This window comes from Chelonia mydas, chromosome 13 (genome assembly GCF_015237465.2).
Source record: "Chelonia mydas isolate rCheMyd1 chromosome 13, rCheMyd1.pri.v2, whole genome shotgun sequence".
Lineage (NCBI taxonomy): Eukaryota > Metazoa > Chordata > Testudines > Cheloniidae > Chelonia > Chelonia mydas.
Window position 1 is genome coordinate 22,295,037 of NC_051253.2, and position 288,358 is coordinate 22,583,394.

At 42.6% G+C, this 288,358-nt stretch overlaps 2 protein-coding genes and 2 long non-coding RNA genes across 10 annotated transcripts in view; all 4 read right to left on the reverse strand.

Moving 5' to 3' along the window:
• Positions 1-37,083: 37,083 nt before the first annotated feature.
• On the reverse strand, positions 37,084-146,863 carry LOC122462720. The gene is made up of 3 exons (XR_006285433.1): positions 146,496-146,863; positions 37,673-37,783; positions 37,084-37,361 (listed from the first exon to the last, which is right to left on the reverse strand). It is a non-coding gene; the product is annotated as an uncharacterized LOC122462720 (long non-coding RNA).
• Positions 146,864-198,281: 51,418 nt separating this feature from the next.
• LOC122462678 lies at positions 198,282-230,454 on the reverse strand. Of its 2 annotated transcripts, XR_006285388.1 has the most exons (4): positions 228,898-230,454; positions 219,699-219,872; positions 204,001-204,420; positions 198,326-200,019 (listed from the first exon to the last, which is right to left on the reverse strand). It is a non-coding gene; the product is annotated as an uncharacterized LOC122462678 (long non-coding RNA). The 2 variants fall into 2 exon arrangements; XR_006285389.1 differs by lacking the exon at positions 204,001-204,420 and having other exon boundaries at positions 198,282-200,019.
• A 2,065-nt stretch (positions 230,455-232,519) lies between these two features.
• On the reverse strand, positions 232,520-280,553 carry DHX35 (DEAH-box helicase 35). 5 transcript variants are annotated; one of them, XM_037915581.2, is made up of 22 exons: positions 280,398-280,552; positions 278,126-278,259; positions 277,623-277,715; positions 273,926-274,003; positions 268,322-268,426; positions 266,538-266,599; positions 264,641-264,710; positions 264,002-264,061; positions 262,522-262,634; positions 259,808-259,904; positions 257,816-257,974; positions 256,252-256,462; positions 252,589-252,713; positions 251,123-251,177; positions 246,987-247,082; positions 245,332-245,426; positions 244,603-244,680; positions 243,143-243,272; positions 242,335-242,416; positions 241,486-241,557; positions 239,607-239,718; positions 232,520-233,978 (listed from the first exon to the last, which is right to left on the reverse strand). In XM_037915581.2, exons 1-22 carry the CDS (start codon positions 280,435-280,437, stop codon positions 233,934-233,936), a joined length of 2,112 nt encoding a protein of 703 aa, XP_037771509.1. In that variant the 5' UTR covers positions 280,438-280,552; the 3' UTR covers positions 232,520-233,933. The 5 variants fall into 5 exon arrangements, 4 of the variants coding, with proteins under 4 accessions (XP_037771509.1, XP_037771508.1, XP_043382922.1 ...); XM_037915580.2 differs by having other exon boundaries at positions 239,580-239,718; XM_043526987.1 differs by lacking the exon at positions 257,816-257,974.
• A 3,953-nt stretch (positions 280,554-284,506) lies between these two features.
• Positions 284,507-288,358, reverse strand: part of LOC102943699 (protein FAM83D-B) — a 10,712-nt gene continuing 6,860 nt past the window's right edge. Inside the window, exons 3-4 of one of the 2 annotated variants that reach the window (XM_037915983.2) lie at positions 287,644-287,768; positions 284,507-287,373 (exon numbers count right to left, since the gene is read on the reverse strand). In XM_037915983.2, the coding sequence (XP_037771911.1) occupies positions 286,983-287,373; positions 287,644-287,768 (516 nt within the window). In that variant the 3' untranslated portion in view covers positions 284,507-286,982. The remainder of the gene's footprint in view (positions 287,374-287,643; positions 287,769-288,358) is intronic. The other variant, XM_043527164.1, reaches the window with a different exon arrangement.

Consider the following 288,358-nt stretch of genomic DNA (forward strand, 5'->3'; position numbering starts at 1 on the left):
AATCAAGCTGGAAATTACACCCTCAGCTCCAGTGTAGATGTATCCTAAGGTCTGATGCAAGTCCACGGAAGTCAGTGGAGTTAGAGTACTGCCAATACTTCTTGCAGAAGAGTAAAAAAAAAAAAATATGTAGTTCCCTGTTATCCACTGCTTTCCTTCCCTGCATGTAGTAAAATTACAGTGTATTGATACAAGTAGATCAAAAATTTAGGCCTCTATGAACATCCCCCCTTCAAGGTAAGTGCTTTATTTGGGCCAATGTATATAGTATAAGTTATTTGGTATATAACTGTGAAGATCAGCAGATTCCATTCAGATTGGTTTGTGCATCATATTTTCCCCGCTTGCTTCATGTGGGCTTATATCTAAAGCTGGGAGAACTGTTTGGTTAGAACTGAAAAATTAAATTAGCCTTGAGCAGAGGTCAAAATCTCTCCAGCAGTGGTTGGTTAGAATTAGTGAAGGTCCTGAACCTGTGTCTCAGATATGAATACACCTTAATTTTTTACCATGTTCCATTCATATGAGCAGGTGTAACCCCCACACCTCCTGAGTGTGGTGTTCTGTCCCATCTAGTGGCACAGGGATGAGGAGAGAGATTTTAGCTCATGCTGTAAAGGCTCATGCACTAAGCTCCAGAGGTCCCCAGTTCAATTCTGCCCGCCGACAACCAGCGTCCGTCAGCGTCACACAGACAGTCCATGGGTCCTAGCAAACAGCTTGCAGAAAATGTCAGTTACCCAGGCAGTGCAGTGAGAACATCACTACATACTGTCAACATTCTTCAATCCATGGCTTAACATGACCACTTTCTTAGCATCTCTGTCAATATAAAAGAGTCAGCTTACAAGGTGGTTCAGTGTATCAAAAATGGGCTCACAAGCCTGCCGTCATGCCATTTTATTGGTAGCAGCATACGGAAGGTAGGATAGTCAGCCTAAGCAGCAATGTGATGCAAAGTTTCTTCCAGGTGGCTTGCAGGACTGACGTGTGAAGTGTCTCAGAACTCGAGGCATTCCAAAGAGTACACAGAAAGGAAGCTTAATTGGGACCATAGGCCAACCACCAGGCTGTCCCAGTTAAAGGCCCAATTATGCAACCCCTACTCACATTGGAAATTGCATGCACACACACCAGCCCCAGTAGCAGTCCCATGGAAGCCATCGGGACCACTCATGTAAGTGTTCACCTGTATACATAAGGATTGTACCTAACTGACTTCCCCTGTGTAATTATATATACTGTTCTACATTTTACACATGAATCTGGGTCCTATGTTGCATACTATAGTGTATTTAAGGAGTTTATGTAAGCAGCAGACCTTGCAAAGCATAGCATGTACTATAGAAGAAGAAACAGCTCAATCTTAAAGTTGAATGATGCACATTTCAATTTCAGTCTGCTTTTAATTAACCATAAAACAATTCTCAGCAAAAGAACTGCTGAAGATATTTTCAACCAATTCTCACTATTGCAATATTTATTACCTGTGTATAGGGGAAAAAACAGCCAATATAATTGGGCTAGGTACCACCAAACCTTTCTGTGACCCCTCACCCTACTATATCTTAAAAAGAAAAGCACCTCTTACACCACACAAATTTCATTTTCTCCCTCTTCTACTACAACCAAAACCCCACAAAATGGCCACAATGCCCATTTCTGAACTCAAGCAATCTTGAAGGCACTGGCTATATTCCACAATGAGCTCCAACAGGAAACACAGTAGTCTGAACTCACATGAACATGGGGACTTGGGTGTTGCACAAAACGGTGCCCTCTATGGATTCAGGGTTTGGTAAATGCATGCAAAATGGGCAAGTCAGGCGAGCCTGAAAACAGTGCCTAGCTATTGCACAGATAGAAATGCAACTCAAAGAACGCACAGCTCTGTACAATACCCTCCAGGGAGCTCTGAGGTTTGGAATTGGAAAAAACCCAGATATGCAAAGCAGAACTCAGGTGAAGCTGCCAAATTGGGACTGCTCTCAGTTTAAACACAAAAGCTTGTCAGGCTATGGTCAAATCAAATTTCACTTTCAAATTCAAACAGATATTCCTGATTAGGTCTTTGAACTATTTGCCCGGCTCTAGATTCCACAAGAAACATGTCTCAGAATGATCAAACCTCAGATCACATCTACTGAAACCCTTGTGAACATAAAATGACAGCACTAGAAGAAGGTTATTACCCAGTATTTATGTAAGAATTAAGGGCCAGATGTTGGCATGCCAGAGCATACACAATCATAGGCACAGCTACTGAGACTTCACATGCAAACAGGTTAACTGCACATGCAATTGTGTCTCGCCATTTCTTAGCAGTTACCAAACTTGTGTATTTAATTGTGTGTGTGCAATTTAAGCACATAATTGCACATCTAACATGTAAAGTCCAGCCCAAGGCATTTTCCACTGCAAATTATCAATATATTTTAAGTAAATATTTTGGTATTAGAAATTTATTCATTTACTAAAACATCAACAATTGCATCCATCTGTCATTTGATTTTTTATTCCCAAATTAACATTCAGAAAAAACAGTGGGTGTTAAATTAATTTATCCTCAAGCCTACATCCAGTTAGTTTCTTTGGGTATGTAGGGACTTGAGCATCATGGTCGAACATCAACAACAAATACATGGATCCAGCCGGGGCAGCCAGGCCACTTTTATCTGAATCAGAAGGTGTAATGGATTCATCAGGCCCATGACACAGCTATGGCTATGCAAATCATGTAAGGAAATGGCCCAGTAGCCACCTGCTGTATCTGATGGACTCCTCATGGCCCAAGGTGCCTTGCTGAGGCACACAAGAATCTTGCATTTTGTTTCTATTTATTCAGTCTCCCTTCAGTTGAAAGGGAGAGTAAAGAGCAACCATCCTGAAGCAGAAGCTTGGGCTGCCAAGCATCTCGAGCAGGTTCTGGGACGGAAAAGATTTAATGTGAAACCATTCAGGTTGGGAATGACCTTCTGCACTGATTGACTTTAGTGGGATGTAAATGATAGGCAGTAAATCAGGCGACATGCAGGCCTCTCAATGAATCACACCGTTCCCTTCAATCCCATCTAGAAGGGGAGACATAAATCCTCCCAGTTCAAGCCAGGCCATGAGCAGTCCTTCATATTTCCAATTAAAGATGTACTGTCCTTTCCCTGGCATTCAGTTGGGAGGCTGAACATTAATATGATAATCAGCAACCAAGGAGCAAGCCATGGGCCTCATGGTCTCTGCCACCTCCGTTGCCAGGCTTCTTCCCAGCTGGAAGTGGGAAGGTTCTTTCTGGCAGGCAGATCCTGGCAGAGGATGAAGAACCCTTCATTACAACATATTTTAATGCTGCACTACCCACTGTGTTGCACAAATCAATTATTTGATTATCAGGGTATTCACAGTGCACCCTTTGGGGCTGGAGGCAAAAAAAATACAAACGCTTTCCCAGTGCTACATATATATGCACGTAGTTCAAACGCAGCCTAATGGCTTGAATGCCCATGGGCCATTTTAACACCATCCCTAATGGTGTTGCATCTGCAAGACCACCCCATAAGGGAGCTGCTTCATTCGTCCTCGGTGAAAGCACACAAGGTTACAATGGAGAAATCCACTGATGGCCTTGCCAGAGAGAGGATGTGAAGGGATATCCAGCCCAACAGGTTGGCCAACTTTTCTGTGATCCCCACAGTAAAGGCAGTTTTAGGAAAGGCCTGTGTTGTACTGGAGATCATCTGAGGAAAACCCTGTCTGACAGTGATGGTCCAGCATTTTGTGGTGTGTGATGCTTCCGTATTTTGTTACATTGTTGTATAGTTCACTAGTACAGATGGGGGCAGAAATCTAAGGCTTTGTCTACACTGGCAATGGCACGTAGAGTATAGGCACTACATGTGTAGGCTACACACTGCAGTGAAAAGCAAGCTGCGTCCGTACTGCGGTGTATAGCTACACGTGGCAGGTGAAAGGCTCTAGCGGCGGGGAGCCAGCGGGAAAAGGCTCTGACAGCTTCCCACTGCTGGAGCACTTCACTGAGGCAAAGAAAGGCTCCAACAGTGGGGAGCTTCCAGGAGTAGTCTTTCCCTGAGGTGAGGAAAGGCTCTGATGGGGGAGGGGACCTGCTGGAGGTCTTTCCCCACTGCAGCGGGACACTATGCTACTAAAAAGCAGCATAGATGGGAGATGCACTGCTTGGGCATATAGAGAGCCAAATAGGGTACATACCCTAAGGGTCAGATGAGTATTTACTCTACTCTCCTAAGCAGGGTCTCACCATCTACACTGCAATTTATACCCATGCCAGGGGGTCATGCAGTGCATGCACTCTACCTACTGCTGTAAGGAGTGTGCAGTGTAGACATACCCTAAGAGATGCAGATGATTCAATAGTATGCTGTGTATCTAAGCAAACAGCGAAATAGTCCAAAACCATGACGGGAAGACAGAACAGATTACTCCAGATCTCCCTCGGCAGCAAAGGAGATAAAAATGAAGCAGTGAGATTAATGAGCCAGATTCTACCCTCATTTACACTGGTGTAAATCCGGAGGAAGCCCAAAGAGCAGGGCAAGTCCCATCATCCTGTGTACCAGGGGAGAACAGGTTGTTTAAAAATGTAACATGGGGAACTAAGAAGCAGGCCAGCTGAACGTAGAATTAAAGACTAGGAAGTTTAGCCCAGAGGGCCGAGAAAGGACATGGCTGAAATCAAGAGATATGATCCTTTCAGCCTGCACTGACTCAGCTGTGCTTCATATCTCACCACTGTATGCCCATGACTTAGAGTAGAAAGGGCTCAATGCCCCATACTTACAATTTCAGACTCTGTGGTCTAATTTTCTCTGTCAGAGATCCTGTGGTGTCAGACTGCTTGAAGATATTCACTGCCGTCCTTTCTGAGATCTTAAGCTAACCAGGTTCTCAGTCAAAGACATGGACCCAACCCATAAGGTGTCGTTGGGGCTCTGGCTACAGTCAGCCTTTAGGTCAGGAAAACCTGTAGGACCATGGGAAAAAGAAAAAAAGGTTTGGAGGGACCTAGATGCAGCCTTACAACCTCCTTGTGCACCCACAAAGCAGACAGGGACGATCTGGTCCTCAGGCCACAGAGTCAGGAATTCTTGTTGCCAATCCCTAGTCCTATGTTCAACCTACTAGGCTACCAAACTCTATTTAAGAGTTCTAATAAAAGCATTTTAAATTTACAATCTGGGTGTAATTTAAAGCCATCCTAGGCAAGACCACCACCAAAAAAAAAACCTTCCTTCAGATGAAGATTTTAGAAAAATTTCTCCTTCCTCCGGGCTAGTGAGACAACAGATGATAAACCCAAACAATTAGACTTTACATAATAAATGCACCTCAACCAAAGACAAGATATTTGGCAATAACCTCCTCATGGAATGAAGAACCTCATCATCATACAGACTTTAGATGGATCTTCCTACCCTCCATACAGAGATCTTAGATGACAATACTTTGTATTTCTATAGCACCGTCCTGAGGATCTCACGTTCAGATGAAAAATTATTACAAATCCCTACTTAAAACAAAAAACAAACAGGGACAAGAGCCTCTGATATGCCCAGGCAGCTTTACACTGCTCTAGCTGCTCAAAAGAGCCACAAAAGCTAATGAATCTAGCCTCATGAGGATTCCCTGTGTACATATTCGGATGTTGCAAGGCTAATAGCAGCTCCAACATCTCCCTCTTTTCAGCTCCTCCTGTGCAAGGGGCATGGTCTGGGTGTCCCTACCTCATAGAGATCGCTGGCTGATGAGAGAGACCTTTTGATCCAAGACTTTTCTACTGCAGGACAGAGATAGCATGGACTGGCCCCAAGATGAGAAGATAAAGATAGCCTAAATCTACCTTTGCACCTCCCCGCCCTGAGCTGCAGCTGTACACTGCTCAGCTACAGCTCAGGATCCAGCCCCAGGTCTTTTAAATCAAGCGCGGACAGCACCTGCTACTGTAAACAGCAATATTCTAGCAGGATACGATGCTGGCACAAAGAGAGGCATTTAATTTCAAGACTGATAACTTTCTGTTTAAGTCACACGACAAGACTAAGTGATCCCTTTTAAACTTGGCAGTTTTAGCTGGAGATTGGATTATAAAACTCAAATATATGGAATTAGGCTTGAATTCCTGTGTCCCAGACCAGCAGGCGCTGGATGTTTTGAGGAGGTGAGAGATCCAATTTCGACTAGGGGCTGGGTGCCAATCCCTATTTCTAGGCAGTACCCACTGCCAGCTCTCTCTCTCCCCGCCTCCCCGCTCCTGGAACAATTTTCCTCTGGCTCCAAAAAGGGATTCGCCTTCCCTAAAAAGATGGATGGGGTGAGAATTTCTGGATCCAAAAACCCTTCTTCCCACTCTCCCTCCTCCCCCTCCCCCCTAGCTATTTTTAACATCCCATTTCCTCACATTATGGCAATTTACATACTTAAGCACAGTGTATTAGCGTCCAAAATATAAACAAAGTGAGATAATGCTCTGTAAAGAGCTGTATAAAAAACCCAACACAGGCAGGAGCTTTCAGAAATCAGGCAGTTGTTTGAAGCAAAGCAGTTCCCCTGTATCAGCAATATCAGGGTTTCTCAGCAACACTTTGCAATAAAGCAGACTTAATGAGAGCCGAGCAGTGGCGTAATTCCTGCGGAATTGCATATTGAAAGCGACATTCATACCCAAGGAGCCCATCAGGACCAGTATTGTTAGCATGAATGCCGAAGGAATTGCAAAAATGAATTGCCGTTTTATTATCAAGTGCTTCCGATCTCTCCATCCTGCCATCTGTGTCATCTGGAAGATGTGAAGTAGCAGAGGTCCGAACGTGGGGCATCAGAAACACAGGTCAAGGGGAAGTCATATTGCAATCCCTCTGCCCCTTCCGAAACAAACCTACTGCAGTCAGCTTTCTCTTACTCTAGAGCCAAGAATTGAGTCGGCTTGAGACTTTGCTAATTTGCTGGGGAATACTATGGACACTATAATGTTAGGCAGCCGTGCAAAGCCCTATGACAGATCAGATCATACCACCGAACCGAGGCGGAGGGCTGGCAGGTTATCTCACTTTCTGCAGAGCATTATATAAACATGACTCCAAATGAAAAAGGGTTGATCCTTTGCTGGCTTGATGCACCTGCTTTTTATATGGAGCTATATGCTTTTCTTCCTGATAGGATTATAAGAGCTTCAGTAGCAATGGGCCAAAACCAAAGCCCCAGACCCAAATGCCCCCAAATCCTGAGGGCGTTCAGCAACCAAACCTGGATCCAGAACCACGTTTTGTGACTGGTTCAAGGGCATGGGCACTCCCTTTAAGGAGCTTGAGTCTCCTCACAACTTTTCACTGCTTCATTACAACCACACTCTTATTCCTGACCTCTCCCTTCAACTTTGTGATGGGGCTGTACCTCTGAACTGGTGCCCTTTTCCTAGGATGGGCTGAAGCAAACCACTAGATAGGAGGCTGTTTGAAATCTGAATCTGGATTTGAACTGAGGGACATGCTGGCTCCTTTTTGTCATTCAGAGTCTCCACTTTTACTATGAAATCTCATGTCCAGTATATATTCTACATTAGGCCTTCTGAGCATGAGCAAGGTAGTTCTGTGTGTGCTACTATTCAGAGAACGAAATAAGGGAAAAGTCAACTGTTAGCCTTAGGGGTTTTTTTTTTTTGTTTTTTTGTTTTTTTTTGTAAGGCTGAAGAGGTTAAGTCCTAAAGTTGTGGTGTTATGCCACTCCATTTTGATGCATTTTCCATGCACAGAGACCAGATTCTTTGTTCCCTTTCAATTAGGCAACAATGAAAAACAAAAATCTCCCTGAGACTGTGCGGTGTGTGAGCCTCCTTTGTAACAGGCTGCATTTGAACTCAACACAAAGTGGCCACTATTGCCAGCAGGGTCCTAGAAATTTCTGGGAGCTGCAGTAGACAAAAAGCAAAATTGCCATACAGGTACATACACCAAATGAAGCCTCTGCAAAATTACTCTAAATTAGATCAGGATTGTTTTCCCTCTGCTTCCTTTCCTTAAAGGGACACACAATTTGCAATTAGCACATTTTCTTTTAAAATGAGTTAAATATAGTCTTGGGCATTACTATCTGCCCTGAGTCCCTCTGCCAGTTGCTTTGGTTTTACAAACATACATTAGTCTCCCCTCTGTTGCTGGGTAAAAGGCCCACTCAAACAGGAGAAACCAACAGGCTGCATGGGGAAAATAGTGAAACTGACTCCGCACAAAGGGTAACATTTTCAAAATTGTTTGAGTGACTTAGCATCCTAAATCCCATGTTTGAAAGCATCTAAATCACTAAAGAGATTAAGAATCAGAGTCTAAATCGACATGGGACTTGACAGCACTTCAGGTAAAATTTTCAAAAGTGTTTAAATCTCATTGTCAAAAGCATCAATCTAAGTCACTTAAGCACCTAAATCCCATTGGTAGTTAATCTTGTAAATGAGTTAGAAGCTTTTGAAAAACAGGACTTAGGCTTTCAGGTAAAACTTTCAAAAGCGCCTTATTTCAAAGTCATCTAAATCATTTAAGAGATTAACTACCAGAGTAAATCTCAATGGGATTTAGCGTTTGTCTACATGGTATACTCAGGAAAATTAATCCAAATTAATTAAAGATGTGAATTTAAAGTGGATTAGTTAAACTGTATTCACCCCTATTTGAACACACTCATTCTGAATTAAAGTGGCCATAATTTGATTTAGCAAACAATTTAAATAGTTTTTTAAAGAGAGCTGGACAAATTTATGAGTGTGATTGTATGCTGGGGTTGCTTGTGATGGTAGGAGCAGGGCTCAACAGCCCTAGGGCTCACTTCTGGTTTATGTCTTATATCCCTAAAAGCTCATACTTCAGGGTTTCAGGTGGCCACCTGCAAGGGTCAGAATGGGATTCCCCACCCTCACATGTATTCTGAGGGGGTAAAAAGAAAAGGAGGACTTGTGGCACCTTAGAGACTAACCAATTTATTTGAGCATGAGCTTTCGTGAGCTACAGCTCACTTCATCGGATGCATACTGTGGAAATCGCAGAAGACATTATATACACAGACACCATGAAACAATACCTCCTCCCACCCCACTCTCCTGCTGGTAATAGCTTATCTAAAGTGATCATCAAGTTGGGCCATTTCCAGCACAAATCCAGGTTTTCTCACCCTCCGCCCTCCCACAAACAAACTCACTCTCCTGCTGGTAATAGCCTATCCAAAGTGACCACTCTCCTTACAACCTGCATGAAAATCAAAGTGGGCCATTTCCAGCACAAATCCAGGTTTTCTCACTCCCCCACCCCCATACTCACACAAACTCACTCTCCTGCTGGTAATAGCTCATCCGAAGTGACCACTCCCCCTACAATGTGCATGATAATCAAGGTGGGCCATTTCCAGCACAAATCCAGGTTTTCTCACCCCCCCCCCCACACACACAAACTCACTCTCCTGCTGGCAATAGCTCATCCAAACTGACCACTCTCCCCACACTGTGCATGGCAATCAAGGTGGGCCACTTCCAGCATAAATCCAAGTTTAACCAGAACGTCGGGGGGGGGGGGAGGAAAAAACAAGGGGAAATAGGCTACCTTGCATAATGACTTAGCCACTCCCAGTCTCTATTTAAGCCTAAATTAATAGTATCCAATTTGCAAATGAATTCCAATTCAGCAGTTTCTCGCTGGACTCTGGATTTGAAGTTTTTTTGTTGTAAGATAGCGACCTTCATGTCTCTGATTGCGTGACCAGAGAGATTGAAGTGTTCTCCGACTGGTTTATGAATGTTATAATTCTTGACATCTGATTTGTGTCCATTTATTCTTTTACGTAGAGACTGTCCAGTTTGACCAATGTACATGGCAGAGGGGCATTGCTGGCACATGATGGCATATATCACATTGGTGGATGTGCAGGTGAACGAGCCTCTGATAGTGTGGCTGATGCTATTAGGCGCTGTGATGGTGTCCCCTGAATAGATATGTGGGCACAGTTGGCAACGGGCTTTGTTGCAAGGATAGGTTCCTGGGTTAGTGGTTCTGTTGTGAGGTATGTGGTTGTTGGTGAGTATTCGCTTCAGGTTGGGGGGTTGTCTGTAGGCAAGGACTGGCCTGTCTCCCAACATCAGATGGGGAGGGCTAGGTACTTGACGGGCTGACTCTTGCTCACATGCCCAGGGTCTTACTGATTATCACAGGTGGACTCAGGAAGGAATTTTCCCCAAGGTCAGACTGACAGTGACCTTTGAGGGTTTTTGCCTTCCCCTGCAGCATGGGGTGATTATCTAGGTATATCTCACTTCATCATTTCCCTGCCATTTGGGGACCCCGGACACTGGTGCACCTCAGTCCCTCCTATTCTCAGCCTGTGGGACATAAATCTAGTCTCTCGTGAGCTGTAATAGTGTCACCTAATTTTGGCTGTTGAGTTTAATGTGCGGGCACTGGGTGGTGCTGGTGGCCTGTGACATACATGAAGGCAGACTGGATGATCTGGCCTTAAACTCTATGCGTTCCATTCTAGAAGTTGGAATGTTTATTCCTGTATGCAGTTGTAATATTTGTGGAATATTCTAGGATCCTGAAAATGGTGGGAGTTACATGGAAGCCCTACAGGTAACTGAATTATTTATTTTCCCATTTTGATGTTACTGCTTTTGGGAGGTTTCTAGTGCACCAGAGAGTTTGGAAATCTGGCCCAACCTTTAAGCTAACTTGGGAGTTATACAGTGCACCAGGTCCTGAAAGACACACAAGAGAGCAACCGAGGCTCTTCCACACTTTCCACACTCTTTCATACTAGCGTTAAACATCCTGGTACCTGAGCACACTTGGTTCCCCATCACACTGAGAAAAGAAAAAGATATCTAATACTATGTTGTCCATAATTTTCCACAAGTTCACAGCTTGTCACCCAATTTTCCTCTTCCACAAACAGAAGTGACCTTCCCCTTTCTAGATGGCTTGTTAATCACATCTCCAAGCAGACTATCCTAGGCCCTCTCACTCTTATTCCTCTCATCCAGTGACTGTCAAGTCATAGAGATTCTCAAACTTTTATTCCAGCTGTCCCCGAGCAATGCCTTTGATCCACCAGCATTTCAGTCATACATTAGCCTTCTAGGGATTCAAGTCACATAGATATAAAGTATTCCCAAGATTAGGCTACAGATCATGTAATATTTTCCATCCATTGATCCCAAAGCACTACATATAAAGGTAGGGACAACAATGATGTGCTCTTCCATTTTAAATATGGGTAAACTGAAGCACAGAGGTGAAGTGACTTGACAAAGGCCACACACCAAGTAGTGGCAGAGGCAAGACAAGACGTTAAGTTCCCTGACTTACATCCCCTGGCTTTATTCCACTAGACCGCAGTTATGTCTGTGAACAAATATCAGCTTATCTAACTACCCACATATTTAAACAGCAACCTAAACTGAGCCAAACAATACAGACTGAGGCTAGCTAAAAATGGACCAACCCTGATAATTACTCACGCATCTGAGGTTCTTCTCCTGACAGGTTCAAACCCCTTCATTTGGATGCAATTTCTTTGCAGCCATATGGTCCCCAGGCTTGCATCTAAGGTTCATATATCTCAGATGGTAATGAATACCACGTGATTGCTGCACAAGTGAGAGGATGGATGTTTATGGGGCAGTGACAGCATAATACGACATAACAGAAGAAACAATATTATGGGGTTTTAGTTTAGGATTTGTTCGTTTACAGTGCTATAAAAACGAATGAGAATTTAAATGTTTCCAGATTCACTAAAATAATTATTCAAACTAAGTTCTTAGGTCTGGCTTTCCTGTACATCAGTGTGAATCAGAGGAACGCCACTGACGTTAGACCCTATTGTCTGCAGCCACAATGATGTGCGATGGTTTTATCGAAAAGCTATCAAAAAAAAAAAATCAAGGGAATCTTTCCATTGACTTCAATGGGCTTTGGAATAGACCTCACGTGAATAAAAGATCCTGAATTTAAATTTATTATCTAATGGAAAATGCTGTCCAGATTCCACATGTTTAAGACATCTCCACTACAGCATAGAGCCCCCAACTCAGCAAAGCATTTACACACAAGTTTAACATTAAAATTGCTGAATTGGGACTCAGGATAGTAAAGAAGAACATTTAACCACTATTTTGGAAGGACCCACTTAAATAAAAGGCCCAGTCCTGGTTCCATTGAAGGCAATACTCAAAGCCTCTTCCAGTTCAACCCATATTCCCGGAGCTGTGTGAATTTCCCAGCTGGCATCATTAAATGATACACAGATAAATAAACATGAGGCAGCTACATTCACTACTTCTTCATTACAAAACACAGGAGAAAAATTATTTCAACAAACAAAAGAATTACTGGGCTGATCCTGAAACACTTACCCACAGCAGCTGTCCCATTGACTTCAGTGGGGGGAAAAAAATCACAGGCATGAAGACTGCAGGAGTGGGCCCAGATATGATAGAAGGATTTTTTTTTCTTGATAATTGAAGGGGAGAAGAAAGAGGTATGTTTTTGAACCAGCTTCTCTTTCAGCCATTAATTGAGCATTATTTTCATGGCACACAGTTGCAGTAGCCTGTATCATAACACTATTTTATTTCTTTGAATTCAGAATAACACACAAGAACCCAAAAACAGAACGAGACAAAACAGGCTGCTCCTTAAAAAGCAGAGGGGCACAGTGCAAGTCACCTTACTTTAGGCTGGCTGGCTGGCTGAAGACTGACTGATTGCAGGATTTCTTACAGAACCCATGACTGCAAGAAGGACAAAGAAACCCCATTCAAATTAAAGTGATAGCCTACAATTCCAACAGTTTTAAAATACACCACAAGTGCCCTCCTTGGGTTTGTAAATGTGGAGGGAGGTTAACCCAGGCTGTGGCTTCTGGAACTTCACCATTTAAACTTCTAAACACATTTTTAACGTGGCTTTTCCCTCTTCCTATAAAAATGGCTGGAGTGTACTTTTTGGGTCCATATAGAGTGTCTTGCCTTGGATCATATGGGGAAATTCGTAGATGGTCCGACTTCCCGTAGTTATTCAGAAAACAAAAAGGAGCATCTCACAAATCTTAAAATTCTGCTTTTCAAAGATACCTTTGTCTTTTGGTGGGGGGTGGGGGTGGGAGGCAGAAATCAGCCAATTTAAAGAAATGTCTGATGATATTTTAAAAAGCTTTGGTTACGCTGCCTGGGGGAGCTGAATAAAACAAAGGTAATTCAGAGATACTTCATTGGTTTGTGAGCTGATTCAGCTTGATTGCTCTTGTCTATGCTGTCATATATCCCTTCTTGCAAGGATTTCAAAGGAAATTTTGGTACTTGAAACTCTGATCTCGGCCTCTGTATTTGCAGCCATTTTGAAACCACAGTGTATACTCGTACAGCTCTAGTGAGTCAATAAGACCAGTCTGGTTTGTGGGTCAGTTAGTCAGGGTCAAGATGTATGCAGTGTTGTTGTAGCTGTGTCAGCCCCAGGATATTACAGAGACAAGATCGGTGAGGTAATCTTTTTCACTGGACCAACTTCTGTTGGCGAGACACAAGCTTTCAAACTACACAGAGCTCTTCTTCAGATCTGAAGCTTGTCTCTCACCAACAGAAGTTGGCCCAATAAAAGATATTACCTCACCCACCTAAGGTCAGGCTGTGCATCTGTGCAAGGCTGGTCACCAACATTCATTTAGTGGCCCAGGAACACTCAGCCAGAGGTATTTTATTCCTTGTATTTATATGACACCTTAATTTTAAAAATCACATTTAAAAAACAACAACTTTGTGGGATTTTATAGACCATAGCCATCCACTCTGGAAGATAATTCAGAGTAGAAGGTATAACAGGAACTAGCAGACAGGGGTGTAGTCTTGTACCCTAGCCACAGGAACTCCTGGGCCCTTTCGCCACGTCTGATACCGACCTCCCGTTTGAACCATTGGCATGTCACCTGGGGACGGATCCAAATCCTGCTGAAGTGAATAGCGAGTTTTCTTAGGCAGTGAATTGGGACCTTAATCTCTCTGGCTAAAATTTTCAGAAGTGCCTAAGGGCCAAATTTCTAAAGCTATTTAGGCATCTGAAGATGCAAATAGGTGTCTAACACCCACTGAAATTAATCAGAGTTAGGTACATCTTTCGGTGCCTAACTACCTTTGAAAATTTATCCCTAAGTGACTTAGTAGCCTAAGACTCATTTTAAACATGATTTAGTAAGACAAGAGTAAGTCTCTTCAGCACTGTTGAAAATGTTACCTTTCGTGCCTCAATTTTCCCACTGTTACCATTATCACCACCACCTGTTCACCTGGATAGCAAGAGGATAGATCAGCTGTTCTCTGAACATGACAAACATTACATTTTATCAGCACTGGGGGAACAGTTATAAAATCCTTTTTCTGTCTGGAATAAGTTACAAATTCTCTGGCAAAAACTGTCTAACTTGTCAATTGAACAGATCTGACACAGAATCGATGCGGTACATTAAACAGAGCCCCACTATCATACCGCATGTATAAAGTCACTCTCCAGAATAAAAAATGTGACATTGTTTTATCAATCATAAGGGCCAAATCCAGCTGTTGGGTGAATGAGTGCAATTCCACAGATATTCAATCAATGGAGATCTATTCCAGTGATTTAGGCACAGGCCTGGGAAGGAAGAAGTCCCAAGTTCCAATCCTAACCCTGATACTGGTTCCCCTCTGTGGCCTTGAGCAACTCGACCTTTTCCAACTCAGTTTTCCCTTCTATGTACCTGGAACAACACTCGACCATGGCACCTGAAAGGGTGGTAGTTAAGATTCAGGTAGGCAGTAGGTAGATTTCAGTGCTTGAAGGTGCAGTGATGTGTCCATGTGCAGGATTTTAACCTTATGAATTAATGCTAGCAGACAGCTTTGAAAACATAAAGTGTTGTGTCATTGTTAGGTATAACATTCTGTGGTGCTGCACACTTATTTTAGGGCTGATTTCTGGCCCTCTGCATCCAAAGTCATGTTACTATATTTACATAAATACAATTTCCTGTATTTATTTTATATATAAATTAAATAAATACGTACTCTTATTTATGTGAATTACTAAATTTTTGGTCCTTGAGTCACCTATTTCTCGGACTTCATTCTGCCTCGCATCATTATGTTGACAAAAATCTTATTTTGGTTTTTCTTTTCCTGCTTTTGAAATACAGTCAGACACTGTTGTGTGTGATGGGCTTTCAAAAGAGATGTTTTTCAGCAAGGAGGATAGGGGTGGCTGCTCTCAAAATTTTTCAGGCTTCCTGAACTGGCTTCTCACCCAGATCTTAGATGAATGATTACCTGTTTTGAGCCACAGAGCCAGTTTAGACACTTGTACAGTTTCCCTAGGAACTGGTTCAGTGCCAAGCTGATTTCAACTACTGAGGGAAATCGCTATACCTCAGGTTCAGCAGCTTTAATATCCTTGAGCCCATAACATAATAGCATTGTTCTCTGTTTGTTAGATGATGCATAGGATGCATTACACTGATATTTAAGCCAGCATGGAACTGGCCAGTTCTCATTCTATTTAAACTCTCTGTTATAACATGAGCGTACTCCTGCTTCCATTGAAGTCAATGGGTGTTTTCCTAGAGATTACAGTCAGCGCAGAATTAGTCCAGATGTCAAATATATCCAAAGAGATTAAAAATTGGTCATCTATGGCTTTGCTATGAATAACTTTACCACAGTAACCTCCATTACAGTATACTTGGCCTAAGTTTTCAACAGGCCTCTTTATTTTGACTTCAGACCCCCCAAGCCCACCATACACAAAACAGGGAATTGCTAGAGCTGGCTGAAAACTGGAATTTCCTGTTCCATGGTAAGTTCCAACATTTAAGAAAATCAAAGTCATTGTGAAACGGAACAGAAACTGAACATTTGGAATTTTCAGCAGAACGGGCATTCCAAAATTTTGTTTGGAAAGAGTCAAGCCAACATTTTGTTGCAACCTTTTGAGAACATTTCCAAGAGGCCCCACGCTGCCAAGGGCCCAGCAAGCTACCAAGGAGTCAGACCCCTGGAAGCCGATACCTGCCTGGTTTCTGTCAGATTTTCATTAAAATAGACATTCCCGTGGAATGTGTTGATTGCAACAACTCAGCATTTTCAGACATAACAATGTTTCACTGAAATTTTCCAACCAGCTCTAATAATTACATATAATAAAAATAAAACAATTGGTATTGCACTGAGAAAGGCCGGTCCCGGAAATTTTGCACATGACACGCACAACTGAACTGCACTCAGGGATGGCTCAGCTCTTTCCCAAGGGGCAGGGACAGCTCCAGGCTGCTCCAGGCACTGCTTCAGGCACTGCAACCTGACACATGGGGTCACAGTGCCACTCAGGTTTGGCCCAGCCACCCCTCCAGCATGATGGAGGAGTGGCTGGGCCAAATTTCAGTGAGTAGAATTGTGACCCAGCTTGCTGGGTCACAGCACCACTCAGGTTTGGCCGAGCAGCCCCTTCATGGAGAGGCCACTGGGCCAAACCAGAGTGGTGCAGTGATCCCCATACACCAGGTCATAATGCCATTCAGTTTGGGGGCCCTCTCCAAATGGGGACCTGGGACAAACTGTCCCTCCCTCCCACTCACCCTGGTGGCCCTGCCTCCCAACTGGCACTCCTATCCTTCAGCTGGTGCCCCGCCAATGGTACACACCATGCATAACATGAGTACGGCTGTACCACACAAAACACTGAAACAACAGTATCCCCTGCCGACAAAAACTTCTAATGCTAATTTGTGTGTGCAATTTACCCACCTTTACATTCAAAATACAGGTATTGTACATCAACTCATTTTTTGATGGTGTGGTTAGAGAAATTCACTGAAAGCTTCCCTTTATGTAAGAGGCCACACAGACTAACAAGGGTCTATATTCTCTGTGTATGCATTGGCAAGTCCCACATGGGCTAAAGGGTTAAAGGTTTTCATACAATGTCCACCACAGTAGTATCAGGGCACCTTGCAGAATGGGAGAGTGTAAATATTAAGGCATTCCACTCCTCCACCACCAGTCAGCAGCATTTGAATGTTGTTTATTTATACAAATTCAGCCTAGATTTTTTAGGATTGACTAGTAATTGTGAGCATCGCTACTTTTTGGTGCACATGTGGAGATGCCTTGAAGGGACCTCCTTTTCAGATGAAGGGTGCTCAGCAATTTCTGAAAAAAATCAGGCCTTTTAGGAGAGTTTCCAGTTGGGCACCCAGAAATCTTTTGAAATCTTTTGACCTACTTTTGAAAATATTGACTATACATTTTTAATTTACGCACATTGAAGTTAGACTCTACAGAATAGGGCAGTAAGACATAATTTGGTCACCATCAGGCTGTCAATGGACAGAATGTGCATGTTTGCTCCCTACAGTCACTTGGATTGGGATATTTTTCCTTGGGCCTGTGCCAGACTTAATGAAGGGGCTGATACTTGGTCAGGTGTATATTTGATTAGATTTTTAAAAAACAATAAAAAAGCCCTGCTCTCTAGCTGAATCTAAAAAGAAGCCAGATTTTTAACATATTTAGGGGGATTGTCACATCACCTGCATATAGGCCAAATAGTTAGGCTTTATGCCAGTAAAGTATATGGTGTTTGAGATATGTGGAATCCATCCCCCGGCCACAATACAAAGTTGGGGAGAGGATGGATTACATGAATGTTTCTTACCTTAGCTGTTATTCCAGCCTGTGGACTGCAGTAGAGAGGGCCACAAGGATTCATGTACCCCTGGCCTATGCAGTCTTCCCTTGCCCAGCCCTAAATGTCATCCTCCATCATACACAGAGGGGATGACATTGCATGTCAGCTTCTTCCACTCGGCTCTCTGGGTAGCTTTGGCACACAGCCCTATAACACAAGCTAAATTCTATGGTTCACATTTTTTTCCTGACACCATAAACTGATCCTGATTAACTTGAAATCTGTCCCAAAACATATGTAACCTTGACTAGAGATTGGATTCAAATAATGATATGAAAATTGTACATGGCTGTAAATAGTTCTGTGTTAGTTAGTAAAGGGGCTTCGGATTTTCATATTGTAATTCTTTTTCTGGAATCAATAAGAAAGAATCCCAGCTATGTCCATTGAAAACACTGCCCTTCTTTCACGGGTAAGATTTCCCTCCCCCCCCCCAATCAATATATTTAATAAATAATATTTCCATTGATTTAGTTACTTATGATACACAGATCAATAGAAGGTTACTGCACGATAACTTCCCATTGATATTGCAGTCCTCTTTACTTAATAAATGTTGGGTTTTTTGAGGAATGTTTTGTGTTGTGGACCGGATCACGAAAAGGCCAGCAAAGCAGATTTCCATTGGAAAACTCTGACCTAAACCAAAACCAAAAAACAAACACCTATAACACCAACCAGTGGTGCTTTCAACCATTTCCAGGATTATGTGTTTTCATTCATGTGCTTCTTTTCTTTTTCTGCGTAGTGGTGAAAAATGGATTCAAATGCAACTAAAAATATCATCAATACCTTTAGTATTTACATGCAAACAGCTGTAGTCAAGTGTTGCAATATTCCCCCCCTCCCTTTGAAGAGCAATGGGAACAACCTGGGGTATCCTCATTTCTCTACACTAGGGAAATATGCACCAAAGTTTCCTTTTTTTAAAAAAAAAAAGTGTATGTTCTCGTGAAGTAATATACACTGAAGTCACTAGCATACCTGCCTATAGCATTAACTTTACTGCAATGCAATTTTTTTTTGGGCCGGGGAGAAATCCAAAATTAAACTGAAAAAGCACTAAGAAATGCACTGTAAAAGGAAAAGGAGTACTTGTGGCACCTCAAATAAATTGGTTAGTCTCTAAGGTGCCACAAGTACTCCTTTTCTTTTTGCGAATACAGACTAACACGGCTGTTACTCTGAAACTGTAAAAGGAATACTCCTTCATTCAGAGGGTCTAGATGAACTAATGGGTCTTTTCCATCTCTAACGTCAAGAGTAAGAAATATTAACATTGTGGTGAAAGGGACAGAAGGAAAAAGAAAAGGGTGAAAGAAATAAGTAGCAAAGGACGGGAGGTGTGGAAACATTTTAATGTTTATCAACATACCCTGTGCTCCACAAAATCAGCAAATTGTTAAGATGGATTTGAATAACTCATGTCATCTGGAAAAGGCTTCTGGGAATACCATCTGACCATGCTTTCCTGAAGGTAACTTGTTCATGTACTACTGAATCTCTAAAGACCATGAATGCGAACACATACTTTTCAGTGACCTCCACTGTCCTTGTCAACCCACATGTGATATTTATGCATGTGAGACACAAATCTGAAGCCCTTCTCAAGCTCACATTCATCATTAGCCCATCACATGCTGCCTAGACCATATATCTCCACCTGCATGCTTGCTAATCTTTGACTATTAAACAGGAATAAGACAGAAATTTTATTTCAAGGCCCTGTCACTCAACTATTTAAGTGTATTTAGAGTCAGCTTCTTTCATATGAGATCTATGCATAACCTTCAAACAGGACTTGTTTCATTCACTTATTACTACTGCTTAGCGATAGCATTTCCAAGCCAGATTCTCAGCTTGTGTACGTCAGCATAGCTCTGAGGACTTCAGTGGAGCCATGCCAATTTATACCAGCTGACAGTCTCGTCACACAGCTTCAAGGCACTGTACACACATTAATTAAGCCTCACAACAAACCTGCAAGGTTAAGCAATACAGGACACCAGAGGCAGAACTCCAATTACAACTCAGGAACACCTAGCCCCCAATCCCACACTCAGTCCAATAGACTCTGCTCCTCTCCAGGGGCCAAATGCTGAGGTTCTTAGTTATGTTCAGCCCTTAGGCAGAACCCCACTGACATCAACAGGAGTTTGCTCCAGTGAAAAATTGCGTAAGGTATAGGTACAAATGCCACATCCTTCTGGATCTAAATGCAAGAACCTCTACCGCTTGAGCTAAGAGACCAAGGCTTCAGCAGATCAACCACCTTTGTCTATGGCTCAGCCACCACTAGAGGGGGACAACACAATACTGAGACTGTTACATAGGGTCACTCAACTGCAACTGTAGTAGCATCTGTTGATTTCACCTCCTAAGAATTCCCAAAATTCATCCTTACTTAATGGCGCAAATCAACTCTGTGTGCGCCTAGATTCTCTCCAAGCTTCAAATCATAGTGCATGATCTAAATCAGGGGTTCCCAAACTTGTTCCGCCACTCGTGCAGGGAAAGCCCCGGCAGGCCGGGCTGGTTTGTTTACCTGCCACATCCGCAGGTTCGGCCGATTGTCGCTCCCAGTGGCCTCGGTTCACTGCTCCAAGCCAATGGGAGCTGCTGGAAGCAGCGGCCAGTACGTCCCTCAGCCCGCGCCACTTCCAGCAGCTCCCATTGGCCTGGAGCAGCGAACCGCAGCTACTGGGAGCCACGATCGGCTGAACCTGCGGACACAGCAGGTAAACAAACCAGCCCGGCCCGCCAGGGGCTTTCCCTGCACAAGCGGCGGAACAAGTTTGGGAACCACTGGTCTAAATCATTAGAAATATTCTATTTTTACCAGTGTGGTTTCAAAATTCAGACTGCTTGGGCTGGAGAAAGCTCAAGTCTCATGAAGAAAACTAAGATTTAGAGTGGGAAGTGAAATGTGTAAATTGCTATTCAGCAAGCAGTGCCAAAAGACCTAGCTAAAGAGTGGGCAGGATGCAAGTGAGGATTCATATATTTTAAGGCCACAGAGGATCTTTATGATCATCAAGGCTGATCTCCCACATAACACAGGCCATAGACTTTTATCCCATAATTCTTGCATTTGGGCTGTCATTAATCACAGTTAAGGCATGTGATTAATGCAAAATAAATTAACTAGATTAAAAAAATAGTCGTGATTAATCGCAGTTTTAATCACACTGTTAAACAATAGAATACCAATTTAAATTTATTATAAATAGTTGTTGATGTTTTTCTACATTTTCAAATATATTGATTTGAATTAAAACACAGAATACAAAGGGTACAGTACTCACTTTACATTATTATTATTAAATATTTTCACTAAAATACATAAAGCAAAAGAAATTGTATTTTTCAATTCACCTCATACAAGTCCACTGAGTCCTACTTCTTGTTCAGCCAGTTGCTAAGACAAACAAGTTTGTTTACATTTGCTGGAGATAATGCTGCCTGCTTCTTATTTGCAATGTCACCTGAAAGTGGGAACAGGCGTTCGCATGGCACTGTTGTAGTCGTTGTTGCAAAGTATTTACATGCCAGATATGCTAAACATTTGTATGCCCCTTCCTGCTTTGATTTGTAGATTCTAGCGTTTTACACTGTTTTGTTTTTGAGTGCACTTATGTAAAAAAAATTCTACATTTGTAATTTCACAATAAAGAGATTGCACTTCAGTACTTGTATGAGGTGAATTGAAAATTAAAATTTCTTTTATTTTTTTTACAGTGCAAATATTTGTAATAAAAATATAAGGATTGCCACTGCACTTTGCACATGTGCAGGGGATTCAGGAAGGGTATGGAAAGACTACTGACACCCTCTCCTGCACTAGCATGTCCATGGCAAACTACCCTAAATATTTTGAAGATAGATGTCATTTGGTGCATTCAAAATGCAACACACTTGCCAGAAACATCTTTTTGAGCCCTAGATCAGAGTTCTGTCTCACAGGGATGAACAAGCTATATCTGAAACTGGGAAGAAGTTCCATCAGTGGCAAGACAATCTTATTCACTTCAAACACTGATATCATGCAACCAAGTCTGTGTCACCTACTGGTGCGTGTGTGTTACAAGTCCTCCCCACCTCCAACGCTAATCACAGAAGATATGAATTGTTACAGTCCCTTCTCCTCCTCTAGAGAGCCTTGACTCTGTAGCTACTAGTACTCTTAGATCTGGAGGTCCCCAGTTCAGACATCCCTGGTACATTAACCAAAATGGAGGAAGTCATATACACAGATCAGGAGTGAGCCCCAAAGCCTGATCCTCTAGATCAACTAGATTTTCAGCTTCCAAAACAGCGACCACCCTTTATCTGCTTGAACACAAATATCCAACCACATTTAACGAACAGCCCCTCAAGGATGCAACTGTTGAGAGTTACGAAATAAACTTCCATACAGCTCCAAGACTCCGCTGTGCCACATCCAGTATGAAGGTTTCCGGCTGTGGGTTGGAGTATATAATAGGCCTGATTTATAGTTATCAGCATGGGACTTGATTCGAAAGCTCAATCACCGTGACTTCCCACAGTGGGGTTCACATGCTGTAACGGGTCTCGAAATTGGAGAGGAATTTACCTCCTGCTGCCAAACATTACATAACAATCAACAGAAAACAAGCGGAGACCGGTGGGGGGTCCTCATCATTAGCCTGCACAGTCATGTTAATGAAGACGGTGCACACACTCATCTATCTGGATTTATTATGGAGCTTGCCAGACTATAGGATTACGTGGATACAAGAGACGGGAAAGACAACATACGTGCAGATAGTTTCAAAATTCAAGCTAAACAACTAGAATTTCCAAGTTAATTCCACAATACATTGCCAGAGAGACCAGGGCCAACAGATCCAAGCCTTATGGTCACTCGAAGCAAGGAAGTAAATGGGCCTTTGAGGTGGGTAGAACTACCTGAGTTGCAAGGATGCGGTGTGTCTGTACAAAACTAAGGGCATGTCTACACTACAAACTTAAATCAACCGATATTAGGTCGACTTACAGCCACTGCAGTAATTACTGCGGCGGCTGATGTCCATAGTACCCTCTTTCTGTCGGTGGTGCACGTCCCCCGCAGGAGCCCTTCCCCCAACGGAAAAGCAGCAGTGTGGGGGGTGAGAACCAGGGCTCTCAGCTCTGCGCAGCTCTCCGTGGGGAGCCCAGCTACTGCCCAGGGCTTCTCACCTCCCCGTTCCCAGACGAAAGTGGGGGGTGGGGCACGCGGCAGGGAACGGCGCGGTGGGGGAGGCCACCCAGGGTTTCTCACTTCCAGCGGGAAGATCAATGCCCAGAGTCCATGGGGGGAGGGGAGGCAGCCAGGCTCCCAGCAGAGAGCTGCATGTGGAGCTGAGAGCCTGGACCTCCCACATTACCCCTCTTAAGTCAGTGGAAGTGCTCCTGGTGGGGACGCACACCACCAACAGAAGGAGGGTAATGTGGATATGAACTACCACAGTAATTACTGTGGTAGTTGTAAGTCTACCTGGGTCAACTTACATTTCGAGTGTAGACATGCCCATAATAATTAAGCCTCAAGACCCAGGCAGGAATGTGTTATGTACTTTAACAGAAAGGGATTGAGAAGCACAGAGGGTAAGTGACTTGTCAAAGGTCAAACAGCAACTCAGTGACAGCAAAGAACAGAACCCTAGAACTCCTGATTCTCAGTCCTTTGCTCTAATCATTAGAAACATTTCTTCTTCCATCCAAGCCAGCTAGTTATTGAGGTTTGCTCCTGGGGGTGAAAGTAGTGAGTTCATTCTAAAGCTCCAGCAATGCACAAGGTTAAGAAAGGGTCAAGACACTTTAAGACCATCCAGCTTGATTTTCCATGGACTAGACCAGTCCATTTCTCCTACTCCAATGTCCCCTAAATGCAGAGCATCTCTAATGGCCTGAGATTCTTCCCCTTAATGTTGCAGATATTCTTTGTAGATCATTAAATTATGGATCCATTTCATATTTCTTTTAAACAAATTAAAAGTGACAGTTTTAAACAATCATCATGTTATAATCAAATAATCTGGAATGTCATTAGGTTTGTAGATTGCCACTTTTGTTTTCTGATTAATGCCATGGTTCCCATTAGAAACACTGCCTCCTCCCTCACGAACCATAAACGACAAGCTCATTAACCCATCTCAGATGGACTATTTTTTATCTCTGGGCCAGTGATAAATCAGAAGAAATGTCTCTTAATATTTTCTCTCTTTTTTTTTTTTTTTTTTAATTCTTCTGCCTCATTTTACCCCCAAGTATCAATGAATTGAACTGGGAACATTTGCAAACTAATGATCATCTCATATTTTAAACGAATAGTCCTCTGCAGCATTCGATTGATCTGTTTGGACTAGGGATGGGAATTTACCCCTTGCAGGGACAGGACAGGTCAAGTGAGGCCCACCGCTAAAGATCCACTTGTTTGCGACTTTATGCTTCTCTTGCAAACCCTCCTGAATACACAGCAAGCTTTCCTGTTAATCTGTTTGAGCCACTGATTGATGTGTCTGTTTGAAATAGACAGTACAAAAACTTATCAACTTATCAAAAAATAAGTTGGTTAAGAGAATATGAAGTAATATATAATTTTTTAAAAGAGATGGTTTTAATTCTGTGCTTTTGGACCAAGGTTTTCAAAAGTGACCAGTGATTTTTAGACCCAACATTAGACACTTTAAAGGGGCCAGATTTTCAGAGGGGCGTTGCTCAGCAATTTCTGAAATTCAGTCCCCAGATTTCTGAAATTCAGCAGCCAAAAATAGAGACACCTTAAATCACTACTTACTTTTTTTGAAAATCTTCACCTTAGCTAAAATCTCAGAACAATTTAATCAGTAAGGTATCATTCCTGATTTTGTCCCTCAGTATAGACAAACTCTGATTTTTCTTGTCCTTGTGTGGCAAGAGAGTGACAGCATATTACGGCCAGAGGCCCAGGTGTAAAATTTGCATAGCTCTATTGATGTCAATTTAAACCTGCAGAGAACCTGGCACTCTGGTTCCATTTTATTTACTTCTCTTTCTGAAAGATCATTAGAAACATCCACAGATAGTGTTTTTCAGAATCCAACTTGCTATAGATAATTTCCCATCATTGTTTTTCCTTCGTGTTTAAAAATATATACAACTTTTCCACAGTAATGTAATTTTTTTTGCTAAATAGTGAATTTTAAACAAAAAACAAAGGAATACCTCTCTCCAAGGACATGCTGCTCTGGATTATAATGGGTTGAGTGTAGCCAAGATTTGGACCCTAAATGCTAACAATGTTGCTTTATCAAAAAGTTTTCATTTTCATAGATAAAGTGATGGTTATTGATCTTTTGTGGAGCTTTGATTCACATAAGCACCCAAAAATGTTAGGTAATCAATTCTACTCCTCATACTTGTTTCATATATGCTTCCAGGACTTCTCTAATTTATGGGAGGGACCATATCTACAAGCACCCAGGATATATAAGGCACAACACAGAAAATTTTGAATCCCTAGCAGAACTCCGGCTCAGTTCTATGGGCACTCAATGTTTGAAGTTCTGAATCAAATCATTATCCAAACTATCCAACCGCCTCGACCCTACAAAATTGGATTGGAGACCGTAGGAGAAGTGGCTGTCACGTGAATTCTGGTCTGGCTGGAAATACCACAAAGCCATCTTTTACATTTTTGACACTTGTGTGCATGGTACATCAGAAAGCAAGGAATTTCATATTCCGTGGAAACAGCTTTTAGAAACAAACCATTATCCACATTCTATTAAACCTCAACTACATTTCACCTTCAGGTGGAGGTTCCACATTGGTTCAGACCAGCCAGTGTTCACAGAATCATAGAATCATAGAATAACAGAGTTGGAAGGGACCTCTGGAGGCCATCTAGTCCAACCCCCTAGTGTTGTTCCCTAGTTCCCAGTTCAAATGAGTAGACAACCCATCATCTTCAAGTTATGGGCTGGAGGAGAATCTGAACAGTAGGTATGTGAGCTGTAACCAAAATTTCCTTGCCTTGTATTACTGGTTAGCCTTGAAATTCTGGTTACATTAAATCTTTAGGTGGTGAACAACACTACAGCTTTGGTGCAACAACCTAATACAGCAGCATTTATCTAATGCTTTAGAATTTGCTTGCTCTCCTTTCAAAGATTGCTATTTCAGAAGTAACATGAGAATCATAAGGAGCAGCACAGGAACTGTCTTTTTTGTGTGTGCCACACATGAGAAGTCTTCAGAGGAAATTAAGACCTCCAACCCTGAAAGAGGATGCACCAAGTGTGGACACTTATGGCCATGTGGCATCCCATTGGAGTCAATAGCAATCTGCAGAGGTGTAAGGGTTTGCCCTTTTGCAGTTCCCAGTGCAGGGCCCACCTCAGACAAAAAGAATTTCTGAAAACGTTTTTTAGTTGCATTTTACTTTTGCTACTATTAACATGTTTTCTTACAACTCCCAGTAGCATACTGGGCACCTCACAACACAGAGAAATTATATGAACCTTTTCTTAAAGAGCTTCCAGATCAAGAATGGACAGAACATACTAGGACAACAAGACACTGAGGGGAGCATACAGAATGGTAACTCAGCAAAAGCTAGTGCCCAGCGTGGTGAGGAAAGAGGTTCTCCCCTGTTTTGTTTTGTTTTTTTAATTATTATTATTATTTGCATTAAGGTAGCACCTAGAGGCCAACCAGGAATGAGGCCTATCGTGCTGGGCACTGCACAAAACAGTTGTGGAGGAAGTTGGTGTTATTAAGAGTTGATGTAAAGAGCTGCTCAAAGGAAAGCCATTTGCACTACCCCAGAAGTCTTATTGGTCCTACAATACTGTACACTGGAACTATGCTATGTTCTCTTGAGTGACATCTACTGGTACCCTGCTTACCTGCTAACTCTTTACACATAAATACAGATAATGCTCCTGTAACAGGTTGTAGGAAATATCTTGAATGAGGAGAAGGCACGTAGGCCAATTCAGGGATGGCATGCCCTACTTAGAAGTGGCACAGAAGCTTCCGCTCAGCATTAAGTGACCAAACTGGGGGGCGGGGGGGAATGTCCCTGTAACACTGGCAGACAAGGTGCCAGCTCATGCCAAGGTCCCTAGGCCTCACTGAACATGACAAATGCATAAGTAAAAACCAGTCTGGCTCACCTGTAAGTGAGTTTTGTTAAAATAGATGTTAAGTTTATAAGAATGTGTTTAGCATTTAGACTTTAGGAAATGCTTGCAGGATGCTGCCAGCATTAATATTATAACATCTGTTCCCCACATTATAAGGTTATTTTAAGTGCTGGCATTGTAATCCTCTGTAATCGTGTAAGTCATCAAACAGGAAAGGAATATTAATGTAGAAATGCTGGCTTGCTACAGAAGGTGCTAGGTCCTGCCCACCAAGAAGGCCCACTGAAACCAAATGAGCCATTGTGAAACATCAAAGAACAAAGACATTGTTTATTGCTCCCCTGCAGCCATGAAGAGCAGACGTGCAGGTGGACTCATCCCATCAGCTTGAACTCTGGGGGAAGGGAATAAAAATCCTTGTCAAGAAGAAATTGTTCTCTCTATTCTGCTTGAACTCTGAGGGGGGGGGAAAGGATTCCTGAGCATAAGAAAGAGATCCCCAGCTGTTTGGCCTGGGCTAGTCCTAGAGGACTTATAGAGCTTTCTTATTACAGCAGCTTCTATTGGAGACTTCTAAGCCTAATTCTTTTGTATGTGTATATTTTCCGGCTTTAACCTTGTAAATAACACATCTTTTTCCTACTTAATAAATCTTTAGTTAGCTTATTGTAGGATTGGCCACAAGTGTATTTGGTATGAGATCTGAGGTACAATTGAACTGGATTAAGTGACTGGTCCTTCGGCACTGGGAGTATTGTTGCGATTTTGGGCGTAAGGGAACATCTATCACAAAGGCAAGCTTGCCTAGGTGGCAAGATAGAACAGAGTATCCCAGGGGACTGTCTGAGACTCCATGTTAAGGCTCTTACAGTGTTTGGGGAGTTCACACTTGGTACTTGGTTGGTAAAATCTAAGTGTAGAACACACAACCCATTTGGGCTTTGTGCCTGGTTTGTAAAAGCCTGCCCTGTGGTTGGTACTCACATTTGTGAGCTACTGTACACAGCTTGACAGTCCCAATTCTGCTCATTGCTCTCCTGTGTACCCTTCTTGCTGCCCTAAGTCCAGCTACGGCTGCTGATGAAGAAACCAGTAACATCAATGTTTCCTCTGGTTCGCATTGGTCCTTGTGAACTACAGGCAGAAAAAGCCTGGCCTAATCAACCCAAACTACATCTCTTACAGATTGCAAGAAAAATAAGAGCCTGTCCTCCCTTATTTAAAAGAAGGGCTGTTAGGGTCTAACATAATAAATAAATAATCAATGAATCTCTGCTAATAAAGGTTGTAGGAGTGAAATTTACACTGGATGTAAGTATGATTCTGGAGTCTTTGTTTTTTTTGGCATGCTGCCCTGGCATGATTTACACTGAGATAACATGATGGAGCTTCCACCATTGAAAGGAATTAAATAGAAATGCAATAAAGGAGTACAAAATCAATCCGCTTACAGTTTTGTTTAATAAAAATTCATGAAGGATGGGTGTGGAGGCCCATAAGAAACACACCAGTTCAATGAGGGGCTCTATCAAGCCCACAACCATTAGAGAGTAGCAGCGGGATCAGGTTATTGAACATTAGCATGAGTTAGCAGTGTGGCAGCATGTTGAATATGCCTCAGTTCCCCTATCATTCCAAACTCTGTCATTACTACTAGTTAATAGTGCATCTATCACCCAAAATAATGGCAAACAAAAGCACAGGAGACTGGGTGATGACCTTGAATGAGAAGCTGATCCATGAGGATTCTCCAACAATATCCCCCCTGCTCCTTTAGGAAGCTGGAAAAGTATAATACAGCAAATTAACCTTTGAAATAAGTGGAGTTGCATCTGCTTATATCAAAGCTAAATTTGGCCTAGTGTGATAATTTTTGCTGCCGTGTGCCCCTTTTCCCCTTTGAAGGTTTTTCTTTATCTTTAAAATGAGTTTGTACCCATTTTCCTAATTACAGACTGAAACTTGAGTGCACAGCCTAACAAGGATTTCCTCCCCCAAATCCCAACCTGACTCCAGTCCACAAACTATGGTATATCAAAATACTGTAGCTACTCTATCCCAATGGGAATTCTGTTCATGAGGTGGCTACAGAACTGGGCCCAGCATCTTATTCTGATTGTCATATCTGATCCAACAGGTTGCATCCATCTTGCAAAACTACCTAGAGTTTCCACTAGAGCAAGAAGATGTTCCACCTATTCACACCTAGTTTTTAAAGTAAATTCATTCCCCCATGGGCTTGTGTTCCCCCTTTTGGAGGCTGCTTTCCCTGAATATTTATCCCATAAAATTCAACTGGTAGAAATATTTGTTGAAAGGGAATTTCTGTTGCATGAGCAAGTATTTACAAAACCAAGTTTTAAAACCCCAGGTGTAAATATTCACATTGGAGGTGCTAATATAACATGCAGGCTATGTGTGCCATATTACCCTCTGGTGGCTGGTATACACTAGGAGGTGAGAGTCTGCTAAGAGTTCAGCTCAAATGGTAGATACATGTTTTTGGTGCTGAAGCATTCAGGTTCTATATTGGCTGAAGACTAGGGTGTGTGGGGGACGGAATCATTACATTTGCAGACGTATCCAATAAGGCAGTGTTTCCCAAACTTGGGATGCCACTTGTTCAGGGAAAGCCCCGGCGGGCTGGGCCGGTTTGTTTACCTGCCGCATCTGCAGGTTCGGCCGATCGCAGCTCCCACTGGCTGCGGTTCGCCGCTCCAGGCCAATGGGGGCTGCGGGAAGGGCGGCCAGCACATCCCTCGGCCCGTGCTGCTTCCTGCAGCCCCCATTGGCCTGGAGCGGTGAACCACGGCCAGTGGGAGCCGCAATCGGCCGAACCTGCGGACGTGGCAGGTAAACAAACCGGCCCCCGCCCGCCAGGGGCTTTCCCTGAACAAGCCGTGTCCCAAGTTTGGGAAACACTGCAATAAGGGAATAGAAACATTAGCATGTGACTTTTTGACCAATCACAAATATCCAATATTGCTCATATCAAAAATATTGAACACCCAATTGTTGTGATAAATCCAGAGCCAATAAATACAAAGTGATCGATTAACAGAAATTTGAGACAATCACGCTCTATGTCTGTGGAACTCCATGCGCAGATAAGAATAATTTACAGTGGCTGATTAATTCTGCTTTATGAATAAACTTCTCCCAACAGTTTGGATGAAAACAGAGTGAATCTTGGACACCGGCCTCCTCTACTGGTCATGGCACCTGAGCATCTGGGTTTCCTAGTGCTTCAGTGGCATTCCACAAAGTGACAATACATGGGAATGGCCTGCTCCCTATCCCCCAGCATGGTGAGTAACCATGCTGTTCAGAAGCATAGAAAGATACATGGCCTATATAGTCACATCAAGGCAGCTCAGTTTTCAGGCCCACCAGAGGTTTTTCAAACTTCGCTTTCTGCTTTAAGTACTTACCACTCAGAAATCAGACACAAGGCCATCTTAGCCTCCTTCTTCCTCTACAGATCTTGAACATCTCTCAGAGATGCTTTAGGCCAAGCAAAACTGCCCTAGCAGTGATTTCCTGGTAGTTTTCTTGGCTGTTCCAGTACGTTGACTATAAGGACAATAACCTCTAGCTTGTTTAACAACTTGCACAGCAGGGACAATTACACTCCTTTTAATTGGCTCATGGGGTTTAATCATCTCCTGGGACACAGCTTCCAACGTTTCTCATTAACTCCCAGCTCACATTCTCTTGTTCTGTGGAGGATGGGATATGCTGCAGAATGACACACCAAAGGAGGGTCTTTCTCTTTCAGAAATTACAGACTAATGGCACTGGAGCAGGGCAAGGCTCTCTCTCATCCACACAGGGCAGAGGAGTCCTGCTCTACACAACATGCAATAACCCAATTATTCCTGTCCTTTGCATGACACCACCAGCTCCACCGAGACCCAGATTTGATTGCACAGTCCACACTAATTTCAACAAAACGATTGAAACTGGGAGAGAGAGATTTGATTGAGAAACTGACCAGAGAGAGATAATTTGTAGCATTTTGGTCAGCTCTCCCACCCATTACAGATCTACTGCCATGCTTACCCATTTAGGCATGGGGAGCACCTCTGACTGTATCATATTACCATAGCCCCAAATGTCTGGATGTTTTAGCTAGATGTTCCCAGGCTTAAATGGCTCCCCAACTACATATGAAAATACTGTGGTGAGCCCTGCCTGAGATGGAGGGAAAGGATTTGGCCAGTGGAACACACTGCATTAACCAGAGAGTAGAGGGCTCCATAATGCTGAGAGAACAGGAAAAAGAACGTGGCATCCTGAGGACAGAATCAAGGGAGCCAGGGGCTGCATGAGCACAGAAGCAGCAGGACGGAGGTGGCCACTTGGGAGCTAATTATGGAGAGAAGGCCAGGCAGTGTAGGGCCTGGGAGTGAAAACTGGACAAGGGCCCGTGGTAGCTGCAGGGGGAGGATCACAGCACAGTGTCCTGTCAAGCAGGAAGCATGAGAGCAACTACACATGCATAGCAGGATGACTATGCCAAGGGGCCTCCACTGTTATATTTACATCCCAGCCCCAGGCATGGCATTTATTGTCTCATGGGATACACCCATAGCACACTGCGTGTACCCTGGGGTTATATGGTGATCAGAGTGACTTGTCATTTTTGCTCCCCTCAGCTCCTTGACTACAGATGTTGGAAATAAACTGGGAAAATTAAGTTACAATAACCATGTCACACAGATCAAATGTTCATGTAATTTTTTGTTTAATGAAAATTTTAGTTGGAGGGGGGGGGAAGAGACTGCATAAAAAGGGGGGATAAAAACTCCTTCACTTTCTCTAATGACAGGTTTCAGAGTAACAGCCGTGTTAGTCTGTATTCGTAAAAAGAAAAGGAGTACTTGTGGCACCTTAGAGACTAACCAGTTTATTTGAGCATGAGCTTTCGTGAGCTACAGCTCACTTCATCGGATGCATAGCATATCGTGGAAACTGCAGAAGACATTCTCTGTGTGTATATAATGTCTTCTGCAGTTTCCACGATATGCTATGCATCCGATGAAGTGAGCTGTAGCTCACGAAAGCTCATGCTCAAATAAACTGGTTAGTCTCTAAGGTGCCACAAGTACTCCTTTTCTTTTCACTTTCTCTGTCCTTTTTAACCACCAAAATGAGATGAGAAAATTTTTAGAAATTGTCAAAAAACGAAAAAATTCTGCCAAAATGAACATTCAGTGAACATATTAATTTGGATCCAAAAGTCATTTTCCGTGGGAAAAAAACCTGAATTAAAAAGTTTCCACCAACTCTAATAATAACGCCCAAGACATATATAGACCACATGACTTTTTCATACTCCTAGGCAGCTGAGTGCACATGAAGTTTTTATGATCTAATCACCCACAAGTCAATGGGCAAAAATTAAAATGATTATAATAGTGGTATATGTAGCTTTGCAATTGATAGGATGTTTTCTCTCTACTCTACCTTTAAATTTTGATACAGCCAGTCTGCAGAGGCACCTGACATTTTGTAAGGAACACCTGATGCAGTTACAAAGGAGAGGCACACTGTACTCTGAGGGTGAAATCCTGGCCCCAGTCAAATCCCAGGAAGTTTTGCCATTGACTTCAATGGAGCAAAATTCAGACCACTTTTGATTCTCCTTACTTTGTTGTTTCCTTTAATCTAAATCAAGAATTCACTCAGTTTGAAGATACAGGTTGCTCTGGTGTATGCAAAACATCAGTATGTAATTTGAATCGTAAGGCACATTTTGACTCGGGGATAGACAGACATACTGAGGATTAGAAAAGCAATGCGAAAAAGAGGTACCCGCTCCTTCCCAGGCAGTCAGAGCCAGCAGCTGGTCTCATGAGCATGAATCAAAGACACAATACACGATGTAGAAAACAGAAAAGGAAATCTGACATGTGGTGAAGGAATAACATTGTGTGTTAAACTTACACTGGCAGGACCATGAGATCCAAGTAGTTTTCTATTACTCCTCAGCTACGGTCGGCAGGTTTGTTTGATTTTTCCCGTCAGGATCCTGCAGTTAAGTTCTCTTTACTGTGGGGAGGGGAGTGCGGTGCTGGGAAAGGGACTGAGAAGCAAGAATCTGTCAAACAGTTGTTTTATTTCCTACAGTGCTGGCTGACTGACCAAAATCCTATAAAAAAAAAAATCAAATTCAGGAAAAAAACCTGAACATGTCAAGGCTTTTGGAACAAATGGCACAATCAGTTTTTTCCTGTAGCTATAGGCATGTATTTCTTTCTATTCTTTATTTATTTATTTATACAAACCCCTGTAACACAGCATTTCTCCCAATGGACTGCAAAAGGTTCAAAGGGTTTGAGAGCACCGATAAATCACAACCATATAAATGTCCTGTAGTGAAGTTTGATTCTTATTTACCCGGGGTCTTTGGGCCTGTGCTCAGTCTGTGTTGCAGGAGGCAGATTTACTTCTCCCATGATGCCCTCAATTCACAGAGTGCTCATCTTGCAAGCTGCACCACTCCAGGCCTCTGCTGCTAAAATGGAGCCCACATTTCTAGTCACCGGATTTTATCCTTTGCTTTATCATCCTCTCCCTCCCCTTCCCAGATGCTGATCTGAACTAACTTGTGGTTAGAAATATCTTGGGAGGTGAGTGGCTCAGATTCAAAGAGAATGTTTGTTGGTCACTACCATATTCACAGGGGATGTCCAGATCCAAAGGGCTTTCCCTTTAAGTCACCTCAAGTTATGACTCCCTCTTTAAGGTAGCTCTTAGAACCCTGGCATAATGTATAGTGCCATAGGGTAGGCAAGTATGTATGTACCCCACACACACAGATATGTATATCACAGACAGGGAGGGAAAGAGAATTTCTACTAACAGGAGGGAGGGTACTTTTTTACCTATTTTTAAACTAGTTGGTTGGGCAATTGTATACCTAATTTGCATACACAATTCAGTTCAGCAGGCACAAAGGTAATTATAAATTAATTTAATTTGAGTGCATATTCATGGAAAGTGGAGCTATTCATCCAGCTCTAACTCAAAATAAAACAAATCTAAAATACATCACCACTAATAGATGAATCTCAGAACTCTGACGTTTGGCCCAGATAAGCATCTGAAGTGACAGATGTTTCTCCAAACCTTTCTCCACTGATTTGCCTCATTGGTATCCACGACCTCATCTATTGTCTTTCTGACCAACATTGGGGTGAGCAAGTTTCACTCATGGGAATATTCAAGGAAAGCAAATAAATAATGGCAATCCTTGTATAATTGCATTGAATGTTTGTATGGGTAGTGTTCTTATGGTCGTTATGAATCCCTTTTAATCAGTCACCCAGTAGATTCATCATGCACATTTATTACACACATTCACAGGTAAGTTCTGAACAGATAAGAGATGCCATGTTTTATAAAAATTTACATCATCCAATCAGGGAACAGAGACAATACCTAGTGACTTAGGGGGATCAGTCATATGGCACAAAGAGTAACTATCCACTTGCAGTGATGATGGCCATGTAAATAACTGAATAGAAGGCTGGATTAACAGTGACTAATCAGAGCAATCAATTTGGGAGCAATCCCCAAATTAAAATTTATTCACATAAATGGTACAAACATTCACAAATTAAACATGTGGAAAATGTCTCATCACTGGGTAATTCATAAATATAATGGTCTAAATCTGTCAGATTGATTGCAATGAACAACTCAACTGCTGGCTACAGTGGGACCATGATATGCCCTAAATACATACTGTTTCAAATGCATCGTTAAGATGTGCAGAAAGTCACCTTCTCAGACACCAGTGGCTTTGAACCCTTGAGGAATCCCCACAGCTCTTAAGAGAGTCCAATTATTGTCAATAATGGGATAAGAGTCTGGAATGGAAATTCTGGCAAAACCCCAAGAGCAGACTTGAACAGAGTAACTGCATGCCAGAAAGCAGTTTGCTTACAGAACTGGCAGGCTTGTAACAATAACCCTTTTAAAGAGATGAGCCCAGTGTACAGTAGTAAGCTAGTTCAGAGGCTCGTGGAGTGATGGACCTGTGGACCATGCAGTATCAGAGGGCACTACTAGTATATCCTTCCAGTAAGGTCTAAATGGCTCAGGTGCTTGGTAATGGGCTTTTACACAGCCAGCCCAATTGTTCAAAGCAAGCCAAAATTGGCAGCAACCAAAAATCATCTGGTGGCTATTAGACTATCATCTCATTTCATACAGTCAAACTCCTGTGGACATAACTCAACATCACAAAAACTACCAACAGGTTTAACTGGCAGCATCAGAGGCCAAAAATGAAATGGACTTGGAGAATGAATTGCTGTGTGTCCCTAGAAGTCAGATGTGGGGCAGTGTGGGAAAACTTGTGCTTCTGCTGTACCTGTTATGTGGATAAACAGGTCTCCAGGGCTGTCTGCCCCCTTTTACTCGCAATAAATGCACTATTATATGCCATTCTTGCAGAACATTATTGTTAAGTGGAACTAGAGCTACTTAATTTCATCAATTAGAGTCCAGCCTTGTACCCCTCCCTGGTTCTGATCCTACCCACAGGGAATCTGCCAAGCTCATGGGAGCAGCCACTGACTCCAAGGTTGGTAGTGCAAATTAGAGGAAAGAGCACAGATCTGGGAGTCAGAAGCATCCGAGTTTTAATTCTGGTGCCGCCCCTGATTTACTGTGATCTCCAGCAAGGGACTTGAACTCTGTGCCTCTGTTTCCCCATATATAGAATGGGGGAGAATACCTCACTCAGAGGGATGATGGGAGGTTCAATCCATTAATGTTTGTTTTATAACACTGTGCAAGTGCCAGGTGTTGGCACACGGTCTCCTCAATAATTCCTACCAGCCCCGGTCTCCCAAATCTAGTCTTATTTTGATTATCAAATCTTCTGAGCAGGAAATGTGCCTTGTCTGTTTGTAAAGCCCCAAGTAATTTACAATGCAACATAAATACTTTATAATCACTCAGCCTTGCAAAATTCCATTCATCCGGGATAAATCACTTTTTATGTCAAGCAAGTAAAACATTATTAGTAGTTTTTTATTATTATTATAATCATCATCAGCTCCAGCAGAGGATGGATATGTAGGTGATGTCTGGGCTAGCAAATGTTCATTAAAAAAAAACAAAAAACAAAAAAAACTTGCAAGACTAATATCTGAGAACTTGAAGGAAGCAATCACGGTGTTTAACATTCTGAAAAAGGAGACTTCCCCTCAGTAGTAACAATGGAAAATTTCAGATCATTGAAGCATGTGGCTCAATCTTTTTAACAGACAAAGAGGCAGTGGAATGCTTGCCTTGTTGTGGCCTACTTTAGGCTTAATGTCAGTTTGGACTTAATATAATAATTACAATGGTGTTTGTGTTGTGTGCAACGTATGATGCGCTCGTAAAAAAATAAACCAAGAGCTCATTCCCCAGTCAATGAAAGCAAAAATCCATCTTTAACATAATGGACAGATATAATCATCATGCACTCTGTCAGGCATACTGAGTGATTGATACAAGGGGGGATGTGTGAAATTATGATGATCTGTAAAGATGTGGCTGAAACAGAGAGAGGGAGAGAATCATTTTTAATATGATTAATATTACAGCAGAGAGGGGAGAACAGAAAGAGATGGGATTTGGTCCCTTTTAACACTCTACTCCCATGCAGGGCTGCTTAGCAGGAAAGCCTTCCAGCTGAGGGCTATGAAACAGTTATCACTGCTAGGTGATTAAGTTACTAATTCTTCAGGGAGAAGACATTTAGAGGCCCATATTAAAGGAGAGCAAGGCAAAATTACATTCCGTTTCAATTTGGTTTAGCAATTCTAGTGATTTAGTTAAATGAAAAGCAATTGTTCCAATTAATAGTATTGAATGTTATTCATCAAAAGTGTCAAAACAGCTGTGTTGGTGCATTAGTAACCTAGTCTCTTGTCAGAGATATGGATAATTCCCCAGGATTGAACTGGGGAAAACGGCACATCATCCAGGAGCCTTCAGAGGAACTGAAAGATGGGGGGGAGGGAGAGAGGGTGTAAAATAATCACTGACTCGTCATGGTTCTGCTAGGCCCTGTATTGCAGCCTATGTATCATTTTATCTCTTGCAGGGACAGCTGTCTGAACTGGAGCCAAAGTGGGCAGGTGACATTCCTGAACATGTGAACCTACCTGACGACATCTCCAGGTCCATCATGGGGATACTGGGCAAAATATGCTTCCCCCAGGTGAGCCCAGCGCTCTTAACCAGAGTGGGGGGAGGCCACATCCTCTTCTTCATCCCACACATCAGGAAGTGTAGCACCATCATCAGTGCTAGTTTTGCCCAGAGGGAGCACAATGAGGAGGAATAGAACTAGCCTCTGCTAGCATTTAGCAACTGTTTGGATCCATACACGTGATCTATGGTGGCCACTGTCTCATGGAACCCATCCATCAAAACAGCGATTAAGGATCTAAGAGGAAAAGTTTGGATGTAACCCCTGAATACAATGGGGTAATAAAACACAATGGTGCTGCTAGCCTGGGAATATGACACTCTGGCACGAGACGGGCCCTTCTATTTCGGGATAAACAGAGCCCAGTCTGAACATGGCCGAGGGCATCCTGGAGCTCATTAATCTGTTTGGGAATGACAGAGACAGGATAACAGGTCTGATAAGGGTTTCCTCCAGCCTTTTCCTCACACAGCACAGGCCCCTCCAGCAGCTTCAGTTATCTCCACTCAATAAGGCTTTATACACTTCCTCCCAGGACCCATAATTACCGTCTCAGTGCAGGCGATATCATCATCTTCCTTTCCTTTCAAATTTCCACAGCATTTTTATGAGAGATTAGAGAGCCTTGTCTCTTTTGGACTCCACTGTTTGTTTTCTCCCTGAACCAGTCAAAGAAGAAAAATACATACAATGTACCTGAGTTGAAGGACAGGGGAAAATGATCCCCAGCGCCCAGAAGGTTCAGCAGTGGAGGAGAAGCACGTCTCATGGACATATGAGGCTACCAGGGTGGCCTGTCGTTGCTAGGTGAGCTGGGTTCATGCTACAGTGTAACTGGGAGTGGCCTACACAATTCTCCAGGTTGTGCCACCTGTCAGTGGCCCCCAGCTGCTGAACAGTCCCACCATGCTCCATACACTGGCAGCATAAATGTGGGGGAAGGGTGGGGGGAAGAAGTCTACGCTGCTCTACGTGAAGGATCCTGATACTGGGATGATAGTCCCATGGTCAGCTGTGCCAGCTTAAAGGCAGCAGTTAGGCACAAAGTGGCTACATCACATAGATTTTAAAGCCAGATTAGACAATCACAACAGTCCTATCTGACCTCCTGCATAACAGGCCACAGAGCTTCCCTGAATGTATTCCTATTTGAAGTAGAGCAGATCTTTTAGAAAAACCATCCAATTTTGATTGAAAAATTTCCCATGATAGAGACTACTTGTCAGGGTTCCTTCCCCACTCTGAACTCTGGGGTACAGATGTGGGGACCTGGATGCAAGACCCCCTAAGTTTATTTTTACCAGCTTAGGTTAAAAACTTTCCCAAGACACAAATTCCACCTTGTCCTTGAACAGTATGCTGCTACCACCAAGTGATTTAGACAAAATCAGGGAAAGTACCACTTGGGAGTTCCTGTTCCCCCAAAATATCCTCCCAAGCCCTTACACCCCCTTTCCTGGGGAGGCTTGAGAATAATATCCTAACCAATTGGTTACAAAGTGAACACAGACCCAAATCCCTGGATCTTTGGACACTGAAAAAAATGATCAGTTCTTAAAAGAAGAATTTTATTTAAAAACAAAAAATAAAAGGTAAAAATCCCCTCTGTAAAATCAGATTGGAAGAGAACTTAACAGGGTAACAAAAGATGCACAAAACACAGAGGAACCCACTCTAGCCTTAGTTTCAAAGTTACAACAAAACAGGGATAAACCTTCCTCCAGCAAAGGGAAAATTCACAAGTTGAGAAAACAAACTAATACGCCTTGCCTGGCTGTACTTACAATTTCTGTAATATGAGAGACCGGTTCAGAATGGTTTGGAGGACATGGATTGATGTCCAGTCCCTCTTAGTCCCAAGAGTGAACGAACACAGAAACAAAGCCTCCCCCCCGGATTTGAAAGTATCTTTTGTCCCCATTGGTTCCTTTGGTCAGGTGCCAACCAGGTTATTTGAGCTTCTTAACTCCTTACAGGTAAGGAGGAATGTTAGGCTACCCTTATGGTTATGACACTCCTCCACAGGCCTTGGTAAATTGTTCCAAAGATTAAAGACTAATTGTTAAGAATCTGTGCCTTATGAAGGGATCTGGAGCAGACCTCTAACCACTGACTTGCAACATTACACATCTTTCTCGGAGGATTGCCACAAGGGGCTCGAATCATAACATATGTACAGAGGGATTGTTTGTGCAATACCAGTTGCAAGCCCATCTTGAAGTCTATAAGACGGGCTCAGTGTTCTACAGACCTTCCCCCTTCTCTGCAAGCCCAGCTGGTAGGGCAGCTGGGGAGCCCCAGCTTTGTTGCATATGACAAGGCAGCGCCCCAGTGTGATGGGACCACAGTACCTGCTGGTGCAGGGTCATGACCTATTGAGACTCACGTGCTCTCTGTGCTCCTTACCAATTACCCCTCCCCTTTTTCTGTCTTCCCTTCTCAGTTCTATTCTCTTCCTTCCCTCCCCTTTTCCCCAACCCACTCCTTTGCTCCCATTTACTTTCACCTTCCTGCTGCTATTCCCCCGGCAACATTCCTCTCCCCATAATAAAAGAGATAAATGAAAGCTTTTTAAAACATTGAACTAATAAGGTGCCTTAGCAGAAATTGCCTCTAGGAGACAAGAAGTCTCCCACACATACCAGGACTGAAAGGGGAGCATGCCCACGGCTTCACTCCTCTGGGGGGCACCATATACCTGCTCTAAGGCCAAACACCATTGCCAGTCAGTATGGAGAGTGCTGGGGCTGTGGTCCCATCTCATTCCCCTTCCCCACTCAGTCCTTTTGGGGTGGCTTGTACCCCGGTAGTCGCTAGCAGAGAGCAGTCCTTGTGTTTGAGTGTGTAGGGTCAGAGGCCTACAAGAGAAAGTTGCACTGATTTAACTTGTGTGATTTAAATCAGTACAAACTCCTGTGTAGATGCTTATTTTGCAATGAGCTTAAGCTAAACCAAAATAAGCCTTGTTTAAACTAAAATAAAAGTATCGAAACAGCCTTTGGCACTGGTTTGGCTAAAGCACGTTATCTTAAGTTAAACTGATGTAGCTTTCTTGTTTAGACAAGGCCTAAGATCGGGGAGGGTAACTGTAGCATAATGATGGGGTAAATAGTCCTGAGGGGCGGGGAGGGGAGGGGGGGAGATTTTTCAAATTTAAAAAAAAAAAGTCCATTTTTCAGTGCCCTGAAATTATTTGTGATTTTTCAAATTTAAAAAAAAAAAAGTCCATTTTTCAGTGCCCTGAAATTATTTGTGAATTTGGGGCAAATCTGACAAATAGATTCATCTGAGGGGGGAAGAAATACTTTAGTTTTAGTTTTTTCATTTGAAAAAAAATGGGGGGAAATGGTTTGTTTGAATCGAACCAGATCTTTTCTCCCAAATTTTTGTGTTCTGTATCATAACTGAAAAATCCACTAGTTGCTCAGCAGTAATGGTAACATGCTTTCCCAGATTTATACACCATAAAAATAAATAATAATAATAATGAAACATCATCTCTAGGTAATAGCAGATCCCAGCACTTTATTGAGACCTCTCAGAGCCTTGGCTCAGAATCATGTCATGGTATCATCTAGCATAATTCTAGAAAACACTCATGTGTACAAAGGATATTCACTCATTAGACTTTCACTGTGTTTTACCGGACTCTGGGTGTTTTGTTATTTTGCTAAAAAAAAGCTGCTGAAAACTCTCAATATTTGGTCCACTCCCAGCCATAACAGATAACAAAAAACACTACCTATAGTTTCAATTTAGCCCACCTGGCATGCAGAAAGTGTGGGCTTTAAAAAGAACAGCTAGACAGAACAGAAATGTATTCTTCTGGACTAGATTCTTTACTTAAAAACAAGAGTCTCATCCAAACCTCTTAAAAATCACAGCCCAGAGTCTTTGGTTAGTAACTCCTATTTTTCACATTGTAACAATATATGTCTCTTATAAGGAAGGCACTGCAATTGTTAGTGCCTGCGGGGCATGAAGGGTTACTGATGATAAAGCTGAGCATTTAATATGCATGAGTCATATTAAGTGGGCCTATCTATTTTAGTTTGGATGACTCTATACAACATTTGTGTTGTTGAGTCACATTTCATATAACACTTAAAGAGCATCATTATGTTAAGGCCTGCTTTACAAAAGTAAGCCCAATACATATTGCCCTGATTTTACAAATGGGGAAATTGAGGCACAGAGATGTTAAGTGTCATACAGCAGTTCCATTGCAGAATCAGGAACAGGAAATTCAAATCTCTTGACGCCTACTACAGAACTCTATGCTCTGCACCACGCTCCCTGACAAAGGTAAAATGCTGCATCAACAATACCAGCAAAATACCAACTTCCCACATTAAAATGAATTTTTAAGCATAATCCATCAACTCCTTCTCAATGCACCAATATAAGTAATATTCTTAATATCAGAGGTCTCTAAATTCCAGGTTTTCAGTGCATATGGCAGCAAGTGAACTGACTCCAAAGAACTTTAACTTATCAGTTATACCGGAACATGTTATGCTGAAGGACCACTTGTCAGCAATATAGAATGGGCCCAGCCACTCTTACAAACAGGAATTGCTTCTTTACTATATGTTTTGGGCAACTGGAAACGCCTCTATGTAATTATTTGCAATTGTACAAGTTAGACATGCTGTAAATATAGCTAGTCAGCAATAGTCCCTTTGCCCTGTGGAAAAATTTGACTTTTTTATTAAAAAGTTAAAATAAAAATGGAATAGTTTGACTTGGAAACACCACTGCAGTGCACCCTATTCCCATTATCCTCCATAGGCTGGGATCCCTGATAGTACTGTGAGTCCCATGATGCACTATGGCTTCCCTCTTAGTGAGGGAAAGAGGTGCATTGTGTGAGTGTCATGCCACAATCCATCATGGAACATGAACTCCAGCTGGGGACCCCAGCCCATTGAGGGGAATGGAGACATGAGTTAATTGAACTACATCTCTCAGGAAGCATCGTGGTGGCATATCCAAGTCAACGTGTTTCAGTGTTTGGATGAAAATTGAACAGGTTTTGCTTTATAGTTATTTGGTTTTGACAAAAATTAAAAGGTTTCTGCTTGTTGCAAAAAAATGTGTGAGAAAAATATGGTTTGCTGAGTCAAAAGAGACCATAATTGTCCATCCAAAAAACAGTGTAGATGGAAAATTTTCTACAAACCCTAATTGCAAGAAGAGTTGGTAAAAAAACACTGTGCAATTTTTTGCTAATTATTTAGATAAATTCGCAAAGATATTCTGCTAGCTCCCTTATGAACTCTGCAAGAACTCAAGAAAAAAAGATGCAGTAATCTATTAGAACTAAAATAATTATAACCACCGCAGAATAATGTTTCCAAGTGTGCATTTGTTAAATACAGGGCACACAGCCTGAGAATACTAATTAAAAAATAAAAATGAACATTCAACTACAGATTTTACTTCAGCTTGGAAAGATAGAAGCCGCAGTATTGCAATTGCAGATCTTTGTATTTAAAGCACAAAACTATTATTCTCCTAAAAGATTATGGGCTTGTGTACAAAGGGAAATTGATCAGCATGGCTACAACAAGTAATTATCAGACTATAGCTATGCCAGCATAACTCTGGCATGTGAACACTATTCCAGAATAAAAGTGACTTTATTCTAGAATAATTACTGTGCTTTGGAAGCGGAGTAACTATTCCAGAATAAAGTTACTTTTATTCCATAATTGAGTGCCCACATAGAATTAATCTAGAAAAGCTATAGCAGAATAATTTATTCCTCTATAGCTATGCTAGTCAGTTTCCCTGTGTAGACAAGCAAATCCATTTAAATTGCTGTTATAACAGATTGTTACAATTAAACCTCTTCCATGCCAAGTGATATACAAAGTTTTGTCCAAAGAATGAATTTCTCCAGTCCAGTGTACCTAGTCGGCACATCTTGAAATTACATCCAAATGAGTGGGAATTGTTCTGTTTGAACTTGCAGAAGGAGATGTGCTTGGCAGTAAAAGGATTAAATAGGGCAATGCAAGACTGTATATGTTATATTATAGTGATGCTATTTTATTATAAATAATGCTGGAGGATGCATTATTTATGTTTAATATTGGGCTTGCTTATAAAGTAAGTTTCTCTTTCTCCAGTTTCAGAGAATCATGCCTCCAATAGTAATATGAAGTAAGGATCAGGCAGAGGTGCTTAGTCAAGAGCATTTGGAAGGAGTCACCCACACACCTGTTAGTGTTGGGAAAATTCAGGGATGTTGGAACAGGAAACAATGAAAACATTTTGAGTCACCAGCTCTTTGTATCCCAGGTCCTAAGGTTTAATAACTAAGGATAGAGGAGAATCTCAAAGGGTTAGGAACTCAGCTTTAGTTCATTTAAGGATTTTAAACATTTGGATGTTTATCTGAACCTCATCCAAAAGTATGTGACCCTTTTACAACTGCAAAGCTGGGCTGGAAATACCTTCTGATGAGATTTTTTTGGCACTTCCACTTCTCATCACAGCTTTAAACCAAAATTTGAAACAAGTCTCTGAACCATAAAAAGTGTTCAAGTTGGTTCTTTGAAATGGATCAGGGCTAGTGCCTTGCAGAGAATTTAATCCTTTAACAAGGTTATTTTTTATTCCTATATCAAGGACACATTTGAGAGAACCTTGATAGTCTGTAGACGTTTTGGTATATACAACACTCCCTGTCCACACTGTGGTTAAACCAGATTAGCAACCATGGTGAAATAGTTTGTTGACAGCATGGTTCTAGAACATGATCATAACAGAGCTCTTAAGAAAGAAATCGCTCTCCACAGTGATCCGGGAAACGGTGTTATAACGGTGTTCTGTCCCATCTAGTGGCACTGAGACCACTTGAGAGAGAGAGATTAATGAGTCTGCTCTACAACCCATGGGACACTTGTAATACTGACAGATCCTAGTTGTCGTCAGGCGGGATCGAACCTGGGACCTCTAGAGCTATATGCATGGGCTTAAAGCCATATGGCTCTTAGCTAAGGCTGCAGAGAGCACGCACACGCATGCACGCACACTTTTAAAAAAAAAAAAAGGGGGGCCCGTTTCTTTAAGTGAGCTTCCTGTGGTTTTTTATCACTGAATCTCAGCACTGGCTGGTGGCAGCCTTATTGTGGCTGTTTTTCTTGCTAGGTGCAGTTTAATCAGCAATGCCCAGCTGAGATACAATACACAGAATAGCAGCATCCGACTTCTGGTAAATGTTTGGTTTGCTAATTACCAAGTATCATTTATAGAGTCTCCAACCAGAAGTCATTTGCTATCTGATAAAAAAAACTCTTTGCAAGGGATTTTCAGAAGGAATGAGGTGGAGAATATTAATTGTTAATAAAACTGGAAGGCACTTTTGAATAGGAATGAACTATGAGTAGCTAACCAAGTTCAAATATATGTAAAGGCTGCAGGTCAACAAAAAGGAGGGGGAGAGATTTCTCTTCAGGCTAGAAAGTTTGTGAAACTGCTCGTTGTGGATGCCTCCTATGGTCTAATTTCATTGGTAGTAAAAGTGAGAGGTTCCAGCACCAATAGCATTAATGAGAAGGCAGCTGTACACCCTAACAAGGAGCCTCAGTGCCACTCATTTATCATCTAACACTCATTTCAGTTCTCTTGCACAGAGTTTATACTCTCCTCAGTTTTGGTTCACCTAAGTAAATCATTTAAGGAGAGAATGTTGTTGGTATAAATGTCCACTTTAATGGCTCAGTCTCAGGATCCTAATGGCACCTACTCATGCAGATAGTAACAAACAGCCCATAGTCAGAGTTCTCAATTCTCATGATACTATGGTGTGTCTTAAAAGCCCCAGCTCCCAGATACAGGCAGGTAAGTGAGAATCGCAGGTGTCATGTTAAAAATTTCTTAGTTTGCCAAATTGCAGAGAAAAGAAACACGTGGCCCAAGTGCACCCTACACACTCAAAAACCAGGAAACAGATGAAAGGTTTTATTACTTTTATAATTGTAAGCACATCTCATGATTCTCTGGGGCTTTACTCATGATTGCCAATAAAGTTAGTGCTTTCTTCCATCTGTAGCTTTCCGGGGCACTGACTTTCTCTGAGATATGGCCCTTACCAGTCATTCAGGTTTTTTCACCTGCAGACTGGGTTACTATAATGCACTCTACTTGGAACCATCCTTGAAGACGGTAAGCTCCAGCTGGTGCAGGACACAGAACTGAACTTTGAGTGGGGCTGGCCGTAATGCACTCAGAACACTCATTCTTGCCATTGGCTACCTGTTCTGTACCAGAAGAAACCTGAAGTGCTTAGCCCCAAGAGGTACACAAATGAAAGAACTTCCTCTTTCTCATGTTCCACTGCAACAGTGAGCTATACAAGCGCTGAGGCCAGTGTGTCTGAGGTATGCATCAGGAAATTCTCAGCACAGGGAGAATTCTCAGCACTGACTCTAGAATCTGCTTCCCCTAGCTGCCCATCAAGGTCCAATTTTGACAAATTTCAGGTCATAGTACAAACCTCGTTAAAGTCAAAGTATGTTTGATATTTTCTCATGTTTGTTTCTTGCCGTATAAAACAGAGGAAGCTTATATTAACAGATGGAATACTTGTTCCTGAAGCAGGTAAATGCTAAGTACAGCTGGGGAAAGTTCTCAGTTTTGATCAGTCTGTGGCAATTAGTCAAAATTTTGATCAAAAGAAAAAAAAATCACAATCCCCCCCCCTTTTTTTTGTTTTGATTCATCTGATCCACAGATCAAGTGAATCCCAATAATTACTGCAACAAAAGAAATACCAGGATGCAACAGAATAGAAATTTAAGATTCTGCAATTTTAAAAATTAACTAGTGATTTTGCGTTCCCAAATTAAGGTGTTGTGACGTGATTGGGCTTCTCCCCAGTTTAACAAGTAATTACTGCCATGCCCAGACTCTTAAAGTAAGTTAACTTGTCCAAACATAAACCCATAACAGACAAAACACAGTTCTTTAGCTCCCCCTTTATCCTAGGATTCCTTGGACTCTGGTCCCAGGGGTCTCTATAATCCTGTTCCTTGCCACTTCCCAGTCCCAGCTAGCTCCCCTTCCAGAACACCAGCCCCAGGGCGGCCTCCCTGAGCACATACTGGTTTGTTCCAAGGACCCACTGCTGGAGTTAGCTCCACTCACCTGTGGTTCCTCTCCCAGGCTCAGCCTAGCCCAATTACTCCTCATCTTCCTGTCCTCTGATAGGCCTTCATAGCCACACAGGTGTAGCCCTACTCCTTTTAATTAGCCCAGTTGGGCATACCTGCTCTGACACAGGGGCACTGGGCCTGGTCTACTCACAGGGACCAGCTACCTGTGACAGGCACCTTAAAGGAGCCTCCTTTTCCAAAGTTGGGTGGCTCCACACTTGGAGAATCTAGCCCCTTTAAGATGTCTTAAGTTGGGTACCCAAAAGTGACTAGCCATTTTTGAAGATCTTGCTTATGGTTCCTAGGCACCTCTCTTTGGGGCACCTCTGAACTGGGAAGCTCCAGAGTGCAAGAAATCTGAGTCAACAGCACCTTGAGTTTTTTTATTTATTTATTGACAAAAGAAACTAGGGAGACGCTGTTCTGACTATCACTTGATCCACACACTGCCTCTTATTTCAGTTCACGCTTTCCCTGAAAGGTTAATTAGTTGCTGTGCTCTGTGAACAGACAGTTTAGTTGACTGTACACTTGTTTTTCTGCCCTGCTTTGGCATAATGCTGCTGTTCTTATTCCTTTTTGCATTGTTCCTACACAGGAAGGCAGGAAAGTATGTTTCCAGGCTCCCAATATATGCTTGTTTTCCCTTATTGTTGTTCACTCTGTTTACACAGTCGCTGTTTTTCTTCATCTTCTATGAAGAAATGTTGGGCTAATAGAAGGAGAGACATTTAAAGGAATGGAAAAATAAAGGGCAGGCAGAGTCTGACTGAGCAAAACACAGACTTTCATTCTCAGCACTGTTTACTTGCAGAGTCAACCTCTACCCTGCAATGTTCAAATCAGTTATAAGTACAGTCCATATAAATCTGGAATAGGACCAAATACCTCATGTAAAAATAGGACAAAAACATTAGCAAGTGACCAAGCAGATTTGGCTCACATTATCAAGTAACCTACTCCAAATACTAACTTCCAAATTCTGCCACCCTTGCTCCCACCTTGTCCAGGAGTAACCCTGTTGGTTTCAACAGGACAACTCACAGAGCAAGGCATTACCACTATGGGTGAGGACAAGCCTAATATGTGAACCTTTATATGTTGGGCGGTTCAGAGAAGGACCCAGAAATGCAACAGCTCTCTCTAAGCTATTGGACCAAAGTTACAAATTGAAACTACCCTCAGAATATGCAAGAGCAGCCATTTGGAAGTTCTAAATCCCTCATACGTGCATGAAGACATCTATTGGCATAAAAGCAAACAAGCCTGTATGCACTCAGCTGTTTTTCATTCACAATATTTATCTGTGCACACACATGTTTGCATGTGCAATTATTGGGGGGAGAGGTTATTTGCACAAACTGAGGCACTTACAAATTTTGTGGGTGCAGTTGCAGAGGCCTGTTTGAAATGTGGGTGCTTTAAGCCCTCAAATTTGGATTGAAAATCTATAGGCTCTCAAGATTCCTGGTTCCTTCTACTCCTAAGTCAGTAAGGAGACAGCACAAGAACGATCTCTCTTACAGAAAGAATGAGAAGTTGTATTTCTATCGGGAAGCACAAACAGTTCAGGTTTGCTTTGAGGTTTACGCAAAATTTCCTATTTTCTTTGAACTGGTAAAACTCATCCCTACTGAAAGCAGGAGTGCTTGGATTCCCACTGTAGTCAAAGCAATGGGTGACTATCACCATTCCCAATGGTACCAAATCCATGATCTACCTTCTCAGTCAGTTTAGTTTGGTCCTCTAAGTTAGGAAACGCCATCCCTTCCTGGAGGAATGGAAGTCCAAAACAAATTCTAGGCATTCACCCCATCTCCATCAGGGGCAGTGGCTTTCTTCTAAGGTTCTACACACACTTCATCACTTCTCCACTTTCTGCAGGGAGGAGTGGAGGGGACCTTCAAGCTCTTGCCCCCTCCAGGATCCCCAAAACAGACTCCAACTTTCCCCTCCAAAGTTTTCCCTTTTCCAGCTTCTCAGCTCTTGATGACTCCAACAGCCACTGCTGCAGCAGCAACTACCAGGGCTTCTCCTCTTCCACTCCCTAGAGAGGACCCACAAAAGGTTTTGCCTGGTTTCTCCATTGTAGGAAAGGGGGCTGCCTTTATACACCTCCTGTTTCCCAGCATTCCTTGTGGTCGCAACAACCAATCTGAGATTACATCAGTAACAGGCCTGTCGTAGATCTGGACCTGTCCTTAAAGGACCAGCACATCCTGATATGCGTACAATTTCACCTCATCCCACCCAAAAGCATTGTCCCAGCATTAGACCAAGCCAGTTGGCCACCACAGTGATATTAGTTTCAGATCTGCTACTTTACAAAGCTGTCAAAGCTCAGAATGTCATAAAAAACAACAGCTTTTCTCTTCCACCAGAACAGAGCAAGCATGAGTCCACTGGATATTTTGGGGACATCCAGAAAGACCCTGAAGCATCTTCTAAAAGTCTAGAAACTCAACAGCCAGGAATGGACGGCGCAGCAGGAAGCACAAAGAGAAAAATAGCTCTCAGAGCACATCGTAACAAGTTGTTAAATATCACCATTCAAAATGTAAAAGATTAATTTCCAAGTGCTACAGCAGGTCTCAGAACCCTATTAATAGAAATTAGAGGGAAATCTAATAAGGAATGACAGAGAGAAAGCTATCCTCTCCACTGCTCCCTGGGGAAGGTGAGCAGAGACTGAGAGATGACACTTTATCTCTTCTAATTCCCCCTGGTCCCATAATTGCAGCATTCATTCAGCAAATAATAATAATAAATATGGTCTGAAGTGACTCCAGCTATTTCAGCCTTGATAAATGGGTTGAAATAGTGGCAAACTCAGATACAGAGAGCATCTTTTCCATAAAATTTGATAGGGTATTAATAACATTAATGGAATACCATGCAATCTTCTCTTTTTTTAATTCTCATATTCTTCCCCAGTCCATTTCCCAGCCCCTTCAGACAGACAGACTTCTCCCTCCAATAATGGCAAATTCAGACTATTCTGAATAGAGCTCTGTGTAAGCTCGAAAGTTTGTCTCTTTCACCAATAGTAATTGGTCCAATAAAAGATATTACCTCACCCACCTTGTCTCTCTAATATCCTGGGACCAACGTGGCTACAACAACACTGCACACATAAATTCAGACTGTGTCAGCTTTCTACTGAAAATGCATCTTGAGAGTTAGTCAAATACATTTGACAGGATTTTATTCTTTTATTGAACTGTTAACAGGGATCTTTCTGGCTGACGTAAATTCAGATACAGCCTGAGGGTCACAGGTCCAAATCAAGTACTACAGCACAGATTTCTCAACCCAACTCTGGCAGCACACCCCAGTCCTGACCAGGAATTTCTCTGTTCTTCCACATCTGAGTATAAACTGCCAAGGATACTAAGTAAATGCACTGGTCCCTTGCAACCCTGAGGATCAGGAAATGAGAAGTCTTTGCAATATTCGTCTGTGTCTCCTGCTGTGTCCTAGAAAGATCCTCTGCATATTTAAGGACAAAAATTTAAGGACAAAAACAGACTATCTCTGACTAGTCCACACCAAGTACATACATGTTAAAGATGTTCTGGGAGTTTAATCACTTCCAAAGGGGCCCTTCAAAAAGCCTAGATGTAGTCAATAACATTGCTGCTTCCTTACTTTGATACTGTATATTAATGTGATCCTGCTCCCATTGGAACCAACATCAAAACTCCTATTGCTTTCCATGATACAAGATCAGACCATAATTAAAGGTTCATGGTAAGCCGGGACACAACACCACTTATCCCTTTTCATGTGGTCCTTTAGGGGTGTTTTCCAGGTGTCAAATTCTTGCAGACCACGGGGAATTAAATGAACACGCTCCTCTCTGTACTTCAGGCTTTCAGCTTTGGTTCTTGTAAAAGGCATTGGGTTTGCAAACAGAATGGCTATATGATTAAAAGAGAAAAAAAATGGTTCATTTTTCCAGCCTCACGCATGGACGTAGGGAAGCAGCAGTCAAGTGTTTTATATCTCAGTGCTTCCCTTGCAGGAAAATAAAAGGAAAGAAAGAAAATTATAGAGTAGCAGGGAAATGAAATGTTTGAACAGAAAATAATTTCCCTAACTCGTAGCCTGCGGGCATAACCTGTCATAACTCTGCATGAATTGAATAGTCAGGGAGTTCAAGTTTTCTGCAGCTTACCATAAACTAATATGCTCCATCACATCACGCTCAGGAGACAAGCATCTGAAAGAGCCACTGTAGTTAGTACAACAAAGGTAATTCTATGGCTTAATATAATTCGGAGGAGCCATTAGGAGCCCAGTACAAACCAGTGTGTTAAAAAAAAAAAAGAAAGAAAGAAAAGAAAGTGACTTGGAGGTGGAGAGCAGCAGGAAAAAAGGAAAGATTTGTCTCAGATGGAGAACTGGATATGAATTTCTATCCTAAACCATTCCAGAGATCATGGTCTAAAGGCCCAAAGTTACATAGAGCTTATTTCCATGGTTACACCTTTGTATATCCAGAATGACTCCTATGACTTCTGCCTGGTGGAGGGTATTTAACCCTTTAAGGTTCTCATGTGATGGTGGATCATCCTATGAAAGATGCTACAGTGGGAAAAGGGGCGGGGGGGGGGGCATTCCAGGCTCCACATTGGTGGGACTGAATGGGAGTAACAGGAGCATGCAGTGGTTAAGGAGGAATCCAACTACTTTAATCCCTTTCCTGCACAGAGGGTCAGATTCTGTTTTTCCAAGAGTGAATATACACTCACTCGATTGGTTTTTGCTGGAGTTACTCTGGCTTTACTTCTGACTAACAGAGCAAACTTTATCCCACAGCATGCCAGTTAGTCACTGAATAGAACAGAGGTGGAAAAGTTGGATGATTCCTGAAGATTGTGGCTTTTTTCTTTTCTCCCCAAGTTCACACGTAGAACTTGGAGTGGCTTCTCTTTTCCTGAAGTACCATTAGACATAGGGTAATCAACCATAATACAAGAGAGCCTCAGTGGGGGGACAGCCCCTTCTCTCAGCAGAACTCATATGCTCCTGAACTGGGGCAGATGCTAGAACTCAAGTGGCCTACCAGAATTCAGACTAGGTTATGGCCCATCCCTGCTTTTAAAGAAAAACAGGAATCAGACTACAAACAAGAGATATCAAGTGGCATAACACCTCAAAGTTCAGCCTTGGGATTTTTTGAGGGATGAAGCAAGGACAGTGGTGGCTGATTTCCTTCCCCTCACTGCAGAGGCAGCAGAACGGTGGGCAGTTGTTGGGGGCCCATTTTCAGTCCAAGAAACCTTTGTCTGGAATTTCCCCGCTGTGTGCTACCTCCATATGCTCTCAGTGACACCCGCTGTTCCCTGTGAAACAGCCTGTGAGTAAGTCTTACTGATCTGGCATCAGACCCTGCCACTGCCTTAGTCTCCCCGACTCTTGCACTTAATTTGACAAAGACTCTCATGTGCCAAATTATACCCCTTCTTGAGGTCTGCTTTATGAAATCATCACAGCTCAAATGTCAACTTGAATCAAAACAAGTCTTTCCTCTATTGTACAGTTTCTCCAGCCCCTTGCTGGGCTCCACAATTCTTTCGCTAAACCCTGCCTGGAGTTTCCTCAAACCTCTTCCTCTTAAGGTTTCTGCTCATGTCCCTCACTGCAGGTAGGTCCAACCAGGACTTCTCATCTAGCTGATGTAGCGAGCTCTTCGGTGAATCCTCTCTCAGCCTCCTGCAGAAACCTCCCTAAAGGTCACTCTCCCCAGTTAGCTGGGGCCTGAAGCCCTGATATGAAAGACTTTATTAGCTCTCTTTAAACACAGGAGCTCTGCTGGACCCACTTCAAACTCTGATTCTCTGGGGAGGCCAGCCCTAGGTCTTTCCTCAGTTCTAGTCTTCCTCTCTGAGACAATAGATTCCCTCTTCCAGGAAGCTCTGGCCCCAGCTACCATCATATGGTGCCTGGTTACCTGACCCAATCACTGGCCCAACCCCAAACCTGGAACTGGATGACAAGGTCAGTGGGGACTAAGCCCAAATCCCTTGAAGGGCTAGCCCAGTCTGTGACATAGCCCCTCATGTATGCTTACTTCCATCCCGCTCAATTGCCACTCTGATCCACTATGCATTTCCTCTCCTACATGTTGATCAACACCCCCTCATCAGAATGTCACAGGGTGATTTGGCCCTTTAAGGGGGTGGGGATCAGCCTCACATATGCCAGGTGGAGGGAATAAGAGTATAAGAGTCATAACCAAGAACCAGGCCTGCTGGGAGATAAAAAGACAGCCTGTAGTCATTCAGGAGGGAAACTCCAAGGACAGCAGATCTGGGCATGAACACCTATAGAAGTATAGGCCGGAGGTGAAAGCACTAGCCAAGGATTTAGGAGATTTGGATTCAAGCCCTTCCTTGGTGACCTTGGGCAAGATACTTAATTTCTCTACTTCAGCATTTCCATTCTCCTATCTGTAAAATGGGGATAATAGCACTTCCCTACCTCACAGGTGTGTTGTGAGGATACAAGTGTATAAGGTGCTCAAATCCTAAAGTAGTGGAGGCCATATAGGCACCTAAGATGGAATAAATGCTCCATTAAAGAATGGAAGATTAGCTTGGAAAGGACGCGTGAGGAGGCCCAGGAAGGACAGATGGGGTGATAACCCAACTGTTTAGCCTTCCAGGACCAGGAACCAAAAGTAGAGTATCTTTTGTTTAACTTTTTAGAAAACATTTAACACATACAACCCCCAATCATTTTTCAGGCAATTATTTTCTTTCAACAAAGATCTGGGCTGCACTCATTTGGGGTTTTGTAGGAGAAACTCAGACACTGGGGGCCAGACAGATCAGTCAGATACTCCAGTACTTTCAATTGCCCATGGAATTCTGGCAGGGGTAGCTGAGCCTGCCACCTTTCCATCTCAACATCTCTCTAGCACACACAAACTAGCAGATCACTACCCAATCTGGAGCCGCCTTGACTCAATTCCAGCTCTGTCCAATTGCCCCATCTGCACAAAGAGACAACACGAGGGATGTAACCTGCTCAGTAGCAGGGGCTTCTCCAAAGCACTCAGTCTGACCTCGGCGTAATGAACAGAATTAATATGGCAAAGCCTCTAACACGGCACCACTTCCCAGCAGCGCAGCGACAGCCTCTAATTGATTAGTCCATAAAAATCTGTGCACTAGATTGAAAGGAGCTGCACTAATTCTCTTTTATGTTAAATTTCTGTCTTTCTCCTTTATCGAATACTTCGTCCAACGTCCCTTCTGCTGCCTATTGTGGGCTTGCTGTGGGCCTGTTTTCCTCTTGCCCAGATTAAGTACCTAATCAAAATCTTGTCTCCCTTAATGGCATAAAATTGAAAGATAGATATTGCACTTTACACAGCTGATTAAACACTAGAATGTGGCTAAATGCTTTACAGGGCTTGTTACATTAACTAACTCTGTCATCTGCCAGCTATCTTTTAATTGCATATGCTCATGCTGCCACTGGTGAAGCCAAGGTAAGATTTCTTTTTCCTTCTATTCTCTCTTTCCACTCTCCCTCCATTCCACATTATGGCCCACCAAAGTGTGGTGTCAGTGAGCAGCTGCGAGTTCCAGTAACTTCAGGGAAAAAATGTCTAAAACTCTGCCTATAGTTTTCTCTCCTCCTACGTTCATTCCTTGTCAATCACTGGCTCCCAAACAGTGATTTGTGACCACCTGAGTGGCTCATGTGATGGGAATGGACGGCTAATAAATGCCACGAGACCTTCAGAAAAGAGTAGGGCCTGCCCTCAAAACTACCCCAGTTGCTTATGGGTAGGAGCTCCTGTTCTAGCAGTCCCAAAGAAGCCCTGGTGGTAGAAATGAAAATTGTAAGGTGATCATACTATGGTGTTGAGGGAAGTACAAGAATTTATACAGAACAGAATAGGAATGAAACTCCCACTGATTTGTCATGTAGACACCGGTTATAAACACAACTGGGAACTCAGGAGCTTTTCCCAGGCCCCCCACATTGTCCACCTGTGTTACTGTTTGGGGGAGAAAGCTCACAAGGCCTCTCCCACTTGACTCAGACTGTTACAACTTACTCCTGGCCTCAGATCAGAGTTCATTCTCTCTGCAAGGTGCTTGACAGCAATTATCACCCATTTACTACAACCAGACCCAGTTTGGATTGCCTTAACAAAAGAAAAGAAGTTACAGAAAGAGAGGAGCATGCAAAGTTACTCTAAACTTAGTTACAGAATATATTTGAGATGCCTGAAGGTATTACTTGGCAGAACAAACTATCAGTCTAAAAGCTGTCCTGTCTGTCCAGTAAGTTGTGAGAGTAAACAGGTCTGCTTTTTCACTCTATTGAGAACATATTTGTGTGCTCCCTAAAAGCCCCTTCACTTTGTAACTGAGGAAATAGGCTACATGTTACACCTGTTGGAAGCCAGACCAGAATGGTAAAAGCTGCTTTGAATGCAGTTCAGATAGTGCATGCTTCTTCCTGCCCCCATCCTGTTAGAGGGAATCCATTTGCTGAGCAGTGAAATGAAACACCTTGTGGTTTTGGGGCCAGACTATCCTAAAACTCTCTTCCTGTTCCAAAACACACCAAATTGCTTTCCAGAACTACAGATTACAGCTAATGAGCAAATACAGAGGGGTCCCTTCGGTCACTGACAACCCCCTTCCAAATTCTATCCTTAGTGCGCTAAAGATGGACTCCAAAGAGACAACAAGGAGTCAAAGTGCCACCTTGGAATTGTGCTCACAGCCACTAATGAAACTAGTGCTAAGGTTACCCCTAAACAGACCCAAAGCTAAGCACTAATGAAACTAGTGCTTAGCTTACCCCTAAACAGACCCAAAGGGCCAATTTTCTTCCCCGGGATGACAGGCTAGTGAATGAAATACAAGTAACTTTTTCCATTTAAATGGTGTTGAATCAACAATGACCAGACAGACACTGCATCCTGATGGCAATTAAAAATCGATTAATCGTCTTTCCATCCCAAAAGAACCCTGCTCTCATCCCAGTCTCCATTCTCCAGGCTCCATATAAAAGCCCACATGAATGAGTTCATCATACTACTGTTAATGTTTTATAAAAGCTTAATAGAAGCTATTATGAAGTCTTTACTAAGTGCTTCTTATTAAAGATTCATAAAGGCACAATATATATTTTAATAAGGCAGGTTGTAAGATACAAAATTCAGCCATGAACTAAATATCTCTAGGATCACAGCAAAGGTTTAGTCTGAAACCCAGTCAGGATATCCACAGAAGAAAGGTGCGTTAGCTTTTCAGAAGCTCCCTTCCACCCACACACATGAGCCATCTTTTCTGGGTGACTAGCTCGGACAATGACAGGTCCCATTCTAGTATTTTATGTAAGTTAGCTTCTTGATTTACACTAACATTGGCTGAGCTGTGCTGAAGGACCTTCCTTCTGCATATCCTCTAGGGGTCTCTCTTCCCTTTCCATCAAGATACAGAATGTTTGCTCCTACTCTGAAACCAATGTTTGCAGTGTTGGTCCCAGTATAAGAGAGGGACAAGGTAGGTGAGATAATATCTGTTATTGGACCACTTCTGATGGTAGAAGGTACAAACTTTCGAGCTACACAGAGCTCTTCTCCATCAACAGAAGTAGGTCCAATAAAAGATATTACTTCACCTACCTTGTCTGTCTCAAGGTACAGAATGACTTACAGTTAGCCAGTGACATTGCTAGAATGCATTTCAGGGGAGGATAATGCTCCAGTTCAAGACAGGAATACCTGGATGGCTTATTTATGCACTATTTTCTCATTTCTAAATTTTGGGTTGAAATAATGGATTATGACAGATAATAAGCAAAAGTGAGTAGCAGTCTTATCCTAATTCTTAGTAGACATTTGGCCATATCCGTATTCATTTGACAGTCACACAATCCAGTACATATTGCCAAACCTTTCTTAGTAGAGACCTAAGACTAGAACGATGACAGGTCAGAAATTAAGTGGATTGACAGAGTTACAGGGGGAAGGAACTTCATTTTCACCAGACCTGGTTAAAGCCAATGCCATCAGTCCCTCACTTCCATGATCTTCGAATTCACACAGCAAATATATTAACATTTTTCCCTTTTCCTGTGCTCTGCTGTGATCCTTGCCGAGCTTCCACAGGTGCTGGAACTCGGGCTTTTAGGGGTGCTTCCGCACCCCCTGTCTGGAAGTGGTTTCCATCATATACAGGGTTTAGGTTGGTTCAATGGCTCTCAGCACCCCCACTATACAAATTGTTCCAGCACCCTGTGAGCTTCTGTCTAGAAGGACGCACATTTCAGAGCCATGAAACTCACAAAATGTATGCTCAGGCATGGGCAAAGCACCTTCAGCAGGCTGCAACTGATTAGGTTACAGTTCATAAACTCTGATCCTAGTAAAGTGCTGAGCACCTCCTGCGTGGGTGCTGAACTGCCCTGTTGCTTTCAAAGGGCAGCACTCATCAACTTGCAGAATCAGGCTCATAAGACACAATCAGTGAAGAACTGGGAGGAGCCAGGAAAGAACAGAAAACTCCAGCAAGAGATTAGAATCTGTAGAATATCCTCTATCTAAGGGCATCATTCCAGAAAAAAACGGGGTGGGGCAGCAAATTATGTCAGAATATAGAGCATTAAACTTGAATACGTTGTCACCTGTGAAGTTGGGGATGAGGCAAAAAGTGAAGCATATAGACTTATGAAAAGTCAGTAGGAGCAAATTAAAGGTTGAGAGGAGAGGGCAACTGCCCCCCTTGCCCAGAGCAACCGACATACCACCTCCATCTGTGTAAGATAAGAGATGAGATGGTAATGAAATTTTAAAATATCCCACAATCAGGAACTGATCCAACTGAGCGTCAAGGTGCAGCCCACCTCATCTTCCCCCTATGGATTTCTTTTTTACGTGGAAGGACAAAAGCAGGAGGAAGACAAACGTCTCACTGTGGCTGCAAAGAGCCTTCTTTACAACACACTGCAACGAATGAAGAGAGTTTGCCGCTGCTAGCCCTCTGCCAACTCTTATCTGACTCACACTTTCTCCTCACTTACCTTCCAATCCCCATTCCACTCTTCCCAAGGGGTTGTGGAATTCAATATACGTGAGAAAAAGTATTTTTCCATTTAAGCTGTGCTAAACTAACAGTGACCTGAATAAGACCCCACAGTCGTGACAACAATTAATAATCGATGAATCATTATCCTCCTCTAAACAAAATTCCATGCTCCTTCCAGGCTTCTCTCTGGGGCTTTATGTATATATAAAGAACAGTGCATGTGTAAAAATCATTGAATAAATGAGTAATCCCAGTAGAAATTCTTCTCTTAAGAATCTGCAGGGTTCTCATTAGGCACTAGTATTACTAGTTCAGTAGGATCTAGTTTCAAGAAGTCCTGCCACAGATATCAACAGATGCCAGAGAGACATTTAGAGCTAAACAAAAGCCTGGAGCCAAACAAAACACCTGCTTCCCTGCCACTAGTGACGGCATGTATAGTTTGGATGGTACTTCTTCCAATTTCACCCATGATCATGCAATATGTGGGGAAGGGAAGTCAAGCCCTGCCATGTAAGGGGAAGGTTTTCAAAAGTGTTCAACTCCCATTGGAGTTGACGGGAGCAAAGTAGCGCTAGACAAAAAAATTCAGCCAAAATCTTTTTCAATGAAAAAATGCTGATTTGGAGACACCAAAACATTTTGCAAATTTATGTTCGTTTTTCCAAATTGGAAAAAGTGTGGGGGGGGAACCCAAAATTCCTAAAACACCAAAATCTTTCATTTTGACATTTTTCTATCCAAAATATTTTATTATTTCAGAATTAAATTACTTTTTGTTTCAAAATAGCCTTTAATTGCATTTAAAGTATCAAATTTTTTTTTTCCTAACTTTTTGGACTTGCCAGCCAAATCAAAAATCCATTATTCAGAGAGCTGTTTGGGGCAGAAACCATCTTTTTGTTCTGTGTTTGTACAGTGCCTAGCACAATGGGGTCCTGGTTCAAAACTAGGGCTCCTATGTGCTACTGCAATACAAATAAATAATAAAATAGGCCAACAATGAATAGTTCTGAAAACCTCGCCCTACAGTGTCATTGCTACATTAGAAGGCATTCGTGCAGCCTGTCTTTAAAAGAATGGGGTAAAACTGTGAAACACTGCCTGCAACATTTATCTGTGAAAAATACCCACGTAATTTTGTTTCAGGCAATTGCATGTTGGTCAAAGTTTGTACAAAATATTTTGTGAAATAAGTTACACACCAAACTATACAAAATATTCAATTTTCAGATGTTGGGATACAAATATCTAACTTCATCACAGGTTACATTTCTAATTTTAAATTACAGCATTGTGGATTTTTAAATGAGATTTTTTTTCCCAAAAGAATGGGCCTGTTTTCACAAGCAACCTATTTTAAAGTAAAACAAAAACTGGACATTTTCTAGACTCCACAGAGTTGGACCATTTTCAAGTAGTCACAACACAACGAAGTGAAAACCTCATACTGGGAAGTTTAGTTTAGTTTAAAGAAAAGGAGTACTTGTGGCACCTTAGAGACTATGCATCCGATGAAGTGAGCTGTAGCTCACGAAAACTTATGCTCAAATAAATTTGTTTGTCTCTAAGGTGCCACAAGTACTCCTTTTCTTTTTGAGGATACAGACTAACATGGCTGTTACTCCGAAACCTGTCATTAGTTTAGTTTAGTTTACTTGGAAGTTTGATTTAGTTGGTGTTGGTCCTGCTTTGAGCAGGGGGTTGGACTAGGTGACCTCCTGAGGTCCCTTCCAACCCTGATAGTCTATGATTCTATGATTAGTTTTCAAGTTACATTGTAAATATTTTGCATCGCCCTGTCAGACTATTTATTATGTTGGTACCTAGGGACCAACAAAGAATGGAACTCCATTGGTTGGTGTTATAGTATTGACAAGTAGTTTTGCATTTATTTATTTTTGCAGAACCATCAGTAGTGTTTTTTGCTTCCTGCAATGCTGGCCTGCTGAGTGGTGCCTGGTCCTGTTTATTCACAAGTAAGCGAAATGCCAAAATAAAACAAACAATTACTATTTGGGAGAGAAACATCGTGAACCAGATGTCCATATGATTCATTTGAGAGGAAACACCATAGTCTAGACTTTAGACTGAAGTTACACAATCGAATTTAAGATCATACACCTGATATAGTTAGTGCAGCCATCTAGTAAGGGAGAAGTATTACTGAGAGACACTTTGGATGATATCTTAGAGACTAACCAATTTATTTGAGCTACAGCTCACGAAAGCTTATGCTCAAATAAATTGGTTAGTCTCTAAGGTGCCACAAGTACTCCTTTTCTTTTTGCGAATACAGACTAACACGGCTGTTACTCCGAAACCTTTGGATGATATGTTGAACTGAGATCCTTTTGCCTGTCTGATTTCTGTCCCAGTGGCAGTTAAAGGTCCTATGGCAATTTTTGCAGAGAGGTGTTTTGGGCCAACATTCCCTCTCTCAATAATGAAACAAATTCTATTATCCAAGGCTACACATCCAAGGCTACACATATTGCTGAGTGTATAATGGCTGCCACATTTGCCTACGATCTCTGTGCTACCAATAACTGTCACTGCCCTATAAAGTGCTTTGAGATACCTAGAATATGAAGGCATCTACACTACACAGTACAACTTCATTTACTGAAGATTTCAGGTGACATCTGAATTTCTCCTTAAAAAGGGCCCAAAGCTGTAACCCAAATGCTCCCACATTTTGGAAAGTTCAGATTCTGGCTGATTTTAGTTACTACGTTACTGAAATTAGAGGAGTCACATTAAAAGGCTTGGTCCTTGCTGGTAGCTGCATTGCAGGGGAGGGGGGAATTGGCACAGAAGGGCAGAACTGGTGGTGGTTTGGGGTTTGGTTTAACAAAGTCACAACCATGTGTGTTTTGGATCTGGACCTCATTTTTCCACAGGCTGCCAAAGCTGAGATGGTAGGAAAGTATATTGCATTTCTTGGTAGAGTAGAGAGAGGACTCCTTTATAATAATCATGATGAGGGATCTTTATTGAGGCTGCTGAGTATATACAATCCAGAGTGTCCCTTGGCTCTCTAGTTTTCAGACTAACAGAACTCTATGCTGTCTAGTGCTACCCTGACGGGGGATTCCAATTCTCCTTTCACACCAGTTCTACATCATCATCATCATACCACCAACTTCAGTGATATTATTATTTCTAATTTACACTTGCTGGAGTACTAGCTTCAGCATAGTCCTGGAAAGGACTATGATACAGCAGAGGCTGCTAATAAATGGTTCGGGTTTAGCCCATCTGCTATAATTCAGCAGACTGAAAACTAAGGAATGGGGTAGTTTTGCAAAACCTCATCATTATTCTGTGGGTTCAGAGGGTGTTCTGATCCAGGTCCTGGTTTTCTCCAAGCCACCAAAGTTCTGAACAGTTTTGACAAAAGATTATGATTTTGGCCCATTGATAAGCACCTATCAGGACTGAAGGCCCAAGGATGGACAGCATTAAAGGAGATATAAAAAGCAGCTACCCATAACAAATACTTTCCCTCTTATTATAGCAGAGAGGTTGTGCTTGCAGGCACAGCTTGGGTCTTGTTTTTAGATGCAGAGAATAGTAAAATAGATGCAACGTGTATGAATTATTAAAAACTGCACAGATTCTCTCCCCCTCAGCTTCTTGCTTAATCCTTGTTCATTGTTGGAGGCTCTGGGGATGATTGACACTTAACATGGCTCTGCCCTGATCCTTTACCCACTGTATGCCTGACACAGAGGGAAAAAACCACACACACAAGCATACGCAGATTTCAAATGCTTCAATCTATTTGATTTCCCCTCCCTCCACACTTCCCCTGAACCAAGCTCCTTGCAAACTACAAGAAGGGAGAAATGTCAAACTAATATCACTTTGTTTGTTGCATGATTAAGAAACTCTTTGTGCTTTTTAAGTAACAGATATTGGGAATTAACACACAAGGAAAAAACCTCAGTGTTATCGGTGGGTTGTTTTTTTTTTAATTATCCTAATTTTTCCTATGCAGGAAAAAATGGTGCAGGAGTCTGTAGAGTGGCATTACCCCCTCTCTTAAGAAATGTAACTGTATAAACCTGCAATTCAAAGGTATCTGAGGAATATCAACTTATCCCTCCCCAATAAAAGTGATCTCCAAAGAATGCAAGCTGGCGATGTGAATGGCTCTGTTATTCCCTGGACATTTACAGCATTAGCTGTGATCTTACACAGCCTCAAATTCGCATGTTGAACAACAAAATCTAGGCAGGCTTTAGTATTGTTCTCTCTTACAATGAGTATGTGGAATTGGCTCCCTCTTACCCTAAATGAACTGAATACAAATTAAAATATGACAGGCACCAAGAGCAAAGCTTATTAAATAAGAAACATACCTTCATCCTTCAGAAAGTCAAATCTCAAAAGATGAGGGGTTTGAGGTCAGTTCAGAGAAGCATTCTGAAGATTTCAGAGTAACAGCCGTGTTAGTCTGTATTCGCAAAAAGAAAAGGAGGACTTGTGGCACCTTAGAGACTAACCAATTTATTTGAGCATGAGCTTTCGTGAGCTACAGCTCACTTCATCGGATGCATCCGATGAAGTGAGCTGTAGCTCACGAAAGCTCATGCTCAAATAAATTGGTTAGTCTCTAAGGTGCCACAAGTCCTCCTATTCTGAAGATTGGAAGTTTATCTGATGTTGATCCTCACACCTTGATGTCTAAAAAGTTTGACTGGTTAGAATATAACGTGGTAAGAACACAGATGTCTGGTTTACACTAGCACTGCTGCCATTCCCCAGTGGACCTAAGATGGCAATAGCGCGAAGCTGAGAAATTTCCACACATAAAAAAGAATAATGTTGACTATTCAGTTATGTTATTTGAGAGGGGAAATATCTGCCTGATACTGCTCAAAGTTGGCAGACAGATTCTGAACTAAAGTACATTGAAGTTAATGGAAAGACGACCATTATCTATGATGTGTTTTGAATCAGATCCTTATAGAACCATAGAAATGTAGAGCAAGAAGGGACCTGGAGAAGTCATCCAATCCAGCCCCCTGCACTAAGGCAAGACCAACTAAACTGATAGGCATAGTTTCATTTCTAGATTTGTGGGGGCAGCTCCAGTCAGGCCAATGGTGCTGCACGGGGTGGCATAGGTGGAGGGCAAATTCCATGCCTGTCCAAGGCTTGCAGTTTGGAGGGGCAATGCTCCCCTGCTTTCCCCAAATTATGTCCATGAGTAAACCTAGACTATACCTAACATCTGTTTATCCAATCTGTTCTTAAAAACTTCCAGTGATGGGGATTCTATAACCTCCCTTGGAAGCGTATTTCAGATTGACTTACCCTTATAGTTAGAAAGTTTTTCCTAATAGCTAGCCTAAATCTCCCTTGGTGCAGATTAAGCCCATTACTTCTTGTCCTACCTTCAGTGGATATAGAGAACAATTGGTCACAGCCCTAGCATATTTGAAGATTTAACAGTCCCATTCCAGTCTTCTTTTCTCAAGACTAAACATGCCCAACTTTTTTTTTACCTGTCCTCATGGGTCAGGTTTTCTAAATCTTTTATCATTTTTGTTGCTCTCCTTTGGGCTCTCTCCCATTTGCCCACATCTTTCCTGAAGTGCAGTGCTCAGAACTGACCACAGTACTCTAGCTGAGGCCTCACCAGTGCTGAATAGAATGGGACAATTACCTCCCGTATCTGACATATAACACGCCTGTTAATACAGCCCAGGATGATTTTAGCCATTTTCACAACTTGTCCTTGTGCTCATGTGGTAAAACGTTGTGCTTCTGGTCCCAGGTTCAAACACTCTGCTGTTGGGCCGTGGTGGGGGTTGCTAGATAGACACAATCTTAGAAAAACTAACTCATGGGCAAGTCAAAGAAGCCCAGGACAGCTCTGCCCAGCAAACCAGATCCTAGTTCATCTGATGCAAGGTTTATTCCTTTTTAAGCCTTGACCTTTTTAACAGGGATTTCTCCTACAACTCTCTCTGAGATGAAGCCCTTTGAACCCCATTATATTTACTTTTGTGGTATCTATACCTCTCGGTAAGCATGTCAAACTGTTAATTTTCGCAAGGAATTGTCACCCATGACAAAATGAGACTCTCACAAATTCTGCAAAACCAAAATCACTAATTCAGCCAGCAAAGTATCAAAATTCCTTTAATCAAAAATGGCTGTTAAGCTTTAACCCTGCACTGTGATCCACGCAGGTGGACTAGCTATGCTTGTGTGGAGCCCCAATTAAGCCAGTGGTATCTATGCAAGTGAAGTCGTCAACCTGCACCGATCATAATACCCAAATGGGGCTTTGTTGGCAAAATAGCGTCATTTTATTGCAAATGATAAGTGTGCCATGAAGTATGCTGTTTGTTTTCATGGGGAGGAAAAGCAAGAGGAGAATGGCAAAACCACCACAATTTGCTTTTCATGAAGAGTGGCAAAGAGAAAAAAAATTGCAGCAGGTGCAAGTATTTTGACAGCGCTAATTTTCACCATGCAGAGGAGTCTAGTTAAGTGCCCACAGTGACACTTAGTATCTGTTCCAAATATAAATACTGTACATAAAAAAAAAATTAGAAGGGGAGAGAGAGAGACAGTTTTCCAATGGATTTCACAGATTTTGCTGACCGTTCCACCCCTGCCCTGGAGCACCAATTACAGAGATAGCGTGGCTTTGCTCTGTAGCCCTGGCCTGGAGGGAGCATGCTAGTCACTCTGTGGGGATGCTACAAGTAGCATCTGCTCAGCATTAGATGTTGTGAGAGGATGGAGCTTGTTCAGTGCGCATGGAGTCTTTGGATATTTTAGCTACTAAGATCTAAGAAGACTCTACTAAGCATGCGCAAACAGAGATTTTTTCAGAGGCTTGTAACTTGGCCAAATTTAAGCAGATTTTCAAAAGAACAGCAAATGGCATATCTGATACAAAAGCCACCCTCCTGGCACATTACAATTTCCTGCTTCCAAGCATCAGGGTGCTAGAGCTTTTCAAAGACAAAGGTGACTTTTTAAAAAACATTGCAAAATAAATATTTTCTTTAGGTGAAAGGTTTTGGCTGATATTTTCCAAAATAATTTAGTCAGAGGCATACAACCAATGGGAAATTTCAGTCCAAATGGTTTACATTTGGCAATGTTATAAACAACTGAGAACAGTGTCTTACAATGGAAATGTAAAAATCTCTGATTAAAAATGTATAAACCCATTGCTTCCCACCCAATGCAATCAGCCATGCCGTTTGAAGATTCTTTAACAGCAAAATGCACTTTTGCCCTCCCAGCACCTGAGTAGTTGGGCTTTATATGGGTTAAGCAAGAGGGTTGGGGAAAGTGATATACAACTGCCAAGCCCATGGCTAGAGCATGCATTTGCATCACAAGCTATTGGAATCATCCTACAGGCTGTAAAAACAGCTGCAGTCCCCTTACATAGGGAGTTCAGAGCAATGGATCTTCATGGCTATGGACCATGCGGCTCTTACCTCTAGCTACTCCGGTGGTGAACCATGAGTTAAAAGGTCCTCGTACAGTCACTCTAGCAGTGGTCTAAAACACAGCCCCACCACAAACATTGTGCAGAACTGAAAGCATTATGTGGGACCTCCATACTGAGTTTAATTTCACCCTAGGTGCTTAATAATGCAGAATACATCCATCCTGGAGGAAGCCATAGGAAACGAAGACTTAGGCAGCCTTGTATTTTACAGTGTGATGTCATGAATTGCCATGATACAATGTATCAAATCAGGAATAATATATTTTTGCAGGAGATTATGTCAAGCTGAAATGTTTAAAGAGAATTCCATTTACTCCATAGCAGTAAAACATTTTCAGATGTCAGATTTATTATTTTACCAGAAGAACAAAGAACTTTTTCACTTATTCTTGCCCTGAGGAATAATACACTTCCCTCACCTCCTTGCTAGTTTTCTTTCTTCTGTAATCTAGATCTTCCCTCAAATCTCTCTGCCACCTGCTTTCTCCATCCTCCTGCAGTCAGAAATCTTCCATTTTCCCTACAATGATCTTCTCTCAATTATCATCATCATCCCTAGCTCTTACATAGCACTTTTCATCAGTAGATCTTAAAGCACTTTACGAAGGCAGTCAGTTTTAGAACTGAGAGAAAAACTAATTTTTTTTGTTCAATGGCCCAACTGAAAAATAAAATAAAAATTACAAAAAAATCATTTCAGGTCAAACCAAAACTCAATCTTTTTGTTTAATTTTGTTACATTTTCAGGGGGACAACCTTTTTTGTTTTTTCAGATGAACAAATCCAGCTAAATTTCAAAACAAAAATGTCAGTTCAAAACCAAAAGTCAAAGTGTTTTATTTCAAAAATATCAAACCATTCTGATTTTTTAAAAAAATTCACTTTTTATTCAGCCAAAACTATTCAGTAGTTTTGCCCAAAACCTGCATTTTTCAGTGAATAAACTATTTGACCAAAAAAATTCTCCCACTTCTAGTCAGTTTCATTATCCCCATTTTATAGAGGAGGAAAGGAGGCACAGAGAGGTGATGTGACTTGCCCAAGTCACACACCTGGCCAGTGGCAGAGCTGGGGACAGAACCAGACATACCAAACCCTCAAAACAAACAAACAAACAAACAAAAAACAGGAATTGGGCTTCTTTTTGGCTTAATTGGCTTGTGAGTTCCTTCTTGGCTAGTTTTTGGCTTGTAGCTTATTGCTTGTTTGGCCTGTAGCTTGCTGCTTTTTTTTTTTTTTTTTTTTTTTGGATCGGTTCCTAGCAAGCAGGGCCAAGGGGCGGGGGGGGGGGGGGGGCAAGCAAGGGCTAGGAGGGGAGAAAATCAGGGGCGCACAGCGGGCCCACCACAGTCCCAGACTGCATGCCAGGGGGATCTAGTCACATAGAGTATTGGGGTTCTTAGGTATTGGCTTCTTCTGTCCTTGTTTTGAAATGGAATTAGCTTTATTTTTGGCTTCTTGTGAAAGTCAGGGTGCTTATTTACCACGTGAAAGTGGCAATTGTGGATAGAACCAACATCTCCTGAGTCTCAGTCCAGTGCTCTATCCACTAGTCTTCTACAGCCTTCCTCACCATAATATTTAAGGGCGTATCTACACCATCCTGCAATTCAGATGAAAGGGGTGTGAACAGCAGTGCACATCAAACTGCTGCACTGTAACTCCCATGTGGACTCTGCGGGCGCAAATTAAAAGGTTCCTAGTTTGTATTAATGTAGTCCTGTTGAAGAGAAATAAACTAGCAACCTTTTAGTTTGCACCTGCAGAGTCCACATAGGGGACTTACAGTGCAGCACTTTGGTGTACACTACTATTCACAGCCCTCCTTAATCCAAACCGTGGGGCAGTGTAAATATGCCCTAAGATGCCGATTGGTTAAAATGCCTGTTTGCTGCAGAATACACAAATGCTGCATATCAGAAATTTAAAGGTGTTTGTCTCACATCCAATAAAACTTTACTCATGTGAATAGTGTCACTGAAGTCAATGGGGCTATTTACTTAAGTAAGGATTTGCAGGGTAGGGTCTTTATTTTATATATGATCAATTAGAGTCTGTCTGTATTAAAAAGAAGAACATGGTTTCAATCCTTGGGATTCTCAGGGTAATTTGCCAAATTTTAAACTATGATTGTTCCATCTGAAGAGATACTTGCCCTTAATTGCTCTTCTACCTTGGCTCACTCTACTAATTTGCTGTGGAGAGGGAATTTCCCAAAATATACCAATCACCATTCTTATGGCAATTTAAACAAACAAAATGTATCTGTAACTAAATATAAGTTGACTGTTTGGCTCTCTATAAATTTCTTCTTTCTGTATGGGGTGTGGAGATTGGACAGAAGAAACGTAGGGAAAGCAGCTGCCAAAATGGTAAGTAAAAATAGGTCTGGCAAAGATTAGGCAAATGCCAGTCAAACCTTTTTAACACACTGCAACACATGCAGAAATATATTCACTAGAATGACATCAAACCCAAGATTAATCAGATGCAATTTTGATGTGGGAGAGAAGAGGTATGTTAGGGGGGCAATTCTGCAAGTAGCAAACGTATATCACTTATAGGGATAAGATTTAGAGGAGGGCAGGAATTTTTTTCTTGAAACCAAAACATGTTCACAGGAAAGGGACTGTTTTGATTAATTTCCAGTCCCAACCATTTTTTAAGAGTTTTGAAATTGTTGGAACATCCCATTTTGACATTTTTTTAAGTTCCATTTTTTTGGTTTGAAATGACTTAAGTATAGTTGTAGCCATGTTAGTCCCTGGATATTAGAGGGACAAGGTGGGTGAGGTAATATCTTCTATTGGACCAACTTCTGTTGGTGAAAGAGAGAGAGAGAGAGACAGACAGACAGACAAGCTTTTAACCTTACACAGACCTGAAGAAGAGCTCTGTGTGAGCTCAGAACTTGTCTTTCTCACCAGCAGAAGTTGGTCCAATAAAAGATATTACCTCATCCACCTTGTCTCTTTAGAAATTCAATTTATAGTAAAAAAAAAAAGTATAAAAAGTTCAAAATCAAAACAAAATGTTTCAATTGACCCAATACAAAACTGCTCATATTTCAGATCACAAAAATTTGAGATTTTGACTTTTTTGTCCCAATTCAGAACAGGAAATTTTTTCAAAAATTTCAAAAATTGTCATGGGATGGAAAATTAATTTCCTGCCCAGCTCCAAGAAATTCACCCCAAGATGAAGCTAGCACTAATGGCTATGCAGTACATGAACCAGAGACTAAAATGGTGCATGGGGTCAAGTGCAGGCTTCGTACAGAGGGGTGAATTTCACTGGAAATAAGGTGCACACACACACAAAACTATGTTAAAAGATCATTAAGGTTGAAAATGTAAGCACTAAAAAATTTGGAAATGCCCGAATTAAGGCTTCTATTGCAACCTTAAGCTGGCCTCTTGTGCATGTGAATTATGATGTAGTGTTTAATTACATGTCCACATACTATATTTTCCAAAGGAAAAAAAATGATGTCAATGGATCTATGAGAACTCATGCCAGCGAAAGATCCTCTGTTTAGAATATTTCAGTCTCTAGAGCTGCTGTTACTCCTTTACCTTGTACAAGAAATAAATTCACACAGAAAAGAAACAGTTATTCTCAACTTAAAAAGACAAGCCATTTTAGCTCACTATGTGGTATCCAGCAGCTTGGCTGAAGTCTAATACAACACCATAGGTGTGAGGTCTGATTGCTGCTTCTACTACAAGCATGTTATATCACCTCTCATAAATGTTAGACACAGCTCACAAAACCAGAATGCTTCAGCAGATAAAGAGTGTTATTTTTTCCCAGCCAGTTCAAGTAAAGTGTTTGAGTTACAGACTGATTTTCCTTTACAATCTCTGTTCTAAAACACAACTGAAGTCCCCCAGAGCCATTTCATTCCATTGATAAAACGGACAGTATGTGGATCAGACACTTACCTGGTAGAAAAACAAACATAACTAAAGCTGCAAAATGAAGCATATGCCTGCTGGCTGCACATATCACATACAGGTAACCTATGGTCAGTTATTGGCACACAGTAGTTTCTATTAATTAAATTAGCTGCATAATGTATTTTAATATATGCATAAAGCAGAACAAGCATTACCCTAGCATGTGTCTCAACGAAATCCCACTGCAAGCTCATCAGGGTGGGAACCAGGGCCGAAATGTTCAAGATAAGCTAGTGATTTGGGGTGCCTCAATTCTTAGCCCAACTTGAGATCCCCTGAAGGACACTTGAGACACACTTCAGTGCCTAACCTGTAAAAACCTGACTTCTCAAAGATGACTGAAATTGGGCATCCAAAAAATGAGGCACTCAAAATCTCTGGTCACTTAACTATCTAGTCCCATTTCATTTTATACCCTTTTACAGCTCCTAGCAAAATGTCATCCTGATGCTAATTCTGGAGGCCTTCACAACACAAATAATATTAATTTGTAAAGAGCAAATAAAGAGGGGCGCAATCAATCAAACTGAACAACCTTTTGGAGTTTCAGTGAATGTCTGCAAATCTTTTACAAGTACTCTCAACAAGATCTAATCATTTATTTAAAAAGAATCTCTAACAGAATAGTCTGTCCTGGAGGATGAAAGCATGTCTCAGCATGGATTCATTTAAGAGGGAGGCATAAATTATCAGGTTCAGCATTACTTAAACTCAGTGCTGCCCTTTGCTTATTTTATATAAACACTTAACTGAAATGTATGTAGTAATCTGACTGCACAATACTTCACTTCCATTTGAGCTTATGGTTCTAAGTGAAATAAATTTGCCAGTTTCTGTTAGCAGTGAGCTAATCTGAGAAGGGGTTGGAGTTCACCTGGGAATGGTACCCAACAGCCTAGATACTTATGCAAAGCATCTCAGAGCTATCAGACTCTGGAGCCTGAAAATGTGCAAAGGAAACACTACGTGAATGGCCCTTTTTTACTTGTATTTTTGACCCTTTCAGTTCTGGTCCTGGGCAGAAAATTCTATATCGATTCATCTACTGCCCTCATCACAATAGATTGGATTCATGTTGCATAATGCACTACTGGAACTACGAGGCTCTCAAAATCTGTCACATGATGTTTATTCTCTTTTATCCTCTCCCCCGAGGGAGAAATAGTGCATGCAGCTCAGAGAAGGCAGGTCGGAGAAAAGCATCTTGCACTTGGAGTGGAAAGGGATGATGTTTGTGAGGGTCCTTACTTCTTGGTGGAATTAATTCCATGGTGTCGGACCAGCCCCCTGAGAAATCTCAGTCTTCTACACAGACTGAGCTTTACCCTTATGACAGAAAGTTCCCATTGTGTCTAAGAACAGTTCTCAACAACAGTTTTTGTCCCATAGTTCTAAGCGACCTTAAAGGGCTGTGATCTTGAACTTGACTTGAGACAGCATGGAGACCCTGCAATAGCCTGCACTGCTGATATGTACTGCAATGTTGTGGACTACTTGGAGTTATCTAATGGCTGATAGCTTCATGCCCAGATCTATTACATTGCCATAGAATGGATGGGAGATGACAAAGGTGACCTTGCTTGAGTTATGCACAACTGCCAGAATGGGATGGAGTCTCCTAGCCAGCTAGACATGGTGGAAATAGTTACTTATGGGTGCTGCTAGGTGAGAGTTTAATGTCTGCAAGGAATCTAGGAGCATCCATAAACTATCTGAGGCCTTGTCTTTGCTCATAAAAAATGTGTTTTTACATTGGGTGTGCAATACTTCTTGATGAGTGAATGCACTAAACTCAGGGAATGCCACCTGCTATTTATTATCATGTACAAGAGGAGCGAATCCATGCAGTGTGAGAAGCCTTCCCTAATGTGCATGATCTTTTCAGTGAAGGAGGAGGACAGCTCTTCACAATACTTGGTGCTGAGTTCCGCTGTGGGCTGAAGTCATTCAGGATTGACGAAGCAGTTTACTATCCTGGATAGCTTTTTGGGATGGGATTTGACAGCTTTAGGGGCGGCTGATAGGAAGGGTCTCCTGGTCTACAATACATTTCAGCATAGGCTTGGATGTGCACCGGAGTATTTCAGCACAGTGACAGTTCTTCAGTACAAGTTTTGCCTGCCATGCTCTAAGTCAGCTATCTTTACCCATTGCTGTCAAACTGCCTTGAACATATTTTCCATGTCTATTTTGCCTACCCACTTTCAAAAGTCATCAACCCCACTGTTTTGGCTAGGTTGTGCATTTAATTTTACAGTGCTTTGCACAGTGAAGTCCTCATTCTAACTGCAGCCTCAGGATGCAACTACAATACAAACGCCCAGAGATCACAAGGACTCTCTGCGGGAGAACAAGAAGAAATCCGAATTCGCATCTCAGGGTGGCCTTTATGCTGGGGCACAGCCAAGCAAGATACAGAAAGAAAAAAAATGCTTTTCCTAAAGCCATTCCCAAATCTAGGGCTGGCTCCTGCAAACCCTTCCTCGTCCACATAATCCTGCAGTGTTCTGCTGGATCACTCAGGTGAATAAGGGTCTCTGGACTCAAACCCTAGGAACCAGTAACTAACTCTACAAAAATGTCTAAGGACCTGATCCTGCTCACATTGAAATCAATGTGAGTTTTGCTATTTACTTGATTAGAAGTGGGATCAGGCCCTAATTTTAAGAGGCTACTGCTGTGAAGGTAAGGAATGAATCAGAATGAGGTCAGAATTCTCTCTTCCCTCCACCTTCTGTAGCATCACAGGCAAATGAAATAGGAGAAAGTTAAAAGCAGAGACTCATGTTTGCAACTGTCACTTTAAAAAACCTGCATGCTTTACAAGTTACAATTAAACACACTTATATCAAGTTCTGTTTCTAATTCAATCTTGCATCTCCCCACCTGCTGAAGAGCAATGAGAGAGTACACAGGGTTGTTGAAAGATAGCAATCTGCTTGACATGGGGACTATACAAGTTTAATTAAACACCACTAGAACTCAATGAATAAATGAATCTACCCTGAATGTATGAAGAAAAAAAAATTAGATCCAAATCAGAACATAGATTAGAGTCTCCAGAACAACAAGGACATCTGGGTCCAGACATCACAGCTAGGACCAATATCTATAATGAGTTAAATCCAAATATAAACTAAGTTCAAATCTGGATCCAAACTCAGGCCCAACTATATTAATAAATACCCCCAGAACATTCCATTCACGTGCACCATCACCATTAATTGTTTTCTGTTTATTGCTGATAAAATTTGCAGATGACACAAAGATTGGCTGAGTAGTAAATAATTATGAGAACAGTGCAGTCATACAGAGCAATCTGAATCTCTTGGTAGCCTGGACTCATTCATACAAAGTATGTTTTAATACAGACAAATGCAAAGTTACACATCTAGGTACAAGAAATGTAGTCCATACCTAAAAAGTGGGGGACTGTATCTGGAAAAGCAGTAACTCTGAAAAGAATGTAGAGGTCATAGGGCACAAGCAAATGAACATGAACTCCCACTGTGGTGCTACAGGAAAAGGACTAATGAGATCTATGGATGTATAAACGGGGGTGTAGCAAGTAGGAGTAGTGAGGTGATTTTACCTTTGAGTACAGTGGTGAGACCAATAATGGAATACTGTGTACAGTCCTTCCTGAGACTAATAATGGAATACTGTGTACAATTCTGGTGTCCACATTTTAAAAAGGATGTTGAGCCACAAAAATAATTCAGGGCTGGAGAAAATGTCTTACAGTTAGAGGCTCAATCTGTTCATCTTATCAAAAAGAAGATTGAGCTGTGAGTTGATTACAGTGTCTAAGCACCTTCATGGGGAGCAAATACTGAGTACTAAATGGCTCTTTAACCTACCAGGGAAAAAGCATAACAAGAACCAATGGCTAGAAGCTGAAGCCAACCAAACTCAAATTACAGATAAAAATGGGTGCCCTAGCAGACAGGGTGATTATTCGCTGGAACAAACTACCAAGGAAATTGGTAGATTCTTCATCTTTTGATGTCTTCAAATCAAGGTTAGATGCCTTTCTGGAAGATATGTTTTGGCTAAACACAAGTTATGCTTTAGTCAAAACAGTTACTGGACTCAATACAGGGATAACTGGATGAGATTCAATGGCCTGTGATATACAGGAGGTCAGGATAGATTATCTAATCATCTCTTCTGGGACTTCTGAGGACTTTGAGAAAGTAATTCGCGCCCGCCACCAACTTCCCCTTCTCCCTCCCCCCCCCAAAAATCCCACCATTCTGATTTTCTTATTTATATTCCATCCAGCTAGAATTTACAGGGATGACAAGGAGCTCTATGAAAGAATGAGTGAGAAATCTGAATCCAGGTTTGGGGCTGGCCTATATACTGAGGCATAACCAAGCACAGATGCATATTTTGCTTCTTTTTTAAATTGAATTTAGCAGTCATACAAAATGCCAGATTGACAGCCCTGGGAAATAGACTGTGGGGAGCAGGTGGTTATGCATGGAAATAGTCTGAAACCATGCAGTACCTCATCCTGACAATATCTGGTGGGTCGCCTCCAAGGCAAGAATGGAGTTCCTCCATCATATCCTCTCTCTCCTTGGCCTTCTGACAGACTGTCTACAAGGTGGAGTCCAGTGACACCTTAAAGACTAACAGGTTAATTTGGGCATCCGAAGAAGTGGGTTTTTTACCCATGAAAGCTTATGCCCAAATAAATCTGTTAGTCTTTAAGGTGCCACCGGACTCCTCGTTGTTTTTGTGGATACAGACTAACACGACTACCACTCTGATACTCTCTACAAGGTGGGAAATTGTAACAGCATGGGGAGAGTTTTATAATATATACAACACTCTCCCATAAAGAACTAGACAGAGATGCCACTAGTTCATTTCACACAGTCATCAGTTGGCAATTCCCTCTCATTATGGACTTGGACTGGATTCACACCAGTGACATAGAAGTGAAGGTTGAATTGCCCATTCGCAGTCCCTTGATCCACACATTCCTCCCATGCCATGTTCTGCTTCCATGGGCATACTGGCCAGTCGGTTTGTGCATCAACTGCTACAATAAGAGTTTTCTTCTTGCGACTTCCTTGTAGGATCATAAATGTTCACCTTCAAACAGAAGAGGTCAATTCACCTACATTAGTATTATTTGGTGCTTTCAACTCTCCCTTCACATATGCTCCTGTGAATGAAAATCAGCATGAATGAAGCCAGCTTTGCCTGCACTTGCACCATAGATATGCACAAACCCCAGGAAGCCAGGCCTTAATTTGATCTGAAAACCCCCACAGCCAATGCATTTTAAAGACACAACCACAAAGCCAATCAATAGGGACCATTCAGATACTTGCTGTCAGTGGCTAAAAGAAAATGGATACCGAGAAAGCCATAACTATGATAAATTTAGGTGCTGCTTCTCTCTGACTAATGTAGGCACTAAAACACTCCATGAATATCCTGCTTTGAAACGTGTCATATTTCTGAGAGGCCAATCAATCTCAGGTTCTCTGTGGACCACATTAAAATACATTTGTCACTGTAAGTTTATGAAATATTGATGGTGTTTTTTAGGGGGGTGCTAGAAGGTGGAGAGGTGGATCAAATGGGGGGAGGGGGAGCTACTTTAATGAATTATCTTTAGGCTGGAAGAAGAAACAAATGCAGAAGCCTATTGTGATTGAGGGTGAAAAACAGTAAACAGAGAATTGCTTACTGAAAGAAGACGCTTGTTGGATTAATGGGAAAGAAAGATCACGTGCGTGAACAGGTTACAGAGACATTGTTAAGTATTCTAGGTCATCAGTTTGACCCGGATTTATAATTTTATTAATCTCTAATTTTCTAAACTTTGGATTTTAAAAAAATCCCAAACTGCGTGAAACTTCCAGTTTTCACTTTGTGAATGCTATTATTTGTGATACAGTAGTGCCAACTGAGGTCAAGGCCCCATTGTGCTAGGCGCTGTATATATTAGTAAAACAATCCCTACCCCAAAGAGTTTACAATCTCAGATAAAGCGAAGGAAAAAAAGTAGCATTATCCACAAGGTACAGAGGGGAAACGGAAGCACAACAAATAAATGACATGCCCAAAATCATAAAGAAAGTCTGAAGCAGAGATAGATGAACCTAAGGTATTTTATCCAGCCCAATGTCTTCAACACAAGACCATCTTTCCTTTCCATAGCCCTGATCCAGCAAACAGTTATCTTTGTACTTAGCTTTACACATGCTAGTAGTCCAATTGAAGTCAGGTCAAGTACATAAGCCCTGTTACTAGTATCACATAGCCCAGTACAACCTGTTGTGGGTCAGGTGCTCGGAGGCTAAACAGGGAACCCCACCACTCACAATGGTGAAGGGTATGCCAGATGACCACTGGAATGGAAATCAGTATCCACAAGGAAGCAATTCCACCTAGTGCTGCTATCTTGCAACTAGTTCTTGGCTGAGCAAAAGCTAAGGAAGAAAACCCTGAACCAAATCTGCTGTGGAGAAAATGTCAGGCGGTTGGCACTGGAATTCAGGTCTGACCTCTGGCATCTCTGTAAATGCACTAGCTTCCAAGCAGCTTGAAGGGGGGAGGGATAGCTCAGTGGTTCGAGCATTGGCCTGCTTAAACCCAGGGTTGTGAGTTCAATCTTTGAGCGGGCCATTTAGGGATCGGGGGCAAAAAAAATTGGAGATGGGTCCTGCTTTGAGCAGGGGATTGGACTAGATGATCTCCTGAGGTCCCTTCCAACCCTGATATTCTATGATCTCCAAGGCTTAGGGGCTCTGGTCCTAAGATAAGTCTCTACCTCCTTATTTTTTCTGTCTATGCATACACGCTGGAAGTTCAGGTACCATGGTAGCACCCTTCAAACTTGTTGGAATGTGAGGACTATGTACACTGATACGTCAAACAGTCCAGAGGAAGCCACTGGCCTTAGAAAGACTGCCATAATTGACAGAGCTGGAGGAGATTGACATCTACGTAGCCACTCACTCAGAAACCAGACTAGCAGCCACAGGCTCTCTGTGTGAGATGCATTACACCTTCTTCCGGAATAGAAAAAGCAAATAAGACCACCACAAGCATCGAGTGGGTTTTGCAGTGAAACTCATTAGCACACACAGTCAAATGTCCTGTTGTAACATCAATGACAATATCTACCACAGGTGCCTTTACCAACATTATCAGTACATATGCCTCAACACTCTCCTCCATCATTCTGTCAGCAACTTGACAGTGTCATCAGTAAACTACCATTGGGTGAGCAGCTATCTACTGGGAGATTTCAATGCTACAGTCTGCTCAGATCATGAGATGTGGTTGCTATGCATTGGCCACCATGGAGTGGGAAAAATGAACAACAATGGGCAAAGACTATTACTGGCACTCTTCACTCACCGAGAACTATGCATTGTCAAGATGTATTTCTAAGGTGGTCACCACCAGAAGGTCCTGTGGAGACACCCCTCAGCTGGACAGTGGCACCAACTGGATGTAATAGTCACCCACAGAAAACACCTACAGGATGTTCTCCATACTCTCAGTTTTCACAGTGCAGACTGACACAGACCTTGCACTTCATTGCTGAAAAATAAGGCTTTCACTACAGATGTTCCATCATACCAAACAAAGCTGTTGCCCATGCATTAACATCAACCACACAGAAGACCAAGAAAAGTGTCTCCAATTCACTAGGAATCTGAGGACATTATGATGTCAACTATACCTCACCTGAATGCTGATGCAGCATGGAACACATTCAAAAATGAATATCCATATAGCTATAATCTTAGCTTTTGGTATAAAGAGCGTATAAGATAAAAACTGGTTGCAGCACAGTCTGAAGAAATACTTCCAGTTATTGAAGCAAAATGCACAGCATATTTCCACCACAACGTGAATCCCTCTCATGACTGATGTGCCAGCTAACCTCAGAGCGTCCAAGAGCACACTGCAATCAACTGCAAAGCAATGTGCTCAGTCTCTCAGAATGGAGATCTAAGAGGTATGGATGATGGAATCAAGAAAGCAGTAGGTCCTCCAGCCAAGAAGACTGCCCCACTCAAATCTCTTAGTGGAGACATCATCATTGACAGAAGCAAACAGATGCAACACTGCGTGGATCACAAACTCTATTGGCATGAAACCACTGTTTCTGAAGCAGCACAAAGTGTAATCCCTAGGTTCCAGTCTATCATAGAGCTAGATATAGAACCATCTTTAATAAAGCTTCAAAAAGTAAATCATTTCCTTAGTATGAGGAAAGGCTACAGGAAAAAAGATGGAATACCAGCTGAAGTTCTGAAACAAAGAGGATGGGTGTGCTTAAACATCTGCACAATGTCTCACTTGCCTGGTGGAGGGAAGGTGGGGTACCAAGACATGAAGGATGCCAACATCATAACGTTGTATAAAAAAAAGATTGGAGCGATTGCAACAACTACAGAGGAATCTCTCTTGTTAGTGTTGCTAGCAAGGCATTCACATGGGTCATCCTTAAGACAGCAAGTTCTTGCTGAACATGTATATCCAGAGAGTCAGTGTGGCTTCCATGCCAATAGATCAACTATCGACATGGTCTTCACACTAAGGTGACTATAAGAAAAGTGTCAAGAACAAGGAAAACCTCGCTACATGGTCTTCCTAGGATATTACAGGATCAAAGAAAACTGGTTCTTTTCTATCTCAGATAGGCCCATCCAGTCCAACTCCCTGAAAACACAAGGTTATTTCGTTAAGTACACTTTTTTGTCCAATCTGGTTTTAAATGTCTCAGGCATTGAGGCCTCCATTGCTTCCCTATGGAGACAATTCCACAGGATAGTGAGTCTCATTGCCAGCAGCTTTTTCCTGATGTTCAGACTAAATTTTCCCTTTCTTAATTTAATTCAGTTATTCTGAGTTACCACACCCCTGGTATCGACCTAAAAAAAAAAAATTCTTGCCATGCTCATCAGAAACCAAGAACAGCCAATGAAACAATATGTAATAACCATAGTTTATAAGAGTGGTTCTCAACCTTTTCCATACTTGGGCCAAACCAAGAGCCATATCCCCTAACTTTAAGATTAAATTAATAATTTTGCTAGACACTGAAAATCATGGACACTGGATTTACAGCTTATTACAACAAAGTGTAATGAACCAACAAACCCTCCCTCCCCCGCTGTTCCCTCCCACCTCTTTCTTTCCTCTTATGACTGGAAGAGTCTTAACAGGCCACATCAGCTTGAATGGTCCCTTGAAATATGTATTAACTACTTATGCTAAACAATCTGTTCCACCTTGTATTTAACAGTGACACGCTGAGTAAGTTTCCCAGACCTGAAGAGCTCTGTGTAAGCTCAAAAGCGTCTCTCTGAAGTTGGTCCAATAAAAGGATATTACCTAACCCACTTTGTCTCTTTAATATCCTAGGAGCAACACAACACTGTACCGTCTATGTACAGACAGGACTTGCAATTTGGCTCTTACCCAATGGCCTTTGCCCTTTTGGAAATTGTTCTCCCTGGAAGGCAGCTGGAACCTGGGTTTTTATTTGATGCATCACTGGTTCGTGTTGGCTTTTGCTTGGCCTTTCTTTGTTTTGCTTTGCTATATATCTCAGATCACAATGGTGGCAGCAGTATTTGTATGCAGTAGTAGATACTATAACAGGGCCTGTTCCTGCCATTCTTATTCAGGCCAAAGTCCCACTAAAGTAACTGGGAGTTATGCCTGAGCAATGACTGAAGGCATTAACTTTCAGGTGTGACTACTGATTTGGGGTGCCTAACTTAAGATACCTCATTACAGCCTGATTTCCAAAAGGCGCTGAATGCCCACCATCTGAAAATCAGACCCCTTTATGGAGGCTCAAGATGGGCCCCCAAGGATAGAGTCACCCCAAATCATTAGCTTCTTTTAAAAATTTAGGCTGAAGTGAAATATTGGAGGATATTTTTCAAAAATAAGTGGTGTATTCGTTTGCATGACTACTCACAGCAGAAGCCCGATTCTAAGAGCTCAGAAGACAGAAGTACACCATGTGCCTTGTGTGTCAACAGACCTGGTTGGGAAATCGGAGGAAGTTAGCAATAAAAAAATTTTTTGGAAATTTTATTTTCATTTAAATTTTCTGAACAGCAGAGCTGTCCTAAACAGCAGAAATTTCCAATATGACCAAGAGCTGCTCCCAAACTAGGATTATTGACAAGTTATTTGGCAAGTAATTTTTAAAGAAATACATTTTACAAAACTGTAAAGTGCTCATAGGCAATTTGCGAACAGAGAAAAACCCCTGAATATGTGACTAAATCACTGTGAAGTATTCATCCAGCCCTAATTGCAATGCTGAAATTATGACTAGGTTCAGACTGACCAAAACACACACAAGTCACAGCACAGTTTTGAAAAGTTTGGCTGAGCCTAATGAATGGATTGCTCTCGGACAACTAAAGGTATTCAGCTTCCCTTCTTAAGGCTAAGAGGCAATCATGTAGCATAATCTGAATGACTGACACCAAAATTGTTGTGTGTAATACATTAACATTAACACGTCTAGTCTTACTGGCCAGAATGTTCCAACAGCGTAGGCACCAAAACCCATATTTAAGCAACAAATCAGTGGCCTGTTTTTCAGAAGAATCAATTGACCCTACTGACTTCAATGAGTCTGGTGGATGCTCAACTCTTGTGTGGGGGGGGGGGACGGACGGAATGAAATAAAATCACATTATAGTGCTTAAATATGGCACCCAAGTCTAAGAATTCTGCCCTTAGCTTCTCCTGCCTCCGTCTACCAATTTCTAAAATGGGGATAACAATGCTTACCCTCCACATCGGATTAGGTTAAGCTTAATTAATGTCTGAAAAGTGCTTTGAGAACATTGACTGAAATGCTTTAGAAATGGTACATGAAAAGTATTTATTAATTGTTATTTTGATCTTTGAATCTTTCTTAGTGGGAGGTTTCATATAAAACACAAGTCCTTATTGAGCAGGTTCCAAGACAGTGCTATCTATACTAAGCCATGTGCTCAACCTCACCGTAAACTGACTACTGTGTGAAAGAGTAGTGAAGACACAGAATCTTTTCACAGACCAATGACCAGTTGACTATTAACTGGGATGCTGCACGTGCCTTTGCCAGGGAGTATCTGTCCAACGGAAACTGTCCTGTCCAATATCTGTGTCATCTTGAGTGACAAAGGGGAAGAAAAGGTTATTTATAAAACAATTAGAAGCAACGTTTCAGCCTTGGAGGTCTTCCTCAGGGCATGATGAATCTAGGACACAGCAAAACTAAACGACATCCTGTTCTTCTATAGCCTAAGGAAGGCCCTATGGCCAAAAATGCCTTCTCTAATCTCATTTGCTAGTTTTGACAAACAAATTGACCCTTCCCCTGCTAATTATTTGTTTTGCAGCTTTCAAAATGTTGATGCAGCACCAAGTTTATCCCTTCATTCTTAGGGGCCATGCACACACTTATAAGTTCATGTGGCCCACCTCCAAATCCTGCACCTTCCATTGTTTTCTGACCTGCATGACTTTGAAATACTCCCTTTGGAAGATGCATGAAGCTTGCAGGCTCAGTTCTTTACTGCCTCTCACCCTGGGCAGACATTTACATTCCTGTGAGGTGAGTACAAAGTGGGTGTGAAATGCCAACACTCTGCTTCAGTATCCCTTTATGCCCACTTTACTCAAACTAAGGCTGGAGAATAAGGCCCAACAACTGAAGGTTGTCACAAGTAAGGACAAAAAAAGGGGGGGTTTGTAGCATAAGTTGACTGCAGCCCAGAAATGTCTTCAGGAACTGTAGGCAGATAATATGATGTGCATGTCTTATGAATGGGACCCTTGTGGCTTCTTGTCAGAACTGAATCTGAAGTGATGACAGGACATTTGCAAGAAGTCTTTCCTGGGACATTGAAGGACTTCCATAAGGAATCACCTCAAAGATTGGACACCAGGGGCCTTCAGTAAAGAGTCCTGCCAAGAAAGCTGAAGGTTTTTGATAACTTTTTAAAAATTGTTATATAAGAGGCCCCTGTCATTTAGCACTGAGTGGCAATATATTACTGCTTCTATTATGGTGGTACCTAGTGGCCCAAATTAAGATCTGGCAAAATGGGACCATGATCCTGTACAAACATATAGGAAAGGATTGGGCTCTCTCAAAGAGCTTACACTCTAATTTATGGGAAGTCTTGCTCCAACTAGCAATGTTACCAAGGGGCAGCATGTGGATCTAGATCAGGTGTAGGCAACCTATAGCACGCGTTTCAAAGGCGGCACACGTGCTGATTTTCAGTGGCGCTCACACTTCCCGGGTCCTGGCCACCGGTCCGGGGTGCTCTGCATTTTAATTTAATTTTAAATGAAGCTTCTTAAACATTTTAAAAACCTTATTTACTTTACATACAACAATAGTTTAGTTATATATTATAGACTTATAGAAAGAGACCTTCTAAAAATGTTAAAATGTATTACTGTCACGCAAAACCTTAAATTTGAGTGAATAAATGAAGACTCGGCACACCACTTCTGAAAGGGTGCTGACCCCTGATCTAGATCCTGCCTTGGGGAATGTTAACATGTGGGGTTTTGGTGCAGAGGGCAGAGAGTGGCACCCCTGTATGGGTACGAGCTGCACTGCAGAGGTTATAGCATGTGTTTTTCTTTCTCCCCACATCAGCTCAGATCAATCAGCTACGAACTGCCCTAGTCCCACCTCTTCTTGCTCCTGTTAGCTAGTCTAATATCACTAAAGGCATTATTCTTCCAGTCCTTGCACTCAGGATTCATGACAAGGTAGAAGATTCCTTGGGCCTTCCTTACCTCCTTTGTGCACCTAGATTGGGCCAGCCACCACTTGCTTTTAAGCAGACAAGCAAAACAGCAATGTCACTTTTTCCTCTTTCAAATTCCTCCACAATTGGGCCCATCATTTAGCTCACATGAAGGAAGGCACTTGCTCATCCACTTCCTTGCGATGTCTTGGTGTGAAAATAAGTGAAGGATGATCTCGTTCCCTGGTTCTATCACCAACTTCACCGTGGCCCTGGGCGAGTCACAAACTCTATACCTCAGCTTCCCCATCTGTGAAGGGAGTGTAATATTTGCCTCCCTAGCAGGGAGGGGGAGAGTCTGAGTAAATTCATTGGTGTTTGCAAAGTGCATTGAGATCCTTGGCTGACAGACCCCAGAGAACTGCATTGTATTTACAATTAAAGGGACAGTCATTCCTTGGGTGGATACTAGCGGTGCTGTGTCATGCTGTGGTTGAAGTAGTTTGAAATAGAATGGGGAGTTCTCAGCATACAAGCAAAGGGGAAAAGGAGCAGAAGTGAGGGCATGCTGTTTGTTTAAGCCAGGGAGACGGGATGCAGTTGTCACTCTGCTTTTTATCAGAGAGGCTGCACTCCCAACCCCCCATACACATACTCTGCCTTACTGTAACGGCTGGTGTCTTGGTATCAGCTCTGGGAATGCCACTGATGCTTATTTTAAATACCTAATCATTTTGACAGCTGTCATTTTCCTAATTTTCCAGAATGCTCAAGGAACCATCGCTCCAGATGAGCTCTGAAAGAAACACTAGGGTTTAAGACAAAAACATTTCATCTAAGGCACCAAGAAGAAGAAAAGTTGAGGTGGATGTTAATCAAACTTATGCCGTCTGATCAGAATCCAGTCCAGCCCCTGTGCTGCATGAGACTGAGTTTTGAAAAGGGATCTAACAGCAGTGGCTGTATCCACTGCAGAGAGCTTCAATTCATAAGACCTTTCCAACTGGCCTCGTAAAGGAGACAGTGCCCTCTTAGCATGGCATCATAGCTACCATTTCAGTATCGAACTCATGCCTGATTTGATTTTAAATATAAAATGTGTTTCCTTTAATTGAAATTTTGTACATGAAAGGGGTATTAAGTTAGACAGTGATGCTGCAGAGAAGCAGTGCTAGAAATTGCCCTCGGGCTGATCCTTCCTAGCCTGCCATTAGTTGCTGTTACACTTAATTGTTGGTGAAGGCAACTTAGTGCTTGATCACATTACTTTCACATTAAACCCTTCCTTCCACACAGGCTCTTTGTTACAAGCAGATCTTTCAGATGTACTTGCCCAAACATGAAGTTTCTTAGGCAGCAGGAGCTTTACAAAGTGTAGGAAGTTATAAATGTTGCTAGAACTCTTAAATTCACACTGCACTGCAGGACTCATGCCAGAGGGGAATTGTGAGGCATGCTGTATATAACAACTATATTTTGTGGTGGGGAGAGGGAGAATGAAGCACCTTTGAGATGAAGATCTCAGATCTTTCTGACTGACATGGATACTTGTATCTATTTTGCAGAAAAGCCGAAACACAACGATCCGGCTTTATCTCTGGTGGAACTCAGCTAAGCTGCATTTTCCTCAGAAATACTAAGTGATTCGACCAAAGTCACTCAGTGAGTCAGTAGCAGACACAGGAGTAGAACCCAGGAAAAATGACTTCCTCTCAGCAGCGTGTTCTTATCTATGAATTACCCTGCCTCCCAAACAGACTCAAAAGTCATTTGCTCCCACTGCTGCCAATCATAATTAAGAAGCTTAAAAGTTCATTCCTTTATTTAGTACATTCTTATATTATCTGGACCCAGTGTCTCGGAATAATATTTGTCATCATTAATATGCTGGAAATAATCCAAGTGATATGATCTTCCGACATTCCTTGAAATTTTAACACACTGAGCCAAACTCATCCGTGGTGTAATGTTTAATGAAGTGACACCAGGGTTGAATTTGGCCTGCTAGGCAATAGACATTGATCTGATGTAATCAATAAGCTTACGTCTATAGTGTGGCTAATTGTATTTATTACACCCTTTCAGAAACCAACCTGTTATCTTTGAACAGTTCCAAAATGTGTGTTTGAGAGATGGGGCACGTCATTCTGATAATCACTCTGGATCTTACCGCTTAAGAGCTGACTATGGGTAAACCTTCAAAAAGCACTTAAGTTACTTAGGAGTTTATGGGTATGTCTGCACTAGAAACACTATATCTGTAGCTACAATACGGCAAAAGAAGGGGCAATTCCACAACTGTAGTAAATCTGCCCACTCAAGATGCGGAAGCTAGGCTGACAAAAAATTCACCTGTTGACCTAGCTGTATTTACAAAGGGGGTTAAGTTGACCTAACTATGTCACAGAGGGTATGAAATTTTTCACAGCCCTGAGCCATGTAGCTTGGTCTACCTAAGTTTTAGTATAGAACAAGTCAAGTCACATTGATCTTCAGTGAAACATAGGCACTTAAATCACTTTTGAAAATTGGATTTAGGTACTCTTGAAAATTTTATTCCAGATGTATGTCAGAAATTCTTCAGTCTAGTGGACTGAGCATAGGGTTAGGAGCCAGGCACCCCTGAATTCTTACCCTGGCTCTTCCCTTGGTTGTTATGAGACATTAAGCAAGGCATTTTAAGGTTGAGATGTCAAGGCCAATTAGCAAAGCCATGGCTAAATCTTTCAAACCTTCAACCTTAATCATTTTGCTTCAATTTCCTCTTCTGTAAGATGAAAATAAGTGATTCCCTACCACCTCACAGGTCTCATTCACTAATGTTTGTATAGCACTTTGAAGATGTAAAGCCCTATATAAGTGCTATTTTATGCATACTTTAAGTACACTTAATCTCACTCTTCTCTATCATAAGAAATACAACAAATGTTTTCTTGCTAACACTTGAAACTGTATTCAGCGTAGGTTTTGTTTTTCAGCTTTTTACATTCAGTTATATGGAAAAGCTACCCTAAAATTAAGACGGGGAATTGATGTAATGGAATGGTGCGATGATCTATTTGGTCCAGTGTACTGGCATTGGCCACTGTCCGACTGAATTTCATACTAAGGTGTTTTGAGGAAGGTGTGAAGACTAAGAGGAAGACTTGTAAAGATTGTAATCTGAAATGCCAAGGAGTGGGGAGGAAGATCTTCCTGACCCCCCTCTGATGGTGTATCAGCTTGTATACAAAAGCATGCAGAGTTATAGCCTTTAAAGTTTTATCCTAGTTAAATTTAATGCAGATGCATCTATATAAATAACTGGTTCTTTTTGAGTAAGTGATATACTTTAGTAACATGCTGCAGAGAGTTCCATAGGTCACTGATAATTATGTCACATAACTCGATCCTTTTATTGGTTTTGAAAAATGTAAAGACAAGGCCAAAAAGCCTTATTTGAATTTCTAAACATCACATTTTGTAGAGCTCTGAATGGCAAAATCTCAGTCAAACACAACCCGTCATTCTAGGTTTGCCTACCTTTACCTGAGGCAGCCTTGGATTTCCTTATGCACATAGTCTTAACAAGGAAAGGGCAGGTAGGTCAGATGAAATCAAGGAGAAGGAACTGCTGAAGCTGTCACTAAGGTCCCCATAAATATTCTCTATGGACCTCATTACACATTTGAGCAAACATTACCTTCACTCACACAGCTAAATTTCCTGTTTGCTTGGCTGATCAATTTCTCATCAAATTTTAATGTGGGGTTCAGGCCGTCTGTGGCGTTTTAATTAGGCCTAAGATTGCACAGTATTGGTGGCAAAGCTAAGAACCATCTAAATCCCCTCCACCTATATATTAAAAGAGAGGTGGGGGCAGGAAGGAGTGAAGAGGCCAAGCACTAATTAGCTCTTGTTACTAGGTTCACTCTGCTCTCTAGTGGTCACATCACAAAGAGACTACAGCATGCAAAGAGCCTGTGGAAAATGAAGATTAAAAAAAAAAAAATTAATCAAGCTTCCCCATCCAAACACAAGGCAAATGTGTAAATTCCATGCAGGATTATCCTTGTGCCTGCAATTTAAATGCAGCCTCTTTTGGGTACTTGTCTTGCCTTTTTTCTCCGATTGGTATTTGTTTGCTGCTTTTAGTGGCACTCGTGGTTTCAGCACAACAGAGAAAATTAATAGTGATCAGAGGGCTTTCCTCAATTCAAATGCATTCAGCTCTGATCAGCTTGAATGGTTGTGAAATAGGCTGCAAAGTGTAAATGTACACCTTGTTTATGATGAATTGGGAGTGGAGGGGTCACAGACAGTCATTTTATGTTCATGCATTGCCCATGAAAGAGTATTTTGACCCGCAGTTGGTTACTGGTGAGTCTTAGTTCTCTAAATATCTCCTTCCCCATTATAGATAAGATTTTCATCTAGCTGACTTTATAACTAACATGCATTGTCCTCTGCGAAAATGAAGACAGACTGCCATTTCTCTATTGTATTTTTATGGGTAAGACCAATAGGACAAACATGCTAGTGTTTGGGATCAGTAGCTCTCTTACTTTACCCCCTTGATGTGAGGAAGGTATGTAGAAACTGCACTAGTACATAAATATTCTTCATTAGGTACTTGGCCCAAAGCCCATTCGAAAGACTCAGACTTCAGTGGGCTTTGAATTAAGACAAGTCCCGGTACCTATGATAACTGAACTCCCTGAAAAGGAGCCTCGGCTATATCTGTACATAATCAAGCACTCATATTACCGAGCGATGAGCATGTGAGATAGAGCAATGGATCACACAGAAATTTTCCCATGTAAAGACAGCAATTCTCTCCAGTTATCAAAAGACATTGCTGCAAGAAGATGAAGTAGCCTGTTTTACATTAGCCATAGATTGTAACACCCTCCCCCCCCCCCCCCCGCCGCCGCCCATCCACACAACAGAGTATGAGATTTGCAAAGTGGACAAGGCTATTTAGCCACACAACTGCCATTAAAATGAAGAATTATGTGTCTGAACCCCTTAGTCTGGTTGAGATTTGAAACGTTATATTTAAGCTCTGTATATTCATTGGGGCACAGGTCACTTTCAGGTTTAAACTAATGTAAATGGTGGATTCTCTGTAACTAAATCTTTAAATCATGATTTGAGGATTTCAGTAACTAAGCCAGAGGTTGGGGTCTATTACCGGAGTGGGTGGGTGAGGTTCTATGGCCTGCAATGTGCAAAAGGTCAGACTAGATGATCACAATGGTCCCTTCTGGCCTTAAAGACTCTTGTGTCTATGAATGAAGAGTGAAATCAAGTGAATTCATCATTTATTTTTTTTGCAGAATGGACAGGAACTATTTTTAAGTGTTACTTAGTCTACAGCAAAAGGCTGATTCAAAGCAATATACACATTTAACACAGCCATTTATTTCACCTCCAGTGGCAGTGAACCTCAAATTATATCTGATGCTGTTGGTTGCTCTGATCACAGATTCTTTCAGGTATACTGCATAATAGGAACACCTGCAACTCTGTCTACCTACAAGAAGGGAGGTAGGACTGTAACATATCACATGGTATGGGATGTAGTATGCCAAAGTCAGCATAGCCTACAGGATGAATCCCAGCATTTTACTTAGTGCCCCTAAATTTTCAAGCACTATAAGGAGGTTTAGTTGTATAGCTCCCATTAATGAACAGCAATGGTGAGGCTACAATCTCAGACAGAAAACTATTTTCAGATACCAAAGTCTTTGCCTACGTTAGGTGCTAAGTGGTGTGTAGAGTTTAGTAACCTACCAGAATTTGATCCACTAATGAAGCTGCTTCTTCTCAGCCCTCCTGAAGGGAACATTCTACAACACTCATAGGGAGGAAATTCGCTTTCCACGCTCCAAATATTTTCCCCAGTGAAACCTGACTTCTCAAACATAGAAGGAGAAGGAGAACAACAGGAGGAGTGTGAACATGGCTGCAGGGATTTCAATTACAAATTCAAATGAGTAGTCATGGGAGATTTCTTGTATAAAGGCCCAGTTCTAGTTCTTTCTCACAGTTCTGATCTCTTGAATTTGTTACAGGCTATGGTAAATGGCAGCACAGCCCACCCTCCTACCTGGCTGAGCAATAATTTAGCTGTATTTTAATTTCTACTCATAAAAAGCACTCAGGGTTTTTTAGAACCACAGTAAATTAATACAAATATATTAACGCGTGTACTTGTCGAGGACACTAGATAAGGTGCCTATTTCAGGGTCTACTAATAAGATCTCACACACCTTCTGGTCAGCATCCTTCATCTCAAAACACTTTCCAAACTGACCACTGAACTCTGTCTCCAGTGGCTTACAAACCACTCCCTTTGCAGTGAACAGCAGCCACATGCAAACATGCGAGAATGGAATCTGGACCTAGATTTGTACACTTCACTCACAACTGAAATGGAGCTTTGGGGCTGAATGCAGTAGCTATTCTACATCAACACTAGACAACAGTTTAAGACAAAAAGTGAATTACAGCACAAAATCCAGTTGGAATTGCTTAGGCAGAATGTTTATTCAGTCATGGACACGGGATGACACTCTTCTCATGAGTTGTTTAAAGGCCTTAATCGTCTCTGGTATTACATAACCCAAGGTAACAGACCACAAGTGTCACACAACTGTAAGAATCAGAATGGGAAATAAATATTATGATAGTCACTGTTATCCGGTCATTATTGTCACAAATTCACAACATGCATCCTGAAGCAACTGCTTCCTTCAGCACAGAGTTCAAAATGACTAAAGAACTATGCAGGTCAGGCCAGCAAGGGAGTACCCAAGCTCGTCCCCAGGTACCCAGAGTGCACATTAGGCTGGGGTACATGTCTTTCACCCCAGGCAGCCTTTATTTCCAAGGGGTTTCTACTGTCAAGAGTTCTCCCTGAATCAGTGTTATCAGTCCCACTTGTAATTTTACAAACTTCAAAGGGTTAAGACAGCAAGCACACTTATCGACTCAGGCTTCTTGGTGGGATCAGTAAAGCATGACTGATTAGAGCCCCGTTCTAAAGAGCCCGGCTTTGTGGAGCTGGAATAAATAGGAGCCTGTCAATATCTCAGATCCAGGCATATTGACATAGTTTACAGCCTCAATAGGCAATTAACACTTTACAGTGGATATTACCCAGTGGCCTTCCCATGTTTTACTGCACCTTTTCTGCCGTCAGCTGCAATATTGAAGGCTTGGAATAAAAATGATATCAGACAGACTGCACCTTTGTTCAGTCACACATGAAATTTCTTTAATATCTGGGAGAGAGCATAGTTTCTTCCTCTTTTATTCTCTCTCACACACACCCTCGTCTTATTTTCTCTGTCGTTACATATTAGACAGCCCGAGAAACTCCTCTTACTAAGTAATTAGAACTATTACATGCTAAAACTCCTCAGGGGAATCCCTAAAAAATGATGGACACAGCAACCCCAAACTTTTCTCCTACCACCTGAACAGTTACATAAGTTCCACATGAATGCCTCATTCGCAGATATAATCATGAAAATGTAGGGCTGGAAGACACCTTAAGAGGTCTTCTAGTCCACCCCCACCCCATGCTGAGGAAGGACCATACTTACACCATCCCTGACAAGTGTTTTTCCAACCTGCTATTAAAAATCTCCTGTGACAGGAATTCCACAGACTCCCTTGGTAACCTATTCCATTTCTTAACTATGGTTATAGTTAGAAAGTTTTTCTTAATATCTAACCTAAATTTCGCTTGCTGCAGATTAAGCTGATTACTTCTGGTCCAACTTTCTGCGGACACTGAGAACATCTGATCACCATCTTCTTTACAAGAGCCCATAGCATATTTGAAGACTGTTATCAGGTTTCCTCCTCAGTCTTTTTTTTTTTCTCAAGACTAAATATCCCCAGTTTTTTTAACTTTTCCTCACAGGTCAGGTTTTCTAAACTATTTAACATTTTTGCTGCTGTTGCCTGGACTGTCTCCAGTTTGTCCATATCTCTCTTCAAGTGCAATGCTAAAAACTGGACACACAACTCCAGCAGACACCTGAGTAGAGCAGAATAATTACCTCCCACCTCTTAGATACAACACTCCTGCTGATAAACCCCAGAATCATATTTGCCTTTTTCACATCTGTATCATATTTTTCATGCATATTCAACTTATGAGCCATTATAACCCCCAGATCCTTTTCAGTAATACTTCTACTGAGCCAGTTATTCCCTGTTTTATAGTTGTACATTTGACTTTTCCTTCCTAAGTGTAGTACTTTGCACTTGTCTTTATTAAATTCCATTTTCTTGATTGCAGATTGATTCTCCCATTTTTATCAAGGTTATTTTGAATTCCAATCCTGTCCTCCAAAGTGCTTGCGACCCCTTCCTGCTTGGTATCATCTCTCTACTTCATTATCCAAGTCATTGATTAAAATGTTGACTGGTACCAGACCCAGGACAGACACGTGAAGGACTAAACTAGATATGTCTTCCCAGTTTGAGAGTGAACCATTGATAACTATTCTGAATATGATGTTTCAATCAGTTGTGCATCCACTGTTAGTTATTTCATCTGGACCACATTTCCCTAGTTTGCTTATGAGAATGTCACATGGGACTGTATCAAAATCTTTACTAACATCAAGATAAATAAAGTCTACTGCTTCCTTGTTATCCATTAGGTCAGTAATCCTGTCAAATGAGGAAATTAGATAGATTTGTCAAGAAAAAATCATGCCAAACCAATGTTGGCTATAACTACTCACCCTATTATCCTTTAGGTGTTTACAAACTGATTGTTTAAAAATTTGTTCCAATATCTTTCCAAGTATTGAAGTTAGGCTGCCTGGTCTATAATTTCCTGGGTCCTCTTTGTTCCCCTTTTCTAAGATAGGGACTATGTTTGCCCTTCTCCAGTCCTCCATGAGTTCTTGAAGATAATCATGAATGGCCCCAAGTTTACTTCAGCTAGATCCGTAAGTACCCTAGAGAGAATTTCATCAGGCCCTGTCAACTTGAATACATCTAAATATTCTTTAACTGGTTACTCCCCACTTGTTGTTGTTAGTTTTGTTAAGCATCTGGACACAATTAACCATTTTAATGATGACTGAAGCAAAATAGGCATTAAACACCTCAGCCTTTGTGCCATTACCCTTGTGCTATCTGCCTAATGTGCCAGTTTGACAGATAACCAAAACTCAGCCATGATCACCTAAAGCAGGGATAGCTGAAGTGTGAGCTACAGACAGCACGTAACCACTTCAGTATAGAAGGAAAGTCCATGTATCATTCAGATCAAGATGGACTATTGCATCAGCAGCCTCCACAGCTGACATCCCCATATTGAAATACAAAGCCAACTACAATAGGGTCAATTTTTGTGATTTCTTTTTTAAAGTAAATTTAGTGCTGGTGAAATATGCCAACTTGACAGACTTGAAGACAAAGAAATAAATTCTTCATGGCCTTGCGGTCCTTTTGCACCAGCTACATCAGCACAAAAGGACTGAGAAGGCACCATAAGGGAACGTTCCCTGTGCAGTGAGCCTCTGCCAGATAAGGAGACATCTGCCTCTGCATTAATAGCTAAAGATGTCCCGTTGGAGTGGGCTGCTGAAGCAAAGTTTGCAACAACATTTGGCCAAAATTTTCTATAAACAATTGTTTTTTCCCTGTATTATTATATGAGGGGGGAAAACATGTACTTAAGATTACAACACAAAAATTAACAAAGAGCTTAACAGGAGATAAAGAGCTGGAAGAGGGACCTGCAGCAAACAGCAACCAACTGCAAAACGGCCATTTTTGGGGCTTCTGCTTTTTGCCTCTGCCAAATTTAAAGGGCCAGCTACAGAAAGGCATGCTGGGGAAATGTTCCTTATAAAAGAGCATCCCTAAGGTAAGGAAGTTTAGTAGGGTTAGGGTAGCCTTATCCGAGGAAGTGCTATGTAGGGAAGAGTACTCCCTACATAAAGAGTGTTTAGAGTAGTAACTATTGTTATGTAAGGATATGAGGTGTGGTTGTACAGACAAAGCTCATTCTCACTTTTGATAGCTAGTCTGTAAGGGGTAGACTAGATAGCACTGGCTGCAACTTTACAGCAGGCTCTCATTGCTGTGTTGTTTAATATTTTACTAAAAATATAAAATTTTCAAATAAATGCTCCTGTTGCTTTAATGCAAAGAACAGCCCAAAGGCTGCTCCTTCACTCAGTATACCACCCCATGTCACAGTCCTGCTCTGTGTTATACTCCCAAGGTTATCAGTTTTCTTTTTATAGGTATTGTATTTAAGAGCCAAGAAGAAAGTTCCGTAGTGAGACTGCAGGATTCCTTAAAGGCTATGTAAAAAGGTAAAAGTCGGGGGGTTATTTCTTTAGTAATACACAAAGGTGCAGGTTCTGAATTAAAGAGAAAAATTCTGAGCATTGATTCTTAAATACAAAGGGCTCAGACTTAATAGCACAAAGACTGGTGGTGCCATCAAGTGCAAGACATGGATTTCCCACAGGCACCATGTACAGCAAGAAAGAGAAATCATTTTCTCTATATTTTGTAGAGTATTCACATTCTTTATCTGCAGATCAAAGATTATATGACTGTGTGGATGATAGGGAATTGATCTGCATGTTATCCATTGTCTGGTAACTAAAGACCTGTGTGGAATTACTCAAAACAACCTGGATATCAAGCCAATTTTAGTCACCTCAGCAGAAGTATTAAAGTCAGGTAAAATATTTATGAATTATATTCACATGTATTCAGCACCCCCTACTCTTTTTTGGTGAGTGAAATATTAAACTGATTTTAATTTTTTTCAAATGAAGTAATTACTTAGTACTTGCAGCATAGTTTGGATAAATAACTGTCAGGCTATGAGTGGTGCACTAACTGTTCATTTTGACTTTTGATTCTATTCATATTGCATGATTCAGCACTAAGTCACAGGCTATTGATTTTGCTCCCTGGATGGATAATGAACACTTTGAGAAAGAGAATAACATTTCCTGATTGATTTTTAATCTGTCTAGGCATTCACCAAGGTCCCCATTCCCATGTTACCCCTTTTTAGCCTGAGCAGTTAGCCAATGGTCAGGGCCTCATGGGTTGTTTCCATTGGGAGCACCTAATGGAGTTCGGTATTTTTTTGATGTCATTCTGTTTATTCACAAAGAATGTTCACAAACTCCTGCTTCCCTGAACACAGCAGGAAACAATCTCCTTGCTCATAACTCCAAGCCTCTTTCCAGCCGGCACTCTGCCCAAGAAGTATTCTCGTAGCTTTCTCTCTGGGTCACGCTACAAGTGCTTCACTTGCTGTCTCCTCGGCTTTCTGCTTTTCTCACGCACACACCCCTGCAATCAAATCAATCCCCAGTCCCTGTGTTTGTATTCAGTCTAGTCTTTGGGAGATGGCTTCCATTGTTTCAGTTAATCACTAAACAAAGGGACATTTAATCATTTCTCATTTAATAGCTTCAGTGAGGTTTGTGATTACCCATAGATCAAAGATAAACTTACTGGGGACTACTCAACCTCCAGCATAACAACTGTAATATTTGACACACACACCTCTTATAGACATGAATAAACGTATCTTCTGAACACTCCTGTGAAGTAGGAAAATGGTGTTATCCTTATTTTACAGAAGAATGTAAGCAAAAGGATTCATGATCAGATTTCCACAGGAGTTCAACGTTGATGGAGGTACCTATATGAAGCAGACATTTTCAGAATGGATCAGGAGCTCCCACTATTCTCAGTTTAGACAATGGGGGCCACAATCTGCTTGGTGGAAAGCCTTGGACGTGTATAAAAGAGGGCGTTATAAGACAGGGTCCTACCTAGGAAAGGACTAGGGCTACAATTTTCCAGAATGTCTATGTGAGTTTGGACCTTTACCTACGGTCCCATTTTTCAAAAATTATTTAGGTGCTTAACACCCAGATCCACCAATTATTTCAGTGGAAGTAAGGAGCCTAAGTACTTTTTGAGGAACTGGGCCTTAAGTTCTTAAGTCTCATTCAAAGTCGTTGGAACTTTTGCTCCTAAATGTCTAAATCACTTTGAAAATGGGACATAAGGTCCTAAGTCAGGTAGGGCCTTTTGTAAATGTTACCCTAACTTTTTGCAGGATATCAGCCCAGGTAGTAGTATAGTGTTGACTGAGGAATTATTACTCCTGCATTCAGCTGGGGCTCCTCATTATCATAAGCATCCACTTCACACAAGGAAATTGACTAAATAGAATGTGGGCTGGATCTACGTGAGCTAAAGGTGGGTTTTCTGTCCCATGCATTTGTATTTCTCTTAAAAGATGGAAATGGTGTAGTATCTTTTTCGCCCTTTTGATGTGGCCAGGAAAGGGCTAGAGGCCTACTCTGGGAAATATAAATGAACGTGGTGGAGAGAAATAGATGGGAGTTATTTGCAAGGGAGTAAAAATAAATCTTAAACCACCTTTGCAAAGAAGAAACAGACAAATCAGCAGAGTTATAAACAGGAAACTTTCCCTTCAAGGATTCCTGCATGCTGCCAATTCTATACCAAAAGAAAAAGCACCCCCTGTAGGGTATCTACCAAGATGTGGAGAAGCACTTGCTACAGAGACAAAGTACAACCTCATGCCAGGTGAGTACTAGCAGAGAATAATTGTTTTGAAAAACAAAAACACCCTGCCTTTACTGATTGTTCTGGAGCTGCAATCTGAGGCTGACGTGGAGTCCTCCACAAAAAGAAAAAAATAAAAGCAGCATACAACACATCAAAACAAACCATTGTTTTTTTACAGTCCCTGCATGTCACGGACCTGGTTACATGAAATCACGGAGGGCACAGATACTGCAACCCTGCCTCAGGCTAAGGGGTGCCTAGAACCAGTCAAGGAATAAAATAAACCTCCGCCTCATTAAAGACAACAGGCGCTGACCCTGAATAACCGTAGAGGCTAGAGATGAAAGAGACATGAGGCCTAGCCCATCTACCAAAATAAAAACCCAACCAAGAGAATTTGCAAGACACAGACCGTACCTGCACTAGCTTTGTCTAATGGTTGTTTCTCTTTGCAGAGGACAAGAGAAGATCCCATCTCATTTCTTAAGCCAGCCAACCTGATGTGGCACTCTTAGCTTTGCCCCTTGTGCAGCATTCTGCCAGGGGATTACATCTGGCAGCTCTTTTGATCTGTAGCCCTGTGCTTTCCTTTCTGATGTGGCAGAGCATGTGGCTCCCAGTACACCTGCCTAATTAATGTGAGGGGAAGAAAAGAGCAACAACAACACGACCCCCCTCCCGCAAAAAATAGCAGCAGCTTAATAGAAGGCCTCATGGTGGAAAAAAGGTCTGCAGCACAGGGTTAAGTTCTGCCTTTTGCCTTCCGAGACGCACTGGGGGCACAGTGGTTGTGAGAGAAGCAGTGGTATCCTGCCCGCACAGCACAGAGAGCTCACTGACTAATGCCCCTTACATCTGTTGTAGAAAGGTGCAGACCATGCTCCCAACTGTGCCTGCCTCTCTGGGCACCAGCAAGGAGCCAGTGGTTAAGCAAGGCCATGGCCATGACCCCAGCCCAGTTAGCTTTGGGAGTAGGGAATGGCTGTGGGTAAGCTAATCATCCTCTACCCATCCCCATCCCTAAGGGAACACAGTCTGGGCCCTATGTGGGTGCACAGAGGTGGCGGGGGGGAAGGGACTCCTTTCATGCTCTCTTGCCTATTAAAACTATCCCCAACCAACCCCCTACTGTACATTGTTATCCAGAAAATTCATAGGAAAGGTAAACACAAAACTAAACCAAGTAGATCTGAGATGGGACAAGCCAATGGAGTCATGACACAAGCTCAGAAACCCTCCAAATGAGAGTGTGATTCAATGAATAGGCACTGGCATGGGAGGCAAGAGATGTGGGTTCTGGCTCTGCTACGTGTCATCAGGGAAGTCAGTTCATCTCTCTGGCCTTCGGTTTTCCTATTGTGCCTCTTTAGGTTGCAAGCTCCTCGGGGCAGGGCTTCCCTTACTATGTGTTTACGCAGGAACTAGCACAATGGGGCCCATGTCTCAGCTGGGGCCTCTAGGCACACATAAATAAGATTAATCTGCCTACTTGCATCCACGACAGAGAACCACTCAAATGTCCTTGTGCGAGTCATAGGTGAAAACTTTTTTGAACTCCTCCCCATTCACAACAGTCTGCCACACAGGCCAGTTTGCCACGTGGATGTTTGTATTTGGGTAACTGGTGGTTTGGGATAATCAGGACAAATTTCCAATGCAAGTGGCAGCATGTGGCAAAGCAATAGCTAGTGGAATGTGTCACAAGGACTGGAGCAGGGAAGTGGAGTTGCTGGTGATAAAGACCAGCAGCAGCCACATCAGTGACAAGTCAAAGACTGGAGAAGAACTCTGTTGATGCTGACCTAGGATTCCCACAGGCAAGAGTCCACGTTGGCCATTAACCCCAGAAAGCAATTGTCAAAGCAGGTCAATGATCCCAGAGGGCAGGGGTGACAGCTTATAGAATTCCATCCGCCACAGATCATGACCCTTTGCAATAGCAGCATCAAATAAAAGGGAAAAACAAAACATGCCCTTTACTAATAATTAAAGGGGGGAGACTCAAATTCAACAGAGGAAACCTTTAGTCCGGTTTAAAATGTCAGACTCCAGGCTCAGTAAAGGCCGATAACCACGGAAGAGGCGTGTCAATCTTTCTATTTCTCCCAATTTCTCGAGCCATTCGTTGAAGGTCAGAGGTAGGGGAAAACTTCTGTGGCTTATGTCCTTAACCAGCTCCAGTTAGCCCAGACACTCCCTCATGTCACCCTCCTTCATGGGGTGTTCATTTGTATTTGCACAGGCGTTTGAGTGTCATTTCACTGCACTTAATGGACACTTAACCGATTATTTTTTGGTAACACTTTATTTCAGATTTCCCATCATTATGAATTCATTTAGCATGGGAAGCAATAGCCCCGCTCCTAATGAATTCATCTGATATTAACATGGCTTTCACAAGTGTGTCCATAGGTGATCAGATGCAATTTAGCATTAGTTAAGCGAGAGTTAATGGACACTAAAAGTGCCACTTATTTTCTAAGTGGTCCATTAAAAAAAAGGAAGGCAAAAGCCCTGCCAGCAGATTTTTTTCATAAGGTAATGTGGGGATTTGTTCTTTGCATGTAAAATTCACTGGAGACCATGGATGGCTTTAAAGACGTGGCAGAGTGGGTGGGTATTACAGGGGGTCTGTGTGAAGCAAGGGAGACATTGGGCAAGGAGCCCCAAAGAAGAAAGGCACCTGGGAAGAAAATAGATACCAGCACCCTTGAAGGAAGAGAGAGATGTGGGGGTGGGGGGAGGGAGAAAGAAATTAGGTGCCTGAAGGAAAGGAATGAGGCAAAGAAGGTGAGAGATGGAGGGTACCTAGAGAACACGGGGGGGAGGGGGGAGGAGGAGGGAGAGAGGATCCAGTGTGACTGAAGGGTAGCAATGAATAATATTCTTTAGATAGGACCAGCCCTGCTTTTTAACCTGGATGGGTCACCTACCCCTTCCTGAACAGCAGTAAGAAATGCTATTGTTTGGCACGTCCCTCATTCAACTAATACGGTATCCTTTAGTAATGACCGAGTCCTAAAACTCTGTTGTAACTGAGAACATAATGGATCATTAATAATGATTACGGAGCTATCTAGATGCAAGAATTTAATAGGGTTACTTGACCCAACAACAGTACTCCCTGGATTGGCTACGCTGGGCCAGAAATTCAACTGAGGGTGGTGAGGGCATGACGACAACTTGGGCAAGCCAGGAAACAGATGCCAATGTTGCCTGGTTGCCCCTTGAAGTTTGACAGAAGCACCAAACTTCGACCCAGCTGATGCTCACGAAGCAGTCTACAGTTCTGTGAAGTCCCTGTTGGAAGGCAGCTGACAGCCAGCCAACCCAAATCGCGAAGTAGAAGACTCCACAGGGCGGCTAAGTCTCTTCAGCGTGCATAGTCAGACATAAAACCTTCTGCAGGAGAGGAGACAAAGGCCATCTCTCTTTCTCCAATAAGTATAATTAAACTGCTGGTGAGCACAGAGGCTAGGAGTTAAAAAGAGTGACAGTGGCTAAGAAGGGATTTGCCTCCATTACTAAAGTTTTTTTTTAAATGTAGCTGGGCAAATAGGTATATGCTGTGCCCAGCTGCCCCGGCTCCAGGTGAGTGTTCCTTCTGTTGAGAGATTCCTGCTCAGGCCACAGTGTAGTTGCTTACTCTGTTGATAGTTTTTTCAGTACGGTGGATTTGGGGATCCTCCACAGACAGCAGGGGTACACTCTGGAGCAGATGACATTAGCGCTTCTAGGAAAGAAGGGTGAGGGTAGGGTCCCTTTTGTGCATCAGAGGACAAGTACTGCAGAGCCAATATGAGAGAAAGCCATTTACTTGCATTAGGGTAGCACCCATGGGCTCCAACCAATTGTGCTGGGCGTTGTACACACACATAGTAAGAGACAGTCCTGGCCCTGAAGAGCTTACGGTTTGTATAGACAAAGCCAACAAGGAGGGGGAAGTGTTATCATCTCTATTTTACAGACTGGGAACAGACATGCAGAGATCAAGTGACCTGCCCAAGGTTGCACAAAAAGTCAATGGCAGAGCTAGGCATGAAACCCAGATTTCCTGCATCAGAGTCCAGCACCTTGACCATCAGGCCATCCTTCCTCCAGAGTCCCTGTGGTCACCAAAGGGAAGGTGGGCAAAAGCAAAAGCACAAACCTGCTGCAGGTAGGAGAATGTCCAAGAACACAATGGGGAAGAAGTGCAGGACCCAGGGAAGAGTAAAGAAGTCCAAAGGACTGATCTTCTACCCTCAGCTACCATCTTATATTGAGAGGAGTTCCCTTGGCTCCCACCCTGAGTGAGCTTGAGCAGGATGCCAGGTTAGGAAGACTCAACAACCCACCTTGGAAGTACAAACACAGTGAGCATTTAAAGAAACCAGATTAAAGGGTTTGACCCACAGCTGCAATCTCCTGTCTCACCTGAGGGGGTGGGAGCAAGCAATGGTAGCTTTACACCACCATTTCTACCCCCTTAGTCTGAGGCTTGCCAGGGACTACCCCAGCCTCTGGGCTGTTCTCAGTAATGCTTGGCTACCACAAGTTTTCCCCAACAATCAGATCTGTGACCAGCTGGGTATTCTGGTCATGCCCACTTTTCCTTGGGAACGCCCTTATTGTGGGGACCAAAGGAGTGACTCTGCTGGATCCACAGCAGCCACGAATCCCCTCATGCTATAGGAATCCTTATGGAACAGAACAGATCATCAGGGCCAAGGAATCTAAATCACTCGTAGTTACAAAGGAGTTGGTCCAAAATTCTCATCAGCCGGGTGTACTTCTCTCTGCAGTGAAGCTGTTTTACAAATTTGGAAGTGCAGCCATGAGACTTGGCAGAAGTTTGTTCACCAGAGTTAAAATATACCACTGAGTTAGTGCAACAGCAGCCCAGATGTAGCACTCGTACTCACATGAGCAGGGATGAAACAACAGTGATACTTTACTATAGTTATACTTATGATTCCAAGCTCCACTTAGTCCGAAAGTGGATTGTTTTTACTGACCTAATCAGCCAAGAAAGTTCACCATAGGGCTACTTGGTTTGCCATCGGTAGACTTCAGCGTTAACATAAATTGTGGTAGGTCACAATCAGAGTTACTGCTTTAGTCTGGTTGCAGACTCAAAGACAGCACAGTATCAATTTATAGTCAGATGCTTTTCTCCACAAGGATAAGGAGGCAAGGCAATGCATTCTCTTTTCAAATGAAAATTTGAATTCCACAGAAACTGTAACAGCATCACTCTGGGGATCAATGTACCATCTTAATCCAACTCCAGCACCTGACTTCTCCAGCAAGAGGCATGTGCCAGGGATTCATACTAATTTCAGATCCAGGGTTTTGGTTCAGTCCGTATTAAAATCCAAAAGCCTTTGGCCCCAATCCTCCACTGGGATCTGCTAGCAGAGACCGCTGCATTCATGTGAGCTCCCGCATAAGCCAATGAAACAATGTGCCAGCAGATCCTCATGCAGGAGCAAGGCTTTATTTTGTAGAGCATCCCTCAAAAGCCATCTGCAGCCTACTTCCATTTGGCTGTCAGACACATGCCATGCTGGCACAATGTTTTTGCAACACTTCCAGCACTGAAAGAGTTAAGCCATTTAGCTTAAAGGGAGCCCATTAATAAAATACCACCTACCTGTTATACAGCACTTTTCATCAGTCAATCTCAAAGCACTCTGCAAAAGGAGGTGAGCATCATCCTCCTCATTTTACAGATGGGGAAAGCGAAGCATAGGGAGGTGAAGTGAGTTGCCTCAGGTCACCCAGCAGACCGGTGGCTCAACAAAGGAACAGAATCCAGCTCATCTGAATCCTAGTTCAGTGCTCTGACCACTTGGCCACACTGCCTAGCTGTCATTAGGACAACTGGCACAAGCAACCTAGAAAGCACAGCAAGTATCTTGAAAGTGTCCTACTTCAGAGATGATGATGGAGCACTAAAAGTTGCTGCAAGCGAGCAGACTGACAGCACTGAAACTCCTGACACAGAACAGCTTTCACAACCAGAGAACACTTTCCATGGTTCCAAAATCACACTGTCAACAATGTTCCAGGCCTTGAACTTAACTGAAGTAATCAGGAGTTATTGGCAGTAAACAGCAGGCAGATTGTTGGATGGGGGTTTTGTTTTGTTTCTCCTCTTATGAGTGGTGGAAGAATCTTTAGTGCCAAAAACCCACACCTGTAGATGCTGTCAATTCCCTTCTCTACCCAAGATGCAACCTTCCAAATGTGACGCAAAACAAATGTCCTTAATCTTTCTGTTCATCTCACAGTACCATACCTCTGTTTGAGGCGTGATCAGTTTACTTCCGGTTACCTACATTCTTGTGCAGATTTAGTGTCCTCAGTTTTATTGTTTACAATTATTTACATCAGAAATGCACTCATGAAAGTGAAATTTGTGTAAATGTATTCTCTAACAGGATGAATCCCACCCAGAGCATTTAAAATTTTCTTGCATGCAAGTTTTTCTCATGTCCCTCATTCTGGGACTATATCACACTCTGTGACCTATAATTGAGTCCTGGAAAGTTGAGTGGTATCCATAGCATTATTTAAGAGCATCAGCACATTAGCCCTCGTATTACAATCGGAGATGGACCATCTCTGACCTTAGCCACCACCTGAATTTGCACAGGTTTTGATCCCAGTCGCATCAGAACGTCAAGGCTTGTACTCATCTCCAGTTACAGTATAGTATAAATAATTAAAACTCTTACCCAAATACCCTTGATACTTTAATTGGATACAATAGTCTCCTTCACTTCCCGTCCATACACTCTTATATAGTGTTATTGGTACCACTACAGCAGTTATCACTTCACACCCTAGAGAACATTTTGCAAAGTATCATTATGTATCGTGCATAGTTTATGTATCTGTACACTTTAGTCTGCCATAAAGTGACAAGAAAGAAGCTGTGTATGTTGCATGCAATGATTTATTTTACCAAGTGGTGAGATATTGTGGAATTTGAGACAAAGATTAAAATATAAATAAAAAGATTTAATCAATATTCAAATTCTCAGCCCAAAACAAGCATAATTAAGAACAATTGACAGAGAAACCATAAATTAGCAATTCTAAGGGTTCAAGACACATTTAATAAATTACAACACTACTGCGTACATACACCACATTTCCTCTGAGGTCTCAAAGATTATTTAATTGAACTTTGGGAGGTGAATTGTCATTATCCTCTTTAAAGGTGGGGAACTGAGGCAGAGAGAGGTTAAATGACTTGCCTAAAGTAATAATCAGTGGAAAAGTTGGGACTAGAACCCAGGAATCCTGACTTTCAAACCACTACTCTGAGCAGTGGGTGATAATCCGTCTCCTTGAGTACCTTTCGAATGATTTCTCATAATATTTTACCTTCTCTTTAAAAATGGATGTCTAAAAATCATAGGCACTAAAATACAATGTAAGGAAAAATTCATGATCTCATGTAGAGTCTGTATGAAATCTCTCTTCAGTGGAATGTATGACTGATTTTGAAATATTTTCTTGATTGTGATTACAAAGAGAATACACCAACAACATGATGATATAAGCACCCACACGTCAGAAGGATCAGTAGCCCAATGGACTAAGCCCCTCCCCTTTAAAAAAAGTTGGTACAATGATGTTCAAATACTCGTTAATTCTTTTTTAACTGTTCATTACAGATTCTGAAATCAAACTCAACAGGTATAGAAATCCTGCTTGAGTTTCATGTAAATGCCTGTTCAGATACTAAAGCTCTTTGCTCTTTAAACCCTGGTTAATTCAGTCTTCTCATTTTAGCTTGAGTTTGTGCATTGATGGTTTTTATGCGTGGTCTCTGATTAAAGGATGAACTGGATAGGAGTTTTGCTATTAACTTCAGTTCATACAGGATCAAGCCCCTATTTCCTATTCTCAAAACCAAATACTGCATTGAATTACAATTGAGCAATCCCATTACTTGAAGTAATCATTTAAGGTCAGTTGCAGGGGAGATCAATGGGACTGCATGGAATATATGCCAGTTCAGAACTGCCCCTACTTCTGGGAGAAAATTGCAGTTTCTCAGATAGCGGCACGGTACCTACCGCCAAATGATGATTAACGGTGACCACTAAAAGCCCCTGAAATTAGGGTCACCATTTAACAGCTAACATTTCTTTAAACCAAAAGTTGCCCATGGTCTAATCCTTGTGCCCTGACCAAGTTTTGTCATGAGTTTCCCCTAGTCAACATCAAAGCAGTGTTAGGTAGAACCATATTTTGGCCCCCCTATGCTACTCCAATGGCACAAAAGGACCACAGTTGCAGCAGGTGGAATGCTGTCAGTGATGAGTGATGTAGGACTGATGTGCAGAGCCCTCAACGTAGGGGTGTGTTGAGCACAAGAGGGGATGAAGCCAGACAAATCTGAGCTCCAATAACTCGGGAGAGCAGCCTGTAGGTAGCCATGTAACACTACTGTAAGATAGACCCTTCCTGAGGCTGCTCTAACTTATGCCAGTTCCAGAAGCAGCCCAGAATCCAGTTCTCAAGAGATCTAGCACAGAATTAGGCCCTTTATGTTTTATCATAGAAGTCAGAGATGGATGATGACCCAACTGGTATTTTCTATCTCCCTAGAGTCAGGATCTCATTGTTCATGATCATTTATAGTATATTTACTGGTTTTCAGATGATACAGTAAACCAGAGTTGCAGTAAATCATGGTTATTCACTTAAGAGATGATTTAGCCTCTATTCTTTTGTAGGTTTAACTTTAAGGGAACAATCATGACTTGCACATCCTAAACCCAAGTAACTACACAATCTTATTACTGAATGACTTGTCCTCCTTCATCCTACACCCGTTGTTGTCTGCTACTCTCACTTATTGTGCCACATCTAAACTCAGATGCTCTTTAAGCTAGCCACAGGGCTGCTCTAAAGTTGCCTCAGGGACAGATTCACACACCCTCTCCCCCAAATCAAGAGAGTGGAAATCCATCTAAGTCCCTTCCCCATCTCCAGGTGCCTTAAGCACAGCTTCGGCACACCTGCAGATCTAGCTCAGTGCATTTCTAAAGTAACACAGAAGTAGAGCAGTCTTCAGTTCAGAATTTGTTGGACTGGGGGGACAGGAAAGGAGTGCTTAAAGTCAGCCCATTTGTCTTCATTTTCACACATCTTTGTGGTCTAATTAACATCACATTCTGTACATGGACAGCAGTGGTTTGTGAATCAGATTATATTTAACAAATAAAAGTCTGGCTGCCTAGCAGAAAGTAAGGAAGGATCCCGGAACATGCAGAGGGCAATGGAGTTATTGAAGAGAACTGTATTCATTAGGCAAGATAAAACACAGCAAGGCCAGTATTCCTGGACTGATTCTGTATGCCCTACACAATATTGGGCATTCTTGGGCTAATATTGTAATGCTGCATGTTCTATGACATGAGGCAGCAAGCCAAGTGCCATGACCCAGAGGAACAGCACACTAATGACAAGGAGGCCAAGCCTGCAGTATCTTGTGCTGTTCTAAAATGGCCCTTGTTTTAATATTCAGTATTGCTGGCACTGTTATAATTAGGGCTGAACAAATAATTAACAAACTTATTAACCTGCAACTGTTATTCAGAATTCTTCTATTATTTTTGTACAGTAAATCTGGATGGAGGGAAAGTATCTCTCTGCAAGTATTTGCCACTCCATATCTGAGATCTGTTAGCTGGCAAATCAGCCACATGGTAGCGTTTCCATTTCCTGATTCGGTGAATATGCAAAAACTTCCGTCACAAAAATTCAAGTACAGATTTACAATTCATCTTCCACAAATGCGTGAACATGGAAATTTGAGTTTGGTCTTCAGAAAACAAAATCCAATCCAGAGATATATCCACTGAAAGTGAACACAAAAGGAGCGCAGACCCAGAGGATGCAAATTCACACAAGTGACTATTCAAGGAAGCATTTATTGTAGTATTTGTCACCTCTGATAGTGGATGCCACATCCCACCCCAGAAATGATTGCATTTCATTTCTAGGTGATGTTCTCTCCGTGTGTACAGTACATAGTTTGCAGTATCACCAACTCCAAGCATTATAAACGATATCTATCTTATGTACTTCTATAACCCCAATCACGGTAGTATCTGAGCACTCTTTACCTCACAACACCCCTCTGAGGCATGGCAGTGCTATTGCCCCCATTGTACAGATGGGGAACTGAGGGAGAGAGAGATTAAGTGACTTGCTCACAGGAAGTCTGTGTCAGAGCAGTGAATCAAGCCCAGATCTACCAAGTCCTAGGCTAATTCCCTAACTACTGGACCATCCTTCCTGGAACTCAAGAGCCCACCCCCAAAAATCATGACTGTAAAAACAAAAGTTTGGCGGTGTTCTTCTTTGCCTTCTGGTTTTTCAGTAGTCTTTGAAGTACACTCAGGTCACATATTCAAAGTACTCTGCAACCACCAGACCTACAAAGTCACATTTTTAAATGAAAGCGGAGATTCTCATGAATACACACAACTGTGGGAGCTCAGGCTATCAGTGAAAGCAAATATTATGGGACTGACAAATTTCAGGACTTGACAACCCAGTGTATGTAATTCCACAGGCTTATGAAAAGTAACATGCACGTTAACCAGTAAGACCCAGACTGAGCAAAAACACCTAAGCATATGAGTAGTCCCACCAAGTCAAGTTAAAATACCCCATCATCTTAACTTAATCAAGAGGATTTAAAGTTAAACAACAGCCTAAGAGTTTTGCTGGACTGGGACCTTATTGAACAGGAGAGCTTTCAAAATACAAACGGGTCTAGACCAGCATATCAGATGCAAACTACAGGGGTATTCACACCTACATCCAAGCTTCCTTGCTCAGACCTCTCTAGAACAGCATACAGATCAGACATTGGATCCCTCTCCGACTTGGAATCCAGACCTCTTGGATTGGGCTCAGCTGTACTTATAAGAGTTGTTGGCATGCAGTTCTTTGTGCAGGTGAAGGCTCAAGTGGTTCTTGAGTTTTCTGAGCTACTTTCCCTTATCCTTCCATTGTCCCTCCTGACAGTAATTCAACTCCCCATTGCACAGAACAAAATCTTGCAAGAGGTTTCCTGGATTTATAAATTTCTGTTCCTTTATTCTTAGTGTGTACTGCAAGTTCCTTGAACTCCTCTGCTCCTTCTTCTGACAATGGCAGCCTTGGATCAGGCCTCAGGGTGTCTCACCTGAGGTAGTATGCGGAGCTTTTCCATCTAAAGTGAGAAGTGCACATTTTAAAGGGACCCTTGGAAAGTCAGCTCCAGTAAAGTTTACCACATGGCAGGCAGAAAGGAGGGAATCCAGTGTTCTACAGAGTGGCACCTCCACCTTAAATATATAAATAAAGCAGGAGTTTATCATTTATTTATAAAACTATTTCTAATCTAATTCTTTGCACATTATCGAGGGGCAAAAGAAGCCACTCAGAAAAATGGTTCTTAAGGAATTGCCACATAGAGAGGTTCTGATTAATATGCAAAACATAGATTATAAATAGATTTATAAATAAATGATTATCTATGGCTGCTTCTTTATTTATCTATGGATTTATGGAAAGTTTAAAGGCTGAATTCTGATTAAATGAGAAGCACCATTTATGGTGGACTGGATGGCTCAAAGGGTTTGGTAATGGAAAGTGACAACGAATTGCATTTGCATAGTACCTTTGAGTCAAAAGTATCCCAAGTGCTTTGCAGTGTGTATATATAAGGGGTCACTTCATCCATCACTGAAATATAGCCACCTCCAAGGAAGAAAGCTAATACTTTACATCTATACCACCCTTCACCAAGGATTTCAAAGCACTTTACACACTAATTAAGCCTCACAACCTTGCCATGTGAGAAGTATTATACCCCTTCTACAGTATCCTACAGCAAGCCACACTCAAGCAGTGGTAGGTCTGGGAGTGGAACCAAGGAGCCCTCTTTGCAAATTCCTTGATCTAACTACTTTTCATCTCCAGGTCATCAGTTCTGATTTCAGCCCAGGCTGTGTATGACTAAAAGTTGTTCCCATGGCAGTGCAGTTGCCAAACCACTGTATCCCTTGGGATTATATTCTACAGCTGCCCTATAATGGACCTACCCCAAACCCTAAGACTCAAGGTATTAATCCCAGCTCCCAGATTTGCAGCTCAAGCCCAGTTTCCTTTCACTGATTCATTCTGCAGCAGACATGCACACATAGAGTTAGGATCCTGAAAGGTCAAAGTGACGCTAAAGGACAACTGTCTAGACAGCAGTTTGTAGACAACTGCCTATTGTCCCTGGAACAAAACATCTTTGCCCTGACTAGCTGTACCTGCTCCGCTCCTGCAGAAGCAGAAGGATGGCGTGGGAGGGACACAGCTGAATGCCTGGGAGCAGAGTCAGCCTCTCCTTTTACCTTTTCTCGGAAAAAAAGAGTTGAAGCATTTTCTCATACGGCAAAGCTGTGCTGCCAAGTCAGGTTTCACAGATGAACACTTTCCAAGGTGCCAGTTCTGCAATTCAGGGCCTGGCTGCTCTCCCCTGAGCATGATGGATAGCTTTAAAATGAAGGCACTGCAAGAAGTACCAGCTGTCCAGGTACACGCTCTGGATTAGCATGGCTGAACAGCCCCCTCCCCCTCCCAATCTCTGCCTCTGAGGGAGAAACAGGAACACATCCTAGCATTGCTCCACAGGGGAAGGCAAACTGCTGAGAGACAAGTTATCCCAGCGGAGACAGACCTGCTGAGCGTTCCATTTTCTCATTAGTTGGCTGGGTCCCAGTGGCCCCCAAGCCGACCTGAACACCTAGGCTCAGACTGGAAGTGGCATGATTCCTCCCTGCCCCCTTTCACCACTTCATTTCCCGATGTCTCTATCGCCCCATCTGCACCACAGGGATTAGCAACGAATGGAGACCAAATCCACCAAACCAGTGCCCCCTCTCCAAAAACCAACCCAATCTCTATGCCTTCATAAAGACACTTCCTCCAGCCGAAATGGAGCTTTGCCTTTCTCCCACTCCTAAGTCCTTGATCATACCAAGTAAGGCAGCTCACTCCAGTGGGCAACCACCAAATGAGGGCTGTCCGGTGACCAGTAGTGACTCCGCAGCATCCAGTCAATAGAGACCACTAGAACAGAACAATCACACCTTCTGCTACCACATCCCAGCTGTGGACCCCACTCGGCACCGACAGGAGACTAGCAAATAGCAAGAGCTAAACATTTGGGCAATCGATTCCTCTAGTCCTCATATGCTGGGAGTGCAGAGCCCAGGACTGAAATTTACCTCTTTGCCTGGGCCCATGGGAGGAGGGGACTTGGGGGATGGAGCCTGCATAATTACACTGGCACAATCTAGGAGGTATTCAAAGGACAGTTTCATTTTTGGGACTTGGATACCCAACTCTCTTTTTGTGTCTTTATGGCCGAAAGAGGAAATTTTCCATGTGCTCTGGATGAAAGTCGCTATATACATTATATGGTCCCATCTCCCTCAGGGGGCCCCTCACACTGATTTCACTCCCCCAGTAAATGAGCAATGCAGGAAATCCTTTGACTAACTCAGCAGATTTCATCAGACACAACAGAAGGATAAACCTATTCAGGCAGCAGATTGCTGCCTACTGTCCAGTTATAATGCTGCATACAAGGAAACCCCTTTTGAATGAGAACTTGGTAATGCTCAGTAAACCTGTTAGAGAAAGTTACTGCGAATTTACCATTCAGGAAGACTGAACCTCGGAGATCTCCACAGTGCAGCCAAGAGTTGCTTCTGCTCAAATATGTTTCCCTTACAGCTTCTTGTCTAGTCCCACTGAGCTCCATCCCTAAACTTGAAAGCTTGCTTGTCCCACAGCACAGCCTCAAACTGGGATCCAAGTAGCACACCAAGGGAACTAACACCACTACCTGATCATCCGCCCTTAGATACCAGACAGAAGCAGGTGCATAGCAGGAAAGTGACATGGTTGAGCAGCCCTACAAAAACATCTCCAGATGGAGCACTGGGAAGAGGTTTTCAAAGGTGTCTAGGAACAGTCAACAATCAAAGGGATGGGCCCCCCTGCTCCACTAAAGGGCCAGGGAGCAGCCAGTTCTGGTCTGAGAGAAGCCCAGCAGGCAGGTGATGGGAATCAGCTGACCCAACTGGAGAGCCTTTAGTGATGGGTTTTGTTCTCTGCCAAACAATACAAATGAGGGCCACAGTTCCATGAGGGAGTCTTGACCAGGAGAGGGCTAAGCATATACTTTCCCTTGGCTGCAGCAGAAGGCTACAGGAGGGCAAGCAGGTCCTACAGGCACCATCCCCCTCCCCACCCGCAATCTGGGGGAGGTCCAGACTCTATTACCTTGGTTGTCAGTGCCCCCAAGGGGATTATTCAGGAGCTAGGGATTGCTTGGGGACAGAGAAACCTGGCCATTGCCCTTACTCTGGTAGCAAGCAGCGGGATCTTGAGTAGTAGGGCTTACACACCATCTTGAAATATTTCTCTGAGTGGACTCGAAGAAAGGGAGGAGGTACAGTGGCCCCATCAGAGAGGATTCCTGGTGCATAGAGGAGTATAGCACAAGGCATGCAGATGAGAATTGAGGGCAAATGGGGGAAACAGAGATACAGGAGTTGAGTGGTAATACTTCCAAGGGAGCTTGGAGGCCCGGGAGGATGCAACACTGGAAGGTGCTCGTTGAGGCCTGAAGGGCTGGGGCATGTTTAGTGCTAGTATAAATGACACGTACATACATAGCAATTATGCCCCTTACCTCTACTATTTTCAGAGGAGACATTACAACAGCTGGCATTGCTGTTTGGCTGATGCTGCTGTACAGCGTTTGGGTTCAGTCCTTTCTGCTTCCCCCTTTGTGCACTGAGCTTTCCCACGCAGGTGAGGCACCTGGTGAAAGGGTTACTAAGGAGGTCATGTGTTTGAAGCAAGAATGCCAGAAAGGAGTATTTGTTAGTGCAGCTCTCTGCTCTGGGCTCTTCAGAAAACAAACAACCTCTGTGAAACCTGCCCTATAACTGAGAACTGTAACTATGGAAAACACGACATCAATGCTCATCAGTGAGGGCAAGACCTTTATGTCAATGTTCATTTACAGAACAAATGCTCTGTGGTATCCTCCAAGGAGTTGTAAATATCCCGATTGTACTAATGCAGGAAGAGCTGTTGCCCTATGGGAAAGTTGGTTAGTGAAAACAGAGCCAACCCACCCCTCGCCCCCCATATGCAGGCAAGATTTCTAGACCTTAATCCCCAAATATAACCTACATTTCTGGTGTATCAGCAGAGATACAGTGGTTTATAGAGCACGTATTATGGCATTTTTCTTCAAGTGCTTCTCATCCTTGGTGTGGGCACTAACACGGGAGGAATTGCCACTGATAGAAATGCATATTTCAGCAATGTGGTGGCATGATCTATGGCTGTGCCTTTTCTAATAGGACCGTAGAATATACACAAGCCACAGAGGAGCTGCATCCTGAATTCTTCCCTAGTATTAACTTAATGTTATGTTTCCTTCCAGTATATTATTCATCTATGAAATGAGCTGAAGAGGTATTGTGGAGAATTCAAACAGGGTGTGGTTCCTGAACAGTTGTGCACTCCTTGGCCATAGGCAAAGATCTGAGTCAATAAAATAAATTTAAAATATATATAATATATTATATATAAATATATAAAATAAAATTGTATAAAATAAATTCACACTGATCCAAAAAATTGCAAAAACTTTTGAAATTTCCAAGTTTTCTATTTTGCAGAGTTTGAAATGAATCCATTTTTCTGACTGTTGGTAAAAAGCTTTTTTTGTTTACTGAACTTTTTTTAAAAAATGGGAAAAAAAATTATCAGTTAATTTGCAAAACTTTCCAATCAAAAAATTTCAACCAGCTTTAAAAATATACACCTACCTGTCTGTCTACACCACCATAAACCCTTCAGCCACACCACTTAGGAAGTAGAATGCCTCCAAGCAATGCAGTTCTGGTTCAAAGAGCCTCAGCTGAGCCCAGATTATGTTAATATCTATATTGTTCATGAGAGATCTTGATGTCTAGTAGAATATGCATGGGGCTGGAAGCTCACACAGACCTATTGTTGATCTTTGAGTGCCCCATGTATAAGTGCCTCACTGTCCCTCAAGTATAAGTTCTACCACCAACCTATCTTCCATGGCTGTTGTGAGCTCCAATTGGCTAAGAGCTTTCCTTTAAAAGCTATAAAAGTGCTGCGTGCTGATACCACAACTGCTATTCACAGGAGTAATCCTTATAAATCCCTGGTGGTGGTGGCGGGGGTGGGTGTAAAGCTTACTTACATGTGTTAGAGTTGCCAGATCAGGCCCCTATTAGAACTGGTAAAAAAAAAAAAAAGTTTTAATGTTTAATGAAATAATCCAATTTGATCAAAAATATCAAAATTTCAAACATTTGGCCACCTAAATTTACAGTAAAAATTAGCAAAATCTAAAAGACTTCTCATCCACTATGTGATAACCCTGCTATTTCTCTCATCTTTGGGTCTTTCAGGGCAGCATCTATAGTATTCTGCTTCACTGGATTCTACATAAGCAGTGAAAGCAATTCAGTCCCGGACTACGATGCAAAACATATTTACCACTTGGCTGTCTACTTAGGGGCCCAGTTATGTATGCTGGGAGTACTTGCACACAGAGGGTTAAAAAATTGTTTCAGTTAGCTGGGATTTTAAGCTTATCAGTTGAAAGGATCATCAATTTCCATCCCAACTGCCTGCGAATTCAGATCTAGATGGAATGGCTTAAGTATCACATCCGACCACCACATCGTAAGGAAAAGGAGCAATGAATAGTTCCATCCTGTGTTTTCTATAAAGCCAGAGTTTTATTCCTGCTATTTTCTTCCAGTCCTGGCAAGAGAAGGGTTGGCAGAAAGAGGCAATAAATAGCCTCAGCAAGGGGTCTCAACTGCTCCAGGTAGTCTCTGGTGTCTGGACACTTCTGTGCAACACAGAGCGCAACTGGCCATTTCAGCTATTGGCAGCTCTTTCCATCCTGCATTTAAAAATGGTTGATGTGTTTTATTTCGCCAGCTGCTGCTACAGCCTTGTATTGAACCAGCCTGTAAACTGCACTTTGGGGACCCTTGGCCCTCACAATGCTACAGCAAGCAATCCTTGGGGTAACGGAAGCAGGCAATAAACATGCATCTAGGTTCACACTATTACTTCCTGTTACCCAATTTTTCACCAGAGGGGAGGGGAAAGAGGTGGAAATCTACTATTGTAGTGTATAGGTACAGGGTAATGTGCAAGGGCTGACTCACCACTGGTGCACTCCCTTCTGACTGGGCGTGACACAGCAACTCCTCTCTCATGCCCCCTACCGACAGTCACTCCGCTCCTGCCTTTTCTCATACCTTGGCCCTACAGCCAGGTCGTGCTTTAGTCCCACCCCTTCCATGGTAACACATTACCTCACCCACATTGTGTCTCTCTCATGATAGCAGAAAGTCCAACAAGTAACAGTGCAAGATCCTTACAAAAGGTTTTCAGTCCTGACTGTAGGCCCTGGAGTCCTCATGACCTTCCCTCAGGGCCCTCAGTTGTCCTTCTCCTGTTCTCAGGGGCCTCACACCACCTTTCCCAGTGGCTGGCAGGAGAACCCAGGCACTCCCACTACGCTGGGTTTCAGTCCAGGGATTCTATAACCAGCAGCCAAAGTCTGCTCCTTCAGACTCCCTGCTCCTGCCTCCTTGGATTTCTTCCTACTGTAGTCTGTCAGCTGGCCTCTCCCCAGTCAATCTTCTTTCAGGGCCAGCACTTGCAGAGCTCTCCCCTGGAATCCTCCAATAAATCTCATACCAATTTCTGCCCTTCTCAGAATTGACCTTTCATGCTCTGTTCCTCCACTGAACGCCTCCCGGGGCTCTCTCCCTGGAAGTCCAGCCCCTGTGTCAGGCTTCCTCACCACAGAGCCTGCTCCGCTCCCAGGGGCTGCTCTGTGTCTCTCCTGGCCTCTGGCCAGACCCTCTATTTAGGAGAGATTTCTAGGGCCCCGGGTTACCTCCTTGATCCTCACAGTCTCTCCACTCTAGTCCAAGATAGTGACTGCAGAGTTTTCCACGCTCCCTGCAGTCCCCTCTTGCTCCAGATTTTTCTTTCATTGTAGTTATCTCCCAGCTCCTTCCTCAGATGGGCTTCATCTTGCAGTAAGCCTGGGCACCCTCCAGATGTAGCCAGGTAGCACAATTAGCCTCTCTAGTTCCAGTTAACCCTTTTAGTGTCAGTGTGGAGTATACACCCATCCCAGGTAGTATCCCTTTAAGTGGTATATGAGCCCTCAAATATGCAAGGCCGGACGAGCTACACACTGCTGCTCTGGCTGGTTTCAGACTTTCTAAAACATGGTGAGCACCACGAAAGGATTGAAACTATTTAAAGGGATACTACCTTATTCCTACACACTGCAATCTTTATAGGGTCATTCAGGTGAGGATCTGACAGCACTTCCCCACATTCATAACTGAAGCCTCCCCACACACCCCCACGTGGTAGAAAAAAATTGCACCCCCAATTTTAAGTTGGGAAAACTGAGGCTGCGGAAGGAGGAAAAAAGAAATGCCGCTCAGCCAAAGTCACAGAATAGAACCGAACTCCGTGATCTAACCACGAGGCACACTAATGCGGGACACAGATTTAGGAAGCGGATGACAAAGCAGATTTCATTTGCGGCAATGCAGGGTGGTAAGTGGGAGGGAGAGAAAGAAGAAAAGACACAAGATGGCTTTGAGCCAAAACCTTGTTTTTTAAATAAATTAATTAATTAAATAAAAAGCAAAGCTCAGTGAGTAATGAGGTCTCTGATGCTAGATTGTCCAGGTTTCCTAATTAGTCAGTGTTTATCCACATATCAGAGCCTTCTCCACTCCCAATCCCATGTTCAGAGAGTTATTGCTGATTGGACTCTTTTGCAATAGAGCAGTAAAAGGATGAACAGCACTAATTATGTCCTCAGGTTATGGGGCCACTGGGTATTCCACTGTTCTCAAGGTGGGTAGACAACTCTGCAATGGGAGCACCACGGCCTTTCTGACAGCCTTAATTCTGGTGAGCCATTGGGTCCAGGAATCTCTACTGCTGGAGGATTTATAGAAAAAGTTTTGGACTGTAGCTGCTCTTTCCATTTGTTACTAACATGGAAAAAGATGCATTCCATCTTGCTAAGCAAGCCAGAACACAGATGGCCAGGGGCTTCCTACCAGCGAGAGATGTGTTAGTCCTGGTACTTCCAGCATTCATAGCACATGACGGGAACCTGCAACTGGCATCCCTGCCTACATCTTTATGTGACTGTGCTGGGGCTGTGTGTGCGCAACACTGCTCGACATGCAGTGGTGTGACCTACAATGGAGCTTAGTCTGCTCCAACTCCCAGCATACTGCAAGCAAAGGTAAATGAAATAGTACAAAGAGGCTTTGTACTATTGGGGCTTCACACTTGCAGAAACAAGCACATCTCTAGAAATCTCATGTGATTTAAAACACCAGGATGTTTCCAGCCCAACTCCGAGACCAGAGACATTTGAATATACTGATAAGCATTCACATTTCCAGATGCCAATCAAACCAACCTACCCACATTTTGAAGAGCCTAGGGCAAAGAGTAAAATACGGGGTCTCAGGAGACCTAGATTCTTGTCCTAGCTCTGACACTAACTTGCTGGGTGATCTTGGGCAAGTCATTTCACCTCTGACTCAGTTTCTCCACCTGTAAAGTGGGGAAAATGATACTTAACTCTTTTATGAAGTGCTTTGAGAAAACTATTGATGAACAGTGCTATGTAAGAGCTAAGTATTAATTATTAATTATTATTATTATCATCAACACCCCCATCCCTCTAGGAGTTTAAATTCTGGGCCAAATTTTCAAGATGGAGAAGTACAGGTTCATGCAGAAAAACAGAAATACTTGCATGCAATTGCAAGTTCACCTTTTTCCTCACAAGGTTGATGCAGTTGTTCACACCAATTTAGTAAATAGGGTACAAATTCCTAATTATCTGCCTAGCTAGTCCACAGCCAGAGCATTCACCCAGTTTACACATGCTGTTGCAGCAACCACATAACGTGGTACTCCATGTCCATGACAGGCAAATAAAGAAATAACCAGAGCAGTGATTACTTGGTGTCAGATCAGTTATTAATCTTGGACTTGAGAACCAGAAACCGTCAGGGTATAAAATTGACTGGGGGAGTAGAACCACCACAGGACCTTACATATAAGCTAGAGCTGGTTGGAAAAAAACTGAAAATGGAGGGGTGAAGAGAATCACATTTCCAAAAAAAGAGACTAAAAGAGCCTGAGTTGAAGGCAAAAACAAAGTTGGGCATGGCTGACTTTTGTCCCCAAGCTGGTGAACAGACCCACCAGACTACATCCCTGTTTTATACAACTCTAAGAATTGCATTCCTCCAGTGATAAGCAATGCCTAGATAGACGGGAAGAAAAACTTTTGAGACATATGTACTTTCCTTTAGCAATCGAGGTAACCAATGAAGAACCTATGGTCACAGCAGCCGAGAAAGGTCCTTCTTTTGCCCTTGGTAAGTTCACTCAAACTGAAAATCAGGAGGACTGGAATTCCCTGGTAAATGTTGCCACCTTCCCAGGTTGGCTGTTATTGGCATAAGGTTATTCATTACATATCTAGAAAAGCAGTCTTGAGAAAGCTGTATTCACCCTGGAAACTGAATTAACAGAACTCACGAGAAAAACTGTCCTCCATGTGATTTCTGGCCAAACTTTGCGGGCTCAAGAGGTTCAGTCAGTGTTAAGCAGTATCTAGAGTCATAAGTGTTTATCCACATAAAATTCAACCTCTGAACAGAGAAACTAGGACCAAACTCCTGGCTCCAAATACCCAAATTCTGGGGAAACTCATATCCAGCCAGATCTGTAGCTCAGACCCATTTGTTCTGGAGGTTCCCCAACATCTCTAGTTGTCAGCTGTCAATTCCCTAGTCTCAGTGGTAAAATCAGGAAGTGAAAGGAAAATATCCTAACCTGGAAATTATGGGAGAGTTACATTTATTCTGACAATTCAAAATATTCCAAAGAGTGGCTCCTTGAGTACTTACTTACCTTCAGGCAGGAGAGGTCAGATTTGCTAAGGTTTAAGGCAGGCATTTGTGCATGTACCTTAGGTGTGTGCTCTCCACATCTGCTTGTAAGGTTACCTGATTTTATGTGCAATCATGGTATTGCTATACAGTCTTGCAGAAAGTAGATCCAGGGATGCCAGTTATTGCAGTAGTGGTCAGGGGCCCAAACTAAGATTGGGGTCCTGTTGTGCTAGGCACAGTACAAACATATAGTAAGAATCCCTGTTTGAAAGAGCTTACAATTTAAAATCGACTAGCCAGACAAAAGGGGAGAGAAAGGGGATGGGGAACTGAGGTACAGAGATTATCGGTACATCTACACTTATGGCAGTGGGTAGAGTACAGACACTGCATTCCCAGCTAGCCTGGGTATAAGTAGTAGTGTAGACGGTGAGACACTGCTTAGGTAAATACTGTAGGGTAAGTGCTCTCCATGCCTGAACCTACGGTACACACCCTGCATGGGGTTTCTACACACCAAAGCAGTTCCTCCCAAATCTCTACTGCTACTTTTTAGCAGCGTAATGTCCCAGTGCCAGTCTTGCACTGCAGCATGTAGCTATACATGTAGTACCAGTAATCTACATGCTGCTGTAAATATCAACATACCTTAAGTGACTTGCAGAGACCACACAGGAAGTCTGTGGCCAAGCTAAGAATGGAACTCATCTCCCAAGTCACCAGTCAATGTCAACATACCTTAAGTGACTTGCAGAGACTGCACAGCTATCTTTTCATGACAGGTTTAATACAATTAGCAAAGCTGCAGCAGTCTGCCCCTTACTATCCCAGATCCTGCTCCAAATTACCGACCAGTGGTGCTGAGGTTCTCAAGTTAAGGCACCAGAGTGGTCCTAAATGGATGCACCATTACTGTTTCACATGAAGTCTGCTGAAAATATGGCCCAAACCCTAACCCTTGGTGACTGTGTAACAAGATGACCCTCGGAGGTTTTCTACCACAACAACACTAGACAAATAGGATCTCCATTGGTTCTCAGACTGGTACAATCAGGTCTTAAGAATCACTGTGAGCTGTATGATGCATTAGGGTAGTTTTGTTTGCCCCTTTGCAACCAGCCTACAGCAGTTCAGATCTTCCAGTCTTCCCTACCAGCTGGTCCCCAAACACCTCCCCCCCCCCCCCCCCCCCCCCCCCCCCCGTCAGAAGGAAATGATATAAAATGATTGAAGATTGATGATTAATGAAGAAAGAGGGTGAATATTAATCATGGAGACAATATTTGATGGCAGCCCCTCAGGAAGTTGTTAAGAGCCAATTCTTCTACCCCAGAGCAGTAGATTTAGGCTGAGGCTCATGATAGAAAGAGGAAGCTATAATGTTAAACTGCCCTGTGTGAAAATGGACAATCCACCCCCTTTGTTTGCTGTTCCGTAGGGACAATGTTCTGCAGGTCTATCCTTCACACCAACCCTCCCCCGCTCTCCAGGAGTTTAAAGGCAAAGCACATGAACAGAACTGAAATGGACATGAAGATGTCACATTTCTGCTTTGAGAGTGAATTCTGGCCACCGCAAGCTGCTCTGGATGAGTCGAGGCAAATACAGAGACCATTCACACTCAGCACAGCCCTGTCGCATTCAGTGCATCAGTGTTACACTCCAAGGTGTCAGAGAGGATCTGGGGCAACAGTCTTCCAGAACAGTGGTTTTCAAACTGCGGGTTGCGACCCAATACTGGGTTGTGGAATGGAAGGCACTGGGTCGCGGCAGCTCTGGTCAGCACCACCAACCGGGCCGTTAAAAGGCCCATCAGCAGTGCTGCCTGGCTAAGGCAGGCTACTAGTCCCTACCTCTTCTGACACCACGCTGCGCCCTGGAAGTGACCAGCAGCAGGGCCGGCTCCTAAGCGGGCGGGGGGGCCACGGGGCTCTGCACGTTGCCCCCACCCCAAGCACTGGCTCTGCACTCCCATTGGCCAGGAACCAGACAATGGGAGCTGGGGGGGTGCCTGTGGGTGAGAGCCGTGCGGTATCGCTTGTGCACCTGCCCCTAGGAGCCAGACCTGCTGCTGGCCTCTCCTGGGGCGCAGCGCAGTCCCAGGACAGGCAGGAAGCCTGCCTTAGCACCCCCGCTATGCTGCTGACTGGGAGCCACCCGAGGCGAGCCCGTGCCCCAACCCTGCACCCCAATCCCCTACCCCAGCCCTAAGCCCCCCCAAAACCCAGAGCCCCTTCCTGCACCCCAAACCCCTCATCCCTGGCCCCACCCCAGAGCCTGCACCCCCAGCCAGAGCTCTCACCCCTCTCATGCCCCAACCCCCTGCCCCAGCCCAGAGCGCCCTCCCACACCCTGATCCCCTCATTCCCGGCCCTACCCCGCAGCCCTCACCCCCGCACCCAACCCCTCTGCCCCAGCCCTGAGCCCCTCCCACACCCCAAACCCCTCATCCCCAGCTCTGTTGGGTCACAGGTATCAACAATTTTCTTCAACTGGGTCGTGAGAAAAAAAAGTTTGAAAACCACTGTTCCAGAACACAGGAGTCCAGCCCAGAGTTTTTGTCCAACTATTTAGGACCTGATCCAACTAGGAATCTAGGAAGGACAGAAGATCAGGAGCTAACATTCTTGGTAGAAGTGCCATGCAGTTTCTAAGGATAGAAGTTGTCAGGCATCTTGGTGCTCATATTACCCCCAAAATGGCACCTTACGCAGCACAGGTGCCTTCCAGTGCACATTTATAGTTAATTAATGCCTTTGAAGAGGTGGGTGATCTGGAGAGACCCAGGTTATTTGCACAGGATTGTGGCAGAAAGACCTCTATCTGCTTTCAGTCCCTGTTCATTTTTGCCTTCCTATTTACAGGACTGGAGGTGTCACAGACTAAGTGTTCAGCGCTCGTTGGTGTGTTTACACAGAAGCTGCCTTTGTAAAGTTAACAGTATGTGAACATGGACACCAGCAGGCTGAGAGGTGATGGATAAGGAAGCCTTTATTCCAACTCTCCTACAAGGGCAGGTGCTATGTCGCAAAGAGCACAATGCACTGCAGACCCCCTAAACAAACAACTCTTTAATGCACCTGTCATTTCAAATGTCAGACCAGAGACAAGGTCAAGCCTGGAGCAAAATCAGCCTGCTCCCTCCTTGACCCATCATTCATCACTGAATTTATCCACACACCAAGCAGACCAGCTGATTCACAGGGAAAAAGTAATCTGAGCTCTAGAAGGGTCCTGTTTCTGTTCCAGTGAACTTATTAATAGCCTTCTAAGGAAGCCAGCAGGGGTCCGGATGGACAATTCTGCACGTATACAGTCCTACGTAGAGAAGCTAAAAAATTCCACATCCATGTATTTGGTCAGTAAACTGGAGGATCTAGGTAGATTTCTCCCATGTGACTGCTAGATCAATTTTACAGCCAACAAGGTAGCGCTATTGCATGTGATGAGCCACAGGAATTTGAATTCAGTTTACTGGGGGCATATTAGCCAGTATAATTTAATATTCATTGTACTGATGGCTAGAAGCCCTTCCTCAATCCCTGTGCAGTAACCAGTTTTGCCATTTTTTGCAATTTTAATCACTCATCTCACAATATTGGGTTTGGGGGATTTGTTGTTTTTTTTTTAATTAAGTTTTCAAAGCGCCAACTCCTGGAGTCATGTTATTAAAAGACAATTTCAGTTTCATTTCAAAGATAAGTCTCTAGCCTGACAAAATGAACCTTAAAAGGCTCAAAAACCAGAATGCAAATAAAAAGAATCCAAGCTCATGATTTTTTAAAAACATTAAGACAAAATTATAATAAAATGTTAACATACTACATTGTACATTACTTATTCAGGATCGGGTTACTGTTCAAAGCACCTAGCTAAAGATTCAATAAAAGGAGGAATTCCACCATGATTTCAACAATTTCCATCCCACCATCAACCTCAGCCTGGATCAGTCCACACAAGAGATCCACTTCCTGGACACTACAGTGCTAATAAACGATGGTCACATAAACACCACCCTATACCGGAAACCTACTGACCGCTGTACTTACCTACATGCCTCCAGCTTTCATCCAGACCACACCACACCACAGGATCCATTGTCTACAGCCAAGCTCTACGATACAATCGCATTTGCTCCAACCCCTCAGACAGAGACAAACACCTACCAGATCTCTATCAAGCGTTCTTACAACTACAGTACCCACCTGCTGAAGTGAAGAAACAGATTGACAGAGCCAGAAGAGTACGCAGAAGTTGCCTACTACAGGACAGGCCCAACATAGAAAATAACAGAACGCCACTAGCCATCACCTTCAGCCCCCAACTAAAACCTCTCCAGTGCATCATCAAGGATCTATAACCTATCCTGAAGGATGACCCATCACTCACACATCTTGGGAGACAGGCCAGTCCTTGCTTACAGACAGCCCCCCAACCTGAAGCAAATACTCACCAGCAAGCACACACCACACAACAAAAACACTAACCCAGGAACCTATCCTTGCAACAAAGCCCGTTGCCAACTGTGTCCACATATCTATTCAGGGGACACCATCATAGGGCCTAATCACATCAGCCACACTATCAGAGGCTCATTCACCTGCACATCTACCAATGTGATATATGCCATCATGTGCCAACAATGCCCCTCTGCCATGTACATTGGCCAAACCGGACAGTCTCTATGTAAAAGAATAATGGACACAAATCAGACGTCAAGAATTATAACATTCAAAAACCAGTCAGAGAACACTTCAATCTCTCTAGTCACTCGATTACAGACCTAAAAGTCGCAATTCTTCAACAAAAAAACTTCAAAAACAGACTCCAATGAGAGACTGCTGAATTGGAATTAATTTGCAAACTGGACACCATTACATTAGGCTTGAATAGAGACTGGGAGTGGATGTGTCATTACACAAAGTAAAACTATTTACCCATGTTTATTCCCCCCCCACACACACACTATTCCTCACGCATTCTTGTCAACTGCTGGAAATAGCCCACCTTGATTATCACTACAAAAGGTTTTTTTTCTCTCCTGCTGGTAATAGCTCACCTTATCTGATCACTCTCGTTACAGTGTCTATGGTAACACCCATTGTTTCATGTTCTCTGTGTATATAAAATCTCCCCACTGTACTTTCCACTGCATGCATCCGATGAAGTGAGCTGTAGCTCACGAAAGCTTATGTTCAAATAAATTTGCTAGTCTCTAAGGTGCCACAAGTCCTCCTTTTCTTTTTGTGGATACAGACTAACACGGCTGCTACTCTGAAATAAGAAGGGGGGGGGTCACGTTTTTCCAATAATGTGCAATACAGAATGTAGTTGCTAAGAGTAAAAAAGAAATTAATTTGTTTAAAATGTATATCTTTTACTGGAGCATTCAGTAAGCAGATCAGGAGATTGCTAGGAAGCTGGCATTTTATCATAAGATGACTCTCTAATAATTTTCTCCTAAAACCCTCTAATTCCTGCACACCACTACCACGTACTGCAAATACATTGCCCTTTCCCTGCAACCCCTCCAACAGAGCACCTCCCTAGTAGCAAAAAATATGATGGATTTTAACTGCAGTCATATGCCACCTACACAGTAATTTATAAAAAAAAATTCTTTAAGAACTACGCAAATTTAAGATATATATCCCCTTTCCCAGATACAGACCAACTCCTCAGGGGCCTGCCTAGTTTTGAAGGCTTAGGGCGGCAATACTGAGTAACTAAGGTGCAGTGACTAAACAGCGATCAGTGTAACCTGTGGTTTTGTCCATATTTATAAAGTGATGATGCCTTTTGTTCCAGGTACCTTTAAGTTTTAGAACCCTTAAAAGAACTTTAAGATGATTGCACTGAAAATCAGCCAAAAGACAGGGCAAGGAGTAAACTTACATGCATAACCTTAACTCTGCCCTAGTGTGTAAGCATAATGACACCCTTAATCACATGATCACAAACTATGAAAAGGGCATAGCAAACTCCTGTACTATGCTATATGCACAGCAATGGTAAAAGCTGGCACCTCGGTCTACAAGTAAATTAGTTCCCTAGCCATCTCTCAAATGCACTTAAAGACTCATCTATGCATATGCGTGCAGCTATATTATCTTTGTGCTTACGTTTTACTATCCAAGAGATACCGTGATCACTTATAAGGCTCTTGTAATGCACACACATAAGGGGGCAAAGTTAGATTATGCATAACTTTTTTTTTGGAGGTCCTCTCTTTTGACTGCCTAAAAGAACCCTAAGTTTGCACATGTAATGCAGTTATTTATATTACAATGGATGGGATTTTTTAAGAGACCTTAAGAGAGTTAGGTGTCCAAATCCCACTCAGATTTAATAGGAATTAGATGCCTAATTTAGACAGACATCTTTAAAAATCCCAGCATACACACTATATTTTATATATGCATATTTATTCTCTCACACACACACACACACACACACACAGAAGAATGATTCCTCTTGGCCTCCAGTATCTGTTACCCAAAACCTTTAAATATTCCTCAGCTAAAAATCACATCATCTCTCTCCCTTTGCCGACTCAGCAGCCCCATTAGCACTCATTTGTTTCAATTGAAACTCACTTTTCTTTGTTGTGTTTCTTCGGCCTAACATTTTTGCCTCTGTTCTTTTCTCCCTCCTTGGGGTGACAGCTATTTTATCACCTGTAACAAGAATGCTGAGCCTGTTGTGCAGGCAAAACATTTGCAAAGGGGGAGGGAGGTATGTGGGAAGCCGTAAGAAATTGATAAGGACTGTAAAGTAGCTTTATAAAAGTGCCGACGAGCCTGTTCAGGGCACAGAGCACCTGCACCTCTGCCCCTGGCAGCGCTTCCTTCAGATGCTCCTATTGTTTTCATTACTATTTGTGACTCGATCATTAATAAATTACAATTTTTTCCTCATTGGCTCCAACCACCAGGGGAGCCAGCAGGTGCGCCACTCTTACAATTAGCCCTTCGTAATGCATGCTTGGCAAGAAAAGTTGTCCACAAGCTGCAGAGTTTACTGACTGGATTTCTACTTCATGGCTGCAACACTTGGTGTAGTTAAAGGAGAATTTGCAGGGAGGCAGTCTTAATTATTCAGTTCCTATGGCCAAGAACTTCAACAAGAAGGCTGGATCCCAAGTTTAGGAACCTGCTCATGAAATGGGAGTCAAGCAGAGACAGAGGGAACATGCTCAATCGACAGAGCAATGCAAATGAATTCTGTTTTTATACAGCATGGATGGTTAGTCCATATTTGGACTATGCAGTCTCATTTTGGTCATCCTGTTTGAAAAAAAAGCTTTTAGTTAAGCTCGAGACTCAAGTGTAGGCTAGCTGTGGTGGAGGAATAGGTGAATGGAACAAAGAGAGATTAAATAATTCCAATTTTGTCAGTTTTGAGATGTGATTATTTAGGACTTGATCCTGGAAGATGTAGAGCACCCTTAATTTCCTTTGTGACCACTAAGGCCTGGCCTACACACAGAGTTTGTACTGGTGTAACTATTTCAATTAGGGGTGCAAATTTTTATCAAAATAGTTAAAGCAGTACAATCCCACAATCCCCGAGTGTCGACACAGTTATATTGGTATAAAAAGGTACCTTACAGGAGCATAAATTATTCCCCTTCCCATATGGTATAAGGCAGTGGTTCTCAAAGCCGGTCTGCCACTTGTTCAGGGAAAGCTCCTGGCGGGCCGGGCCGGTTTGTTTACCTGCCATGTCCACAGGTTTGGCCGATCGCAGCTCCCACTGGCCGCAGTTTGCCACTCCAGGCCAATGGGGGCTGCGGGAAGGATGGCCAGCACATCCCTCGGCCCGCGCCACTTTCTGCAGCCCCCATTGGCCTGGAGTGGCAAACCGTGGCCAGTAGGAGCTGCAATCGGCCAAACCTGCAGACGTGGCAGGTAAACAAACCAGCCCGGCCTGTCAGGGGCTTTCTCTGAACAAGCGGAGGAGCGGCTTTGAGAACCACTGCATAAGGCACCTTTATATTAATATAACTGCATCCTCACAGGCCGGGGGGGGGGGGGGGGAAGCTGTACCACTTTAAGTATATCAGCGTAGTTAGATAGGTACAATCAAGCATCAAAGGTAGTTAGCAACTTGTGGAACATGCTCAGAATCTTCCACCTCCGTTATGATCTTTTGATGGAAAGACTACTGAAGGCAAAGTAAAAATATTCGGCAGGGTAAATAAAGAATGGGACAAGAAGGCTGAGAGCAAACCTCAAAGTCCAACTGTAATATTACAGCAGAAGTAGAGAAAAATTAATGACCATGCAAAGCTACCAGTTATGATAAATAGTTAGCAGGGTTATATGTTAGAATGAAGTAATTCACCTGTTTGCCTTTGGGACACTTTTCCTTTTCTTCCTATGAACCAATGGCGTGCCATCTATGCATGCAAGACATGCATTGCATGCCCAACTGGCTGCATATTGGCCAACTAGTGGTGGCCCCTGAGCCAGATCCAGACTGAGAGACGATTCCATCCAGACCCAATGGAGAACACCATTTTGTAGAGCAAAATGGTATTCACCACACAGTGTGACCTCAAAGGCACCACACCATGCTCCACGGAGGATGCCATTTTGGACCAACTAAGGTGTGCCAGTGAGCTGTTGCATGCCTTACTAAAACTGTTACAGCTCACCATTGTTATGAACTCATTCATTTTGTACTGTTTTGGAGAAGGAACATGTTGACTTTGATATAGATGCCAACTGCAAGCTCAAAGTTTCTAGAGGGAGAAAGAAGGAATGGAAAACAGGGTTGGGTTGAGGAGAAGACACCATGTTTAAATCTTTTCACTTGTCCTTTTTTGGAACACAAGAATTGCCGGACTGGTTCAGAACCATGGTCCGTTCAGTCCAGAATCCTGTCTGACAGTGGCCAATCCCAGACGCTTTGGAGACAGAATCATCCCACAGTAGGCAGATTTGTGGTAAGCTGGCCCCTACATTAGGTCTCATCCTGAAGTCTAATACATATTGGGTACAACCCCGAAGCACAACTAATATCTCTTCCAAAATATATTAAAGAATATCCAGAGTTATCATAATTATATCCATAAAAGTGTCCAGCTCTTTCTTGAAACTTGAGAAGTTCTTGGCCTCAATGATTGCATGTGGCAGTGAGTTCCATGGACCAATAAAGTGCTATTTGAAAAATTATTTCCTTTTACCTGATTTGAATTTCCTATCTTTTAATTTCATTGAATGTCCCCTTGCTCTTGTGTTATGAGACAGGGAGAACAGAAGTTCATGATCTACTTTCTTTGCACCATTCATTTTTTCATATACATTTACACCTCTCTTCTTGGTCTCCTTTATAAAGTAAACAATCATGGTTTGGGTTTTTTTTGTCCACCTAATGGAGCCCAGCATACAAGCTGGCAAATTTAGCACCACAATCAGTGTCTCAACTCAAGACGCCTGGGGTTGAAACTAAATGGTGTGTTAAAAGTAAGGATTAAGAGAGAAGCTGAACAGTTCCCAGCCAGAACGATTGATGCTTCAGCTTCAAGACACCCACAGGCACAGAGAATTTTACAAGGAGAACCCTAAACCAAAACACCACAAACTTTAGCCCTCGTGGGTCCCCATTCGGTAGCTGCATGTTTTTATATTGTATGTTATGGGACAAAAGACGCACACTGCTCTTTACCAGACGGAGTCAAGAGCTCACTGAATGAGGGGGACTGTCCCCAAACAGAAGACCACTATGAGGCTTTCACTGTTGCTTCTGCCCCCCAGAGGGCATAAATAAAATGTTTATTTAGTGGACAGAGCAAGTAACAGCAGGTGGGGAGAGAGAAGCACCTGTGTCTCTCTAGTCAGACAAAGTGTCACTCAATTAACTTTGGCTGAGGTGTCGCATCTTGCTGAGAAAGAACTATATTACAGAGAAGGAAACCAAAGCTTCAGATCATTCCAGGAAATGACCAAGAAAGGGAATTTTCAGGAGGAGAAGGATAAGGGGAAGGTGCTTTTAAAGCAAATCCAGACGAGATCTCTTACCCAAAGCCCATGCATGGGAGATTTTTAAAATTGAGTTCAGCCTAATACTTTTTGCATGGCTGCAGTATATTACAGTATTATCACTCACACATACTTTTACTGGGCTCAGTATTATGAACCCTTACTGGGACTAGGAACAGAAAAACAAATATAGAAAGAGCCTGCTCTTGAGAAATGACCAGTTTTTGTTTTTTATATTCATATTACGGTAACACCATAGGCCCTGCTGCATTAGGTGCTGTAACCATACACACAGCTCTTCAGGGCATGGACTTGCTATACACCTAAATAGGCAACACAAGCAAAGGGAAGAGACATGAAGTATCATTCCCATTTTACAGACAAAGAACTCAGCACAGAGAGATTGAATTACTTGCCCAGCACCACAGAGGAAGTCTAAAGTACAATCACGAATTAAGCTCAGATCAACCAAGTCCCACTTCAGTGGTTTGACCCCTGAACTAAACCTTTGGATTACTTTTTGCAGGGTGGGAGAGTTCCAATAAGCTTTCTGATCTCCAGAGAGATTTCTCCAAAACCAGAGGGATGCCTCTGGTTACAAACTCCACCAGAACTGCTCGACTGTCAGATGAACAGCTCCACTTCAAGAAGGTTGCAGATTCCACTGTGGGGAGTATCTGCTCCAACTTCTGTGAAAACAGAACCATAGATAGCATGTTTCCACAACACTTAATAAAGAGGTGCATGTAGTGGTTTCACTAGCAATCAGGAACTACTGAGATCCAACCCTGACTGTACCACCAACTCCCTCTGGTTCTTCAGCAAGTTACAGCCTCTCTTCTTCAGGTCCCAATTGGTAAAGTAAGAATACTTATTTACCTGCCTATTCCAGTGTGCAGTTGGGAGGATTAGATATTGATTATAGAGTAGTTGACATTCAAAATATTTTAAGTGCCAAGTATTACTTGTAATAAGATGTATTCTCAATTCGAAGAAAGTGTAACTACAGTAAGTTCTCATAACCAGGTTTAAATCATTTTCTAGAAAACCAAAGGAAAGTTCTAGATAAATTTTCAAGCTTCAGGTAAGTTCATAACAAGATCACACTTAAATTAAATCTGCATCATTAGGACATCACAGTTCTAATCCCAAAGGCTGCTTGAATGCCTGGAACTTTGAAGCACAGAAGGGTGTCGAAATGAAAAACAGGGGTTAAAAGGACCCAGTTTAATCTTTCAAAATTTTAAGTCAGTTCTTGCTCCAGACACACTGGATCCCCCAGCCCTGCTTCCAGGACAATAAATATTTTATCTGGTTGTTTAGTAATACATATATAATGTCCCCTGCTCCCGAACAGACACACCCCCACCCCAAATGTGTCATTTTCCATTCAGCAACCACTGATTTTTCAGTTTCTTCTAGTCCACTTTAAAATTAACAAGTCTTCCACTGCATGTTTACTTCTTTTCTTCGTTTTGTGCATCAGCCCAGCCCTGGAAATATATCATTTGTTAAAAGTAATGTAGCAGTACATGAGGTGTGCCTTTCTGAGTCTCTACCCCCTACACCAGCACAGCAGCAAGTAGCTCACTAGCAGCTGAAGCTATAATGTGTCTTGTTGAGGCTGCATATTGTTAAGCCATTAGACTTTCTCTTGCAACTGATACACAAAAACCCTTAGCGCCTTCTTTTTACTTGACCCGAACTGTAGGTTTTGCTAGCAGTCAACTCAATCACTGTACTTTCCAAGTCTGCTATTAAACCTTGGCTCTAACCATCCAAGAAATTAATCTCCAGTGCCCAACCTCTCTCAGCCCCAACTGCGTGCCACAGCAGCTGTTTGCAGCCTTTGATCTCCATCTGCATGGCTTCATCCATAAACCCAAGTACCTTGTGGTGTCCATTGAGTCCGGCCAGTCCCTTCCTAACATCACCTGAAAAAACAAACCCTGGGCCTTCGGGGCTTTTGGCATTTCATATGCTCCTGCCAAACTGTAACCTCCTTTCCACCTTAGTTAAAAAATGCAATCAAGCCAGAAAACATGAACTCTCAATCTTACTCTCGTCAGGTTTTTTCCAGGGTGCATGTATACACAACCTAATGACTGCAGAGGAACCAAGAGATTCTGTACTGCCTTCTCTAGAGGTCAAGAACAAAGGCCATTGTGCATGACAACAATGCACCCAACTAGAAGGAGAGTGACGTGTTATATACGCAGGCAGCATTACTTAACCCTATAAAGGACTTCATGGTTACACCTTTGTGAATCTTACCTGCTTTTTGGTGGTCCCTCTCTGCTCATTTCAGTAAACGTGCTCTAATGAATGCCAGGACAAGTGATGGATTAACATTCAATTTTATCTAAAGCACCAACATTTGAAGTAGTTTAAGTCCATCTCCAGTGTTTTTATTATCTGGATTACAGAAGCGCATACAGGGGTGGTTGTAATATAAAATGGTTATGTAGTGGTGTACTCCAGACACCATTGTGCTCAGCACTGTAAAAAGAAAACAGTCCCTGCCCTGAAGAGCTATCTAAATAGATAGGAGGCAAAAGATGGGAGAAAGGAAGTATCCCCATTTTACAGATGGGGAACTGAGGCACAGAGAGGTAAACTGATTTTCCCAAGGCCACCCAGGAAGTTTGTGGCAGAGTCTGGAATTGAACCTTGATCCTAGTCCATCACCTTACCCACAAAACCATCCTTCCTCCTGGATTTCTTGGCCACTTGCAAGCACTCTCTTACACAAAGGGAATCCCTGTCAGAAGTGGGAGAAAGACGCAGGACTAGGGGAACTGCTGAAAGGCAAGGGTTGGTTTAAAAAAAAAACCGATTTGAGCATGAGCTTGAACACTGGCCCCATTTTTCTGAAAAATTCACCATTTTTTCAGTATATTTTGTTTGCAAGTGGATCTGTGTTTTGGTAAAAGTGCAAATTTTGAGAAAAGCAGACTCATTCCAAGCAAAAAGTGGAATCAAAGATGAAGCGACAAGAGTCATTTTGTCAAATCTCCCTGAAAAATTAAACCTGAGGGGGGGGGGAAAGTCCCCTGAAATGAAATAGCAAATGTTTACATTTAAAGTTGAGTGAGATGTCCACAATTGTATTTTCATTGATTGAAGCAAGATAAAAAAAATCTATCTAATGCTACTGAATGTTTAATGCAAGCAGTGGCAAATCTCTCACTATCTTGTAATTCTTGCTCTCCTACTCCTGATTCCATCTCTGATGTCCCTCTAGTGTTCTCAAGTAAGTATTGCGTTTGCTCATTACTGCTTCACTCAATGTCATTAGATTGAACAATCTCCAATTTGTTTCCCTTACTTGTCTTTGTGCCTCACGTCCTCCTGGTCTCCCTCCCAAAAGAAGCCAGCCGATGGCACTAGCTGGCATAATCTTTTCCGTACTACTGTGCTTCCTACAACTCTGCAGGCTACATGAGCTTTGTCTGTGACTTGAGACTATTTTTGGAAGCTTTAAAAATATCCAAGGGGCACCTTCCCCTTTTAGTCAGATGTGGCATCTTTTTATGTTTAATAAAGAATTTTTTAAAAAAAATATTTCTGCTAAGCATCAACCTGGCTTCCTGTTAAAAATAAAAACAGCTGAGCTGGCAAAGACTTGGGCAAGAGGAAACCCTATTTATAGAATCAATTACAACAGCTATCACGAGAGTGTACTGATCGCTCTGAGCCATATGCTCCTCGGATGAGCAGTGTGGAGAAGGACTAAGTCACAGAAGATGGCATCAGGGAAAAGCCACTTCCACCATTACACAGCCATCAATACATTTGGTAGTGTGTGTATAGGGATGTGTCCTCAGGGAACATTCTGAACTGTGCACATTCCCCTCCAAGACATCACACTGATGAGCTGCAAAAGGCAGCCTAAGTCACTGCTGCTCTGTGCAGCGGTACTTCCCCCCTGCATGTTTTAAGCCACAGCGCAGACTTAAACGAATGCAGCGGCCAAAGACAGCACAGCACGTGTGCCAACCTATCTGCTGCCAGTGCTGGGGGAAGTGGGAGGTGGAATGCTCAGGGTCATGAAAGCAGAACCCTGATGTGCAAACAGCCCAAGTGCCTTGGGATTTACCCTGTACTCATCTACAGCAGCCTATCCCTCCCACCTTTGCACCATCGTCATTATTTCCAGGGTAAGTCCATGCAATGAAACAATACAACAGATGAGTAAGGGCATGTCTACACATAGACTTACTGTGCAGCAAGCTGGGGGTGGGGGAATTATCTACAGCACTTCAACATGCCACACACTAGGTGATGCACACTGAGATTGTCCTAGTGCACTCTGAGGCACTGCAGTTTGAATCAGCAGTACGTCAACGCACACTATGGAACTTTGAGTGGGCAGTAGTAGGGTCCACACAGACACTGTATGGCACATTGGATTGCTGTAAGTTTCCACCCCAGCTTGCTGTGCAGTAAACGGACACATAGGCATGACCTAAGGGGAAAAAAATAGGAGAGAAGTGGGGATAGAATAATAAGATCATGCAGGTGCATTGGATAGTTATGTGGGAGTCAGAAGATTCAGATTCTTTTCCTTGCCCTGGCGCCAACTTGCTGTCCGTGTGTGACCTTGACCAAGTCACTTGACATCGTTGCACCCCAATCTTCCCATCTGTAATATAATATATTTCTTTTTTTATAAAATACTTAGATCTATAAACCGAACACACTGTATAACAGCAAATTATTATTGCCACCTAGTTGGCTCTGAATCAATATAAACATTTTGCTTTTTAAAAAAAATAATACCAACTATCCCAACTAACCACTGATCAAAAGCCCCTGGGATAGGGATATTAGGTGAAATCTGGCCGCGCTGAAGTCAAGGACAAAACTCCCATTGGACTGTAGTGGGATCAAGATTTCTAGTGGGTCCAAAAGGCAGTTCTTGGGTGAAAGTCAGAACAACATAAGGTACAAGTCTTCAGGGGAGCTTGCTAAATTGGAGTCACTATCATGATTGGTGTGTTTACTTTCCAAGGCAACGTAAAATCCATATATATACTTTCCTGGAGAACCTTCCCATTGCAGAGAAAGAATGCCATGGAAAAATAAAGACCTCACTTGGCTTGATGTATCATCTGGCTGCCCAGAAACAGCATATAGATGCAAATTGTTTTCCTTGTTTTTCTGAAGGACAGACACCAAAAAATTACTGGGCATAGGGACATCTTACCAAAACCTTAAATTCAAGTAGAGCTGGTTGAAACGTCATTGACATCTTTTGTTGATTTTAGAAATAACTCCTAACAGGGAACGATAAACACCAACATGGCTGTGAACTCCTTTTTCCTGTTTTTGGATCACCTATGAAGTGGGACTTTGATCATTTTGAAATTTCATATCGATGAAGAGAGGATTTTTTAAATGATCAAAATGTTTCCTATTTGTTGATCAACTCTCTATGGGAGGATGCCTGAGAGATTGCTTGACCACAGGTCTTATCAAATGTGTTATCAAAGCACTTGGGTGAAATACTGGCCCTATAGATGTCAATGGGAGTTTTGCCATTGACTCTGATAAGACCAGAATTTCACTCGAGACACTGAAAGGAGCAATGGGAAAAGGCATTATAACCCAATGATGGGATCAAACTGAAATCCTTATCTGAATATTTCAGGCGCTGCAGGGAGAGTATGTGTATGTCAGGTTTGGTTCCAGGCCCATCTCTAATACTGGTGGGCAAGAAGAGTAGTTATGTCAAATGGGATATTTCATTCTTTGTTTCATCATTAAGCAAAGCAATTCTTAGCTTTACTGACAGAGAAAGAGAACACAACCCACCCACCCACACAGAGAGAAACATTCCCCTCCCCAAGATGCTGAGGTAGTGCCCACATATGTACAGAATTTGTGGATAGCTAGAAACTACCTGTTTCTACCTTAGCTCTCTGGACTGCCCACTAAAGTGCTTTTCTGCACACTGGGCTTCTGCCTTATCCACAGCTCTAAGTTGTCCTCTTATGTTTTCCTCTCTGAAAAATGACTTTTTTTTTAATTATGGCACTTCTCACGGTACATTGTGATGTAACTCAATGGCACAGAGAGCCACAACTCATATTTCCGCAGGATGCCAGCATTTTGGTGCCAAAGTGCCTCCTGGCACCGGACTATCGTTTGCACTGTAATTAAATTGACTCCACTCCTTGGCTTGGTTTTATCCCTGAACAATACCACCATTTGAGTAATACATTCTCAGGGCACTAATACATCACCTGGGTGAACTCTGTCCATGATGTATTACGCCAATACATCATCACAGTGCTCTCCCGCTGTAAGTATGTATGGGCATCATACATCATCAAGCTGAGACAGTGGTGATGTACTGCGCAGAAGATGGCACCTTTCAGGAGTGGAGTAGGCCATGACCAGGAGAATAAAGGTTGGTATCACTATAAGCTGATTTCTTCATGCAGTAATGCTGGCACCGACTCAACTTCACTGAATCTGTGTCTAACTTTATCCCCTTATTTCTTTATCCTGACATGTTGCATCATTGGAAGCATCTCTTGAGATGCGCCATTCCCATAAAGATCCCAAGGGACAGCAGTTACCAGGAGTAGATTTTTTGCTCGGTGCGTGGGGCTTCAGCCCATTAATACTAAAAGCAGTTGCTAAAGCTTTGCGTACCAAGCAGAGAAGACACGCAACCTTTCAACATTCTCTACCCCGCCAATGAGCACCTCCCAAAGAGTTAGCATCAAACATTTACACTGAAATGTCACTGAAGCAACTGGATTTTCAAAACAGTCTTAAAATTGTTTAATGTTGGCCTTTGATTTAACTGAGGGCAAATGATGGGACATGGTGCAAACTCGCCCTGACGAAGAATTACACCAAAGTTCACCTTGTCAGTACTGTTGACAACAGTCTAGAAGCAAAAACTCCTGGTGCCATTCCTGAAGGGAAGCCGAGTTGCTCTTTCAAAATGAAGGCCTACATCTCCACGCTGTGAAAGCCGTTTTACCCCAAAGTAGCTGCACTGAAATCAGTGGATGTATGTTGGTGTAAAGCTGGGGGCAGTGGAGCAGAGAATCAAGCCCCCCAAAAAGGTAGACAATGGAGGCAGCAATCTAAACAAGTGAAGAAGCAAAGAAGCATTCAGATCTTGACATTTTATTGTGTTTTTTATTTTACAGATGTCCAAATCTTTAACAATATAAGGCATAATGGAGACACCTGCTCAGCGACAGACAATGCCAAGGCAACCAGCTCCAAGGGGAGCCCCAAGAGGGACTGAGCTTCAGGGAGAGCAGCCTCCCAGAGCTCCCAAGCACACAGGGGGAGCAGCCTGCTGCACCATCCTTTAGGTTGGAGAACGTCAGACCATGATTCTCAGTTAATCTGTTCCTGCACTGGGAACAGGAATGTATTGGGTAGCAAATGCTCCCCATATGCTGAGTCATTCCGGGGCCAACCCTGGCCCCCAGGACAAGTTAAAGCAGACTTAAAACCCCAGGAAGCAAACAACCACAGCCTGGTACACTCCAGCCACAGCCCCTACTCATCTCAACATGCTCCCACACCAGGGCTGGGAACAGCTAAGGAAGACTTGGACAGGGTCAGGAGCTGTTTGCACCCCCTTTGAGGCCACTTCACTGCGCAGAGCGGCTTAAAGGGGTATACATGTAACAAAGAATCAGACCAGAGAGTGCATAAAGCCTCCTCCCCACCTCCTTCACCCCCTCCCCCGTGCACTCACACCGGAAGCACAGTGCTGCAACTAACACAGAGCACAAAAGGGAGTGGCTAGCACTCCATACCCTCAAGGGGGTGTGACTGTGCTGAGGATGTGGCCTGTTACCCAGCACTCCTAGTTTGTGGTGTGCGGCATGCCCCCTCTTTATTAAAGGGGTAATAATGGCTACTTTGGGGACGTCATTAGAGTACTGTGTTTGCTTTTGCGTTAGTCTGTGAAGTGGGGAGAACAGCACTTCCCTGCCTCACAGGGGTGTGGGGAGGATAAATACAGGAAGGTCTGCAAGATGCCCAGACACTACTGTAATGGGGGCCATGTAAGTACCTAAGGTAGATTAAAAATAACCCTTTGCTGAAGTTCTGAAAAGAGAAAGTTGCCCCTTTTTTCAGAGGAATTGGACGTGTGCATCCTTAGGGAGACAGGCAGAACAGGAACTGGATGCTAGCCAGCAGCCCCAGAGGCTGAGAGAACAAACAGTAAATACATAGATTAGCTGGCTGGTTGATAGAGCCAACCAGCTAAACACATACCCCGACCCCTCAACTCAGTAGCAAGACTGAGGAGTCATTTGGGCCAAGGAGATAACCGGGGAGACCTACACCAAGTAAGAAGCAGTAGGGATATGTACAAGAAGGGCATGTGGAGAGCCAGGGGAACAGGCTGGCATCATTGAGCAAACAGAGGTGGCCAAGTGAACATGGTGGTCCCATTGGCTTTTCTTGGTGGAGATCAACATAGAATATGTCTATGCCGCGTGCAAAGGTGTGATTTCCAGCTCACGCAAATACAGCCATGCCAGTTCTGACTGAGCACATGCACAAGAAACGGAAGTGTAGCCACAGCAGCATGAGTACTTGGGCAGTTAGCTCTTCCCAGCGCTACTAGCCCTGGCACTGCTGCGGCGACGCTTCCATTTTTAGCACACTCGCTCTATCCGAGATAGGGCTGAGATGTCTACTCCACCTGGCAATTACAACTCCAGCCCAGAGTGCAGATCTTCCCTGAGTTATACCGAGTAAAGTGGAAAACTATACATTTAATTCTTAAAAGGGAGATCTGGTTTATGTTTAAGAATGTATGCTTATGAAGTTTGGAGTTTGTGGCGATGGATTATTTAGCTTAAACAAAATAGAATGACATTTCAGGGAGGGAGTGTATTATAAGACATTTCCTCTGATAAAGTCAGTTAATATTTGTCTTTAAAAATTACATTAAGAATTCAGTCATCTTTTGATTAATTTCTTATTCTGGCTCAGTAACTTAAGTCATTAAAGTGTGAAAGAGCAATTTCAGTTTTGCCTCTAGTGCCTTAACAATGGAGCTGCTGCAGACTTTGACCAGTGAGTGACTCCAGCTAGATCAGGAAGCTTCACTTCAAACTAGAAAAATGGGTGAAAATTTGTGAAAGTAAATAAAAACTAGATCCTGTTTGCATTTGAAAAATATTAACCAGGTCTACTGAAAAAGCTGACCCAGTTTTTCCACTGAAATTGGAATATTCAACCCGCTCTGTTCAGAACCGTTAACTATTATCAACTAGCTTTGGGCAAGATGCTAATCTCCAGTATAGGACTCAAGGTCAGAGAACTTGGAAAAATGACAGATGCTCTCACACATTTTTTTTTTTTAATTATTTTATTTTGAACAGAGTGGTCTGTTACCTGGATGCTACAAGTGTCATTCATACTTTACCCTCCAAGAACATTTAGTGCAGCTAAGTTGGATCTGTCTCCCTATGAACTTAATTATCAACAGCATTTAAAAAAAAGTTTCCTTTAACCAACATTAAATGACAGTTTAGACTACTGTATATTTACATATTAATTTACACTGGAGAATTAGATTCTGTCCCTGCATTCAGTTCAAAGTTCTGAAGGTCTGTGGCGTGTGGCATAGTGATGTTCCTAAATGACCACTAACTAATTCCAGTTGGAAATAAATCGAACATTTAACAGGAAGGAATCATTCAAAGTCAACATTACAGAGAAGAATAAAATCACAATATGATACTGCCACTGGCAAAAATTTAAGAGTCAGACATTTCTCATATATATATTTCATTAAATTACCTCTTCTTTTGGATCAAGAATTTAAAGTCAGCTCCCAGATCTCATGCATTGGTGGCTTGGTATATCACATGGGTGCAGCCCACCACCAAAACAAACATTCCCATTCACTTCAATGGAGCTATGGCAATTTACACCAAAGACCTGGCCCACATATTTTTAAACTATCTACAATTATGAATTTTTAACCTGAGTCCCATCTCCCAAGGACAGAAGAACTCCAGAACCTGCCCATATTTCCACAGCAAATTGCTTTTCCCCCATCCTTCCCCGCCTTCCCCCCAGTTATCACTAATTCCTGATGGAAAAAACATGTTTTTCTTGTAGGTTTTTTTTTTTTTGTTATTTTATTTTTGTACAGGGGGGTTAAAAAAAGGTTTGATTTTGCAGTTTAGCATGTTGAGGCCTCACAGTGCTCACTGTCGGAGGGTGCTGATTACCCAGCTTCATTCATCAAAGTGTCACTTTTCTGACAGCCGCTAATAAATATACTGCCAGAGCCCCTCACACCTGGCAGCCATGGCACACTGCAACATGCCGCTAACCTAATTTGCTAATTGCTGCTTTCCCCATTAATTTTAGTCCTGTCTTGTTTGGTGTTGACATGGAGGGAAAAGAAATAAGATGGAAAAAGCAAGCAAGGAAGAAATATCTGGGGGATTTTTTGTTCTTCTCTCCCTTTAAATTTACATGGGAATATCAACTTCTATTAGCCTCCTATTCATTCGTGCATGGGAAACGCTCAGCTCCTTCCGCTGGATGATTGTGAACAAAGGGCTTTCCCCTGTCACAATTTAAATTTTGGTGTTGGTGAATTAGGTGCTTGTGAATGTGAAGGGTTAATAACCAGCAATATGCCTGGGGTTTCACCAGCATTGAGCATTTTCTACTTTTCCGCCACAATGTTACCAATCCAATGCACCTCATCCCTGATCTTCAGCATCCTCTACAATTCCAGCACTGACAACCGCACAGACAGCTCAGCCAGTGTACCCAACCCTGACCTGCAATGACCACTGATATTCCAGTCATAGTTCTTCACTCCCGACCCGCAGAACTCCCTGTTCTGTTATTCCAGCCATTTATTTCTGTTGGACAGAGACTGCTAATGTTGCCAAATCACATAGGGTTCTGTGAGGAGGATAAATATCCTCCTTAAGGGCCTAGAGAGAGTAGATCCTTTTCATTTGTCAAAAAGCTGGGCTGAAATGTTGGCATCCAGACTAGAGGTGAATTAAGAACAGAGGTATGTCTCCATAGCAAAGCTGTGCATAGGTTAGCCCACCCGATTTAGCTTGAGTCCAGCTAGCACAGGTAACAATAGCAGTGAAGACAGCATACCACAGGCTTCCATCTCCTAAGTGAAAAGGGGACTCAGCAGCCTAAGTCACTTTGGTGCTTCGAAAATGTTACTCTAGATCTGGATCTTGCAGCTTGGGCCCATTCTCTAGGGGGAAATTGACGTCAACAAGCCCCAGTTCCCACCGGACTTGTGGCCACGCTGCAGACGAGCATTCCACCCTGAGAAAAATAACCCTGACTGCCCTCCCTCACCTTGAAAGATGCACTGCAGGGTGCAGCTATTGTCCTGCTAGGCCCCCCACTACCTTAGTACATCACCACCACATGTAGCCAAGCAACAAGTGACACATCTAGGACCTCCAGCTTCCAATGGCTTTAGAGGTAAAGAAAAAAAAAAAAAAAATACTGTCCTGTTCCAAGTGAAGTGAAAAGGGCTCAGAAATGTGTAACGGGATTTCCGCTTTTAGCCAAAAGTTTCAATTCATAGCCCTTTAAAGTTAAATTTACCGCCTCCATTTAGCAGTGTCCCTGTAAAATCCCTCTCGGCACAGAAAAACCTGTGTGTGCCATTCAGGAATGCTACAACAAACAATGTATTTCATCCATGGGCTCTATCTGTGCATCTACCTGGCTTTATTCAGGACTCTGTGCCTTCTTAACCATTTCAGTGCCTAGTAGCACCAGCCAGTGAGGCAGTATGGGCAACAGTACCCCACAGTCTAGAACACAGCCCCTCTGGCAATTTCCAGCTAGTGTAGAAGAATGGATTGCAAGGGGAAAAACCAACATCATGCTGGGAGAGAAAAGGATACAGCTTTGTACTGTATTGGGCGTTTCTCCTATCTTTGATGCATCAGGAACAAGCCTATTGCGGGAGACCGGATACTGAACTAGTAAATGATCAATGATCTACCAGAGCATGACAGCTCCTATTGTTCAGAAGTCAAGGCTACTGCAGGGGTTCAACAGCTGTGTGGTATCAGCCCTTCCCTTTAAAGATCCCATTCATTTTCTCGAAAAAGTCTCATCTGCCCCCGCCCACCCAGCTAGTTATCTTCCACAGAGAAAGGCAGCATATTTTATTAGATATAATCCTGAGCCACAAACTTTGGAACCAGACCTTGAAAGCCTTCCAATCCCCAAAATTTGCAGCTCCCTCGTGCTCCATTTTGAGCATCCCCGTCTACAATTTGCCAAGCCTGCAGCAGCTTTCCCCCTTCTTCCATTCAAACTCTCCTGGCCTGATGGAGGCAATAAGACTTCAGACAACCTGGATTCCATTTGGCAGCAAACCAGGCCTCTTCTGAGCATGGCACTGCTACTGCGGGTTGCCTGCTTCAGAGACCTGAGTCAGCTCAAAACTGCAGTGAGCCAACAGGGCAGGCGAGAGAAGGAAGATGAAGCCATGAACATCTGCTCTTCCTTCAAAGGGTGACCCTTGACAGGAGGAGTAGCTTGCTCCATCAGCCTCTTTTCTGAAGGCCATTGGGTCCTCAGCATGAAGACACACTGAAGAGTTCAGGGCCCCTCGGCAGCCTTGCAGCAAGCACCTTTTGTTCAAAGCTCAGAGCTGTTAATTAAAGGACTGGTGATTAATGATTAAACTCCACGTGGTTTCTAACTCAGGCTTAGAAGATCCTAGCAATGCTGACTTTGCTGAAGGCTTCAGTGTTAAGTTCTGGTACATGCAATAGCTATTTATAGACATGTCCATCAGAGCACTGAAACGGAAGTGTCCCTTCAACATCATTAAGAGGAAAAATACCATTTCCAAAAAGAGTAAAGGTCAAATATTCAGATTAAGTAAACAAGGTCTCGGGCTGTCATAACCACAGCTAGAACTGGGTGAACAATTGCCAGTGTGAATCATTTATTCACCCAATTTACCTCTTTCCGTTTGTGGGCAGCTTATATTTTTATGGAGTGGATTCGCTACTAGAAATTATTCACCAAATAATTTCAGCAAGCCATTCTTGACCTGTAACTCAATTTTTGAGTGTGGCAGGTCGTTTTGATGAGAAACATAGGTTATATGGCTTCTTTGAGTTCATAACGTAGCTTTAAAAAGTGCCCTTGGCTGAAACTTGTATACCAGGAGCACACTCATTCGATGTCCTTTAGCCATCCATGTACCTGGCTTGCAGTCACAAACTAGTACCTTGAGTTTCAAAGGACAAATTGCACTCACAAGACAGTGTACTCCCTGCTTTAAAACAAAAACATTAAAGCTATAGCATCTGCACAAGAGTCATTTTTCTTAATTTGTGGACTACCACAGCACCACTCGGCCTTTCCACAGCACCTTTCACCCAAGGATCTCAAAGCACTTGGGTCTCAGTCTACTCACAACAGATACCATTGTCACAACTACTGGTAGGTTCACTCATTTTGTCTAATTCAAACCCCTTCTAGCATTGTGGCTTCAACAGTTCAAAGTTCAGAAGTTCAGCTTTATGGTTCATGTCGCAGTTAGAAGAGACTGGGGAAAAGAGCAGATTAGGGGAGAGAAAAATTTTAATAGGAAATATAGCATGTACAATATTCATGTCCAGGAAGAGAAAAATTGGACATGTAGTAAAAGCCATGGACTCTGGAGACCTGGGATCAATTCCCAGACCTGCCACTGACTCCCACTGTGACACTGGGCAAACTGCATATTTGTGTCTCCATTCTCCAACTGTTCAAGGCGAGATATGATGTTTTTCTCCTATAGTTTGTCTACTTAGATTGTAAGCTCTTTGAGGCAGGGACTCCTTTACTATATGTATATGTGGTGTTCTGTCTCCTCTAGTGGCACTGAGATCACGTAGAGAGATTAATAAGTCTGCTCTACAGCCTTAGCTAGCAGGCATATGGCTTTTCGCTCATGCAGTAGAGGCTCATGCACTAAGCTCCAGAGATCCCAGGTTCAATCCTGACGACTGGAGTCTGTCGGTGTTACATATATGCACATCATAAAACACATTGGGCCCCTTATCTCGTTTGGAGCCTCTCCGTGCTACTATAGTACAGATAATAAGCCTTTGGACAACTCCTAAAGGCCACAAATGTTTTGCTCAAGAAAGCTAGTATTTGTAACACTGATGGCATTAATTGTAAGCAATTAATTTGGTTGACACAGAAGCAGACTACCCTGAAATAGAGATCTGGGAAAGCAGTATTGGATGTTACAGGTGTTACACCTTATTGGGAAGAAAGTGGACCCAAAGTGTTCTTTGAAATTTAGGTTAAAGCACTTGAACCCACTAGATAACACTGGCAAGTCTGAGCCCCACTGCCACTGGCTAAGTTCCAGGCCTTACAGTGGAGGAAGGTGTTTAAATTGGGGCTTAGTTCTTTTTTCTTTTCTTCAATGACACTTAGGGCGTATAGCTTAGCCCTGTTTATGCATCAGGGTCTTCTACAAGTTCTTGTTATTGTTCCCATGGTGTAATAATCCTATATGGCTTGCACAGGCTTTAAGACAGTGCATGTTACGTTACTGGGATCCTTTGTGTGCCTCTCAATGCTTTGTTTTGCGTAGTGCATCTTTGATGTGAAAGAATGCTTTCATGACACGATGCCCAGGGGCGGCTCATTGGCAGCAGAGATCAACCCAGGACCTCTGGATCCAAAAGCATGAGTCTCTACTGCCTGAGCTGAAAGACCCAGGTCTCTTAGTGCAAAACCAGTAGAAGATTCCAAGCCACACAGAGTAAGCACAGGTTATACCCATCCTTAGGAAACTAACAAAGGCAGCCTGAAGTTGCATTGACAGAGCTGTGTATGAGAAATGCCAGTGCCAAGGAGGCAGTGGGCCACATTCTGCTGTTAATGCTGGAGCAAATCCAGCAGCTCCATAGAAGTCAATGGGATTCCTCTATATTTACAATGGTGTAGCTAAGAAAAAAGAGTTTTGTTGAGTGATCTAATGATTAGGCCAGGGGGCTGGGAGTAATGATGCCTGAGTTCAAGCCCCAGTTCTGCTGAGTCACGATGTAAACCTGCGCAAGTCTCTGTCTAATGCTCAGTTACTGCCATGTCATTGAAGTGGAAACACCTAGTCTGCTGCGGGCGGGAAGGCTCAAGTAAAGTGCTATGAGAATCTCTGTTGGGAAATGCCACAATAGTGAAAATCCTCCTCCTAGACTTGGCTCTAGCTAATTCTCTTAGCTCTCACTTTTCACGAGCATCAACAACTCACCCGTTGCTTAAGAAAAATAAGACATTACAGCAACAATAGAAGATAAGTGTATACAGCATATACACCAGAGATTCAGAATGTAAATACAGGTACAGTGATAGGTCCATTCCGGAGTGGGAATAATTAGCCCTTTAATTAAACTTAACTTGCTGAGCATTGCTTTGTTGTTAGCAGCTACACCTGGCTTGGAACTTTCCTGTTTCAGCAGACAGCAGATGGAAAGCACAGACAAGATCCACCCCCCTCCTACTATCTCCATGGTTGCCTAAGCCAGTAATTAAGGTCTGGGACCATGTCTGTGGTAGAGTGAACTCTACCAGCCATTTCCATATCCTATTCTCTTTCCTTTTCGGAGTAGGACTTCTCTTGTTGCTGATCTCCCCAACAGGACTTCCACCTTCGCTTCCTGCCCTCATAATTATACAATGGTTATTTTACCCTAGCCCAGAGCAATGTAAAATCGGTCTTGGATCCTGCAGTGAGAGGTATGTAGGAAAATCCCAGTGACTTTTGGTGAGACTTTATATGGGCACAGGGGCACCCAGCAGGACCTTAGCAAGAAATGGACCAGCTCACACAAACAAAGCAATATTACATATTATTTCTATGGTGCCATCAGCATCCCTGGCATTCTACACACAAAGTAAGTAGAGTTGCCAACCCTACACGATTGTCCTGGAGTCTCCCGGAATTAAAGATTAATCTTTAATTACAGATTATGTCCTGTGATGAAATCTCCAGGAATTTGTCCAAAGTTGGTAACCCTAAATGTAAGCTAGAAAAAGTGCAAGAGTATGTCAATCATAAGGGGGGATCTGTAAAAGATAAGGGTTACAGGAAGGTATTAGAGCTGGTTGCGTAGTACTAAAACCTACTTCATGAATGTGTTCACAAGAAAGAGGGCCAGATTTGTGGGGTGGTGATTATCATTGCTTGCAATTATTCCCATGACTGAGAGGAAATGAAGCCTGAGGTTTCACCCATTTTAATGTAAATTATTTGTATGAAGAATTCATACCAGAAGTTTGTGGCTAGTTATTCTCCTGCTGAGAATGTTTCACTCATCCAGCCAGGGAGCAGAAACAGTGCCACATGAATTTGATGTCCGACAACATAATCCAAGTGACAAATGGCATATTCGAAGGTAACCATTTGTAAATGTCCTCCAGATGAAAATTCTACCAAAACACAGAAATAATGAATTCATGCAGAGAAATCAGATCGTTTTCATGTCCAAAGAGAGAACAGGGCTAATTTAGTAACTAATATTTCACAATGAATATTTGACCAAGTTCTAATTTATATTTTTCTTAGGTGCCAAAGTTTCAGTGACACAAACAAGGACATTGTGGCTGGTAAGAAAAGTTTTGCTTTTTAAAAAAAAATATGCTGGAGTATTTTAGTGAGAGTTTGAAGGAACAAGGCCAGTTTAGAAGGCAGGAGTAGCTGCATGGGGTGTTAGGAGAACAACCAAAGAAGTGAAGGGGAAGTTAGAGTGAGGTTGCATGGCACACAGGCTCTAGGTAGGGCTACCAGGTACAGGGGATGGATGGACAGAAGGTGATCAAGAGAGCAACAAGCTGTGCCAGGTTGCCAAAGCCTAGGGCCTGAGTGGATACAAGGGGGAAGAGACAAGGAGCAAGATTTAAGCAAGAAGAGAACTGTATGGCACTTTGAAAATGAAGATTGAGCATTTGTGTGTGAAGCAGAAGGAGGAAATTGAAGACTGGGATTTAGGAGGGACTGATCTGGTTGGAGCTATGGAGGGACAAATGCAATTTATGCTTCTGCGTGTTGGATAGACTTAAATGGTGAAAATCACGGAAGCCATATATAGGAGGAGGCTGCAGTAGTTAAACCAAAAGAAGGGACTAGACCAGAACTTAACAGCAGGGATGGATGTTGGAGACATTCTGTAGGAGTATCTGCCAACATATTCAGCACCACTCATGACCTACAATACCCTCTGTTCTTCAGAAGGGGCTCAGTCTAGGAAGGGAAGGGAATGCCTCAGGGATCTGCCCAAATGACCCCATGAGACAAAAAGGAGAGAAACAGGGACCCAACCTAAATAGAATAGTTACAGCTTGTCAGATTCACATAGACAGTTTCAGATTTCTTCAGCCTCCAGCCCTAACCTCTTAGCAGTAGGTGTGAATCATTGTCAGAACATATGCGAATAAGTGTCTAATAGAGACTGGAATGAGACCAAAGTGTAATGGGCCAGACACTGAGCTGGCATGCAGTAGCACAGCTGCATTGATTTCGGTGTGGCTACACTGATTTCCACCAACTAAGGATAGTGAACACAAAAGTTATGCTTTAGTCAAGCACCAGTTATTGGGCTCAATACTTGCAACTGGGGGTACAAGCACTGACTGCATAACTGAGTGAAATTTAGATGATCTAATGATTCCTTCTGGCCTTAAACTATGACTCTGCCCCAGTATTTGAATCCGCCACACAGATGATGAACTGGCAGAGCGCTAGCCCTCTATGCTATACTTCCAATACCTGCTATTCTGGATTTCAGTGGTTGGAGAGTTTGTTTCCTGAATTTTCAGCATGACCTGTTGTTGTGTAAGTAGGCCAAAGAGACATGTTGCCTGCAGCACCCACAGCTTGGGCACAGCTAGAAACACAAATGGCCCATTATATCTTTATTAATCTATTCCAATTCTTTTTAATGCTATAAAAACACCTAATGCCACTGCTTTGGCTACTGGCCCCTAACATAACAAGTTACATGGGACTTGTCTCATCAAAATATCATCCTGTCTAAATAGAGAATCTGTCTGAACTGCAGTGAAAATGAGTAATGATCACAATTACTGGGCCATATAACAGTCCAATAAAATCTAATTAAAATGATCCATGTCCCATCTGCTGGGGGGAGAGTGGGAGGGAAGGGGGGAGTAAATAACACTGTCTCTGTTTTTAAAATGCAAAATATTTCATGATAAAACGCTATTTACATTTTATAACAGTCTCCAAACTGTGCTGCCAAGGAACTCCTGCGGCTATTGGCATCTCCTCAATTGCAGGTAAGTTTGAGGAGATGCTTCCAGACAGGAAGGATTGCCCAGTAGTTAGGGCAGTCGCCTAGCTATTGAAAGACGTGGGTGCAAGTCCCTGCTCCACCACAGGCTTCCCATGATGCACTGGGTAAGCCACTTGGAGTCCCCTTTTCTAACGTTTTGTGCCTGCGTCCCATTTGCAAAAGAGATTTATGCACTGAGGAGCCCATTGACTTTCAGTGTCACTTAGGCCCTTTTCAAAACATGTCATAGGCACTTATGTCACTTAGGGGCTTTTGAACTCATTACCCAGGGCTGTAACCAGGGTGGGGCAATCAGGGCAACTGCCCAGGGTGCAAAGTCACAGGGGCAGAAACTGAGGTGACACATGCTGCAAAGGTTAGTCAGGCCAGCCGTCATGGCTGGAGTCGGGGATAGAGAGCCACCTCCACCCCCTGACTCACTTCAGTGAGCCCTGCAGCCTGTCTGGGTTGGGGGGTGGGGGGAACCAAAAAATCGAGGGAGAGGGGGCACGTGACATTGCATCTCTTCCCCCATGCATCACCTCTGGGCGGAAAAATGACAAAAAATGGTAAGGGCAAATATGCTTACTTGCTAAAATGCCTAGTTACAACTCTGATGTTACCCTTCATCTCGGTGCCTCAATTCTCCGTCTGTAAAATAGAGATAAGAGAACTTCCCTACCTTTGAGGGATGTTGCAAGGATAAATACATTAAAGTTTGAGGTTTGTCATGCTGTCTGGAGTGGTTCACGACTGAGTGCCAACCTCAGCACAGACTGTCAAGAAGCAGGACAGACACCCCAAACTGGTCACATGTCCTATAATTAGATTTCATCAACCCAGTAACAAGTGTGAACCCCTAAAGCACTGTAGTAGTTCACAGACCATCACCTTGGGCATTCCAGTCTATCTTGCCACCCAGGCAAGATGGGCTTAGTGATAATTGGCTGCTATACACCAAAGATCACACAATATTCAGGTTACTTCCAGTCCCAAGAGACCAGCCACTTATCCCAGGTCAATTTCTACCCTAGATCCCTCAAAGACAAGCTTGTAACCAATCCTTCCATCAACTAACTAAAGATTTATTAACGAGGAAAAGGAAATTAAAGAGTTATTACAAGGATAAATATATACTAGAGTTACAGTCAATGGTTTTAAAATGTGACAGTTGTAGTAATCTGTCAGCTCAAGGTCTTTTAGGGTGGATAACCCAGGTTGACCTTGGGGGATCTCTGCTTCTGTTTTGTAGCTCCAACCCGGAAAAAAAAGATGAAAAATTTTCTTGTCAAACATTTTTATTTCCTTCTTCCAGAAGTCAAGCTGATGGGACGAGCCCCCTTTTTACAAAACCACTTCTGGGTGTAAAGGGGCAATTAACAAAATCTTTGTATTGTGATGTCCCACGATGGCCCATTTAGTATTGACTGGGTTTCTTGATGGTTAGAAGGTGATCCCTCCTGACTAGGTTAACAGTTTCAGAGCAAAAAGATTTTTATAGTCATAAAATTTAAATGATACCTTTAGCATGCAATAAAGATATGAGAGATCAATGCATGCAGCAATTTACAAGCATTTCACAAAATCTAAACACTAAACACATTGTTGTAAGTTTGATATCCATCTTAACCATATTAACACATAGGTGAAATTGACTGGTTTCCTGCAATGAATTTGTCAGTGCTCAGCTGAGGCCTAAAGCCTTGACAAGAGCTGGCACCTGGTCTGTCAGTGTCACAAGGTGCTCTGATACTACAGCAGTGGGGTCCATATTAGTACACAGCAGAGACAAAACAATAACAACAAAAATTAAGTTACTTACTCTGTCTGCTAACCACTGGCTGCACATGTCTGGATACACTTAGCCAGTTAGAGAATGTCAGCCCCTTGGCTGTGCTTTCTAGGCTTACAATGCGCACTTTCCACCTTGAGCTTCAGCCATTTCTTGGACTCTATAGCCAGCAATGCTGAGTTGCCCCCAAATGCAAGTTGCTTTCCACCCCATTTCACAGTAACCCAATGTGTAAGTACCAAGTGAAACCAAGAGCTAGTTGGAGCATACGAAAGAGAGGCAAGTCTCAGAAAGACTGCTCTTAGAAAAAAATGGTGCCACCTTACCCAAGACAGTTACTAAAAACTCTCTAAATAATGCCACAAATGTAGGCAGCTCTTCCTAGAACAAGGAGTTAAACAGTAAAGGAGATGAGGGGAGCGTGTCGAAGGGAGACAAAAAACAAAGTTAAAGCATGGGACAACAGTAGAGTAAAAGGAGGCCTTAGGAAAAACTATTGGTGAGAAGGAGAAGGTAGGATTTTTGTGACAAGGTGTTAAGACAGGATTTGCAGGGGAAGGCACTTGGAAAATAGGAATTTGGAAATTGTTCTAAGCATAGGCAGCAGCAGAACTGAAACTGCAAAAGTCATGACTGGAAAGAGACTAAGGACTGGGAGGAAAGTAGGGAGAATGAGAGCAGAGGTGTAAAAAGGGTGAGATTGTGTAGGCCCCTGGGCTGGGCACGCCCAAATCAACACGCTGGATCTGAACTTCTTATCTATGAGCAGAAGTGGAGCCCTAGAGTCAGACTCTCCTAAACTTGAGCATTTGAAAGTCTGGGTCCAAGCTGGAGCCCTCCCAAAGTTCAGAGTGTTCAGATCTGGTCATCATAGTGCAGTTCAAGCTACAAATTCAGTCCTGAATTCAGATGCATCATTCTGCTTCTGGCCATACATCACTGAAGCCATCCAACTAAATCTAGTGAGAAGCTGAAGTTGCTCAGTACCTCAGCACAGGCACTCATCACCACAAATAATCGGGCCCAATCTTTCAATACTTGATTAAATCAACCTTACTTCCCATTGGCCCGAGGAAAAATAAATGGAAAACAGCCTGTACTTAATGTTTGTCGCTGTAGCAAGTTCTTACCTCTCATCAGATGCACATGGTCTTCAGTCTCTTGGGGAAGTATACTTTGTTGTGGTTCAGTGTTTATTGCCTTGACCCTCTAGCACAAGCAAGAGTCCAGACATAAAATATATCCTTGTTGCACCCCAGGCCTCAACCTTCATGCTTCAACAGTTTGTAGTTTTACCCTCCCTTTCCTGGGCTAAGCAGTGTCACTAGTCCTTTCCTGTGGGAAATTCTGCCCAACACTTCCCCCTGCTGATGCAAGGATTAAATATGGACTTCTCCCTCACTCAGAAAGCCTTGGCCACGGTCTCTTTTCCATGTTCTTGTTGGAGAGTCCCACTCCAGCTCTTGCCTCATCCCTGGTCTTTCAGTTCTGAAGGAAGACTGCTACTTATACTCCTTGTCATTCCTTCCCAGCATGCCTTGCTGTGCTGACACATACTCTCACGGCTTCTGCACCAAACAGTGAGAATTCCCTTGTTCTGATTCCCCTGAAAGGGCTCATGCATCCCATTATTCTACCCTCCTCATTTTTCCCCCCACTCTCCATCAATGAAAACTGATGCTGAGTACAAAATGTTGCATTTCACTCAAAAATTATTGTTTTTAAACAAAAGAATTCAAATTAAAAATGTCAGAGCTTGAAATTTCATCCAGCCAAAGATCAAATTTTGTATCAAGATATGCAAAAAATTTTTAAGTGTCCATGTTTTGATGCCATTTGAGGGAAACTTCCTCAAAGAGTCAAGTTTCCTGGCCAGAAAAGGACCCAAAATAAAATTTCAAACTATTTTCTCCAGAATCTCATACAAGAAATTGCTCATTTTGGCATCCCACTGCAGAGACATGACCAGTCTTCAGCAAAATGGCTCCCCACAGAGATATTCTCATATGCTGATTAGTTTTATAAGCTTCAAATATGTCATCATTTATTCATTTCAAGGTGATGGGGGACTTCTCTTGTCAACTTTCATACTGCTGGGCTGAGAAAACTAGTGGTATTTTGCCCTTAAAAGAAATAGAAGGCTTCACAACTTACACATGAAGCATTTATTGTGGTTGTTCCAAACTATGCTAACCTTTGACCTAGGAAGAAGTTCAAGATGCATAAATGAAACAATCTCCAGTGTAAGTGTTACGATAAAATGAAAGGGGAGAAATACATATTATACACATCACCTTTAGGAAATAGTAATCACAAAAGTTATTAAACATTCTGTCATGGGTTCTGCCCACTCCCTGTCCCCTCCTGCCCAGTTTTGTTAGTAATAAAGGCAGCTTCCTAATGTTTGTCACTCTCAAATGCATAATTTACTACTGAAAAGGAGAAGAAAATACATTGCATTTTCATAAAGGACTATGAAGTTGTCCAATTTTCCAGAGCTGCAGGAGGACTGAATCCTTGTGTTATAGCAGAGGTCTCTTTATGCATTATGGATACACAAACTTTGCAATTCAAAGTGATCGCTCTCGGCTTTTCCATTGCCTGGCATCACTGGATTATATTTTAAGGGGTACGTAGTCATTTGAGATTGAAGCAAATATGCCTTATATGAAGGCGAAGGCAAAGGCACCTAGGAGGGCCTGGTACCTTTGCCCCCTACTCCATTGATGCACCAAGAGACTATGGAGTGTGCACTAGCAACCTTCTTTCCTCTTATTGCCATTATATCATGGATGCAATTAAAAAGTCAACATTCAGGTACCTGCAGTAACCTCAGTACCTTCTGATACACAGAACAGGATTTTCTACAGTACCATGGTCCCTGTGTAGTGAGACATGTCAACGTCTCACTGTGACAATCGGCCAGATTCTGACCTCTCACAATCAGGAGTAAACCATGGAGTTGCCCCATTGTAAGAGAGAAGAGGAACAAGGCCCAAGGAATCTCAGTAACTCCAGTCTGAGTTGTCCCCTCCCCACCAAGCTACATAAAGGCAATCTGCTACTGGCAAGAGGTACAAGTGACCCAGGAAAGTCACTTGTGGGCCTCTTGACAAACCTACCAAAGCTGTAGAAGGTGTGGGGGGAATCTGGAGTTCTGCTTTTCCCTCCCAGGCCTGTGTCTTTTCTACAGAAAACAGGTAACTCTGAGCCCCATCCTGTATAAACCAACTCAAAAGACTGTCTTTGCTGAAGTTTGGCTACCCCCGTTCCCATGGAAGCAGGGAACATTCTACCTTGGGGGTCGGAGGGAGGAAGAGTTATCGAACTTGCCACCTTCTGCAGAGGAATTTCACTCTTTTCTAGCTATCACAATGAAATCTAAACACCCCCCTCCCCTGTCCTCCCCAAAGCCACCTTCCGCTGGGCACATGCAAATTGAAGAGCTGGTTTTCATTTTGCCTTTTTAGGAGTATAATATGGACACAGAGCCTAGTTCTCCCCACACAAGTGTAGGTCCTATTGGCTTACTCAAGAGGAGTTACTCAAACCCTGCTGGAGGAAAATATGGCCCAGTGTGCACACACAGATTTGCACATGCATGCCAGGCTTCACTCACACAGAGGAGAAACTCATGAGGTGCATCTCCAGAAGCGCAGGGTTTTTTAATCCATTCCTTAATTTCACTCTGCTTCAAGACACAGTTTCATTAGAACAGAGTTCACTACAAGTGTGTCCAGCTATACAGTATAACCACGTGCACGTGGACTATATATTAGATAAGTGGCACTGTGTATGTGTGGGTGGGTGTGCACCCATGTGCATCCAAGTTCCAATGGAGGTTGGGGATTCCCTAATAAAACGCTAATGGAGGATTGCTTTCCAGATCCCTTCATGGAAAAATGGGACAGCAACAACCCCAGTCTGAAAAAGATGGGGAAAGAGAAAGGAAATCAGGCAAAGAGAGATTTACTATTAAACCAAATGAGATTCAAAACTAACATACCTCATTGCTATGGACCATGAATCCAATACCCACCATGAGCCGGATAATGATATAGTCAGTGGGAGGTCCTTCCAAGGGAAAACTCTAGTTATATTTTTATCTTATTCTTTTTTCCTTTCTCTTGAACTCAACGAAGGGAGGGGGAGTTTGTCTTGTCTCTGACAGAAAAAAGAAAACCAATTTCACTGGTGTCACATACAAGTGACCAAAGACAGAAATTCACATGAAACTGGCATTTTATTCCGAGTTCCGGAACCAGGCTAGGCAAGAAAGAGTAGAGGATGTAGTGTCCTGTGTTCCAAAGTAATGCACTGAAACTCAGTATTAAAGTAACTGGGCCAGATCCCCAGCAAGTATCAATCAGCTTAGTGCCACTGAAGTCAAAGCAAATATACTGATTTACATCAGCCAGGGATGCTGAACATGTCCACTCTGAACAGACATCATATTGCATTGACTGGGACTCCCATCATGAGATTATTCTGATGTCAAACCAGAGATGGATTTTCAGTGGTTCCAGAGACCTGAACAGGAACATGTAGGGGGACTTTTTAAGACATTTAAACAGCACTTTCTCACCTATCCAAGTCTCCTACTACAACTTCTAGACTGGCTGTCTGTGCACATGGTTTTGGAGAAAGAAATCCTGAATCAGTTTGGTGTTAATTCATCAGAAAGAGAGCGGCTATTTTATTATGGCATTACCAGTCTGAACTCAGCAACCATAGACTTGGTCACTTTGAGTACATCTACACTGCAATAAAAGACCTGTGGCATGGCCACAGCTGGCTTGGGTAAGCTAAAAATTGCTGTGTAGACTTTTGGGCTGGGGCTGCAGCCTGGGTTCTGAGACCCACCCCTCTCACAGGGTTTCAGAGCCTGGACTCCAGCCTGAGCCCGAAAGTCTACATTGCGATTTTTAGCCCCACAACCCGAGTCCTGCCCAAGTCAATTGAACCAGACTCTGAGACTCAGTGCCATGGGGTTTTTATTGCAGTATAGACGTACCCTTTAAGGCTAGGACCCAAGACAACAATTAGTACTAGGTAGTTTGTACCGTCTACATGAGTGGCTACCTTTATTTAACTGAGCATGAGAAATATTATGAACTTATCTAAGGATAAAGCAAGTACAAGTACGTGAGAACATACAGAAGCTGACCCTAGATTTGTTACAGACCAGAAAGGCTCTTGTAGAGCATAGATGTGCAGTAGTTTTTGAAAGCAGTGCAGATCTTCTCCCTGCTGCTCCAAAAATGCAACGCACACGAGAATTATGGGGAGAAGGCCTCATTTCCTTAAATCTAATGTTTGCCCTCTGCTGTAAGAAGATACTGTGCATGCCAGACAAAACCTCTGAGACTCAAATAGGTATCCAAATTCCACGCAATACAGCCCAGCTCCTGCAAGGAGATTCCTCCACTGGTAGACCCTTGCACCAGGCTGAGTCCCATGCATAATAATGGAGATCCACACAAGCATCTGATAATGCATATGTAAGTGCACAATCAGGGCCTAAATATGCATATGCAAATAGGCTAGCTACATGTGCAGCTGCTTGGTATTCAGTTCCACTCCTCTTTGGGTAGATGGTTCAAAGCTGATGAGACTTGAAGGAAGGAGCCTTCCAGGGAAGCTTCCCAGAGATGTTTTGCTGTCAGGTCCAGGTGAAAATATTAAGATTTATGTAGACCCCTGTAAACATTACTTTGCCCAGCTTGCAGGCAAGCTGATCATTTTCTGAGAGTTACTCTACCGCTAGATTCTAGCTTAAGCCTCACACAGGCACAACGGGTCTGGCAGTGCACACAACAGGAACTGTTACAACCTTTTAGAGGGTAACAGCATGCTCCCCAGAATGCCAAGCTATCTCCACTGATTGATGTGGACAGCAAGAGGGCAATTAACCTGCCCTTGGTTAGTCTTATTCCCAGTGCCCTATAGAGTTTCTAGAACTACTGTCAGCGCTAGAGTCCCTTGGCCCTTCCACACATACTATGCAAGCACCAAGATTGTACCTGGTTCCTGAACCCTCTTCCTCCTTGCACCTCATACAGGGCTGAGCTAAGTCATTTTACTTCTGCAGCGTTCAAAGGCCTGTAGAATATGCATATGAATTGGGGAGGGAGGATATCATCCGGGTTTGTTATATGATGAGACTATAACTCATCTGACAATGTCACATACTTTTATTGGGAAAAAAAATTGTATATCATGTAATTTGTGCAAACAAGTTCAGGGATTGGCACGGTTATCACTGCTGAGGAGGAACTAGAGTATAGTGGTTAGAGTTTTGCAGTGGAATTCAAGACTCCTAGGTTCTATGCCTCACTCTGACAACATAACCTTCAGCAAGTCACAATCTGTTTCCCCACTCATGTAGTGAGGATGTTACTACATACCAGAGCTGACCAAATAATGTACTTTAATTTATTCAGTGAATCCATTTCTCCACTGATTGGACCAGCTCTCTAAGTGAGATTAACAATAATTTAGCAAGCAACTTACCGGATACTTTTTTGCATTAAGAGTCCAATTAAATGTGTTTTGATTACTATACAACAAGCTCTAATACATTAGTCTCACAACACACCTAATTCATTCATCTCTGAGGTTCGGAGATAGACCACGTTATAGAAAAGTAAACTCGAGATGGGATTCCTTCATACAACATTACTGCAGGTTTGTTTAATGTAAGTTTGCTCCATGGTTCTATTAAGAATGTTATCCTTTGACATTTTGTATTCCCAAAAAGCCATATTAGGATTGATAATGCTATGAGCTAGATCAGCACAAACATGCCCGTCTGATGTCACATCAATACTAATAGGACTTTTCATGTTGGCCGCTGCTCTATGAGAATTTTCAGACACTTGTGTATGTAGTATAAATATTTATATATAATGTGTGCTTCTGAATGTGTACAGACACAGAAGCTGCCAGACCTAGTTAATCAGTCAGTTTGAAAACTTCATTGCTTTTAGATGGAGAAGAAAATCATATTAACATATCAATAGCATATACATGCTGGGAGAGTGATTACCCTTTACATCTCTGGGATATCCGAACACCCAGATAAACCACTGACACATTAACACTCTATCTTAAATATTCTGTCTTGGCATCTCTCATTTCACTCATGCGCTTTCATTCATCTTTTCTTTTCTCGTCTGCTCTTTTCTCTTAATTCGTTTGTTTCTCCTTTTACATTCACCATTCTCCTCGTGTTTCTTCTCCCCCCCTTCCCGCCGCAACACTCCTTTCTTTTCCCTCTCCCTCCCACTCGCCTCTCCCTCCCCCCATTCCTCTAAGCTTGTTTCGCTTGAAATTTCCACCTTGTGGTTGCGTACTGCTGACTTCACATTTGCTGTGGTGTGAACTTCACATCTGTGAATGGATGACAGGAAAGATTAATAACCCCGCGTTCCCCTTGACTGTGGGCCTATCTAATGAATAAATAAATAAATAAATAAATAACAGAGCTTAAAATCCCCTAAATAGAGACCCAGAGCCTGGGAGAAAACAACATTTTGCTGAATCCATTCTTTAAGAAAAACAACCTCTAATGATCTCTAGTTTACATAGTCGGCAGTTTTTTTTCCTAAACATTTTATGGAAAAAAACAAAACAGAAAGTTAGAGGCAAAGGAATTAGTCCTTTCTCCTGAGCCAATTAAAGGAAGAATGATTTAAAAGCGATAACACAAAATATGTACAAAGCATATGGGGAAACGAATTTCAGTTCCATGCAGAAAAACAGAGCCGTCAAGCAGTGATATCAGCTTAATACACCCATGTCAATAACAAGCTAAATGCATGGGTCTAACTGGCTTCCCATTTCTGGGCAAGAATTTCATTTCAGAGCAGTAATATGAAAGCAGATAATGATTTTCCAGGTAATTCTAACAGTTCTGTGCAGGTTCTATTCTTGGCCTCAGGCTTTATCACACCACCCAAAGCGAGTTATAATTACAGCTGGCTGGAAGATGGAACTCCCAGCCCATGAAAAGTTTTTTAAAAAATATGTTGTCCCTAATTGGGATGAAGAGTCAAAACTGCAAACCTCACATGAAAGGATTTCCAGAAAAATTCTATTTTGAAAGAACCAAAGAAGAATTTTTCAGCTTGCCAGCTGCCCACCTGGAAAACAAAATTGACAAGAGCCTTCCAGGTGGGCTGGCAGAGTTTAAACACCCCAGCTCTATAGCTCCCCACACCAACCTAGCTGTCAGAGATGCAGCCAGGCCATGGGAGTGTCTGAGTTCCCTGGCACTCCACCTCCCGTGCAGCTCACTGCTTCTCTAGCAGCTGGACAGGGGAAGACAGGAAGGCACTCTGTCCCCCTGGAAAGCTCTTGTCAATTTCAGTGTCCCCCAGCTGCTGAGCTGGGGAGCCATCGGTTTAATTTTCCATGGGAAATTTTCAATTTTGCCAGAATTTTTTGATTTTGCAAAAAAGGGAGCATTCAGTCAGAAAACCCTTCTGATGGAAAAACCCTAACTCCAGTTATAATCACCCATATAGGTACTGCCTGTCATAACTTATTACTTTAGATACACTGTGTTCAACTCCTTTTTGACCAACTCCACAACCATAAATTGACCCTCTGGCTTAGTTAAATGAAACCAAAGGTGAATACAACAGGAACCAAGAAATCTAGATACCGTATTTCTCAGATGTCTGTTTGGCAGGGTGTCTCTGCCTCATTTTCAAATTAGTCACCTCTCCTCTCCCTTTGTAATGGCATTTTATTGTGTGAAAAGGATACCTCTCAATGAGCAGTTGTACGAGAACTACAAGTCATCTAGAGAATAGAGCAGTAGTCTGCCTAGCCAGTGACTACAGGTCAAATCTGACTGAGGGCATAAGGGCAATGAGCCTGGCAGCCTCAGCGCAATCCCCCTCAGAATCTGTGTGCAAAATCCCACTACAAATCTTGCAGTTTGATACAGACTGTCAATACACAAGCACATAAGCAGCCATGAAAAAAGTTAAGGGCTCAACCCTACACTTTTTCACTCAGGCAAGGCTCTCTGACCTGAGGGAGAGGTTTGCCTGAGTAAGGAATGAAGGATTCACTCTCTACTCTTTAGCTGAACAAGAAACCCCAAGCCTTGTCTTTTAACAGCCACAGAGTGGGTCCAATTCTGCCTACAGACTCACTTTTCACAGCTCACATTGGCTTCGGGGGAGCCATGTACAAATGCCCAAGGACACAATTTGGCCTGGTACATTTCAATCTGCTGAGAACCTTGTGAGAAACATGCACCTGATCCAGCAAAGCGCCAAGTGGTCTTAGCTCCCACTCAAGTCCCACAGGTTTGACTTCAACGGCGCAGAAATAAGCTAATGCTGAGAGCTGCTTAAAACACCACCCCTCGTATGAAAGCCTGCAGCAAACCAGTTTCACTGTAGCAAATCTACAGATAAATCTAGGGAAGGAGCAACACCAAATGACTGGGAACTTGGTTCAGATAAGCAACCAAATATATGGGAGCATCTCCAACTCAGCTATGGCTCACCTCCATTAGGTCCTACAGCTTTCCATCCCTCCCGCAGGCTCACTGCATGCTGACTGGAGGACATGTTCAGCCAGGACATTTACTACTCGCTGTCTGAAGGGGTAGGGACTGCTTACCCCAGAGCCATTCACTGGGGACTAGCCAATGGGAATAGGGTGGAGCGCACGGTCCTGGCCACTCTCTCATCCCACATAAATGTATCCCTCTCTGGCAGCACTAACCTGGCCATCTTGCATTTAAGTAGCATGGGCAGCCACTGTGGGTGGGGAGAGAAAAGACCGGCTCCTTGTCCCCACCATTGTAAAGCCCTTTATGGATCTGATTTGAAGCCAATTAAACTCAGTGGGAGTCTTCCCATTGACTTCATTGGGCTGCATTTGTTAGTTAGAAACAGTTTTCTCCATCCTATTGTACCAACTGCAGATTCACTCTTGATACCTTTATTGTGATTTCCGACTCTTATGATTAAATATGCACAATCCCCATTTCCCCCAGATGGAGGAAACACTCCTAGAAAGAGCTGAACTTTCCATCCAAAAGTCATTAATTTATTTATTTTTAAAATCCACTGTCAAAGTTTGCTTCTCATAGATGAGTAGGCAAGAAAAACAGTTTGCCCTAGAGAAAACTGCATTAGGCTTTTAGTCTATGCATTTGCAAAATATTTGAAAGCTCTTCTAAAAGAAATAATTTCCTTTAAAAAAATGCATTTATTTGTACAAAAAAAATACTTAAAAATTATACCAGATTCTGCTTAGTGGAGTGCTTTAGGTTATATGTGAGAGAAGAATCTGGCCCATATCAAATCAGACTATTGCTCCATTAAACTCATTTGCTGCCTCTGGCAGCAGCCAATATTACTTGCTTAGCAGGAAGATAACTCCATCCTATGGCCTCATCAAGAAACTCTGGGAGAAACTCCAAGTTAAAGGGCTGTGCTCCCATTAAAAACTCAGGGTTTGGTGGATGGAATCCACATGGCCAAAATCAAAGCAAGGCTGTGGGAATGCAAGCAGTCAGTGCAGAGCCAGTTACTGATGCCATAGACAAGGGACAGAGTCAAGAGATGAGGCCCATCAACCCCCCACTAAGGTGCTTTTTGGTCCTGCAAATTCACAGTAGGCATAGAGTAGCTGGGTATGCCAGACATATCCCCCAGCTGCTTTAGCTTGCTGAGATCTCAGCAAAGGGGAGGGATAGTTCAGTGGTTTGAACATTGACCTGCTAAACCCAGGCTTGTGAGTTCAGTCCTTGAGGGGGCCATTTAGGGATCTGGGACAAAAATGGGAGATTAGCCCTGCTTTGAGCAGGGGTTTGGACTAGATAACCTCCTGAGGTCCCTTTCAACCCTGATAATCTATGAATCTATCTATGACATGGTGTTGTAGAATGCTTCAGGCATGGCAGAAACACAGCATTTCTACTCCATTGTCCTCAAATGCCTGCTTACTCCGTCGCTGGATTTGGCTACTGAGCAGATATTCAGCATTTGAACAAAGGGGGAAATTTCTTCCTTGCCTTCGTAGCGAACAGTTTATACCTTGAAGACTAGGATTAAAGTTACCTTTTATTTAAGGCTGCATGACCACAAATGTCACTAAGTGACCCAGACCCTCTTCACACCCAGCCACACTGAGTCTCTGATCCTCCGTGCAGCTGCAAATTTTACAAGCTGGTTGCAGAAGCATTTCCTTTTAGTTGTTCACACTAATTTCCAGTGATGCCCCTTGTGCATATGCCACTGAGCAGCAAAAAAAGCAGAAACTGATTGGTTCTCCATTACTCTTCAAAATCTTAAATCCCCCTACCCGGTTTACCCTCATGCTACCTAGCAGGGGCTATGAAGAAACTTCACCTAAGGGCAGGTTATTCCATAGCCACCTTTTGCAGGGTTTCTTGCATCTCCCTCTGAAACAACTGGTAGTGGCCACCACAGCAGAGATTGGACTAGACTGACCTGTGACCTGGCCCAGTACAGCAATGCTGATATTACTTCCCAGGGTAGATAAACCTAGATTATGAAAATCACTTGCTCATTGTAAAGTCTGCTATGTCGCTAACTATTGTACCTACAATCTTGCCACAGCAAGGAAAGGTACCTTTAAAATCATCAACACTTTAGAACAATTTGTGGGGGCTTTTATTTAAAATTATTTATGTAAGTCTGCAGTTGCACAAGATGTCTGGTCTTGTAAAAAGCAAATCAATCAAAATGACGTAGGGCCCAATCCTGTTAACATTAATGCATGCAAGTAATTTTACTTTTGTGTGCACATTTGCAAGACTGAGCCCACAGAGTATGAAAGAGTGAGGAAAAAAATCTTTACAAAATATATAGACATCCCAGCACTATTATACAGACACGGATCATTTAAATTAAATAAAATTTTTAAAAGGAAAAATTTTTAGATGGCTGCTATTAATAGGGGAAAATATTGATCCCAATCCTGCAGTCCTTATTCAGCAAAAAAAAACCATTAAATAATGCAGGATCAGGCCCAATGCACTGGATTTTACAATTGCTTTATTTCAAATTCTGATGCAAGAAAACAATTTTTCTTCCCTGAAATTTAACAACAGACATGCATAATAAAATGCTCCAAAATGCTAGTGACCCTTCAGGTTTTAAATTTGAAAGGAATTCTAGAGAGGAAAAATAAATGCAATGTAAATAACCACTGGGTAATTAAATTTATTTTTTAAATAGCATCAAAGTTCAGAAGAAAGAGAATAACAAAGAATATCTAATACAGAAATGCACAAAGGCACTGCCTGTATAATTAGTTATCTAGCAGTATCCAAAGCCCTTTATATATGGATTGATTATTTTTGAGATTGCATCTTGCAAATCTGAACTAAAAATGCTTTTTGTGCAGTGTTCAAACATGAAGATGCCTTTGGTAATACTACAGGATGAAGATTCCCAAATAGATATTTAATTTAGATTGAACAGGACACTTATGCCATGGTAAATAAATCAGTTTATTAATGAACACCCCTTCACTGATGTTTAATGACTATTGTATCTATGGCATTGCTGTTAATCTGAAATAAATGTGTTTAATAATCAATTGATATTTGTTTATCATGCAATGGTCTTATTAAATCAGAATTAAATGCCTATTAGGGAATGTTAACTTAAAGCATTACCATGACTTCTGAATGAGGCTTCAATGAATAGTTCTCTTGCTTCTTGAAAGGAGTAACAAATAAATTCTTTGTCACAATATTGTAATGCATGTTACAAAACCAATAACTGAAACGTTTGAATTGTTGAGCACAAAAGAAGAGAAAAAATGTTCTTAAAGCAGATTAATTATCTACATGATTATTATTACATTTTAAAAGAATGACTTTTCCTGGGTTAAACAATTTTTAGATAACTCTGAAATCAAAATCCTTGATTATTTGTGGGTATTTTGCCAAGCAACTATGAGAAAACCATTTCTCCGCACTCATGTCAAATGTTCTTTCCCAAAAATAATCCCTGCTATGGAAAATCCCATTTTTAAAAAACCCATATTTTATATGTTATATATAATCTCTTCTTTTTAGAGAGGAAAAAGTTTACAATGAAAGCCAATGTTTTAACTATAAACATATATTCCCTCTTCCTCAACATGACACTTGATCAAAATGCCAGAAAATAAATGTATCAAGACACCCATCCGTTTCATTTTCCCCGCTGTCATTTTTAAACAAGTTACAAAATCTCTGTTATTACCGTTCTAAGGGCTGTTCTGAGTCTTTCTCTCCCCCCCACCTCCTTTTCAAGGACTGAAGAATTATTTGTTTCAGTGAACAGAGCACTCATGTCAGCCTGTACACCCACAGCGAAAAAATAAACAGCAGATGAGCCGGACATGTTCCCAATAGAAACATGGTATAACGGCAGCATTGGCTCCTAGTCTCAGCAGTAGTTTGAGAACATGCAGGGGGACATAGTTCTTCAAGGGGCAAAATGGACAGAGGAGAGAAAGAAAAAAGGTCTTGAATCCCTTTGAGCAATGCATCCGATGAAGTGAGCTGTAGCTCACGAAAGCTTATGCTCAAATAAATTGGTTTGTCTCGAAGGTGCCACTAGTACTCCTTTTCTTTTTGAGCAGTGGGTGACTAATAGAAACTTGTTCCTGTGTTGAATACAGTGTGGACCCCACAACGTGAAATCTTGTTTCTCAGAGGAACTTCTCTATAATCAGAACAACAGACTTCCCATGAAGATGTATTGGAACAATTTGGGAATTCCTTTTTACTTCACATAGCAATGGAGTTTAACTATACCACAGCTCAGTATAGCCCAGTCTGCCTATATATATTATATAGAGATTAGTATATTAATGCAGATGAACTGGGTTTTTTTGCCAAAGTCAGCTGCCAATTCTGTTTTGTACGAGAACTCATTAAGCAAAGTGACAGTCATTTTTCTTTTGGTCACATAACTCAAAAACCAGCTTTGCACACATTTTAATACATATCATTGCTCATCCCACTGCCTGCTGGAAACTTGCTCAGTACATATATGTTCCTTGCCGCATTTCAGCCCAAAGGGGAATTTTGGGCTGGGTTACAGAACTCTTATGGTAGGTATTTGAATTAGAAACAAACAAACAAACAAACAAAAAACCCGGTGACTACATTGGGACAAAGTACCTCACAAAAGTGTCCTCAAGAATTTTCTGGAATTTGTTTCAGGTGTGTTCCCACCCTGCTTGTGATAATTTATCTAGTCTTAGAGATTACTAGCAGGAATGTTCCTGGGAATAGCAAGTTTTAAGGAAATTAGAGAATATTTCAAACTCAAACACAAGTATTTCAATTTTCATTTGTCTTATCAGGGAACAGAAACAATGCCTTTTGATCTACACATCCAATCAAGCCTAATCTACACAACTCAGATTTCAAATATTGTGCCAACCATCAATAGCTCCCAAACAATCTACAGAGCAAGGATTAGTCACAAAAGTATCCAGCAAATAATAAATATAAATGCACAAAAATCAAGCTGCGTATAGACAGTTTGTAAATAGAATGAATTAATTATTTACTATTCTGTCAGCTCTACCTTGGACCAAATATGCATGTTTGATGTGAGTGAATGAAACTCCCAGTGAGTTACATGTCAGTTATTATAGAAGGGTTTGCTATAGTGCCCATCAGCGTAGTATTTAAATGCCTGCGCCAAAGATGCATTTCACTCCTAGATTCCACCAGATGGTTCAAACACCTAATATTTAACTTCCGTGAGCCATGAAAATACATTTTTGGTAACTAATATTGCCCCTCTCACCCAGCCTTGCAAGTGTTTCATAAAAAACTTTCATAAAATATTTACTGGGGTCAGTTAAAGTATATTCTGTGAGACCATCAACCGTTGGGGTCTCAGTGTGTGTGTGTGTGTGTGTTCTCCTGTCATTTAAAACTACACGCGCGTGGAGCAAACTCCTGAGACTCAAAGAATCACCTTGTCTCTAGCAAAAGAATCATAATTAAATGCTCGCAAACCCTGTCATAACAGCCAGTCAAAGCTAAACAGGTCTGACACATTTAACACCAGTTCGCTTAAAACAGAGGTGCATTGCAGGAGAGAGTCCATTCCTTGAAACAAAAGGCAATTTTTCAGCTCTGAAAAAATATGTCAGGACCCTTTCATCTTATCACATGGGGGCGATAAGGACCTGGAAATCTTTGTTTTAATTTTAGAACCCTGAGCACCTAACACTGGTCTAAACTCTACCAGCTTAACAGTTAGCTGATGAGAGAAAGAAGAGCACTTCAGAACATCATTTATTCTCTTACAGACACGGAAAGGCCAGTGTTTAGTAGTCACATACAAGCCTGTTTAGCTCAGGTGCTCCCTTATCATGGTCCATGTTTGTGAGTCATTTAGTTTATAGAGTTCTTCTCATACAGTCTTTGGAATTTCAGGCTCCAAGATGATTGAGAGTTTTTACCTTGTTTAAAATTTAGATGCAAAGTTCAGCTGCTTGCGAGCTGAAAATACCTTCAAATAAAGAGATCAGGTCAGACTTTATAGTTAGCTTGTTCAGGAGATGACAAAGTCACTCTTAAAGTTTCCCGCACAGAGGGAAACGAATCTGCAATTTTTTGTTTCTAAACAAATACAAAAAAACAGTTAAAATTAACAAAAAACAATTTCAAGGTCTCCAAACCTGCTTGTTTTGAGTAGTCCAGCTAGAAAACTGTGCTCTAAAGCCCCAGAGTGCCACCTTGTGGCTATTTGGGTTTTTTGTTTTGGTTTGGTTTGGTTTTTTGGGGGGCGGGGGGGGGGGAGTTTAAGGAAACAAATTAAAAGAAGGTTAAATTTTGCATCGGTTTTCTTTGCTGGTGCCAAATATACGTAAGGAGCATTGTCAAGGCTGAGATGCAAAAAACCCCAGATTTATTCTTTTTTCTATATACTTTGGTGAAGTCCATGCAATTTTGCCTTAGAGACAAATTCTCCTTTTTCCTTAACCCACAGCCCTGTTCAGAACTAGTGCCTGTACTGGGCCCTCAATTATCCTGGCCATATCTGCATTTCTGGAAGAGAAAGTTACCAGTCTAGAGAAAGACATATCACAACAGAGTTAAGAGGCTACACAGTTCCTGAATCAAACCAATTTGTGTTTGTTAGTTGTATTATTTCTTTAACTCTTTCTCCACAAACTAGTTTATCCACACTCCTTTCTCAACAAGAGCGCTATTTAGGGTAGGATTTTCCACTGTCTCTCACCCTGTATAGTCATTTACCTCGGTGCAAAGTGAGCATAAAATGCTATTAAAGCAGAGTAGTCTTAAATTGTTTTGCACAAGAATAAAATGACTACATAAGGGCTTGTCTATATGGTGGGATAATGCACACTATGAGGGTGTGATTTCTAAAGCGCACGGCCATGTTGCACATTAATTGGTCCATGTAGACCCTGCTGGTGCACACAAAAGGGTCCCTAGTGTGCTTTAACATAGCACAGTTCCAAACAGCTCCATGTTAAAGTTCACCAGCAGGGTTTACATGAACCAATTAATGTGCACCACTTAAGTGCACTTTAGAAATCACACCCTTGTGGCACATTACCCCCACTGTAATGATAAGCCCTTCAGAGCAAAGCTGTCAGATAAAAGCTGGCTGCACTCATCTGTATGGTGCACCTTATCAAAATACACCTCGTGGAGAACTGACTGGCTCCAAGAATCTGTAATAAAATACAGAGTCTTTTGTCTCCAGGTTATTGGCTCAGTCGTCACCCAAAGTCACTACCATCTAAGGTTGCCAACAGTCCCTTATTACAAGGGACATCCCTTGTAATTTTTTCATCTCTGTACAAGATCAGGAGTTGCTGAGTGCTGCAAAAAGCAGCAAGAAATACCCCTGGCGAATGTAGGTGAGTGCTGCTTATTAATAATGATGTTTAATAAGAATGATGATGATGATGATAATATCAGGAGGAGGAGTAGGGCAGGGGTGCTAAGGAAACCATCCCTTATTTTTGAAATGCAATGTTGGCAGCCCTACCACCATCTGACAGCTGTTCAGTCACCAATGTGAAATGAGTTCATCTCTCTGTCTGATGCCATCCAGAATCCACAGCACAAAACTTAACCGGACAATTCAGGGCCAGCGCTTCTGCTGACCTGACAAAGCTGTAGTATCATATCCCAAAAGAGAAAGTGTTGTACGTTTAGTCACCTAAAGTCATCTCCTGCTGCTCAGATCCCCTACGTGAATCTCTCCATATCCTTCATCTCTCTGTTCAAGCTCATCTGTTCCTTCCAAGCTTTATCAAATGTCACTCCCCAACTACCTCTCTATTCTCCCTTCCTCCTATTCCCCTCCCTCAATACTTTTTTTCAATCTACTTTCCTGCTCCCTGTACCCCTCTCTCATGCAACCCTGAAAGTTTACCTCTCCCTAAAAGTCATTCCCCCTACCCCCCTACATCTTCCCTTTCCTGAGCTATTAGCACGTGCCAGGCCTTTATCCATACCACTCATAGGACGAAAGCCCTTCGAGCATAAAGGGACATGTCTCACTATAGCTGTGTAAAGCACCATGTACCCCTCTGGGGCCCTTAGGGCCTGGTTCTGACACCCTCATTCACATTGTATAGTAGAGGCGTTTCAATGGAACTACTCAAGGAGTAAAGACCTGTACCAGGTATAGGGTTGCACAATCCAGCAGTGTAAGGTAAATGGGTTTGGGAATATGGTCATTAGCCCTTCCCTGAACCTGACAAAGCATTTCCTACGACTTCCATGGCACTTAGAAGGAAGACTGGCTATTTTTAGCTCTGGGTCAGCCAGTTCTTTCTTGGCCAATTTGTAGCCATCCAAAGAACAGCAGCAAACTGAATGTTTCTGCTCAGACTCTTGGGACTGAAATTGCTCGGGGTCGATGGGTATTATGAAGATGATGCAATGGTAGAACTGTGTGTGGTGGGGAGGAGAAGGGAATGGGCTCCCACGATGCCGTCCAGCACAGTTAGATACCACCTGGCCTCACCTAAAGCCAGCCAGGGCAGAGCATCAGATTCTCAGACATTAAGGAAGGCATTTCAGGGCAGCTTATTTCTTACTAGCCTCTTGATCTCAGATATTCATTGCATGTGACAGAAAGAGGCTTGCATGGGGTAAGATCTGTAACTAGAGCTCTGTTTTTACTTTTGCTTTATTGGGTCATCAGTAGCAAGGGAGGGACGTTTTCTTGCATGGACTGAAAACTACAGCTATCTTTGTGGGGAGGCAAGGAAATAGACCCTAACACAGGCAGGAAGTTGGTCTTGTCTAAACAAGCAGCAGAATGGCCAGACCCAAAGGTGGATTTTCACCTACCTCTTTCTCAGTATCCTTTGTACACTGGAGGGTTTTTTTTAAATTACTTTCAGAAGAAAAGGAGAGAACAGCGGGGTTGACTGACGTCTTATTTCTCTGTGTTTGCATTTTTTGCTATGCAGGGCATAATCTGGTTCTTAGGGAGTTAATGCACCTGCCATTCCAATGCTGACAAGCAGTTTTTCAGAGGAATATGGAATTTTTTTTAAGAGCCCCAAAGATTGCACTCTCGAGACTTCCCAAATCCTGCCAATAACTAGCAGGTACCAGCACGTGAACATTTGACCACGCTATGATTGATGGTGTTTATTTGTGGCTTGCTGCCTAAACTGCTTTTATCTTTTGCTTTGTCTCTCTCTCTTGAATAAAGACATTTTAGCCATTTGGGTTGTGGGGAAGTGGTTCATCCAGTCCCTTCGCTTTCTTACAGCTGCTCTGCTCCGCTGAGAGTTTTAAAGAAATAAGTAATCAGTGGTGAGAAATTAAGAGCTATTGTCAGAGAAGCCTTTTGTCTAATAACATGGAGATTATCTGCGGACAGAAGGGGGCAAACTTCCAAGGAAGCTCTGCCAGAGGGAGTGCCATCCCCATAGCTTTGTTCTTCTTCTGCTTCCTTTTCATAATCCATCGCTGAGAGGGTGCATGAGGGAGTGGAGTGAAGGGCAGAGCTCCACTCTGTGGCATTTCTACCCAGTCATAGGCCACAAGACTTGAATAAGTCAATGCTGACAGAAACTGCATTATCTTATCCACTCCTATCCGCATCCTCACACTGAAGTCTCCTGATGAGGAAAGCCAAAGGGCACAGGAGCCAGTGAGAGCGCAGTTCTAGAGATGTGCTATAATGGGGGGAGGTCCCCTTCTCCTGCAGAGAAATGGGAACTAACCTCACCTGCCCGAATGGGGAGCCCACAGGGAAATCCACTAGTGGAAATGTGTGGATCTCCCAGCCCCTCCATAGAAGCACCCATGCAGTAGTTAAAGGGGCCTTTAAGATTTTAATGGGTTTATAGTGAGTAGGAACAAAACCCCAAACTGGATTGGATTCCTCCTTGAATCGCACAGATGCCTGGTTGCTTTTACCGCTTGTTCTAAGCCTCTCTACACTGGCCAGCAGGCTCAAGAGAGGCAGAGGAGTGTTTTCATTTCTCTCTTAGGTTAACATGCTATTTTTTCTTTTGAAGGGAAAAAATTGATCTAATGAAAGCTAAAGCATGAAGCACCTGGCAACAAGACAGAGGGGGAGATCTACAAGAAGACCATCTTGACGCCGCCTGCCTGAATCCAAGCAGAAGTAACTGTTTCCTCAGTGTTGCTGGGTTAGTTTTAGTACAGTCAGGTCAGTCCAAGTAGGTTCCGTTTGCAGGGAACTTCTCTGCTTTCATTCTCCCCTGAGGCTAGATGAGAATTCTGAGCACAAGTGAACCCAAGAAAGCACATAACGAAACAGCCAAAGCCACCCAGTCTGAATTGCAGACAAAGCCATAAGTTGGCCCATGTTCACCTAAAGACGGAGTCCTCAGTGCCCCAAGGATCGTCTCGGGGATTACATGTGGTGGTAATACATAAATTGTGCAGCAATGCTTGGTGCAGTATTGTTTTACTTAAGACAATACAGCTGTACTTTGTGCAACATAACCATATGCAAGCATCTGGGATTGCTCTACGCTGATAGATACTGAAATACTGGTTGGATTATGGTTCCGTGCTTAGGTAGTGGGTACATGGATATTTAAGGCTGATTTTTTATCCTTGATTACGTCTGTATGTATTACCCATACAATGCATAAGTAAGGGAAGAGAATCTTGCAATATCAAATATGATATTTTAGCTCAGGTAACTTTCTTTCCCTCTTTGATGGAAGTGATTCTGCAGACCAGACCCAGAAACAGAGGGGGAAAGAGATTGATTTCCCGCTCTCTGGATTTTAAAGGAGGATTATCACGTTGGTATTGTAGTAAATATGGATAGAGATAGTTTTTTCTACATTTTTAAAAATGCAGGACAGAGAGAGACCGATGAGAAGATGAGCATCTCCTGTCAATGGGAGTTGAAGGCATGTAACTTCTCATAGAATCACTCCCCTGGCTTTCATTTGACAATATGGAGAATATCTACCAGAACCATAGGTACTCAGATTAAGTACTCAAAGCAGGGCCCACCAGGAAAGAATGAAGTGTTGGATTTTCCTCCTAAATCAAGAGAAGTCAGTACTGACTCAAGTCAATGCAGTCACTATGGTTCAAGACCAGCATGGTAACTACAGAGAATTCTTTCCCAGGTATCTGCCTGGTGGGTCTTGCCCCCAGGCAATTTAAAGTCAGACACGGGAGTTATGCCCACCTATAGCCCTCCTGTAACATGTTATTTGCATTTTATAGACCTGAACAGAGTGTTGTACAAAGATTCACTGATCAGTCCTTCCAACGCTTATATTAAGTATTATCTCCATTACACAGATGGAGCAAAATACACAGATCAGGTGACTTCCCTAAGGCTGCTTAGTGAGCCAGCAGTAGAATTCAGAAGCTCCTGGCTCCTTCTAAACTAGTCACTCTCCATTTTCTTCCGCAGGGGCTTGCTACTCTGTCCCTTCCTCCAGACATGAAGATGGACACACAGACTGACTCTTACGCAACATGTTGGGTCTCGTTGGTGTTGCTATTGGTAAATCTGGGCTAGTTTCCTCTCAGTGAGATTTAGGCACATCAGCTACAGAACCCCTGAAAGATTTCCACTGGACCCACTGACACGGCAAGAAATCTGCCCTTGTCCCAGTCAGAGAATCTAGGACCATGCTGCTTTGCAAAATAAGCCTGTTAACAGGAAAATATCAGTGAGTAACTGTTATCTACACAAGTGTCTACAAAATGGTCAAACAGTGTCACCTACAGGGAAGAGGGAAAGTTACAACTCTAAGGGCTAGGTAACTGGAATAACTGTACTGCAGACACGTTGTGTGATCTGAAGCTGGCCAGAGCCCAGCTGAATGACCAGTCACTTTTGCTCACTTGAATTAGAATTCAGAAGCTCCTGGCTCTTTCTAAGCTAGTCAATCTCCATTCTCTCCCACCTAGTTCTGCTATTATGTCCTGTCCTGCACGAGAAGTGCCGATATTTCATAGGGCCTTATATCAGTCTCTGAACTGGAGCAAACACGTTTTGGGTGCACAAGCCCCAGACTGACATAGGCACATGGTTAGCGACATGAGCAGTTTCATTTTCATATGAATCTGACAGGAGATGCTGAAACTCATGCACAATGTTGGGGCCAAATAGCCAATATTTAGCATAGATGAAACCTGGGAGATGTGTAGTGAAGGAGCAAGCTCAGCCCAAGAACCAGTATAGAAAGACCATGGTCAGGATTCTAGGAGACAGACAAGCTTCCTTGCTCTGAAGTTGACCACAGGGGAGGGGAGATTTCAAAGAGAGCGTGGGATAAATACATGGATAGCATTCAATCAAACCAGGGACTGTGACCTAAGGTCTGAGCAGGGGACTGGCAGCACAGCCTCCTGGGTTTGATTGCTGGTCCTGCTACTGACTTACTGTTTGCCCTGGGACAAGTCATTTCACCTCTGTGCCTTACTTTTCCCACCTGTAAGATGGGGCAAGTAATATTCACCTAGTTCATGCTGAGGTGTCAGCTTTATTCATTAGTACGGATACAACGTTTTGAGGTCCTCCGCTGGAAGGCTTTAGAGCTGCCAAGTAACAATCTACACGTCACAGTGTCCACACGGGTGATTACATGGAGAAAGGCTGTGTCCAACCCCATATGTAACTCGGTAGCAAGTAACTCAGCAGGAACAATCAGTCACAAGATATAAGCAGAAAGTGAGCGCAGGTAGTCCTACCGCCAAGTAATACTGTCTACCTACCTACTGAGCTTGCCAGTAAGTTTTGAGTTGAGACTCACTTTTGATTCCCAGCAACTTCACGAGGTCACAGCTACAAATGAGGCAGTCAGCAGAGGTGATGTGTGTGTAGCAAGGGACCACAGAATAGCCCTGATATGGTCACATTCCACCTCAACTTTAGAGGAATGAAACCTGTGCTTGGTGCCTGCGAAGGTTTTCCAAAGGCTGAGACTGATTCAGCTAAGGAAAAAGCAACTGCACTTTGCTGCCTTTTCATTAAAACTTGGGAAAACTGTTTCCTAGTCATTGTCACCTTTTGAATTTTAACAACTGGCCCAGGAGATCATTATTTATCAACCAATGTTACATATCATGGGGCAACCTGGACCTAGATAACCAATTCAGTGAGGGATTTCTATGGATATGGGAAGTTACCAGTATTAGAGAAGCATTCAGAGACTCACGACTGAGATCCAGACCTCATGGTGTATACATAGGGAGTGATAGTCCCTGCTCCAAAAAAAAAAAAAGAGTTGAAATAAAGAGAATGGGTAAGGGAAAGAACCAGTCCCCCCATTTTACATATGGAACACTGAGATCTAGTGACTTACCCAAGGTAATACAGCCAATCAGTGGCAGGACTGGGAAAAGTACCTAACTTCCTATCCATTGGACTGCACTGCTTCCCGGATTACAATGAACATGGGATGACATGGTTTTCATCCCTTGTACTATTGTGCTAAGGGGCATTAGAATGTAAAAGCAGGGGAGTCTTCTCAGTAAGGTTGCAGAGGACAGGTTAGAGTAGTCCCGTGAACAGGCAAAACTTCAGTGAAGGAGGTGGGAAAGTCACAGGCTAAAGAAATGATTGCTTGAGGTAATGGAGCAATTTTAGGGATGGGGCAATTCAAGAAGAGGGGGCATGTTCCAATGTCTGTTAATTTGTGGTTTCCCCCCACAGAACCCCCACCACCGCCATAAACCTAATAGCTGCAGCCACAGCATTTACTGCACATTACGGCATCTGAGAAAGTGCTGACTGGGACAGCTGACAACCGCGTTGCAATGTAATTCACACCATAACATCAGCTCCCAGGCTCTTGGATTTCTCACTGAAAAATTATGTGATGCTTTTTTGGAAACCCAATACGAAGTTATTGATACATAGCACACACCAAACACACACACTGGCTTTCAGCAAATTAGCGCTAGCCTTTTAAAAATAAGATTGTTTAAAAATAAATAAAATAAGGTCTCTCCCCCCTCCTCCCCTGTTTAAATTCAATGGATTTTTCTCAACAGCAGCTTGAGGTTTAAGAAATGTGTTTATTTCATCATTTGCCTACTCTATCTGCAACATCTGGGTAACTCACTCTAGCATTCCTTTGAGTGGAGATTGTTTCATTTGTTAATTTCTGTCCTAGGGCTTGTCTACATGGCGCTGCAGTCCAGACAACGGGAAGGTGAACTGCAGAGAACTCTAAAGCACTGGGTTCTAACTGTCCCATGTAGACCCCGCTGCCACAAACTAAAAGGTGGCAGTCCATATTTTCATAGATTCCAGGGCCAGAAGGGACCAGTGTATAACAGGTCAGAGAACTTCCCCAAAATCATCCCTACAGCACATCTTTTAGGAAAACATCTAATCTTGATTTTTAAATTGCCAGTGATCCACCATGCCCCTGGGTAAATTGTTCTAATAGTTAATTACCCTCACAGTTAAAACGTACACCTTATTTCCAATCTGAGTTCATCTAGCTTCAAACAGGACTACGCTAATGTGCCTTTTCGTTCGCACCAGCAGGGTCTGCAGTTAGAGCACAACCCTTTAGAATGCTCTACAATTCGCTCCTCCCCCCATAGTCTGGACTGCAGTGCCATGTGGACAATCCCCTAGATATTTATATGCCATCACTCCCTGAGGCCTTGAGGTACAGTCCAGAAAGTTTCTATAGATCTTAGTACACAGAAATCGCTGAAAATTGGCCAATGTTTGGAGGAGGAAAGATTTCAATTTTTTATTTCCTTTCATGATATAAAATATAATTAGAGCGGTGCAAAATTTGCAAATGAAACTCCCTCCCACCCCTAACAATAAATGCAGATTCAACTACACCAAAACATTTCCCGAATTCTAGTTAGTTTTACCAATGCTGTTTCAGTTGAAAAAAATTTTCTGAAAAAATCAAAATGCTTTTGCTTCAACATTTCTGAAACGAAGTGTTTCAGTTCAAAGTGTTTTTTCGTTTCAAAATTCTTTAATTATTGAAAACTATCAAAAACCTTTACAATGATCAAACTTGAAACAAAACATTTCAATTTTCTCAAAAACAAAACCTTTGATTCAACCCAAGACCATTTTAAAACTTTTCAGAACGGCCAGTGAACCAAAAATATCTGTTGTTCACACAGCTCTAAAATCTGCTCAAAAAATGCTTGGGATTTACCCACCTGCTGAACACATCATTATAGCATCCTGTATATCTCCAGTATACACAATACACTTATTATCCGGGTTTGTCTTCACTACAGCTGCTGGTCAATTTAAGCGACGCAATTTGAGTTACGTTAGTAGCGTAACTCAAGTCGATGTAGCTTAGATCTACTTACCGCAGGGTCCACACTATGCTATGGAAAGTGTCTCCTGTCGACATTCTTTCCGCCTCTCGTTGAGGTGGAGTACAGAGATCGACGGGAAAGCGCTCTCCCACAGATTGAGCATGTCTTCACTAGACCCGCTAAATCGATGCCGCTGAATTGATTCCAGCAGCACCGATTTAGCTCCGTAGTGAAGACAAGCCCTGAGTATTTTTCTTTACTTAGATCTTGAGCTCTGTGGGTCAGGAATGTTCTATTTGTTCTGTTTGTATGGTGGTACCTAGCACAATGGCGCCCTGAGTCCTGGCTGAAGACCGTGGGCACTAACAAAATACAAACAATAAATAACTTGTATATATTTGCTGATCAGTATAAATCCCTGTCTCGGATTGCCACACTGGATCAGATACTTGATCCATTAGGAGTTAAATCCAGTGACTAAGACACGCTGCTTTAGAAGAAAGGAAAACATGCATAATTCAACCAGATGGGTGTGTGGGAAACTGTTAGCAGGGGTTGAGCAGTTATCTGCCACCGTTAAGCATGAGACTGGATTAACTCTATTTTAGGATATTTACCTATACTGGTCATAAAATTAATTTACTTCCTTTTACAATCCAGCTATTGTCTTAGAACCCCAAACACGTTTTACTTATACAGTATATGCTACAGGACTAGATGGTTCAGGGAACAGAGAAAGAGGACAAAGCTTTTCACTGCTTTGCCACTGGTTCAAAGCCAAATCTAGAACAGCAGCTATTGAACGTGTACGGTTATCCTTGCATTCACTGTTTTATTACCAAGAGCTTCTTGCTACTCACTGGGGCTCAATGAGTAGAACCTAACGAAACAAGAAAAAGCGTCAGCAAGCCTGTCAGTGGTTTTAATTTAGCTGGTTCTTTGGCCTAATGGTCATTGCCTTGCCCTGACTTCCATTGCTCGTGCTGTATATCATCCCCTAGTGTGGAAGGGGATGAGACAGTGGAGACAGTATAGTCAGGCCTTGAGGAGGGAGAGTGATGCTTCTGTCATGTCAGAGAAAGTTGATGAGTCAAATCAAGTCCTCCTTGTGCAGAGGCAGAGTGGCTGAAACATGGGGACTCTCAGTGGGGTTGGCATTTAAAGTGGGAGAAATCTCTCTAGAAGGGGGGCTAGATGTGAGGATCTTATCAGTGTATTCCATGGAATTAACATGAACTCAACCATGGGATGTCCTTATTGTATCCTAACTGGTTCATACATCCTTACTATTCAATATCACATGACCAGTGATGGCCAAATCTCAGAAGGTCTAAAAGTACCCTGGGGAGGCTCTCTAAGGGATCTATTACAGGTGTGGGTGGGTGAGGTTCTGTGGCCTGCAATGTGCAGGAGGTCAGAATAGATGAGCATGATGGTCCCTTCTGAACTTCAAAAGTCTCCAAATCTAAGGAGATCTCCTGTACTGCTTGAATTCACTGAGGCTGCAAATGCCACAGGAATAGCCTTGCTTGGTTCTGCAGAAACAGTGCAACTGGAATCAGGAAGCGAAGAAACGAGCAGAAATATAATCCATCCAAAAAGTGAAGAGAATTCTTAAATAGCTACACATTTGTCAGGATTAATTGATTTCTCAGCAGTTTCAGATTCGTAGTTTACCTGAACAGGATCACTCTGCCCCACTAAATACACATTTGTATACTCACAGAATTTGACCTACCTTAAAGTAACATTAAGGGCCATGCATTTAGCCACAGCCTCCAATTTTGCACACACAAGTACATGCAAGAACAAAATAGGGTCTCACAAGGGTAGGTGTGCGCACAATTTGAAGCTGCAAATACCTGCATACACATTCTTGCAACACCAAACATCAGGCCTCTTTGATGTCCACTGAAAAATTGTTCAAGGGTCTACACTCACCCCTACAAAGCAATAGACACACAATATTTAATACTCTCAGTGCTTTTCATCCACTTTACACATAGCACCATAAAACATAAAACTTTACAAATGTTACCCCATTGTCTAGATTAGGAAACTGAGGCCCAGAGAGGCCTGGTAAGTAACTTACTTAAGTTCTCACAGAAATTCAGTCACAAAGCCAGAAACAGAACCTTGGAACTCCTAACTCCCAGTCAGCATCTACTAGAACATATTGCCTCTCTCTCCCCATCTAGCTGTTACCATACTGAAGTCAATTTATCTCTCTACCCAGAAAACCTCTGCACAGAATAGCATCTCCCATGAGTGACCATGCAACAGGGATGATGGTAAGGAGAGTGTGTACTCCACTCTGGCTTTGGTGGGTTTTCTCAAGGCTTTCCACACTATTTTGATGTGGTTTTCTTTTTGCACGTGACTATGGTATATTTATTCTAGTTAAGCAAAATTGCTGGCCGACATCATTTAAAGCCACAGTGTATGTTCAGTCTGTACCAGTTTAACATACCAGCACCATATGGCATTCCATAATCAGCCGCAGCATTGTACTTCAAACCCAATGCTGCATTTATAATATTATTGTATCCAGTGCAAACACCAATATTTAGAAAGAAAAATGTCCTTTTTATTGGACTCCTGCTGATACTCCAGCTGTTAGCCAACACACGTAAAGAGTTTCTCTTTTCTGTACTGGGGGGAAGCCCCAAGCATTTAAAAAAAATAAAAAAATCTTACATCTGAAAGGTACATTTTGTCCTGCCCCAGTGGGTCTGTACGACTGGGTTAAAATGTGTTTTTTTATTAGATGAACTGCATCATTAAATTACATTATAAAAACTAAAAATGCACCATTAATTTTCAAAAACAATAGTACATACATCTCATTTCTGATACACGATTCTGCATTTAATTTGTGCCCTGGGCCACATTTTTCTAGCAGCCTCAGTGTCTTCCATTATGCAGACTATACAAATGGAGCTAAATTGCCAAAGACTTTTTTTTTTTTGGCCAAACGTCTAATGTGAAAATAAATGAATTTCTAATCGGCTGTTGCAAAAAGAAAAATTACTTTTTGATCTCGGCTCAGCCAAGCAAGAATCTACCTAACTTGAGTAATAAGATGCCAGGGTATTGTAAAGGATGCAGAGAAAGACAAAAGGCTAGACAGAGAGACAAACAGACATGGCCGTAAATTAGGCTAGCTCATTCAGTTCTATATGAGCAGCATTTCTTAATTAAATATACAGAAGTTCCACTGATCTTGAGCTGAGTTGCTGGAGGGTCTTCCCATTTAATGTAGCTTCAGTTCTAAATATCCGTGGATCACTCCCATTTGCAAGGGAAACCAAGAATTAACAGAAAGACTCTCTGTCCCATCCATAAGCCACTGGGTGAATGAGAGGATGGAAGTGCTGGAGAAATGACATTTTTAACATTTCATGTACCAGGAATGGATTTTGACCGTTACAAAGAGTCTGGCGATGGCTATTACTGGCTACTGAATACAAGCAAGAGCATTGCTTCCCTACAGCATGCTATAATGCTGCACACATTGCTATTCATTGTGTCACTCCTGCTGAGCAGTGCTCACCCTTCCCAAACAAGTCCCCACCTGAAAATCTGGTGTGCCTTTTGTATAGACTTGTTCTTCAAAACCCGAGGCCCGACTTCTCCCCAGCCGGATGTGAGTAACTCCCACTGAAGTCTATTTGGACTTCAGTTACACAAAGAGATCTGATCTCAGGTTAAAACAAAGTGGCATGATTCTCTCCCCTGCCCCCAGAAAATGACCAATTCCTGCTAACTTCTCCAAGCTCCTTACAAAAGGAAGTAAGCATTATTCCCCATTTTAGACAGGCTTCAGTGGCGATTTAGTGTCCTTCAGGGGACAAGCAACAAAGAGTCAAGCCCTGGCTTTTAAACCGAAGTCCATCAGCTGTTATAAAAGTCATCTTCCTCCTTCTCCCAGCATTAGCTGCAATGTAAGAATGTTATGTTATGAGGTAGTTAAGGTTGAGTTTCATTTTACACCTAAAGCAAAGGATTCTACCTCCTTATGTATGAAACAGACAGCACACCCTCCCCAAAATTACAGCACTAAGAATACAGAATGAAATTTACTGATTTACAAGTAAATCCATTAGTTTATGAATTAAGTTATGAATTCTGTTTATTATGCTAGTGCCTAGGGTCCAACCAAGAATGGGGCCCCAGTGTGCAGGGCTCTAAACAGAGTAGGAGAGAGAGTTCTCGCACCAGAGAGCTCACAACCTCAACAGATAACACAAACGCGGGGAAGAGACAGAACACACGTGCAGAGTGAACAGTGTGATGGAATGGCAGCCAAGGGCATGAGAATTTCATGATTTTTCCGGGGGGCGTGGAGTAGGTTTAGTTAGGAAGGGATTAGCTAGGGGGAAAGACAACGCAACGGAAGCGAATGAGGGGGAAAGGGCAAGGGAGAAGGGGATGGATGAGGAGAAGGTATGGAATGAGGCTGAGGTAAGGATACAGAGGGTTGGAGCAAACAGCTAAGCAAAGTGAGAAAAAGTTGAGTCAGAACTATAGAAGATATCAGTGTCCTATGGTCCCTGCTTAAACGAATTCTGCTGCTGCTGTGCTGGTTTCAGTCTCTGGATGGCTTCTTCCTGTAGCTTATTTCCCCAGGGACACAGGACTAAGGGAGAGGGGGACATGGCAGGGGTTCTAGTATGCCCTAAGGGGGGTCCCTCCCACACAGTTCTGGGTCTGGATGGTTTGTGGGAGAGGAAGCTCCATTTCACCCCCTCCCCTGGTGAAGCAGCTACTGCTTTAGTTTAAACCAAAATTTAAGATGGTGTTTATGAAATTTAGTTTTTCTTTTGTCCCAAATCATCTTAACAGAACAATGGAGAAGCTTCAAGCTGCCCATATATTTAATATTGAAGCTACATGAGCTAAGTTTGAGAAAGTTAGTTTGTAAGTAAGCTACATTGTTAACATTGTTTTATATAATTGTTATGGTATAGGGTTACTTTTTACTGAGGCAACAGTGACCGAAACTCAGTCAGTCACCACTCTTCCTCTACAGTAACTTGCATGCAACAATTCTATTGGTTGTAACAAGTCAATGATATGAGGAAGACTAACACGCGTCAAGAGTTTGCATTGGTAGGTAAACAGCAGCAAAGGTTGGACCAAGTAAAGCTCCATACCTGCATGCTTGCTTGGGAACTGGCATCTGAAAGGCTTCCATGACACTGCTGCTCTACTGTGCAGCCAGGCAGCAAGGCTGGGGGGAGCCAAGGCCACAGCACAGGGAGAGCCCTTGCAACACAAACACTGGGACTTGGGTCTGGGCTCCCTTCACATACAGTTGGTCTCACTAACAGGTGTCTAAACCAATAAGGGAATTGCAAATCCAGGGCCAGATTTGCTAGTACACTTTGGTTGTTTTGCCCTAGTGATGCAAAGTGGCTGTTAGCTCAACTTCCATTAGCCAGTGTATTCTGGCTATAGTGGTGAGTCTGCCCTTTGATGGGCAGGTCCAACAATAATTACTTAATGACAGTAAGCTCAGATTCAAGAAGTTAAATCTTTATAACCATTAAAACACAAATTGTCAACATCATGTCAACATATACAGAGTAAATATCCTTCGAACTCTAATAAGGTCTCAAGCAGCATTTTTCTTACTTTGTCTGTCTGTGCATTTCAATTATGATCAATGGAAATATTTGTGTTGATTTGTGTACAGTGAAATAGATGTTTACTAACATTTTTACCCGTAATCCTTCCAAGCCTCTATATGTCTTTATATCATTAATATTACATGGTAGCATTCTCTTTGGGCTTCTTGCTTAGTGTTCATGGATGAATTATTTAAACGCCCAACCAACCAATGGAAATTCCAAGACAAAAAGCTAGGTTGGAAAAGAGGTAAGGCTGAGAGTACAATTCATTAATGTAAGCATAGAAATCTTACAAGCATGGCAGGAGCTCCCTTTGCCCATAACCTGTTCCAACCCCCCCACCCCTTGCCTTGCCAGAGAACTCTCCTACAGACTTGAGGAGGTAGGAATCGACTGAGAAATGACTCCAACACCTTGATTAGCAAAAACACAGACTGAGCCCCCCGCCCCAGCATGAGTCCCTCAGTCACACAGACTGGTACTCCCCCGCATGAGTCCCTTAGTCACTGATTAGGGGCCTGAGCCTCCTTCCCTTTGGGCTCTGGCTAATTTTCACATGTGGTGCAAGCTCTGTGGCTCACAGATAGTTGCTCCCCATACTCCCACCCAGATTCCCAATGTGTGTCCCAGCAGCAGCTGCTGCAATATGTTATGTGCTCAGGACTTAGCAGAAGGCATTTCTCCAGCCTCACTCTATGCCTAATTGATCGCCATATTTGGGGTCAGGAAGGAATTTTCCCCCAAGTCAGATTGACAAAGACCGTCAGGTTGGGGGTGGGGGTTGCTTTCCTCTGCAGCATGGGGCACGGGCCACTTGCAGGTTTAAACTAGCATAAATGGCAGATTGTCTGTAACTTGAAGTCTTTAAATCATGATCTGAGGACTTCCGTAATAGACCCATAACCTCTGGCTGAGTTCCTGGAGAGGTTGGGCGAGGTTCTTGACCTGTAATGTGCAGGCGGTCAGACTAGATGATCATGATGGTCCCTTCTGGCCTTAAAGTCTAAGTGTCTATGAGTCTACAGCCAATCCCATGATCCTACTTGGGCAGGGCTGAGTTCCTGCTTTGGAGTGGCATTCTCTTCTCCAATAAGAATCTAGCTAGCAGCAGACAGCCATGGGAGGGATTTCCTCCTAGCCCTCTACCCCAGGGAACTATGGGGCCCTCTCCCCTCTCTGCCCACCCCTTGATCCATTGGGCTGTTAGGGGTGGTGCTGGCCCTCTTACACTGCTACTGGCCTGTGGAGTGGGGGCTCAAGAATCTAGTAATTATCCCTAAAACAATCATTATAAACTCAGGGAATTCAGAATTCGGGTAGAGCTGAATGAAATTTTTCAGAAAAAAAAAATGCAGATTCTGCATCACCAAAACATTTTAAGAAATCATGTCCATTTTGCTGAACGGTCTGTTGAAAAAGAAATCTGAAAAAGGTCAAAACAAGATATGACATTTTTTAAATTGCATATTTCAGTTTTTCAAGCCGAAACAACTTTTCATTTTGACATTAAAGAATTCAAAAATATAACATATAAAAATATAAAATATAAAAGATGCTCAAAATCAAAAAGGAAACATGTTTTGGGTCAAACAACCTGACCAGCAACAATTCTACCCCCCACCCGCAGCTGTTCAGTTTGCTGTACGTTTTGAAAATTTTCATTTTGGGGTTGACCCAAAAGTGGTTTGGGGGGAGTTTGTTTTGGTTTTGGGGTTGTTGTCTTTTTGGAACTGCAAGACAATGGGAAAAATCTGGTATTTGTTACCATTACATGTAAGAGAAATCCAGACATATTAAAGGAGTACTTGTGGCACCTTAGAGACTAACCAGTTTATTTGAGCATGAGCTTTCGTGAGCTACAGCTCACTTCAGCTGTAGCTCACGAAAGCTCATGCTCAAATAAACTGGTTAGTCTCTAAGGTGCCACAAGTACTCCTTTTCTTTTTACGAATACAGACTAACACGGCTGTTACTCTGAAACCAGACATATTAAGGTATGGTGAAAACGCCCCAAACAGCCTTAACTCTACCCTGTAGTGACACCACGAGTGGAAAATATATGACAATTAAAAAAACAACAACAACAACAATTTCTCTCTAATCTAGGAACACAAACACTAAAATGTCTCAATCATTATTCCATGACATCTCTCCATGGCAGACTTAAGGTTGGACGGGTACATGCATTTCCATGCATTAACATGTTTGAGTTTCTCTTACGTACAATCTTAACTCTGAATTCACTGGGGTTTTAGTGCTTGGTTTGGGGATAAATTACAACATCATTGTAATACTTTTTACCCTAAATTACTAGATGGCTCAACCTTACCTCTGTTTTAGTGTAATTTTTTTGTCGTGATATATAGAGAGACAATCAGAAATCAATCTCCAATAGTCTGAAATAGCATTGGGAAAATTATTTGCAAAGGGCAGTTTACTCAAAGAATAGAATTAAGCTCCTCTTTCTATTCAAAGTATCGAAAGGCTAACTTTGATTTTCCAGGACTGGCTTGTGAGTTGAAGCTATCTAGTGAATGGAGGATGTTCAGATATTTCTGCCTACGAATAAATTCTGAATGGCTGATATGCATGCACTCCTGCCTGAAGATTAATCAAACAGTATTCACTGCAAGGGTAGCTTCAAGTACAGTAGTCACTATTACCAATTTGTTAGTCATCCTGGGTGATTTGCTACCTAAAAATCACATGGCACTGTTGCTGCTCCCTGACTGGATGGCTCAACCTGCAAAGAACTGTCAGGATGGTTGTGCTGCCACTTCCAGCATGCACATATGCATGTGAGTATTCACAACATGCCTTTCTGGGAAGAGAAATGCCCTTCTACAAAGGTTGCAGATGGCAAAGAAAGGTGAATCATTGATCCAGTCAAAGCAAAATGGCATGTTTTATTCAAATGAATGTGCATGAACACTCTTCTGCACTGTGTGCCCAGCTCTGTATGAAGCCCTCATTTATACAATATCATCTAGTAGAGATCCCGATCCTCCAAGGTGTAAGTGCCCTCAGCTCCCAATGGGCCACTGCAGGGTCAGGCCCTCAGAGCACTGGTGGAGTGGAGGGATTTTGATTGACCTAGAAGGTGGCCAGCTTGCCTCCAGGAAGAATATTCCATTCTAACAGGGGGTTCTCTGTGACAAAAGTATATAAATCAAGGGAAAAGCGAGAGCTGAGAATCCTAACTGCAAGAACAATAGAAGGTGATTACCACTATAATCAAAATCAGGAGAGAGATGAATATCCTCACTTCCTGAGCCACTCTGCACCTTTATATCGTACTCAGACAACTTACAAGGAGACACTGATATAAACTGCATCCCCCAGTACATATTCATTTTTGTTTATTATAAGGAGCTATGTTGGATTGAAGTGAAGCTAAAGTAACCTAAGATCAGAGGTGGATTTTTAACAGGGAATTTTGTAATGCACTGTCATTTTGCCTCCCAGGTCCCCAGTCAGAACAGGCATCATAATAAGATGCTGCTGGTTATACAGCACAGCAGCAAATGCAGAACCAGCGGCAGCTGGAGTAGCGCTGTAAAATGGCATCTGGAATTCATTAAAATCCCTCACGCCACCATGCAAGAAATAATAATTCTACAGTAATAATAAAAGCACCCACAACTCTCCTCCCGAAAAAGGCTATTTCAAGCTACGCTAAATTATTTACATCATTTTATTAGCCTGCCGCCGATGCAACAAACCAGGGAAACACAAGGACAAAAGCAGATATTACAGCCATGGCAAGGAACTTAGAATCTCTTTGCATTCAGTGTCAACAAACCACAAGGAAATTATTCGACACACAAATTAGCATGCAAGGTTGCAAAAAAAAAAAGTCAAAACAAATGTAACACGTGAAATTAGATTTTGGAAGCAGGAGATGAATTTTTAGCATCTTGCACACTGAATATTAACCAAATCCCCAACATTTGTGGTACTGCTGCCTAGAACCAGCACTGCCTTCTGCAACCCAAAAGCTCCCATAACCAGCATTGTCTTCTCTGATCTACACGGACACTTTGAAGTCTTGTGTTGCCGCCCTTTGACCTATGCAGATAGCCAAATTTCAGGGTCTTGCAGGGTTGTTTCCATTAGGATGAAAAATTGGTGAAACAAATTAGGTAATTCTTGGTGTAATCTTATGCACTTTTTTTCCTTCCACACAGCCCTGTTGCCCTGAACACAAGTAGAAACAAACAGCAGGCAGTTTCCTGGCTTTGAAATCCTCCAATTTGCCCATCCAGCTAGCTCTGTGCCCAAGTAGCTTTATCCTTCTGCTTCCTCCCAAAGTCACACTGAATGCCTTGTCCTGGCATCCTTCGCTGTCAGCACACAAGCTACAAACCAATATCCCAGCCCCTGCATTTGCAGCCACAAAAGCCCCTCATTCTGCATGGCTTAGCTCTGAACTGCCACGTGGCCAAGTGCCACGGGTGGTAGGCTCTACTGTTGGCATCTATCTCTACCACATGAAGGGGCTTGATTGCTCCTTCTGTTGAACCCACTGGCATTAACAAGGTCTGTGATTGTGTTGGGATCCAAGGCTCCAGCGGTGGCCATTAACACCTCTTGGTGTAACATTCTTCATGTTCTTTTTGTGCTGGTGAAAGATACCACATTGACAGCCCTGCAGACTGACCCTCTGTACGTACAAAAAAAAATTACAGCATGGGCAAGAGTGGCAAGAGCTTTTCCACACTGCCCTACAAACAAATGACAATGCTGACAATGGAAACAAAATAAATGGGACCCAGCGGCGGTCATGGGAGAGAGGATACATGCAAAAGATACACATGATACACCCATCTTTGACACCTTGTAGAAGACCCCCCACTGCAGTTCTATAGGGTTGGGCCTTTGTATGAACTCGGACATAGGAAACAAAGTAAGTGGAGAAAGGGAAAAGCCACTCTCTGAAGCATGTTCCCTTACTGAACCTGAATAAACCTACGATGTTACACTGTTCGTCACAGTGACAGGGGAGAGGTCATCAGCCAGTAAAGCAATCCAGCAGCACAGCTTTGCAGAAGCACTGGGCCTCCATAGCTCTCAGAAGATAATCTTTTCCCCCTACAGTTCCAGTGGGGAAAGCATCTGAAGACTCTGGGACCACTGGATACAGAACTGAGACCTCTTGGGATGCATGGGGCAGTCTTGGGGAGCCTGGAGACTGGAAGCAATTCTATCTGGAGTACTAGGGCCCCCTAATATCTGTGTGTGAATATGGTCAATTCTATTGGAAGGGGGTCTGGGTAACATACAGAGGGAGGCCAGTTATCTCAGGTGCTGGTTGCAGCTGGGTCGTAGTCTCATATTGCATTTTAGTGGGTGCTACTTGATGGACTTTCAGGGGTTACTAGAAGGCGATTCTAGGTGGGATTTCTCATCCTCAATCCCACTGAAGACAAAGAGAGCCTTTCTGTTGACATTAGTGGGAGTTGGATCAGCCCCCCATCAGCAATACTGGGGGAAAAAGGTGATACTACCATTGCAAGCAAATCCCACCCATGTGAGACACCAAAATGAGACCCTGTTCTCAACAGATTATTCATGAACATCTACGCATTCTCTGAGCTCTGATGGTCATATTGGGATTTCAGTACACCCATGGAGCCTGCTGGCCTCCTTAGGCTTGATTTCCCCTTAGTGGATCTCAAGTAGCCTGTTGGGTTAGGCTCCTTCTCAACTGGGAAAAAAATTAATGGTGGATCTCCCAAACTCACCCAATACCAAAATGAGCTATCACCTAGAGTGGATTGTGTAGATCTTCTAATCTGCCACTTCCTCTCCTTCTACGCAATGAGATAGTAATGATAGTTAATGCTGGCATTTATACTGGGCATCTGTGTTAACACCCACTCAGCTGAACAGGGACCTCTCAGAGTTAATATTTCATGCTCTCTGCAAACTCAGGCCAACGTCACTGCATCATTTGGCACGCAGGACTTCTCTATACACAGTTTTTGCACCAGTTTAACTACATCAGTTATGAACAGTTTTGATCAGTTTTTAAACAGCTATGATCAGTACCACACATGACCACCTCTTGTGGGCACTCAAATTGACTTTCAAGTATTTTAAAACAGTTTAGTTTAAGCTGATTACAAACTGACTTAACTAAACTGATTTAGGACCCTCTTGAACCAACTTAAGAGCGTCCAGATAAAGTTGCACCGATTTAACCAGGTCAATGAGGTGGGGTGGGGAGGGGGGGAATCACACCTTTTGTTAGACCAGTGCAACTTTGTGTCTAGACTAGGCTTCAGTTCATGTTTTCAAGGTTGTCTTTGCAAGCTAGAGACTTGAAAATGAAAGCTGCGATTCCAGAGAACAAGAAAGGCAGCTGGAGAGAGGCAGAGGTACACGTACAGCTGCATACCAGCCCAATTCAAACCCTACCCTCAACCTGCTTTTGCTTCAGCTGACCCAGGGAAATGTGGAAACATGGGTAATCTAGATAGAGTCCTGTGAACTCACTGAAACACAGATGCCTGTTCCTGCTAGATCTTACCCGCATGTAGAGTCTCTAGCATGAGCACACCCGCTAAGATCAAAAGGCTTAATTACCAATTCCATCAGAGGTTGACCTGGCCCAGGAACTGATAGGAGCACAAACAGGCTAACACCCTCCGTAACTTACAGCAGCCACAAGAACAAACTTAAACCCAGCTGCTTATGACCACAAGGGGTAGTTCCAACACCCGAGACCACAAGATCCCAGTAGTGCTGGAGCCACGTCCATTCTCCTGGGCTGCACCGCCTGCGCCATGGAGTAATCAAGTGGATGAGTGCCGAGCCATTACACCCCTCTCCGGCAGCTGAGGTATTCCTGTACACCAAATGTATTCCTAGTGACCAGGTCCACTGACCTCACAGCCCCTTTTGCTCCATTCAAACATAACAGGGAGTTGGGTCAGATAACTGGGCCCCCGCATCAACAGGGCTTACAGGATTAGACACATTGTGTTGCATCTGAACTGAGCCTTTTCTGGGCTAGGCACATTGCAATCACGTTGTAGGCTTTTCGCTAACCCAACACTCACACACACATGGAGAGAATTCTGTGACCATTTCCTGATCAGCCTCTAAACCACTAACTGGTTTGAGAAAAAAAAAAGACTCATTCTATTTTTAGAACTCATATTAATTACCCTTATGCAGGTGCAAAATCACCCCCCGTTTATTATTATTTCTTTGACTCCTTAATGGCAGTTGTGAGCAAATAAATCCAGTTAATGCAATAAAAGGATTTATTGTCACCCAAATTTACGCCAGCAGTTTAATCATAACACCTTTTCATCTGACAGACTTTTTCGAGAACAGTTTGCCCCACAATTTGTCAGCAGGAAAATGGCCTTGGATAAATGCTAGGAGGAAATAAATGCTAATATGTGGCATAGTCTTTCATTCTTCTAATTGCCCAGGGAATTTAAAGGAGACAGACTTGTTTACTCAAAGTAGGAAGTATGCTGCAATAAATTATCACCATTATAGGCCTAAATAAGTCCCTGACAGTGGCAGAATGGGGAGGAATGATGGAGGCTTGGAAATTTACATGCCAGTAAATGGGTGTGTGAAAGCATGTATATCCATGTTAGTAATAGCAGTACTGAGGTATTAATATTCAGTATCCATATGGGACCTGCATAAGACATTCCCTGCATTTTAAAGAGACAGTCTCTTACCACCAAGTTGTTCCTAAGCAGATAAGTGGCAGAGTCTGTCATGTTAGTGTCCCTCTCCCCATACTCCAAAGGTTCCGTTGGTGGAGTGGAGTCAAATCTTTTCATGCAACTGCGCAGTTTCCCAGGCTGAGATTTCAGCTGAACCAGCTGGTAGCTGCGACCTCCCATTTGGCTGTGCATGCTCTAACCTGTATGAAGCTCAGGCTCAGAGCTGTGTAGTGCAGGAATCCCCAAGGAGGGAGAGGAGTTGCTTCAATCCCCCTTCCCCAGCAGGCTCCCACCATCCTCATTCCCCTCCCCCAATGAGGATCCCGCCATTCTCCCCCTTCCACTTCTTCCTATTTAACAATAAAAATAAAACTGCTTTTATCACTGCTGCTCTCACATCCAGCATTCCGTCTGCTCCGCAGGAGCTGCACCTTCGTCCGACCAGGTCCTGCTAGGACCACTCTGAACCCCACGGTAACATTGCTCAGGTACAAGTCCACAGGTCTGTTGGAGACAGTTCTGCGAGGGGCTGCTGCCTCCCCATTCTGAGTGCCTGATTCTCGCAGGACAATGTATCCCCGGGAAACCAATACAATCCCACCTGGTTTTGCAAACATTTGTTATTTCCACACCTATGTCAGGCTGCTTAGCCAACTCAAAAGAAGCTGGACTGCTTTGGCAGTGGGTGGAAGCCTCAAGCAGTAAAATTTTACCTGGGGTTCAAGGCGCCAGCTAAGTCACCAAACCAAAAGCCTGCAAGGGAAAGTGTGTGTTGGAGATGGGTCTGAACCGAAACCTTAGATATCAACACCCCGCAATTTGGGGGAAAATTCCCATCTGGATTCAAACTCTTCAGCTCAAAGAATCCTCCTTGTGAGACCAGTGGTGAGGAAGTGCTCTTTATGCCTTAGCCCCAGTCACATGCCTGGAGTCTTGCTTATAAAGGTCAGCAACCTTGTCATATGACTTCAGTGGCTACTATAAAATGCTCACATAGATGTAAGTGTCTAATTTAGGCAGCCAGCTTTGACAGTTTAGCTGCCCCTTGTGCTCAGTGTAATTATTTAGTTTATTAAAGTTTAAGGTACAGGGAGGCATCCAGATATCCATTATTAGCAAGCCAGCAGAGAAGTGAGTGAAGGTGGCATGAGCAAGAGAACCCGAACCCAGCCATTCCCTTCCCCAAACAGGTACAACATACGTCTTCCTCTCCTCCGTGGACTCTTAATTTCATTCTAGGCACAGAGTTGCCCAACAGAGGCCCCATGTCTGTCCTTGAAACTGGATATGCCCATTGCCATAACAACTGGCTGCTGGTGCTCCAAAGAGGACGATTTTTTTTCTTTTTAATTCCTTTATTTTCTTTTCCTTTTTGTCGTTTCCTTGAATCCCTTTCTCTAAAAAGAGAGTCTCTCATTTCTGTGAAACAAATTGTCCACAGCTTGCTTTCCCATACATCACAGAGCGTGGACCGGGCCTTATCAACATGGCTCTGCTTTTCTCATCTATTACCCGGTTTGTTTGCACTTTTATCCCATCGTCCTTGCACTGGGGAGAAAACATCCATCATCTGCACATCTGCCACCTGTCACGGGGCTGTCAACGATGTGACAGCCAACATGACAAAACTGTTGTAACACCGCGCTGGCTCTGCGGCTCCAAGTTAGAGATTAAACGGCATAGGGGAAAAAATGTAGAGATAGATGGAGCAGTGACCAGGAATAAAAATAGCCCCCGTTGGGAGAGAATAAAGCAGAAAGTGGCAAACAATTAATATGAGTGAGTAGTGTAATTGAGAAGTGCCTGCATGGTGCGTCTGAGCAGGGAGGGCTATGCTGTGGATTATCATTTGACTCAGCTGGATGTTACTGAAGCAAATAGCTTTGGAGCATATTCTGCCACCCTTGCTCGCATTAAGTAGCTTTACTCCTCAGGTAGTTTGAAATCAATGGGACTACTTGAAAAATAAGGTCCTACTACTCAATGATGGCAGAATCTGGCCATGGGTAAATTACAAAGGTTTACACATTCACAGAGCTAATCAACATCACCTGCAATTATGCCAGCTAGGATAAATATTTCTGCTTCTTCCCTGCTGTCCCCCATGTGTTGTAACTAGACCTGGAATGCCATCTATAGCTCAGACCACCATAACTGTCCCCTCCGCCAAATCCTTCTTTAAAACTCACTTCTTCCACAAGACCTATTAGACCTGTGCTTACCCATGGCCAGGAGGAGCTGAGAGGGAAGAGGCAGAAGGAAGGAAAGACTAAGGACTTTTCTGCGCATGCAGCTATTCCTGCATAGCTCCATGTCTGGTCACACCTATTCCTAAATATTTCCATTACAGGGGTGCTAGATCCCCTGCTGTCCCAATTCCACTGCCCCTGGCTAATGTTGTTTAAGGAAGTGGTTTAGCTATGCTGGCAGAAATCCTCCTGCCAGGACTTAGCTGCATCTCCCCTAAGAGGCTACACCAGTATAGCCATGCCAGCAAAGCATCTGTACTATAGACAAGACCATAGTGTGGATGCAGGATAAAGAAGGTTCCTTTTGCAGCTATAGCTTATTTACCTTCCCTTACAGGAATAAACAGGTATAAACACTTTGATTCCAAAATAGCTACATTCCCATTCGAGAGCTGAACTGTTTAAACTTAGGATTTATCTAAACACAAACTGCCCAAAGAAACCCAAACTCTGAGAATTCTTGGAGGCACAAGCCACATGCTGGACATCTCCACTCACTCAGCCATTCGTTTTGTAGCATCTTCTTCCTTGTCCCTCATCTGCTCATTGTCTATTTAAATAGTAAAGCCGTTGCTTTTTTATTGGCTTGTAATCACAACAAACACACTTTGGCACCTTTGGTAATAATAATAATATAAGAGCTATATAAATCCTCATGCTTCAGGATAAAAGATGCTCACTGTCTGTGGTCAGTAAAATATCCCCCCTCTAGCCTATGACATTGTGTTGGACAGTTAGATGTATATAACGTAATATATACCTACCTCTGAGATACCCAGCATTAATGAGTAGCGGAGACAACACAGCAAGGGAGAAACTTTCCAGTCAACATTTCTGGAAGCAGCAACTGGTTTTGGGTGCACAGTCGGAACCCCTTTGAGACAGATTTTGCAGAAGCCCTGAGTACTCACAGTTCCAAAGAGGTCAGTTCAGGTGCATAGCACCTCTGAAAATGAGGCCTAAAGCATCTCAAGTTAGGCAGCCAGAAATTTAGGCACCCAACATCACCAGCTATTTCTGAAACTCTCTTTGTAAAGGGTGCAACCTCATTCCTGCCCATCTAACTCTCTATTTACCTATCTAAGCATTTATACATCATTCATGCTAAGGCTGCCCAAGGGCCTCCCTGAGACAGAGTGTTCAATAACTCAGCAAAAAGGACTTTACATTTCTAAATAATACTGCTATTCAGAGGGTTTGGTTCTGCAACCCTTCCTTACAGTGTCTCATTGGTTTCATTTCAGTGGGACTCCTCACATGAGATAGTTACTCTTCAATAGGCGATTAAAGAAGCAGGCCTTAGACTGCCTGTGATTTGTGGCAAGCAATAGCATTCCTGTTACTCTGCTTTTACCACCCAAATTCATAGCACTTAACTTTGTTGTGAAATGGAACCAGTCTGAAAAGAGAACTACAAGTCAGGGTGTGCATGTAAAATAGCTCAATTTTGGCAAAGAAGTTTATACACTGTAACAGTAGTAAATTATGGTCAGATTGGCTTTTTCCGTTGCAAGGTGCAGCAGGGTCAGACGCTGCCCATACGCCCCCTCACAGCCAGGATAGTGTCCTGCTAACAATTTCTCCCATCTTCAGGGCTCTCCTCTTACTCTCCCGCCAAACAAACAGTCTCACAGACCCTTCTGCCCAGGCTTTTATTCTTTTTTTCATTTTCCCAGTACAGCCAACCAAAACTGAACCAACAACACAGCATTACCCTGCTGCTCTTGATCCCCTCAGGGGTATCAGCTTTCTTCCAGGCCTCCTACCTGTGGGAATATCAGGAGCTCTTACAACCCACACCCCTTCACTGCAGCTTCTTGATGTTCTTATCCAGCCCAGGTATGGCTTCTTCACAATCAGGGTTGGCCAGCCCTAGGCCCTCTAGCCTACACCAGGTTACACAGGGGCTTTGGATGTTGGTACACCTCCGTCCCTGCTATCCTCTGCCTACAACACGCAGTAATTTACTCTCATGAGGGCTGTAATATTTCAGCCTAATTCTGGTTGCTGGGCTAGATGTGTAGGTGCTGGATAGTGTTTAGAGGCCTGTGACATATAGGAGATCTAACGAGATGATCTGGCGGTCCTTCTGCCCTCAAATTCTATGACTCATTAGAAAGTTTCACAAACATTCATCCTCAGAACACCCCAAAAAATTAAATATCATTAAAGAGAGACCCAGGGGAAAGAGAGTTAACGATTGCTACAGAGTCACTCATTGTCAGAACTGGAATTGGAACTCAGGATGCCCTAACTCTCAAGCACGTAGAAGCGTATCTGCTCATTGGCCCCAGACATATTTCCCCACGTTCCAGGCCCTCCTCATATAATTTTACTTTTCCATTTTCAGGTAAACCCAGAAAGCACCAACATACATTCATAAGTAGGGCTTTACAAAAAAAAAAAAATAATAAAATAAACTACCCATTGTCAAACTCTTAATAGAGGTCTGTTTGGATTAAGCTTTGTGTAGAAGTTCTAGTGGACTCTTATTTTTATCCCCCCAAAATTTTTTTTCAATAATATAGGTATGCTGAAGTATGCTCAATAGGTATGCTGGGAAAAATTCCTATAAAAGGGAAACTGGTGGGGCTTATGGAAAGGTACTACTGTTAACTTGGAGGTTAACCTCTTTTAAAGAAGAATGGGAATATGGCCCCTTTTTGAGACAGAAGGAAGGACTATATGAAGTGGTAAACCTGACTGTTCTTTACATTGTTCCCCACATCCATAGAACTTTGGAACATGCCCTGTAGTGAAATCTCTACCTGTACTTTAAGTAGTGTAGTGTATATTTATATATTCTATCCTAACAAATAGTAAAATTGCAACCTGGTTTCTCTAATACCATTGTATCGTATAATCCTGGCTATTATAATACCACATGGAGATAAATGGTAAATCTTACCCTATCCTGTTCTTGGTCCGTGATTTTAATTTTTCCATTTCAGCCTCTTCCTCTCATGGAGAGCCATGTTCCCTTTACCTGGAAAAAAGCAAAAAATAAGGCTATACTGATCTAGAGAACCAACACCTGGAAAGTAGATTTCTCCTGGTGGACAATGGGTAACTGAGCACTATAGTGGATTGATGAAATGCCCTGTCCCTTCATTGCTGCAGGTCCTGGTTCAAATCTAACCCAGTCACAAGCAATGTGAGTCTCCTGGACTCAGCCCTATTAATTTCCACCATGAAATTGTGTGTGGTTAGCAGTCTTTGCCCAAGGAAGAACCCAATCACAGGTTAACTCAGAAAAGCATTAGCAGAGCCTGGGATGGAAGACAAGCAGAATTTTGCCTACTGCACGCCCGCTGTAGTCAGGTGCCATCAGGCCCTCACTTTCATGAGGACCAAATTCATTCAGCTGTTATATGCATAAGAGTGAGGAGGGAGAGAATTTTTTCCCAGGCTTTATTTTCTTTGAATTGGGACTACGACCATCCACAATTTGACCAAAGTGCTGCCTGACACTTTGGCGCCGTAGGAAATAAGGATTGTTATGGTTAAGAAAGCATGGAAAAGCTTGTATGTTCCTTTCTCCCAACTACTTTAGTGCTTCTGCTAAATAAAAATCCATTTTTATTCTTAAGGGAGCTGAGCAGAGAGATGTTGTTTTACGTCCCAGTTTTTGCCAGTGATGATGTATGTCCCTTTTACAAACTTATCTCTGGATTTTTGCTCAGTTTATAAGCCAGGGGCAATCTTTCTTTCCTAAAGCCTCCTTCTCTCACAGTCTGGAGGAACCTTGAGATTTCCTGCTAGTGATTTAAAGGGCTATAACACTCGCAGGCTAGATTTGTTTTAGTGTCCATAAAACTCAAAAATTTCATAAAACAATTGGTGAAAATAAAATTACCAAAAAATGATGTACTGCCAGCAGACTGTATAATAGTTATGGGGAAATGGAGAATATGATTCACTGGGGTATAAAAATGACAATGTATTTATTGCAGCACAGTGACAAGAAACTAATTTGTCCCTTTTACTTTTCAGACAGGGCTAGAATTCCGATTTTTTCTCTCTTTTGCTTCAGCAGTGATAGGATAGCCCTACACAGGCTACACACATTCCACCGGAGGGGCAGCTGTACATTTGCTTTCCCCTACTTGCATCTTACTGGATCTTTGCAAGTAGAGCTAACCAAGGTTTTTGTCACTTCTACAGAGCTCTACAGTTCCAAAGTGCTGCATGAATATTAACTCATTCACAAACAAGCTTGGCTAAAATAAGAGCCCATCCAAAACTCAATCAATCTATTTAGACATTTGAAACAAAAAGGGGTTAATTCTCCATAGCCCGTTTTTTGTTCACATTGACTCAATCTCTGCACTTTCAGGTCCTGGAGAGGGTCAAAGTTTGCAAAGGCTTTTCTTGGGAGTACACTCCAGCCTTGATTCACCAGAGGACTTGAAAAAAGCAAAACATCAGTAGTAGCATGAGAGTTTGTAAAATGGGGGACCTGGCCAGATGAGAAGTAGCCTTCACTGTACTCCAGATGTGAGAAACTCAGCTCATGTCTTCAGCATTGTCTGACTTTGGACATGCCAACCAGAGGCTTTTCTTGCACGCTCCAGGGTAGGGGAACCAGAAATGCAGTGAAGAGTAAATTTCTCCCTGGCATTGCACTATAATCTGTCAAAATGAGTAACCAGAAGTAGAGCTGGTTGGAAAATGGGTCTTTTCCAGGGAAAACTTTGACTTTTCATCATCAAAAAGTTTGGTTTTCAGTCAAAACATTTTGGTTTCTGGCTTTCCAACAAAAATCAAATATTAGAGGAAAGACGATACTTCCTGTGAAAAATTAATGATTTGTCCAGCTCAATTGTCTGTTGAAGGAACATTTCAACAGAAAATTTTCAACCACCCTTACCTGGGAGCTGTGGATAAAGTCAGTTAAGTACAGTGACTGCATTTCTGGTCCAAAGGAAATCTGAAATTGCCTCGTTCCCTGCTTTCTTGAGATTCTCTGCCCAGCTATGGGCCCAAGAGAGTCAGATAATCTACGGTTTCAGAGTAGCAGCCGTGTTAGTCTGTATTCGCAAAAAGAAAAGGAGTACTTGTGGCACCTTAGAGACTAACAAATTTATTTGAGCATAAGCTTTTGTAAGCTACAGCTCACTTCATCTACAAATTATTGGTAGATCACAAATTATTGGTTGGTCAAATGAATCCCAAGTCTGGACCCTTCAAGAGTCATTGGTCACTAATCTCATCTTCAGTTCTTCTACTAGTCATGGAAACATTAGAATTTCAGATGGCTGGAGAAGCAGATATTACTGCCTCCTCTGGTCCAGTATTGGGAACATAATGCTTCATCTGACTCACCACAGCAAACCACCTCCAGCACTTAGAGTAGCAAATAGTTTGATTGTGAGGGTGGGGACACTCTCCATAGTCTTTTCGTTACCTGGTGCAGAATACTTCGAGTTTAACATATAGCTGCTATAGTTTCATCAGCTTCTCCTCATAGGAGTTAGTAATTACTGTATAAACTCGTTCATTAGCCAGTTCGTTTATAAGCCGACTCCCCAAGATGGATAGGTAAAAATAGTAAAAACTGTATGACCCTTTCATAAGCCGACCCTATATTTCAGGGTTTGGCAAACTTCGGCTCCCGGCCTGTCAGGGTAAGCTGCTGGCAGGTCGGGACATTTTGTTTACCTGAAGCATTCACAGGCACAGAGCCCCTCAGCTCCCAATGACCGCGGTTTGCCATTCCCAGTCAATGGGAGCTGCGGGGAGTAGCAGGACATTCTCTGCCCAGTTATGGACCCAAGAGACTCACAGGGAACTGAGGGACTCCATGCCTGCAGACGCTCCAGGTAAACAAGATGACAATGTATTAGATATTTAATTCAATGATTTCATAGAGTTTAAAATCATCAAATTTTGGTGTAGACCCGTTTATAAGTCGACCCCCGCTCTTTGATGCGTCACTTTTTTACCAAAAATATTCGGCTTATGAACAAGTATATACAGTACTAAGCATACAGCAAGCAGAAACGAGTTTCCTGATATAAACACTTTCAGCTTCAGAGTCAAGGGGCTGCAGTCCAGATCCATACTTTGTGTCTTCAGCCAATCCCTACATGCACGTTCCGCATCCTATTCGCTTGAGAGTGGACAACTTTGGTTTATCTCAGAACCATCCTACAGTAAACCCCACTAGCCTACCTTCTAGTAACTGACTCTGAGCCACTCATCTGGGGGCTTGCTGAATTCCTAGAGACCTGTACTTTGTCCTTAAGTAGAAGAGTAGAGTTTGATGCCCCATCATTCTCAGCAGTGAGAGGGAATGCTCCTATAAATTTGATTCTAAGACTTTCTTCTGCTACCAACCCCTTCTGAAGATTTTAGACATCCATTTTGGTATGGCTGTCATAACACAGCTTTCCTTTCCCATTGCAACAGCAGAGCCAAACCCTGAAACAACGACTCGGCAGAAATGTGTGCAGATCCCTATGGAGGTTCCATTCTACATCCCTTTGCCACATGTTCTGTCCACATCATAAAATCCTGGTGCCATTGGCAGTCTGCTTTGGAGAGACCCAGAACTAGAAAGGGGAGGAAGCCAGCACTGAGGTGAGGAAACTGAGTTTTATGAGGGAAATGTAGTAGCTGCACAAACTGCCTAGGTCCCTGTCCTAAAATGTACCGCTGAATTGCTTTAAGTTCTCTGTATTTTGAGGGTGGAGTGAAAGGGTGGCTGTTTGTTTAGCTCACATTCCAAAGCTAATACATTTCAACAGATCGTAGAAACCCAAAATTAGATTCAGTTTCAATTTGTGGTTTCAGTTTGTGACATTCCATCTAGTTTGTTACAAGGCCCTTTAGTTTCCTTATTTTTCAAAATACAGGGGACGTGCTGGCATTGTACATTCCCTTTGAGCCCCACCTAGGTCTCAGAGTTCCTGACCTACAGACCAAGCAGTAGGCCAAGAATGTGTGGGCTGATACATGGGGTGAAGTGATGGGCTCATTCCAGGTGCTACGTTCACACTGACTGTGTGGTCATAAGCTCCAGATATGTGGACAACGGCTCTGCAAGAGCACAGTGGTCAGAGAAGCCCTATCCACTCGTATATGAGACATCCTTTTACCTCAATGCAGGCCCCTTCGGGCACGCCGTGCTATCACTAGAGAATCCAATGCTTTTTTAACTTATGCTGTTTGCTCTGTTACACATATTGTGGGGGAGAATGGAGTAAGTCCTTCTTCTGCAACCGTGTAACCTAGAGCTGTCATTTTGTTTTCCCTTAAACTAAACAGGTTTGGACCAGGCCAGTATTTGGATGGGAGATTTCAAAAGAAAAGCCAGTTTGCTGCAGCTCTTCCTTCTGAGTCAGTAAGGAACTGCACTTCAGGATCACTTTTTCAAAGAGACAAAGCCAAGACCCTGAGCACTTGTGGATATTACAAAAGCACATGGCACATCCCATGGGAGGCGGGAGGCAAACCCTAATCTGGCCCAGTTTCAGTTCAGAATTCCATTATGCCACCTGAAATACTCCCTGTGATGCTGGGCTCACACCCAGGCCCCTAGGCCTAAACTCAACATTGACAAATGCATAGCTGGAACCCAGTCTGGCTCACCTGTGGGTTAGCATTGTTAAAATAGGTATTCGATTTACAAAAATGTGTTTAGTGTTTAGACTTTATGGAATGCTTGTAAGATGCTGCATGCATTAATCTCACTTATAACCACTGTATCCCATGTTATAAGGTAATTTTTAAGTGGTAGAATCTCCTTCCTTAGAGGTTTTTAAGGTCAGGCTGGGATGATTTAACTGGGACTTGGTCCTGCTTCGAGCAGGGGGTTGGACTAGATGACCTTCTGAGGTCCCTTCCAACCCTGATATTCTATGATTCTATGATTCTAAGTGTTTGCTCTGAAACTGTAAACCACCAGTCAGGAGAGAAGCATTGCCAGGTGTCAAATACTGGTTTGCCACAGACAGTTGTGTATCCTAGCCAACAACAGAAGGCCCATAGGCCCACCAGACAAACCATTGTGGAACATCAGAAGACAAAAAAGTCTGTTAATTGCTCCCCCTCATCCCCATGAAGAGGAGTCCATGTGGACTCATCCCATCAGCTTGCACTCTTGGGGAAGGAAATAAAAATCCCTGACAAGAAGAAATTGAATCTTTGTGCTGTTTGGACTTTGGGAGGGCAAGATGTCTAATCATAAGGAAGGGATGCCCAGCTGTTTAGCCCTAGAAGACATATAGAGCCTGCATATTACAGCAACTTCTATTACCTTTTGGAACCTAAGACTGTAACTCATTTGTATGTGTATGTTTACCTGCTTTAACCTTATAAATTACACTCATTTCTTTGTCTTAGCTAGTAAATCTTTAGTTAATTATAGGATTGGCTACAAACGTTGTCTTTAGTGTAAGATCTAAAGAGTAGGGCTCCGTGTCTGTCACGGAGGTAGCGGAAATCATGTATTCCGTGTCTTTCCGCAACCTCCATGACTTCTGCAGTGGCCAGTGTGGCTGACCCCAGGGCCGCTCAAGCAGCTGGCTTCAGGGCCAGCCACGCCGGCCGCTGCTGGAGCAGCTCTGCAGCCAGCCGCACCTACCGCTGCTTGGGTGGCCCCGGGCAGCTGGCCTCGGGGTGCCCCCGGCAGCAGCAGCCCCCCAGGTACCCCCTCCAGCAACACCCCCCACTAACATTTAGTCAGGAATATTTATAGTACAAGTCTTAGACAGGTCGCAGGCCGTGAATTTTTGTGTATGGCCTGTGACCTGTCCATGACTTATACTAAAAATACCTGTGACTAAATCATACCCTTTCTAAAGAGCAACTGACCTGGGGTAAGTGACTGGTCCTTTGGGACTGGGAGTAACCTAAATATTGTTGTGATTTTTGCTATAAGGGACCCTCTATCACAAAGGCAAGCTTGCCAAAGTAGCAAAATAGACCAGCGTACCCAAGGGGACTTTGTGTGACTCCACTGTTAAAGCTGTTATAGTGCTTGAGAAGTTCACACTTGACACTTGGTTGATGAAATCGAAGGGCATGTCTACACTACTCAATTTAAGTTGACCTAACTCACATCAGCATACAGTCACCACAATAATTACATCACTTGTGCACGCCTACACTTTGCTCCTCGTGTCGGCAGTGCACGTCCTCACCAAGCGCTCTTACACTGATTGAACTGTCACTGTGGGGCACCGTGAGATGGCTTCTGAAAGCCAGCAACAGTCAGTGTAAGCAAAGCAGTGTCTACACTGACACTGCATCAGCCTACCTACATCGACACTGGCTCTACACCCCTCATGGAAGTGGAGTTATTTAGTCAGTGTAGCAAGCGAGTTACATCAGCGGGAGTGAAAGTTTAGTGTAGACGCTTACATATTTAGGTAGACATAAGCTGCCTTCTGTTGAGCTAACTCTGTAGTGTAGACCGGGGCTCAGTATAGAACTCCCAAGCAGTTTGGGGTTTGTAACAGTCTGCCCTGAGCGTCGTACTCGTGCTCTGGAGCCACTCCAGACAGCTTGATACTCCCCTCAATTTTGATTACAAAAGATAGTCATCTTCCCTCTCTATCCTACACTTATATAACATTGCTGTGGACAGTTAAACAGTTGCCATGTTCCATCCCAGAAGTGGCTGCATTTTAGTACTGAGTGAAGAGAGCTGGTATTCTGCATGTAACTAGACATTCTGTAAAGTGATTTCAGAAGGTGCTATATCAAAAAAGCAGTTCCTCCCTCTTTATTTCTACCCCCACCCTCCTCAGCCTGGGCCTCGCTTCCTTTGAAACTGGTTGATCAGGCCAGAAGACATTGCTGAAAACTTTAATATTCCATTCACCATCTCCATTCCATGGGTTGAGTATGCTGTTTCCAAAACTCTGGTGCTCGAGAATAGGCAGGGCTTGGTTTTTGTCTTTTGTGGGATTTCAAGCTGTGTGACATTTGGTGTTTTTCCTCAAAGCCCCACTTCTTAGAGTCACATGATTATGTGAGAATCTCAATGTATGTGTTTCATAAAAGGATCTAAGTCTCATGGTTGCAAAGAAAAGCTTGACAATGTGACCTAAGTGCACCTTAAGGGCTCAAAAATGAGGAGGCAAATAAAAAGAACCCTACATTTACTATTTGAACACTGTCCTCCACAATGTCTGTGAAGCAAAGGGGGGAAAGTGAGCCACAGTAGTGCAGTGTGGTGTACTGTGTTCTGCCTGGCCCTGCTGTTTTTGGGCCTATTAGGAACTGTGTGCTGCTTGATGGATGTCTATGAATATAACACTATCAATGCACCTATTAATTTTGCAGTGCTTGCTGTCCATTTATGATTATTACACAGCTTGTCACTGATCCTATGGGTTGTGTATCATATTTAACACTTGGCATTGGCAATACAGTAGACCCTCAAAGATACAAACACCAGAGTTACAGACTTACCGGTCAACTGGAAACCATGTGGACCCAGAAGTGATCAATCACAGCAGCAATGAAAAGACCAAAAAAACCCCGACACAGCAAGTACTGTACTGCCTCCAGGCTTTAGCCCTGGGGCTCAGAGCTTCAGCCACGGGGAGTTGGGGCTGCAGCTGCAGGGTGTGGGGGGGTCAGGACTCTGGGTGGGGAGGAGGAGACTCAGAGCTTCTGACCCTCGGGAGTACCAGGGCTCATGGCTTTAGACACGTGGGGATTGCTGGGGCTCGGGGCTTCAGCCCCGCAGCTCTGTTCCTGGCATCAGCCCTGTGGGGGTCACTGGGGTTTGGGGCTTTAGCTAGAAGGGAGGTGCCGGTTTCAGCCCCAGCGTTCCCTCTGTAGCTAAAGCCCTGAGCCTCAGCTCCCCTTCCCCTCGGCTGAAACCTATCTTAACAGGCTGGCCTACACACAGTTTTTGTGCTGGTGTAACTATTTTGGTTGGGGCAGAGGGGGATTATTTTAGTTTAAAAACAAGTTAAAGCAGTACAGCTCCTAGTACAGACTCAGTTATATCAGAATAAAGGCACCTTATACCTGTATGGGACTAGCTATATCAGTATAAAGCACCTTTATGCCAGCATAACTGCACTCACACTTGGTGGGGGGGGGGCTTGTGGTGCCACTTTAACTATACCAGGATAGTTAAAGCAGTACAACTCTTATGCAGATAAGCCCTCAAATACTCAGTTTAAGGTCAATGCTATTTTTCTTTTGTGATACAGTCTCACACAACTCTACTCAGGTGAAATACCACTTGGAAAATGTGTCCCTTTCTCTCCTATCACATACTGCCCAGTATACATTCTTAGATATGTAGTTGATGGATTTTTTCCCAAAGTTTTGGCACTGAGTAAACAAATAGTGGGTTCTGATGCACGAGGGGAGTGTGTATGGAGGGTTCTGCGGATGATGTTATGCTGCTCCACTCTTGCACTTGGTTGCTTTTTGTTTGTTCCAGAGATGTTTTCAAAGGTTATTACATTTGCATCATTAGTGTCTCTCTCTGAATTCCTGAACTTGATTATGGGGGCCCTTTGTTTATGGATTTATTATCCAAATGCCACGAGTCTTGTTATCACGGATGAACTTTGGGAAGTCAGAGAGATGCAAGTGGTGTGGCTTGTTGACATAACTACTAAAAAATGTTACCTTTCTTAAATCCTGCAGGCCAAGAGATGAACGTTTGCCTACAGTCAGAGCTGGTAACTCTTGATGAAGATAGGTGTGGTGACCACTGCTCAGTATAAGTGTGACTTCCAGCCATCTGTAGGTCTTGTGAAAGAGCAAGAGATAGGCCACAGCCTCAAAGTTTGGATCCAAATTTCCCTCAAACGTGGGGGTGTTCAGATCCAGGAATTGGGTTTCACCCATTCTAAAGCGTGGAAAGCTATGAAGTTTGGGGCTAGAGATGAACCTCCTCAAATCCAGGGATTGGGTGCACCTCTGGATATAAACAAGCTTTTTATAATCAACTTTTGCTCAAGTGTGAATAAAACACGTTTGATTTTCACCGGGTTATAACTAGAGATAAGCCAGTAATTTACAATGAATAACTTACTCCATTAATTTAGCCTCTTCTCATGGGAACACCTGCAAGCCAGTACCCCTTTATTCCATGGATTGTAACTTTAAAATGGGAACAGTTTTGTGATTGATCAGATAAGTAACATAGTGTTTGTCTGGTTAAGACCAGAAATTTTTTGTATGAAAACTTGCACATGACAACTATTAATTTGGTACATGCAATTTTCCTGAATGTGACTTTGAACTCTGCTTTCTGTAAACTTTTATGCCAGCAAAATGTTATAGTCCAAATGACAGGTTTCAGAGTAACAGCCGTGTTAGTCTGTATTCGCAAAAAGAAAAGGAGTACTTGTGGCACCTTAGAGACTAACCAATTTATTTGAGCATGAGCTTTCGTGAGCTACAGCTCACAAATGTTCATGGAAAGTGCTTGACAAAAAGGCTTGCACATAGCTGAAGCAAATTCATTTAAAATACTAAGCTTTCTCAACCAAGCACTTAAGCATGTCCTTGACGTTACACCTGTGCTTAAATACTCTGAACTGGAGCCCCAATGAATATTCACAGGAATTGTTGTATTATTCACTCAACGGTTGTTTTAACAATTTTATTGCATACCCACACAGGAACAATGTTACAATATGGCTCTGCCATAGCTGAGTTAACAACCCTTGTTAAGACATTAGAGTTTATCGACACAGCCAAAACCAAAGTCCTGCTGCTTTTAAACTAGTACCTCAGTAAGAATGTCTTGATACTTAGTCTTCCAACATCAGCTTCCAGATTAAATTTGGGAATCAGGCAAGGCTTTTCTTATTGTCTGGGCTGTATACTCACAATGGCTTCCAGAAATCAAGTTCTGTTTTTTCTATTCTGCTAATCTCTAGAGCTGGGAGAATAATTCACGTGAACCATTCATTAGACACATGTAGCCTTTTTCCTGGTTTGTGAATTGTCTAAAAACTCACTATGAATAGATAAAAATGCAGTAATACACAGCATCCATAAATACCATGTTGTGATCAAACAAAAGCCTGCCTATAGATTGCTTTGTGAATGGTTCACTTCAAAAATTCAAGTATTTAGTATTTGTGGTTTGATATCTGAGCAGTGATTGGTCACCTATATTGCTTGGTTCTGTTCCCTGACTACAGGAGCTAGCCTACTTAAAGAATGTTAAGATTCCCACATTAGCACTGGGGCACATACTTACGCAAATACAAATTTGACACACACTTGTGAAAAGCAAATTCAAAGATTATGGATACCATTGAAGGAAATTTGGAAAAAATATTGGCTGTATTCTACCAGGTCTAACCTTCAAGAATGGATTCTGAATCTGAGCTAGTTAGCAATTCTGATCCATGGATGTAGCTCACTTCTTAATACTGTAGCTGTATTGGACTAAATTCCAACTGTAGAAGCTCAATAGCCAACTCTGGGCTGTTCTCAAGGTGGAAATAAATTCACCATTTAACGGCAGCTTCCAAGACCCCTGGTGCTGCTACTATAGCAGGTCCTGATTTCAGAGATAGCATAGAAACACAAAGAGGCTGGAAAATGAGGACTTTCTAACACCATTAACAAACAGTTGTACTTCTTGGCCACTTCATTCCTTGGAGCCGAGTTTCCATTATTGCCAACCGCAAATGTTCAAAAAACCATGATTCTGGACCCCAAAAACTACAAGTGGCTTAAAAATCATGAGGCTTTTATGTCACCATTAGGTTTTTATTTGCCATCTGGCTTTTGAGCCTTTAGGGTGGATTTAGATAGCATTTTCAAGTTATTCTCCGCAATCAAAAAGGCTGGAAGCTTTTTAAAACAAAAGCAAAACTTCTCCTGCAATCACTTGCCTTCAGCAGCTTGGATTATAAATACATCACCAAATATTTCAAAGCTCTTGATAAAAATCACGAGAGTTGGCAACATTGCTGAAAGCTCTGCTCACAAGAGGACATACACTAAATATTAAGGAGTTGTGACTAGGAAACCTATGACACAAATTGATTTGCCCAGCTCTAATTTTACAGTTAAAGCTCTATAGGTAAATATGCCTGGTAAAATACTATTCTCCGACTCGCTTTGGGGAAGTAATCTTTCTGTTGATGGGGAAGAGTGTAGTGGTGTATAGACTGGCTCTTGTGCATGGGATGAATTTCACTCCCACTGAACGAGTCTCTGTAGCTGTAGAAGCCAAGACAGACTTTTGGTTTGGCTGTAACATCCAGCTCTCTCCAGGTCTGTTTAGGCAGGTATGTTTCCTTTCCTTCTAGTTGCTGATGTCCTTAATGGAGAGAGAGAGAGGAGAACCTGGGTATCTGGAAAGGGTTTAAAAGCTTCAGTTAAATACAGTGGGAGTTGGTGCACTCAGGTTTTATTGTCAATTTTACATTCACATAAAATTTTACAGTGGCAGGCGACCCTGCGTGTGTGTCTGTGCCGCAGCACTGCTCACACACCAGCCATGTTCTCAGTGACCTACCCGCTGCCCTAGCTTGGCTCACACATCTCCCTGCCTCTCTCCGTAATTGATTATTTATCTAACGCAAGGCTGAAATTAAATCCTCATGTCAGTTTACTGTAAGAGGAGAGAAAGGGGCGGAGAGGACTGGAACACATCTAATAAAGAATGGATTTCACCATTGGATGTATGGTCTTATAGACCTAATCTCTGAACCCTGAAATGATGGCTAATGGCCCCTAGCATATTGCTGATCAATTCCAATAGAGCAAGCAGAGGTGCATGCAGGTATCAGTGCTGACTGCCAACCTGCAAGGACCAGCAACACAGCCCAGCCCAGTGCAAGACAGTTACACAGCATGAAAGGACTGCCTCCTCATTCACTAGACCAGCTGTTCAAAGACCAGTTACTGTAGAACTAAGCGGAAGAATTTACAGCAGGTGCTGAATGTTATGCATGCAGGGATTGAACGTTATATGACCTACACACTGATTGCAGTCACCAGAACTTCCCACAATTTGGGAGGGGTAAGGACTCCAGATCAGGGGAAGAAAGTGAGGGTGGATGCTGTGGGGCAAGCAAAATGCAGCGGAGGACGGAATGCTAGTGGAATAGTCTGATCCCCATGTACCAGATGTGCCCAGCTGTTAGTTGGCACCACTGCTCTCCCAAGCCTGCCATGTGCCAGGTGGCATATCTGGAGTGAGTTGAGATGAGATTGAAAATAGGGGACTCTGCTGCACAACTACAAAGACTTTTCTTATCTGTCAGTATTCTCCTTTCCTCTAATCTCCTTCTGTATTTAAAGGATTTACCACTTTTATTTGTCTTGTAAAAGCAGAGCAACAAAACAGGCAGTCAAGGAATTGTACAGGAACAGATGCTCTTATCACAGAGGAGTATGGAACAAAAAAAAGACCTTTGATCTTAACATATCCCAGGTTGGCCCATCTTGGTATCTTGTCTCTGGCCTTTCTCAAAGGAACGCAATCCCCCTTCCTATACCTGGTTTAATAGTTCTTATCCTTACATGTATAAATAGCAATACTACTGTTGCTCTGAATTTTGATATCAATACTAGTGATAATACTGTTAACAAAATTACCCTGTCCTGTTATGAATCCTGCCACAATATTTGACTTTCTGCGGCAGTAAGAACGTGAAAAATGCTTAAACAGACAGGCCTCCAGTTCAAAACAGATTGGAGTTGCCTACAAACTTTCTAAACAGTAACTCTGACATTCCTTGGCTCACAAGGACAAAAGGAGGTTGCAGATGAACTAATCCAATTAAAACACCCTTAAACTGAATTAAAGATGGGAAAAGATTGGGTCATATTAGCTAACGTACTCTACATATAGGCTCTAATGGGGAGCAGGCAGAAGAGTAATTTATGTGGTGGCTGCGTTAGGCAGGCAGTTTTGTCCTCATAACTAGATTGATGGGCCTGATGATTTGGACCAATCAATTATGGAACAGAGAGAAATGAATGAATGTTTCCAATATGCCACTATTCTGATTCTGCCTCCAAGTATCAAGAACTGGAGCAGTGAGTGAATCAGCTGTTGAGAAGTCACTATGTCTAATAAAATCTTAATTGGCTTTTCTTCCACTGATATTAGACTCAATAGGACTAATCACTCTCCCATGAATGAATGACTTACAAGCCCCATGAAGGATCACAAAGCACTATGGAAACAATGAATTAAGCCTTATGTCTCCATTTTTCAGTTGGTGAATCTGAGGCAGATAGAGGCTAACTCAATCTGTTGCACAATCTCTGCAAGAGAGGGGAAGCGAACACAGGAGTCCTAACTCCCAGACCTGTACAGTCAGTTAGCATTTCTAAAACTCAGCAAGCAGTGTGGAAATAAAAAGCAAACCATCCAGCCTGGGTTATCCCATGTACACACTCACAGCTCTAAAAATAAATAAGCAGAATAAAAGCTCCCCGCCTGGTGCACCAAAACACAATGGGCATCAAATTGCATTAGAATGTTTATACTGAGGAAAATTGCATCCTGCAAACTTAAATTATCTCTCTCTTCCCTCTCCCCTCCCACCTGCCACGGCCCATTTCCTATTATATTTTTCTAACAAACCAATAGATGCTTGAAATCACGGAAAGCCATAAAGAATTGGAATCAAATTAAGTCTACATTCTAACTGCATTAGGTGCTGTCAAGCATAGTTTACTCACTTTTCACAGTTCTATCTAGAGGCTAAACAATTTTGTACCCTTTCTCTACTAATCAAAACTGATTACTCTGATAATGGACCCCTGACGCTGAACACTTTATGAAGGTAAATTATGCCATATCGAACAGGAAGGGAATGGAGAAATCATCCAGAGATAAATAGGTCTAAAGATGCATATATTGATCTTGCCCTCTTTCTTTTCCTCTCTTTCAATGTCTGCAACAGCCAAAGGTTCAATCAATACTTTTAGTGCTGTAATGCCATCTTTTATAATACCGCCATAATTGGCCGTTATCACAGTTTGCCCTCTGATTGGCTTGTTTTAGGAGTCTTTTTATCTGAGATCTTTTGTTTTTCCCCCTGTTGAGTTTCACAACCCAAGGGGTAGGCAAAGCATGGCCTTTGGAATTCTAAGATGCAGGTCCCCTCTATGCATCAGTGCAAGGGGAGGACAAAAATGATCAGCTATGACTTGTAATTGCTCGCAAATTCAGTCAACAAGCAAGTTCTAATTCATTTACCAAGGAACATACAAGTACAAGCAGATATTATGGTCGAGTGCATTGATTTTTGACTGCAATAGACAATATAGCTTTACAGTCCTGGAGCTTTAAAACTCCTCCTGTCCCTGCAGGAAGGGAGGGTTTCATATTGCAGGAACTCTGTCAGTCAATGCAATTGACCCTACAGCCAAGGAAAACCCCTGTAGGCGCATCCTGAAGGTGAATTTTTAAGACTCCAAGCCAATATATAAAAATTCAGAGCATGCTTTAGGTTCCAGGCAAGCTGCCAACGTGGCCCTCAGTGCTGTGAATTTGGGCACCTGAGTTGCAGTGGAATCTGAGACGTGTTGGAAATACAATGCATAAATTCAGAGCTTGGGGTTTTCACATTTGTAACTTCCTTGAGCATTGTTGTCTCCGTTTTAGCTGATAATACATTGGTTTCCTCTGCTCTAATTGCAGCAGTGGCTTATTTTGATTTTCACTTACAATGGCTGCCAAGTACCCTCCGATGCTTCTGCATGAAATACTGTAAATACAGACAGTACACATTAATCTTCTGGACATGCAAGTCGAGTGTCAGATCAGGTACTGCATTTACTTGCTCTCTGATGTCAAACACTGGAGATCTCCCTTAATCCTTAACATTTTATATTATACACACACACACACCCCCAAGAGAGAGAGACAGAGAGTTGTTTTTCTGCTCTTTATTAACTCCAAGTAAAGATCCTTCTGACATAAAGGAGTTAATTCAGAGTATTGAAAACCCTCACTTCAGTAAAAAAATGTAAACAGATCTTTGCAACCAAGTGAGAGAACTTCAAGGCCCAGCACAATGGGGATGGTGGAGTTCACTGATAATTGAATATCAAGTCAAATGCAAAGCAGATTTTAGATATTGATAAAAGATTGCTGCAGGCCACAAGCAAGAGTAGGGTGGATCCCAAAAAAAGAACACAGACCAGCACCATAGCCCAATTCCAATGCAGCAACAATGTGGGGACAGTATCATCCCCTTTCAACCAGCATGTCCCTGTGGCTCACGCTGCTTCCCGTAGCTCCCATTGGCCGGGAACGGCGAACCGCGGCCACTGGGATAAGAAAATAATAGCAAGTGCCAAATACTACTCACCCGTTCCTAATATTTGTTGCTCACAATCGGTGCGATCTTCTGGTATCAGAGACAATGTCCCAGCTGTGCATTGGAGAGAACTGGTTCATCGCTGTGACAACACAGGCCTAACCAGCCAATCAACATGGGGCTTTGGACTATCTGTGTCACCCAGATAGATTCTACTTGTTGCAACAGCTTGCAGTGTTACGTGGTACCATTGATGACTAGTGCATGATCAAACATTGCATGCTCAGTACAGCTGACACAGCCTGGTGGCTTCCTTCTGACATGCACAGCATTATGCTTATTTATTCTTTCCCTTTGTGTAATAGGAAATAATGGTTTCCAAAATCTGTCAGGTGTCAAACTACCCTGCAGTCTGTTCCTCATGGCATATAAAGGAAGGCAAAAGTACCATTCATCCATCTATCATTATACCTGCACAGAAGGAGAAAACAGTGAGATACCTTCACACAACTTTAGGAGAAAGGGTGGTAGGTGATTGGTTATGCTGTAGTGGGCATGATGACATACTTGACTTCACCAAGACTGGTTAAAAAACTACTTCTACTGTCCCAATTAACACCAGAGTACTGCCTTGAATAATCTCGAAGTTTTTTTTTATTATTATTAAAAGGTCTCCTAACAAATTAAAAATAAAACACTTGGAAGGAAGAGGCTTGAAACTACAATTTGGATAAGGATCAGAACATCCCGTACAGTTTGCAACTGTTTGGATCTTGATGGAAGGTGGTGGTTTACTTTCCGAACTAAAGCTGTACATATAAACAGATTTTTTAAATGTTTCATTTCAACAAAATCAAGTGTTTTTCACTTAGACCTGGACCATTTTTTAAACATTTTTCTATTTTCTATATAAAACTAAAGGAAGTTTTTAAATGAAAAGTCATTTCAAAAAAAAAGAATCAAATAGTTTTGTCCCAAAATGTCAAACTGAAATGTTTCCGTTAATTCAGAAGTGGTTTTGATTTGTTTTGCTACATGAACAATTCAGTGAAACTACAAGAACTCATAAAACTTTTTGATGTTTCCAAATTTTCATTTTTCTGCTGAAAAAATATTTCAGCCAAAAAACATCGTCCCACTCTGTTCAGAACATCTCCTCGGTTCTATGTAAATGAATATGAACTTTAGGAAACAGAATGTGAATGAATATTGTCTGTTGCCTCATGCTATGAAATAATCGTAAATAAAACAGTTCCCCCGCACTGTCACTCACCAGGGGGCTGACGTGTACATATGTACATACACAAACAAACTCACACATACACACACACACTGGTGTTCCCGGACTGTCCTGCCTGTAGCTGAAGCTCAGCAAGATAAATGCTCTCCTCTCAGAGACGAGATACCTATCCCACAAATCACCGCTCTCTTCCCTCTGCACCTTCCCTTCCCTCTAACCCTCCTCCATTACTCATCCACTGGAAGAAAATGCAAAGAGTAATAATAATTAGACAAGTACAAATAGCCAGATGGTGATATGGATGGCGTGTTCCACTAAATAAGGGGCCGTTACCATACCAACAAGCGGGCAGAGTGCTGATCTAACAGAGCTCACAGGCGCTCAGGCAGTGTCACATCATCCGTTATCCAACAACTTGGTCTGGCCTCTCGGAGACACGAGACGCTGCCCAGGGCCGGGTGCCCCATCAGTTTACGTCAAGAGGAACTATTGTTTCTTATTATGGAGAGTCGTGAAAGCCTTTGTAGTAGCAGCAAATTAGGCAGAAGTTCAGCACTGTGCTGGGAGGGAGGGAGAATAAGCATCTTGGGCTGTTCCCAGGCAGTTAGCAAGCAATAATGCCAATGCCCTGTTAAATTGGAGGGCTGACAAGGCAGGAGTTGGCCGGGGCTCAGGTGGTTAACCACGGGCTCAGCCTGCTGGGTTGGACTGCTGAAGTCTATTGTGCATAATGGAGGGGGAATGCAAATGTAACCCACGCTCACTCAGTGTGGTGCTCTGTCCCCTTCTAGTTGCTGGGCCACGCTAGGCGTTTGAGTATGCTACAGCCTTGGAGCTAACAGATTGAGGTTGCTTAGCTCAGGCAATAGAAGCTCATTCTTCTAGATCCAGAGATCCTGGGACTGATTCTCATGGCCAGTGACACACCCAGGGGCTTTGTGTTAAACAAGCCTTGGCCACCTTGCAGTTGGCACCCCCAGCAGAATTCTGGATGGCTTAGGGGTTTTCTGAACTTGGTTTCTGCACTGGTGAAATCCCTGAGGACGAACTTCCTGCACTGCACCAGTGTAGCTTACCCCAGTTGGAACTCCCCGCGAACAACTGCTAAAACCCAATCAAGAGACGCCCGTGGCCAAAATTCCACCCAGGTTCTGGGGTGTCCAGCTGGAGTGGTAGATCTGCCCCTGCTTTGGAAGGTCCAGCATAGTCTAAAAACGTGGGGGCGGAAGGAGCCCAGTCTCTGAGTGCCGATGTCTCTGCACTTCAAGGATATTCACTGTGCTGTGGCCTCAGCAATGCTCCCTGGGAACATGATGCAGCTGAAGTAACAGTGCCATGGCAAGTCTTTGGAACCCTTATGACGGGGCTGCCTACCCTCTGCCCGGTGCATAACCTTGGTCTTCCCAACATGACATTCTCCCCCCTCCCTGCCAGGCTCATGTACATCCCTGGCCTCCCCCACTGCCCCCAATATTACCACTCAGTCCCCTGCATGCCACTCCATCCCTTCTCACACCCTGACCAGCTCCTCCCCTGCCATCAATGCTACTCGGTTACAGCCTTGCTCTCCCCACCACCTGCCTCTCTGCTGCCCAGCCAGTGGCCAGATTTCTATAGATAACCCCGTCAAAAGGAAACCGATATTCCCTTTAGCTATGACAGATGAGTTCCAGTTTCATGTTCTGGATGTTTACTTGTATATTTAAGATAATTAAATATTAAAAAATGTACTCTGCATCTCAGATAACTAAGCTACTAAGTCAATAGCAAATTAAGAGACAGATTAATTACTACACTTGCTGACATGCACTGTTCTGGTGGCAATGCAAAGCAGCTGTAAACTCAGATTCACTGACCAATGTGGCCAGGCAGGTTCATGCTATTCCTTTAAAGATGATGCTAGGGGTGATCTGGGAACTAGACCAGCAACTCTTCCTTGTGTATTTAGTTAACTGGTGGAATTTTAAGAGCTCTAGATGATGTCATAGGGACAAGCCACCATTACTTCAGTAAAGGAGAATTGTGTCTCTTGAGATGGTTGATACAGACCCTTTGGGACCCCAAAGGGGTCTGTGTGGTCTTTGTTCCCCCGTACCTTACTTCTCCTAACAAAATGCAATGCTCAAGATTGAAGCCTTGCGATTTTTGGGTGCCCAACTTCACACATCTCGAAAAAGGCCTGATTAACAGAATGTGCTGAGCCCCCACCCTGTGAAAATCGGGCCCCTTCAAGATGTTTCAAGTCAGGTAATGAAAAATGGAAACCCCTGAGATCACTTTTGAAAAATCTCACTGCCAATCAGATATTAACCAAGAAATTTGGACAAACAAGCTTGCCTTGGAAGCATAGGTGGAAGAAGGCAGGACAGCTGCAACTAACCTACAACACGGGCAGCCTGCTACTGATCTGCAATGAATATTGATCCGCTTCTAGGAAGGTTTTTCCAAAAAGGTATTTAACTGATTTGTGGCAAACTTTGATTAAACAGCTCAATGAGCTGGAGATCCTAGAGAAAGATTATGTTGTCTTGGCTGTCTTAAAATAAAGGGTTCTCTCCCCCCCCCCCACTTCCCCACTTTAAAGCATCTGAATCTAAATACTATGCAGACTTTATACTGAATACAGAAGTGTTCCTTTCCTTGAGGACTTTTCTCTGGCACCCCTCACCATAGTATCTGAATGGTCCACTTTTGCAAATCAGGCCCCAAGCTGTTTCATGCAAGTTCGGCATCCAGAAAATGAGGCACATAGTGGCCACCTGTGAAAATTTAGGTTTAAGTTGTTTGCCTGGCATCATATAGGAATCCTTTGGGAGATGCAAAGATAGAACCCAGTTCTCTAGGGAGGCATTCAACATCCTTAACCATGGCACCTTCCTTTCTCTTCCTACAGTGCCCTGCTTCATTCATTAGACACCTTCCAACTCCTGCAACAACTGAACAAGGGGTTGTACATGATGTCATTTTCAGTACTCAAGTGCACACACCCCTCTAGTGGGTAAATCCAAAATTGTAGCATCTTGCACAGGGAACTGTACAATCCTATAAGTGCACAGGAGCTGTATGTGTGAATGGAGCATGCTCAGTGCCACTGAAATCTTAAAGAATAATGCTGCTAACCTCTAATGAGCATGTGCTAAGTGCTATTTTTGGAGGCTTGTAATTTGGCCAAATTTAGGCACATTTTCACAGCAACAGCAAGAGACACATCTCTGACTGCAGGACAACCTCCCCCTGCCAAATGTTTAATCCCCACTCCAGGGAATGGAGGCACTAAAGCTTTTAAATTAAACTGTTGTGAGAATTTAACATGCACAAGGTATATTTTTCCAACCTGATTCTAGAAAACAGCTGAGCAGGATTTTTCTGAAAGTTGTTTTTTTTTTTTTTTAATGTATCAGCCTGATGCAAACCCCCAGCATGGAAAATTTCAGCCTGGAGGGTTAAAGTTTGGCAAACTTGTAGGTAACAGAAAATAGTCTTAAAATGAGAATTGTCAGACAATCCCCTAACTATAGGCATGGTTACCAGTGCTGCCTCTAGTCCTGAGTGTGTCCACATAACAGCAGCAGGAAGAAAAGCAGCTGAATAATTGAGACAGGTAGAGAGATTCCCATGTGAAGAGACTAGAGTACTCATTTAAAAAAAATCTAAACAAAAGATTTTGTTTGGGGTTGAATGGAACATTTTATTCAACTCAAATCTAAATTTTTTCTTTAATTTTTTGGAACTTCCAGCAAACTGAAACAAGTCAGTTATTCACACAGCTCTAGTAGACATGGCCTTATTTACATGCAATTGTTTCTTGTTACCCCAATTTAATTTGACAATTGGGAGAAAAGCTCTGAGGATTTGGTACCCCTCCCCCTTTAATTAGGGACAGAGACCTCTCAATACATATCTGAGTCAGCCAAGGTGTCCTCCAGAGGGAGATTAGATACTCTTGAATTTTCTAAAACCAAGAAAGCAGGAGGAAAACCCGTCCAGGTCTCTTTATATGCATCAGAAAATGGACCCTGGGATGGGTTCCCCCCAGGGTGCCACTTGGAACCGGGGTACAACTGAGCCCGCCTGACTTACCAGCCTGGGCTCCCTTTCACACTGTGGTGCAGTGATAAGTTGCCAAGTAGCAAACTCTCACCCTGAGTGATAAATACGCTGGCAGATTCTTAAGGCACAAGTTGCCTTGGCTTCCCCAGGTTTTCATACACAGGATAAAAATCCCTGTAGCCTGGGGCCATTACTTCCCACAGTTCAGTCCTTGGCCCTCAGTGTGTTGTTGTAGGGAGACTGAGGTCCCATCATGATGTTGTTTTCCCCCTTTCATACCTTCTTCCCACTTGCTGGAAAGCTCTTTTGCTGTGACCTGGGTGAGACAGTTCCATTGTGTAGTGCTATCTCTGAGAGGTTTCAATTGCACACAGTTCCTGGGGTAATCGTTGTGCTTGTGTGTGTTTCCTCAATAAGCCATTAACATTGTTTGGCCTTTTTACTGTTGTACCCGAAAGGCTGCTTGTGGATGTTTTCAACCTCACAACATGTTTCAGTAACACTTTCATAGCCAAACTTCACAACGTCACATACGACAGTAGCACATACAATCCAATCAGATATTAATGTCTAGCAGATCAAGACTTTTAGAATGATACCTCACAAGGCATACTTTGTACAAAACATATCCTAATTACATGACAGTGGTGAATATTGGGGTGCCAGGATGTCACAGACCCGTCCCCGTTTCATTTTGCACCTTTCACTACAGAGCCATTTTCCATACCTGATTCTACCTTCCCCTCGCTGGCTCCCAGCACATCCCTACTCCCTCTTCAGCCTACCTCTTTTCTCTACCTGTTCCTCCTTAAGAAAAATCAATGTCAGAGCAAAATGGATGCTAGTTCAGATGGACACATGAGGCTTTGCAGGGAAAAAAAAAAGATTGCTCCGTGGCCGCTACATAAATTGTGAGTAGCATTCAGATGCCAGACCCAGGCTTCAGAGATCCAAAGGAGCATTCTCCCAGCACAGAGCTGCCAAAAGTACCCCATGCAGGCTCCCTGGCAAGCCCCAGAACAGGGGGTGGTAAGGGACATGTTGAAAAGGAGTAATTTCACATGAATTTATGGGATATGGGATATTCTGGGCTGCTCTAGACATTCCAGCATCCAATATGCAGCCATCAGGACATTGTCATAAATTAGAGCAGCCCCAAGGCTTCTCTAACTTATACTGAGCGCTATTCAAGTCCCTAGAAAGCCTAGAAACCCAAAGATGCTAAGGTGGCTTACAGCCACTTCTGTCCCATCCATCCCCTTCTGTGCTGCAGCTTCTATAGGTACTCCTAATTGCTGCTTAATTAGTCTCTTCAAAGGCAGCCCTATCAAAAAGATAATGGAAGGAATGAATTGGGTAACTTGCTAGAATCATCTGAGCAGAGCTCACTAAATCAATTCCCCGCCATTTCAGGGATCTCAGGCCCTGGTGCACCTCGGTCCTTCCTGTTTTCTGTCTGTGGCACATAGCAGTTTTGTCTTCAATCTAATTCTGGTTATTGCACTTGTGGCTGTGATACACAGGAAGCATACACCATAAGATCATACAGTCCTTTCTGGCCTTAAATGCTATGACTCTAGATCCAGTCATCCAAGGACACTTACAAGAGATTTGTACCTACGTTAGCTGATTCATTGGCCCCATTGGAAGTTGTACCCATTTTCTATGGCAGACCTATCATTACACACATGATCACTGTCACAAGTGGAGCTGGATAGTCTTAAGAAGACTGTAAGAAGAAATGGTTTGAGAAATTTAAATAAATCTTTCAATCACCATAAGATTAGTTACTCTTAGGAAACTAAAAATACTGGCATATGCCCAACTACTTACATGACAGCTCGTAATTGAATGACAAGCCCACTAACCAAGGGCCTGATTCAAAGCCCATTGATCCCCAACCTTTAAGGTAGTCATCACCTGATGCTCTCCAAAGTTAGCCCTGTGTGGGTCATGCTCCCATTCTTAGAGATGGGCAAAAATGGGAGGAAGGGTTTTAGCTTTACAAAGTCAAGTGTGGCCTGGAACTTCCAAAAGGAGTTGCAGGCACTCACAAAGGTGTTTCACTCTCCCTGTTCCTCGGGTTGGGAAAGTGAGACAGAGGTGTAGTGACCAATCCAAAATCCAAGGGCATGGCCTTCAGGAAAAGAACCCTGAGCGCAAGACAGGAAATCCCCAAACTAGTCCCATTAGACAACATAGAATGGCTCTGTCCAGGACACTTGTCTAAAGTTATCCACACTGGGCTGGTACAAGTGAGCTGCGACTGTTAGTCTACCCTGAGTTTCCATGACAACCATAGGGCTCCTGTCTGTGGGTATGTCCCCAGCTGTGTATGGGACACCAGCCTAACCATTTCCATGTGAAAGCCCCAATGTCCACGCCACAACTTGGGTGTGTTTGACCAACACCGGTTTTAAATGGGCAAGAGTAATTAGGATGGGGGGACTTCAGTCTGAAAGGCTCCGTAAACAAAATTGGACAAAATGGCTTAGCTCTGCTCAGACAGGTGCTTTGCAGGAGAAGCTGGAACAGTGCCTGACTCTAGACATTGCTATTAGCTCCTCTGTTTCACAAACATTAGATCCATCCAATTTGCAGAGGGTTTTATTAATATATTGAAATCCGGGGGAGGAGGATTAAACCCACTGACTGAGCCTCTCCACCAGGCTCTGTTTCTTCCCTTTGCACTTAACAAGACGAACAAGGTGGTTAACAAGAACTTTCACAAGCTAAGCTTTTTCTATGGTTTTATTTTTTTATTTTATTTTTATGATCTTCACAAGCCAACTCATCTGCTCTGATGGGCTCCTTGCTGATACGTCTCACTTTATTAGTGAGTTTGGCCTTGAGCATCTCAGCTCTTTGATCAATACTGCGGGGGTCAGTGATATTTTCTCACTTTTAGTGTCTGGCTGCCTTTAACTTTGTCACCTGATGAACAGCGCTACCCCTGGAACGCTTATCTTGTATCGATTTTCTCTGGGCTCCTACTGCGTTTCCAGCTGTCCCACCATTTCCTCCCTTGTCACTGGATGCCCATTTAATGTTAACTTATCCCCTTTCTCCCAGGTGCCTCGTTCTTACAGGGATTTTCCCCCCCACACTCACACAATAGCAGATTGTCAGAAAAACAATTTCCTTTTTTCGCCTGACTCATTGTTATCCTTCAGCCGTTTATTCTTTGTCATCTGGGCTCCTGCTTTCTCCCCGACCCCACCCCCGCACACTTGAAATGGGGAGACTGGTAGGCTGGAACCTTTGTTAGAAATTCATCCAGGCATTCCCCCACATAACTCTAATCCTCAGTTCTCCGTGCTGGGGTGCAAAACCTTCTCCACCACAGAACCCTACTCTGGAGGACTCCGTTCTTCACATTCATCCCTTAGATCTCTCTGCCACACTTTCAGACTTCCCCCCACCAGCAGCTCCTTCAGACTCTACAGTAATGGCTCACAATGCAGCAGTTAGCATAAGAGTGACTGTTCAGGACTCTTCCTTCAAAAAATGGCAGTGTTTACAATGGCCACATTTTTTGCTCTCAGCACCCACACAAACACTGCCTCACTGACACTGGGAGTAAACCAGGGGTGCTGAACTCTTCTGCCGTGTTAGGCTATGGGCTCGCCATAATACCATGAACTACCCACTTACAACAGAGTCCAAAAGTCACTCAGCCTGCTCGCGCCTGCTCATTCCTAAAGAGTGAATACAAAAGTGTTTCTGTAACACTATCAGTGAAGAACTACCTCTGGGGGGGCCGGGAGAGATTAGCATGGGCAGGATTTGTCCTGTTATATGCTCTATTGTGAGAAAAAACACATGATTCAGATGCTTCTGGGTCCCTCGTTACCTAGAATTAATATGCTAAGATTTGCTATTAATTTCGGTGTAATGGTAACAGCTGGGTCAGGCCAAGTAGTGACTATAGAACCCATCACCCCCAGTTGGATGCCAGCCCAGATTTGTAGCAAGCACAAGCTGTTAGGTGTAAGCTCTTTGCGGCAGGGACTGCCTTTTGCCATACATTACACCACTGCCATGTAAATGTGAAATGTAAATGATAGAAATCCCTCTTGGGGGAATCTGTGTCAAATGGACTGATAGTTTCAGTCTTGGAAATATCCTGTCTCAAGCAGACACCTTTGTTAGCAGTCTCAGCAGAGAGGCTAAACACCAAATGGGCCTGCAAACTGAACTGCCATCTCATGCCTAGAGATTGTGCCTTTTTATGATGATGATGAATTATTATTATTATTTGTATTGTAGTAGCACCTAAGAGACTCACTCGTGGACCAGCACCCCACTGTGCCAGGTGCTGTACAAACCCAGAACAAAAGACGTCCCTGCAGCCAAAGAGTTTACAATTCCTTATAAGACAAGAGACAACAGTTGGGGAAAACAACGAGACAGAACTGGTCAGCATGGCAGACAGTGGTCTCCGCACACCAGCAGCCTAACCCTTGTTTCGTTTTTTGTAGGCATCGCAGCAAAGGAGAGTTTTGAAGGAGGAGGATGAAGGAGATTTGTGGATGTTTATGAGAGGGGAGAAAGCGTGAAGGTGCTTGTTTGAAAGTTTAATAATGGAGGCAGGCATCAAGGGCCCGTCGGAGGTGGGAGTCAATCTTTTGATACTGAATGTGAGAAGGTAGGATGGGGATAGGCCACAAATGTCCTTGAAAGCAAAGACAAGCAGCTTATCTTTAACGCGATAGAGAAGGGGGAGCCAGTGGAGGGATGCAAAGAGAGGGGCAAGGTGGTCAGAGTGATGGAATAGGAGACTGATCTTTGCAGCAGCACTCCGTACAGATCTGAGCAGGACAAGGTTGCATTTGTCAAGGCCAGAGAGAGAGATGTTGCAATAATTGAGACTTGAGAGGATGAGAGTTGACTCTCTTGGTCAGGGTTCACTCTGCACCACATTGCTGTGGTAGGGAGTGGGAGAAGCTTGCACTTCCATTGCGAGTGTTGTACCACAAAATGACTTGATTCACAAGGACTGTAATTTACACTAGCACTAAAACCACATACTCAAAAAATAAATAAATAAAAGATCCACTAATGTCATTTGACACATTGATCTGTCTAGTACTGGCAGAGGTGGCCAGTTGCAGATACTGCATAGGATTAAACACCATCTAGCTAATTAATCAAAGATGAACAGTGGGGGAATTACCTTCCTAGCCAAGAGGGGAATTCTTACATTCACCTTTCTCCTGCAACATTATTTGCAACATTATATGCAAAATAAAGTGCACTTCATGTTCCATGAAAAACATTGAACCTCCTGGCAAATTGTTCCCAAGCTCCTCTCTCTACTTTAAAGTAATCTGAGCTTAAACCAACTATGAAGGATCTCCTGGGAAACTCACAAAGCACAGATCTTCCCACAGGACTTTCCGAGCCCCAATCTGTTTAAATCGCACTGTATATTGTCCTGAGACAGTTGGAGCATGGCAGAACTTTTACCTATCACGCTACATCATCAATTTTAAATAGTTGGTTCTAAAACTAATAAGGTGCTGGCCCATGGAAAATCAAATCAATATTTCTCATGAAATATGTCTGGCTGAGAAATATCCCAGGGCACGAATGTCACCGCCCACAAATGCTCCTGCTTCCCAGAACTTTGGGATCTTTAATTGCAGATTCCCCTCCCCGCATTTGGCACCTGCAGAAAGAGTCTCACACATCCTTCATTTAGAAGAGTTTGTTATTAGAAAAAACAACACCCACATTAAATGCACCTCTATTCATGTGAATTTCCAAAGCAGTGGTGGGCAATATGTGGCCCGTCAGGGTAATCTGCTGGCGGGCCGCAATACAGTGTTTACTTTAACCGTCTGCAGGCACGGCTGCCCACAGGAAGTGGCACTGGCTGCAGGGACATGCTGGCCACCGCGTCCCGCAGCTCCCATTGGCTGGGAACGGCAAACCGAGGCCACTGGGAGCTGTGGGCGGCCAGGCCTGCGGACGGTCAATGTAAACACTGTCTCGTGGCCCACCAGTGGATTACACTGATGGGCCACATGCAGCCTGCTGGCCACAGGTTGCCCATCATTGCCATATAGGATGGATTACCTATCTAGCATGCTAGTGGTAGTAGCAAGCATTACAATCACTAGCAAACATTTCCTGGATCAGTCCCTGTATTTGTGAGCAAAGACTTGATACACAGCACTGTAGGAAAATCCCATTAAACTTACAAATTACAACCTATTTCTTTTAACAGGCCTGTTCCTTTAGGTAAGGCAGGTCTGAGATGCTGCTTGGAAATACCTTGTGTCTTGGGGCTCAGAGAAGATCAGTTACCTTAGGTCAACTTTCTATTGCATTTCACTGACTGGTGCCCTGAGAGTTTACTCCTGTATGAGAGTACCCATCTGCACTAACCTTATCGTGTTTCAGCATATAGCGATTTGTTTATGCTACTAAAAACTAGATAAACAGATAGTTGTTTAATGGGGAAGGGGTATGTGGAGCACTTTCTTGGGAGCGGGACCAGATCATCTCATCTCCCATGGGAACACCTGAAGGAGAGCTTCAGGGGATGAACTTTATAGGTCATCTAGCTGAGTCTTCACCAGGCAGGCTGGAGGAAGGGGGCAGAGAAGGGACGATTAGGGGATAGTGTTTTCCACTGTAGAATAACTCATTCTCTGTGCTCTCTTTTACCCTTCTCTGAAGCGTTCCTAGAACCAGACCTACCACACAGAGATCCTCTGGGGCTAGAAGAGCGCTAAGGGCTCACCCTCAAACAGGCCTCTGCAGAGAGTTCTCCGTTCACTGTGGGCATGGCACCGGGGCGAGGGGGCTGCCAGCTACCCCGGCTTGGAGAGGGAGATTTCCATCCCATGTAGCACATCCACAGGAAACACTTGGTGTTTCCCTTGAACGGCTTCACCGGGTTTAATATTTCTTGGCCAGGGGTGGCTGTCATGTTGCAGAGCCTGCACCTTGTGGCCCTGTATCTTTGGCATGGCATTGCACTCTCTGATTTAATGTAGATGTGCCCTTTTATTCCCCGAACAAGTTTATTCCTTTGTCAGGGGCAGCCTCCTCTTAAAGGGCTTTGGTGAGACGGGTGTGCAGAGACTTTATTGCTCCAACAAGTTTATTCGTACACCAGCTATTCATTTATGCAGACTCCCCTTTATTGGGCATCTTTGTGCACAAATGGGCTAAGGCAGGGCTCTTGTCTCTACGGAAGTGCACAAAGTGAACCTTCACCGCCCCCTAGTGGTCAGCTCATGCACCTGGCGTCCTGAACATTAATCATAGCAGCAGGAGTGTAAAATTCAATTTTACCTCTCCATTCATTCTGAGATGAGTTGAAGGCCGGCCTTGTACATATGAACCACACTTTACTTCATCAGAGCCATGGTAACAAATGGAGTGTCTTCTTCGGGGAGTTTAACCATCAGAAAACTCTGCGCCAGTTAATTCCACTTGTGCCTAGGGTCAAAGGAGGAGCTCTTGGCATCAGCAAATGCCTCAGCCCTCAACTGCGCAGTAAACTACATTTTAGAGATTGTTCCTCAATATGAAATGATCAGTCCATTTATCTACTAAAGAAGCCTGTCTCTTTGTTCAGCCTCCCAATATATTTTCTGCTGACCTGATCTGGACAATAAACCAGAGTCGTCTTAAGATATTCAATTTGTTCAATTTGTTACTTGAGTGCCTCCGAGCCTGGCTGTCTCTGCTGTCAGCATCCCAGACTCTCTGTAGCTTTCACTTTTGCCCAGAGTGCCTGGGTTTAACTCCCCAAGTCTAAGAGGATCGGAGCCAGCACAAAAAGTGGTGAGAGCCAGTGATTCCAGGAAAGCATCCTAGCACCCAGTAAGACTGGATCACACAAAGGGAGGCAAATTATCTATCTTAGGTACTTCTATGGCCCCATCACCATAGTATCACAATATCCCTAATGATCCAGAGAGGTGCTATTAGCCCCCTATTCAAAATAGGAACTGAGCACAGAGAAGCTCAGTGACTTGCCCAGGTTCACACAGTCTGTGGTGGTGGAGGAAGGGCTTGAATCTAGGTCCACCAAGTCCCTGGTGCACTAACCCCTGGACCACTCTTCCTCTCATAGCCAAGGGACTGAGCTTCACAAACAAGCCGGCCCTTTAACAAAAACTCCTACGGCCATTACTGTAATCCTGATACACTTGCCACTTTCATTAGTTATATTTTCCATAGTATGGCAGTATTCCTCCTTTAGGAACATAGGGAATGCATCATGATAAAGATGTACACCAGGGGGTGATAAACATCAAGGTCTTATAGAAGCCAGTTAATAAAAAGGAGTTTCTCAGCACCTCCTGCCTAGGCCCCTTCACAGGACAAATTTGGACCAATCCAGCCAAACCAATGCAGAATCAGTGAATGAGAAATTCCCACAGCCTAGAATCTCATTTCCTTCTAAATAGCTGGAGGGCTGTCGCGCCATGTGTGGGTGTGAAGAATGTTGCTGTGGAGAGCTGAAGCCGGAAGGGCTGTAGCCAGTAGGACTGTGGAGCGGGTGACTGTGGAGAGTTGGTTATGTGGGGCTGCAGAGAAAACCTGCAGAGCTGAAGCCTGTGGGCCTTGATCAGAACAGGTGATTAGATGCCTGGCTAGTATTTCTAACTGCTAGTACCCTGATTTTCTGTAGATAATCAGCAGAGCAATTCAACAGGTCATACGTGGATCTGCTCACATTGCTTCACTGTAATAGTACAGCTGCTTACAATCTCAGCAATCTGAATGCCTTATACAATGCCTTCAGTCACTAGAACTAGAGCTGGCTCATGAAAGCTTTTCATTCAAAATGGTGAGGTCTTAAGCAGGAAATTTTTATGCTGTGCCTAATTAAAATGGTCATTGTTCTCTGTGTTTCTATCACTTTTTTTCCAGTGGGAAGAGGAAGGGGTGAGCAGTAGAGAAACCTCACAGTCTCTCACTGTAACTCTTTCCATACTTTTCCAATGGAAAAAAAGTCTTCGCACCCATTTTTCTATCACTTGAGCAAAATGACGGTGGAGGGGCACAAGGGAGTGGTTTTTTTCTCTTTCCCTCCCTTTCTATAATGGGAAAGGGGGGGGGGAGTAAAAACAAATTCAACCGCCCCACAAAAAAATAAAAAAATCTCAAACAACAAACAAACAAAAACTTTTTAAAAACAAACAAAAAGTGCAACTCAAAACAAAACCATTCATTCCATTTTTCTGTCAAAATCAAAACATTTCATCCCATTACACTTTCCCACAAAATTTAGTTTTCAACAAAACCCCATTTTCAGCTGGAAAAATCTTCACTTGAACGATATCAACTAGCTCTAAATAGAACCATAGTTAATTCAGGCCAACTTGTCAAAAAACCTTTGCTCTTCCGTAAGGCATCTTATCCACAGATCTCAAAGTATTTTACAAACATTAAAGTCCCCCAGTCCCTTAGGAGATAAATATTGCACCCATTTTTACAGCTGAGTAACATAAGGTACAGCAGGCAAATGAATGGCCCACTAAGTAACAGACCCAGGGTGAGAACCCAGAATTTCTAATGAGGTCCCAGCCTCTATGATAAAGGAGGTGGAAGAAGGACCCCATGTAATCAAAGCTTCCACATGGCTGTGTATATATGAAACGGCAAGAAGCGAGGCATGCTCTATAGAAATCAATACCTCACAGCTCTCTAAGGCTGTAGCACTGCCTGCCAGTTCAGGGCCAGCCTTGGGGATGGCAGACCAGTGGGGCATCCATAGTTGTTTTTATGGAAGCTGTCCTGGAGTTCTCTATGTAACTATCTCCAGTTGCAGTATTTGCCTGGGAATGGACAAATTTTGTCCTGTCCAGGACACTGTGACTCACAATGCACCTGAGGCAGGGACTCTAGTTCAGCCTGAAACACCTGCCTTGGCAGGAATTATTGCTCACTTTAGGTACAAGGTCTCCTGGAAGAATTCCAAGCCTTAATGGAAACTTCATTCAAATGACCAAGAACTGAGTAGTAGTTTCCCATATATTTCAGTCTACTATATTTCCCAGTCTACTGGCTCTCCTCCTGGCCCATACAATACATCTTTCCCCTCTAGAGCACTCTTCGTGCAAACGGTAACCTCTGTTAAATGGAGTTAAGAGCAAACTGTGGCAGCGGGACAGGTACTAAAAGGTACAGGTAACAGATTTTCAGAGGGAGAATGTGTGAAGAGGAAAAACAGGGGGCAGGAGCTACAGAGAAGGGTTTCACTAACTGTAGTATTCCCAGCACCAATTTGGACCACTTGGGGTCTTTCCCAGCAGTCTGGGTAACATGTTGAAACATGAAAGGTTTACAATATAACCTTCTACAGCTGGCCTTCAGAATCCAAGTGTGCGTGGACGACCGTCCCCAGACTTGTTACAGAAGCACTGACATAAAGGCAGCTGGGAAACAACCCCAACTCAAAACTGAGAATAGAATCTGGGTACAAACCTACCTTTATCCCTGCTCTTTGCTCTTCGGTGTAAGAACAGATGAAGGCTCCACCAGATGAAGACTCACTGCACAGGGTCAGCAGCATTTTCCAAGCAGGGGGCTCCAAAGCACCAATTGTCTTGACAAGCCATGATGCAGGGCCCACCCAAGAGATCTTCTCCAAAGGGCCTGTCAACTGAAAAGCACAACTAAGGTCAGTGATAGAGCCATAGCTGCTCCCTAGTGGCAGTGTCTCCATGATAATTTGTGTGGTGTGTAAAATGCTAATAGCCTCGTGTTACTAGATCTAACCCAGGGCAGCCAATGAGAACTGTAAGTACAATTAATGGTAAATAGACTTATCCAGAAAGCATCCTGCTGCTGGAAACCACACTTATCTGTAAGAACTAATCAACCCCCTGATTTTCCAGGGTGTGTGTTGGCAGGATACCTCTAGGATAGGAGTCTGAATCCAACCCAAGTCAGAAGAGCCTGAAAACTGTCCTGGTCTAGTTGCCTTGATTGACTTCCTAGTATACAGGTCCCCATACTGCTCAGACTAGCTGTGCCAACTGCAAAGGTAGATTTTGTGAAGAGGCCAAGGACGCCATGCTCTGTAAATAATGGGCTGGATTCATTGTTGCACTACAGCCCTTTTGACAACCATAAAACAGGTGGGACCGGGGAGGTAGAAAGGGAGGGTGGGAGAAAATCTTACTGATTAGAATGAGGAAAACAAGGGAGTGAATCACATGGAGTCAACAATATCTTAGCACTAGAAATAAATTAGAAATGTGGTGTCAGTATCTCTGCCATGTGTAACCTGGAGCTATTTGTGCTTTATGGAAAGGCAAGGTGGGAGGAAGACAGAGCCAGGAGGTGGAAACGCTATAAGGGGTGGGGTAAGACCGGCATTTCTAACTTTCATAATTTTAGGAGTCTGACGATATTTGTGTTTCTCAAAAGGTCCAGCTCCTGGGATCCTGGGAAAATAAGCTTCTAGCCTTCATGGGTATGGAGAAAAGCTTGAAAATATGACATGATTGTACCCTAAAGGCTCAGAAACCAGAACACAAAGAAACCAAATATTATTATTTTAAGCCAATCTCATGATTTTGTGGGGACTGATTCACAACTTCAGAAAGACTGGGGTTGGCAATACTGGTAAATACCCCAGAGAATACCCCGGGGTGCACAGAGCTTGTGTGCCAGATGCCAAGCCAGCTCTGAGTTCTCCATAAGGCATGGAGAGCTTGTAGTTAACAGCTACATCTTTTGTATTTAAACATTACAGAACCCAGTGATGGGAAGAGGAGGTTACTCACTTTGTGCTGTAACTGCAATTCTTTGAGATATGTCTCTCCATGGGTGCCCCACGCCAGATGCACATGCGCTGCTCAAGCACTTGATTGGAGATTTTCAGCTAGCAGTGCCCATTCATCCCATACATGCACCCTATGCCTGCTTGTGCCAGATACCAAGTCAATATGGGGTGTGCAGGTGAACCGTCCTCAGTTCCTTCTCCACCCAAACATCCCCGAAGGAACAGTCCGAAGGAGAAGGTGCATAGTGGAGTACCCATAGGGACACACATCTCAAAGAACTACAGTTACTGCACAAAGTGAGTAACATCTTCTTCTTCTTCAAGTGGCATCCCTATGGCTGTATCCCCAGCTGGAGGAAGGAGCTTCGGAATAGAGTCCAGAACTGAAGATAGTACTGCAGAACCAAGTGCCTCATCAGATCTGACAGCATGGATCAGGGCATAATGTTTTGAAAATGTATGTATTGAAACCCATGTAGTGGCCCTACATATTTCAGATACTGGTACATTCTTCAGTAATGGCGCAGATGTTGCCTATGATCTGGATGAATGTGCTATTACTCTTTTGGGTGGTGGACACATATCTGCAGCATCATAACAAATGATAATACATCCAGATATCCATCTTGAAAGAGATCGGGGACCCCATGGATATATCCTCAAAGGAAATGAAGAGCCTAGGTGACTTCCTAACTTGGTTGGTAGAAGACCAATGCCCTTCTAACATCCAGGGTATGTAAAGAAGATTCCTGTAGAGAACTGTGTGGCTTTGGGGGAAAACACTGGTAGGTGAATGGATTGATTAAGGTGGAACTCTGATAGAACATAAGGTAGGAATTTAGGGTATGGCTGTAAAGAGACCTTGTCCTTAAAGAACACCATAAAAGGGGAATCTGTCATCAAGGCTCCAATCTCTACAACCCTATGGGCCAATGTGATGGCTACTGATGGCTTCATAGATAAATGAAACAGAGAACAGGCTGGCATTTGTTCAAATGGAGGTCTCATAAGGTAAATGAGTACAAGGCTGGGGCCTCAGGTCGGGGTAGGGTTTCTAATCTGTGGATAGAGATTCCGCAACCCTTAATAAGCGTAGACAATACTGGATGAGCAAATATGGAGAATCCTTCTACCAGAGAATGAAAGGCCAGTATTGCGGCCAAATGGACCTTAACTGAACTAACTGATAACCCTGATTTCTTTATATCCAGCAGATAATCCAGGATGACTGAAAGTGGAACTGAATCAGGCAGGAGGCAGTGACACCACCACCAGCGAATCTCTTCCAACTCGGCAGGTAAGTAGTGCGGGTTGCCCTCTCTACTATTTACACCCACTGTATTTCTATAGTGCAGGAGGATTCTAACGCCATGAACCATTGAGGAGCCATGCCCTGAGGCAGAGAACTGCTAGGTTGGGATGAAGCACACTACTCGCATCCTGTGACAGGAGATGAGGAATGGTTGGAGGTTTGAACAATGGTTGGACACATAGGTGAAACAGGTAAGGGTACCAAGCTTGTCTTGGCCCAGTCAGGACTGTAAGGATAAGTCTGGCTCTGTCCTGTCTGATTTTGTTTGTCACGCTTACTATAAGCAGTGTTGGAGGAAGTGCATAGAACAGACCCTCTTCCAAGACAGAAGAAAGGCACCTCCCAGGGAATGATGGCCCAGACCCCCTAGAGCAGACCCAGACCCCTCGGATCCCAGTCCTAAATGTCTCTGCTTGCCTTCCTTGCTGGTAGAAGGTACCAAGGCCCTATCAGAGCCATGTTTCTCCTTCATGCTCTGGGACTTTACAGACCTGCTGGTACCAGAGAAGGAGTCCTTCAACTCAAAAGCACTGAGTCAAGAGGTCGCAGCTCCAGAGACTGTAGATCTTGGCAGGGACCTGGACTTTTTCAGAGCTGGCTCCTTAAGGTGAAAGTCCATGTTTCTCTTTTTGAAAGCCTTCCCTGAAGTCTCCAGAGTCTTCCCTTTCTTAGGGGAAGCCAGTGCCAAGGTAGGAGGGGCACTGGATCTGTCTGGAGACAGACATACAAGGGAGGGACATGTCTCCTGACCTGACTCAGAAGCTGGCCAAAGGGACTGTTCCATCATTAGCAGTCTGTGTTTAATCTCACTGTTTCTCCTTGCCCTGGACATGAGGGCCAGGCAGAAGTCACACTTCTGGGTGATGTGGGATTCCCCCACTCAATGGACACACTTAGAGTGGCTGTTGCTCACAGGTATAGCATCTCAGCAGAAGATGCAATGTTTGAAACCTGGCAAGCGAGGCATGCCCTGACAGGAAAACAATATGTCTCCCCAAGGGGAAAGAAGAGAACAACAATCATCCCACTACTTATCTGACTAACTATAAGTACACGAACAACTAACTATTAACGATAAAAACAATCGTAACCACAACAGAAATATTAGAAAAGCTGAGGCACACTCAAGATGGACACTCTAGGGCTCTGTCTCAGGACGAGGCAGTTGAGAAGGAACTGAGGACGGTTTGACTGCGCACCCCTATATAGCTTCAGTATCCAGCACGAGGATGCATAGGGTGCATACATGGGCCAAACAGGCACTACTAACTGAAAATCTCTGATCAAGGGCTCGAGAGGCACATGCACACCTAAAGTGGAGCACCCATCGGGACAAAACTCAAAGAAGAACCTGCTGTGAGCCGCAGCCAGTCACATTCAGTTCTCTCCTCTGCAGCCCAAATCCCCGCCTTCCAAACTGGAGGGTGATCTTTGGCCTTGTCAGTCACGCCCTAGGTTCCCTGTAAGCTGAATCCTCTCTCCCCGCTGTAGCCCCAGGGGTGGCCCCACCCTAGAGCCCGCACCCCACAGCCAGAGGCCTCAGCCCCCTGCATCCCAACCCTCTGCCCCAGCCCTGAGCCACCTCCCACACACCAAACCCCTCATCCCCAGCCCCACCCCAGAGCCTGCACCCCTCACACTCCAACCCTCTGCCCCAGCCCTGAGCCCCCTCCCACACCCCAATCCCCTCACCCCCGACCCCACCCCAAAGCCCACACCCCCAGCCAGAGCCCCCCCCACACCCATACCCCAACCCTCTGCCCCAGCCCTGATCCCCTCATCCGTAGCCCCACCCCAGATCCCGCACTCTCAGCCAGAGCGCTCACCCCCGCACACACCCCAACCCCCTGCCCCAGCCCTGAGCCCCCTCTCACACTACAAATCCCTCGGCCCCACCCCGCCACGTTAATGTTGTTATGTGCACCAATGTGAGGTGATGTGTCACACATCACTTCTATATTGGTGCACATTATAAAATTCATTCCGCACGTGGGTGGGAAAAATTAGAGGGAACACTGGTCACACCCACCTTCTTATATGACAGCCGTAGTTGCTCTATTTCTCACCTCGCAGCATCCAGGTATTAGGTGTGGGGGCAGAGATGGGGGAACTGGGGCCTGGGAAATGTGGCTCGACTGAATCGGTGATTCTGCTACACATAGGGGCTGGTGAAGTGGCCCCCAGCTGTCCCTCCTCCAGAACTGCCCCTAAATCCTCCCCTCTGTACACACAAAAAGAAAAGGAGTACTTGTGGTACCTTAGAGACTAACCAATTTATTTGAGCATAAGCTTTCGTGAGCTACTCTCCTTACAGTGTGCATGATAAACACCCATTTTTTCATGTTCTGTGTGTATATAAATCTCCTCACTGTATTTTCCACTGAATGCATCCGATGAAGTGACCTGTAGCTCACGAAAGCTTATGCTCAAATAAATTGGTTAGTCTCTAAGGTGCCACAAGTCCTCCTTTTCTTTTTGCGAATACAGACTAACACGGCTGCTACTCTGAAACCCTCTGTATACGTAGTCCCTGCAGCTTGGATCCAAGCTGTAGGTGCAGGATGCTATGCAAAGCTGGCACTAGCACTGCATACAGTGAACCTGTTCTGGGGAAACCCAGACGGCTTCACTCTGCAGAGCTGGTAACCCAGCCTTTCCACCAGCACTAATGTCTTTAAGAACTTAAAGAGCACAAAGGCCTATGCACACCACCCCCAAAGGCAGCTGAAGTTAAGCACACCCCAAGGGTGCCTATAGAGGTGCTAGAATGAGCTTTTGGTGGAGCTGGAAAGGGAGATCTACAGGACTGGGGATGCTGTTCTTATCCTACGTGTAGCTGTAAATTAACAGCTCTGCCAAGACTTACACTCAAGCAGAACAGGGCACTTTTCCTGACCAGCCCCCCTCACATCTAACCAGAAGTCTCTCTAAAACCAGAGGACTTTGCAGCCACTCTGATCAACCCCCTCTCTGGCACCTGATCATAGAAAGTCCCTTTCTTCCTGCCATGCAAAGGGTTAAGTGATCAATAGCTGCAATTTCCAAGAAACGGAAACAGTTTCTAGTAAGACAAATTCATCCCCTGTCTGCTCTCCACACATGTAATTTAGCTCTGAAATACGTCCCTGGGTTCTCCTCCCCAACCAGCTCCTTCCCAGGGGAGCAGTGAAGAGCCCCTCTTGGTGTTCAGACCAACTGGATGGTTACCAGTGGCTACCAGCAACACTACTTTATGTTGTCTGATCCTGTATTTTCATTTCAGGCCTGCCGCTGTGATCAGTGCTTTGCAGAAACACTAACCCTAATCTATGGCAAGTTCATAACGTCAGAGGCCTGTTGTCTCTGGCTCAGGGTTTGGCTCCCCGCCTAACAGTCAGTCCCTAAAATGCCAAAGAGCTTCTAGGCTGTGTCAGATGGAGATGCTGACACCACATTTCTGGTTTCTTTCATTTAGTACTAAGCAACTTCTTGGCACTTTTACTCATTTTCTTTTTATCCTTGAAGATAGGAGTTTCCTCAGTGGCTCTGTGCACACCTCCTATACCCTATACTTATTTGTATTACGCCGCCATCTAGAGACCTCAACTCAGATCCCAGCCCTTTGGCACGAGATGTGTAAACACACAGTGCAAAGATCCCTGCCCCAGGAAGCTTGCTGTCTAAATAACCAAGACAAAGGGTGAGGGAGAGGAGGGATTACCCCCATTTTACAGATGGGGGGAGGGGACTAAGGCACAGAGATTAAGTCACGCTTGCCAAGGTCACATTTAGTCTGCAATAGAGGTGGCAATTAAGCTTAGATCTCCTGAGCTCCAGGCCAATGCCCTAACCCCAACTATCCTTGCTCTGTCCAGCAGGCTCCAGATAAGTAGGGATACTAGCCACTTAAGTCTGTGGGTCATTTAAAAATTCCTGATAGCCTGTTATGTCCTGGGGAAGGGAAGGAGAGCAATATCTGATTCTTAAGCATTATCCATCCCAGCTGGTTCTATGAAGCTTGCTCCATTCTAACTGGTGGGATCAATCTGTTCGCCACCAGGTGTGCAGGAAAAGTCTCACGCTACCTGAAAAAGCTTAGAAAATCTGAGAGACCTTTGCAACTCCTTGCCTTACATTTGAGCTCCTTAAAGATCTACTTGTATTTGTTTTAATAATAACTTTTCACCTCTAGGTACGCAGTCAAGTTACTAGGGATTGAAAAACATTGGCATTTGCTGGCTGTTAGATGACCTAACCCACATGGAATGAGTTCCGTGGGTCTCAGTATAGCTCCCAATGGTCAAGGATCCACAGCTCCAAAACAACCACAGCTGGTAGTAATTGAGCCCTTTGCTGGCAGTCCAGGGGGAGAGGCCATGCAGCAAATGGTGCATGGAGATTGAACTCCCCACTCAGCCTCCACAGGTACCCTCTCTAGGTTGGGATTGAGGGCTGCTGGTAAGGAGTAACAGAGGAGCTTATGCTGCCACTAAACTTGCTGAGGGTAGAAATGAGCTTTTCAGAGCTGTTAGCCTGGTTCCTCATACAAGCCCTGAATTTGCACATGCAGGAAGAATGGCCTGGGAGAAAGGTTCTTGTGGGTAGGAGGGTTCAAAGCTCAACATTTGGGTCACTGAAGAGCAATAGTGAAAGGACTTTAGTGTCAAGTTTAGTGTTTATTCATGCATCCTTCAGTTAATGTACTGTACAGGAAGCCTCTATTGTGCTAACACGCTAAACTCCTCTGTATGAAATAGATCAAAGAGGGGGCAGTCCTGCAGGGAAATAGGAACTTGAGGCTGTGTAGGATTGGATATGCATGTGTACAAATAAATATAAGTGGACTTTTGCCCTCATACAGGTTATTGGCTTTTTAGGGAAGTGTCCTACAAAAGTTTGTTCAGTAGGGCAGGGCACCTTACTGCTAAAGAGACAAGGTTGTGCACTGGAAAAATTTGTTTACAAAAATTACCCTCCTATGCACAGTTCAGCATCCAATACATTGAACACTTGACAATCCAGTCACTCTGGAAACATGTACAGGGTAGGACATGTCTTGGGTAGTACATGGTAGTACTACAGCGATGTCTTGGGTAGTACTTGGCCGTACTTGTACATGTACACTACCAACAACATTCATAGCAGTAGCCAATAATGCCTTTTCTCTACAAGATTGCACCCCTTCTGTTCATGCATAGACCTAGCCATAGCAACTTATGCTATCATCTCTAGGCTGGACTAATACAAAACATTTTCTACCTGGCTTTGACAGTGGAGGTTATATATAAACTAATAGTCCAGCTCGCAGCAACCTGCCTGCCTAGCAACAAAGGGAAAAGGGCATGTGGCACCAATGCTTTGCCTTCTAGATTACCTGCCCATCCACTTTTGGACCTGATTCTGTCTCCTAAGGATGACCAACTGTGTGGTCTACCACAACAGATGCAACTGGGTGGGGCTGCTGTTGCTGAGTCCAGGCTGATCCACACCTCAGTTAAGGTTTGCAACCACTGAGATTCTCAGGAGAAAGACACTAGATACCACAGGGCTTTGCAGAGGTTAGCTATAGATAAGGGGAGTCCTATGGGGATCAGCTGGATTGCCTCTTTTTTGCTATAGCAAGGCAAGTAGGACTCAGAAGCAATAAGCTAACTACACTGCTCTACAGGACAAAGTTAATCCAGCCTCATGGGTGAATCAAGGGGGTTAATGCTCAGCTCTCAGCAAAATAGCTTCACCAGTCTAACATTACAAGCGTATTGCTGTATTTTGTAACTAAGCTAAGGGCTGTGAGAGACAAGAAACCAATTATCTCAACACAGACAAAGAGGACTGGCCTAGTTAAACATATGGGAGCCTGAGACTGGTACTACATCAGTATACTAGTAAATACCTAGCCCATGAGTTATTTTTGCTTCTGGTTTTCCCTCATGCACGTCCAGCTCTTGCAATGAGTTCCACACAGGGGGACTCCTGCAGCTCCACAAAACTAATTTGAGGAATTGGGCACTTGAGGAAGTCAGTTTACCTCTCTGTGGATCAGTTTCCCTATCTGTAAAATGAGAATAATACCTCATCTGGCCAGGAAGGCTGCAAAGCTTAATGCATTGTAAACTCTGAGATCTGGGGTTAGAAGCCACCATAGAAGTCCAACGTATTAAAACAAAAGAACAATGTGTTTTTTTGTTTTTTTTTTAATTCTGTGGAGGCTAAACATTCTGGGTATTTAACAAGTCAAACAAGCTGACAACTATCAACGAGCAATACTAAAAGCTTTCACTCCTCTACCAGCATATTCTTCCCTACACAGCCTATGACAGCTGCCATTTTAATGACCTGATGGATAGTTGGGAGAGTCCACCTAGATAACAAATTATGTTTTATGGGCTTTTCCCCCAACCCTGTCTGATGCCAGAGGTATTACCTAGCTATCTGGGCCATCTTTTCCACTGGTTTCCTACTCCTTAGTACTACCTGTACCCATGAAATTGTTTCAGTTTCCCCTCCCTCTATTTATCACTCAACTGTTTTGAACCTGTCAATTTTTCTAAAGTTCAACAAATTGGGGGGGCCGCAGAAGTAGAGATTAAAAAATTGGCCAAATACCTTTTCAATGAGAAACTAGCTCTGGAAGTTGTGATCTGCTGCCACCTACTGTTAGATTTCTCAAACTGCAGCCAGCGTTCATTTCTCCGAAAAGGGACTGTACAAATGGACAGTGTGGCCGTTTCTCTGACTTCCACGTCAAATGTGCTCAGCTTGCAAGTGATTTTTTTTTTCATAAGTGCCAGTCCTGTAAACTCATCCTTAGATCTGAGAGTCAAGCTGGCTTCTTTCCTTCTCACGGATTGCTACCAAAATCAGCCCTCAGGTAAAACCAATGCAACCTAAACTCCTCCAATTAAGCTCCTAATGACACCTATCCTAACCTACTGCCTTCACTGGGTTTGCTCAAGAATGACTGTCTGGCCTGGTAACTGATACTTAGTAATAACAATATTGAGAAGGAACAGCTGCAAGCTCACTCGCACAGCTGAGTTGGATCTGAAGAGTTAATAGCAGTAAAGTGGCATAAAAAAACCTTGATTTTAGTCACTAAAGAAAGCAGCTCAGACACTGATACACAAAGCAGCAGTTCTGCAATGTAAGGAGATTAGAATATGCAATTTTTGTAGCAGAACCACACTTTCAGATCAGAATGGATTTTTGTGGATGTGTCCCACAGGCTGCAAACCTGCTTCATTTTTGGAGTGCGGGAATTCCCCACAAGCCAGGCACTGTGTTGATTGATGACAAAACAGCCTCTAATAAATGAGATGAAGAGCCTCCTCAATTAAATATTATAGTACACTGTAGTAATGTCCCCTCCCCCAAACAATATACTGTAGTAATCATTAGCACTTCTTTAGTGCTAGATCTTTAAAATACTGTTTAGAAACATCTGATCCTCACTGTATGGGGAATGACTGATCTCACTTAACAGAGGGGAATCAGAGAGCTTTGTTTCTGGTAAACAGGCTCCTCAAAGCATAGCACTGAAATGATGGCAACTTCATTTCTTCTACACCTTTGTAAGTGTCTAGAATGATACTGCTCTGCTACCCACTCTCTGCCAGCTGACTAATAGTGGAATGCCTCTGCTGTTACAAAATGCCAAGTTTAAACAATGAGGACCTATGTAGTGTGAGGGTTGAGCCACTGAGTCATGATCCAGTTTAGGGAGTCTAAAACACTTTCATAACAAAGGTGCAATCAGCTGGACAGCCTTTATGTCCAGGTTCAATAGGGTATCTGCCACCTTCCTCCTCTATGTACACAATTAATTATTAGTTATTTGACTGGTGTGAAGAAATTTATGCACTCTTAAGCTAATCTTGTTCCCCTCAGGTGCATCTCCTGATTCACTGCTTCCTTTCTCCTGACTCTCCCATTCTCCTCACTGAACTCAATACAAGATGGCTTCTTAACTTTCTCTCAGGGTTCAGAAATACTCCCCCTTTCAAAAAGGGTCAGGCTGGTGTTATTTTAAAATTCTTTATCTACCACCTCAGCTTCCTGCAGGCCTGTCTCCCTTCAGGCAGAAGTGCTTGGAGGGGGGTCCCCATGCTGCCAGTCCTTCCCTTCTTGGTCTTGTCTCTCCAGTTGCTGGCACAGGATAAACATGCACTGCCTGCACTGACCCATTAGATAGAGGAGTAGAGAAGATCCTTGTGTTTCATTAGTCAGGTGGCATATAGAACTAATAGAGCAGAGTTCACCTGCTTTGATTCTAGCAAAGCACAAAAAACCCTTTTTTTGGTTTAAGAATACATGCAAACTAATCTGCAATGAACAGATTATGTAAAGTTCCCATAAGGATAGCGAATGCCGTGGCCAGGAACAAGGGCACTAAATGGAGTTAAGGTACAGCGCTGTATCCTGAAATTAAAGGAATATTCTAGTGGGTTGGGGTTTTTTTAAATAAAATAAGCCAATTAGAATTTGCAGGCAATCTGGTTAATATACTGGGCACTTATGTAACAGGGCATGGCTACAGAACTAATGGAAACTGCATCACTTTAAATCCGTCTGCCTGAGCTTTTCATTTTCATCTTAGCCCATGCCTCTTCCTACAACTGGCTGAAGAATGGGCCACAGCTGTGACTGCTTCCCTATCAATTTGTCACAGCCACCATTAATCTCTGGGAAGTGATTTGCATTTCAATTACTATTGCTTTGACTGAATTTCTACTCCAATTAGCTTCATATTATTTCTACCATTGGTAATCCTTTTTATAGTAGGCCATCAGTACAGTGACGGTCTTATGCAGAAATACTAACAGCAGCTTCTGTTGCTTTTGGCTGATTTAACATCTAACTTCAGTAGGTAGTGAGTGAGCTATAACTTGCTTTATTTTTACAGGAAACATCTCTTCAAATACAGCTTTCGTGATGCAAGAGCATAATACTCTAACATCATCCCACTGGAGAACTGGTGTCAAATCTTTGCATTTTTCAGTAAATCCCTTTATGAACACATGGCAGCACCCTGGAATCACCCTCCCTTCAGCACCAATGATGTTTCTGCTAAGACTCTCTGTGTTGCAGAGCCTGCTTCAAGCCAGCATTATCAGTCTCTGTAACCAAACTTACTTAAAACACAGTGCTATGAATCAAGCAGGCAAAGCCTTTGGCTTGAATTTCACAAATCAACTAGTGATTTTAGTAGCCTCACGCTGTGGGTGAAAGCCCTTTAAAAGGGCCTGATTTTCAGACAGGTGGGGTGTTGTACTCCGTTCTTTTCTGTTAAGCTGTCTCAGTTTGGATACCAAGATATTAAGGCAGCCAGTATCATTAGTCACTCTTGGCCCAAATCTTCAGAATCAAGTGTGTCTGTTCTGACAGGGTGCTACCTCTCGCACTGTCAGTAGAGGAAACTTAAGTAATTTTTCTACTGGGGAGACTGGGATTTCTTACACACACCTATTCTACTTGTTTAACTTGAAGATGCAACTGGTTACATGTTGTAACACCACTTTCAAATCTCTATGCCCCTAACTTTGCATGAGTCACAGAAGCCTTGCCGGGTACAAGGACTCAAATGATCAAGAATCAAATTATTTTGCAACAGGAAGAAACATTGCCCACGTAGCAGGGTCAGTCTCTGAAGCATAGAGTTCAAGTGCACCTGGTATTCCCAGAAATGCCAAATTAATTGGATGCTCATTGCATGGCCACATCACAATGCAGATCAGCATGCTACAAGCACGGCAGAGTGGCAATAATCACTAGCTAGTTGGATGCGTGGGAAGGGATACGTTCTCAAGCCTTCTTGATTCAATGATTTTATTTTTCTAGAGACTGTTTCTGGAGGACAGAGCAACATGGAAAGTTTACAAGTCTTTGCATTCAGCTCTCTCTCTCTGCCCCTTTTAGAGGGAAAAAACTACACTGGATCTTTTTATTTAGTGCTTTTTGTGTTCTTCCCACTATATAGTACACAGAGACAGTCCCTGCCCGCAAAGAGCTTACAATCTAAGAAAAAGATACAGAGAAGATGGGTTGCACTGGGAAATCCAGGAGGGTGGGGATGACAGTTTGTCATACTCCCAGTGCCATACATTGAGGCTAACATATCCATTTTTTGTGTTGGTGAGGAGGACATAGACACTGCACAGACCACACATTTCCCACGACAGAACAAGCTTTGTGGGAGGCAGCAATGTAAATGAAGTTTTCAGAAATTATGTGCAAGGTAGCCCTATGGCAAGAAGACATTTATTCTATGTAGAAAGTTTCACTTATTTACACACTTCTTAGAAATGGAAATAAAATTATAGTTAACATGTTCCAAAGAAGCACATCAACCAAACCAATGTCCTTACAAAAATAAAACTTTCAAACCACATTTCTAAAATAAATATCATCAAAAGGGTAAGAAAAATAAATACACATGTACCCAAGCGACTGTGTTTAAACACAAGGGGGTAACGTTCTTTATGAAAAAGACAGCCATAGGGTCCCAGTTAAACCACTAGCTGCTGACAATACCCGTCCCACTGGCATAAGAGGAGGAGAGTCCTCAACAGCAAAGAGCAGATTGTTTTAATAAAAATATATAAAGGACCATGTTCCTGATCGAGGGAAGTACAGAGCATTTTAATCTTTGCTGAATCTTGCTAAAAGCAGCATTCCTATGAGGTTTCCCTTCTGAAATCTCATGAGGCTTCTAAGTGTTAAGAGAGGCTGGCACATTTATTCTTACTCAGAAAAGAAAGCTAAGCCCCATCTGTGAGTCTGCATAAATCCTGTTCCACAACAGAACGTGTGCAAACATCCCACAAGATTGATCGAAATGTACCCCTTCCTAAACGGCTGAGCAGCAGCAAACCCAAAGAGATTTCCCCACTGCTGAATAGTGTTTCTGAATAGTGGCCCTGCTCTGAGCAGGGGGTTGGACTAGATGACCTCCTGAGGTCCCTTCCAACCCTGATATTCTATGATTCTATGAAGTATGGAAACCATTAATTTCAAATACAGCACTATCTACAGAACAATTGTTACAGGATGGGGAAAGCTTGACTCACAGACAGGAGGATTCTGCTGCTTCAGGACAACATCATACCAATTAGGCACAGTTAAACACAGTATCAAGGTTTCCATGGCAGCCCCTTACATTTTAAGGGCCAACTCATTGCCCTCCATCTACCCACTTTCAGCAGGCAGTCTCAGGATGGCCAGTAATATTCACAGTGCTCCAAGGAATGGGAAGCAGGGCACCCTGAACCCTGGTCCTCTCTCTCAAAGGGTGCTGTACCACGCTAAGCATTTGGCTTTTTTCCTGGAAGTTCTGATTCGTTGTGGTCCTGTGTCCCCCCCTTTATATTCTGATCATTTGTCTACCTATTAAAAAGAGCAACATATCCAGGTTACAGAGAGTGGTCAATTAGGCCAAGGAATAATATGTCCACAACGCAAGCTCTACTTAGGTTTACAATGTATTGGTCATGCATAAACCCCTACAGGATCCTGGCAGGCATTTAAACATTTAATTGATGTGGGGTCAGGTTGCTAATGAACTGACTGCTGAATGGACTGTAGCCAGCTTTGAATTAGCAGTAGGTTTTGCATCTGATGTCACAAGGCTCAACAGGCACACCAAATCAGTGGTCATCTACTTTAACCCTCTTTGCTTTCAAGGAAAGATGCTGCAAGAGAAAGAAAAAAAAAAGTGCTTAGTACATATGGCGCACGCTCATAAAAACTGAAGTAAAGTGTATTGAATTTTTAATCCCTAGTTAAATCAGTCTCCATATCTATCTCAAAATACTTTATAGACTCAACAAAAAGTAAATCCTGTTGTTTTTGTGGTTGTGGGGGGGTTGTTTTTTTGTTGGTTTTGGTAAAATGCATCAAATCTTAATGCTCCTCTGGAAATAAATGCAGAAACTCCAAAACCAAATTTTCCCAAAGGTATTTAATTGGTCCTAGTGCACACATTAGTACTTAAACAATTTGCAAGAGGAAGCAACTCGTCAGTGTCTACTAATGTAAATTTTGTATGCCCAAAATAGTATTTACCTGCCTGAAGGTACAATTACCAGATGTGTGCATGCAAAGCGATATATTTACTAATGCTGCAGCTGCAGTTCTGTTGGCCCTTTGAATATTTCACCCTTAAAATCTAATAGGAAGGAAAAGAGCGCCATGGAGAAAGTGCATACCGAAGAGGACCCAAGAAAGGGTACAATCCCTCAAAAGTACATTAACTTTAAGGAGTGAAGCATGGGTGATTACTGCCCATGCTTGTGCCCAAACCACAGGAAACGAAAAAATAAAAATAAGAACATAAATTAGCTTTTTGATCAGGGATAATTTGTTTTAAATCTAGTGATTGAAGGTATTAAGGTTCCAATGTTTCTGGAACTTCTTAGTGAGCCGCAGAGATTTCTCTGCTAAGCACTTTCAGTCGATGATATCATGACCTAAGTGCTTTCAACATGAGACAACTTTACAGATGTTTGGGCGATTTATTTTTGTTTGCCTGCAGTACTTAAATACCACTGCCTCTGCAAGCATCCATTCATATGTTTTTATGGTGCACCAAGGGTAGAACACAGGTTCTGGTACCTTTAGTCCATGCAAGAGAAAGCAGCAGAGCTATTTATAAATTAACATCTGTCCTTTGTGTGTCTTAAAAAGTACCTAAGACACTTCAGCAAGATAGTGCACTAGTGAGCTTTCCCAATGCCTCTTTGAAAGATGTTCTTTCCTATACCCTTGTGGACTCTTCTATCACCACCAGTGGGGGGAAATTTTGATATTCCTTAAAAATGAGGAAAGTTTAACTTATTCTTCAAACATCCATAGCTAACTGTATGTTAATATATGCAGCCAACAAAAACTCTTTCGTATGAGAGTGTCACAGTTCATAATCACTTGTCTTTGTGTGGGATCAAATAGCTTGTACAATCACACTTATGTGAGAATAGAAACAACGCAGAGATCACCTAAGTGGGTTTATATCCGTGTCATGCGAACATGTTTCATGATTAACAGAAGAGAAGACCCCAAAGGGGACTTAGGAGCACTTAATTTTTTTTTTAAACCCTCCATGGATTTGCCCAATCTTACCTCACAAACCTCCTCTCTCTACTCCTCCCTGCTCAGCTAGTGTTGTCCACCACCCTGTGATTTCATTCGGTCTCTCCCCTGCAGCTCCTGTTTGTCTTACAGAACACACGCAGGGCCATAGCGAGTCTTTCCTTCCCCCCAAATAACTAATGTATTTTATTCCTTGCCTATTGCTTGTAATTTCTCACTTCCTCTGCTACTACCTCTGTATGAACTGCACACTGGGTTTGAGATTAGGCTTATGATTAAACTGTCCCACGGCGGGTGTGAGCAGCAGCGTGCACCAACATGCCGTGCTGTAATTTCCCCGTGTGGATACTGCGGGTGCCAGTTAAAAGGTTCCTAGTTTACAATAACATAATCCTCTTCACACAGGTTTACATTCATGTGAACTAGGAACCCCTTTTAGTTGGCGCTCACAGTGTCCACACGGAGAAGTTACAGGGCAGCACTTTGGTGCGCACGCTATTCACACTCCCATAGCCCAAACTTAAGGGCAGCGTAGACACGTCCTTAGTGAAATATGCTGTAACAAAATAAAGTACTTCATTTATTCTGATTTTTACCAAAAAAAGCTACGTGAAACTAAACCATGGCTCTAGGCACCACAGATCGAATATAAAACAATATTTTATACACTCAGCAAATTCACCTAAGTCTTTGGGGGTAAGGGGGGAAAGGCAAGCTGAAAAACAACAAAACCTTCCCCTTCTGAGGATGAAAATGACTCTTAGGGCATGTGGCAAAGCTGAACAGATTTGATCTCTTTAAGACCAAACAAGAGGGTGGTGGTGGAGTGAAGTCCTAAAGTCATCACTGAGAACACTCTACTAGCAGTTCCCTCTCTATTAAACCACAGGAGCTTTTAGATCAAGCATTTTCAATCATCATAATGGTGGCAGTATCATACAGGGAGAGAGACGGTCACTCCAGATAGGCAGGTCCTAAGCCATCGGTATAGTGTAAAACACCAACTCTTCCAAATTAGCTTAATTTACAAAAATAATTTAACCTTTTAAAATGGAACAGTCCTTTGCATGAGCCATTGAAAATTACACCAGATTTCCAACCAACTCCCACTTAAAAAGAAATCTTGTCCCAAAGCTTTGTCCCATGGAGATGTTAGATTACAGGGTGTTAAAACACCATGTACGTAATCCATGTAAAGATCTGAATCACAAGGATTCCACAGGCAGATTTGGTACAGTGCGTTGGCTCATTTCCTTCTAATGCCATGCTTGAGGCACGTGTGTTGAACAGCAGCAACAGAAGCACAAGGCCTGCATTGCAGTGTCGTTACCACCTCAGCCAAGTGCATTATGGAATACCAAGTAGAAACCCTTCAATCTAGGGATCGTTCCGGGGAAGTTCTCTGGTCTGTGTTACACAGGGTCACACTAGTTGATCACAATGGTTCCTTCTGGCCTGGAAATCTACGAATTACCTGAGAAGTCCACTGCTACTCTGATGCATGGTAAGCATCCTATATAACAGATGAATTATCCAAGTTTCACATTTTAAAAAAATCTCTGAAATCAATTACATGGACATAATGCCAATGCTCTGCTGTAATCACATCGCTATGTCTACTAACAAATGAACTCACAAGGTCATTTAATAATAAGAGGCTCTCATAGGCATATCAAATCTTTAAGAGGATAAACTTCCCTAAAACTCCTTCAGTGTCGCCAAGGAAGAGATCTGGACAATAGGGATCAGATTTTCAAGAGGTCATGCGCACAAATATGCATGCAAAACTATGTGCACTAAAAAAAAAAAACCACAAACCGAACACACATGGCTGTTTAGCTACATTTCCACATCCAATTCTCTTATTTGCCTGTGCAATTGTGGAATTTGCTCAGCTAAATTAGGCACATAATTTTCACTTGATCTTTTGAAAAATCATGTCTGAAGCTTTTATTACAGTATTGTCCTGCATTTGAGCATCACAATACCAGATCTCATTCCAATACAGACTAACACAGAAGGTTTCCATTCTGGATCCCTCCACATCAGAAGAGGCTTGTTCCACAAGGGGAGCTGCATATTCCTATTCCATGCAGATTACTCCTGCACAGATGGTAGTGGCTGGCCTGAATTCAGCCTCACAATAATACTGCTCTTTGTGTGCCTATTTTATGGCCACCCCGAGAAGTACCAGAATGTGACTCTTTGCCACTGATACTCCCACATCACTGTTTTCCTGGAATGCTGCCCACAGAAGAGCTTTATGAAGATTCCCACAGAATCTCATGACGCATGTGGAATGAGGCTGTTTGGCATTGCTTTATAGTTAGTACCTCTCAAATTCCACTAAGGTTAGGACTGAGTAATTAGTCTTCCTCCCTGCATGATCACACACGTGACATCCATTTGGTCATCCCTACTGTTCAGTGTTTATGTACAGTCTGCTATTGCAGAGACTAGCTTCAGTGTCACAAGCACAGGGATAATATTCCACTCTCCATCGAGCCTGCTCTGATAGTGCCTGAAGGTGGGTAGATGAATGAGAGCAAAGTCTAAACAAGACGAGGTGATGAAGGTTGGCAGGAACAAGTGGCAGCTCCTGAAGATGTACATGTATGCTCCTTGTGGATATGACTCATGACTGTTAGGGGCCACACTCAGTCGGTCACTGCTTCTGTGTTCCCAGATAGCAAGAACTTGAAGGACCTTTATTCACGCAGTGTCAATCAAGAGACTGCAGCATCTCCTCTCTCTAAAAGAGACCTTGCCACAGTGATTGATACATACCCATCATTCCCAAGCTACATTACAGCAACAAGCTCTGCTTAGGGCTACTCTTGAAGAGGATTCAGAAGTTTTAGCTGTAACACAATGTAGCAACTTGCCTCTGAGATGCTACAAGGCTACTGTGCCAATGCCTCATGTTCTGCATTAGCTACCTGTTCGCTTTTGGATACTATTCAAGGATGTGCCATTGGTCTAGGACCCTGTTACCTAAAAAGTTGCCTCTTCCCCTGTTCCCCATTGAAGCAGTTATCTGCTGGATGCTCTTGCTGTTCAGAACTGGTGGCAGGGCTCTCTCTGTGGCATTTACTCCTTTCAGGGGGCTAGGGTTAAGGCCGGAGTTTGGCTACTTTCAGGCCCAGAGCAAACCTTTTGTTTTTTTTAAATAGCCTTTTTTAAACTGGCTTGTTCTTTCGCTGTGACCTTTTAAATAGCACATCCCTTTTTTTTTTTGGAAGGGTTATTGTTTTGCTTCCCTGTACACAAACTGGCTCAAATGCACAAAGTGAAATAACTGAAAAATGAGCCAGGTTGGCATCAACTGGGAAAAATAAGAAACATCTGTCTGAAAATGTGATGCCTGCTATCTTTATGGTTACCTGCAAACCTGGCTCATTTTTCAATTATTTCACTTTGTGCATTTGAGCCAGTTTGTGTACAGGGAAGCAAAGCAATAACCCTTTAAAAAAAAAGAAAAAAAAAAAAAAGGATGTGCTATTTATAAGGTCACAGCGAAAGAACAAGCCAGTACTCCTCATTCAAGTCCTGTGGCTCTAATCCACTTCCAAGTTAACTGCTTGAAGCCTAATTTTTGCTATCTAATTGTTATGGTGCCTTGGGGCCTCAGGAATGCATGTTATATAACCATACATCCAGCAACCTCAGGTCTTGAACCAATCTCCTTAATGTAAAGGTGCTAAGTACAAAAATGAACTTGTATTAAGTTTATCTATAGAAGGATGCTCCTCTCCATAACTCCAAATTTTAACCTCTAATTTATTTTCCTAAGTAAGAGCAATTATAATTTATTTGTTTGAAATAATAAAGTGTTGGGTACTGCCCAGAAAGATGTTGCAAGGCACATGAAGACTCGGGCCATCTGAAGTTTACACTTCCTACAGCAAGTCAACAGAACCGCTGAGAGAAGTGCTACTGAACACATATCTGAGGATAAACTAGCTCTGTGCTGAATTTCCAAATGGATTTCAAATGGAGAAATGCAACTCTGACTTAACGTCTAGACAGGCTGTACTCCTGTACGGCAAACACAGTTGTTTCAAGGGTACTGCAAAGCAGAGTTTTATATATTAAATCCCCTTCAATGACTTACACCCCAATTCATTTCTATTCCCATCAAACAAAAGAAAAATACTGAAAAAAAAAAGCTTTAAGTACAAGAGCTGTCAATACAGCAATGATACCATTTGGTGTCTATGTCGAGTCCGTACCGTTCCTTCTTGGTAAAAGTGAGGTGCCAGTTCTAATAGCCAAGTGGATTCAATAGCAGTCACATCTCTCATGTAGTACCTGGAGGTCTGTATGACTTCATTGTAGATGACCCTGAAAACACAGAGGAAAAAAATGAGACCATGTTATATAGCAGAGAGGGACTTGGCTCCGATTGTCCGAACATTCCACATTATAGAGATTACAGAGTTACTTGATATATAAGATGCCATTAGGTAGTCTCTGCTGTGTGGGAGGAGAGTCAATTATAAAATGCCCTCCGACCCACTCCCACCAAGGTGCTCAGAGTATTGTATAGCAGGGCAATAAAAAGATTTTTAAAACTCCAGTAAAAAACATCTCCACAAAACCATCTGGAAGAACAGACCAAGGGGAGGGTGTAACAAGACGAAAAGGGAGGGGACACTTGTAAATATGGGGCCAAGAGCTTTCATACTAAACACCTCTGAAGGAGAGATTTTAGGTGTTGTGGGCAGAGCATGACTGAGAAGGATGTCAAGGGGTGAGTGCAAAATCCTAGGCCTATCAGAGCTTAGTAACGATCCACAACCTAATGTGACGGTGGGATCCCTGACTGCAGATACTAGTCAGGACAAGGCTCACGGGAGGAAGAGTATGTTTTGAGTAAGGCCAGGACACACTCCACTTTGAGCTTTAGACAGCAAGCACACCAGTTTAGAAATAATCTGGCAGCCATAGCCAAGAATGCAGGAAAGTTCTCTCTAAGGCTTGTTACAATGACCCTCCACAGGGACTAAAGCATCTCCAGACCCACACCCTGCTCCCTCACTCATCCAGTTCATAACCCCACCACGCAGAGCCATCTTTCATACACAACAAAAAAGACAAAGCAATTGCCATGCTGCTTAGGGGGGAGGGGGAACTCTTTTGAGAACAGAGGGTTAGTGAATGGAAGCAAGAGGAAAGTTCTCACTCTTCCCTTCTTCCCCAAGACAACCACTGACCATTTGAATGCATCTAAAATTTGAGGAAAACCAAATTAAAACAAGAAGTGAGAAGTCACTATACTCACAGTTGATAGACAAAACACTGAGCAAGAGACTACGCTCTTTCCTTACTAACAAAGAGTAAAACCAAATCAACCCAGTGAATACTGTGCATAGCCAGTATATTGATTCACACATGAATGTGCCCTAAAAGCACAACTAAACAAGTGGAGGTGGAAGGAAGATGGATGAGGTAAGTTCTAATAGAACCAGCACAGTTAAAACTGAGTGATCTGAATTCTATCTCCATCCTGAACATCAACAGAATTGATTGCTTAGTCCCAATCAGCTACACCTGTACAAATGTAAACTTCCAGGAAGAGGAACAGGGTCCCAGCGTGCCATGTACATTTACTGCACTATATAAGTGTGTAATAAAAGTAACTACCACCTTGTATTGTTCAAATATGTCTTTCAGTGGGATGTGATCGTTAGCCTCCACATTAACCTCAGCATCACTGAACTAAGATATTCTTCCCAGTGGGTCGAGGGACCCTCCTCAGAGAGCAATTCCTGTGAGTGATTTTACCTGCAGCACAAGGCTCTTGATTCTGGTATTTTTTAGGAAGAGGCCACCTGGCTCCCCTCTCTCGCCTTCACAGCTCTTAACACTTTTTTAGTATGATGTTAATGCCACTTTTCCAAATGCTCCCCACCTAGCAGTTTTATTTGGGTGTTACCTAAAGACTGTTGCAGAGGAAGCCTCCTTTGAACTTACAATCTGGGAATCAGGATCTTCCAGGTGTGTTGCTACACTGATGCAGAACAGAGTTCTTAATGGGAATCTCCTAACAATGCCTGGTATGGAGTGCCTCCTGGTCTGGGCAGATAAGCGAAAGCAGCTCTAGCTTACCAGCGAGGAGGTTTCTCTGCATACAGCACTGAGGTGGGATGGATGTGCAGTTCCTGGTCATCACGGATAGTCCTTAAAGAGAGGGTATTATTTCAGACTTAGCAATTGTAAATTTATTCTTAAAATTTATTTATTGGTGACCTTTCAGCTCCAGTCAAAATGCTAATAAATTTGAGTACTGAAAGAGCTGGAGCAAGTTAAAGAGGTGCAAAGTTAATGCACTGGCCTTTCAGTTGCAGAGTTCAGGCCCAAATTCTGGCCAAGACACCAGTGAAAAAGTTTGGAGTTATCATTCTATGGGTTTGTCTACAGAAGGAGTTATTCCTGATTGAGTAAATCCATTTATAGACATTCTTATTCCAAAATAAGAATATCAACAAATGGAATTCATCAGAAATAATTAATTCACTTTATATTCATATCCTACATCATTCCAAAATACTTTTCACATATTTTAGACAAGCCCTAACACTGAATGTTTTTCTGCCCACATCACAAGAACAGGGTCCTGCAGGCTTAGATTAAGGTGCACTGGAGGTGATATGGAATTGAAGCATTTATAGTTCCTGCTCACATTAGTTAGTAACTATTAACAATTCCGCACTATCAACCTTACTAATGGTCATCATTTAACCAACAAGAGAGGCGATAAACAAACAAAGAGCATTTGGAAACTGTTACATATGACCCTGTAAGACCTCGTTAATTTAATGAGCTGACAAAACTTTTCTTGCTAGTCTATCTAGAGAAGCATCTGTTTGTTGACTATCCAGATCTGTCAACTCATAGAAGCATGCTAAATAAAAGGACAGTTCTAAGGAATTTTATAGATCTACATCCATATTTTACCTGTATGCTCCAGTGGAGTGGCATTTAGCTGCATTAGCAAAGAATCCAGAAACTATACACCTCAGAACAGGATCTGGGTCACCTAAAGAAGGGAACTGACATGTTACTCTGCAAAGTGTATTTGATAAACTAAGAGCTGATGCAGTGACAAAAAATCCCCTAAATACTGCTCTGTCATCAAAAGCAATTTTGGGGCTTTCAGAGGAAAAGCTTAAGACAAGAGACTCAGGATTCTTTATTTTCCTCTCTCCGGTTTCACAATAAATCTCAATTACTATGTAAAAAACAAAGGTGCCAGATTACCTACCCTGGAGATAGTTCCAACCACAGCTATCTCACAAGGATTAAGTGGCTGCAGCCTGATTTTTAGAGGTGCTGAGCACTTGCAACTCCAACTGAAATCAACAGGAGCTAGGGGTCTTCAGCCCAACTGAAAGTCAGCTCCAGAATGTCTATACAGTCCCTTGATCGTAATGAGAGATTTTCAAAGGTATAAATGAGGGGTGGGTGAAAATCTCCCATTAGGTTATATCTATGAAGTTGTTATTAGCTATCACTACACAACACTGCTGCTATCAATTAAGCCACCCAGGTTTGAAGAAATTCTAATTGTAAAAATGAGCTCGGGGCTGCTCTTGAAAAGTATATTTTGAAATCCCAGTTTTATTTAACATACATTATTTTTAGGCTGACAAGACACAGTATTTCTTGAATATAGTAAGAAAATAAACTGACAGTTGGGTGACTCAATATTCAGATAAACTCCAACAGGTATGACACACAAAAATCCTCATTCCGTGGCTCCTACCTTCACTGGATTTCTTTGGTACTTTAAATTTGACAAGAAGCTTTTTCAGCTGCTCCCTCACAGTTGTTGCTCTGACAAGTCCTTTGTAGTTTAGAAAGTGTTCCTGACACCACTGAGAATTCTTGCTGTGCTGTATAGCAACAACAATACAAGAACAGTTACAAATGCCACACTAAATCTCCCTACTGCAAAGGGTAGTCTAGTTCTGTTCCCCAACTACTGTGTTTTGTTCTGGTATTTGCCTGTTTACAGTGGGAAGTTAACTGCAGCCAGTATGCATATGAATTGCCACTGCCTGCACAGTGTATTTCAAATAGAAATAATGGCTTCCAATTCATAAACATTTCCAGCACTTATTTCCTACTAATATATTCGAGTCATTTCCTGGGATGTGGCAGGGGAGAATAGTGTCAGCTATTTCATACTATCACATAAAAGTGTTTCATCTCAATATAAATTAAATCCGAGTCCACACTTTTTTTTTGGGCCCAAGACATAAGTAGACATCTCTGTACTCTGTTTTCCAACATGCACAAAGGCAATCAGTTCAAAATACATTTAAGGACTGGTCTACACAGTTTTTGTACCAGTGTAACAAACTTCGGTTAGGGCAGAGCTTCTAGTGCAGACATAGCTATTTATATGCTTTACATTAGTATAGCTTATTACCTTTCCCTACACATATACTATCCTGGTACAGTTAAAGATGTACAACCTGAGTATTTAGACAAGCACTAAGATTTCAATTAAACCTCACTGATCACCAAGCACTCTAAGCCATTGACAAGACTTTTATATAATGATTAGGGATGGGATTTTCAAAAGGAGCCTTCAGGAGTTAGGTACCCAACTCTCATTGAAATTCAAAACTATCAACAGAAAATAAATGAGAACATGAATTTCTCATGTTCCTTTGAATGTCCCAGGATAACTGAAGATATGGAGATTACAGCTAAGGGCCTGTGCATTACACAGCCACAGACTTTGTGTCTTGCCAACTCAGTGGGATTATGTGAGCATCTGTGACAAATGTAGCCAATTAATTAATTAAACAAAAAGGTATATTAGACACTTGGGTCAATATCTTACATAGGCTCAAGCTTCTAGGATTCTTATAGCAGGTCTACTACCGCTTAAGTCGATCTAACTTACATTGCTCAGCAGTGTGAAAGACAACCCCTGGAGCGACGCAAGTTACAGCGACCTAGGCGCTGTCCACACTGGCACTGTGTCGGGGGAAGATGCTCTCCTTCTGACATAGCTTCCACCTTTCGCAGAGGTGAAGTAATTATGCCGATAGGAGCGCGCTCCGGTGTCGGTATAGAGAGTCTTCACCAGACACGCTGCAGCTGCACTGAAGAAAGGTTTCTAGTATAGACCTGCCCTTAGTTTTGAGCATCACGCATTAAAACCACCGGAACCCACCCTCTCCCCTTCCACATGCACTCTAACCTGCTTACTTTAATAAAAGCTTCATAAACATTAAGCATAGTGAGATGATCTCCCTCTTCCACAGCAAATTTTCTGTGTTTCCTGATCTGGAAACAAGAGTAGAAATGTATTTTTATACAGAAATTAGTTTTTTTTCAAAGGTCATTCCTGCTACCCTCAGTTCTTACTGTCTTGAGTATTTAGTGACCTTTAACTCTTATCATATAACAACTCTCCTCTAACTGATATGGATGTTTCACTATCCAACATACTATATTTTCAAGGCAGAGTTCTAAAACTGAAATTAAAACTCATTTGCACAAAGGAAATGGGATTTACTTACTGTATGTAAGGTTAGGCTCAGCAGTATTTCTACCTCTGAGTTAACTATTTCATATTAAATAATTTTATCAGCCTGAAAATAAATTTACCTTTTTCTCTCAAAGAGAAGCTCAAAATGAACAAACTTCCTTTCCACGCACCCCAAAACGAATACCAACTTATGATCCTAACATTTCCAAACACTTTCCTAACCCTCTGCAGTACAAGGCCTCCATCATTAGCAGAGGACTATCTGCAGGTTTCACTACCATACAGCTTCCCCTTTCTCCATTACCAAGCAGTATGGGCAAGGACAGAAACCCTCAGTTCCAATCTAGCACATCAGACTTTGCATGCCCCTAACGGATATTAATAACAGAGTTGGCAGACGCTCAAAGATGTGGAATAAGTGAAGAAAATTATGAGACTGAACTTACAGCCTGAGCCTTTTGGTTTGGAGGGAACATAAAGATGTTCTGAATCTGCATCATGGCAGCAATGCTCAAGATCTCCTGGGAGCAGCCAAAGTTTCCTGGAAAATAAGTGGTGAAAGAAAATAAAGTTTCTTGCTTTCAAGATTATGAAACATAAATAATACCACAAAAAAGGAAGGAGGAATTTACTCTTAGATTTTCCAGAAGAAAGTATTTTACAGCAACGATGGGGGGAAAAAAAACCCTTATTTCATTGCAAAGGAGGACTTTGCTGATAAAAAGCCCTTTATTGTAACATATGATGGGGAGGTGAAGGGGGCACATTTAGGAATTTCTCAGCAGTGGATCACTCAGTCCCTGCAGCAGCAATCAGGTCCATGCAATCAGCTCTGCCATCACATCCGCATGTTGTCATACACAGACCTTAGAATCAAGGACTGGCAAATGCCTGTTACTTTTTTGTCTGCACTTATACTAGAGTACAGAAATAAAGAACGTGTATGATTTTTTTACATATTTAAGAGAGACCTTTGTTACAAAGTATGCTTGTCTGTACTGGGCATACATTAAAAACAACTTTTCTTAAGAAGGTTTGTTCCTTCTTTTCCTTTAAAAGAGAACTTGGCAAATTATGGAGCTTGTGAAAGATATCAAAAAGCAGCTCTGCCTGCAGTACAGCGTGGGCAGATTAACTCCAATGCACAGCTTTGCTAATATACCCCATTCTCTATATTTCAGTCCTAGGCCACTCTTGAGAACAACCCATGAACTGTAAAGAAATGTATGTTGGTTCTGTGATGAATGCATATTTTCACTGAAGACTGAATTGAAGATAAACTTATTTCACTGGTGGCCTTAGCAAGCACTTCAAACCAGGTAATCAGAAATAAGAAGTTAAAGCATTAACTCACTGCGCTGCAAAGACTCACACATGTTCTTAAAATTATCGTCATAACTAGTCCCATTAACTTCAATAGGATTACTCTCAGTGCATAAAATTAAGCATGTGCATGAGTCTTTGCAGGATTTGGGGCCTCCTACTATACCACTGAGCCCTGAAGTTGGGAACTATTATTTATTGTTTATTACCTAAGAGGTAGCCTTGTGGAAGCTGAACAACTCTGTAAAAGAAAAGGAGGACTTGTGGCACCTTAGAGACTAACAAATTTATTTGAGCATAAGCTTTCGTGAGCTTCAGCTCACTTCATCGGATGCATTCAGTGGAAAAACATAAATTTGTTAGTCTCTAAGGTGCCACAAGTACTCCTTTTCTTTTTGCAATACAGACTAACACGGCTGCTACTCTAAAATCTGTAAAAGATGTTGTCCTGATCCAAAAATGCAACCAACCCCAAAGCATTTTTCTGCTGGCAAGGGGACCAATTACTTTCAAACCCTGTAAGGTACATTGGTGCAATACTGCGTGTCAAGAATACAAATATGCCAAATTATACTAGATAGACTAACTCTGAAGTTAAGATTACAGGTAGGCCAATGGGATGCACTGATGGTACCAAATGATTTCTTGACTTCTTAACTATGTATCACACCAAAATTGACTATAGCTTCTTTTAGATACATTGAGTATTATTGTCCCTGGGTAGACAGTATCTTATACTCAGCACAAGACTATTGATGGCACCTTGCCTTTTACCTACCTGATTCCAACAGCATCTTTGCAAACATAGGATTCAAAGGGAACTCTGCTATTCTCATACCAAGAGGTTCTGTTAGGCGACAATGTTTATCCAGACCTGCAAGAATACTACTAAGTATTTAGAAAGCAGACCAAAATAGCATAGAAAATTATCTTAATCTTTGTGCCATCAGCTAATATGTAGCAGAAACTCACAGAAAAGCTTGTTGAGCTAGCAAGTATCCAACTGGGAAATCAAGAGCTCTTATAAATACCCATTAACTTTCCCATGAGTCCTCAGTACTCTTTAGCAAACACTATATTTACATAAACACTGGCTTCTTGCCAGACACACAAGCCACTTGATCCACGACCAAGTTCTACTGGCACCTCCAGTCATTCAGGAAATATGTAACCACCAAGGTCAATGCAGCAATACCATGGTCACAGAGATACATTCTGTAATGCATTTTGTATACACCATTTGGAAACCATTTAACTCTGCAAAGTAAGTTTTGTAGGAAAACTTCCACCTACCCTTTTGGAATTTGCTTCCAAGTTATTAGAAAAAGGAGCATTGATAAGAGACGAAAAGATTGGGAATGGCTAGCGTGACACTCTGTACCTCGTGAGAACACCCTACACCCCCATGTTCATCTTTATAAAATGATTGTGTGCTATCCAATGCAAAGTTTGTCATGTTGGGTGTCTTCGGAAGGCTCATAATGCACGGAGCATGGTTGTTATAGCAATATTATAGTAATTGTTACAGTAACATTATAGTAAGGTTATACGTTATAATTTCATGTATATAGTTATGAGGCTGAAAACGTATCCTCATGGCTTAAAGCAAGCCCATGCAAAAACTCTCTAAGAACAGAGAGACAGTTCACACCTCGTCAATGAAACAAACCCAGCTCAGCTTCACAGGAACAATGGACACTGACTTAGGCAGCAACAAAAGAATCTGTAAGACCCTCGAGGGAGTCACCCCCTTCCTTTGGGCAGTTTGGGACTACGATGAGGTAATGCTCACCTGAATCTGAAGGCGCTGGGGGGGCAAAGCCAAGAGGAAAGAAAGGACATGATAAAAGGGAGACACATTTGCCATGCTCTCTCTTCCACCTACATCTACAGACACCACCACCACCAAGTGACTGAAACGCTGATCAAAGGGGAGAGCCTGACTGAAAAGTAACCAGCCAGCCTGTGGTGAGAAGCATCTACGTTTTTAAGGACATTGAAAACGTTAAGATCAGCTTAGAATGCGTTTTGCTTTTATTACATTTGACCAAATCTGACTTGTTAAGCTTTAACTTATAATCACTTAAAATCTATCTTTATAGTTAATAAATCTGTTTGTTTATTCTACCTGAAGCAGTACATTTGGTTTGAGGTGTGTCAGAGACTCCCTTTGGGATAATGAGCCTGGTACATATCAATTTCTTCGTAAAATTGACCAACTTATATAAGCTTGCAGCATCCAGCGGGCATTACTGAACACTGCAAGACTGAGGTTCCTAGGGTTGCATCTGGGACCGGAGATATTGGCTAGTGTCATTCGCTTGCAAGTAGCTGGGAGCAGCCTACATGCTAGAGGTTGTGCGTGAACAGCCCAGGAGTCGGGGTTCTCACAGCAGAGCAGGGTAAGGCTGGCTCCCAGAGTCAAGGACTGGAGTGGCCTAGCCGATCACTGGTCCAGACAATACCAGAGCGGAATGTCACAGCTAGCAGATACAGAACAACTCTCTGGGGTGATTTTTCTGAGTCATATCTACTTGGCTCATTGACAAAAATAATGTAATACCATCAGCACTACAGCACCTATTCCAGCTACGGGAAAGTTAGCTGCAATCTGTTCTGCCTCATGCATCAGTAGCTAAATAAGCAGCTACATTCTAGCTCAAGAATAGTAGTTGTTGGTGATGATGTACAGAACAGAAGGATGACTGTTTGATTTTCAAATTATTATTATTAAGCACAGAGTTATGTTATTTTACAAAAAGAAAATACTTGCAGCTTACAGTCTAAGTACTCCCTTCTTCAAGGGTGGGCAAACTTTTTGGCCGGAGGGCCACATCGGGGTGTGAAACTATATGGAGGGCCAGGTAGGGAAGGCTGTTCCACCCCCAACAGCCTGGCCCCTGCCCCTTATCCGCCCCCTCCCACTTCCTGCCCCCTGATTGCCCCCCTCAAAATCCCCCACTCATCCAACACCCCCCACTCCTTGTCCCCTGACTGCCCCCTCCCAGGACCCCCGCCCCTAACCGCCCCCCGGGACCCCACCCCCTATCCAATCCCCCTGTTCCCTGTCCCCCCCCAGAACCTCTGCCCTATCCAACTGCCCCCTGCTCCCTGTCCCTGACTGCCCCACAGGACCCCCTGCCCCATATCCAACCCCCCGGTCCCAGCCCCCTTACCATGCCGCTCAGAGCAGCCTGTCTGGAGCCGTGCCGCCCGGCTGGAGCCAAACACGCTGCTGCACTGTCCTGTATGAGCGCGCAGCCCTGCCGCACAGAGCGCTGCCTGGGTGGCGGCATGGCTTCGGGGGCGGGGGGACAGCAGAGAAGGGGCCAGGGGCTAGCCCCCCGGACCAGGAGCTCAGGGGCTGGGCCGGATGTGGCCCATAGGCCATAGTTTGCCCACCTCTGCTCTACCTGAAGAGCTAAACTTCATTCTCTACCCTAAGAACCAGTTACTTAGATTGTGACTCTTTGGGGCAGGGACCATTATTTGTTGGTATTTGTACCATGCCTAGCACCATGAGGTCCTGCTCCATGAATGGGCTTCTTGATGCTCCCGCAGTAAAAATAATAATAAAAATGTGGTGCAGATATACATCAGTTTACTCACATAACAAAGCGATTTAATCCCTACTGTAACTGCAGACACCAACACAACTTTAACTTTGTAGTTACTGCCTCCACAATAAAATGAAAAAAAAAAAACCTTGGATATCTGAGAGTAACAGTTTCAATCTGAACAAAACACAACCCGCTCCAAGCCAAATGGCAGCGTGAGCAGCATTTCTTGCACTTCTATAAAACATATGGGAAACCAGTGGAGAACATCTCTGCACCTTTCTGTGATTCTGTCCAAGGGTGCAGGATTTTTGGCAGAACATCAAAGAGCGAATAAGGAATCTTATCTACCTCTCCCTCTCAGTCTCAGATCTCCCTCAGGTGGTTTTGCTGTGTATCTACCCTTGCATTACACTTCTGAGCCAATGGTTCCCAGCTCAAAAGGGTTGCCAACAACCACAAAAGTACTCACAGCTCTAATGCTGTATGTCACAGCATGGCATCCATGAGTCAAAGGAAAAAAACAAACACAAGCCTCTTGGAGCCGCAAAAGCCTGCACAATGTATTTCAAATTTACTGCCCGCTTCCCAGTGTTTCAATTGGGAAGCACATAGTCTTTGTTTCGGATACTTCTGAAATGAGCACAGGTCTGTTTTTGTTTTGGTTTGTTTTAGTCCCTAGGTTTCTTGTCAAAAGTTCTTAATGCTAGTGTGAAGGTGGCATCGTTTTATTGGAAAAGGTTTCTGTTACTGCTATAGCATGCAACACAAAATGAAAGACATATCCACTGTACCAATTAAGAACTTCAGTACCAAGCATTTTATCCACGTGAACAAATGTCGATTTAAGTGCCTAACTTTAGGTACTGATCAACTTAGTATCCTCAACCTAGTTCCTAATGAGCACTTCATAATATTGTAAAATCAGGAACACAACTCCCACTGCGAGCCAGACCAGTGGTCTGTCTAGCCCAACCAGATGCTTCAGAGGCAAGTGCAAGAAACTATGCAGTAGACAATAATGGAATAAATATTTCCTTCCTAAATCACAGCAGTTAAAGACTGGCTTACACTCGGTGCATGAGAGTTTATAGCCTTTCTAAAATTCCTGGGGTATTCTTGTTTGGAAAAGGAATATAAGATACTTACAAGTCAAGACTGAGGTACGTTGACAAAGTCGTGGACTGAGACCACAATAGCATCTGGTACAAACAGTAGTCTCAAAAATAAAGATCTGGTTAACATTCAAGTTAATATCCACGCACACATTAAAAAACCGACTTTGTAAAACACACATGGATTTGCATTTGTTCTCTAGTAACATACTATAAATACAATGAAAATGTAGCATGCTCACCTCCTAAAGCATACAGCAGCTCTAATGCTTGCACCATAGACTGCGCAGGGGGCGGCTGTGAAGAAAAAACAAACTTTTTTTAAGCTGTCACTCATATGGGAATGTGTGAAGTTTCTTAGTGAGAATTTTTAAGTCCGCCCTTCTTCAAGGAGTATTCCTGCCTCAAAGCGATCAATTCTAGCCCTCTATATTCCTTCTTTCCTAGATGCAGTATTTCCCCCCAGCCTGCTCCTCCAGAATGGTGGAAGATGTCTCACAGCATCACCTGATGTCCTCAACTGATCAGCCTGGCTCAACAGACCCACAACTCAAAACCTGCTCCAGGTTCCTGCATCCCCACTATGATGCTCTCAAGATCCTGTGACCACATGGAATAAGTTCAAGCTAAAAACACAAACTTGGATTGTCAAACATAATGATACTGTTACAGTGTCAGACCGATTGCTTCCTGAATTCTCTCTATTTAAATACTATTGTATTGGGTTTATCAATGCAGATGTAACTGGAAACATTACAAGGAGAAAGGGAGTATTTGTGGCACCTTAGAGACTAACCAATTTATTTGAGCATAAGCTTTCGTGAGCTACAGCTCACTTCATCGGATGCATACTGTGGAAAGTATAGAAGATCTTTTTATGCACACAAAGCATGAAAAAAATGGGTGTTTACCACTACAAAAGGTTTTCTCTCCCCTCACGCCACTCTCCTGCTGGTAATAGCTTATCTAAAGTGATCACTCTCCTTACAATGTGTATGATCATCAAGGTGGGCCATTTCCAGCACAAATCCAGGATTTAACAAGAACGTCGGGGGGGGGGGGAAGAGACCTGGTAAACAAAGTCTAATGATTGCTACTTGCCATTAGTTAATAAAAAATTAAAATAAGTGCAGAGGCTTGATACTGTTGAGTTATCTTTTTCTCCACTTCATGGAAAGGCCTCCACAATTCTACTTTTTAAAAATTGAGGGTTTTCACCTTCTAAGTTGTTCAAAGTCATTCTTGCTCATGCTTTGTTCTCAAATACAAACTGTACAACAGTCTAAAAATAGTGGCATTTCAGTAGTGCTGGCAGAATCATGGAAACCTGATACTCCTCCATAACACAGCATTAGGTCATCAATTGCTTCTTCCAAAGTAACAGAGTATTGGTTAGCAAACAATGACCCCTGGGCCTCAGACGTCTGTACAGCACTTGCTGATGGTCCACAGAGAGCAGGTAGGTCACATAATATGGGATCTTTGTCTTGGTTTCCAGGTGCATCTACAGGCATCCAGGATCTTTATTGCAAAGAAGAACCTGGATATCTGTAGAATCAACAAGAAACAAGGAAGAGACAACCAAGCACGTAAGCCACTACTGTAGCTGCCACAGAAATGTTACTTGATTTCTATTATGTGGTCCACACTATGAAGAAGTTTGACAACCCTTGTAATACAGAATTTCAAACAGGAATCCAGGACTTACAGACAGGAAGGGGAACCTGAGCACATTGTCTATTCCCAAAGCTTTCAGCTGCAAGATAACGGGGGCCAGGTTACTGCGCTGCATCTCAGGAACAGTAGATTGCGGCAACTTCTCAAAGTCTTCCTCTGTGGGGGAAGAAGTCAAAGCTCCTTGTGATGATGTTTCAGATTCAAACACTGATAAGATTGAGCCAATATCCTCCCATTGTCTCCAGTTTAGCATTGTTAATGGGAGTGTAGATACTACTGAGGTGCTAACTGCACCAAAAGTGACTGGAAGTCAAACAAACATATACCTCTGACCACACCATTTATGCGATTTGAATCCCGAGTAGGTAAAATGGTTATTAAATATAAAAATAAAACTATTTAAATAGGAACTGTCAGGGTTGATAGGCTCCACATTTGACATACTTCTTAATTAACTTTGTAATGACTTTATACATATTTTCAAAACAAATATTTAAACTTTTTTTCTTAACACATCAGTGTTTCTAAGCAGTCAGACAATAACAAACAAGTGTGCACACATTCTGAAAGCAAACATTTTTATTAAATGGAAAAAAGCTTGCAAAGGCTTTTTACAAAGAGGAAAATATTTGTTCACACTGGGAAGAATAACTCAGGGTCCTGTTATTAATACAAGGGCAATGAGTTTTTTAAAAGCATATACAGCCTTACTATTGGGTTTTCGTATTTTAACCCCCACTTGCTATTTTACAGCCCCCTTTTTAAATTATTTTCCTTGTAAGGCCCAAATCAGGAAAAATATTTTGTACAAGGTCAACAAAAGCTGTATTTTACATTAGTCAGTTAACTTGCCATTCTAATGCTGTGACTTCATCAAACCTATAGCCCACACCTGGTATTGACCTCAACTAGCTACAGCAAGGTAAAAACGACTTGTGCCTTGTCTCCATTAGGATTTTACATCAAGTTCACTATTTTGATGTAAAAAACAAACCTTTTTTGCAGTGAAGACTTAGCTAAAACTATCAGAATTAAACTAGCTCTCCCAGCTCACAAAGTAATTCATATGCAATAACAGCTTTACACATTTGTGCCAGCATTACTCCCTTAAAAAATCACTACAATGGCCATGATGTTTGAGCTATTTATGTAACATCCAAAAGAACTCTGGTAATAACTAGAAAGATTAGTAGTATATTTGAGTGCAGAGTCCAGATATTGGCGCTTCCATGAAAAATGTTGGAACACTACACTGTATATTGACATGCAAATAAAGATCTTTGCTTCAGAATTCCTACTCAAGACTCCCACAAGTGGCTTGGACAGTAGAATAGTGCTTACTCCAGCCAGGTATGCAGCCATGTGGACATTTGTATCAACTCAGAGTTCCAAAGTAAGCTACAATAACATAATTTAGCATGGATATGAGTACAACCAACCCCACTGTACACTCAACCTTCAAAAGTCAAACCATGTGGGACAAATATATAAGAGGCAGAAAGTATTTGTTCAACATAAGAAAAAAGACAAAGCCTTTGCATGTGGCTAGAAAAAACACAAAAGGAGAACTAGTCATTTTGAAAAGTTGCTCTCCCCATTGAGCTTACTAAGTCACAGTATTGATAAAACACACTAAGAACTATGGTTTATTGATCTTGGATCCACAATATTGTTTTGATTGTCTCCCCAGTTAGTGCATTACATGCTGTTTCACATATGGAAGAAGTCATTAGTCAGATCTGGGATCACAGATGAGTAAGAGCTCTCAATATGGCTGTCCCCTGGAATCTGGGAACAGGTATCTGATTTTCAAAGGAATGAGGGCTACATTAGTGAAAAACATTCTACAGTTAACAAGACATACATTATAACAGTAGAGTGTTTTAAATCACAGACCAGCATAACCAGAGACCTAACACAGTGAAGTGTACAGACAACCTACTGGAAAGATGCCTTTTAATATGGTATTACATAAACCTTACTATGATAATTAATCTTAACCGCACACAGAGCATGTGCCCCCTACTCCCACACAGTGCTGGAACACTCTCGTTAGAACTAAGGCAATAGTAACCATGGTAGTACTCTGATTGCAAGGAGTGGGCTCATTATAAATACACAGAATAGACCAAGGTTTACATTTGTAGCTGATAGCCTAGAAATTTTAATGAACTTTTAAAGACACACTAGGCCTATTTAAATCTTAAAGCTTCAGGAAAACAAGAGGGAATCTGAAACATGCAAGCAGCTATTCTGTTTTACTGAAAAGCCTTCCCTCACAAAAGGAAATAGCCAAGAGCTAAGGTATTTAGACTGCAGATTTTTGAAGCTTACCAGTTGACTGACTGAATCATTTATAACAACTAATCTCACTACACCAGCCGCACTGAGCCTCACTCAACAAGCTAAGCATTTGTTTATGACAGCTAATGTTGCAAGAAGAATCACACGAGCAGGGAATTTTACCTTTAATTATTTGGACGATTTCCAGACATGCATCTTTGGTAGACACAGTATCTGAAAGAGCCTTTTCAAACATAATACAGAACAAAACATAATAGATAAATAGGTAGAATGAGTTGGAGTAAATTCTCAGCATACAGCAGCCCAGAGATATCAACAAGAATGCATTGCTTAGTGGACTTTGTGGTCCAGACTTCGAGCAGCATCTTAGGTTTGCAATCACTGCTGGTCTCACGGCATGTCTCCCTATCAGCCTACTTTTGCATTTTATTAGAGGGCCTCAATTTCAGAGACTCTGAAAGTGCAGCACAAATGGGGTACTATGTCTATAAATCTGTATGACATGCATGCATGGGTGGGTTTCTTTGCATACAAAGGGGCGTGCCTGCATATACTGTGGGGAAGATTTTCTGAAGCTGTTGGAAAATTTGACTGTAAAGTTTTAATTATTACATATTTGTTCCTTTGTGACTGTTCAACTTAATACAGTGTAACTTGATGAATTTGATTAACACCTACTAGTAGGAGGCCTCTGGTGGAGGATTACCATTCTGTCTACATGATGCGAAGACCATCAAGGTTAGTTAAGGAACTTTATACTAACATCACCCTGGTCTAATTGAGAGTGAGATGGAGATAGTGCATTCTTGGTGAGAAGTTAACTACAGAATTTGCTTCCTGCCTCTGTTCAACAAATCTATTGACCTTCAGGTCACGCTGCAAGGTTTTTGCTGGTGAAGGTCTGGTGGGAAGCGTGAATTGGAAGTGAATTGGTGGGATGTGAAGAGACCTAATTTTGTCAGCTGTTGTAACTAAAATATTTGTACCAGTGTCCAGGATGAAGCACGAGCACACATCACAAGAGTAGAAAAATGTAAAATAAACACCAAGATAACGGTTAATAATGACAATCAGTTCACCTATGTATTTGCCATATGCTACTGCTTTGCTTGATTACTGATTGAATGTGTTACTGACTTATACTTCCTGTTGAGAAATGCTGAATCACTTCCAGACAGGGGTCTGTGGCCCTTGGTCAGAGCCAGTGAAGACTGCATTGTTTAAAGACCTGGGTTAACAAATCCACGTGAGTAGTGAAGGGAAGTCCATAGTTCCTGCTGAAACACAGATTCCAATTCTTTACTTTGTGATCTAAGTTTGTGAATAGAAATTGGTAAGGCTCGCTGCAAGTCCCACAAAAGCAAGATCTCCTGTGCAACATATCACCTACCTGTGTAAAGTCTATAACATTTTCCAGAGCGGTTCCGGCCCGCACGGCCTGCTCTCTGATTAGCTGATGCCTTAGATACCGGGACAACCACAAGGCATTCGATTGCTGTTTTTGGATTATAGGCCCGAAGCTTCACAAAGCCACAGTCGATCACAAATGCAATCCCATTAATTGTGATGGATGTCTCAGCAATGTTGGTGGCCACTATCACCTAAACGTATCAGAGAACAAAGTTATTTATTTTGTGACCTTCCACTCCTATTAGTGTTAAAATCCTCAGTCAGTGCAATAGGACTTTGATAGGAACAATTTGGAAATAACTCAGTTAAAGAAGCTACATGGAATGCACCTGAGAGCAAAAAGAGGTAATACATAGATGAAGCAGTTCACATTACACCAAAGAGACACTGACAACTTGGAATCTGTCAATGTTTATGATTTTAGAAGCATTTTCCTATTTAAACTGCTGTTCTCTCCCAACAAAAAAATGGGGAAACTGCCAATACAAGGAAAATCATGAAACTGACTATATACAAAGTGCTAACAAATAACAAAACAAACTGAAAACTGAGAAAAAATGTTTCTCTCTAATTTCTGTCTGTTATAATCTCAGGTGTCACTTGTGACAACAACAAAAATGGGGATGGTTGATTTAAGCTGACAGTTTCCCTTTAAAGTTACACTCATCACCTTCGATGTAAAGAGCAGCAAGAAAATGCTGTAGCAAAGTACAGAGAAGTTTAATTTTTAGTTCATCTGAAACAGCAAAAATTAAATCCTCCTAGTTACTGACCAGTATCAGATCCATGAGCCACAGGGACAACTTTCCAATTGCTCATCTCCCTCCAACAGCGAGTCAATGATATAGCACTAGTTAAAGCCAAGCAAAGGCAAAAGCTAGGCTAGCTCACCCCAGGCAGTTCTGCCAATATATCTCAGTTCCAGACATAGGCCTCACCAAAACAGAAAAGCCAATTGTTCCCAACTGCAAGGTAGCTCTGTGATGTGGAAAAGTGTCCATTACAGGCTAACGGGAGCCAAACAAGTGCAAAAAAGTTTTAATTAATTTATTCAGATCCAATTCTAGAGCATTATCCCAGTGTGCCACCAAGCCTCCTTTTATTACTGACACAGTGCCTCAGCTGTATAAATTGAAGGAAGAAATCCAATTGGAAAAGTAGGCAAGCACAGAATACTTTAAAAAAAAGAGGATGAGAAGCTTGACCTGACTGCCGAAACAGCAGGGGAGCCAGTGCAGAGACTTAAGAATGGAGAAACTGATCAGGTGAATGGATGGGAAAGATTATTATAGCCATCCCATTTTGGAAAGATTGAGAACCTGGAAGAAATAGAGGGAAGCCAGAAGAGTTTGCAGTAGCTGAACATGAAATGATTCCCTCTATACTGATAGACAATGATAGCTGGTGCATAAAGACTGCCTAGAGCAAAATCAGAGATTGCTTCATTCTCATTATGGGTGGGCAGTACCTACACAATCTACAAAGAGCTATGGAATCCTTCTGGATGAGAGGCACTACAGCAGTACTACATATGGCAGCCTTACCTTTCTGACACTCTGTGAAACCCTCTCGAAGACTTTCATCTGCTCTGAGGAAGGCAGCCCCGCATACATGGGAAGAACACGAAGGTGTTTCTTCATCCCAGAGCGAGAAAGGACTCGAGCCTGTTCTATTAGCATAGAAACTATGGTCTCCACCTCCTCCTAGAACCATATCAAACCAGAAGACACCAACAGAGATTTAGCCTTAAGATTGCACAACTCACTCCCAGTTGCATAAGAAAAAGGTACACAGAGAAAGTTTGTCGCGAGTATCTTGTTACTAGATTGTGATGATTGCAATCATCCCTCTTCTCTCTTTTGTGCTTTGATCAGGAGTGAAATAGTAACAATACTGACATCTGAACTGCCTGAGCTTCAGACTTTGCACCCAACCGATATTAATGGCATTTGACTCCTTTCAAAATTGTTGTTTCAGGCTGCCAGCAAACTGAGACAAAACACCACTGCATCAATTAGCTCCATTTTTCAAAACTTAATTTAGCAACAATAGGGGCTAGAGAATTTTTCTTTTAAAAAAAGCTTGAAATCTGGAGCACAAGATGTCAGTCACTACAAATAGCACCAATTTGCCAGGCTTCCATGAGCCAGCCCAATTCAACCCCTAAAAGAAAAGCATGTAAACAAGCTAAAAAGAAATAAAATGAGATGTAAATATGTTACCCATAATGTTTTGCTTGTGCCCTTTATTTACATGGTCAGGAAAAGAAATTGCATTAAACAAGAAATTTGGCATGCAAGACAGCAACAGGCTTCCTTCACCTGCAACCTTTCCCACTCCTAACACAGGATAGCTAAACCCAGTGGTGGGCAACCTGCGGGCTGCATGCAGCCCATCAGAGAAATCTGATTGTGGGCTGCGAGACATTTTGCTGACGTCGACCGTCCACAGGCACGGCCCCCTGCAGCTCCTAGTGGCCGCGGTTCACCATTCCCAGCCAATCGGAGCTGCGGGAAGCGGCGTGCCACAGAGACGTGCCTGCAGACAATCAACGTCAGCAAAATGTCTTGCGGCCCGCAAGCAGATTACCTTGACGGGCTGCATGCGACCCACAGGCCACAGGTTGCCTACCACTGGCTAAACCACTTTTTTTATTATTGTGCATCACAGTACCGCCTAGAAGACCCACCTGAGATCAGGGCCTCCTTGGTACTAAGCGCTATACAAACACATGAATAGGACTTGACCACACTTGAAAATTAATGTAGATTAAGGTAGGATATTAAAGTGCAATAGCTATTCCTGAATAATTTCATTTGTGGACACCTATTCTGCTATTCCTGAATAAATTTGTGTGTAGATAAGCCCCTAGTGACAGAAAGTCCCTGCCCCAAAGAGCTCATATCTGAAGCAGGAACCTACACTAACAAGGTAGCAATAGTTACCGTGCAGTTGTTGGCTTTGCAGTCATGTTGCTCCATAGCACCCACATAGAGTAATAAAAAGCTTGTCAGAAGGGGATTAAAATCTATACAACAGCAGGAATTAAAAAGCAAGTTGGAAAATATTTCTTTATCTGAAGTACCAGCTAGGTTGAAATATTACTGGTCAAGTCACTTTAAAGATATTTAACTTAACTGACATAATCTTACAAACTTAAAACCTTAATAGTCATCACAGTTGGAATTTCTACTGATTAATGAGGATTTACTGCCATTTTAAAAACTTGGTGAGTTAGACTAGTACATAAAAGTTTTGCATTGTTTATCTGGATAGTGAGAATGAAAGTGCACAGTAACATCAAAGGACATAACTCACCACAGCACCAAGTGTTTGACTTTGAGAAATCTAATTTACTCTTCAGGTAGGATTTTCAGAAGGGCTCAGCGTTGGCCTAACTCTGCTCCATTCATTTCAGAAATCCCAGTGCCTTTAATGGAAGCAGAGTTACACCAAGGATGAGTGCTTTGAAAACTCCAGCATACATCAAAGTAGAGACTTTAAGCAAAAAAGAACAGCATCCCTTTTGTCTGTACCTGGCCAGTTAGAAATGCCAATATATCTCCGTCACTCTCTGACTGGTGAATTTTCATCACAGTTTCCACTGTTGATTTGACATAATCTGGAACAGGGCTGTGAGGGAGAAAAAAACATCCAAGACTTAAATACATGCATCAATACAATCTTTAGTAAGAAAAGAGCAAACTGTTAACTTTGCATAGACATTACAAATCAGTCACGCATTCATTTAATTCATTATGTAACTCCATGAAATTAACCACTCAACCCTTGGGCCTTCCTGAATCCCATATCCACCAAATCAGAAGCATCCCATTTGTTCCGTTCATACTATCATAAGCTTTTATAAAAATGAATGATGCTTTTTACAGTAAAAGTGTACATAAAAATCAATATTTTAAATATTTTGTTTCCTAACAAATGACAAGCGACTCACTCAGGTGAAATTATAGTGCAAATACTATGGGCTAAATTTTCAAACATGGGTGAAACTTCAGAGTAACAGCCGTGTTAGTCTGTATTCGCAAAAAGAAAAGGAGTACTTGTGGCACCTTAGAGACTAACCAATTTATTTGAGCATGAGCTTTCGTGAGCTACAGCTCACTTCATCGGATGCATACTGTGGAAACTGCAGAAGACATTATATACACACAGAGACCATGAAACAATACCTCCTCCCACCCCACTCTCCTGCTGGTAATAGCTTATCTAAAGTGATCATCAAGTTGGGCCATTTCCAGCACAAATCCAGGTTTCCTCACCCTCCGCCCCCCCCCACACAAACTCACTCTCCTGCTGGTAATAGCCCATCCAAAGTGACCACTCTCTTCACAATGTGTATGATAATCAAGGTGGGCCATTTCCTGCACAAATCCAGGTTCTCTCACCCCCCTCCAAAAACCACACACACAAACTCACTCTCCTGCTGGTAATAGCCTATCCAAAGTGACCACTCTCCTTACAACGTGCATGAAAATCAAGGTGGGACATTTCCAGCACAAATACAGGTTTTCAGAAAAAGTGGGGTGAGAGAACCTGGATTTGTGCAGGAAATGGCCCACCTTGATTATCATACACATTGTGAAGAGAGTGGTCACTTTGGATGGGCTATTACCAGCAGGAGAGTGAGTTTGTGTGGGGGGGGGGCGGAGGGTGAGGAAACCTGGATTTGTGCTGGAAATGGCCCAACTTGATGATCACTTTAGATAAGCTATTACCAGCAGGAGAGTGGGGTGGGAGGATGTATTGTTTCATGGTCTCTGTGTGTATATAATGTCTTCTGCAGTTTCCACAGTATGCATCCGGTGAAGTGAGCTGTAGCTCACGAAAGCTCATGCTCAAATAAATTGGTTAGTCTCTAAGGTGCCACAAGTACTCCTTTTCTTTATGGGTGAAACTTATGGGTGAAATGTACTCACAAAGGCTCCTAATTGCCCAAGCCTTGTATGCAAATTTTTTGAAAATCTGGCCATAAGCGTTTCCATTTCCTAATATTCTACAGGCTTTATTTTATAGGACCTTTGCAAAATTTGGATATGCTCCCATTTACATGCAGGAAGAGTGACATTTTCCCATACTAAATGTGATAACATGTCAAGGCGTGTTTGTACAAATGTGAGTTAGCAGGTACTCAAAGACGGAGATGCATAAATTAGAAGGCTCATTTGAACATCTGATCCTAATGGACTGCTGCCTGAGTGACCCTACTGACATCAAGGGGCTGCCTTTTCTGCCCCAGAGGTGTGTAACTCACCTGTAAAATTTAGACATTATTAAGAAAAGACTTCTTTGAAAGAGGCTACACACATTTCTTTCAAAGCAAACTGAGGGAAAACCAAAAATCCAGACCCACCAATTTGTCTGTAACCTAGACTGTATCTCTCATCATGGTAGCCAGGCCACATTGTGCCCAAGGTGGGGGATGGTCATTAGTTGAATGGGAGATCTTTAGATAAAACCCAAATGCAGCACAAGTGGTGATGATACTTAGAAGGTGCAGTGGTTCATCCCCATCATGGTGCATGAAAACACTGTTACCTAGATTTGAGTGGCTATTCCTTTACTTCTTAAATGTTCTTCTCCTTGCAGTTCATTATTATTACTGTTTGATTTTTAAGCATCCCCCAATAGCATCTGGAGCAAACAGCATCGGGGCGTCACTAATATGTGACAAAGTACCAATCACACCCACATTTCTTTGCTCAGCAAGAATGTAAACTGAGCACTGTATACGTGTGGGGTAAAAGAGCAGACTGCTGCCATCAGACCTGTCCATCCCATTCTGTGGAGGAGAGGGAGCATGAAGCTTCTGCCAGGTTTGCCCATATCCCCTCTGTGGTGGGAGGGGAGGTAAATAATGAAATACCACTGGGCTTGCACCCTCAAGGGGAGGAAAAGCATGAAGTTGCTACTGAGTCCCTGCAGCACTTGTCTGAAATCTGCTCCAGCAGAGAAGGGAACAGGGGAGGGTTCCTGAAGCCCTTCTCCACTGAAGTCTGCTCCTGATGCTCACAAAATAGGAGAAAGACGCATTCAACTGCCAAACAATTTCAGTTCTACAACCTTAATGTGTTAGCATCAAAACCATGTAGGAATATTTTGAAAGCATGACTGAAGTCCCCTTAATAACTCAGTTCCCCCCAGAGAACTCCCCAGACATTAACTAGGTAATCTGAAGTCATAGGTGCACATTCCTCTAGTCACAACTTACAAGGATTAAACAGGAACAGACCTCTGTATGTAAAAAATGTCCACCGGAAATGTTCTCCCTTCCACGGTAAGGATCATGCTGGTATCCTTACTGGGGTCGTTGGTCTCATTTTGATTGAAGAAATCTCTAAATTTCTTCATAAAGCAAATACAAAAAATTCTGTTTGAAGTCAGTTTTTGAAAGAACTGAGGCAGACCCCAAAGAATACCGAAGAATGTCAAGTTAATGTCACTTGCATCTTTCCAAATCTGACAATTTGTTATTTTAATAAAGTTGAAGTCCTTGTTTTTAAAAAATTAAGGCTGGGATTTTGGCGCCCAAATCCTATTTACTCTCAGTGAGAGTTGGGTATTTAAATCCCTTGAGACCCTCTGGAAATCCCTGCCTATAACTCTTTTGTGTAGTTATTACGTGAACACTTTTGTACACCTACAGCTGAACTAACAATTTACACATTCAGTCACAGTAATCAAGCACATGCAGACATGGAGCTCTCTTTTTAAAAAACAGAGTTAAAGAGTTTCATAAAGGAACTGATTTATATTTATTAAAACATGTTAATTATTAATGGATTAATTTAATCCATTAAATTTCTTATATATGTGTTATCAACAAAACATTAAGAACATAAGGGATTCTGTAATTATTGCAGTTAACTACATCTCAACGTTTCAAAATATATCCATTTAGTAACGAATATACTATATATAAATATAACATATATACTTAGATATAACAAACATATACATAACATTTAGTCACATAAATATATGGCTAATATGCCTCTATCTCAACTACAAAATATTTGAAATTCAACACTTTTTTTGATACTATACAACTCCTCAAAGATTTAATGGATTATTGTAATGATATCTCTTACTTTTACAAAATATATTACAATATACATGTAGAATATTACCAAGTATGGCACATTATTGGCACTAACTTAATTTTAAATGCTAAATGAACAATGTATATATTTTTTTGATGCATTAGTCTCGCTTTGTGTTTATTTGCTAATTAACTAAATTCTATAATTCTCAATGGACTGTTAGGTCAATAGTGAGAATTAGCAAGGTTCTACTGCAGTAGATCATTTAATAATCTTACATTTTTAATAATCAATTATTGTGTCAATTTGTCATCACCAATATAGGTCTTAAGTCATTTGGTTTTATTAGATAGGAAGCAAGATAGATTAAGCAGAAGGAACATCTTCTTTAAATAAAAACAGCCATTTAGGAAAGAAATAGCCACAAATACATGACAGAAACTAATTCATATTAAAATAACCCTCCAAAAAATGAGCTTACGTAATGAACAAAACTGCAAAGAAATAGAAACACAGCAATTTCACTACTTGTAGGTTCTTTTTGCCCATCACCACCATTCAGACAATTCTCCAAGTAAGCAGACTATGTAGGACAAGATGTCTTTATTGCTAGAAGTGAAACTTCCACTTGAGATCACTTAATTTTTAAACCAAACTCGTAAACTGTACCTCTGCATCCAGTGTGGCTGATGCTACGATCACTCGAAGTTCCCCTCGTTTCTTCTGAATCTAAGACAGACAATAAGAAGTTAATGGATAAAAGCCACTCACCCAGGAATGATTAACAGACATGAGACGTCCTACAACATCCTGACCATCATTAACTCTTAGTTAAAAATACTTAACAAGCCACAAGACAATTGAATGAGTTAAAGCTCAGCCAGCAAGGACTGTGCAAGACTTTTTTCAACCACTAGGATAGGCTAACTAGTGCCAGAACGATCTCGGTAATCCTATTCCTCATGCCAGAGAAATCAGGGGAAAGTATCTCCAAGGATACCAATCACTTCATACCAGATCACTCATAGGGAAGCACTATCAGCTGCCATAGAAATAGACTTACTTTACGCCCATGTGGGAGAAAAGAAAAGAGGAGTTGTGTTGTGGAGGCAACAGGGTGGAACCTGAGCGCCAGTGAGGGAAGGCAGAAGGCTGTGTGTAAAGAAAGGGTTTAGCCGAATAGATGCATTATAAACCTTTGCTCATGAAACTTTTCCCAATAGGGCTACCAAGCCATGCATCAGGATTAAAGGATGAATGGTGAAAATCAAAACAAAAAACTAAGAAGGGAAGCTAGTGAGGAATAACCTTTTTTAATAAACCGATGGCAATGTCCGTATACAGGGTTCTTTCATGGGCTTCATCCAGCATGAGGACACTGTTAATCAAAGCAGAAAGACAAGGTTTCAATAATCATATCTGATTGACTTTGGAACCAAGACATCCTGTCTCAAAATCGCTACACTTTCAGAGAAGTGCCTGGAATTTTAGGCACATCACTCATTAAAGTCAATGTATATTTGTAACTAAAGTCCTCTCAAAAACAGAGGGAATGCAGCAAATTACCAGTGATAAACGCTTTCATTTACTAACCATAACACCGGGCATTACAAGTAGGGATAGGCAAGCTTCTTTTGCCTAATTTTAAACCTCTTTGAATATCATGGGTGTGAAAGTTTACTCAGATGTTACTGTTCACATTCTGCTTAAGTGAGACTGTGGAGAGAAGAGGAGCAGAGAGAGAAAAAACAATCCTGTTATGTGTGTGGGGAGGGAGAATAAAGATTGAAACATGGAATGAAGTGGGGAGGGAAAAGAAACAGGAGGGGGAAAATGGTACACATGCTGTATATTAAGCATCGTCAATGCCAGCTAGTTTTTTGAAGAGGTGCAAGAGGGAATTTCTTCTCTCCTTAATACACAATACAGACTTTCCCGGAGCTAGGCATTTTGTTTGTTTTTTAGTGATAATCCTGAGAGGAAACGTGGGTTTAAATTAGCAGACTAAATGGTTTGCAAACTCATTTAGCAAATCCAAACAAGAGCGAGAAGTTAATGGAACTGCAAACTCCATGAGATTCATTTATCTCTACTAACAAAGCCATTGCATCCAAAGATGCTTCTCGACATTATCAATATTTATTTTTTCATAAGGGCCGTGGACTGCTGCTTTTCCTCTTTTGATTTTGTTTTTTGTTTGCACCATCTTCTCAGTAGCTCAGTTTATGCAGTGAAAGTGCAGTTCTGCTCTGAAAAGTCATTATATTAAAAACTGCAGCTCTTTAGTTAACCAGCCAAAACAAGTTTTTACTCTTGTTGACCCTGCAGAGCCAGCACAGCTATAAAAGCATGAGATGTATTCTATTCTGGTTTGTGGATAATAAAGATTAATTTAAATTTCAGTTGCAAATTATTGTTACTGATGCACGGGCTGCAACGAACCCAGCTTGACTTTCAGATTGTGTCTGCAGGGATGGCAGTAAGGGGAAAAAAATTATTTGAGCTGAAAGAAACTGAAAAAACCCCAAACCTATACTGAATTCTACCACTGCCTTCCTACCTATCCTCAGAGACTTTTTCAAGCACACCCTCATTGTAAGGTAAGTGTTTTCCCTTTCTACTATAAACCTCATTTTCCAGGGGGCTTATATCTTGACTCTGCTTAAACGTCTCTGGACTGAAACAAAATGCTCAAAATTGTACTTATGCCAAGTCTTTGTTTCATGCACTCCCCTGTACTTAGTGTAGCATATGTCACAGTACACAAACTTTCTCCCACAGTTGTGCTGCTGGTTCTTGACCTCTTGAAGCAGGTGCTAAGTGGCGCTGCGATGCATAGTGGTTCTGTGAGGCAGAGATTCAGATACGAGCGAGGGTGCATCCGTCCAATGGCTGCTTGTGACAGTAGTCAGAAGAGCGAAATGTTCAACTTTAAATGAACAAAAGCAAACCCTACACTAGGCTAGGAAACGCTATGTTTTTTACTTGGTTACCTTAGAAACCTTCCATTGGTGGGGCACTGTTTGCATATAAATTATTTTCTATAATTCCCCAATAAGGCTGACATTGAAATGCCAAGGTCAGCTTCAGTCTTTGGGATGTTTATTAACTACCTTTTAGTCCGTGAAAATTCAGACATTTGCTATGGGTCTGCCAGTCATCAGCATGCATTAGTGAGGATCTGCTCCATGTAACATGTCTTTACCTGTATCTCGTTAATAGTGGGTCAGCCATCATCTCCCTCACCAGCATACCATCAGTCAGAAACTAAAATCAAACACCAAGAAAAATGCGTCATCTATAACCTACCTCTAGGAACAAGCTCAGCTGGATAGCATATTTATATTACCTGTTTGTACGAAACTAACAAGTATTCTGGATTACAAAATTCTATTTATATTGCCTTTGACTCATTTTCTATGTGCCTTTCACTCTACCGTGTCAGCTAGAGATGTGCTTCTAAACGCTAGTACTGAAAAATAATAAGAGTTACAAGTACGGGATTCTAAATCAATCCACATATAAGCAGATTGAATTTCTTACACAAATTTGTATTTAATTTTTTAATAAGTTAGTTCTTCTGCAAAAACATGGACTGACAGCACTAGAGACAGCAGTTCCTCATTCTGGCCTGCCATCATTCCTCAACCTGCTTTAAAGAAGGCCACCTGTAGAGTGAAAACGTTCTTCATTCTCTGTGCCCATACAGTCTTCGGCACCTCTAAGGAAACTGCTTAACAAGTGTCAGGTAGCTCAGAACAGAAAACGGATGATGTTTTGTGATATGGACATTTTCCTCTTATTTGCTAATGAAACCACCATCATTTCACAAAAACCTCTGAGCAGCAAGCAAATAACAATGATTTCTAGCTACTCAGTACTTAGAAACAAAACTTTTTCAGTTTACTCATGAGTTGGACATGGCCCTGAGCTAGATATGAACTGATGACTGAGGCGAAAGGCTCCATATTTCTCCCGTTATCAATCCCATAAGCACCCAAGTACTAAAAAATATTTAAGAACTGTTTTGTAAATACACATCTTCCCATTGTTTTATATTGCTTTTTAAAATTACTTTGAATTATTCAAGCTTTTGACAATACTTCTAATAAAGATAAAGTATTAGATAAATCCTATTCACTGTTATTATTCCATAGAAAATAAAGCAAACTCTCTTCTCCACATAGCACAAATAATTTCAATATTTCCCAATGTGATAACAGGACAAAGCTGTGAGGGAGGGATACCAGAAAGCTACAGCTCACATGAAGTCACCTTCAGCTAGTTTGTTCATTCTCTCAATCTAATTTTATCTTTAAGGTGGCTAGGATAGCCTAGCTTCAATTCATTGCAGCCCTTCCTTTCCACTTTACTGTATCTCAGGTTACACTAGCACTGGAGCAACATCTGATCATAATCACCTTGAAAAGTTCCTTTGGGTTTAGAGTGGGGGCAGCTGGTATTAGCAGAATAGAACCTAATGTTCTATTCATTTTATTAAGATTTAAATAACCATTTAAACATTTTAAACATATGCAAATGCACAAATAGCATAGAATCAAGAACATTAAATAAGCTGACAAAGTCCTTAACAATGAGCAAAAAAATACAAAATTAAGAATGAAAATTCAAGTTATAGCCCTAAAAAAAAAAAAAATCTCCTTTCAACAACCTAAACCACCATCCCGGAAATTAGGATTATAATAAAGTGCTACACCACTTCCTTTATTAAAACTTTAAAAATATTGAAGGCAGTGTGACTAATGATTGGGACAGGGACCTGGGAGCCTGTTTCTCATTCTTCTACTGACCCACTGTATCACTCTGTGCAATTCACCATTCTGTGCCTCAGTTTCACCATACGCAAAATGGGTACAGTACTATCTATCCCACTCATTGGGTGTTACAAATCTTAATTAATGCTCACAAATGTGCTTTGAGAGCTTCGGCTAACCATTTCAGGATACCAGCACTCTACTTAAGTTTCACCTTAATTCTTGTAGCCTGTGGGTCCGTGCAGTCATCAAATCGAATACAATATCCAACTTCGTGACCCAGCACTGCGCCCCTTTCTTCAGCCACTCGGCCTGCAACCTAAGAGAAGAGAGGTCTTTCAATGCAACAGAGACAGTACAATGGAGATGGTTTACAACAGATTTCCTTTTCATATCCTTGTTTGGGAGTCGGGGGCGGTGAAAATAATGTTGTTTGCACTGATTCCACTGGACTCAAATTCTACTCTGTATAGCAATATGTCCTGAACTAACATTGTGTAGTTACTTTAAGAAAACATTAGGATTAATTAAATAAAAAAAAACACAAAACAGGACATTTCAGTTTTTCCAAAATAAATTATTAGAACACCAGATGAAAAAAAAACAAAACAGGATATATGGTCACTTTACTTGTAAAAAGAAAAGGAGTACTTGTGGCACCCTAGAGACTAACCAATTTATTTGAGCGTAAGCTTTCGTGAGCTACAGCTCACTTCATCCCTAAAAAAAAATCCTAAAACCCTACCTGAAATAAGCATTTATTATTATTAATAAGCTGCTCTCAGCTTTTAAAAAAAAAGTGTCCTTTAAAAAAAAAAATCCTCCCTGGTTTTCAAGCCTAAAAGAAAAGAAAAAAAAAAGAAGTCCTATTAATATCCTGAGGTCTGTGCTTCTGGTTCAAAATGATCCCACTGCACTGCCACCATGTCAGGGTTCCCTCCCCACCCTGAACTCTGGGGTACAGATGTGGGGACCTGCATGAAAGACTCCCTAAGTTTATTTCTACCAGCTTAGGTTAAAACTTCCCCCAGGCACAAATCCTTTCTTTGTCCTTGGATGGTATTGCTGCCACCACCAAGTGATTTAGACAAACATCCAGGGAAAAGGGCCACTTGGAGGTAAAAGAAGCACCTCTGTAAAATCAGGATGGAAGGTAATTTTACAGGGTAATAAAAAGATTTTACAGGGTAATAAAAAGATTTTAAACACAGAGGATTCCCCTCTAGGCTCAACTTCAGAATTCCAAAAACAGGAATAAACCTCCCTCTTAGCATAGGGAAAATTCACAAGCTAAAACAAAAGATAATCTAATGCATTTCCTTGCTTTACTTACAATCTTTGTAATCTTAGATGCTTATTTCAGGTAGGGTTTTAGGAGAGGTTTTTTTCCTGCCTGGTCCCTCTCCCTGTCCTGAAACAGCACAACAAAGACAGCACAAAAAAACCCTCCCTCCTGCCCCCCCCCAGATTTGAAAGTATCTTCTTTCCTTATTGGTCCTTTTGGTCAGGTGCCAACCAGGTTATCTGAGCTTCTTACCCCCTTACAGGTAAAGGAGGGATTTTATGCTATCCTTAGCTATATGTTTATGAAAGAGTAATTTGACACTTCTAGTGGGAAGAACAGGGAAAGGGGAGTCAGAAATCCAGGGTTTGATTACCAGGCCTATGCATTTTGGTAACTGCACTGCTAATCAAAACACAATCTTTCTCTGGTAATTCTGAGATTACAGCTTTCACTATCAAATTCAAAATAAAGACACTAAAGAATGGAAGGAAATAACCTCCATTAACAAAAGAAAACATGCTTGAATATTTGAAACTGAATTTTTAAAAGTTATTTCAATAGACTGTGCATGAATCCAAGTCAGGTGGCCATGAAACAGGAACAAGTTATCGCTTGCAAAATCATATGCACAAGGACAGCATCTTTACCGACTTTTTTCTGCAAGGACAAATATTTTATGTTTGCAAACATGCTGAGTCAATTTACAGCAACCATGTCCAGTGCAAACATTTATAACCTAGGAAATATCAGCTTTAGCTGAATTTCCTATTGGGGTAAATGGAAAGATATCTGTAATTTATTGTTTGTGGCAACATTCATGGCTGCTCAACCAGCCTTTCTTTTCTCCACATGATCAACACTGGTAAATATGGACATGAGGTTTGTCAACATTTTTTTCATGTTTTCAGTCAATGTTTTGCAGTAATAATTATTATAAAAGTCTTCACACATTTAATGGGTACTTCCAATTTATACCATATTTATAACATGCCAATTTCAGAAAAATTCATGGTGGTTGCCAGCAATCTTGAGAGAGAGCGCGTGCGCACGTGCACACGAGTGTGTTTATGTACGTAGGGAAGGTGGGAAGGTCCTGCTGTAAAACTACTATTTTAATCAATGGGTGATCTAAACTGGCCCAAAAAATCAAGGGAAGGACTGGAGTGCTCATTTTTGATACCTAATCTTTTATTGATGAAGACTGAAGACATTCATGTAAGGTTCAAACTTAAAATGTCCCATCTTTCTTGCAATGTGCAGATATTTAGTAACAAACACGAGATGTGCCGTTTAAAACCTGCATTTTTCAACATTTAAGGCTCAATCTTGAGGGTGTTTCACCCAGTGTAACTAAGAATAAAATTTCTGCCATAGTCTTTAACAAGTTGCTTGGAGAAACCCAAACTGTTATGTTTAATAAAGAAGATGGAAGACAGCTATGATGGCACAAGAAAAATTAGCCTGCTACAAGAAGCAAAAATAAAGTTAATAGAAACTATCACAATTGTAAGTTGACTTAAGACCCAAATTATGTCTTTGTGCAGACTTGAACCTTTCCTTTCATCAAGAGGAAAAAGAAAAGTTGACAGAATACCAGAGATTGATTTATACCAAAATAGACAAGAATATTACCCTCCTGCTCTGAGTTCTCTTTCAGGCACAGAAATGTTAACAAAAATCCAATTTACTTATTTATACACTTTTTGCATTTCTCTCAGCTTGGACAATGAAAAAAATCATTTCTACCCAATTCACACTCAGTTTCACCTGCAGGTCCTTAGCGCTGTAATATTTGTGTTTCAAACATTGCAAGGGAATGTTTAATTAAAAACCGCTTGCATTGGAATTTTACATAAACTCTCAATACATTTCTATTGGTCTTATGTTTTATAAAAGCTTTTAAAATAAAATCTTTAAATTAGAACTGAGGCACCTTTGTGCTATGTATTATACACACACCTAGAAACAAACAATCCCTACCCAAGAGAACTTGCAGTCTAAGCTCCCTGTCTGAAAACTGAAAACTCATAGGTCCATACGGGCACAGCAGCCTGCTGCCCATTATCAATTGCAGGATCAGAGGCCAAGTACAAGTGACACAAAACGGAAGGCGAGATCTAAGCAAATATGTTTAGTATTATAATTAAATAAATCATCAATTATTCCTATCTGTCCCTCAACCGACCCAGCACTGACTGCTTTCTTATGACAATGTTGCTTTAAAAAAAATAATAATCTGAGTATAGAATCTTCTACCCACCGGACAGATAGAGAACAGGCAGAAGTAATTCAAGCTAACCCACTACTGTTTTGCCAATGTGACACAACGGGGAGGACCGCTAGCGGAAAGGGTAGTTCTGTCTTCATGGTCTTCTGAGACTGTGTATCAACTAGTTTTGATGGCGGTTCTGTGATAGTGACACACAGTAACTGAACTGACTAAATATTTCTCATGTGTCACTGAATGACTATCAGACGGCAATGACTATGGAACACTGCCAACTTGGGCCAGTTTTGAACCAACAGCCTAGGGATGAAAGCTCAAATCTTGATTAATCAGATCCTATTCTACATTAATGGTTTTCTGAACCCAGAGATCTGCTGTTCAACACCTACTTTTCATGAAAAACTAAACAATGTGCATTTTAATCCTATTAATTTGGTCAAAACTACATTGTTTTTAACAGTCATTTGAATTACACTCTTTATGTTGTTTTGACAGGCTTTAAAAATAATCTCCACGTGTACATTTGTCTCTGCCCTGCACATAAAAATGCATTTTTCTCAATGGCCCATTTTCTCTATTATTTTCTCTTCCATGAATTCCTTCATGGACCCATTATTTCTGCTGGGATCTTCTCAGCTCCCTTCCTCTCTCAAACCAAGCATTCAAGCAGATAACCAGGGCTGACAATGCAAAGCTAATTCAAATGGAGTCCTAAAGTTTCTAAATTATTTCCCCTTTATAGTTCTGCAGCTTCCTCTTTTCCCTCTGGCAATGTCTATCCTCTAGTGAGGAGAGCAGATGAACAGTCTTCTTAAAAAAAAATTGGTTTCAATTAGTCAAAGTAATAAATAACACCAGCCCTGCCTCCGAGCCCCCTCAAATGGCCAGGCAATCAGGAGAAATTTCAAGGGTGTTCCCAGGTTGAGACCCCACTGTGGCAATATGCTAAAGTATAATCAAGCAATCTCAGTCTCTGAGGCTTAAGAGGAAAGGGGGTAAAAGCAGAGGTACCATTGAGAACACAGACTATAATTTAACATAAATCTTTACAATATACAAAGTCTGTCAACTACAGAATTACACAGTCAGTTAGGCATATTAGATGGGGGTTGGGAGAGAAAAGATGAAGGCGAGAATCTCTCTTTTAGAAGGACTAGACTCAGGTCACTGCTGGAGGCAGGATGCTGGACTAGATAGATAAATGATCTAATACAGTATGAAAAGGCAACAGGAATCCATCGAGCATTTATTTTTCTAAGACAGCACATTACCATAGATACAGGTTGACAGGTGGCACATAACAATGTAATGTAAAGAAATTAGGACAGGATATAGACTAGCAAGGAGGTCTGTGTATGAAATGGTCAGAAGCTGCAAAACACAGAAGAAGAAAACAATTGTTGCTGAGGGGAGAATGCTGCCGTGGACAGAAACACAATGTCTGGCAGCAGTTAAGAAAAGAACAAAGGGCACATCAGAAGAAAAGAGCACAACTCAGTGGAAATGATCATGGAAGCATTATTAAAGGCAGGAAGAGCCCATACTGAGTAATGGGGACCTTGCTACAGGAAGGATATTGAATGAAATGACACAGAAAAGAGCAACAAAACAAAATGTCTCATATGTTGAGATTTTGTGAAAATTAGGTTTTTTATAGTCATTAGAAAAGAGGACCTCAAGAAGGGAACATGACTGAGGTACATACAGTTCTATGTGGTACAGAGAAAGGGGATGCTACAAAACTAGCAGTGAGGGCAACCAGTTCATACAAGAGAGAATGAAAGAATCCAAGAAAGACAAGTCACTAAAGGATCAAAAAGGCTAATAATGTTAGGAACCATTAGGAAAGGGACAGATAATAAGACAGAAAATATCATAATGGCACTGTATAAACCCACAGTATGTCCACATCTTGAATACTGTACCCAGTTCTGGTCACCCCATCTCAAAAAGGATATAGTGGAACTGGACAAAGTACAGAGAAGGGCAACAGAAGTTGATCCAATAAAAGATATTACCTCACCCACCTTGTCTCTCTACTAGTTTAGTGATGCAGACAAATGGAAACTAATGTTCAGTTATATAACCTGATACAAACTGACTCAATACATCCATTAAAAGGAAATCGCTATTAAATTAACCTGAACCAATAATTGGATTAGTAAAAATTTTCTGTGGTAGGGCCAGATCTGACACTGTATTTAGAACATTTGTAAATTCTGCTTAAGGAGAAATCAGTAGAAGAATCATTTAAACTTGAAGCTGCAACAACGTTAATTTTTATAGCAAAAAAGAAAGGAACTCACTGAAACAGCAGCAACCCTGCGAGGCTGTGTCACTCCAACTACTCTCCCTTCAGCTGTCCAGCCAGCTTCTGCTAAATACTGCAAACAAACATTGAAGACAGGGAATGAATTTGTCATACATGACACAATGTATCCAGCAGTTAAAGCACGGTACTGGATATCAGGGCTTCTAAGATTTATTCCTGGTTCTGACATTGACCCTCTGTGACACTGCAGGTAAAACACAAAGATTTTGTGCATTAGTTGACCCCTCTATAAAATAGGTACACTACTACTACCCCTACCTCACAGGTACATTAGCATTTAGAAAGCATTTTAAGATATTCAGATGAGAGAAGATTCACAGCTGTAAAGTATTTCTTGTTACTGATTCCTTTCCTGCCCCTCTCATTTAGTAGTCCTGTCTCAGGAAAAATGTCCGAATAGCATTAGTCAAGTATTCATGCTGAAGCAGTTAATATACCTCACTAGTTTTGTAGCTATGTAGTCTGGCAAGAAGAGCTAATTTTATATATTTAGCAAATATCGATTTTTTTTTTTTAGTAATACTCACCACAAAAAAAGCTACTAAGTTTCTGTAACTGTTGTACTTCGGATGTGTTGCACATGTCCATTACAGGTTAGGTGTGTGTGTGCCTCGAGCACAGTTGCGGAAAATTTTTCCCTCAGTGGTACCCATTGGGTCGGCTCTAGCACCCTCTAGTGCCACATGCTCATGGTGCCAGTATAAAGGGACCGGCCGACCCCGCATCCCCTCAGATGTCCTGTCAAAAGTTTTTAGAGCCCCCCCAAGTATCTGGGTGGGGCGGGTACAGATGCTGAGGTGTATGGGGGCAGCTGCCTGAGCCTAAAACTCCTGCTTTGTTTCTTTTGCAGGTGGTGGAGGGATGGTGGAGCTTAGAAACAGGTGCTCTGCTGAGGCCTGAAATGCTTCCTCGAAGGCACTGGGGTATAGAGGCTGAGGGACTTGAGGGTAGCTCTGGAGTCCTTCAGTCCATGGAGCTTTGCATCTGTCTGCCCTGAGAAGAGTGAGGTCCTTTCAAACGGAAGGTCCAGGAGAGACTGCTGGACCTCCATTGGCAGGCCTGAGGACTGCAGCCAAGAACAGCTGCACACAGCCACAATTGAGGCCATGGATCTAGCTACCAAGTCTGCTGTGTCCAGGGCAGCCTGCAGAGAGGTCCTGGCTATCAACTTCCATTCTTCCACCAGTGCAGAGAAGTGCTGCCTGGACTCCTGGGGAAGCAAGTCTCTGAACTTTGACATGGAGTCCCAGACATTAAAATTGTATCTCCCTAATAATGCCTGTTAGTTGGATATGCAGAGCTTTAAACCTCCTGTAGAATAAACCTTTCTACCAAATAGGTCTCTCAGTCCTTCGCCTTAGGGCATGCATTCCCTGTCTCTCACAAGGCTTTAGCTGGTCACATGATGGCCTAATTGAGAGGCAGCCACTTTAGACAGCCACAGCGCAGCCAAGAATGTTGATAAGGCTGTGGAAGGAGTCTATGACTACCTCCACATGCAGCCCTAAGTTCAAGGCCACCTCTTCACCAGCTCCTGATGAGCTTTGAAGTTGTCCGAGTCGGGGGTGACATGCCCGCCTCTGACACTGCCTTGTCCAGGGAGGAGGAGGAAGCCTGCACTGGCAAGGGGCCCTCCTCTTCTCCTTCTGCACTGACTGTGTCCTGCAGGTCTAGGTCCTATGGATCGGTACCAGGATCAGAGTCTAGGTCAGGTGCTGTGCGATGGGACGGAGGAGCCCTTCTCTCCGAGGCTACCGAATATAAGCATCTGGAATGTGCCCCTGACATCAGGAGAAAACACCAAGGGTTCTAAAATGGCCATTGCATCGGCACAGGCCAGTGCCCACTGGGCCAAGCACTTGGACATACCCCTGCGCCCAGGTCTATCACCGCATTGGGCTGACCAGGAGGGTACCGACAGAGACCCATCTGCTGGGTATCCGACCCCACTTCCAACTCAGATGATGAGCCTTCCTCCAGGGACCATAGCGGTGCGGTACTCATCGGTTCCAGAGATCAGTGCCGAGGCGGGAGGCCTGCATCGAGGAGAGCAGGGACAGTTTCCCCCTAGATGGTACCAAGGGGTCAGGTACCGAGCGGCAGTTTGAGGTGACATGCTCCATTCTGCCCACCTACACCGGCTCTTGCACTGCCATCAACGGCAGTACCAATAGCACCAGCAAGTATCTGCCTGCCATGAATGCTTCCAGTGTGGCCAACACCGCGATCACGCCAGAGCCTTGCTGTCCCTCTGGCACCGGCTTATCCGGTACTGGACTCAACAGAGCCTGCAAACAGGATAGAATCAATGGTACCACACATGGAGAGGAGGCAAGGCAGTGACCTGACTCAGGTAGCACTCCACTGCGCTCCCCATGTTTGGCCTTTTTCTGAGCCGGGGAATGCCCCCTCTTGGCCAGCTGCTTCTTATGTTTCTTTCTCGGCACCGGGGACAGGGAACGGTACCGAGAGTCCCTCATGGTGGAAGGAGCACTCTGCACCGACGCTGAAATACTCAGTGCCGAGTCTGACTGGCTTGGCTCTGAAGAGGGTCTGAGTGCCTCTTCCATCAATAGGAATTTCAATCTGGCCTCCCGGTTCTTCTTCGTACAAGGACTGAAATCCCGGCAGTTATAGTAGCCCTGGACATGAGCCTCACCCAAGCACTTTAAGCAACTGGCATGCAGGTCACTCAAAGGCATAGACTTGGTGCAGGGCTTGAAGCCTGGTGATCGAGGCATGCCTTGGCACCAAGGGCAGATGAAAATCCGCTAACAAGCAAGAAGCTCCAACTAAACTATGCACAAAAGCTATTTACAGTCCAAACAAAAAAATAAATAAGTAGTGAAGAAAGAAACAGGGGAAATAGATGAAAAATGAAGACCACTGCGTACAGCTTGTTGTAGCAAGAAGAGCAGTTCCAGCAACCATCACAGGTGGTAAGAAAGAACTGAGGGGGGTGTGGAGTTGGCCATTCCCTTTATACCTCCGCCATGAGCACGCAGCATGAGAGTGTGCTAGAGCTGACCTGACAGGCACCACTGACAGAAAAATTTCCACATACTGTACTCGAGGCATGCACACACCTAATGTGGAATGGACATGTGCAAGCACTCGAAGACGACCAATATTTTAATGGAATATGAAAAGGTGCCATACAAATATGCAATATGTTTCTCCCATCATGTTACAATTTTCTGGCAACGAAGCACAGGAAATAAAGATGGTCACTGTTTGAACAAAGAATTAGAAAGATCCTGATTGAAATTTTTTCTTTTCTTTTTTAAAAAAAACACTTTACAAATGGTGATGAATTTAAAAGAATTCTGAAGGAGTAATAATTTTAAGAAAAGTTGACCTCCTAGTTGAGCAGGAGCTTTTTGCAGTGGGAATTGTGGACCCAAATTTGATTCTTGAGTATGTTACGTAGGCCAATATGTTATGTGGCAGAAGGATTTTATGCTGTTGCAATGCCAGAACCTGTTGGCTGATAGCAAGGGAGAGACAAGGTGTAAGGCTCTCTCATACCTCAGTGCATTGCAATATCAGGACTGGGCCTAAGGTATCACTCTTGCCCCATAAGGTCTCTACATTGCTCCCAAGAGTTGGCTGTCATCCTACGCAAGATCTCCTGGAAGAATACAATTTTGCTATGTCACATGCACACTCACTTGTGGAATCTGAGTAGTTTTTCCACATCCTGTTTCTCCAACAATCACCAGCGTCTGATAGTTCTCCACCAGATAAAGGATGTGGTTTCTAAGCTGGAAGGGTGGAACGTATTCAAGTTAGGAGAACAAATCTGTACAACAGAATTTTCAATACATTTCTGCAAAGAGCAATGCACATATACACATACACTCAGTATAAGGTATGAATTATGTTTAGAGCTTGATGTCAGAAAGCTAAACAATTCATTAAAATCCATCAATGCAGTGCACAACATATAGTATTTGAACATAAGTCCACATAAAGGTTGTAATAAAAAAGAGCAGATTCTCTTTTGCCAACATCTATTAAACACAAAGATTAAAGTTCATCAAATATTAGAATGGTGACTTCCATTACATCACTTTCATGTTGTAAAGTGATTTTTAAGAGAGAGGATCAAAAACAATTTATAAAAAAAACACAGCAGGCATGAGATTCAGCATATCAAAAAGTCCTTTCATACCTTAAACACTGGTAACTTTTGTCTCTGCTGTTCAATAGAAAGAGATGCATAGGGATTATAGATGACAGAAACACCAGTACTTTCAGCAGCACTCTGCCTCTCTTCTGTGATGCTGACACCAGGACCTTCCGTGCCTACATGACATGAGACAATTTTAATAGGAGGATGACAGAAATTTGCATAGCATATCTCAGTCTAACTCAGACAAATAAGTTCTTTAAGAAAAGGAACTCTGTCTGCCTTCTAACGTGTGCTGTTAAGCATCTCTAACATAATAATCATAAACATATGTAGTTAATGCTTAATAAACAGGAACTTGTTCCAAATTAAATGTAAATCTCCATTTTTTAAAGTCTCCTAACATGGCACAATGTATCTGTGTCTCTCAAAGAAAATTTTTAAAACTTCACGAGAAATGTACAAAAGCCTTAACTTTTGGCACCTCTCTTTTTCCTTTTCTTCCACTTTAAAGAAAGGTTTTTGACATAGTGTATTTCTCACTGTTTTTCCCAGGAACGCCTCTAGTCATTTAAAACCAGCAACAGGCAATAAGAATCAATTTAATCAACACACAATACTAGAATAAGTCTCCCAATGGAACATTTTTGATTGAGATTAATTCTAAGGTGTACTTTTAACCCTACTTGCTTATAAGCCATGCCACTCACTAAATTGAGCTCATAAATCTGTTTATTCCCAGTACATGTAACTGGGAAACTCATGACAGCTGGAAATGCTCAGTCATGGGGGGGATTTTCTCATTAAGGTAATGCATCTTCTGCAGTTTTCTCCTCTGTTATTCAGTTGAGATGTCTCTCATTTTGTAGGATCTGTGTTGCACATTATTGGCCATGTCCACAGAAGGATTTAAAAGATATTTGCTCAATTCTGCTTTAAAACAGACAGGTCCCATCCACATTCAACAAACAAACTGTTTACATTTTGTATTAACATAGACCAGTTTAAAGAAGGGTTAAAAATGGTTCCAATAAGAATTTAATCCCCATTATAGACATAGCTTTAAACATCAGTATCATATAATATTTGGATGGCAACAGAAAGATAGGGAATAATTCCTCTGATCACCCATATGTTTTCTGTTACCACGCTCCTGGACATGCCTGACAGATAATTTATTTAAATCAGGTAATCAATTCAACTTGCCAAGGCTCATCCACTTGGAGGGAGACTCCCTCATTTTTTAGATTAATTTTACAGCAATGTATAAATTTTTCATTAATCTTCAGTGTATGGACTGCATATTCCCATGCGTTTGTACAGTGACCATGCTACAGGGGACCTGGGACACACAGGAGACTTCAGTATATCCCAGGAAACTGACTACTTGAATTCAAAATGTTTCTGCCTCTCTCTCTCTACTATCAATCAATATAAATTCTGGCTCTTCCATGAACTGATTGCTGCTTCAGGCAAGTGCATTACTGGAGCCTCTGGGTGATAGTAAATTGTTTTCAGATCCTCACAGAAAACATGGAGCATAAGCACAAGATAGTATAATTCTTTCAGGAACAGTTGTGTGTTTCAGTTAGATTTGCTCTCTGCTTTGCTTTTATTACAGAGGAGCTGCAGCTCTACTATAGTTAAGGTTGGGAGTCCCCTGCTTACAAGATGACTAATTCTATTTTATTTTAGAGGTATACATGAATTTAGTGCTGGTGAAAGATGCCTGTTTGAGATTCCCTGAAAACCCACCACGCTATTTATCCACAGGGGAGTTTCAACCCATGCAGCAGGAGCACGAGCACAAGCTTCCCGCCCCCTCAGTGCAGCCGGGCCGATGTGCCTTTACCCTGCAGCCCAGGGCCCACCCTCAGCTGCACGAGCAGAGCTCAGACTCCGTGACCCATCAGCCCTCAGCATCTCTGCTGAGCAGGGGCCAGGCAGTAGCAGGGAGATCAGCAGCTCCGATGTTGGGGACGCCCGGACTGTAACCCTGCCAGGTCAAGGAGAACTTAAATGCCCCCCTCACCCTCAGACTCTGCGGGGGGGAGGGAGAATTACAGACCATTAAATCACCAACTCCTGGTCACTGTGGTGGGGAAGGGTAAGAAACGACCAGCTTTGCCCCAGCCCCGCCCCGGGCAGCGCCAAGACGGGATGGGACGAGGGGAGGACCAGGAGGCTCCTGCCCAGCGGCACGGCACGGCACGGCCCCGGCGAGGGGGAGCAGAGGGGACTAGCACCAGCAGTGCCGATCCCCGGCCTTTGCTCCCCAGTAGCCCCCTCCCTCCCGGGCCCGTTCGCCCCTCACCCGGTTTCCAAAACTTCATCGGTCCTACGGGCGCCGCCATCTTGGGGTGAAAGGTCAAAACGGAAGTGACGCGCCCGCCCACCGCAAGGGGAGGAGCTGTGCGTCACGTGATAAGCTGTGTGATTGGCCGGCCGTTGCTATGGCGTCGGTCCCTTCCCAGGCAGCCTCCCCGCCACGGGTCGTAGGGAAGCCAAGGGCCCTATTGTGCCCCAGGCAGCTCCCTCCTCCACCAGAGGAGGCGCCCAGAGGCTAGGGTGATGGGCGCCCAGGGCGGAGCCTAGCCAGAAGGCCCCTCCCCTCAGGGGCGACAGGGGAGCACCCCAGGACCCGCAGGAGCAGAGGGAGGCACAGACTCCTCAGGGCTTTGTGCCTTGATCTTTAATAGTGGGGCGTGGAAGGACTTTTATGGGTAAATGGGGTAAGTGGTGATTTCACCATAGCCCAACCGAGGAGAAAATACTTCAAGCAATCATGATTGCAATCTACAGCTGGGCCAAGTCAGGAAAATGCTGCTTGGGAATTTGGTGAGATCAGCGACAGACCTCCTGGTCCAGGAGCCAAATTAGCAGTCAGCTGTACCCAAAAGAGCCATAGTAGTGTGAATTCATTATATATATATATTCTCACAGCAAAGTGACTTACCAAGTATTGTTATTTTTATCAACTACACTTGGTTAATAAGATACTAAAAGCATCCGGACTGGTTAATAAGTTAGACTGGTTAATAATTAAATCACACTGTGTTTTAAAGTGTGCTGCAAAGAGCCATGTCTGGAGATACATTAAAGAGCCACTTGCAGCTCCTGAGTCTCAATTTGAGTATCCCTGTGTTTGACTGAAGGATATTCGCCTGATAGATTTTGATGTGTGATGCAGGCTGTTCGTGTAACAGTTATGAAGCTTTAAGTTTTTGCATCTCAGTGCCAACTGCCATTAAATAATTATTGTCTGACCCACTCACCCACAACAATTTCCCATAACTGTGAAAATTTAAAACAATAAAAGAAAAAAGCTTTAAAGTAAACATTGATATTAGCCATCTCTCTCTCTCTCTCTCTCTCTCTCATCTAAATCAATTTCTTTCAAGCCTATTAATAGATGGGGGCACAGAGGACAATGCTGTATTCAGAGACCCCATGACAAAACATTCCCATACTGCCAGGTCCCCAGTGCTGAGCCCCCAGAATATCGTGTGTGGTTTAAAAAAATCATTACATTTTAAACAGATGCTATGTCCTGGATTCTGTTTATTTGCCTGCTGATTTCTCAGATCTAGACTAGGTCTGCACTATAGAGTTTTGCTTTCACAGCTATATCAGGCACGGGGTGTGATCTCTGACCAACATAGCTGTGCCAGCAATAGCACCTAGGGTAGACACAGTTATTTTGGCAAAATTGTGCTTTTGATCATATAGTTTATTTCAGAGGGAGGGGCTGAAATAAGCTATCCATGCAAAAGTGCAGATTTGCCAGTATATACTGAGTCCACACTAGGAGTGCTTTACAGGTATGCTATAACAGTAGAGCTATATCAACAAATCCCCCTCATTCAGATGCAGTTTATACAGGTCTTTTGCCAGTATAACTTAAACCAAAACTAAGCTATGCCAGCAGAAGAACATTTTTGCCAGTACAATTGCATCAACATTAGGGCTTTTGCCAGCATAGCTATGTCGGTTACCAGTGTGATTGTTTTCACACTCCTAACCCAACCAACAGTTATGCTAGTAAGACTTTCTCGTATAGACCAGATCCAAGTGTAGATCTGACTGTAGTCTAGACTAGAAAAGGGTTGCATGTGTTTTTATACCAGTATAGCTACACTGGCAAAGCCGTTTAGTGTAGGCATAGTTTATACTTGCAAAAGAGTTTTTTTGCTAGTATAGCTTATACTGATTCCCCCAGCAAAACAAGTTACACTAGGGCTTTTGCAGGTATAAAAATGTCATAAAAATCAGCCCTCCACCCCCCACCTGGTATTACTATATTGGCAAAAGTTTTATGTATAGCTCTGGCCTGAGCCTTTAGGGTGCACTTCGATAATGTTTCCAAGATTTTCTCTATAACCAGGTGGGCTAGAAACATTCATTAACAAAAAAAAGAATCTCATATTCACACCTAAGAATTTGCTCCTAGGAGCTGGAGCTTTAAGAACAATACCATGCATCATGACACTCATAACTAGAGGGTTGCACACTTTGTTGTTTCCCTAGGCTGAGCACTTTGCGCACACTCGAGGGTCCTTGCATTTCTCTCTTCCCAGCCACAAGTTCCGTGTGTGCCATCCTCCCCTCCCGCTCTGTTGTAGAGACTCTCTTCAACCCCTTCATCCCTTCCCTCATGCCAGGGTCTCCATGTCCCCCTTCCCTTCTAGCCAGCATCTCTGTCTGTCCCCTCTATCTTTCTCCCACACCAGCAGCTCTGTATACTCATAGTTCCCCCAGCCCCCAGGCATAGGGCACTGTGTCCACATTCTCCCCATGCTCACCGTTCCCCCTTCCTCACCATGGCAAGGGCTTAGTGTGCCTCCCTATTCCCCATCCCTCCTATCCAGGATCTCTGTGTGCCCTCCATGCCAGGGGCTGTGTGTTCCACATCCCATATCCGGGTTCCTCATTCTTCCTCCTCCTGCTAGTGATTCTGTATCCCTCATTCCCCCTTCCCTTGCGGTTCCATGGGCCCCCAGGCCAGGAACCCCTGCCCATGCCAAGGACTGTGTATGTACGCCCCAGCCCCCCACTTCCAACCCATTCTTTTTCTTTCTCTCTGGGAGATAAGTAATTCAGGGTGTCAATGTATTTAAACTGTACTAGGAACAGCAGCAGAGCTGAGATTGGGGTATTGCTATGCTGGAAGGCTGCCTTCAGCTGGTTATTTGATCTATAGACACAGTCAGTGGTTTAAGTTGCTTAATCTGCTAATCAGATGATCTGTGCACCCCCCATTTCTCCCTGCTGTTTTTTTTTTTTTTTTATTTTCATCCAAAGCAATAGGGTTCTGCCCACTGATACCTGCAACAGTCCCTGAAATTTTGGAGTTGATCGAATGCAGCATTCAAAAGTTATCGCATTGCGGACAAGCGTAGAAAATGCCACCGCACTGAGTGCAAGATTTCACTTCACCTGGCCAACTAGGAAAAGAGATTGAGTTTAGATTCATCTTAGCTACCATATGTTAGCTAAGCCCTACCTAAATTTGATCATTTTTCTAGTCAAGACTAATAGTCAACATTGCTCCTTATGTTTGATCTCATCTGTTAGGTCTTAAAAATGAATTCAGCAGTGCAAGGTAAAAAGGCAGGGAAGCAATAGCAAACTGGCTGCTGCTGTGACCATTTGTATTATGAACAGCATTGGAAGCTACATCCAGTGACTGGCAAACAGACCGGATGTAACTTTAGGCAGCACCAGCACAGGAGAAACCGAAGCACAACAGGATGGATAGGGCTGCTCAAGGCCCAGTTTAAGGCACATGCCCAAAGCTTGACATGTGAAAAGTTTCCTTAAATTCACAGAAGAAAAAAACAAACAAAAGTATGATGCAAGCCATAATCCCTTGCATGACTCATTAGTCCTAGCCAAGCCTTAAGAAAACCCTCTATCACAGCAGTTCTCAAACTGTAGGTCAGGACCCCAAAGTGGGTTGTGACTCCATTTTAATGGGGTCGCCAGGGTTGGCTTAGATTTGCTGGGGCCCGGGGCTGAAGCCCGAGTCCCACCGCCCGGGACTAAAGCCCAGGGACTGAAGCCGTGGGCAGCGGGGCTCAGGTTACAGGCTCCCTGCCTGGGGCTGAAGCCCTTGAGCTTCAGCTTTGCCCCCTCCACCCAGGGTGGTCAGGCTTGGGCTTTGTCAGAGGGGGGCGTGGTGCAATTAAGTTTGAGAACCTCTGCTCTACGATAAGACAAGGCAGCACAGGCTGGATTTGAGGTGGTGGCTCGACCTAAGGAGAGCCACAGGATCTTTGGCCAACAGCTTCAATAAAGAATCCCGATTATATTCATTACAACCAAGTCAAGTTTCTTCCCTACCACAAGGATATATGCACCAAAGTCATTGCACTTTATACCAGGCAGCTGATGGTTTGGGAAAAGAATCACCAGACAATTAAGTTCAATTACCCTGATGCTTTATTAAATCTTTGACAAAGAGGGTGAAAAACTCACAGAACCACAAAATCCCCAGTCACATTTCACTTGCTTCTTAATCTCTAGCACTCTTTTTCGTGTACATAAATAATGTGACAGAGCAGCACTATGACTGTTGTAATTAATCGTAAGTGATGTGTTTATACCTTACCTGGTTAATATGGTCTTTCAATTAATTTTTATTATAATCCGATGGTTGTTTGGCAAATTCTTTTAGAGAAAAATTATGTCCTTGATTGTAATAAGAGATATAATCTTAAAATCCTGGCTGTTTATTTGGATACATTGTGAAATTACAAATAATACAAAAGATCTCCCACTATTATTAAAAACAGTTATTATATAAATATTGCTTTTTTTCAGTCACAGCAACAATAGCCCATACAGGAAACACTGTTACAGTAAACTTAGAATCCTTTGCATAAAAGAGGAGAAAAAGCTCATTCAAGAGAAAAGTCCACCATCAATTTTGAACACACAAATATGCAAGACACTTACAAATTCTGAAAGAGTAAGTTAGCCTGACAGGAACATTCTGCACACATCACAAAAGTGGCATTAAGAGGATTATTGCATTGAAGAGATACATATCATAGCAAAGGACAAACCCATACTTAGGATACTAGCACACAAGGATAAAAAAAACACATCATGGACACTGAATGTTCTTAGATTAGGCAAATTAAGTTTCAGTTACAATAAATGCAGAAGATTAATTATGTTATCTTTATTGCACATAACAGACTTTTTCTTGTTTATAATGTGTAACAGGCTATATGAAGTGCAAATTAATGTAAATCTAGAATATTAAATTTTTCCTGATTTAAAACAGCCTTAATGCAACAATTATAGGGTTGCCCCCAGTTTTGTGTCTTTTTTGTTTTTAATTGCTATGCTTAATAACATACATAACTCTTCAGTTAGGTTTAGATATTCACACCTCAGGCCCAGACTCAGTGAAGCACTCACACCCATGCCTGAATGCTCTGCTGAATCAAGGCCTCAATGAATGAAGTGGGTTAAGAGTATGTTCCTACTTTACTGCAGCTGCCATTGTTTGATTGAAGAGAACTTTCTGCAAGGCTAGATTAATGAGACCACAGGGCAAGAATATATGTTGAAAATTACTATTTTTGCAACAGAAAAGATTAGATTTGTTTTAAATGAGAGCTTTGAATTTGTATGAAGACCTTAAAATGGCAGGATATTTGATTTTTTTTTTTTGCACATATGATTTGCCTGGCCTAGGTTAAGGTGAGCTTTTTTGATTTTTGGGGAAATGTGTGCAGTGAGGGGGGAGGGGGGAATTCTTCCTTGCGTTTCAAAACCTCTCATAAAATTCAGGAGTAGGCTGAAAGCAACAGCTCCTGTGTCTGTCAGGCCAGGTATGGTGAATGTACAATGATATAACGAAATAGGCCTTCATTTGGTTCTGCAAAAGCAAATAGGGAAAGCTTCAGTGTAGGAAAAAAAAAAGTATTCTAGAGAAATGAATATCTAAAAAAGATTATAAAAAATCTTTTTGCAACCTTATCCATACTTTATTACAAAACAAAAAGGATAGTGTACATTTAAAATAATGTGCAAAACTCAAATAGCAAATTAAGGCACTTTTATGTTTTAATGCTTCAAGTACTTCACTGTGCATTGTGTAATAAGTTGCATAGGAAGAACCACAACAGTGCTCCGTGTAAACGTCTCTCTTTCACCAACAGAAGTTGGTCCAATAAAAGATATTACCTCACCCACCTTGTCTGTCTAATATACTGGGACCAACATGGCCACAACAACACTGCAAACAACAGTGCTTAAAAGCAGCTGATGCACTAACTTGCTCCACCTAGCTGCAGCCATTCATTTGAAGAAAGGGTGTGATGTCTGAGGCCCAGGAGGCTAACATCTATCTTTTTCCATCTGGTTGAGGTTATATGTTATCGTTTGGCTATCCATGTCATTTTTCAGTCAGATGTCCCTGGCTGGAGAGATTGCCAAACACAAGTTTGAGCTTGGACCTGATTTCAGAGCAGAAGAGTGCCCCCCCCTCCACATTTATTTTTCAGAAGGAGCTCTTTAAGCAGTGTTCTTTTCGGTAGCAAGAGTCTTTAGAACAACCAGACCCATTGAGTTACGAGGATACTGATCTAGTAGAGGATGTGAAAGTGCAGCAGAATGACTGAAAACTAGAAGAAGTTAACAAGAGTTATCCACATGCTGGTGATAATATCCACATATTATCACCTAGGAGGCAGAGAGAACAACACAGTCTTATGTTTGCTGGCCTGAGTTGTAGTAGTCTTCAGTAGAACCACTGTTTGAGTATTGCCTTCTCTCAATTTGAGATTTGTTTTCCAGTGGCTACCATTACAACATTGGTTTGCAAGGAAGCATTGGATATGGGCACAGTGGGCTCTTCTCATCTTTCAAGTTGAGTGGACAGTGCTCACCTCTCTATGCTCCAACGTGGCCTCATGACTGCAGAGATATTCTTCTCAGTCAACGGTGGAGATGCTTGCATTACGATATTTGACTCACACTTTGCCTCCCTGGAGGCAATCAAGAAGTTCTGTTTCTTTCTCATGTTTTCTATAAATGCTCTAAGGTAGAAAAACTCCATTCTCAAGAAGTTTTCCTTCATCCAGTCACTGGAAGCCTTTGTTCTCCTGAGCAGCTGATCAAACATTCCACTCTTCTTGCAACTGGATGACAGTTTGGGGTTGATGGGCTTTGACCGTGCAAAAAGGATCCGGAATTCCAGGTCAAAGTGTGCAACTGCTGGGCCCGACAGAATCAAGATGTTACTGCTGCTTAGTTTCCCATCAGTCCATGTGAAACTTAATAATGAGAAAATTCACAATGATGTTAATTTATTACAATAAATAATACACCCACACAAAGGTTGAAATAGTGCCAATACATGTTCTCTTTCAATACAAGAAACTAGATTGTTATTGTATTACGGATAGTTAGCAACATAATTTTTAGTGCAAACATCACATACGATCAACAGCTCACAAGAAAAACAGTTTTGTACTGTTACCCTTCACCCCACAATCCAAGGAAGTCATAGGAGACAAGGACATGAAAAGAAATAGGGTACTTGCCTGTAGGAACCTGTTGTCACTCTTATGCCGTCAACCAAGATAAACTTTTCTTGGACCCTCCCCACAATTTTGACTCCTGACCTTGTGCAATAAGTGTTTCCTGATATAGTTCGAACTCTCATCAGCTGTTTGAAAGAAGGGGAGGGGGGGAAACACCCTTATTTAAGTTTTGACATATCAAAAGAAAATGATTCTACCTAAGAGGGAAACTTACAAACGTTAACGATAAAAGAGTGTCCGAAGACCACTGCTGATCAGCTAACACAGGATGTTGCTGAGTGGCATAAGATTCACTCTCCTAAGGAGTCAAATGACCATTCTAAGGGGTTCTTGTGGCTTAGGGAGCAAAACATTAAGTCAAAATTTGAACTAGAATTTAGTCTCCCTCTTTGTAAAGCAGTGAGTCTTGATGCCGTTGGGCTAACAAGACCACTCAATGTATTTGTCCTTAAGGGAATAAAAAATGGACTAAACTGAACTGAACCCTCCTTTGTGTCCTTACAAAAGAGTGACTAAAATATAGTGGATTATGTGTTTACACAGTACGAGTCTCCTCCCGCTTTAAATAATTTATGTTTGTGGGAAGAGAACCTCTCTTTCAACAGATTTCCTAGAAGAAGGAAGAGAACTTTAATCAACTGGGCCAGAAACATTAAGACATTCATCAGAAAAGATTCCCATTCTAAGGAAAGTCAATTTACTTTAAGAGATGGCC

Coding starts and splice junctions, on each gene's coding strand:
- DHX35 (XM_037915580.2), bottom strand. CDS start 280,437: ATGGCGGCGCCCGTAGGACCGATGAAGTTTTGGAAACCGG. Junction 264,711..266,537: donor CCACTATTAACGAGATACAG/GTAAAGACATGT, acceptor TTTGATTAACAG/TGTCCTCATGCTGGATGAAG. Junction 247,083..251,122: donor GCTGCTGTATGCTTTAGGAG/GTGAGCATGCTA, acceptor GTATTCTTGCAG/GTCTGGATAAACATTGTCGC.